This window comes from Callithrix jacchus, chromosome 14 (assembly GCF_049354715.1).
Source record: "Callithrix jacchus isolate 240 chromosome 14, calJac240_pri, whole genome shotgun sequence".
NCBI lineage: Eukaryota > Metazoa > Chordata > Mammalia > Primates > Cebidae > Callithrix > Callithrix jacchus.
Window position 1 is genome coordinate 65,532,503 of NC_133515.1, and position 288,358 is coordinate 65,820,860.

The 288,358-nt window shown below is 39.7% G+C and overlaps 1 protein-coding gene and 1 pseudogene across 1 annotated transcript; both read left to right on the forward strand.

Annotated features, from left to right (window-relative positions):
• Nucleotides 1-23,403: 23,403 nt before the first annotated feature.
• On the forward strand, nt 23,404-224,074 carry FSHR (follicle stimulating hormone receptor; the record flags this gene model as incomplete). The annotated part of the gene is given in 10 exon segments (NM_001243140.1): nt 23,404-23,555; nt 109,915-109,986; nt 165,366-165,440; nt 167,864-167,938; nt 198,301-198,372; nt 199,853-199,930; nt 205,040-205,108; nt 205,218-205,292; nt 217,943-218,128; nt 222,845-224,074. Coding segments are annotated over 10 exon segments (2,084 nt in total), but the record flags the coding sequence as incomplete, so codon positions are not given.
• A 45,143-nt stretch (nt 224,075-269,217) lies between these two features.
• Nucleotides 269,218-270,152, forward strand: LOC100415525 (C-terminal-binding protein 2 pseudogene; annotated as a pseudogene).
• The last annotated feature ends 18,206 nt before the right edge of the window (nt 270,153-288,358 follow it).

Below are 288,358 nucleotides of genomic sequence, written 5' to 3' on the forward strand. Positions count from 1 at the left end.
TATCCTGTGTCAAGAACTGGACTACATACTTTATATCCAACATCTTATTTAATCATCACAAAAGCAACTGGGTAGATGCTTCTAAGCTCTCCAATTCACACATGAGGAAATCGGCTTAGGAACATGAATCCCAGATGAAATCGATTGCCCAAAATCACCTGGTCAGGTAAGTGGCCCAGACAGAATTTGAACTCACATCTGATGACTCTTAACTCCTGAACTTCTTTTTTTTTTTTTTTTTTTTGAGATGGACTTTCGCTGTTGTTACCCAGACTGGAGTGCAATGGTGCGATCTTGGCTCACCGCAACCTCCGCCTCCTGGGTTCAAGCAATTCTCCTGCCTCAGCCTCCCGAGCAGCTGGGACTACAGGCGTGCACCACCATGCCCAGCTAATTCTTGTATTTTTAGTAGAGACGGGGTTTCACCTTGTTGACCAGGATGGTCTCGATCTCTTGACCTTGTGATCCACCCGCCTCGGCCTCCCAAAGTGCTGGGATTATAGGCGTGAGCCACCACGCCCAGCCTAGCTCCTGAACTTCTAACGATCAAGCTATAACATTTCTTCTCAAGTTGCTACTGTCTCTTGGTCTTAGTATTTATGTACAAATGCACTTAGCATATGTTGCATCCTGTTGCAAACACGAAAGGATCATGCCAGATTTTATTTTTTTAATATGGGAAGGCTTCAATTGGTGAAACCAGGAGCTAAAGTAACATTAATCTAGACTATGGATAATAAATAAAGCAATTTTGTTTTAAGAGGAGGAGTCTCTGTTGCCCAAGCTGGACTTGAAGTTCTAGGCTCAAGTGATCCTCCCACCTCAGCATTCCAAGTAGCTAGGCCTATACTTGCCTGCTACCACACCCAGCTTGATCAAGAAAATCATTTAGGCCAGATGTGGTAGGTCATTCCTGTAATCCCAACACTTTGGGAGGCAAAGGCAGGAGGCTCACTTGATCTCAGGAGTTCGAGACCAGCCTGGGCAACCATAGTGAGATCTCCTCTCTATATATATATATTTTTTTAATTAGCCAGGCATTGTGGCTCTTGGCTATCGTCCCAGCTACTCAGGATGCTGAAGTAGGTGGATCGCTTGAGCCTCGGAGGTCGAGGCTGCAGTGAGCCATGATCACACCACTGTACTTTAGCCTGGACAACAGAGCAAGACCTTGTCTCAAAAAAAGAAATTAAATATATATATATATATATTTACGCCACTAGTTAAATACTTTCTCTATGCTGTATGCTCGGTAGGCATTGTGTCTCTAACCTTCACCATGCTGCTGGATAGTTATTATCGTCTTTTGCAGATGAGAAAACTGGGGCTCAGAAAGACTTTACTACTGGCCAAAGTCCCGACTTTAGTTGATGGCAGTGTAGGAATACAAACCTAAGCTGTGGGTACTTCCTGAATCTTAAGAAATGCTAAAGGGATGCAGGTAGGTGGTCAATACCTTCTGTCATTAGAATTTGCAGCTGGGCTGATACTATGCAAGAACAATATTATATCTTTCCACGTATGGTCAGGAAGGTATTTAAAATGAAGATGGTAACAATTACATGTAAACCTGATGACGTATATAAACCACAGCCTTGGCCTGAACATGCCAGAGGCAAGACAGGATGAATCCTCTACGTTACTGGTGGTGCAAGGGGAGGGTGGGTGTTAAAGCTAGAGAGAACCAAACCAACAAAAAGATGGCCAGGAAGGAAAGTGAGTAATAATTCTAAAGACGTTGTTCAGTTAATGAAAATGAAGGCAGAAGCAAATTATTGGGTGGTTTGGGCAGTTTTACTTTTTAAAAAGTGAGCTTTTGAAAGCTTGATGCTATATACGGTGAATAATTCATGCCCTTTGGGATCACAGAAAGACATTGAGATGCTCTTGGAAAAAGAAGAGGAGGAAAAAATCTGTCCAGAGGGTTTTGCGGTTTGGGAAGAGAGGGGTATGTGTACTACATGCTAATGCAACCTAACCAGATGCCCACATCAGCAAATCTCACCACAGACCACATGAGAAGGAATCAGGCTGGCTTCCTATGGGATTTCAACCAGCTTTGCAGACGTTCTTTTTTTTAGTCATCACAGTGAACATTCTATGTGGTCTGCAAGGCTGAAACAGCCTATCCTTTTACTTCTCTCTCCATTATCCATATAGTATTCTGTCTCCTTTCCATCAAGATCAGCCTAGCTCTTTGATATTTACCCAACCTTGGCCCCCAGTCTCTCCTCAGATTCACTAGGCAGTAGCTCTGAGATGTCCTAATCAAATCTGAAAAACTTGTGATAACATCAACTGAAGGAGGAGGCTAGGGTGGAAGGAACCCCACTGGACAATCTGATCAGGGCTTCTGTTAGTTCTACGAAATATATCTTCAAGATATGTTTCAACAAACCCTGGGCATTAAAGGAGGAGAACAACAGGAGAAAATAACTTATAGCATGAATTCCTCCCACCAGCCTTCTCATTCCCAGGAAGGCTCTGGTTTCCCTTTTTGGAATCTAGGGAAACCCACAGGGAAGGACAGCCACAGGGGTTCCAAGAAACACAATGGGTGAGGCTAGGATGTCCCTTGAATAGCCATGGCAGACATAATCTGAAGAAAATCAAGAGCCAAAACCTGAAAACCTACACAAAGGGATAGATGCAAGGGTAACTGTGAGAGTACAGGGCAGGGAGCTGTGCTGAGGAGGTCAACACAGTTCTGGATGCATCCGTCTAAGAGACAACAAGACTGAAACAACTGCTTTCCTCCCCAGAGGCAACTAATGCTATAGTGCTGTTAGAGGGGGTGGGACCTCCGGGCAATGCGGTCTGCACAAACACACATCTTCAGTTGCTTCCAGAGACAATGGTAGTTCCTGCAGCTGCTGCAGTCCAATAACCTTTAAAAAATTGTTCCTGTTGAAAGCAATGACTCCCAGCAGATGCTCTGCCTGTATCTCTTACCTTCTCATCTGATTGTGCCAACTCTTGGGTTTCTCAGACCAAAGTTTAAAAAATAAGGATGATGATAATGACTCACTTTTATTAAGCACTTACTATATGCCAGAGATCTTTACACTGGGGAGCTATTACTTTATTTATTCCAGTGATATAAGTTATTCGTAATTTTAATTATAATGATTATTATTTTCAGTATATCAATTTTAGCAGATCAAGAAAATGAAACACAATTCAATTAAATAACACATTCAAATTTACACAACTTTTAAGAGTCAGAGCTCAGGTTTTGAACACAGGTCTGATTTTAAACTCTGTGCTCTTAACCCCTGTACCAGTATCTCCAAAATTTGAATGATACATAGATCACTTTAAAAGAGAAAAATATTCCTGTGAATTTCCAGTACTGACTAAAACTAGCTATAAACTCCTTCAAAAATCATTAAACCACACCCAAACATATACATTAAAAACATGTAATAACTAAACTATAAAATAGTTTATAGTATTCAATATAAAATTCAAATGAAAACCATTAATTCACTGTGATAAAGCATGTTGTCCTGCTGAAACTAAATCTTCAGTACTGGTTTTAATAGGAAAAAGATGAGCCTCAGGTCAGGTTCTGTACTGAATAATTTTCTGTTGGTATTTTAGCTTCAGTAATTCAGATAATGCCTGTTAGCATAAGTATGTTATTAATTATTTCAAAGCTTTGCTTGCTGGTTCACAACAAATAGTCCTCATACTTTTCCAAAACATTGCCAACAAACCATCTTCAAGTGCCAATTTTAATTAAGTGTCATTTGATAACTCTGTAATGCTGTCTTGTTTGCTTGAAAAGAAGGTTATGATTGTAGCATTGTTGAAATTTTCATTAAATAAATCCTGATTGCCAGAAGCAGGTCTCATTTCATGTGCCTGGCCATGCTTACAGGGAATGAGCAATGACAGTTTGGCTTGTTCAAAGATGGGATCTGTAGAGGGTGTCTGTGCAATTCTGGAGTGCCTGTGCAGGAGCATGTTGTGAATTTGATGGGCCTGCCTGCCCTTATGCCCTCTGATGGCTCAGCTCTGCCATCACATGTCTTCTTGTGATACTTTCATTAATGCATCACTCCCTGACACCATTTGACTTTCATTTAGTGAAAATAACATTTATAAAAACAAATGTAAATGTCCGCATGGGAAGTGTGTTCCATTCTTGGATTGAGTGATCTTTAAAATGCCTAAATAAGCCTGTCATGCATTGCGTTATAAGTGAAATGCAACATAAATTTGAAAACCTTCTTTTATGAAACATTTGGGATGTTGAAAGCTTTTGTCCATGAGCTCCAGTCTGAGACTCACAGACCATGTATGCTCATTTCCTAGCATCCAGTAAGTAGAGAGTGGCACAGCTCTTTCAAGGATTCTCCACTATTGAAAACCTTGATCCTGGAGTCAACTCTCAGATATATGCAGTGCCTCCATTCTCAGCACCTTTCCACTGGAACCTAAACCTAGGCCCACACTCCTATTTCTGTGTGCCTTACTCGCAGATACAGAACCATTTATTTCCCAGCACCCAGATTTCCCCAAGAAAGGTTTACCAGTAAGTAAAGGAATAGCTCTGTATCCTACATTGACTTGTGAGAAGACAAACCTCATCACCCTTTCTGAATAAGGAAACTGCAGCCCAAATATTTTTGTCCAAAATCATGAGAATTTACAGATCTCCCAGTTTATGCTTTCCTCATGGAAACACACTGCTTCATCTGAGTAAGATTTGTTGAAGCAGGGGATTCTCACATTATGAATATGATTCGAAAGGGAAGAGGGTACACAAGAACAGGGAAGAATCAAGAGCCATTTTTCTTCTCTATTAAGATGAAAGGCCACCACTTCCTATTTTCAAGTAACGGCAACAAGAATGTGCTGATGATGCAGAATTTGAGAGAAACTTCTCTAACCATTACCGTTTTCTCTATATGTCATTGATTGAGAAGCAATTATTAAGAGTAAAGGGTTTCTTAATCATAAGATTCTAAAATCCATTTAATTCAATATATACTTATATAATGGGGTTTCAATCAAGACAAATGTTTTGATTGTATTTTAATGACAAAACTGCTATTCGGGAATCAGAAACTTTTGACACCAACTTCCTCAGTTTTGGGGAAATCAACAGAATTACTCAGACATCATGTAAATGCCAACAATTGCTCTCAGAAAACTGTTATTCCCCCACAAATGTGAATGCAGATGGTGTAGGCTGAAGTTTGCATTTTTTGGTTGGGTAAATTTGATCCATCCACAGTAAGTGAGAATGCGCCCTTAAAGATTGTGATAACTGTTCTAAAATGTAGGTTTAATAATTAATGCTCCTTAAATGGCATTGTTTAAAGAAGAATACTGCCGACTTGGAAAAATACATTGACTATTGCCAGTGACTTTTCTAGAGTTCCCTTGAAACAAATGGAAGAGGAAATAAAACTTTCTCAGGATCATGGATTAGTGTCTGTGGGTCACTGAAGAGGCCACTGCTGTGACAATGCACATTATACTTGGGGTGGTTCTTCTATTACTTCATCAGCAATCCATAAATGAATCTGGCCTTAGCTGTACTTTTGAAGAGGAGACTGTGCTCACTTGCAGCCAGGAGAAATGAATTATAAGATAACATGATAATGTGGCATTGGGGGAAACCAAAGGTTTAGAGCTGAGTTGGTAGACAGGATAACAAGTTACTACCAAGATTAGTTTGAAGAACCTCTAAGCCTTCCTTGGGGAGCCCCTCTGAAAGAAAAAACCAGGAGAAAGATGGATTTTCAAAAAAATTTATTCAGAAAACATTTTGTACCCATTTTAGGAACAAAATAAGGGGGACCCTCCAGTTATGTTTACCATTTATGTGATAAATGTGCCAGACACAGTGCTTGGAATCAGAGATACAATGTAAACAAAACATCACCGCTTCTCTCAAAGCAGTGGCCGTGCGTAGGTGAATGTTGTTGCCTAGGTTAAGAGGTCTGCATTTTAACAGCAGGATTTCAAAGTATGAATAGCCATTTCCAGGTTCATAATTTGTCTGTATAAAAGGAAAGTTTTTGGTGCCTCAAATTGCTCCTTCTCTGTAACAAGCTACTGGTTAACCTAAAGCAACTGGGTTAACACACAAGGACATAGCAAAAGCCACTCCTCAGTCACAGGTTCTGTGGGAGGAAGAGATTGCTCCATGGAAACTGTAGCTTATTCCACTCTTTACAAACTAAATAGATAGATTTTTAGAGATGTTTTAGAAAGAAAAAAGACAAAATTAACATTTGTTAATTTAACATTTGTTAAAAATATCAGGAGAACGCAAATCATAAAATGAATTTCTGAGGAGTGAATAATTAGCTTCAACCGCTAGTAAAGAAGAGGAGGTTTATCCTCTGGTTTCAGTTTCTGTGGTCTTTCCCATTAACATGGTGAAGTTTCTTCCTCAGGGTCACCTGGGCAGAGGGCAGCCACTTATGAGTCCTATGGCAGAGAGAGCAATGGAGAATCACCCCATGCATGGCCTCATGAAAAATGATGATGGCTCATTCAGAGAATCAAAACACACTATTTCTGACTAAAGAGGTCAAGACAAAGTAAGCTTCAGACTTAGGAAAAGCCACCTCTTTTCCCACCTCTCCCCATCATCATTCAGTTTATTGCCAAGTTATTAAAATGTTTTAAATGACTGGCCACATAAAAAGTCAGAATTGTTCTACTGGGGGCAAAGGATTAGAGGAAAAGGAGGCTTCTGATGCCCTGATCAGCCTCTGTATTTGGAAGAAGTGGACCCTGTTATTAAGAAAAGTTAGCTGGTCACTGGAGCTAAGGATGTTTTGTTCCTTAAATGCAGAGGTTTGCTGTATTTACAATGCAATTTTCTCAAGAGTTTCCATGTCCAGAAAGCTAGTGAAAGAATAAAACAAATATAGCAGGAACTACTTCACCTATGGTCACCAATGATATCTACATGGTTAAAAGAGAATGGACAGTTCTCTGTCCTCCTCATTTCCTTACACTATTGACCATTTCCCTCTGTTAAAGTTCTCCCCTCCCTTTGTTCACACTCTTTTCTGATTCTCCAACAACTTCTCTGACCTCTCCTTCTCAGCATCTTTCACAAATTTCATGCTTCAGCCCATCATAGGATGACATTCCCTCTTTCTCTTCTGTCCCTCTGTTAGTAAGGTTTGCGTTTTGTTTTAATTTGGACTGTTGTAACAGGCTTCTTCTTTGCCCTCTGATTTTAATTTTGTTTATCTATTATTCATCCACTATATAGATGCCAGAGAAATTTTCCAGAGTAAACCTCATCAACCTCTTCCTTACTTTAAAGCACTCCAAAGTCCCCCATTGTCCATAGAACAGACTCCTCGGTGAGTCATAAAATAATTTTATGATCTGGCTCCTGTCTCACCTCTCCAAACTTGACTTTCACCACACCTCTCCTCATGATCTGGTCATGCACAATTATTTGCAGCTCCACAAGGTTGTATTAGCATATTAGTCCATTTTCATACTGCTGATAAAGACACACCCAAGATTGGGAAGTTTACAAAAGAGGTTTTATTGGACCGGAGAGGCCTCACATTCATGGTGGGAGGCAAGGAAGAGCAAGTACCATCTTATATGGGAGGTGGCAGGCAAAGAGAGAGCTTGTGCAGGGCAACTCCCATTTAAAACCATCAGATCTCTTGAGACCCATTCACTATCATGAGAACAGCATGGGAAAGATCCACCCAATAATTCGATCATCTCCCACCAGGTACCTCCCACAAGACATGGGAATTATGGGAGTTGCAAGATAAGATTTGGGTGGGGACACAAAGCCAAACCATATCATTCTTCCCCTGGCCTCTCCCAAATCTCATATCTTCACATTTCAAAGCCAATCATGCCTTCCCAGCAGTCCCCCAAAGTCACTAACTCAAAAGTCCACAGTCCAAAGTCTCATTCAAGAAAATGCAAGTTTCTTCTGCCTAGGAGCCTGTAAAAGCAAAAGCAAGCTAGTTACTTCCTAGATACTATGGGGGTACAGGCATTAGGTAAATACCGCCATCCCCAATGAGAGAAATTGGCCAAAATGAAGGGGCTATAGGCCCCATGCGAGTCTGAAATCCAGCAGGCCAGTCAAATCTTAAAGCTCTAAAACAATCTCCTTTGACTCCATGTCTCACATTTAGGTCACACGGATGCAAAAGGTAGGTTCTCATAGTCTTGGGACATTTCACCCCTGTGTCTTTGCAGGGTACAGCCTTCCTCCAGCTGCCTTCATGGGCTGGCATTGAATGCCTGCGGCTTTTCCAGGCACACGGTGCAAGCTGTCTATGGATCTACCATTCTCGGTCTGGAGGAAGGTGGCCCTCTTCTCACAGCTCCGTTAGGTGGTGCCCCAGTAGGAACTCTATGTGGAGGCTCCAATCCCACATTTCTTTGAAATCTAAGCGGAAGTTCCCAAACCTCAATTCTTGACTTCTGTGCACTCACAGGCTTAACATCACATGGAAGCTGTCAAGGCTTGAGGCTTGCACCCTCTGAAGTCACAGCCTGAGCTGTGTGCTGGCCCCTTTCAGACATTTCTGGAGTGGCTAAGATGCAGGGTACCAAGTCCCTAGGCTGCACACAGCACAGAGACCCTGGGCCTGGCCCTTGAAACTACTTTTTCCTCTTAAACCTCTGGGCCTGTGATGGGAGGGGCTGCCACAAAGGTCTCTGATATGCCCTGGAGACATTTTCCCCATTGTCTTGATGATTAATATTCAGTTCCTTCTTACTTATACAAATTTTTGCAGCCAGCTTGAATTTCTCCTCAGAAAATGGGATTTTCTTTTCTATCACATTGTCAGGCTACAAATTTTTCCAACATTTATGCTCTGTTTCCCTTTTAAAACTGAATGCCTTTAACAACACCCAAGTCACCTCTTGAATGCTTTGCTGCTTAGACATTTCTTCTGCCAGATACACTAAATAAACTCTCACAAGTTCATAGTTCCACAAGTCTCTAGGGCAGGGGCAAAATGCCACAGTCTCTTTGCTAAAACGTAACGAGTCACCTTTTCTCCAGTTCCCAAAAATTCCTCATCTCCATCTGATGCCACCTCAGCCTAGGCCTTATGGTTCATATCACTATCAGCATGTTTTCAAAGCCATTCAACAAGTCTCTAGGAAGTTCCAAACATTCCCACATTTTCCTGTCTTCTTCTGAGCCCTCCAAACTGTTGCAACCTCTGCCTGTTTCCCAGTTCCAAAGTTGCTTCCGCATTTTCAGATATCTCTTTAGCATGCCCCACTCTACTGGAACCAATTTACTATATTAGTTCATTTTCACACTGCTGATAAAGACACACCAGAGTCGAGGAAATTTACAAAAGAAAGAGGTTTAATTGGACTTACAGTTCCACATAGCTGAGGAGGCTTCACAATCATGGTGGAAGGCAAGGAGGAGCAAGTCACATCTTACATGGATGCCAGCAGGCAAAGAGAGCTTGTGCAGGGAAACTCCTATGTTTTTAAACCATCAGATCTCATGAGATCTATTCACTATCACAAGAACAGCATGGGAAAGACCTGCCTCCATAATTCAATCATCTCCTACCAGTCTCTTCCACAACACATGGGAATTATGGGAGCTACAAGATGAGACTTGGGTGATGTTACAGAGCCAAACCATATCACATACCATCTCTCTGGAATGCCCTTACCAGCTTTGCCAGGCCTGCCTCACCTAGTCCTAGAAGCCTTCCCTGATCAGGCTCATGGCACCACCAAATATGAGTAAGATATCATTCCTTTCTGATCTTCCTTAATGTCCACTACCTGTCTTCATTATAATATCCTCTTGTAAGGGTTTGTATAGCATTCAGACAGAAAATTTGATTAACTGTAAGTATTATGTGAATAAAGAATTTATTGTAGGAGTTAGCCCTACAATATTGTAGGAGTTAGCTCCTCCCTTATGCAAATATGGGAGGAGCTCAGGAAAAGAAAATCTAGAAGGGAGAGTTGGACAGTCAAAAAAACAGTCACCAGACAGGTGCTTTGATGCAAAGGTGTGGATCAACCAGCAGGAACTTGAAATGAAATTGAAAAAGCCATCAAATTGAGACCACAAAAGGAGAGCTGATGAAGGAGAGCTATGAAAATTGTTTCTCTTGGAAAGAGTTGCCTGTGCAGAGATACACTTTTGGTGTGTCCCCAAGCACTCAGTGGTGGACCTGGGGTCACTGTTTGAAGACAAGCTGGAGGGAAAGAGGAGGGCACTTTTGCGTCTATCTATCACCATAGTCGATGGTAAGAAGCTTCTGAGAGTAATGAATTCTAATTCATTTCTGCAAGCAGATTTCAAGCAAGTTCTTCTTTCAAAAAACCAGTCAGAGAAATTATTGTCCTGGGAAATAAAATTTCCATCTTTGGCTAAGTTCACCTAACAGAATCCAGCACACCTTCACAGTCTGTACTCTAGACTGTGAAATAAGAAGATAGGGAGTATGTTGTATCCATTTTAAATTATTCAGCATCAAGCACAGTGCCCAAGCCATAGGGAGGACTCAATAGAGATCTGGACAATGAATGAAGAGCACTAACATGGCAGATATGACCTTTGTGTTTTCAATCATTCTCAAAGCATATGGTGGAAATGGTGCTATGCACTCTTGGGTCCAAAATCTCTCATGTGTCAAGCAGGACTGGACTCCAGTGACTGAATGATTGTGAAACAATTGAACTGTGAAAATAAATTTAACTATATACATCAACATACTTGAAATTTCAAAAAGACAATTTAAATAAAATCAAGTTTGACTTTTTCTTTTAATGTTATCAACGTCTTCAGTTTTATTGTGTTTTATTTTGACTTTAAGGTGGTCAGTCATTTTTGGTTTTCTGTTTGTTGCTACTATTGTTTTTAGGATGCTGACAGTAATGTATAATGAAAGACCATATTATGTCAACAAATTTATCCTGAGGTTAATTGTTCTTATCAGAAAATCAAAATGTTTGGAAGTACATCAGTTTTCTGTTTTAAGTCTACTCCAAGAATGCCCAAGTTTATACTCGTCTGTCCATACCTCCAAGAAATAAAAGCAATTCTCCATCAACAGAAAAAGAAAAGTAAACTCAGAGTTATTAAAAGTCCTCAGTTGGGTGTGGTGACTAACACCGATAACCCTAGCACTTTGAGAGGCCAAGGTGGGAGACTTGTTTGAGGCCAAGAGTTTAATACCAGCCTGGGTAATACAGATAGACCTCAACTCTACTAAAAATTTAAAAACTAGCTGGGCATGGTGACACATGCCTGTAGTCCTAGCTCCTCAGGAGGCTGAAGCAGAAGGCTCACTTAAGCCTGGGAGGTGGAGGCTACAGTTAGCTGTCATCACACCACTGCACCTGCACTTCAGTCCCTCAGCCTGGGCAATAGAGTGAGATTCCATCTCAAAAAAAAAAAAAAATACTTCACATACAATTTTGTGATATTCTTCATTTTAATTCTACTTACCCTGAATTTCAAAATTGTAAATTATCTTTCTGATAAAAACCAAAGGAGTACTTATGGATAATGGAATATTTTGGGATAAAAGGGTCACTAAAGGTTTTGCTTGGTCGGTACAAAGACTTTAGAACACATTTCTCTCTGTGAATCTTCTCCCTATCCTCCTTGTCAGCCAATATGTGTAGTAAGATCATCAGAGTAACTTCTTTATTCAATACTGTGCTTCTGGTTTAATAAACTATTTTTAAAGCTTTGAAATGAAATTAGTATTTCTAGATTCTCAGTTGACTTTTATCATCAAAAATCTGTGTCTATAACTCAAAATAATTAACTCTTCCCTTCTGTTAGCTGCTCTGGGGTGGTTTTATCCCCACATTCTCAGAATGAAGGGGCTGGCATGATGCCAAAGGGAAACATGAAGCCGCAGAATAAAAATGGCTCATTTTTCATCTCTGTACATATCTCTTACTAAAAATATTTTGAGAAATTTGATAGTAAAATAAACATGACTATATTATAAAAGAGAATGTAAAATGTTCATACATTTTAATATAAAATAAGGGACATCATAGAAATGCTGACCTTATTGGGGCTCTCTTTGGAAAACTCCTCCCTCATTAAAGGTAGTTTGATAAGAATTGTTGATGACCCCTCTCATCTCAGAGTAAGCATTACTTTCATCATTAATAATGAAAAACACCTTGATTTTAGATAAATGGAATTTGTTTTCATTCCCAGAGAGACTCAGGACTGGAAGTTACTATCTAAATTGACACTGTCAAGTTATTCCAAGAAACATTTTTGTGTCTCTTTTTATTACCAGACATAATAGAAGACAACGTGTCATTTGATCAATGATGCTATCATAAACCAACACCCACGTGTCAGCCCAAAAAGAACAAATGACAAGGGGGTCACGGATTGAAAAGAGGAGTCTTGTGTTAGAAGGCCACTGTCACACTGGAAGATGTTCCGGGATCATGTTGGTTTAAAAGCACCCAGACTGAACTCTCTCCCTCCCTTCCTCCTCCATCTTCCCATTCTTCCCTCCCCATGCCTCACCTCCTTTCTTTTAGAGCCCAGCTTGTCAGTATGTGATTTTTTCCACATTCTTGCCAGATTTTCTGTTTGGGTAAACATCAGTATTTGTGTTGCAGTTCAATTTGTAAATTTTAAGCAGAAAAGATTTAAAAGGTCTTCAAGGATTAGAAATTATTTAAATCCTATAAGTTAGAACAGTGCAAATTCACTAACTCTGGCAGTAAGCAAGAGGTTTCAACATAACAGTGTCACCCTGACACAGTAGTAAATCAGGGCTGCCTTGGCTTACTTAGTAAGGGGTGGGTGAAGGTTGAGGACTAAGTTGCCCAAATTTGTGCCCTGACATCAGGCAGCAGATAATCACTCTTGCTGTTAATGGCATTCACTTCCACTTGGCTGCTCGATGCCCTAAAGATGTTCTTGTTTGAATAATGTGGGTCTCATTTCCATGTTAACTACATCCTTTGATCCCATACTGGTACAATGATTTTAAGTCCTGGATGCCTGGGATAGTCCTGACAGTAATTACTAACAGTCTCCTTTCACTCTCAAAATTGTTCTGGTTTACAAAGTAAGTTAAATCATTTCTTTAGAAATCTCACTCTAAAAACTACCATTAAAACTGAGCTATTTCCCATTATATCAGAGCCACAGAAATAAAAATATAGAATTAAGGCAGGTAATTTAGCCACAGTGAGGTGGGAATGAATCAGCAGGACCATCTGGCAGAAACAAAAGAAGGACCATGGTCTTTTTGGGTCACCAAGGCAACCGAGGGAGGGGCTCTTCTCCCCAGAAAGGGTGGCTATGCGGTCCCGCAGAAGTCACTGTCAGCCTGCCAGTCAACCAGCCTCAGCCTGCTGCTTCCTGGTCCAGTCCCTAGGTCCCTCTCCTTGCTGCTCTGGCTTTCTAGGACAAGGCTGCCCCCAAGGAGTGGGGTGCTAGCTTGAAAACTGTAACACCTGCTTTGGAAGCTTATGCTTATCACTTACTAGCTGTGTGACCTAAGGCACATTCACTTCACCTCTCTAAGCCTCACTCTTTCTATCCACAAAATGAGAATAATCAGCTGGATTGTAAGGTTGGAATGAGGATCAGAGATTATGTAAGGACAGTATTTAGCCTGATGTCTAGCACAAAATTAGCACAAAATAAGTAGAAGCTGTTTCATAGCCTAAATCTGAATTCTGAACAATTTAGGTATGTGACACTCCGTATCTTACAAATGGGCTCCTCTTGTTATACTCCTTGCTCTCATAGTAAATCTCTTGAGGACAGTCTCCATTTTATACCTCAGTGTTGCCTGCAGCCCTCCAATACATTTCTGATCAATTAATCGGTTGCCTCCCAAGCTGAGTGAACACTCCCGGCCAGAGCCCACCAGCTTTCCTTCCCCTTCCCCAGCAGGAGCTAAGGTTTAATACCACCAAGGTTGCCTGAGGTACCCACAGGGAAGGGGAGATTATGAAGAAAGGCGAAAGGCCCCGTGTGGAATCAAAATAAATTATTCTTTGAAAGCAGTGAAATTTCACTGCTTCTTTTTTTAACCATGTTCATAAATAATGGAAACACAGCATTATTTTTCTTCATTCCAAAGTATAAAAATAGAAAATAGGCCTTGGATTTTCAGCTTGCAGTGCTGTGTTGCTGACAACTGACACTCCCGCTTTCATAAACAATGACCCTACCCTGACATGCTATGTCTTGAATATGTGTATATGCTGCATATGTATACATATTTAAAATATTTTGTTTAACTAGGAGTTTGATTGAGAGGTTTAAGTGAGTGCAAGAACCAGATAAGCTAGAAAATTGCCAAATCTATTTATCTTCACTGCCAGCTCAGCTTAAAATCAGTGTTTCCTCAAGCACTACAGCATACATAGTCAGCTACTAAGTATAATGCTACACTTTAATTTGATTATATGCCTGTGAAGGAAAGAATGTTACATGATTCAGTCATGTTGTCATAGCTAAATGTTTGAGTTTTCCAAAGGAAGGGGCAGTATTCTGCAAGGTTCTTTGAGTCCTGTACCACGGACTATACCATAGTGAAGCCATGGACCTCTGTGACCCACACATACACCTCCAGATGGCCTCCCAGAGCCAGAAAGTCTACGGTAACAGAAAAGATGCAAAAGGAGAAAAACAGCTAGCTCCTGCAGTGCCTGATTAACCGACCTTGTGACATTCTACCACCATTCCTGCCTCAACTGATAGGTCAACCTTGTGACATTGGACCCTGTGACACCCCTCCAGCTTGCAAAAGAGCTGCCCTAAACTGTAACTTTCCATTACCTACCCACAACCTATAAAACAAGCTCCTATCCCACCACCCTCAGCTGACTCTCCTTTTGAACTCAGCCTGCTTGCACCCAAGTGAATAAACAGTCTTGTTGCTTAAACAAAGCCTGCTGAGGTGATCTCTAAATTCAGAGCATGCTTAACAATTCTAGGTGGATACACATCAACTCCTAGGACCCAACTTCTTTTGCAGGTATTGGGTATAGATTTATATTAATACTGGTCTTACTACAAGTAGTTCTGAGAACACTTATTTGCCCTGAGATTTTTATAAAACTTGCCCTGGTCAAATCAGGGACTACTGCTTCCCTTCTTCCCACTGACTCCCAATGTCAAAACATAAGACATATGACTTCCATATTAATGCACCCCAATTTGCAATCATGACCCCACTTCAATTTCTGCTTACTCTGAAATCTAGAAATGTGGGAATAAAAACAATGACCTACAGATCATTTGCTACAATTAAATGTGATGCAGATTTATTCCAACTTTTTTTTTTTTTTCGCTCTTGTTACCCAGGCTGGAGTGCAATGGCACGATCTCGGCTCACCGCAACCTCCGCCTCCTGGGTTCAAGCAATTATCCTGCCTCAGCCTCCCGAGTAGCTGGGACTACAGGCACGTGCCACCATCCCCCGCTAATTTTTTGTATTTTTAGTAGAGACGGGGTTTCACCATGTTGACCAGGATGGTCTCGATCTCTTGACCTCGTGATCCACCTGCCTCGGCCTCCAAAAGTGCTGGGATTACAGGCTTGAGCCACTGTACCCGGCCTCCATCTTATTTTTTAAAGAGACCAAGACTTCTGTCTCTCTGCAAGAAATTAAACTAATACGAGAATTTCAGAATCCACTTTGTTCAACCAAAAGCAGCACCAAATTCCCCAACAAGCTTACAGTTACATTTTCCCCCACCTCTGATTAGTTTTCAAGGTAACATCTTTGTTATGTAAATTGACCCATATACTTTACTTGTTATCCAAAGAGATCAAGGACAAGTCCAATAGGCGAATCTTCACTCTACCTGCAATAGGTCGGCCTTGACCTCCTCTAGTCCCAATGGCTCCAAAAGGGGAAGTGCAGGTGACTGGAGGTACGTGTTACCAATGGCAGAACTGTGGCGGCCAGCTCAGGCAGGATAAGTGGTGTGGAGGTCCACACATCCATAAGGCCAAAGTGGTCCACACACCCCTTCACCACGTAAAACTGGAAAATTACCATTGAAAAGGCCTACTTTTCAGTGATGAGCAGTCTGCTTCTCCCTGTCGTGACAACAGCTGGGAGGAGAACAATATAATGCATTCACAGCAGGCTCTCTTACAGTACTTCTGCATGCTTCTCTTACTTTATCTTCGTGAGAGCCCTTTAAGTGTTCACACCCCCATTTTGGAGAAGAAATGCGCTTCCAGACAACTGCAACGTCCTGAGATTCTACAATAAGGACAAAGCTACAACTGGAGCCGAGGTCTCCGTCTCCAGCATACTGCTCCTTCCTTCGCTGGTTGCTGGCCACCTCCCAACACTCTGAATAGTCTGTCAGGTGCCTCTCCTCAGCCTCTACTGCCAGTATCCAGTGAACTTATCCTCCCCCAGGTCTAGCACTCATCACTGGCATTCATCCTGAGCCCCTGAGTGCAGGGCCACCAGGTGCCATTGTGTAGGTCGTACACTGCTCAGCGAAGAGGGTTGATTAACATTGTGGCTTACATGACTGACCTGTCTCAGTAAGGAAAAAGTACGCCATGCCCCAACAGGCCAGGTGTGGCTGGTTGTACAGCTGGTATGCTAGGCTCATATATGATAGCCTGCTACACTTACATAATCCCATCTGATTCCATGTATATGCTCTATCCTTAATTTGTATTATATGGAATAATATAATTTATATTGTGTGGTATAATTTATATTATATGGTATAATATAAATTACGTGATAGAGCAATAAAATATCATGAAAGTTTAATGTGCAAAAGAACAAGTATACTAAGAACTACAATGTTCTAATATTAATAATAATGTGAATTTAAGGAGGCTAACTTGAAAGATTTAGTGTTCAAAGATCATCGTGTTGTACTAAAAATTCACAAGCTATATCTTTATGGTCGCGCCGTATTACAAGGAATTTTTATTCCTGCCATAAATCTCATAGTATACATTACTAAAGCCTATCATATTATAGTAAGCCTACATTAGATTCACAGAAATAATTGAAATTTCAGGATAATAATGTGTTAAATAGAAAAGGAATTTGTTTTTTAAACTATAAAAACCTACCAAATAAGAATTTCTGAATGGCAAATAAATGTCTTTGGTCACTTCATAATGTCATAATTTTAAAAAAACCAACCTACATTATTTTCCCTCTTGGGATAGCGACTTGCTTAGTTAGTAATTGAACAAATTTCTATAGGCTGAAAATGAGTCTTCGACATTATTGTTGTCAGTCTCTCTATTGGATCGCCTAACTTCTACTTGGAGAAACATAATAAAGAAAGTAAAGATTACCTAGCATGGACAATGATGTCCTCTAAGTGCTGGGGTGCCTGTGGTAAATTGTTGGCAGAAGTGGCTTTCATTATGCCTACCTTTGTTTGCACACCACTTTATAATGTGACATTGTGTTTCTCTCCTCAAGAGGTGTTGTCAACAGAATCCAGTTGACGTTTTGAATCTGTTCTGGGCTTTGTGACTTGGTGGGACCAATAGACCACAGCAAAAGTTACGTGTAGTGTGGCAGTTCTGAGCCTCTTGGAATGCCACCAGATGAATACCACCAAGGCAGTCTGCTGGGGAATGTGAAGCACAGCTAAGATATCCCAGGCAAAGTCATCTTGGACCAGCCAGCTCCCAAATGACTCAATAGCTGATCACAGCCAAGTCTAAAACAGCTCAATTAAAAACCCAGACCAAACTGCTAACCCCTAGAATCACAAATGAAATGAATAGTGGTTGTTTTCAGACATGATGATTTGGTGTTGTTTGTTAAGTATCAAAATGTAACTGTTTCAATACACGAGGAAGGAAACAACATCATCTTACATTTTTTAGATCAAGTTTCCTTTAGACAGAAAAGTCCCTGTGTAAATTTTTCTACCTCAACTCATTCTACACTCCTGCTTGTAGAATTTTATTCTGTATATAGTAACTTTCACCACTGTTAGGATGGCTTTCTTTCCAGCCAAATTGATAACACAAGTGCTTTCCCATTGACCCCAGAGACCTTAGCTTCTCATGACTGCCGTGAAAAGAAAAACTGACCAGGAAATTAATTTCACAGAGTTGTTTAGAAACCATTTCAATTATCTAACCTGTGGCAAATCTTCCCTGATTAAGAATTATATACAGTTTTATGAAACCATGAAAGCCCAAGGAATAAAATCTGCCTGAAAGATCTATTTAGTCCTCCAGCCCTGTGGTGTAAAAATGTGCTACTGCCTCAGTGTTGAGATTTGAGATCTTTGAGATGTAAGAAATTTTAAGTTATAAAATCATGAAGCTAAAATGGACCTTGACTTTTTAGTACAATTCCTAACAGATAGATTCCTAAGATGTCAATCATAATCATTACCATCATAATCATCACCACCTGTTGTTTGCATAGTTCTTAATCCCTATGGAAGTCTGAGCAACCTGAAGGTGGTACCAAATGCAAGGTGTCATCTGAGATAAGGAAGAACTAGAAAACAGTTTCAAAAAAAATTCTTCAAAATAACCTCAAAAAAATAATAAAGTAGAAAAACTGTGAGGACACGCAAAGAGTGCCAGTGATAAGTTTAAAAGAATGAAGGTGGTCAGGTGGGAGATTTACAGAGGTAGAAAAAAGATCTGTATTCCACATAATTTTTAAGGGTTGAACATTTAGTAATAAGGCATTTAATTCCAGTTTATCATCACTAATCTCCTGCTAAGATGTTAAAGCCTCATTTTTCTTTGCCTTCTGCACTTAATACTGCAGCGAAACAGCTATGCCCAGTTGCCACAACAGCTATGCCCAGTTCTCTAATTCTAGTATAAAGAGTCTTTCTCCTCATTCTGGAAAAAGAGTGCAACTCCAGATAGCTGCTTCTGAGAACAGGCCATATATATTCACACTCTAAAACACTTTGTCTGTATGAGCGCTTATAAAGCGCATACAACTTAGCTGGAGTTAAACAACCCAAAACAACACTGTAAGTTCTAGCCCCTGAGGTAAAGCAACTGACACTGGAGGTTATTCTAGAATGAAAATCCAAATAAAGTACAACACATTTAAAATTATGTCAGATAAGGAATGGAGATTGCCTTAACAAGTAAAAAAGATGATTCAATAAAAAAGATGACTCAGGAAGTACAAAATAGCTGGCGATGTGCTGGAACCAGCTCCTACCAGCTCACAGGAGCAGATTGCTAAATGTTTGGGAATTTTGCAGCCTGGCTGACATCACGTGGGTAGCTTGATATAAGCTGTGGAGGGAGAAGTTACACCATGGAAATTAACAAGTGCTACAAATGAGTTTTTTCTGGAGAGCTGGTTGTTGAACATTTACTAACATATCTGTGAAGTTAGCTGTCTCCAATTATTTGTGGGCTTTTTTTGGAATGAGATTATATTTGGTTATAAGGAATGCTTCTCAAGGCTTTGCAATACAGTATCTGTAAGGCAATGAAAGGCAAATGAAAATAAACTCCCAGGAACTCCAGTGACATGCTCCAAAGTGGCAAGGAATCTAAGCAAATATTGAATGTGTAAAACAATAAGCGTATATGATAATGGCAAAACTAAGATCCTGGACAGCAATAAATGCATGTTACCTAACCAGTGAGTAGCCTTAAAAAGATAAAGTTCATGTGTTTATTAGAAGGAGAGCTAGAATACTGAAAAAATTAAACTCCATCAAGTAAGAGGGCTAAGAATACAGTAAAAGCATGAATAAAAGTCACAGATAAAAAGTGAAAGAGTAACCATAAACATTTGTAAAGAAAGTTCTAAAACTTGCAAAACAGTAAATGGAACAAAATGGAACAGGGAAACAAAAAAGAAAGCAATTTAAAAACAGCACACACATCAGAAACACACACACACACACAAACATGCAAACTCAACAAATAAAGCAAAAAGCATAAAAGGAAAAAAAGCATGTAAAACTAGAACAAACAGCATGTTACGTGGTAGAAAATAAGCATTTATATAGATCAATATTATATAGTTCAATAAAATGTAAATGACTAAACTTACCTGTTAAAAGAATGAGACTGCAGAAATGGATTAAAACACAAAATTTAGTTAAGTGATTATGAAAGTCACACCTAGAACATAAAGACACAGAAAGGTTAAAAGTACAAAGGTGGAAAAAGCTGGTATATTTATATTTAATATTAGATAACAAAGACTTTAAGGTAAGACTGGATAAAGAAAATGTGGCACATATACACCATGGAATACTATGCAGCCATAAAAAGGATGAGTTCATGTCCTTTGCAGGGACATGGATGAAGCTGGAAACCATCATTCTCAGCAAACTAACACAAGAACAGAAAACCAAACACTGCATGTTTTCACTCATAAGTAGGAGCTGAATAATGAGAACACATGGACACAGGGGTGGGAACATCACACACCAGGGCCTGTCAGGGGGTGGGTGGCTAGGGTAGAGATAGCATTAGGAGAAATACCTAATGTAGATCTACGGGGTGATGGCTGCAGCAAACTACCATGGCACATGTATACTGTGTAACAATTGTACCCAATTTGCACATGTACACGAGGACTTAAAGTATAATTTAAAAAAAGAAAAACTGACAGAAGTATAGAGACTTGTATCATCCTGATCATGTGAAATTTCAGTAGAAATACCTCAATTAGTTTAAGTAAAACTTAAAATGTTAGTAAATATAAATATTTTAGGAAAATAATAAGCTGAATTTACAGGGCAAAAATAGAACCTGGATACAAGTAAACAGAGAATTTGTTGATTCTTCTCAAATTCACATTAAGTATTTGTAAAAATTAACTTGTGTACTAAGCCGTAAAGCACATCTCAACATGTTTAGAGGAAAAATAGAACAATATAGACCACATTCTCCAATCATTATGCAATTAAGCTGGAGGTCAGTAACAAAAAAGATAAATTTAAATATTTCTGAAGTTTGTAAATTTCAAAAACACACCTCTCAATTATCTATGTGCCAAAGAAGAAATTGTAATGGGAAATTGAGAAATACTTAAAAATAAGTTGTAATGAAAGATCTACCTATCAATATTTGTAGAAGAGGGCCAAGGCAGAAATTATAGAAAAATTTACAGCTTCAGTGTGTTATTAGAAAGGAAGAAAGGCTGAAAACTAATGATCTGACATATAAATAAAAGGTTTTAGAAAGGAACAAACAAACAGAGGAAAAATAAAAGCAAAAATCATGGGAAAAAAACATAAAGATAGAATTGGATCAGCAAAGGGTTAAGGCAAAAGTTAGTTATTTGAAAGAACAAGTATAATAAACAGAATTCTGGTAAGGTTGATTCATATAAAGATATTAGATGGAAATAATACTAGAAAATTGTTTAGAATAGATTTAAAAAGGGAATACTAAAAACCTTTGTGACAATAATTTTTAAAACTTAAGTAAAATGAAAAATTCCTAGAAAAAAGTAACAATAAATTTAAGAAGAAAATTTACGTAAAATAGTAAGTAGCAAAAGACTACTTAAAGAGTGATAGATTTTGTATAAAATCTAAAAACAAGCAAGAAATTAAATAACTTATTCTTTGGAGATACATACGTTTGGTGACAAGATTAATTTTACAAAACAAAAGAAATAATAAACACAACATTCAGATTAATGGTCACCTTGGGCATAGGAACATAAGAAGGTCATAAAGGAAAATCTACCAAGTAGATGCAACGGCACTGGCTATGTCCTTTATTCTCTAGCTCACAACTGTTTGTTGCATTATTATGCTTAATAAATTACATTTATATTATCTCTAAGTTGTGAATATGACGTAGCTTTTAAAATAAAAATTTCAATTTTAAAAAGATTTGTGCTTATTATATAAAGACTAATTACAGAGCTCTCCAAAAGCTAGATGGGGGCTTCTGGGGCAGAGGAATTGGGTAAAATGTTGAATTGGTAGTGAGTTTCTTCTCACTGGAGTTATTCAAGTACAGAGAAGAAAACCCTTTTAAATTAATATGAATACTTAAAGTAAACTTAAGTATTACTTGGTTGATTGAATTAACTTCCATCTACATCTGAAATACTATAATTCCTTGGCTCAGTTGTTAAGCAAACTAATTTAACTGTTCATGTTAGCCAATTTGTTAAAAATAGGAAGTCCAGATAGATACTGCCCTTGTCTGCCAATTCCAGAATTAGAATAAATCAGTTGCTCCCAGAAAAAGCTAGGGATCACCTTTACCCAGCAAATCACTTGCTTCTGTTTTTTTCTTAATAATTTAATCATTCGTTACATGTTTTTCCTTGGTAAGGCAGGGGAGAGGAAAGGAGGGGTGGGATAAGTATATATTTTTAGTATTTTCATGAAGCTCAATTTTATGCAACTAATTATCTAAAGATAGTATTGAAGCTAATTTTAGCAGGTAATAAGTTTAGGCAGGATCTTAGAGAATATTCTGCCTTTTAATCTTCATAGGTTCTAGAATTGAAAGTAGAAAGTCACTTTTCTAAAAGTGTTACCAAACGTTCCTCAGATCCTTCACTATCAAGGAGGGGAATGCCAACAAAAGTGCTGGGTTGTCACCTCAGGGAACATTTAAAACTAAGTTAAAAGCATAGATTAAATAAATTCATTTATGCCAACTGCCAAAAGGCAAGGGCAATCTTCAGAGTCTGGAAATGACAGAAGGCAGGCAAGATATGCATGAGGGGGTGGATATTCTGGCATTTACTAAATCCCCGCTGGAAACAACCGATTTCTTAGATCACTCAGTTCAGTCAATTATCCCTGCAGATAACCCTATCAGAAGTACCTCCTACCTATAGAAATCTGCCTAGGGTTTGCTAACCCACCTGCCTGTTTCTGAATAATGCTATTTTTGGTTATTAATTACAGCAAAAAAAAAAGAGGATCACTGAATACAACCCAGAAGGGCTAGTTTTCTCTCAGGTGGGGTGACAAAAGAAACTGATGCTGAAGACTGAAAATAGCCCCAGCCCTTCACTTATTATTAGCCCTCTTAGTGAGGTGTCATATGGTGGGTTATGTCTTCTTTGGAGAGAGTCAATCATGTCACTCTGTTGAGAAGAGAATGCTGAACAGCAAGGAGACTTTTGCAATGAAATAATGCAAACTATTCCAGATATGCATAACGGTTCTATTTGCTGTGTTCCTTAGGTCAGGGTATAAGAAACCCAATCTTGAAGGAAATTGCAGTAGCTTATCTTGCCCCAGATATTACTGCTGGTACATAGGGATTTGGCTATTCAGCTGAAAGTAACCAAATTAAAAAAAAAAAAAAAAAAAAAAAAAAATCCCTTATTGGGTCACATGACCCTACCAGTTCTCAAGTCAGATCTCTTTTCATAAGGGCACTGTGTGGAGCTTCTGAGGTCCGTGGTTTTCTCTGCAAATACAGGAAGAAAGCAGGTGGATGAATGCATAATGATGGCCCTGCTTCTGGCCTCTTTGCTGGCATTCCTGAGCTTGGGATCAGGATGTCATCATCGGATCTGTCACTGCTCTAACAGGGTTTTTCTCTGCCAAGAGAGCAAGGTGACAGAGATTCCTTCTGACCTCCCGAGGAATGCTGTTGAGCTGTGAGTATCAGAGGGAGTGGGAACAACTGCATGGCTGGCATTTGTGCGTTGAGTACTATTATTATTTTTACATTAGGCTAATATCTGTTAGGCTGAAACATTTCTGACCCTTGACCGAAGTCCTGAATAAAACAACAGACTCCCCAGCCCAACCCTCCTGTCTGTGGCTTTCCAAAAATCTTAAGGGAGTTTGTCAGGGTACAGCAGCATGAAAACCTGAATCCAAAGGCAAAGGGAAAAGTTTTTAGTCTTTTCATTGCATTTGCTCTTTGGTTTCATACTCTCTTTAGTGGAACCAGAAAAGGAAAATGATGGCAAAGTAGAAACTTAGGAGACCTAGAATTGTAGGTAGAAAGGTGGCTTTGATGTAAGCAGAATACACAAGGTATGTCGCCTGAGGACACTGAATCTAAAAAGCCAGAGTCTTTGCAGCTTTGAAGATACCAGCAAATAATTTCTGAACTAAGATCCTACTTTTGGGGGTAAAAAGGAGGTGGTGGAGAGGAGAAAGTGTGTGAAGAAAGAAAGATAGGAAAGAAGCAGAGAGATGGAGAAATACAGGATAATCTTTTATACAGCTAGAAAAAAATGCGATTAATAATTTAGAAACTTACTTAACTATTTTAACAGGAAGTAGACTTCTAGAGTTGGACAGGAATTTAGGCACGATCTCACTCTCTTTCTTTTGTAAATTAGAAATCTGTTGTCTGAAGAGTAAAGAGGACTTTCCGAACTCTCATGATGAGTTGAGATGGAGCCAAAACTGGAAATCAGGCCTTTTGACTCACAGTCTACTGTTTTGTTTTGTTTTGTTTTTTGTTTTGTTTTGTTTTGTTTTGTTTTCTCAATCCCCTGTGTCCTACTCCGTTAGAGCAACAGTGAGGCAAATTGTCCAGTTACTGCTTCCCCTGAGAACTGGCAAGTTGGGACTCAGGGACTTTAGATACCATTTTTGTTTTTATTCCAAGGATTTTAAACAGAAGGCTGTTTCAATCTTTGTCACTTAAACCTGTGGATGATTTGCACTTAATTGAAGAAGGTGGTCATTTCTTCAATTTACCAATTGCCATGTTTACACTAAAACATGTTAGTGTTGCGTTTCAGATTTTCACCCAGGGACAATGAGTTGCAGAATTACAGACCTGGTTGACTCTGCTTGCCACTTTTCCCCTTAACATCTCAAGTCTTCAGTTCTTATCCAGAGGCAGCTTCAGAGGCAGGGAAAATAGCTGGCCAGTTCTGTGTTTTGGCTACACTGTCTCAGATTAGACAGTTACTCCTGATTATGCTGAAGAATGTGCCCATGTACAAAAACAGTCTGGTTTATTAGGTAAATATAAGCACAGGAGAAGGCCAATGTACCTGAGCTCCTGAAAGTCATTTGCTCCTAAGTGACTGAACGATTACTTAACCCCTTCTGAGAGCCTCAAGTTCCTCATTTCTGAAGCCATTTTAATGCAACCTGCTTGGTTAAATTGTTGTGAACACTGAAAGATATAAATGTTCCCTGCACCATAATTTCCACCTCTCTGGGACATACTCCACTTCTTCCAATGTTTCTATGTGGGCCAATCAGTGCCATCCAGTTGATAAAGCAAACAGCCCCAAACAAGTTTTAATTTTAGGTTGATTCCACACTAGCCTGTCTGATTTCTGAAATATCTTTACCAGAAGAGAGATTTTCTTTTTTCATTCTGCCAAGAAAACATAGGGGGGAAAAAAGAGGAAGAGATGGAGGGAGAAAGGAAAAGAGAAAGAAAAGAAAGAGAAGAAAGAAAATTCACCCCCATACCTTAAACCTTCAGGAAGTATATTTGTATGAATTACTATGAGAGGAGCAGGATAATGAATTTTTGAAAAAAGGTAATACTAAGGTATAAATGACTAAAACATATCTCTGGCCAAGAGCATTTTGCAACTAAGGAAAGAGAGCATGAGGTATTGAGATAGTATGGAAAGAGATTGTGGGAAAGAGCACGATGGACAGAGCACCAGAAACAAATTTCACAATCTCGACAAAGGCTAGTTCTGGGTCAATTCCTTACTTCGATGGATGTAACAGAAGACAAAGTTGCATAAAACTAAGAAAGGGAAAGAAAGTGCTTGCCATTTGGCACCATTTTCCCCCACCTATGGAAGTAGTATAGTTAAGAGCTTTAGAAGCTCTCCCAGATACTCAGTCTTCTCAAGATTCTCTCCTCTCCACACTCATTGGTAGCGCTTGAGTTGGACCATCCTAGAGTTTGGCTTTGCAATCTTCTTGGAAAGGTGTACTAAGACAAGAAGAGAAATTTTTCTTGGTCTATTAAATTTTTAAAAAGGAAAATTTTTTGAGGTCAGTGTGTTAATCACTGAAGAGCAGATAAAATGTCAAGTGAATTAGAACTTGGACATACTGTTAGAATGAAAGAGCAATTGTCTTTATTTCTGCTTCCTTAAAAAGACCGAATCAAGGTTATCTAAGACACTGGCAGAAGAAAGATGAAATGGCCTGCTCCACTAAGTATCTCTGATTCACCTTATAGTCTTCCAGGTTTGGGTATCAACTTTAATGATGATTGCATAAATGTAGGTAGATGGATTATTGGACTTCGTTGACCACAACTGCTTAATCCATCAACATGTCACAGCTTCACTGTTACTCAGGCTCACCTGGTGGAAAACAAATCCTATATTTTACTATGTACATTTTTATCCTATCATTCCATGCACCTTGCAGCAGTTTCATTTCATTTGCTATATCTGCTAGATATCACGAACATTGCTAATTTCCTATGATCTGCACATGCTGACCTTAATGCTAAAAGAATAGAAGAACCATCAACAGCAAGGTAGATTTCATTTACTAGGGAGCTCCTACTATTTGCTTTATGCACTGTGTTTTGCATAAACTACTTCATTAAAACTTCACAAAAAACTGCAAGTTTGGTATTATTGCTATGTTTTTCAAATAAGACAAACCAAAGCACAAAAAAGGTGAGTAACTTGGGCAGTTATCCCTGCAGCTCCTGGATAGCAGAGCTGGGATCCAAACTTGAGTCTTTTATATCTCCTCTGCATGCCATATGACATGAACATCATTTACTCTGTACCTTTCTTATTCTAGGGAAAAACAAAGTAGTCCTTTACTTTTTATTTTTTTTTTGAGATGGAGTTTCACTCTTGTTACCCAGGCTGGAGTGCAATGGCGCAATCTCAGCTCACCACAGCCTCTGTCTCCTGGGTTCAAGCAATTCTCCTGCCTCAGCCTCCCGAGTAGCTGGGACTACAGGTGCGTGCCACCATGCCCAGCTAATTTTGTATTTTTAGTAGAGACAGGGTTTCACCATGTTGACCAGGCTGGTCTTGATCTCTTGACCTCGTGATCCACCCACCTCGGCCTCCCAAAGTGCTGGGATTATAGGCTTAAGCCACCGTGCCCGGCCTAGTCCTTTACTTTTTAAACCAGAAATCAGCTTTATGGACTATACAATCTCTTGCAACTATTCACCTCTATCACAGTAACAGAAAAGCAGCCATAAACAACATGTAAATTAATGAACATAGACTGGTTCCAAGAAAACTTTATGGACACAGAATTTGAATTTCATATAACTGTCATGTCACAAAGCATTATTTTTATTTTTTCAACCATGTAAAACTATGAGAAAGATTTTTAGCTCATTGGCCATAAAAAACATGGGGCAAGCCAAATTTGGCCCTAAACTATATATTGCCTGCTTCTGATTTAGACTACAGCTGAGAGATTGGGTAAATATTACCGGTTTGAGTGGGATTTAGGCAGCCTAAGGCCGCAAGGCACCATGGAGAAATCACTAACCTAGGTGATCAGGGACACTCATGGGCAGCCTTAAAATGGTTTTGATGAGTCAGAGATGGTAGAGCACAGTGTCTAAAATTTGAGATACCTGAGTTTAAACCCAGGATTTGCCATTAAATTTTCTGTTATCTGGGCCCTTGGCTGTGTAATGGAAATTACCATGTACGCCTACCTGGCAGAGTTGCTATGAGGATTACATGAGACAATACAGGTAAAGCCCTTGGTACAATGTCTCTCACGTTGTTGTTATTGTTGATGAGGATAATGTTGCTCTCAACTGTAGACTATTAGGCAAAATTTGCCTACCACAGAGGGCTTTCATGAGGATCAAGTCAGTCAAGAGGTATGAGACTGATTTGGAAAACTGATATAAAGATCTTTGTAACTCTGAGGTAGTTAGCAACCTCCCATTTGTTTAAGAATAATCTCCCCCCAGTGAATGTAGCACTTAATTTCCATGGACTTACTTTCTGGGTAAGAAAATGTGTCCCTTGATGCTGTCGATATTTGCCAAGAATTCAGGGAGCAGGTTCATTCTAACCATAGTCAAAGGAATTGGGATTTCTGACTTATTTGGAAACTCAGCTTTACCTAGAGGTCATCAGTGGATCTAGAAAAGCGTCTTTGATCTTACTTTATTCTTCCTGGAGTTAGAATTCCTAAGGAGAATGCAAACACCCATTCTACATCTGAAGTTTGAAGTCTAAGCCACAGTATGGATGCAATGATCTTTTTCTTCGCAGGGTCAGATGATTATAATACTGAAGAAGAAAAGGGTCCACTGATGGTCATTCTTGTCTTAGGGAGACCTGTCCTGAGATTATGTTATAGACTACCTGTGTTAAACCCTGTCCTCATAGCAAGTTTCCATATCTCGTTGCAATCTCACTTCACCAGCATTTACTTCTAATTATCTTTTCCCTCCTTTACTTTCTTTTTTGCCTTATATTCCTTGTTTTCTTGTCCTGGTTTAGATCTCCATATTCCATAACCATAGATTATTTAGTTACGAATTTTAAAGTGTGTCTAAGTGAGGCTTTGATATGTCCTTAGTTCTGAGGAATGTATCAGTTGTGTACAAAAAGGGTAGCCTTTGCTATACTGAGGCGTTCTGTGATGTCCAACAGTGACAAAGATTTTTTCATGTTTGTAAACATGTTTAACTGTACCATTTTCTAAGAGCATTCTGAGGGTTAACATTCTACAGAGCACTTTAGGAAAGGGTGGTCTATCCAACCCCAGCCACCAGGATAAATTCCTTCTAAAGTCTGAACCACGACCTAGATCTTTTGACTCTCCAATCAGTTCTAAATATCACAGCTAGAAAAGGACCCTTGGGTGGGTTTTTATTGCTTTGTGCCTGAGAAGTAAGTATTTTGAAATGTGCTGCGTTCTCACGAAGGAGATGGTTCTGAAGGTAACCCTGAGGTAACTAGGTATTACCTGTTCTGAGGTGAAGAAAGAAAAGATCAGACAATGGATTACAAAACTATGAAAACTACTCCTAACCTCCTCATTTTTGAATGTCGACAGTTTACTTCTCATCATATCGGTTTCAAACTTTTCTGATCACCTACTGAATCAGTTTACAAACACCTTTCATATTTCTACTACTGATAATAATATTCTTTTTTTTTTAATTGACATCATTTTTGCTTGGGCCTTGACAATCTACATTCTGGATTATATAATTACTTTCTAATTCATCTCTTTCCTATCAATCCATCTTTTCTCCAAACTAGCCTGCACCCTATCATTCTATTTTCTCCATAAAACACCACAGCCACCATGTTGTGATTTCCCAGTTCAAAATCATTCAACAGCTCATCTTTCTGACTTTATTCTCCATCAGGAGCCTACTCCACAAGCTGATATGGCCTTGTTCTCAAGCAGAGTTGGCGCATTTCCACCTCTCTGTGTCTTTACGTAATGCCTTTTGTTTGTACTATTCTCAAACAAGTTTATTCTTTGTCTCTTGAAATTCGACCTGCTTATTATCATCCTGCTCAAAGGTTGCCTCTTGCATGAAGTCTTCCCTTCCTACCCTGTCTTTATTTAAACTTGCTTTCATTAAAACACTGGTGCAGTTTATTTTACACTTAATCTTGCCTTGCATTTAATTTTTCAGATCTATCTCATTTCCTCAATTGCAGTGAAAATTTCCTTTGTACTTCTTAGTGTGTCTGGTTCAATACAATGTGTGCTCTTGACCTTCAATTACATGTAGAACAAATGATTCAATAAATGAGGAGGTATTACATCTGCTTATTTGCTCTGCTCCTCAGTATTGAATAAAAGATTCTTATAAAAGATGATTATTGCTTTCTCCTGCAGTGAACTAGTATAGGATTTGATAGCTTTATTATTTCCTTGTTTTTTTATGTTTTTTTTCAAGAAAATGCCTGTATGTCATTCCAGAATCCATTAATTTCTACAGAAAGAAAGATACATTGACTAGAAACAAGGTCTACTTGTTAACAGTTGAATATTCTATACTCCCGACACATCACTCAATTTTTTTGAATAACGTAATAATACTTGCCTCTCTATACCTAACAAAAATATTGAAAAGAGAAAAGTGATTTTGCCCAAACAAAATCACTTTAAACCAGACAGAAATGTTCAAAAAATATCATTCTTGCCAATTAAGGTCAGATTCTAGACCCTGAGTTTTAAGTTTTCTATATTCCTCGGATGTACTTTGATTGCTGTAGTTCTGTGTGATTATCAAAACCAAACACCCCACTGTGCAAATTGCCCTGGGTGCCCATGTTTGGAGTCTCCTATAGCCTTGTTTAGATACTTCTTTGAAAGAAACAAACATCACAGTGTTCACGCTAATATATACATAATCCTTTCTCTTGACATAAAATCCTGCACCTACTTTTGTGAAAAATTATATATCTATATCCAACATTTGGAATTTAATTGGGCTGGGGGAAAGGGAGGTTTATATCCCCTGCAGAAGAATCAGAAAAACAACTAAAGGAACAGCTATAGAATGCAGTACCTGGAAAGAGAAAAAGTGAAAATTACATTTCAGGGAAAGAATACTTTAAAGTAGAAGATGAACTTTATCCTGAGAATTGGCTAAGAGCTATAATTTACAGAGTCATTATTAGCAATTGAAGAGTAGGGGTTTGATAGCACAGAACTGTACTTGCTTGGTGATGATAAAGCCCCCTTGTTTACCTAAAGGTGCATGTTATCCTTTCTCACCTGAGTCTTCTACTAAAGAAGCCTATGCTTCAAAAGTAGGACATCTTGGCAGCAAATGGGAAATTCATTTAACTTTTGATTATCCTTCTCCAAAGCCACTAATTGGGTTATCTAGTCACTGCGGTTGATTGGACTATACTTTGTTTTAGGCTCTCAGATTTAGACTCTTCAATTTAGCTTTATTTAGACTAGATTCTAGCTTATATAGCCCATAAGTTCAGCTAGAAAAGAGAGTAATTATTTTTAATTGCCAAGGATCTGATTATAATGAGATATAAATGTTTGTTCTTAATCTGACCTCTCCCTGAAGTATCTCAGAGCATGTTTTGTATCTCTGACCTGAACATGCCATTACCTTGTTCTTTTGTATGAAATAGGCTAGTTGATCTGAAAATCTTCAAAGGATATGCAAAATAATATTTGAATAAAGCAGCCAAACCCATGCTATACACTTGAATTCAATTATATTTTTAGCCTTCAGAGTGACATGAGACCACTTTCTTTCATATCTCCTCTCAGACCTTTTTCAGCAAGAGCCAACATAGTCACCACAGAGTCCTATGTCAGAAACCATGAAGAATGCACAGCTGAGCCCATTTTTGTATCTTTCTAATGGCAAGCTTGATGAAAACCTCTAAGAAATAGGGACCTCAAACGTTTAACTGTTTCAATGAAACAGAAAGATCAACGAATCAAGGATACTGAGAGAAAACTCATTAGTAGACTGATGAAAGTTTGATGTAAAATGATGCTGAGATTTTTTCAATTCTCAAATGCTTTAATTTTACAAACATCTTCAGGCACCAAACTTCCTAAAACCAATAGACTTTGTCTAGGCCTGAGACAGATTCCAGCAGCTGTGTAATCCTTAAGTTCCTCTGATATCACTTGTGGGATTTAGGGAGTAAGCATGTTTCCCTCGACCTGAATAGTTGTGTTATTTTAGATGCAGCATAGAAACCCCCCCACACAAACCTCTCCTCTTATTTTCAATTTGGTGAGGGGTTTTTAACAAATCATTTGTGAGGGCTCCGATCTCCAACAATGATTTAATAACTAAACAGAGGCTGATTCATCACTGAAAGTTGCATCCCTCATGAATTTTCCTGGAATAAGGACACAAGAAAGAAAGGCTCCTTTTATGAAAGGGCCACATCCTTGAGCACTAGGATTTCTGAAGTGGCTTCAATTTCAAATATTCTATTCCTTTTAATAAAGTCTACAAAATTTTGGTTCTTAAGATAGGACTACATCCCTAAAAGATAGTGTTGCCTCTTGTGATTCCTTATCATCTCACAGCAGTAGCCTCTGAATTGGTCTCTGAGACTGCCATCTTCTTTCCTACCAGATCCCTGCTCTGAAACCTCATCCTGGTTTAATTCCTCTATGGGCACCAATGCGCAAATTCAGAACAAAAATCCAAAGTCACAAGTTTGGCATTCAGATCCACTGTATTTTGGCCTCAAATTAACTCTTCTGTCTCATCTCTTCTCTCCATCCTCTCAACCCTATGCTCTGTGTGCTATTTTCTACTCCCCAGCTTCGAAATATGTTTTATATTCCCCTACTCAAGTACCATTATTTTCTCCAGCCTGGCTATATTCTCCTACTCCAATGTTATTCACCTTTGAGACCAAAGAAAAGATGCTCATTTTTCATGAAGATTTTTTGAACAGCAAATATTTACTAATTATACGTGTGCAAGGTTCTGTATTAGGCACTGGAGAGAAAACAGCTGACAGGAAAGGCAAACTCCCTGTTCTCATGAAGCTGCTAAAAAAGAAGAACTCAAACAAGCATTAACAATGTATTTCCTCGCTTTTACCCACAACTATCACTATCTCTCTTGCAATTCAGAATAGTCATTGTCAAAATCATCATTAATTTGACAATTAATTGGTTGTTACTTTGGGCAATCTGAACCTGCCTGATGCCAGAAGAGAGGTGATGAGAAGATAGCCATTGGCCAGTCCCCTCTAGATTTGTCTTTTTGACCACCCTGGGATGATTTCAGGAGCTATACAGGGCCACTTCCAAAATACTCCGTTGCTTTAAACCTAGCAAATCCTTGCTTTATTTTACAAGGGCAAAGACCTGAACTAAAATATAATGAACAAGCAGCAAATTAATGATGGGGTTCAATGGAAAGATGTCCAAATATTTAAGTTTAACTAAAAGTTTTCAAATTGTCAAAATGCAATGAACTGAATCTTTTGAGTTTGGATAAAAGGTTAACACAGATGTAGAAAACAGCACCAAAGGGGAAACGTAGGCAAAGTTCCTTTGCCAACTTCACCATTTTTCCAAAACTGCTTGTATTTATAGATACTATTTTATGTCTGTCGGGTAAAAGTTTACCTGTCAATGGGCTGTGTATGCCAGCTTCCCCCAAAGCAGCTGGGATAATCCTGAATCTAGTAACAGACCAGAGCTAATCTTAACAAAGCCCATAGGCCTCCAAAAGTGGCACCCCTTAAAAATTCTCCTTTGGCATAAGGGGGACAGTAATACTGAATGATCTTGAATTCATAAGTAATTTCCTTGTACTCTAAATTCCAAATTATTTTGCTTGGTTATATTAGCTTTAGCATAGAAAAATAAATTAAATGCAAAAGAATGATCACTGTCCACCATCAGATCACAGCCTGAGCAGGTATCCACAGTCAGCACCAAACCCTTGCCACAGCCATGCTCCCATCAAAGCAAATTTCTTGTCAGGGCAGGAAAGGAAGAAACCTTCATTTAATTGCTGTTTGTTTTGTGGGCAAGCAGTATAGCATTTCTGTAAGTAAATACATTGGAGAGGACAGTAGAAAATGCAACAAGAAACATTGTTTTAAGTTAGAAAACAAACTGGAAAAGCAATGAGAGAAAATATGAGAATTATGATGAACAGCAAAGAGGTCATCTGGAATCCTGCATACAGTAGCAAAATTGCTTATCATTCCCCTGATTGTGAAAATCTACTGAACTCCTTTAATAAGAACACACAGTCTTAGAATGGCATCTCATTTCCCCAAACAAATACTAGAAACAAGGGGAAAGAAGCACAAGCAGTTATGCTATCTGATAGGAAAATTACAACTTAGCCCTGGAAGCAGATGGTTGGGGTAAGATTCTGGAGGAAGAACAGCAACAACAGCAGCAGAAGATGTAAGAACATCAATAAAAGAAACAGCTAGGCTGTTCATTGTGGGAATTGCTGCATCAAAATCTTTATGTCTTGACTCAGGGTGGTTGAATTTCCCGAAGAAGATTCCTCCAAACTCCTACTGGAGGATGGTGTCCTGACTACCAGCATTCTGGTGGCTGGGAAAAGAACTAGAGCCTCAGCCTCCAGCAGTCATAAGTGGTACCTGGCATCCTCAAGTCCAGAAACTCCCTGTTTTATGCTCTCTAAAGAGTAAATCTTTGGGGTTTTGCTCGGGTGGGTAGGGGCACTCCCTTGACTGTTCTGAGGGAAAGTCTGGATGTCTCTTAAATATACTTTATATATTTATAAAATCTCCTCTTTATTTTATCCATTTTACCCTATTTCCACCCCTGCACCACTGCTAGAGATACCCAGGGTCTCCAATCCTGAGTATTTTGGGGATGATGCAGTATAAATCACTTTGACTTAGGATTCTATTTTCTAGAGTCTACCATTTAACACTTCTCAACCTTTAACATGCCTGCAAAGCAGAGGAACACATTGTGAAATGCAGATTCGAATTCGGCTTTCAGGGATGCTGTCAGTACTAGTTCTAGAACAAAATTCCTCCATCTCTGCAATCCTCAAATCTTGCGGCTCTTGTCCTTCTGTCCTTGTTGCTTTATTCATTTAAAAACCAAATTCCCTTATTGTCTTCTCAGTGGAGTTTTGGGAGGAAGCAAATAGTTGTTTGTTTAATATGCCATTTCTACCTAGGAATTCCCATTCATTATTCACCCACTTAAACTGGCTCTGTCTCCATGGTTCCAATGAGCTGAAAATTCTTCTTGTCACAGGTACCAATAAACTTCTCTTTATTTTCCATATGTTTTATATTACATTTTACATCTTACAACTCTGAATGTAAGAGGAATGTGCACAATTTATATGACAGATTCAGTGGTCACTTCTCTGTTCACACGTTACATGCCTCTCAGGAACACTCCACGCAAGCCACCATTTGAGTACTTGACACACGTTCCTCTTTTGACTTCAGTTTCTGTGATAACCACACTAGTTTTCCTCCTATAACTCAAGCCAAACTTCAGTTGTCTCTGCTGAATTCTCTATTGCTTTTCACTCTCTAAATGTTGAAGTGCCCAGGCTTCATCCTGGACCTTCTTCTGTTGTGCATCTGTTCTCTCTGTATGGTGAGCTCATCCAGACAGCTTCAAATATAACCTATATTCAGAATATGTGTGCCATTTCTGACTGCCTTATGGAGCCTGAGACATGTAATATTCAACTGAAACCCTGACTTCTCCACTTCACTCTCTTACAAGCCTCTCAAAACCAGTAAATAGAAAATAGTACACTTAATTGCCTTCCCTCAAGCTCCACAGAATCTCTTCTCCCAGCCTTCATCATCTGTACAAATGTACATGTCATCAAACTCTCACTCCCAAATCCAATCCATCAACAGGTGCTGGGGATTCGACACTTAAAATACAGCTCCAAAGACTCCACTTATCCATATCGCCCCTACCATCACTCTAGCTTAATCCACCGTCATCCCTCACCTGGGTTACTGCAATATCCCCTACCTTTTCTATTCCCTGTTTCACTTGAATTAACAGTCTATCCCCTATGCAGCAGCTAGAGAAACATTTCAAAAACATATGGCACCCAATTAAACAGAACTTCATTTAGAATAACATTTATTAGACTCATGTTTTATGACTGCCTACTATGACAGGCACTGTTCGAGGTGCTGGAGAGTCAGCAGTGAGCAAAACAGACAAATTACCTTTCCTTGTGGAGCCAATGTGCTATGCCTTGACTACAAGGCACCCCATGATTTGACCTCTTCCTGTGACCCTGGACCCTTTCTACTCTTCAGATACACTAAGCTCTTTCCTACCTTAGATCTTTTCACTTACTTTTCTTTCTGCCCAGAATATTTTTCTCACTCCTCTTCACATCTTTCAGCTTGATGAGATGATACGAGATGTCTTTTCATCTTTTCAGTCTCTATCCAAATACCACCACCCTTAGAAGCGTCTTTTTGACCACTCTATGATAGTAACACATCCATTGCTCTAGCATGTGACACTTTTATTTCTTTCATGAACTTACTGTAACTTGAATGTTTTCATTTATTTATTTTCCTTCCCACCACTCCGTCACTAGAAAGTAGAACTAAAGTTGAATGATGGCAAAGATTTCAACATATTTGGTAGTCCCTGGCACAGAGTAAAGAGTCAATACATAAATGAGTTGAAAGAATAAATTAAAGGTCTTCTCAAGCGAATAATAATTACAAAGAAAAATTGAACATAACATACATCTGCTAAGTCCTACTGTGTCACTATGCCACATGCCACCTATAGCATCTTGCCCCAAAATTTTGCACTGTAGCTATTATTGTCCCATTTTGAAAATAAGGAAAATAAAATTAAGAGCTAGCCCAAAGTCACTCAGCTTCTCAGCATCAGAATTGAAATTGGTATCTCTTATATAACTGATTCTAAAATGTCCAGTCTTTGTACAAACCAGGAAAAAAAAGAGACAGAGGACTTCTTTTTATTCTGAACTCCTAAAGTAAAAGTCTAAACTCCATCTGAGCACTTACATATGCACAATGCTGGACTCATCTTTGATACAGAACTTATGTATTATTTTGGTTCCCATATATGGTAAACTGAGGGTTAGCACTGTATTCTTCTCCTGCACCCAGCCAGGGTTGGCAACATAGTTTGGATATGTGTCCCCTCTATATCTCATGTTGCAGTGTAATCCCCATTGTTGGAAGTGGGGCCTGGTGGGAAGTATTTGGATCATGGGGGCAGATCCTTCATGGCTTTGTACTGTTCTCTTGAGTAAGTTCTCGTGAACTCTGGCTGTTGTAAAGTGTGGTATCTCCCCCTACCTTGCTCTTGCTCTGCCATGTGAGATGCCTGTTTTCCCTCTTCAACTCTCACCATGAGTAAAAGCTCCCTGAGACCTCTGCAGAAGCCAAACAGATGCCACATCACACACTTCCTGTATGGCCTGCAGAACCTGAGTCAATGAAGCCTCTTTTCTTTATAAATTAACCAGTCTCAGGTATTTTTTAATAGCAATGCAAGAACAGCCTAACACAGACAGATACGAGCAACTACTCAACGAGGAGGAGAGATAAAGAGAGATTGAATCAGTGGGGTTGTGAATAAGTAGAAAGCCTAAAATGTAAATGTAATGACCATTTCCAGAAATAACTTACAAAGTAATCAGAAGCTGTCTAATGTCAAGGAGCTGCCTGGGCAATATGTATGCCTGCCTATAGAGCAGGCAATAGACAGGGCTAGCTCCAAGTTTCTGTTGCCTTTTACACATCGCTTATGAAGATGGTGCCCAGAAGTAATTGACTCTCAGCAGGTTGAATAGCTGATCTTCTGCAGATGTAGAGGCTTAGCAGAAGTGAATGCCATGTGAAAATGGAGGATAATGGAGGCTCAGGAAATCACTGTAAATACTCCCTAAATGCTCCTCACTGAATTAGATAAAACTTGATAATGGTATTTCAAAAACCCCATAGAGTTCAGGAAAAAAAATTAGTGATCTATTATGACCTCATAGCCTTTTCTAAGATTTATTTCTAGATATGGGGAATTGAACCTCTGTCTTCTCATTTTGGATCTTGTGTTAGGCCATTCTTGCAGTACTGTAAAGAAATACCTGAGACTGGGTAATTTATGATGAAAAGAGGTTTAGTTGGCTCACAGTTCAGCATGCTGTGCAGGAAGTATAGAACTGAAATCACTGTTTCTGGGGAGATGTCAGGGAGCTTTTACTCATGACAGACAACAAAGTGGGAACTTGTGCATCACATAGCAATAGCAGGAGCAAGAGAGAGAATGTTGGGGGCAGCGGATAGGGCAATGCCACATACTTTGAGATTTGTGTGAACTCAAGGCAATGCTCACTTAAAACCAAGGGGATGACCCAAGCCATTCATGAGGGATCCACCCACAAGACCCAGACACCTCCCACCAGGCCCCACCTCCAACCTTGGAGATTACATTTTAACAGGAGAGTTGGAGGAGGACAAATATCCAAACTACATCAGATGTGATTTAATATTCAGGCCAAAGCTGCCTGACAAATCCATAGTTCCCTCTGTAATACAATCTGAGAAGCACAAAACTGGCTCCGTTGCCCCCAAATATATCCTCTGCTACTTACCACAATACCACCATTAATAAATCAATCCTGGGAGCTTTAAAGGTCACCCCAATTTCCAGTACTCTGTATTTGAAACATAAAAGTTCTTGGAACTTAAAAATTGTAAGCTTTTAAAGGCTGGCCCTTTAGCATTTCTCCAAGTATATTCCTCACAACACGAATTTTATGGGGCATTCCATAAAAAGTAAAATTTTAAAAGGTCTTCCATGGTCAGCTTGGTTTGGAAAATGCTGCACGCTATACCCCCATTCCTAGCAATTCACATGCACACGCATATTAAAGGTGCTCAGAGGCACTCCAGTTTTGTATCACTCTAAGTATTCTACCTTCCACACCTCAGGAAACTGATGTCATAAAACGTTGCTAATTGAAAATACGCTTTGGCAAATGGGCCTCCATATACACCCAGAGGAACTTAAGGGTTGACAAAGCTACTATGGACAACCCAAAATAGATGGCAGACACCAAAATCCCTTTTTAAAGTTCCATGTGGGCCAAGTCTCCTGGGAAAACCTACATTGTTCTTCAAATTAGAAAATTTTTGCCAGATGAACTTGAGACAGTATATACTACCCCCTTTCCCTTGTTTTAGGAATGAAAAATGAAGCCCAGTGAAATGAAATAATTTGTCTAAGAACATGTGGGTAGTTAAATGCATTGCTTGTCCTTTATTGTCAAAGCCAACAATTTTAAGCTTGCTATTTCTAAGCTTCTAGGGCAGACTTGGTGATAAAACACTTTTCTACTCATACAAAGTGCAGATGACCTCCGACTACTGCCTTTATCTCATACCCCACACACCCAAGGAAACATCTTCCAGATATTATGAGTATTAGAATTCCACTGGTATTTTGTTTTACTTTTGCATTATTTAAAATAAAAAACAGCTTTGAGGTATAACTTACATACAATACAATCTTCTCATTTACGTTTACTTTTCAATGGCTTTTTTTAAAAAACTTTTTTATTATCTGAAAAGAAAAACCCATACATGTAAGCTATCATCCTCCCTCCTACCCATCTTCCATTCATCCTGAGCAAGCACTAATCTACTTTCTGCCTGTACAGATTTCTCTTTTCTTGACTTTCATATAAGTGAGATCATACAATATAGAGTCTTTTGTTAGCGTCTTCTTTCACTTAGCATAGTATTTTCAAGGTTCATGCAAATTAGAATGTTATCAGGACTATTATTTTAGGGATCAAAAGATATTCAATTGTTAGATATGCTACACTTAGTTTATCCATTCATCTGTTGATGGACATTTGGGTTGTTTTCACTTTTGGGCTTTATGAATAATGCTGTTTTAAACATTTGTGTACAAGTTTTAGAGTTGGCATATGTTTTCAGTTTTCTTAGTATATACCTAGGAGTACAATAGCTGATTCATGTTTAATCCTTTATGGGATCACCAAACTGTTTTTCCAAAGTGGCTGAGCCATTTTACATTCCCATGAATAGTGGACGAAGTTTACTATTTTTTCACGTTACTATTGTTGCTTAATATCTGACTTCTTGATTCCAGCAATCCTCTTGAGAATAAAATGCTATCTCATTGTGGATTTTTATTTGCCTTTCCCTGATGGCTAATGATGCCAAGCATCTTTTCATGTGCTTATTGGACAATTATATCTCCTCCCTAAATGTCTATTTGGATTCTTTGCTTATTTTTCAGCTGGGTTATTTGTCTTTTATTATTAACTTGTGAGAGTTCTTTGTACAATCTAGATATAAATCCCTTATCACATGTATAATTTACAAATGTTTTGTCCAGTTATGTGAACCTTTAAACTTTTTTGAAGGTGTCCTTTGAAGCATAAATGTTTTTAATTTTGATAACATTTAAAGTATTTTCTAAATTCTGTTGTTTGTGCTTTTGATGTCATATCCAATAACCCTTTGCCAAATCCAAGATTAAGAAGATATATATCTTTATGGCTTCCGGAAGTTTTATAATTTTCGCTCTTACATGTGGGTATTTGATCTGTTTTTAGTTAATTTTTGTATATGATGTTTGATAAGTGTCCAACTTCAATCCTGCATGTGAATATTTAATTGTCCCTTACTAAACAACTGGGGACTTCATTGAAAATCAGTTTGACCATAGATATAGGGTTTTGTTTTTTTCTGGACTGTCATTATTTCTGTTCCATTTACCTACATATCTATCCTTGTGTCACTATCACACTGTCTTGATTGCTGTTTCTTTTCAGTAAGTTTTGAAGTCAGGAAGTACAATCCTCCAACCTTGTTCTCCTTCAGGATGGTAGCTACTTAGAGGCTCTTGCAATTCCATATACATTTTAGAATCAGCCTGTCAATTTCTACAAAGAAATCAGCTGGGATACTAACAGAGATTGCACTGAACTTGTAGACTAGTTTCGGGAGTATTGCCATCTTAACAATGTTAAGTTTTCTGATCTATGAATATGTAATATTGTCCTGTCTATTTTAATTTTCTTTCAATCATTACAGTTTTCAAGAAAGAAGTTTTACACTTCTTTTGTTAAATCTATTCCTAAGTTCTTTTTATAATATTATCATGAATAAAATTTTTCTCTTAATTTTATTTTTAATTTGTTCATTACAAGGATAGAGAAATATAATTGATTTTAGTATATTCATTTTGTATATTGATTTGCTGAACTCATTTATCAGTTCTAATAGTTTTTTAGTGGATTCCATAGGACTTTCTATACACAGGAATATGTCATCCATTAATAGAAATAGTTTAACTTCTTTCTAGTTGGTATGCCTTTTATTACTTTTTCTTATCTAATTACTTTAGCTAGAACCTTCAGTAAGTGTTGAATGGAAGTAGTAGGAGTATACATCCTTGTCTTTGTCCTGATCTTAAGAAAAATCATCCAGTTTCTCACCATCAAATGTGATGTTAGTGGTGGTTTTTTCATAGATGACTTATTGAGTAACTATGAACTATTTGGGGCCACTTATATGTGTTTTCTTTCACCTTTGCCAGCACTCCAAGAAAACAAGATCAACCCCTGTCCTCCTCCTCCCCTCAGCCTACTCAATGTGAAGATGACAAGGATGAAGACCTTTATGATTGATTTCCTCTTAATAAATAGTAAACATATCCCACCCTCCCTAAGTTTCTCAATAATATTTTTTCTCTAGCTTACTTTATTGTAAGAATACAGTATGTAATATACATATAAAACATGTTAATATTTTATATTATGAAGAAGACTTTTGGTCAACAGTAGGCTATTAGTAGTTAAGCCTACTAATAGCCTACTGTTAGTAGATTCAAAGTTATACATAAATTTTTTGGTGCATGGGGGTTGATAATCCTAACCCCTACATTGTTCAAGGGTCAACTATAGTCTTATTATTCCCTTCCTTCACCTTGCATTAGATTTAACTTGCTCTTCTTTTCTCAAGGTCTTATGATGAAGGTTGGGTTATTAATTTGAGATTTTTTTTTTCAAATATAGGTATTTATAGCTACAAACTATTCTGTAAGCTTTACCTTAGCTAAATTCCATAAGTTTAGTATGTTGTGTCTTAATTTTCATTCATCTCATGTTTTGTTTTGTTTTTTTAATTTTACTTTAGATGCATACTATATCCAGCATTTCTCCCCATGTTATCCCTCCCCAACCTCCCCACCCTCCCCACCCCTGCTGTCCCTCCCCTACCCCCCTCAACTGCCTTCAGTGTGTGATGCTCCCCTCCCTGTGTCCATGTGTTCTCATTGTTCAACACCCACCTAATGAGTGAGAATGTGTGGTGTTTGATTTTCTGTTCTTGTGTCAGTTTGCTGAGACTGATGGTTTCCAGATTCATCCAAGTCCCTACAAATGATGTGAACTCATCATTTTTTATGGCTATGTAGTATTCCATGGTGTACATGTACCACATTTTCTTTGTCCAGTCTATCATTGATGGGCATTTGGGTTGGTTCCAGGTCTTTGCTATTGTACACAGGGCTGCAGTGAACATACATGTGCATGTGTCTTTATAGTAAAATGATTTATAGTTCTTTGGATATATACCCAGTAATGGGATTGCTGGGTCAAATGGTATTTCTATTTCTAGATCCTTGAGAAATCACCACACTGTCTTCCACAATGGTTGAACTAATGGTTACACTCCCACCAACTGTGTAAGAGTGCTCCTATTTCTCCACATCCTCTCCAGAATCTGTTGTCTCCAAATTTTTTAATGATCGCCATTCTAACTGGCATGAAATGGTATCTCAATGTGGTTTTGATTTGCATTTCTCTAATGACCAGTGATGATGAGCATTTTTTCATATGTTTGTTGGCCTCATATATGTCTTCTTTTGAAAAGTGCCTGTTCATATCCTTTGCCCACTTTTGAATGGGGTCGTCTGTTTTTTTCCTGTATATCTGTTTTAGTTCTTTGGAGATTCTGGATATTAGCCCTTTGTCAGATGGGTAGATTGCAAAAATTTTTTACCATTCTGTTGGTTGCCAGTTCACTCTAATGATGGTTTCTTTTGCTGTACAGAAAGCTCTGAATTTTAATTAGATCCCATTTGTCTATCTTGGCTTTTATTGCCATTGCTTTTCGTGTTTTAGTCATGAAGTTCTGCCTATGCCTATGTCCTGAATGGTTTTGCCTATATTTTCTTCTAGTGCTTTTATGGTGTTAGGTTTTATGTTTAAATCTTTAATCCATCTGGAGTTAATGTCAGTGTAAGGTGACAGGAAGGGGTCCAGTTTCTTCTTTCTACAAATTGCTAGCCAGTTTTCCAACACCATTTATTAAAGATAGAGTCCTTTCCCCATTGCTTGTTTTTGTCAGGTTTGTCAAAGATCAGATGGTTGTAGATGTGTGGTGTTGCTTCTGGGGGCCTCTGTTCTGTTCCATTGGTCTATGTCTCTGTTTCTGTACCAGTACCATGCTCTTTTGATTACTGTAGCCTTGTTGTATAGTTTGAAGTCTGGCAGTGTGATGCCTCCAGCTTTGTTCTTTGTGCTTAGGATTGTCTTGGCTATGTGGGCTCTCTTGTGATTCCACATGAAGTTTAAAGTGTTTTTTTTTTTTTTTTTGCAGTTCTGTGAAGAAGGTCATTGGTAGCTTGATGGGGATAGCATGAATCTATAGATTACTTTGGACAGTATGGCCATTTTTGCAATATTAATTCTTCCTAACCATGAGCATAGAATGTTTTTCCATCTGTTTCTGTCCTCTCTTATTTTGTTGAGCAGTGGTTTGTAGTTCTCTTTGAAGAGGTCCTTTACATCCTTTGTTAGTTGTATTCCTAGGTATTTTATTCTCTTTGTAGCAATTGTGAATGGCAGTTCCTTCTTGATTTGGTTCTCTTTAAGTCTGTTATTGGTGTATAGGAATGTTTGTGATTTCTACACATTGATTTTGTATCCTGAGACTTTGATGAAGTTGCTTTTCAGTTTGAGAAGATTTTGGGTTGAGACTATGGGGTCTTCTAGATATACAATCATATCATCTGCAAATAGAGACAGTCTGACTTCCTCCATTCCTAATTGAATACCCTTTACTTCTATTTCTTGCCTGATTGCTCTGGCTAGAACTTCCAATACTATATTGAATAGGAGTGGTGATAGAGGGCATACTTGTCTAGTGCCAGATTTCAAAGGGAATTCTTCCAGCTTCTGCCCATTAGTATGATATTGGCTGTAGGTTTGTGATATATAGCTTTTAACATTTTATGATACATTTCCCTCTCGACACTACATTAAAGGTGTCCCAGAGATTCTGGTCAGTTGTGTCTTCATTCTGATTGGTTTCGAAGAACATCTTTATTTCTGCCTTCATTTCATTGTTTATCTAGTCGACACTCAGAAGCAAGTTGTTCAGTTTCCAAGAGGTTGTGCAGGTTTGAGTGTGTTTCTTAATTCTGAGTTCTAGTCTGATTGCACTGTGGTCTGATAGACTGTTTATTATGATTTCCATTCTTTTACATTTGCTGAGGAGTTATTTGCTTCCAATGATGTGGTCAATTTTAGAGTAAGTTTAACGTGGTGCTGAGAAAAATGGATATTCTGTGGATTTGGGGTGGAGCATTCTGCATATGTCTATTAGGTCCACTTGATCCAGCTCTGCATTCAAGTCCTGGATGTCCTTGTTAATTCTCTCTCTTGTTGATCTAATATTGACAGTGGAGTGTTGAAGTCACCCACTATTATTGTGTGGGAGTCTAAATCTCATTTTAGGTCATTAAGAACTTGCTTTATGTATCTGGGTGCTTCTATGTTTGGTGCATATATATTAAGGACAGTTAGCTCTTCTTGTTGGATTAATCCTTTTACCATTATGTAGTGTCCTTGTCTCTTTTGATGTTTGTTGGTTTGAAGTCTATTTTATTAGAGATTAGGATTGCAACCCCTGCTTTTTTTGCTCCCCATTTGCTTGGTAAATCTTCTTCCATCACTTTATTTTGAGTCTATTTGTGTCTTTGTATGTGAGATGGGTTTCCTGGATACAGCACACCGATGGGTCTTAACTTTTTATCCAGTTTGCCAGTCTGTGTCCTTTGATTGGGGCATTTAGACCATTTACATTCAATGTTAATATTGTTATGTGTGAATTTGATCCTACCATTTTATTACTGGATGGTTTTCTTTCTCATTAGTTGACTCATTTTCTTCATTGCATTTTTTGTCTTTGCCAACTGGTTTGCTTTTGCAGTGGCTGGTGCTTGTTCCTTTCCATGCTTAGTGTTTCTTTCAGGAGCTCTTGTAGGGCAGGTCTGGTGGTGATGAAATCTCTCAGTAATTGCTTGTCCATAAAGAATTTTATTTCTCCTTCACTTACAAAGCTTAGTTTGGCTGGATATGAGATTCTGGGTTGAAAGTTCTTTCCTTTAAGAATGTTGAATATTGGCTCCCACTCTCTTCTGGCTTGTAGGGTTTCTGCCAAGAGATCTGCTGTGAGTCTGATGAGCTTCCCTTTGTGGGTGACCTGAGCTTTCTCTCTGGCTGCCCTTAGCATTTTTTCCTTCATTTCAGCCCTAGTGAATCTGATGATTATGTGCCTTAGGGTTGCTCTTCTTGCAGAATATCTTTATGGAGTTCTCTGTATTTCTTGAATTTGAATGTTGGACTGCCTTGCTAGGCTTGGGAAGTTCTCCTGGATAATATCCTGGAGCATGTTCTCCAGCTTGGATTCATTCTCCCCATCATATTCAGGTACACTGATCAAGTATAGATTAGATCTTTTCACATAGTCCCATATTTCTTGGAGACTTTGTTCATTTCTTTTCACTCTTTTTTTGTCTTGCCTTCTCTTTTTATTTCATTGAGTTGATCTTCAATCTCTGATATCCTTTCTTCTGCTTGATTGATTCAGCTATTAAAACTTGTGTTTGCTTCACGTAGTCCTCGTGCTGTGTTTTTCAACTCCATAAAGTCGATTTTGTTCTTCTCTAAGCTGGTTATTCTAGTTAGCATTTCATCTAATCTTTTTCAAGGTTTTGGTTTCTTTGCATTGAGTTAGAACATGTTCCTTTACCTCAGAAAAGTTTGTTGTTATCCACCTTCTGAAGCCTGTTTCTGTCAATTTATTGCACTCTTTCTCAGTCAAGTTGCAATCCTGTGTTGTTGAGGAGTTGTGATCCCTTAAAGGAGAAGAGGTGTTCTGATCTTTGATGGTCTCATCTTTTTTGCACTGGATTTTTCCCATCTCCATGGATTTACCTGGCTGTGGTCTCAGGAAGCTCCTTGATGAGGTTGCTTGTCTGCCTGCCAAGGTGCTACTGGGTTTCTAGGAACTCCTTCAGGTTACTAGAGAAGCTTCCTTTTATGTTTACCTGGGATATTAGGTCCACCTCTTCTGCTAACCTGGAGGTGTTGCTGGGTGGTCAAGAATGCTGTCCTGTTGCTATATAGGCTTCCTGTGTTTTTTGTTAAAATATGTAGCCCAGTTCCACCCCTCTAATGGTGAGCTGTGGCCTTCCTCTGCTGGGCTGGATCATTAAGGGTTCAGCTCAGACTGTGGTACTGGCTGCGCAACCTGCTAGAGTCAGAGCTTCAGCCCTCTGGGGTTTCTGGGGGAGGTTAGGGACTCGCCCAGCTGCACCTGGCCATCTCCCCCTTTCAGCTTCCTCTATCTCTGGTCATGGGGTAGGGGCCCACCCAGCTGTTCTGTCCGTCGTCCTCCCACTTACAGCTCCCTCTCTCTCTGGATGGGAGGAGGGGACAATAGCTCAGTCTGGAGGCTCTCCTGGTGGACTTTCAGGCTTATGCATCTGTTTAGGTCTGTGCGCCAATCTGGGACACTGTCCTAGATTATTAAACTCCATGCTTGTAATTCCTCGTGCTTGACTGGCAAAGATCCCCTGTTCTGTGTATTGCTGGGGCTTTGAGGAAAGTGCTGTATCTGGACCAGAGTGCCAGAGGGGAGCCTCCAACTCACCAGTCAGATGCTCTTTCTGGGTGAAGCAGCACCCTGCACCACCTTGGTCTGCCCTGCCTGGACTTTTCTCATGATTGGACTAGACCAGTTGAAGGGCACCTGGTACCTCAGTTGGAGCTAGGAGATCTCTGAATTTCTGTGTCTCTCTTGTTGGGTGTTGTGTGCCAGAGTTGTGTCTATTTGGCCATCTTGGAGAGTTTCTCATCTCATGTTTTCTGTTTTCCTTTTTTTTAATTTATCATCTATTTGTTATTGAGTACTCTGCTTGTTAATTTTGACATATTTGTGACTTCCCAAATATTTTCCTAATATTTATTTTTTATTCCATTTCATTGTAGTTGGAGCACATATTTTGTATTATTTCTATTCAATCGAAATTATTGCTTTTTTTTAAATGGCTTAGCAAATAGTCTATCTTGGAGAATGTTCCATGTGAACTTAAGAAGAATGTGTATCTTTTATTGTTGAATTAACTATTCTACATATGTTAGGTCTAGTTGATTTATAACATTGCTCAAGTTTTTTATATCCTTGTTGATATTCTGTCTAGTGGTTGCATCCATTATTGAAAATAAGTACTGACATCTTCAAGTATTATTTTTACATCTATTTCTCCCTTAATTTCTGTTGAGTTTTGCCTCAGTTATTTTGGTGCTCTGTTGTTAAGTACATATATGTTTATCATTCCTATAGCTTCTTAATGGAGTGACTTTTTAATATTATAAAATATTCCTCTTTATCTCCAGTAACATTTTTTCCTTTAAAGTCTCTTTTGTTGGATGATATTTTAGCAATTCTAGCTTTCCTGTGCTTGCTATTTGCATGGCATAACTACCTATTTATTTGTGTTGTAGAATCCAATATGTGCATCCCTTTGAAACCACAGTTGGATCATATTTAGTTTAAAAATTGCTGCCTTATAATTGAATTGTTTAATCTATTCATATTTTATATTATTATTGATATAGTTGGATTTATATTCACCATTTGGTTTTTATGTCTCATCTTGTTTCTCTATTCTTGCTTTAATATTTTCTTTTTCATTAAGTGAATATTTTCTATGTTGTCCTTTAATTTCTTTAATGACTTTTTACTATGTGTTTTAATTTGTTTTTTTAAATATGCTTGCTCTAAGATTTACCAAATACACATTATCTCATGAGGATAAGCTTCAGATTTTTCATAGATTAATTCCATTTTGTATATATGTGTGTGAAAGAGAGAGAGATTGTTATACCTATATAACTCTGTTTCCTATCAGAGAGGAAACGAGAAAAATGTGTATTTATAGAGTCCTTTTAGATTACTTCATTACCATTTTTGGTGTAGATTCAAATTACCATTAGGGGTTATTAGCTTTAGTCTCAGGAATTTTCTTTGGTATTTATTATGAAGCAGGTCTGCTGACAACAAATTTTCTGAGCTTGTATTTATCTTGGAAAATACTTTGCCTTCATTTTTGAAAGATAGCGAATGTGAATTTGGTATTCTTGGTTGACATTTTTTTTCCTTTGAACACTTTAAATATGTTATCACACAGCATCTGTCCTCCAACATTTTCAAAGAGAAGTGAGCTGATAATCTTACTGGATTTCCTTACAAGTAATATCATTTTTCTCCTACTCTTTTCAAGGTTTCTTTGATTTTCAGCATTCTTACTATGATGTGTTTGTCTATGGGTCTTTGGGTGTTATCTCCTACTGCAGCTTATCAAGCTTTCTAGATGTATAGGGCATTTTTTTTAATATTTTTGAGTTTTCAGCCATTATTTTTTCATTTTTTTCTTTCTTTCTCTTCTCTCCTTCTATAGTTCCCATTATACCTATATTGGTGGTGTGTTAATTTTGCCCTTCATTTCTCTGTCTTTTTCATTCTTCTTCATTCTTTTTTCTCTCTGTTCTTTGTCTTGCAAATATCTATTGATCTATTTTCAAGTTTGCTAAATATGTCTTCTGCAAGTTCAAATCTACTTTAGTCTTCTGGTGATTTTTAAAATTTTAGCTATTTTACTGTTTGACTCTAGAATTTTATTTGGTTTTTTAAATATTTTTAATTTCTTCATGGATAGTCATTATCTGATGCAATATTTTTATACCTTTATTTCCTTAATTATGTGTTCCTTTACTTATATATTTATTATGGCTAGTTTTAATTCTTTGTTGGCTAAATATAATATCTGATCACTATCATTGGCAGTTTCTGTTGCCTGCTTTCATTCCAGTTTATGGGTCATACTATCTCGTTTCTTTCATGTCTTGCAACTTTTTGCTGAAAACTTCACATTTAAATAATATATTGCAGCATTCTGTATATTGGTTTCCCCCTTACGTGGCCTTTATTTATTTATTTATGTACTTATTTATTTAGTGACCTTGTGGGTTACTTTAGTGAAAGCCTCTAATGTCACTCTTCAAGGACTTATAGCTTTGAATTGCTTAGTCACGGGTGATAATGGTGGTACAGATAGGGCTCTCTTCCACTGTTTCCCTGACCACACCCAGTTGTTAGATTTCACTAATTGCAATCAGACAGTGCCATTGTTCTCAACAATTCTCTGAGGCACAAATTTCTCTGCAAATTAATTTAATCTGATCATGGCTCCTTCAAAGAGATATTCTGAGGCTAGTGCTTAATATTTGTTCTATCTCCCAGATGGCTCCTTGCAGTTGTATGGTTTACCCAGTTCTATCTATCTGGCCTAAATTAGAGCTTCATTAACTCAATGAATTTCCCAATTGCCTGTCACCATAATCCCTATTGTTCTCAAGCATGCTCTCAGGCTTAAACTTCTCCACATTCTATTGCAAATAAAGTTCCTTCCTTTGAGGGGAAAAAAACTACCAGTAATCTGTTCTACAGCCTGCCTCTCCTCCAAGTCAAAATCTCTTAGCTGGGCTCAGAAATGGCAAGCTTCTCTCAGAGACCACCAGTCTAGGAGCTAAGCACTCAGTGGAAGAGGTTATTAGCTTGAGATCTTCTATCTTGACTCTCCTGACATGGATCTGCTGCCTCATAAACTGAGACAAGAGATGTCAGAGACCCATATTCGTAGCAAGTCATGATCATGGTAGAGTCTTACTTGCCTAAGTATGGCTTGAACAACCTTCCCCTCTCAACTGCAGTTGCACAGGACTTAGCCTCAGCAATGGGCAGCTGACGGAAGAATGAGACATGCTGTAATCTTCCTTATCTTGGGAAGAAAGTCCTATATTTAGGAGCTAGGGAAGAGGGAACTCTGTGTTCTTTACTGCAGCAGTCTAGAGTAAGGTCTCCACCCACTCTGACGTGGGAGGAGAAAGGAGCAAGTGGTCTTGGTGCAAGTACAACAATTTTTTTTTTACTGGGTTTTAATAAATGTTCTTGCATAAACATGTTTTCCTTTGCTCTTTTGCCTTAGGATAATTTCAAGAAACTGAACAGTTTTTGTTTGGTGTTTATAATTTTTATCAGTTCACTATGGAACAAGGACAGCAGAGCTCCTTAAATTGTCATGCTGGAAGTCAATCCCACAACTATATTCTTGACCAAGCAAAACAGAATAAGTGGGTGGCAGTTGAAAGAAACAAAGCAGTTAGGTACCCAGGATGATCAACTCTGAAGTTCTTGGTATGCCCTTGAACAAAAGAGAACAGTTGGGCAAACCAGAAGGAAATAAATGGTATTGCAATGAAGTTACTTATACCATTTTTTACTTTAATGTTTTCCATGTGCATTATTAGTGTTAAATAATTCAGTATGCATGTCCTAAATACTGGTCTGGTGAATGGTAGTGGCTCTATCACCTGCAAAATAAGGCCAGTAACTGCTCTTTTTGGCAGACATAACAGTTTCTTAAACAGTGTGATACAGTGAGCAAAACATCAAAATAGAATTACAACTAAAAAAAAAGGATGCTTTCCAGTATTGCTTTGGTTTGTTAGATTAAACGGGAAGAACAGATTTATTTTCTTCTGAGCAGGATAGAAACAAAAATGACCTTTTCCCTGAGTATTTACAGCCTGACCATTTGACTGAAGTAATTTCAGCAACAGGGAGCAGGCAGTTGTACCAAATGGAAAACAAGCCAAAAGTTAAATCCAAGTCCGGAGTTCATCATCTTCACAGCAATCACTGAGATTCTAAACAAAGCAGTACATCATCCAAGACCTGTAACTACAGGCAACACATCTTTATTGAACACTTACAGTGTATACTGCCATGTGCTTGGATTTAAGAGCCAAGGATGGAGTCCTGACACAAAAACCTTTTTAATGCAGCTAAAGAGAATGAATACACACACACACACACACACACACACACACACACACACACACAAACAGAAAAATAGAACAAAGATTTTCAGGTTTTCATGTGATAACATAAGGATAGGAAAGGCAGAGCAATATTTGAGTCCTGCAGAAGTCCTTTAAAAGAAGAGGTAACTACACTAGAATAAACATAGGATGGGACACTTCCTTAAAAAGGTGAGACATGTGCTGGGTATAAAAAAGGACTTAAATACATGATAGTAAGAGAGAATGCATAGTAGGTAGAAAGAACTTCTGGAGAACGAATCAAACAGCAGCAAATCAAAGACATAATTTTCACTCCTGAATAAAATAGTATTTCTCTGAATTACCTATTTTATTCCTAGAAATGTGCTAAGTACAGCGCTTGAGTGGGGAGAAGGTAGTTGAAGCATTTCCATGTCATATCTTTACATTCAAGATAATACAGCAAGAAATAATGCACTTCCTTTAAAAATGTATGGAGGTTTGGGTAGAAAGAACCAAAATGTGGTATAGAGAAACTTGCTGAGGTGAAATAAATGGCTTCTCAAATCTCCATAACTGAATATAGACTCTGCCTTAGTTTGCAATTGAGAAATACAAATGTCTTTTAGCAAATAATTGATTTTTTATTCATTTATTTATTTTTATTGCCTGTAGTAGGGACTGGCTCAGATCACACTATACCTAGAGGGTCTTTGGATTCAACATCATATATTTCTGACTTACTTAAACATGGTGTTAATTCAGTCTTTTATGCATAAAAGCAAATAAACTCCAATTAGATATAAGTAACTTTTCCCGAAATTAACTTGAATTTATCAACTTGTTTGTTGGTCTTCAATTTACCTTTCTTTTAAAGAAAGAAAATAACAAATGAATAAAGGACTGAGTATAAATAATAAATATTACAAATATGTTTTAAATATCCTATCTCCCCATTTATTGTGTTTTTCTAACTCTGCTTTAAGGTGAGCCCACCAGCTACTTATACATGGCTCATTTAATTTCATTTTTGCCTCACTCTGTTAAGCTGTCTTCCTTCTAATAATCATTATGGTATAAGTAACACTCCAGGAGAAATCATTTTTTTTAATAAATGTAAAAGCCCATTTACCTCCCCAGAATCGTAATTGGGGCTTTATTTTGCTGTAGTTTGAACTCTGTAATAGCCCCCTTCTTATTTTCACCTAAGTTGAGTAGCTTGTCTGCTACACCCTCCAGGGAAGACTGGTCAGCCTCGAGGAACATCCCCCTGGAGTAGGAAATAATTAGAACCATTTAGAAATCAGAAGTACATTTCTGAGTAACTGGGTAAACGTCATTTTCCTAAAGATTGTTTAAAGGATAAGTCCCTTAAGCCCCTGAGGGATAAAGTGTCTTATTCTCTCCACTAACAAAGATGTAAAGATTCAAAAGGCATTCAGATTTGTAAGAACATAGGTCTGAAAGTGTTATGCATGTCTTAAACCTCAAGAGATATTTTTGAATAAATGAAATTCATGACTTGCACTAAATTGAATTAATGAGTTGAACTAAATTGGACTGGATTGAACTAAATTAAATTGACTTCTCTAGGCTGACAGAATGACTATCATGAGAGCAGAAGGAAGACCAGAGTGTTCCATTCACCAGATAATCAAGGCCAGAACTTGGAATATCAGGGAGTTCAGACCCTCCTGGCCATTGAGGAAACTGAGATTAAGTGATTTACCCAAGGACAGATAGCAAAATGGAAGTAGAGCAGAGACTCCACACATGATAACAATATAGGCAAATATTAAGTACAGTATGTACTTGATATGTGTGAGCCCAATTATTACAATTATTACAAGAAAGCTCTGAGTGCTTTCTTGTACTATCTTATTTATTCCTCCTAGCAACACATCAGGGTAGACCCCTCTATTATCCTCTTTCTCATATAAAGCAACTGAGGTACAAAATAATTAACTAACTTGCCTAAGTGGTATATCCAGGATTTGAACCCAGGAAGTAAGATCTCAAGACATTGCTCATATCCGTTTAAAGACATCACAGTCCTTTGAGAAAGAGAGTTTATAGCATAGCACAAATAAGATTTAAAACAAAATAAAATAAAACATGTTAAGGAAATGAAGAAATAGAATAATTTTTTCCCTCTGGAAAACTTGAAATTAGAAATTGTCCTAATTTCCTGAACTTAAAATATTTTAAAATTACCAGGTTTTACAACTCTAAGTTTCCTGAATTTTGACCTCAGTAGGGTCTGCCAGACCATATTGTACAGAATCTTGGAGGTGTGTTATGATTCTAATTTCTGAGGATACTATATAAACTAAAGGCTTTTGAGATAACATCATCTCACATTTATATATATGTATCATTTATATTTGAAAACACAGCTCCACGATGTTAAAAAATGTTCAGTTAGTATCTTGGGATTTGTAGGCCCCAGTCAGTGATGGACCAGTCAGTGATGGACACCATGCTACATCCTCAGCTCCAGAATGGCCAGCAATCCTAACATGGTGTTATTTCCCTGCCTTGTACACAAAAAGGCTTATCTATCTCTGGATCTGCTGCTCACATTGGTGAGGACTAATTGAGTGCTTCCAATGAGACCTGCACATTGAGAAGCACTTATCAACCTATTAGAATCAGAAATACACAAGTGATTTTGGTTATTGACTATTCTAGTACTGAAGATCTGCATTCGATAGAGTTCTGAGGACATGGAAGTCATCCTGTGGATAGGTTACTTAGCAGCCCCTACTAACTAGAAACTAAATATAGATCAGGCTCTCTGGCCTGGCTGTGAGGTCAGGAAGGCAAGGGATGACTCGGAATCCTTAGGAGTTAATGGATGATGTGAGGTGTGAGGAAGAGTGGCAGACAGTGGCATTTATGGGGCTGTGTGAGAAGCAAGACAGTCAGGGGAAAGGGATAGTGAAAACAAAGTATAGTTTGAGACAAAAACTTTAGAGGAATTTGAAACAGATAACTGGGAAAAAAAAACAAAAAACAGATAAACCATCTGGATGATTCATATGCTTTAACAACCCTCAAAGATGGGAATGTGAAAGTAGGATAGTGAAAAAATAATAAAGTGATGTTAAATTTTCTTGTCTAAAATTCCTAAATTCTGTTTTCTACCTTCTGAAAAATTGAAACATTACATGTTATTCTCCGGTCTTCTGATATCACTTCTATTGTTTGTCATCCTTCAATGATTAAGAAGTTTCCTACTCACATGTCCAAGTTTTTCCAGGGCTTTGAGATGTCACTCATCTGTGTCTGAATTAGATACTCATTTAAAGCAGCTGTTTCTGCCCTCTCTCCTCCCACATACTGAACTTCATTTTTATAGGAAAAAAAAAGACTATTTGACATTTTCCTGGATGATTCTCCCTGATTAAGAAGGTAGAAGTCAAACAGAAGACAAGTACTTTGGTGTTGTTATCTGTGCATGTTACAGTAGAGCTGGCTCATCATCCCTTGCTTTTCTTCTTGACCTGAATAAAGATGGAAAGTCAGCTTTGTAGGTCTTCACATTTTTTTTCGAGATCCCAGCTCACTGTAGGGTTTAGGTTCCTGCTATTCGTTTGTCTTTACCCTTAATATTATGTTCCCTTATTTTGTTCATGAATAGCTTTCTTAATACAATATTTTTCAAGTTTTTTTCTCAGTATTTGGTCCATTTGTGTGTATGTGGTATCAATTATAAATGCTTATAATTTTACTTTATGACTTTAAGAAAATTTTCCCACTTATTCACTCATTTATTCAACAACTGTCTATTCAGCATGCACTGAGATAGTCACTGTGAAGCACAGAAAAACTAGACACAGATCTGAGTTCAAGAATAAACTGACCAGGTGTGGTGACTCATGCCTGTAATTCTAGCACTTGGGAGGCCAAGGCAGGCGGATCAGCAGTTTGAGACCAGCCTGGCCAACATAGTGAAAGCTCATCTCTACTAAAAATATAGAAATTAGCCAGGTATCATGGCATGCACCTGTAATCCCAGCTACTCAGCAGGCTGAGGCCTAAGAATTGCTTGAACCCAGGAGGCAGAGGTTGCAGTGAGCAGAGATTGTACCACTGCACTCCAGCCTAGGCAACAGAGTGAGATTCCATCTCTAAATAAATAAATAAAGCACAAATCAATGTGCCGCAAAAGATACAAAAGTTGGGGGGAATTCAGAGAAGACAGATAGCAGAGGCAGGATTGGCAAGATGAGAGCGTGTATCAGAGAAGGAAACTTCATTGTATGGATGTCAGTAGACCTTTACCTTGGATGATTTAGATAAGGGAAGACGAAAAGATGTATTTGTGAGTAAACAGAATGTGTGTGTGTGTGTGTGTGTGTGTGTGTGTGTGTGTGTGTGTGTGTCTGTGTGTTTATTGGGATGATGGTCACTGAGAAAGAAACAGAATATTTCAGGAGAAATGAAAGAACAGGTTCAATTTTTTTCCTCCTTCTCCATGATGTACTTTTCTTGTTACTTCTCATCTCTATTATTTTATATGCTTAGGTATTTCAGTTATTTTGCTACTGTAAGACTCTTTTCCTTTCTTTTCTTTTCTCTTTTTTTTTTTTTTTTTTTTTTTTTTTTTGAGATACAGTCTCACTCTGATGTCCAGGCTGTAGGGCAGTGGTATGATCTCGGCTTTCTGTAACCTCCACCTCCCAGGTTCAAGCAATTCTCCTGCCTCAGCCTCCCATGTAGCTGGGATTACAGGTGCACACCACCATGCCCAGGTAATTTTTGTATTTTTAGTAGAGATGGGTTTCACCATGTGGGCCAGGCTGATCTCGAACTCCTGACCTCAGTGATCCAACAGCCTCAGCCTCCCAAAGGGCTGGGATTTCAAGCATAAGCCACTGCACCCAACTCCTTCATCCAAGATTATTTTCTTTCCCACGTTTCCCTTTCCTTCTACTGAGTTTTCCCATATCCATCCTTGGTTGCCCACTCTTTCTCTACCAGATTACAGAAGTGAATACTCTTTCTATCTGATAAATTTAGGAAGCAGAGATATTGCATGAATGCTTCCTTGTGAGGGAGGCCTGCAAGCCATCTCTGTCACCTTCACATTCCATCTTGAGAGATAGGTCCTAAGACAAGGAGTGAACCCAAGATTAGAAGTGAGAAGACCTGGACAGTAACTGCAGTACCAAGAGTACATCATTATACAACCTAAGAAAAGTATCTAACTTTTCTGGGCCTCAGTTTACTCCTCTATATAGTGACAGAATTGAACACAGTGATCCCCAGTCCCTTACAATCCCACTAAACAGAAGGAAAACTTGAGCCCTGGAGATTACTATAACTGAGCTCAACCATTTGCTATTACAATCAACATCATGTCTAGTTTACTGTTCTTTTGCTATTATTTGAATATGCCCCTCAAAGTTTGTGTTGGAAACTTAATCCCCAGTGCAACAATTGTATCAAGTGGGGCCTTGATGCCTTAAGATATTTAGGTCATGAAGGCAGAGAACTCTCATAAATGGATAATATTGTTATATTACTGCATTATTGCAGGAATGGGGTTTGTTATAAACGTGAGTTCAATCCCTTCTGGCCTTCTCTCTCCCCTTCCCATCTCTTCCTTTTGTGTGTGAACATGCATGTGCTATCTTGCCTTTCCACCCCCCTCCATGGGATAAAAAAGACCCTTGCCAGACATGGGACCCCTAATCTTGGACTTTTCAGTCTCTAAAACTGTAACAAATAAACCTCTGTTCTTTATGAATTGCCCAGTCTCAGATATTCTGTTATACTCCCATGAAACAGACTAAGACACCTTCCCAGCTCAGCATTTCCAGAGATCCTTTACCGCTTTTTCATTTGTGATTCTAGGAATCCCACATGGGTAGTGGAAATTTGCTTCTCTTACGAACCTTTTTCTTCTGGCTTGTTATGATTAAGTGGCAGCAGGAATAAGCTAGAAATACCCAGTGTTTACTTATGGATAGTTTTCCCTCTAAACCCTAGCCTGGGAGGAGGAATAGCAGAGGTTAACTGAGCTCATCTGCCATCCACAGTTTCCTAGTCTTCAGGTCTGTTAGAAACTGACGTTTCCTCTGTACCCCAACAGCTAGTGGCCAGATCATGGAGTTAGGAACACTTTAAATTGAAGTACATGGCTGGTCTTGGCTTTCCTTATCTATGTCCGATATTTACAACCAACAACAGTCCTACAATCTGAGGCAGTGATAGATTTTAGATTCCTTGGGTAATTGAATATTATTTCCTAAGGAAAGAAGAAAGCAGAGATTGTTTATCATCAATTCATTCATTAATTCAACAAATACTTATTGATTGACTCCTGTGTGTGAAGCAGTACTCTACATGCTGTAGACACAGCAAAAAACACAGCTGACTATAGGAAGAGATGATCAGCTCTCATGGAGTTGATATTCTATAGCAGATGACTGATAATGAACATGAAAAATAGGTAATGAGATATATAATATGTTAGATCAAGCTTTCAACCAGCAGCTCACAGTTTCCATGAGGCCCAGAATAGTTTTGAATGCAGCCCAAAACAACCTTGTAAACTTTCTTAAAACATTATACGACTTTTTTGTGATTTTAAAAATCTCATTTGCTATTGTTAGTGTTACTGTATTTTATGTGTGGCCCAAGACAATTCCTCTTGTTCCAGTGTGGTCAAAAGATTGAAGCCAAAAGATTGAGCATCCTAGACGGTGATGTACACTACTAAAAAAGTAATAAAACAAAGAAAGGGAATAGGGAGGGTCAGACATAGCAGATACACTGTCCAGGAAGCCCATCAGAAAAAGAACCAATTGAGTAAAGCCTACATGTGATGAAGGATGGAACCATGTGGGTATCTGAGGGATGAACGTTCCAGTAGACAAACAAGCAAGACTCTGAGGCAGGAACACATTTGCTTGTACAAGAAACAACAAACAAGTCAGTGATGGGTGACGGGAATGGATGAGTGGACAGGGATTAGTGTCAGATAAGATCAGAAAGTAACAGAGAAGGTTGCACATAATGAGGGTCGGCGGACACTTGTAAGGACACCAGTTTCCCTTCAGGGTGAGGCAGGAAGCGATTGAAAGGATGTGATCTGATTAAAGCTTTAAGAAAATTACTGTTGACTAAAGGAGGTCAAAGGAGAAGCAGGAAGACCACTTAGGAGACTATTAAAATAATCCATCTGAGAGGAGATGATAGATCATATAAAGGTGATAACAGAGAAGGTGATGAGAAGGGGTCAGATTCTGGGCACAGTTTGAAGATAGTGACAACAAGATTACTGACAAATCAGATTGGGGACATGAGAGAAAATAGTGTTAAAATGGTTATAGGATTATAAACCTGAACAATTAAAAAAAAATGAAGCTACCATTTCTGAGGTTGAGGAAGAATGCAGGAGAAACAAAGCAGGGAGGATGAAGATTGAGACAGACTTCACCTAGGAACAAGTCTTCATACTTTCAAAAATAATTCTATAGCCTAAAGATTGTGATTTGGATATTTAATTACATTTTGGTTTTTTGATGCCACCCAGGCTAAACTTTTGCCCAAAGCTTGCCCTTAGACCATTACACTAAAAACTTACTCTTTAAGAAAACTCAAGAGCTCTTGAAGAGTTACATTATACCTTAGTAATAGATTAAAAAACTCTCCTAATAGCTAAGCAAGATCCCTACAGCTACAGGCTTAAGCCATATACTCTAGTATGTCTAGTGAAGATGCAGATAGAACCCTCTCTCCCCTGATGATAACTGCGCATTTTATTGTCAACATTCTGCCTAGTTCTTCCTTGCTTTGTCCTCTCCCAGTGCTTCTGCTGAATCCCTTATCTCCCTCCCCTGGGGAGTAACACTGAATGGAGGTCTCTGGTATCTGAATCTTGAAGGGCATGATTCCTTTTATTTGAAACTTGTTTTTATTTTTAATTGGCAAATAATTATTATATAAACATATGGGGAACAATGTGATGCTTCAATACACATGTACATTGCAGACTTATCAAATCAAGCTAATTAACATATTCATCACCTCAAATATTTGTCATTTTATTATTATTGTTTTTTAAATTTGAGATGGGGTCTCACTCTGTCACCCAGGGTGGAGTACAATGATGCAGTCACAGCTCCCTGCAACTGGAACCTCCTGGGCTCAAGCAATACCCCTACCTCAGCCTCTCTAGTAGCTGGGACTACAGGCGTGAGCCACCATGCCTGGCTAATTATTGCATTTCTCATAAAGACGGCATTCTGCCATGTTGCCCAGGCTGGTCTCAAGTAATCTGCCTGCCTCAGCCTTCCAAAGTACTAGGATTATAGGTGTGAACCACCGCGCCTGACTGAAAACATTTTAAATTCTCGCTTTCAGCTATTTTAAAACATGAAATCATGATTCCTTTTAAAAGAGTTTACAGACCTGATAGGGAAAATAGACTCTATATGACTCAGGTATATAAGTCTCTTAATTTTTTTATGCTATGGATGTGTCTCATCTCAAACCAAAATGTGCAGGAAAGCAAGGAAGGAGGAGAGGAAGGATAAAGGAAAGGAGGCAGGAAGGAAAGTAAGGGAAGAGGAAAACTACAGTATTTGGAGAAGGGGATGATAGTGGGCTAGGGAGACAGACTCTATATGTCTTCATAACCCCAAGACACCCTTCATTTAATAAATGTAGAAGTTGAAATTTAGAAGGGTGACATGACCTCTTCAAGGATACAGAGCCAGGATTTGGCAAGGCCAAGATTGGAGCCCAAGATCCTGGGTGTAAATCCTCAGCAGAAGTGAGTCAGCCCTCTTCACCAGGAGGGACTTTAAAGTGAGGCAGAGAATAATAGCTTCCATATAACAGAAAACAGAAAGCTATTGCATACCCTGGAGCAGGAGTTGGAAATCATGTTTCTGGAGTGTTCTCTTGAGGGTGAGTGTCCAAGACAAATTGGAAAAGGGAGAGACTTGTAAAATGGAGGAGACAGAATGCAGGCCATAAGGTTATTTAGTCGTGAGGAGTCCAAGACTCTTAGCCAAGATAAAACTAAAAATTAAGAAGAAATAGTGTATCCAAGATACATTTTCATGGAAGAAGTGATCAGACTTTTGGGTAATGAGAATTGAGAGCAAGAGACAAGGAAAAGAAGACCCCGACTGTATAACCATGGAAGCTGATTCACTGTTTCATAAGCTTGTTGTCACCCTGTAAATCCATTTGTAGAGAAGGCTAGAGCCACCTCCCCCACCCTCCTTTATGCATTAGGAAGATGACAGTTCTGTCAGCAAAATCGGTAAGGCTCCAGCTCATTCTGTGTAAGCCAAGAATATGCCCATGTAGGTCTGTCGGTCTGTTTTCAGCTCCTTCTTTCCATCATGAAGGTACAAAGGAAAATGCTCAGAACATGCTTTACACAAAGCATATTTTATCCTAAAGCTGAAAAAAGGAAAAGTTCACCTCTCTCACCATCAATGCCAGGATTTGAAAAGCACCAAAAAGTGGATAAAAGAAAATAGGCTACAGCAAGGGCTCTGATTCTTCAGTTAGGAGCAATTTGCAGGGATATGCATGTTGCCTGACTGAGCAGGTATCAGGAGGGTAAATACAAAAGGAGATTTGACTGAAGTGCTTTGGATGACAATTTTCTCAAAGAAATAAATAACTGGAAAAACATCCTGTTCAAGAGAAAAGGTGTTGGTTTATTTTTGTCCTGAAGACACAGATCACGAAAAGATGAGGCAGAGAAGAAATACTACCTTATGGATATTTTTCTTAAGAAAAAGAAATCGTTGCTATTAAAAATGAGACTCATGGACTTTGATGTGGTGGCAACCAGTCTCTTGTTGACAGGCTCCAGCACTGAAGTTAAGGTTGCTATGCACATAGCTCTTCCTTGAGCTGCTGTCTATATAAGCATCAAATATCCAGAATGACAACTTTGGGCAAAGGAAGTCATTAAGTCACACAGAAGTCTGCCATTGATACCCAGAAGCTCACTAGGCATGGACAGCCCCCAGAGAATATCTGGAACCTAGTAGACACCTAATAAACAATTAGCCCACTTTCTGTACTGCTTTCAACTATAGAAATGCTCAGGACTAGGGGCTTTTAGAGACATCAATACAGGCCAGATTTCTGTTCCTGAGAGTTTTTTTTTTTTTTCATTCATAATAGCTGCATTTACAGGGTACTTTTCAGTTTACAAAGCACTTTGGCATTATCTTATTTGGTCCCCACAAAGGAAGATAGAGGTTATTATTTTGTACTGATGAGAACACTGAAGGTCAGAGAGGTTAAATGACTTCCCCAAAGGTATACACTTTATAAATAATGAAATAGACTCTGATCCAAAGTGGTAAAACTTTGAAGGCCAAAGGTGGATTATGGAAATCACTCGGCAGTATCTGGCACATAGAAGCTGCTCAATAAATAGCAGCACATTATTCCCTAACACACAAGAACTTCACTGACCACATATTATCCAAAACAACTTGTCACATACTTCAGCAATTCTTTCAAAGGATGACCGTGTTAGATAGAATAATTTGTTTTATTATCACTTGCGGTCTGAAAGTCCCAAAAGGACTTCTAATTCCTGATCATTTATTAAGCTATGAAGAAAAACCCAAAATCACTAGTGTTCTCCTAGCATATCACAATGCATCTCACTCTTATATTCTTTGTTCAACCTGTGTGGGTATAATGTTGGTTTAGACCTAAAAATATGGAAGCAAAGTGGAAAAGAACAAAGATATACTCAGCATAGACTAAAGATCAGCAACTGTGTTAAGCCTTTTTAAAACAACTTTCAAAGAGCTGGCCTTGTAGCAACTCTTTTCATGGAAGAGAATGAGGTTCAGTGAGGTTTTATGATATGTCCAAAGCATAATTGGTATGAGAATGAGCCAGGATTTGAACCCAGAAAGTGTGTCTAGCTCCAGATCCGTCCTATTTCAGCTAGACCACAATATCTCTTGATTCTAGAGATTGCTAGAATGCTATGGAATGCAACTCGCACCAACAAATTCTAACTTTTTCAAGGACATAATATTATATCACTGTATCAATACAATTTGAAGTGCTACGTTCTTCCCTGACTTATTTTATTTAAGCCTCAGCCAACTATACAAGAACTATCCTGTCCAACAACAGAAACCAGAATTCATCAGTATTATCCACAAGGGAACATAACACATTTTCCTCAAGTTTTGATTTATAATGAATTTCACTACCATCCTGACATAGGAGATGAAATTCTGTACCTAAAATATAGGGCTGCAACAGTTTCCTTTCCTTTTTATTTATTTATTTATTTTAATGGAGTCTCACTCTGTCCCCCAGGTTGGAGTCCAGCAGCACAATGTCAGCTCACAGCAACCTTCGCCTCCCTAGTCCCAGAGATTCCTCTGCCTCAGCCTCCCAAGTACCCAAGGTTACAGGTGTACACCACCATGCCCAGCTAATTTTTTGTATTTTTAGTAGAGATGGGGTTTCACCACGTTGGCCAGGTGGGTCTTGGGCTCCTAATCTCAAGTGATCCACCTGCCTCGGCCTCCAAAAGTGCTGGGATTAGAGGGGTGAGCCACTGCACCCAGCCTCCTTCCTCTTTAAAGAACCATCATAGAGCCCACTATATACCTGCTGCTGCCACTTGCTGTAATCACATTCTCTCATTAATTTCTCACAGTAACGCTACAATGTAGACTATTCTTAGCCCCAGTTTGCAGATGGGCAAACTGAGGCTCAGCGAGGTTGTGCAACATGCTGGCTCTAAGTGTGAAATCAGAAACACACCCTGAGTCTGGATTCCTTTCCTCATTTTTGTACTTCTGTCCACTTGTTTTATGTTGAAAATTGCAATCCTAACAACTGTAAAGGGAGAGTGTCCAAAGGTGTGTCTGTTACCTGGGATTTCAGTGGCAATCTGTTCTAAACATTTACATAATATTTGCACAAAAATCCTGCAAGATAATTCCATGATAACAGATTTTGTCAAAGAAAGCAAAACAAACCAGTGATCTAAAATGTGTCATTGCAAAAAAGAAAAAAAAAAGAAATAATTTGCAGGTGCGAGACAAATTGAATTGATGGGCGTGATATGGAAATTAAGAAAATATTTTAGGTTTCCAGCACTTAAGTTTCTAGAGAACTAAGATGGAAGAAAAAAGATGGTCCTTCTTGTCTCAGCATTTGGCTAAAGTATGTATTATTTGCTTTTGGAATACTGCTTACCAATATATGTAACCTAAATTTGCTCACACTTACAAGCACAGTAGCAAAAAATCACTTTGAAATAACAGTGAATGATAAAGGCTCTAGCTTCTTGCCCAATAATGTCAAGTCTTCATTCTTAAAGGGTCCCTGCATTACACTGGACATTTCTAGGTTCCAGATCACATGTCCAGAAGTAGTCTTATTCTACTTACCGACGTCCACTGCCCATGTAACTGGTGGAGGTCCCCAAACACTGGTGGAACCTCCATCCTGTTGGTGTCTAGGCTCTTGACACCATCACAAGAAGGAATTCAATGACATGTTGGAAAATAGAGAAAGTAAAGAGATTTACTGCAAAGCAAAAAGTACATAGTTAAGAAAGGGGAGTGCGAGTGTACTCAAGAGAGAGAGTCCCATCCAAAGGGGTTTGGCTTCTATCTTTATGGGTTTCTTTAAAACTAAGGGGTGGAATATTCATGAAGATTTCTGGGAAAAGGTGAAAAGTTCTCAAAACTGTGGTACCATTCACATTTACACCAAATATGGATGTTCTTGAAACCGACATGGTGCTGATGGATGTGTGATTGAGTATGTTAATGAGCATATAATGAGGTCCTAGGTGAAACCTAGGTCAAGTCCAGGGCCACATTGGGTCCAGTCGGTCTCAGCCAATGTGGCCCACATCCTGGTTTTCAGGGTCTAATCAGCCTCTAGCTTATGCAGCTATTTCAACAGCTCTCTTTTTGTAGTCATGTGAAACTGCTGCCTGGAATTTTCTATTCTCCCCTGACCACCCTGTATTATTCCTGTCTCACATGAATCTACTTCACATGTAACCTCTCCAGTCCCACTGCTGCCAAGTGAGAGCCACAGGCGTGCCAAAGCCACTGTTTCTCAAGGTGCAATTAGTGCCGGGACCCCTTTGTGACTGAGCTCACTAAGTTGAGCTGAGGCAGGGAGAAAGCATCTTTTCTCCCATTTAACCCCGTTCAGCCAGCCACTCACAGAAGCCTCTTGACTTGGCTGTGTCTCTGAAACCTGCCCACTGCCCTCCCTTGCACTCCTTCATCCTTTCCTCCTTGGGAATAGCTCTCTCAACTTCAACCTGGAGACCCTCTCTGCAGAATGCTCAGGCACAAGTCCACCCCTTTGGAGTAGAGAGACACCCTTTTAGCTTTTTCTCTTTCCACCCAACCGTCCATCAAATTAACATTTCCCAAGAGATGTCTCAGGGCTATTGGCTACACCTACTCATCAGGTAGGCCCAGACACCTTTAAATCGTCTGAATCCCATATCCCAGTTTGTAGTTCAGGGCTCAGCAGTATTTTCTAAGTGATTAAACTGTGGTGCTCCTTTATAATTTCCTAAAATAATTCTATGCATCTTTTTTGTGTTGGGTTTTCTATCCCTTTGCTACAGTTGGTGAGCATCACTGTCATGCAAAATAGAGCTTATGGAGGTACATGCAAATGATAACATGATCTCAGTGAAACAAATGAAATAATTCCCTTTCAAGAATGGTCAAACAAATTAAACAGCAAAGACAAAGATAAGAGCACACAGAAAAGAAATTTGAAAAACAGAAAGTGAGGCAGGAGTGAGAAGGTTAAATGATTTTTCCTTGGTGCTGCTATACTTAATCTCGTTGGTGCACAATTATTGGGCTTTTGATATCATTGAACCTTTTGGACCCTCCTTCAGCTTTATGGCACAGTGCTTCCAAAAAGGACACTCCATATATCTGGAATAAAACCCCAGCCTTCAGAACTTTTATGGTACTCAGCATAGATACACAGGAGCACTGCTAATTTTTATGAGTCATATTGAATTCCAGAAAAGCAAAAGGTAAACATGAATATCCACTTAGAAACTAACTCTTCTTTGTATCTACGGTGTCATCAGTACACTATTATTATGCAGACAGTAAAGCCAGAGCAAGCTCTATCACAGTACATGTGTATGATATGTCCCATTCACTAGAGAAGTTCCCCCTAATGACACTGATGACACACCAGAGATGCAATGATGTGTGTTGTGGTCAGGGAAAGGATTACTTCGATTTGGAAAGTACAGCTGAGAAGTCTGAAAGGGTGAATATTAAACACAGAAGCTAGATATTCTGTAGTTGCCCTTGGTGATTTTTTTTAAAATCTAAAACAGAATTTCCTCCTGTCAACCTTTATTCTTGACCTGCTCTTAGGATGGCCAAACTCTAACCAGGCCTGTAACAATTCTAGCTAACACTGACTGGGTTCACAAAGTGCTGGGGCCACGTTTTACACAATGGTAGACAAAGAAAGGGAAGGACGCTTCCCTCTCCCAAGCTCTCTTTTTCCTCCTACAGTTAGCTGGGTTGAAAATGTTTCCACTCATATCAAAGTCTCAAACAGAAATAGAATGGGATAGGGCGTGAATGCTCCTTTATTTTCATTTTGCCTTCTAATTGAGCCAACAAAGCAGATGTTGACAAAAGACGCCAGAATCTTGAAATAAGAGAGTTACACTAAGAACTCTGGTTTGACCATTCTACAATGTATATGTGCATCCAATATCACATTGTAGCCCATTATTTTTCAATTAAAAATAAAATTTAAATTTAAAAAATTTAAAGAATAAAGTTAGCAAAATGTGGGTGCATAGAAAGCTATTGGTTACATACTTGAAGGTTAAGAAAAATTCTAGGCCAGGCGCAGTGGCTCACGCCTGTAATCCTAGCACTTTGGGAGGCCGAGGTGGGTGGATCACCTGAGGTCAGGAGTTCAAGACCAGCCTTGCCATCATGGTGAAACCCCATCTTTAAAAAAAAGAAAAAGTCTAGCTGACATTTTCAACTATCACTTATCAAGTACTTAGCCATGTGTTATGCACAGTGCTGAGAACTTTATGTGCATTTACATTAGCACATTTAATCCTCACAACACGTTTATTAGGAAGTCCTATTTTTACTCTCATTTTACGAGGAGAAAACTAAGTTTCAGAGAACAGGGAGCTTATAAGTAGCCTAACAAAGACTAAAACTCTCATCTGCCTAAGGCTGGAGCCCACCTCCTCCACCTTACCATACTGCTTCTAGGTAACATGAGTGTCAGAGCCTTCGAACTCCTAGGTCAGCCGTTATCTTATCGCAACCATATGGCAGCCAAGAAAACTTTGGAAACTCAAGTTTGATTACTTCAGTCCCTTGCTTAAAATCGCTCATGGTTCCCTATTTTCGTCCAGGACAAAGTCCAAATTTCCCAATATGACTAAAAAAAGCCTTCCTGATTTGACTCCTGCTCACATATCAGACTCGGTTCTTATGAACTCCTAACCCCTCTGCTCTACCCATCATGATTCTGCTACAGTTACTTTAAAAAAATGTCAAGATCTCACTTACTTGCAGGTTTTGGTATGAGGTACTCCCCTTACCAAAAATAGTGTCCTCCCTCTCTTCTTTGTCCTGATGACTTGTTTCATTCTGATACAAATGCAGGATTTGGATTCAGCATAGTGTCACCTCCTATCAAAAAACTTCAAGTCTCCCACTATTACTAGGTGTATAACCAAAGGATTATAAATCATTCTATTATAAAGACACATATATACGTATGTTCATTGTGGCACTGTTTACAATAGCAAAAACCTGGAACCAACCCAAATGCCCATCAATGATAAACTCTTTGATTTATAATTGGACAAGGAAAATATGGCACATATACACCATAGAATACTATGCAGCCACAAAAAACGATGAGTTTGTATCCTTTGTAGGGACATGGATGTATCTGGAAACCATCATTCTCAACAAACTGACACAAGAACAGAAAATCAAGCACTGCATGTTCTCACTCACAGGCGGGTGTTGAACAATGTGAACACGTGGATACAGGGAGGGGAGCATCACACATTGGGGTCTGTTGGAGGGGCTAGGGGAGGGATGGGGGTGGGGAGGCTGGGGAGGGATAACATGGTGGAAAATGCCAGGTGAAGGTGACAGGGGGATGGAGGCAGCAAACCACATTGCCATGTATGTACCTATGCAATAATCCTGCATGATCTGCACATGTACCCCAGAACCTAAAGTACAATTTAAAAAAAAAAAGAAAAGAAAAAGTAAGAAAGCTTCAAGTCCCACAAGGCTTCAGTTAGCTGCCCTTTATTCTGGGCACATATATCATGCACATATCACACCAAATTGCAGTTTCCTCTCCTGTCCCTGGATTGAGGTCCTAGAGAGTAATATTTATATCATATTCATCATTTTAGTTCCAGCACTTTGCACCATAACTGGACCTCCATCAGTCAGCAAAATGAATGAAGACACCATGGCACTACAGCTGATTCTCATAAATGATGCAACAGGGCCAGTAGGTCATGACAGCATGATTTCTTTAATCTTTTTGTGATACAGCAGAGCACGATTTAAAAAGACTGTCTCTAGCAGCACGTGGCACCTAGGATCAAATCCCAGCTCCATCACTAAAAGTTACCTAAAATCAGCCACATCCAGGAGAAACTTTTCCTTACAGTTTCCTCATCTTCTCAAAAGCAGCCCCATATTTGTTTTCACCCTAGCACTTATTCCAAATTACGAGTATTGCTCTATCAGATTACACAGTCTATAAAAATCAGGACCACGCTGGCCATTTTTCCATATTTCCACAGAGCTAGAATAGTGTCTGGTCCACAGAAGGTGTTCAATAAACATGTGTTGAATGACCTTGACCTAGGTGTGAGAAAATAGTAAGCATCTCAGGGACGTGTTTCACATGTAAAAAATGCTGTGTTCAGAGCTGGTGTTCAAACATTTCCAGAAGTATTAAGGAGATGTGTGCAGATGCAACATTCTCTCTCTGCTGCGGTGTCTCCAGGTGGCCTGGCTGGATCCTGTGAAGGGTCATACAAGTGACCAAGTCCTTCTTCTCTCTCCCTTTCATCCCGTATGCCAGGTTTTCTCCACACACCACTCTAAGGTTTAAGAGAGCCAGCTCGTTTCCATGCACAATCTTGTCCACTAGAACTGGGCTTTCATTGGATCATGTTCTGAGGCCAGGCATGGGGCCAAACAACTTTTTAACCAAATGGTTTAAACCAAATTCTAGCCCTCTGTTTTTCAGCATTGGGAACTGATCGCTTTTTCTGTATATTGTCTTACCTTTCAAAGGATCCTCATTTCCTCATGCCACATTGATTCGACCACAATCAAAGGTTGTATGATCACTGTAACAATATTCATCTCTGAGCCCAGTATGCTTTGAATGCTCCCCCAACAATTTCCGCTTTTATTTGAATTCTGGGTGCCTCAGTTTCTCTAAGGCAGAGTGAAAGATAAACCATCCTAACTTCTGGCTTCTTCAATAGTATAAAAGTACTGTGATTGTTGCTATTGTCTTTATTACACTCGCCAAGGCATTTTCACACATATTAACCCCTTTGAGTAACACGGTAATTCTACAAGGGTACTTACTCTCCTGTTTATTTTTCATAGTTGTGGCAACTGATATTCAGAAACAGTAGTTAACTTACTCAGGGTTATATGGCTGTTTAGTATTATAGCCAGTCTGAAGACGGAACTTCCAGTTATTGTGAAAACCTTCTCATTCATTCTTTTTTTCTCTGAAGCACTTCCACAATGGCCAAGACTGTGGTTTATAAACAAAAGAAATCCTAGCAAGTAGGTTCTGACATGTTATGTAAAAGCAATGCATTGGGAGAATACTGTTTTGGTCTAGAATGAATGTGTGAGTTCACAGAAGCTCCCTGGGATGTAGAGTTGATAAGTCCCTAATCACCATGTTTAGCATTTAGATCATGCTCAGCCCTGTGGTGTGAAAGCCAGCAAAGCCTCCCTAAGTGCAGGTGGTAGATCTGGCAATGTGGAGATGCTGGAATGCCAAAGTCATTTGTTTGCGCAGTGGTCTCTGTGTCATCCTGTGGCAACCAAGGAGTGGAGTAAGAAGATAGATTTTCTAGGAAGCAAGTCTTCAGTGAGAGAGGCTGGGAGGATAACCATCCTGCCAGGTGGAGAGGCAGCATGCTTTGCTGGTGTGACCTGGAAGCCAGAAAAATGAGCTCTTGACAAACTGCCACTTCTCTAAGCCTTAATTATTCCATGTTCTTCATGAGGGTGACAAGGCTCACTTGAGACAACTCTGAGGTCATTTGAGGATGACAGGAGGCAATGGGCATGAAAACATTTAAGGAACTTTGCTGATGATCAATAGAAGGGCAAGCGTTTACTGCCAACACATCTGGCACTTGTGGAGGTCTATGTACCTGGGTGCCAAGACTTCCTTCAAAGTGTCCTGAGGCCTTTTTGGGCACAGTTTAAGTTCAGAAACCACTGTCTACAAAAATGTCACTGTCAAAATAGAAAACCAGAAGCTATGTCTCTAATAGGATTATTCAATTTAATTAAAATTGTTTACAGGGAAAATGAAAAAATGAACAAAATCATGTTCTAATGGGTTAAAGTAAAAGGGAAAAATGCATTTGGGCAAAAGAAAAACAAAACACAACAAAAAAAGATTCGAATATTTTCATTTAAATCTCGTGTATTAACCTGCTGAGCTAACATTAGCTCTCTTCTTGTCTGTGCAAATCCACAGATTCCTAGAACATAAGGTGGGTATGTTGCTGGATTCACTATTTTCATTAATAATCATCCTTTTAAATTCCAGCACCAAGGCTATAAGAACTCATAGGAGCTTAGAATTTAGTTTTTTTAGGGCTCAGCCTCTCTCCCTGCGTGCCTACCAGACTTGCACAGAGCTGCACGCAGCCATCTGCCAGAGATTTCCAATCGTGTTTTGGCAGTGGGACAAGCAATGTGTTAATGTCTGGCAGAACTAGCTCTGGGGACCTGAAGCCTCACATGTCGAGAGGTACTGTCACCTGCTCAAGGTCCCTGGTAGTCAAGGCTGGTAGTGAAGAACACCCTTCCCACAGTGTCTCCATTGTCACCCTTTAGTCATAACCCCTAGAGCCCTGCCCTGGCTCCCATTCTGCCTGTTCCTCATACATGGTCTGTTAACTGGCCATTTTCTTTCCCTTCCACATACATGGAGGCTCTTGTTTTCCCTCCAATTGCTTCCTCCCAACTGAGCATTTGGGACTTGTCTCAGGAATAAAAGTTTTCAGGACTGGATCTCTAATGACCCATTTTGTACTGATGTACCTTTCAAATACGCAGCATGACCAGCTCATAAAAATATCTTAGTGCAATCTAAAAATTTAATAAAGCATTGTTCACAAAAGTTTACAGGGGCAAGAAAGTCTTACTATCCTTGTTATTTAGTTAACTATTGGGAAGTTTCTCTCTCCAAAATAAAAATTAAATGGCAGTCAGCATTTGGTTCTAGTGGTTGCAGGGATCCTCTCACCTAAAATTCTCTTTAACATACTCACAAAGTGATCTGCTACTTCTGCTTAAAGACTTCAAATACATGGGTTTCTCTACTTGTCAATGCATCTTTATACATTTAGCATTTTGTTTTGAAATTTCTAACATATTCAAAAATGTACAAAAAGTAACATAATAACCCCAATGTTCCTAAGACCCAGCTTCAATAATTATCAGTAAATGGTTCATCTTGTTTCATCTCTGTTTGCCAACTTTCCCCAAATCCTCCTCTACTGCATAATTTTAAAGCAAGTCCCAGACATGACTGTTTCATCATAAATACTTATATGTTCTATTGCGTGTGTGTTCTATTTGTGTATTCTATTAGAAAAAACAATGGCATTTCCCTTACTCAACTTTACTGTCTATTACAATACATATACATTACCCTGAAGCACTGTGGTCATACCTGGTTGCAGTTTTGTGAATGGAAATGTAATAGTTAGGATGCGATTGTTCTCTTTGCTGAGTTGTAGGACTCCAACTAAAGCAAGTTCACGTATATAACCAAAGCATTCATTTCACATTCCATGAGAAGTGACACCATGAGGTGAAAAGAATGTATAAGAGATTCTAGTTGCTGCTGTGTCACTTGGAAGCTGTGTTACCTTGAGTAAATTGTTTGATCTTTCCTCAGTTCCCTCTTATATAAGTTAGGGGCAATATCGTCAGCCCCACTTCCTTCACCAAGATTTTGTAAGAATCCCATGGGATGATTCACAAGGAATCACTTTGTAAAGACAATGTACTGTTGGAGAGTAAGAAATAATTACTGAGAGAGGATTAAAAAGACATTGTAGAAGCAGAGCTCAGTAGGAAAGCATAAAGAATATGGAGATTTTCCCTGCCAACTAAGCCATTATGGTTCCCAGAGTCTTCTGTAAAAACTCATAATGGACCCTTGCTGAAGAGCCATGGGGAACACCAGCTGCAGGGCTGTGTCAGGAGAGGCCCCATCATATATGATCTCAATCAATAAACCCACCATTCAGGCAATGACGGCTTCCTCCACCACTGTGCGTGCTGTTCAGACAAAAGCCACCAGTAAAAGTATATTTTTCACCTTCTTTTGAGACCTGAACAGAGGAACAAATCACTGCTCTTTCCTCTTAGAGAGAAGAAAAATTGTCTAATAATAATACTTTCCTCAGCCGACTGGAGAAATGAAGTGACCAGCTGAGCCGCAAGTAGATGATTATTCTTTTGGCAAAAAGGATGATCGGTCCGAATTCAAAGACCAAAAGCATTTTAAAGGCGAAAACACCTGGAGAGAAGAATGGCCAGTGGATTAAAACAAAAATTTCCCTCACCTGTTTCCCTTACAGGGCAGGCCAAAAAAGAACTCAGGAGGCAGAACAGCTACTGGGAAGGAATAAAGTAATGCCTGGTTATACAATGGCCCTTTGTCTGTCAGAGAAGCGCTCTGGGGCTGCTATTCTCTCCAACACATAGAACATGGCTCTCACGTGTCCTAATGGCTTGATAAGGACAAGATAATGACAACTGAACTAATCCAGACAAAGCCAAGCCCCCAGGGGGGTCTCTGCCTACAGTCAAGCCACATGGCCATAGGCCATACATAAAGCAGGGCTCCAGTTTTCCATTTAAAGAACTTATTCCATTCATAATCTTCCATTTAAAAACCCTTATTAACCACTGTGTGTTAATAAAGGTAGGCTAGCTGCTGTAACAAGCAGCTCCCTTAAATTACAGTGGCTTCATGTAAAAAAAATTAATTTTCCTTCCAACAAAGTCTACGTTTGTCTGGGTGATTCTTCCGCCCAATTCCATTGCCAGAATTCCGAACAGCCCCAGCTGGATACAAGGGGGCTGGAAATGTTGGCTGGACAGCCACACCCAGCAGCAACTCCATACTGTGGGAGAAATTGCAGCTTACTGAGTCTGACAAGAGTGGGAAATTGTGAAAAATTAACTAATAGGCATTTATAAGCACGTACTTTTGGCAAAATCTTTTACCAGCTGTGACAGGGAAACAAAGGAAATAGGATTCTTGATCCTCGAGAGGCTGAAAACATGATGAGGGTGACAAATATGCAGTCAACTAACAACTAACTAGATGTTGAAACTCCATCCCTTCCTTCCCTTGAACTGTACCAGCTGATTTACTTTTATGGAGTATTGACTGATGTAATATCCCCACCTAGAAATAAATGATTTACAATTCAAGTGTTCTTCACATAAAGTTTCACTAACTTTAATGTGCAGAGGCAGTATATTAAGTGGTTTAGAGAGTCAGCATTAGGGCCAGATGGACCATGTTTAAATCTTGAGACTGCCACTTCCCAGGATTTCTCTGCTCTGGGCCTCAGTTTTTGTACTTATAAAATGAGGCAGATTGTTCATATCTCATGGGATACTGAGAGGATTAAATAAGCCAACAGAGGTAAATACACTTAGGTCCATGCCTGGCATATAGAAAGCATCATGTTAATGCAGGCTGTTGTTACTGGGTAATGACATATTAAATATGAAGGGCATAAACAACTTAAAAACATGAGAAATCCTGTGTGACTCAGTTTACTAAATATCCATATGCAAACCCTGCTCCCGAATGCGCTCCTCTTGACCTCCTCCTGCAACTGTCCTGACCCTGCCTCTCAAAGGCTCTCACATGACCTGACACCTGCACAGCCCAAGCTCTCATTCTGGATGGCTCTCTTCTTATTCTTTATCTCTAGTCCCATTGAAACAGATTTGGCTTGATTTCTTAGAAGGGGAAAGACTAATCTTTTTCACAGGACACCTTACTCTTTTCCCAATTTAAAATTTTATTTTCATGTTCCTAATTTAGCAGAGTTGCTTCCCATCTCCCCAGTATAATGGCGTAAAGTAAAAAGCAATTTCTGAGATATTGGAGAAGGTTTTTAGAAGATGTGATATGGAACTATGCAGGATTGTGGTAGGTGCAGGAAACGTTCCATGGCACGTGGCTGTCTCTTTATTGGACCAACTCTAAGTGTGCCTTGTCTACATAGCTAAAACTGGACATGCCCTGTTTCACCACACTGTCTCCCCAGTCCCCTACCTTTTCTATGAACAGAACAACCACTGTGTCCTCCATGCCCTTGACCTCAGGGAGGCTCTCTCACCACTCAGCTTTGCCCACTGCAGTCTGTTTCTACACTGTAGTCAGAATTATCTGTATGAAAGAGCATAAATTTGGCCATGGCATCTCCTCTCGCCAACCCAGCTAAAACACTTAAAGGAGATTTCATCTCTCATGGTAGAAAGTTCACATTTTTGTATGAGCGTAAAAGGCAGCTCTTCACACCAGCTCCCCTCTCAGTTGTCTCTCTCCTCTGTCCCCAACCCACTCTGCTCCTGCAACACCAAGCTGCTCACTGGTCCCAGCCTCATCAAAGTTCTCAACTTTGCCCTTAGCCTGGAACACAATGCTCATCATTCTGGCCCAGAAAATTTCTGCTCCTCCTTATGCGCAGCCAAATATACTCACATTTATCTATGGGGATCTTCAAGATATTCCCTGCATACCTTTCCCCATCTCATGCCCAGAATCCTAGGCAGATATGCTTCCTCTGCCCTCTCCTCCCTTGGTGAAGACATCTCCTCTGACATTTTAAACCCATCAGGTGTGTTTAATGCCATCTACTTTTCTGGACTATTAGCACTGCAAAGGTACGAATTTGGTCCTAACTGTCCCTTTGTTCCCCTTATGACACATATTAAGTTATATATGTTTAGAGAATGAATATATAAAGGACTCTTTAAAGACTCACACCCAATTAGAGATCTAAACGTTTGACTCATTTTTAACTATCCCTTGAGCATATCCTCTCAACCCTATTCATTCTCATTCATTCCCATTGCCTCCAGGCCACGATTCACCCCTCCACTGCTGCTCAAAGTGTTCTCAAAAGCACACCCTGCAGGAATGCAGGTCTCTTTACTCTCCCATTACAAACACACCTTGTTCTGTTTTGCTTCTGTTTTTGAAAACTCCCATGCTCAGTTTCTCCATGAGAGACTCTTGGCAGGAGAATTATAGGCAGAACATAGCTGAAACTCAGTGGGCCGCCAACTTCTGCCTACTTTATAGCCACATCTAAAGGTGCCAGAACTCTAAGCTGGGCATAGTTGGCCAGAGTAGGGAAGAATAAGGAGTGAGAGCAGCAAAAGACATGTAAGAGACAGAGGACAAATACACCCAGGTATGGATATGTATTTGTATTAGGTCAGGGTTCTCCAGAGAAACTAAAGCAACAGAACATACATATAGGAAGAAATCTACTATGAGAAACTGGCTGACATGATTGTGGAGGTTGACAAGTCTCACAATCTACAATCTGCCAGCAGGAGACCCGGAAAACCAGTAGTATAGTACCAGTTTGAATCTGAAGACCTGAGAAGCAGGGTAATTGATATAAATCACAGTTAAAAGTTAAGAGAAGAACAATGTCCCGGCTCAAGCAGGCATGCAGGAAACAAAAGGGATGAATTTATCCTCCTCAACATTTTTGTTCTACTCAGGCCCTCAACAGATTGGATGATGCTCATTCACATTAGAGAAGGCAATCTACTGAGCCCACTGATTCCAATATTAATCTCATCCAGAAGCCTCCTCACAGACATACCTAGAAATAATGTTTGCACTAGGCGCCTCTAGGTTGACAGAAAACATTCATGATCATAATATTCATGTGTCCACGTAAAGAATGTGTACTTAAAATATTTTCAGTATTCATTTGAAATCCATGGGTTGGGAGGAGAAAGAGATCCATCATCAGAGTCAGGAATACTCTGTACTCATCTCTGCTGTTAAGAAATTATGTGAATTCATGAAAGTCACCTGGTCTCACTCAACCTCATTTTCCTCACCTATAAAATTGGGAATAGTAGTTCTTACTTTGTAGGATTATCAGAATGACTACAGCATAAGAAGATAAAGCCTACCAATAGTTCTTGCCACAGGGTAGAATCCCAATAAAAGGTGATGACTATTAATATTAATTTTGTGATTAATCATTGTCAATCAGTTTTCATTCTATAACCGAATTGTTTCTCTTTACCATCATAGATGGATTAATTATTTTCCAGTAAGTATTCATTAAACACCTGTAATTTTTAAGACACAAGATGAGTGAAATACAGAGCCTGCTTTCCCGGGGCTAATAATAACAGTGAAACAGCTGGGCCAGGCACAAGTGAAGGCAGTAAGATAAGGGCTATAAGATGGGTGTGTACAAGGCAGCATGGTGATCTTAGCAGAGCCTAAGCACTTGCCAGAGGAGAAAATATGAAAGATGAATTTTAAAGGAAGGGAGGACATCCCCATGAGAACTAGGGAAGGAGGCCATTTCAAGGAGAGGGAATAGCATGTACAAAAAGTAGAGCTAAGAATAACATAGTGCATTCAAGAAACAGCAAGCAGCTTGAGGTGACCAGAAGACAGGACTAGGGACTAACGCAGGAGCCGGATCATACAGGAATTGTTCATAAATGCTGAGGAGCTTGAACTTTATTCTACAGGTGATAAGGAGTCATGGAAAGATAATAATGAGATAGGATTTTCATTTAGAAAGTTGTCTTTAGATATTGTAGAAAACAGATTCAAATAATGCTTTCCAACTTTTTTTTCCCTACACAATGGTACAAGCAAATTAGTATAATAAAGGTATGGCTCATTATGGTCAGCAACAGGATGCGTGAGGCAAGAGGCTGCCCCATACCTCACAGAGCTGCAGATTGCTGAGGGACTGGCCATCTTGCACATATGTAGCCTCCTTGTAGCCCACAGTTGTGAAGTGGTACAGGGGTTAGGAAGCTCTGGATTAGAGGGAGCCACAACCGTCAGGCAAGCAATGCTTTGGAGAATTAAGCACATTGAATTTATTTGTGTGGACACGTCCTAATAAGCAAAATGCAGGGAACAGCCAGTGACATAGATTCAGTGTCAAGAACGTTGCTTCATGCTCATGAGTCTGCAGTTTGGTTGAATTTAATAAGCTGTCTCTTTATATTGTATAAAATTAAGAGCAGAATAGGGTAAAATATGTCTTTCTTCTCTCTTAATTGATTTCAACCTGTACCTCTGAAGAAAATCCCTGAATGGCGGGATCCATTCCCAGTAAAATATTGCAGTTTATTCTGGAATTTTAGCTTTTTCCCATCATTGCCTTTCCCCCATGCACCCATATCCCCTATCTGTGGACCAACTGCATGAGTTTTTGCACTCTCTCTCCTTCCTCCATCAAACCTGGCTCCCAGAGACATCACTGATATATTCACTCACTCCTAGGTATAAGTCTGCTCTTGTATATCTCATCCCTGGAGTGTTTCCACTTCCAATGTCATCTTGTTGCTGAGCATTAAGGCTTGCCTCCTTTTAAAGATATTTCAGGTCTGAGGTCTCAGGAAGGAGAGATGGGCAGGTAGAATATTCTCTTCATACTCCTGACATTGCACTCAAAAATCGTCTCTAATTGCTATTAAATATTGCCTCATTTGGCCTTCCTAATAAGCTGCTCAGAAGACAGAGCAGATAGCCATATGCCCATTTTACAGGAAGAAAACTGAGATCCAGAGGGATTAAGTGAATTACTTATGACTGCACAGTTTGCTTTTGGTAGTAAGGTCTAGCTGGCTGACTGGAAGGGAGGGGGAGAACCCTCACCTTGCCATGAAATCTTGTCCGAGTCAATGTTCTTCAACATGCAGTGACTTGGAACATACAGCCAGCCTCATGTGGTGGAGAGAGGGCAAAACACCCAGACGCACCTCTTCTCAGAACTTGGTTTGTCTGCTCATTGGCCTTGAGTGGGGCAGTTCCCAGCTGGCTGGCAGGTGAACATGGCTCACAAAGACAGCAGTGCTTTGTCCTGAAAAACTGAATGTATCAATGTCGAGACTGGGATGGGCCTCTGGGAAATGAGAGCCAACAGGGCACATGGATGAGAATCAGCTCACAGAGTCCGATCTTTCTGAGAAAGTAGAAACCTAGTTGTTTTTCTCATTTAAATCTTTTTTATTTATTGTTGCCCAGCCTCAAGACTTTTGAAGTTTAATTGCCAACCTTTGTTTTTTAAGCACAAAAGGGAAGGGTCTGACTTTCTAAGGCATTAAGTAATGAACCCTCACCTTGCCCTTGAACTGCAGAAACACGCAGCCAGGCTCAGGAGTGACTGGGAAGGCAGCAGGTGGTGGACTAAACTAAGGAGGGGAGTTTGCCAAGGCAACATGATTAAGATACAGCAAAGCAAGCAGCACTCCCCAAGCACACAAAGGCAAAGGGGAGAAATCTGTCCCTTGTTTTCAATACAGGCTCCCTTTTTCACTTTTCAAGGCTGTTCCTAATATGCAGATAACCTAGATTACATTGGTGAAAACACTCAAACTTTGTGCTTTGTGTGTGTTTGTTTGAAAAGTACAAAGTGTCATTGGTTTCAGTCCTCACTCCCTTCCTCCACCCGGTCCAGAATTGATGATATGAGCCCCTTCTCCCAAAGTTTTCATATTTATGGATTTCTCAACTCAAAGCAGTTGTTTCTGTTACCTGGCTATTCTTACCTCTAATTCACAAGTCTCCATTGCCAAGCCCTTCTAATTCTCCACATGCCCTCAAAAGGTTTTAGAAAGTTGGTCTCCTCTCTACCACAGGTGAGTTCTGTGCCCCTCATCCCTTTCCCACCCCATATCAAGAGGGGGCACCTTGGGGCTAAGCAGAACTGGTGGAAATACTGGGCTGGGGTGGAGTTGACTACTCCCCTCTCTCTCTACCCTGCTGTATTGAGGATGACAATCAGAGATAGAGAAGAATCAAAAAAACACCCAACTGAAGCAACATTGGTCCTCTTTACATTCTTGTCATCTTTCAACCTCTTTCCCATGCCATTCCACATGCCCTTTGGAACCTGATATCTTTCTGCAAACCATTTTTTCCTTATTCATTTCTCAAGTCAACCTAGTTCTGTCAAAACTACAGCTCCACTAGAATGCAAAGAAAAGACTGAACAAGAACATTTTCTTTTTCTTAAGCTTTTCTTCTTTTCTATCTAAAAGAAAACCCTTGATGGATATAAAGCAGAAAGGAAGCAGAATGGCTCTCAGGACAACTTTCCATGGCGAATTGTTTTGAACTCTGACCAAACAAAGGAAACTCTTCCCCCTTCATAAAGAGTTCTGGTTCAGGGGGCCTCTCTGTGGCACCACCTATTTCTACCCAACACATAGCAATCCTCTGCCTATGCTCAGGAAGTGGCAATGGCTGACCAGAAAGTCAAGGTGTCTTTTAATCTGATCAGCCTGCTGAGAGGCTGAAGAAAAGTAACTTTCCAGTTTCAAGGATCACCCTTTTTCTTCCAAGGGCCATTGAGCCTGGGGTCAGCATTTTGCAAAGATTAAATCTCTAATCTTCCTCCAGGTAAGAGTTTGCTAGATAATGACCTTTTCTATACGCTTCTCTGGCATGATTACTGATACTATCATCTCCCGGAAGCCTTTACACACTGAAATTGTAATGATAATAGTGAATTCTTTCAATATCTTTTTAGAGGACTTTAAAAAAATAGCCCACCTAGTCACAATAATCCATGGCATTTGAGCTTTGGGGAAAACCAGTGGGCATCAAGTTACACTAAAAGAAAACAAAATGAAGCACCTGTTGTCCTCTACTCACAATGCAATAAAATGATCTGTCTTTATTCCAAATTTCATCCTGGGCATAGACGGAGCCATGGCTGTGGTCTTTCTTTCTTATCCCTGATTATCATGAGAGGAAGACTCTGACCTTTATGTAGCTTATTCCAGTAACGCCAAGAGAATCAGACACATTCTTTAGAGACTTTGTCCCTCCCTTTCCTGCCATTTTTGTCCTCAAATTAAAAGATATGAATAGGACCTCACTGTACCTCTGAGCCAGCCACTAGAGGAAGGCCATCAGTTTTATAGGGATGCCATCTCAGAATGTGCCCTTTGACATCCTTAGATGTCAGTTATTGGCTGTCCCCTGCCCCCAGATCCATGCTGAGGATCACATCTACCCACAGAGGGTACTGCAGAGCAAAATCTGAGTACTTGGCTTTGAAGAAGACAAGCAGAGGAGGCCTCTATAGTTCTACCTGAAACAGGCCTTACCTTTGTTTCTAAATCTTGTCTTGTGACTGACTGTGTTGTGAGAGATTTGTCAATGCTACTTTTTGATGTAATCTTGAGTTTATTTATGATCCTTTAATTTCTACAAAAGAGAGGATCTTTTAAATTATAAGAGAAGCCACACCAACGTTTCTATATCAATCCCTTCCTAGACATGCTCAGGGGCTCCTATTTCCTTTCAAGTAACATCCAAACCTAGGAAATTTCTTCTCAATAGAGCAATTGCTCCCAAGGAGGCAAAAATTGTTTGGGGGAGGGGAGAGGAGGTAAGACAGTCCTTACGCCTTTTATTATAAAGAACAGGCATACATACAGTGCATAAACAGATATACAATATAACTGTGGTATTAAATTTTCATGAGCGAATAAAGGGGGTAGGATTAGAGAAAAAATGTATATAGAAAAAGTACCTTAGGGAAGCAATAATGGGAGAAAAAGTTGAGAAACACTGAGATAAACCAACAACTTTTACAATCTGATTTCAACATGCCTTTCCATCCTTTCTCTCACTCTACTTTTATGTCAAAAGATAACAAATGGTTTAGGTGGAAGAAATCCTGAAAATCATGGAGATTTTTATAGAAATATTTACATGTTGGAATTAAATAAATAAATATATTCTATTACTTCAGATGCAACTCAATAATAGATTATGTGCTATACTAGATTATACGTCATCCTAGATTTCAATGCCCATGAAGCTAATCCATTCAATAACTGACTTTCTATTTACTGGACTATGTTAACTCTATTGAAGACTCACTTTACTGAACTTTGGCACTCACTTTCAGAGGATATCTTTCTATTTATTGTCCGGTACTGGTCCACCCTAATGAGCATTTAACTGCACTTGTCTATTCGATGATCCACACCTCCTAACTTACCAACTCTCACATTGCTGTTAACACTATAGGTCCTGATTTTGACCTCCTAGCCACACTCCAACCCCATTGTGCTTTAGTTTTTTTCCAGGCTGTCACATGCCTCGTGGCCTCCCTCCCTTTTGTAGACTTAGACTCCCTTGATGAACTTCCACTTTATTGTCTCGTCAGCATTAATATTTTGTACTTCTTTGCTGCCCCACACCTTCCCAGTAAAGTCCCAAAGGACAATAACTACGGATCATTGCCACAGCTCAACTTCTTCCCCTCATGCCCAGGTCACTATTCACTGCTGGTAGAAATGCACACACCTGGACAAATAGCCAGTAATACAAAACTTTGTATATAGTCCTGGACTATAAATGTCCCTCCACACAGCCAATCATGCTTAGTTTCCCTTGATTAGCTTCTTTGTTGATTACCTTTGCTATGTTTGAATATTTGTCCCCTTCAAAACTCATGCTGGAATTTAATATCCAATGTGGCAGTATTGAGAAGTAGGGCCTTTAAAAGGAGATTAGGTCATGAGGGCTCTGATGGGAGCTTCAATGGGACTGATGGCTTTAGAAGAAGAGGAGGAGACACCTGAGCTAGCACACTCAGTCCTCTTGCCATATAATGCCCTGTGCCACATTAGGACTCTACAGAGTCCCCAATGGAAAGGCCATCAAAAGATGCAGCTCTTCGCCCTTCGATTTCTCAGATTCCATAACTGTAAGAAGTAAATTTCTTTTTTTTTTAATAGATTTCAGACTCCTTCAGATTCTTTATGAATTTTCACATTCCTGAAATTTATAAAGAAAAGTTTCAGATATTCTGATATAATCAACAGACAATGGACAAAGACACCCTTCATTCAGGAGCTAAATCCCTACTACTCTTCTCATACGTTCTTCTGAACCCTACCTGCACAACTGAAGTGAATGTTCTTGGCTTCTTTGTAATTTAGAAAATTTAGCCCTCTGACATAATCTCTTTCTCTCTTCATTTTCTGCTTTCTTATCATTAGAATTAACTACAATCTTACCCTTCTCTATTTAATTTTCTCTAGTCTCAGTGGACAAGAGTCCTTCAGTTCTGTTAAGATTAGCGTCTCTTCCAATCTGTCGTTCACTCCCAGTTCTAGAGGGACTCCACATTATCATACTTCCCTGCTCTCCTAACTTGCTCTTTCTTTTCCAGCCTATAAACATGTTTGAGTCACTCACAACTGGGCAGGGAAAAAAGTTTTTCTTTGAATTTCTCTTCCTCTAGCTACCCTCCAACATCTCTTCCTTGGTTCATCCAAAATTTTTAGAAAGTTATTTTACATGTGTTGTCTTTACTTCCTTAACATTTGCACATCTTTCACCAATACGATGCAATCAAATGTTTTCTTCAACAACGCACAGAATTTTTTTTAATAAAGTCACCCAAGACCTCTCAATGATTATACCCAATGTATACTTTTCAGCTTTTATCTTATTATATCTCTTTGATGTACTTGCCATTTTTATCACTAGTCTTTTAAAAATTCTATACTTCCTTTGATTTCTTAACACAACACCTTTCAGTTCTCCTTGAAACTCCCTGATCATTCTTTCTCAATCTCCTTCCCTGGTTTTCTTCCATGGTTCCTTTTTTTGGGTCAGCTTTCCTCAGTGCTTCTTTCACTATAAACACTCTCCCAATGTATCAGTTGGATTTGCTTTCAGGTGCAAGTGATAGAAACCTAGAATGGTAATGGTTTAGGCTAACAGAGCTACATTTTTCTTACATAACAAAAGGCCCAGCTGTAGACAACCCAGAGCTAACTATTCAAGGATCTTATCAGGGATCTGGGATCTATCCCTCTCTCCACTTTTACTTAGCATTTGTCTCCCATCTTCAGGATCACAGGATGGGAGCTGCATGCATGCATCTCATCCAGGTAGAAAGATTAGGTGAGGGTTTTGGGAGAAACACAAAGTCTTTCCGAAGTCTACTCCGAAGACTTTCCTTTTTTTCAGAATGAGAATTCTTCTCCAAGGACTTCCATAAGAAATATCTTACATGGCCACCTTAGCTGCAATGATGACTGAACAGTTGAGTATTTTATTTTGCAGCCTCTGAAATTGAAGAAATCAAAAGAGAATGTACCATGAATTTCTGAAGTTGACTAGCTAATACTCGTTGTCTGCCTCTAAGTATAATTCCACCTTCTTTTTTGATTCAATTAACTCTTATAAGCAGGAAAGCAAAATGCCAAAAGCATGGATGCTAGAGCAAGCATGTTGCTATAATTGAATTCTGGCACTACCACCTTCTATCTAGCTTTGTGACTTTAGGCAAGTCATTCTGATACTCTGTGCTTAGGCTTCCTCGTCTAAAAATTTGGGATGATCATAGTACCTACATAATAAGTTTGTTGTGAAAATTACATAAGTTAATATGTGTAAAAGAGCCTGCAATGGAGCAAGCACTATGAAAGTGAGCTATTACCATTATTATGATTACTGCTCACAAACATGCACTTACTTAGTTGTAAACCTCATAAAATAGATATAGGACCTGTATCATGAAAGCTACAAAATGCTGATGAAAAAAATCAGAGAAGACCCAATTAACAGAAAGCCATACTGTGTTGTGGTCACAATCAGAAAATTCACCATAGTTAAGATGTTACTTCTCCCCAAATTGATCTGTATGTTAACATAATTCCAAACAAAATCACTGCAGGATTTTTTGTAGATACAGATTAGCTGATTCTAAAATTTATATGAAAAGGAAAAGGGATTAAAACAGTCAAAATAATTTTAACAAAGAAGAACCAAATCAGAGAACTCACATTAATCAATTTAAAGACTTACTATAAAACTGCAATAATCAAGATAATGTAACATTGGCAAAAAGACTCATAGTTCCATCCCTTTAACAGAGTAGACCCACACAATTATAACTAATTAATTTTTGACAGGAATCTAATGTAATTCACCAGCAAAGGATAGTATTTTTAAACCAATAGCATTGGAGCATATGTTTCTAAAAATTGTTATTGGCTGTGCATGGTGGCTCATGCCTGCAATCCCAGAACTTTGGGAGGTCAAGTTGGGTGGATCACTTGAGGTCAGGAGTTCAAGACCACTTTGGGCAACATGGTCACACAAACACACATACACACACATACACACACACACACACACACACACACACACACACACACTAGCCAGGCATGGTGGCATGTACCTATAGTCCCAGCTACTAAGTAGGCTGAGGGGAAAGGTTCATGGAAGCTTGGAAGGTCAAGACTGCAGCGAGCTGTGATCATGTCATTGCACTCCAGCCTGAGTGACAGAACAAGATCGTGTCTCAAAAACAATTTTTAATGTCCTAATCCCCATGCCAAACACAAAATTAACCCAAATTGTATCATAAATCTAAATGTAAAATATAAAAGCTATAAAACATTTAGAAGAAAACATTAGAGAAAATCTCCAAGATTTTAGGCAAAGAGTTTTAAAACATGACATCAAAAACAATCCATTTAAAAATATGGTAAGTTGGACTTCATCAAAATGTAAAACGTTTGCTCTATGTAAGCTACTTTCAAGAGAATGAAAGACAAACTACAGATTGGGAGAAAATATTTGTAAACCCTCTGTCTAAAAAAGGACTTGTATCCAGTATACATAAAGAATTCTCAAAACTCCAGAAAGAAAACAAGAAAAAATACTTTTTTTTAATCATAGAAAAGACTCAAACAGACACTTCACCAAAAAACATATAAGAATGAAAAATAAGCACAAAAGAAGATGTTCAACATTAAAAAAATAATGTAGCCATTAACAATTCATTAAAACCACAATGTGATAAAACTTGATAGCTATCAGAACAGCTCAAAACAAAACTGACTACTGCATGCTGACAATGTAGAGCACCTGGAACTCTCACAAATACCTCCTGAGAGTCCAGGGCGGTACAGCTGCTCTGGAAAACAATTAAGCACATTTTATATAGTTAAAACATTTACCATGTGACCCAGTAATTTCACTCCTATATATTTATCATGAAAAATGAAAAGTTCTATCATAAAACCTCCTTATAAGTGTTTATAGCATCGCTATTCATAATCACCCAAAAACAAGAAAAACCCAAATGTACTTCAACAGGTGAATGGGTAAACAAGCTGTGGTATATTCATACAATGGAATAGTATTCATCAACAAAAAGGAACAAACTATGTATTGACCTATACAACTAAAACAGATGAATCGCAAATGAACGGAAAGAAGCTACTCTCAGATGTTATATACTGTATGATACCATTTATATAATATTTTAGAAAAGTCAAAGGTATAGTAACAGAGAACAACTTGGCCATTACCAGGAGTTGAAAGTGGAGGGATGATGTTTCCTCAAAAAGTCAATCCACGGGAGTTTTGTGGTGATGGGGCTGTTCTGTATCCTGATTATGGTGGTTACATGAATCTATGCACATGTTCAAACTCATGGAATCGTATGCACACACTCAATTGTACTGTGTGTGAGCTTAATTTTTAAAAAAAAAACTTGCTTTGTTGCACTGCAGTGAGAACTAAAAGCAAGATCACATGATAAACAACCTTGGACAATGACTGTACATGGTAGGTCCTAAATAAATGGTAGGTCATTTCCCCTGGTCTTTTTGCCTCTTAGCCAGAAGTAAGTCCTTTTCAAGTGGTCAGTGAACCCACTAGCTAGAATCTACATGCTTTGCACACACAGTTCAGAATTAGAAAAGCCTGGTGCAGACTATGTACATCTGCATCCTCAGCAGCAGTGACTCAGCTCTTCACCATAATTTTTCAGACTTAACATTAGTGCAAAGGCCCCTTTTAACAGAAATATTTATTTCTTAGATTAATAGCTGCTGTCAAATTATGAACTGTCAAAAATCAAGACACATATCTCATACTTAGAGTAACATGAAATATACCAGTGTTTTCTAGAAATTGGAGATACACTTTCTTTGTTAAATGCAAGGCTTTGATCCTATTGTATCACTGTTGCATTGGAGCCTGGATGAGCTGTTGTTTTGTCACACACAGTTACTCTAGAGATGAGAATTTATAGATTTCAGTATTTTTTAATGAAGAGTCTCTAAGATTTGGTTGGCCATTGCTATTTATTTTTACCAATTAAGTACTATAAAAGATAAACTGCTTTTCCTCTATTTCAACATGTATGCTAAAGGACTTGCTCTGTGCTAATAGTATCTAAAGAAGCAGAATGTGTCCTTGATATTATTTTATGTTCTTCTGACACAAAGCAGTTATTTATCTTGATTTCTGGTAAAAATCTCTGGTTCATATTTGATTTGAAAGAAACAATGCTAAAAAAAAAAAAAAAAAAAAAGATACTTTCATTCTCTCCCTACAGAGGAAATTAAATTTTTCAGGGAATCTTTCCCTCTGTGAAAATACATGTTGTTCTTCAGGAATAGGTATAGATATCATCAGATTATCACCACAAAGATTAAATAATTAAATAAATCATTCCTCAAGCTCATATAAAAAGTATCATATTTATTCTTAGAAGTGAATTTGAATGCATGATTGCATTCTGAGCACTAAGTCTTGTTCACTTTTCTCTGAATCTATTATAGTTTGATGCATTGGTTTTTATTTCTAATGGTTCATTTGAGCGTTCAACATTTGCATTTCACACAGTCAGTAAAAGATAATTATTCAATGCATATGTTTTCTGATTAAATGTGCAAAACTTTGAAATAGAATACAGAAATTAGTTTAAGTGCATTATGAAAGACCTAAATTTATCTTTGGTTCATGGAGCAGTGATCAGCTTTCCTTGTGGCTTCATTCTCGGTGACTGTCTGTCAGCCGGAGTTCATGGATTCTAGAAGGAAGTTTACCCCTAGTTAATCCTTCTATATCTAAGCAGAAGTAGCCCCAAATCGACTTTTATGTGACAGTCACCTCACATTATTGCATCCTGAGCTAAATATTGTCAATAAAATTCACAGTTAAATCAGACGGATATTAACTGAGGGCACCTAAAGAACTGCTTTAGAGGCACAACGCATTTGTCATTCTGCCTGAAACTACAGGGAATCATTAAAGTCGAATTCTGTTTACTCACATTGACAGAGTAAAAGTAAGGGCAGCCCTGGATTGCCCCGACCAAGGTGCAGAATCTAGAGTAACAAGAATCCAATTCTTAATTAATTTTACACCAGACTGCCTTTCTGAAACATTTCTGGTGAAATTTCTCCTTTCCCCTTCTTGGGGCGTCTTTGTGTTTCCTCACTCACAGCACAACCTCAGATGACTGCTGTCTTTCTTTTGAATGAGCTTACCTGGTCCTACTTTTTAAAGAAACATCTAGGCTCCAGAAGTGTTTGGTTAACACTCATTCTGCTTGCCCTCATTAAAATTGTACCAGCCCTGGGTCCCATTCTCTCATCCCTCTGCACCATATACACATGCAGACTTGTGAGCATGGGCTTAGGGACCAGCCTTGGGTTTCGGAACTACATCTGCCACTTTCTAACTGTGTCCTTGATCAAGTTACTAAACCGTGCTTAGTCAATGCCCTCTTCTGTAAGTGGACACAAGTATGGATAGTTACCTACTTCACAAGATGATTTTGAGGATTGTATTAGATAATGCAAGTGAAATATTTAGCACAGTGCCCAATACAGCAAGTACTAAATGCCAGCATTCTCATCATCCCCACACACTCTATACTATAGTTATTAGACTACACATGTATCTCTCTCAATATAATTAAAATTGGTAAAGAAGGAAATGTGTCTGTCTTATCATTGTTTTCTTCTGAGAAACATAATGTGTATCATTTAGTAGATGTTCAATAAATAATTTGTAAATGGATAACAGTATATGTTAGTCCCCCATATCTTTCTCCTTCCCTTTCTCCCTCCCTCCGTCTCCATCCATCCATCTACCGCCTATCTATGCATATGCATATGCATGTAGATAATTCTAAAGGACTGTTTCTTTTTGTCTCTATTACTTTATGCATGACTGATCCTCTTTTCATTCAAAGTAATTGCCTCCTGACTATACACGTTTTTATTTTTTCAAACTATTTCTGATTGTTTATTTCCCTGTCTAGAACATAAGCTCATTAGGGCAGATACTTTATCTTTTTTTACCATTATGTCCTCAGAACCCAGAGCAGTGTCAGACATATGAACAGGAAACAGTAAATATTTGTCAAAAGAACAAGTGAATGCTCTCTGACTCTTTCAATATCTGCTTCTGGTTCTTTGCTGTGAACTCCTCTCTCTGGCTTTCTTGTCTCACTTCCATTCAGTGCTCTTCTTTACTGTTATATTACACTACTCTTATTTACATACTATATACACCTGAGATAAAATAAGAGTCCTTTCCATCCTGATATGGCCCCAGTTACCCAAAAGTCTAACCTCCATTGAACAAAGAAGAGGCTCTCCAATGGAATATGTATATATCCTATTTATTTGTGTTGTTATTCCAATGCCTTGACCCATGACTGAAAGAAGAGAGATTTCGGATAGGAGTAGCTTTGCAAAAAAAAAAATTCCCATCATGCCCACAGGGACCCTAAACTACTGATCAAAGCAACTTACTGCTGGCTCTTTATGCCATCCTACAAAAGCAGGTTCTCAATCTTGACTACACATGAAAACCATCTGGAGATTGTTTAAAATAAGGATGTCTGGGCCAGGCGCAGTGCCTCACCTGTAATCCCAGCACTTTGGGAGGCCAAGGCAGGCAGATCACCTGAGATCAGGAATTTGAGACCAACCTGTACAACTATGGCCAACATGGTGAAACCCTGTCTCTACAAAAATACAAAATTTAGCAGGGCATGGTGATAGGTGCCTGTAGTCCCAGCTACTTGAGAGGCTGAGGTGGGAGAATTGCTTGAACCGAGAACGTAGAGGTTGCAGTGAGCTGAGACTGTGCCACTGCATTCCAGCCTGGGTGACAGAGCAAGACTCCTCTCAAAAAAAAAAAAAAGGAGAGATCGATCCAAGATGGCCGACCACTAACAGCTCGGGATTGTAGCTCCCAGTGAAAGCCCAGAGAACTAGACGACGCCACACTTTTAGACAAATTTTCGTCACTCACGGATCAGCCGATTCCCAGTGGAGGAGCCCCACGGGTCGCCAGCGCGACTCTTGTGGCCGCCGCAGCGGTTTTGCCGGTGTCTCAGCGCAGCAGCTCTTCATGCAGAGCAAACGGGACTGCTTCCCCTACTGACCGGAGTTTGGAGCTCTGGGAAGTCAGAGCCGCTTGTTGCGGACTCAAGAGGGAAGCCAGACCAGAGATTCCCGGGCAGAAGAGCACCATCAGTCTTATTGCTGCTATTTAGGCTGCCACAGTGGGTTGCTCGGATCCCAGCACTGGGAATCAATAAGTCGGACGTCGACTCAGAAACCTAATTAGAAAGGCGGTTCATCTACAATGAAGGGAAAAATCAGCCTAAGAAGGCTGAGTATACTCAAAATCAGAACCCATCAGCAACCGAACAAGCCCTGATGGAAAAGGACTCATCAATAACGGAACAAACCCTGATGGAAAAGGACTCATCAGCAACGGAACAAGCCCTGATGGAAAAGGACTCATCAGCAACCGAACAAGCCCTGATGGAAAAGGACTGTGTTCCATTAGCTGAAGTAGGCTTTAAAAGGTGGATGATAAGAAACTTCTGGGAGTTAAAGGAACTCGTTCTATCCCAATGTAAAGAAACTAAGAACTTGGAAAAAAGGTTAGATGAAATGTTGAAAAGAATAGACAATATAGAGAGGAATATAAATGAACTTATGGAGTTGAAAAATACAACACGAGAACTTAGTGAAAAATGTACAAGCTTAAACAGCCGAATGGATCAAGCAGAAGAAAGGGTATCAGCGGTCGAAGATCAACTTAATGAAACAAAACAACAAGACAAGAATAGAGAAAAAAGGATAAAAAGGAATGAGCAAAGTGTCCAAGCAATATGGGACTATGTGAAAAGACCTAATATACGCTTGATTGGTGTACCTGAATATGACGGAGAGAATGAATTCAAGCTGGAAAATACTCTCCAGGACATTATCCAGGAAAATTTTCCTAATTTAGCAAAGCAGGACACTATTCAACCCCAAGCAATACAGAGAACACCACAAAGATATTCCTCAAGAAGACCAACCCCAAGGCACATAATCGTTAGATTCACCAAGATCGAAACGAAGGAGAAAATATTAAGGGCAGCCAGAGAGAAAGATCAAGTTACCCATAAAGGTAAGCCTATTAGGCTTACAGCAGATCTCTCAATGGAAACCCTATAAGCTAGAAGAGAGTGGGGGCCAAGATTCAATATACTTAATCAACAGAACTTTCAGCCCAGAATTTCATATCCTGCCAATTTAAGCTTTACATTTGAAGGAAAAATAAAATTTTTTAGGAACAAGCAAGTACTCAGAGATTTTATTACCACCAGGCCTGCTTTACAAGAACTTCTAAAAGAAGCACTATACACAGAAAGGAACAACCAGTATGACCCTTTCTAAAAATACACCAAAAAGTAAAGAGCATTAACATAAAGAAGAATTTTTATCAACAAAAGGACAAAATAGCCAGTTAATATCAAACAGCAGCAACCCTAAATTTAAATCGACCAAATCTCCCAATCAAAAGATACAGACAAAATCTAACGGTATATGCAAAGATATACATAGACTCAAAATAAAGGGTTGGAAAAAAAAACGTACCAACCAAATGGAGAGCAAAAATAAATAAATAAAAAGCAGGAGCTGCAATTTTCACATTTGACAAAATAGATTTCAAAGCTACAAGGATAAAAGGATTAATGTAATAATAAGAGATCTTAACACCCAGATACATAAGACCCATAATGAGATTTAGATTCAACGAGACAGAAAATTGATAACGATATCCGGGACTGGAACTAAGATCCAGAACAAATAAACTCAATAGAGCTCTCCATTTTAAACACACAAAATATACATTATCCACAAAATCTAACGATATATCTAAAGATATACAAAGACTCAAAACAAGGGGATGGAAAAAAACTCACCAACCAAATGGAGAGCAAAAATAAATAAATAAGAAGCAGGAGTTGCAATTCTCACACTTAATAAAATAGATTTCAAAGCTACAAGGATGCAAGGGTAAAAGGATTAATGTAATAATAAGAGATCTTAACACCCAGATACATAAGACACATAATGAGATTTAGATTCAATGAGACAACAAATTGATAACGGTATCCAGGACTTGAACTCAGAGCCAGAACAAATAAACACAATAGAGGTCTCCATTTTAAACACATAAAATATGCATTAACCACTTTAAACACTCAAAATATTGATCGGCCATTACTGAAACCCATTTTAGGAATGAAGTAATATTCCTTTTTCCCTCTTTTTTTTTCCCCTTCTTCTTCTAAAAAAAAAAAAAAAAAATTAAAAAGCAATAAAATGGGGATGCCTGATAGCACTCACCTCAAGGAGAGAGGCTCAGGCATTTATAGTAAGAAAAATCTTCCCCAGGTAATTATAAAATAAAGCCAGAGTTGAGAATCATTGAGTTCAAAAGCCCATTCAGACTGTAGCTTTCCAGGTACCAGAAATCTCAAACTGAAAGTTCTAAGTTACAAGACAGAAGGACAGATCAGCAGGGACTCTGACTGATAACTTATGCCATGTATAAGGTGTCACCCATCACTCAACTATAGCCAATTATGATTATGTAAGAATGCAGCTCAGTGTTGCTAGATCTTCTGTATCTTCAAGAGAAGCCATAAATCCGCAATTTCAGATGAACTCTTACAATGTAAAGTGCTGGCACCTATTCAAATGTCTCTAAAATGTGGTATGGGCTGGAAAAAAAAAACGTATCTTGGGTTGGATTACATTCATGGGCCAATAATTCATAGTTTTTACTTTATACCAACTGTTCTCCCATATCCTAAGAAAACCTTTCTATATTTTTCACCAAGTCTGTATTAAATTATTTGAAAGCTAGATTCCTTTTTCATAATACATATATGCTCTAGGTGATGTTTCAAACAAAACTGATTTATATGTTTAGGATAATTTTTAAGGGCCTAAAAATTTCTATGGTTTAAAGAACGAGATGCTAAAATGTCTTCAGCTTTGAGCAATTGCCAGTATAAACATAACCCCCATTTTCTAATATTTATTAATGCCTGAAATATGCAAAGCACTGACTATGCCCTCGGGAATCAAGACAAATTCCTGTTCTATGGAACCATCCCATATACACAGGGAAGGAGAATCTAAACCCATGGGATTTTGGTACAAATAAAACACAAACCAATAAACAGTGAGAGCAGGGCTAGAGTTGAGTTTATATGGAGGAGGAGTAGAACTTTAAGTTGAAAAGAAAGTGGAGACAGATTGTGGTGTGTTTAAAGTAAATGACAAATGAGTTAAGATCTTTAGAGGCAGTCATGAGCAAATGAAGGGACTTTGACTGTTTTTCATTTTTGTGGGCTTTTGTCTTGTTGCTGAGTGGGAGAGTGTTGTGGCAAAAATGCTTAGGAGGAACACACTAATCGTGAGGCAGATTGGACACTAGAAACCAGAGGAGGAAGACCTGTTGGAAGGCACAGCCAAGGCTGCAGACATGAGGGCATGAAGGTGAGTCCTGGGTGGTAACAGACAAATGGGAAGGAAGGTGCAGGCTCAGGAGATGTTGACCCTGACAAGAGTAAAAGGGCTGGCTACTATTCAGTAATCCCCTAGGATGGGCCTCATTCTGTGTTGAGCACTTGACACAAAATTCTCTTTATTACTTTAAACAGAATAAGGATGAAATGGGAGAGCACTTGAAGAGGATTCCACTATATAACCACATTGTAAAATTTATCTTGGAGTCCTTAGAGAGCATTTGGTCCAACGTCCACACTTTACAAATGGGACTTGACTTTTCCAAGTCACGTATGTACCTTGTGGCAGAGCAAGAATGGAGCTCAGACTTCTAATTTTCAACCCTACTGATGTTTTCTCTTCACCATGTGGCTTCTTCATCCAGGAGCCATTTAAAAATAAATGGCTTATAAATCAGGTATCAGATTCAGGAAAGAAGATGAAGGTGATCAGATGATTAAATGTGGTGAAGAGAGCAATTCCATAACCAGCCAATGCAAACAAGAGAGGGGGTAGTCAGGAAGAAGAGTCTCCACAACCTCTATGTAAAGGGTGTATGAAGGAGGAGATGAGTCAGGAGTGATATACAGCAAGCAGCAGTGCCTAAATCCCTTTCATCAGCCTAGCACAGATGTTGAGATAAGGGGACATAAATGGAAATAAAAGGAAAGCAGATTCAAAACAGCTATTAGAAAGCATTTGTTCACTGGAAGGCAGTAAAAGTGAAGAATCGCCCCTCTGGAAAGGTTTCTCAGGGAAAATCACGGAGGGAGACTCAGGAGACAATGAGGTGTGCTTAGAACTGGGCTTGGAGTGGTGCTGGCCTCATGTGTTTCTGTCCCGTAAATGTAAACTTTCTCTCCAAGACAAAACATCCTGTAATAAGTTAAGTGGCCTGTGGACGTATCTCCATGCGATAGATTAACTGAATAGTTCAGCTGAATAAATGATCTGATGGAAACTGAGTATCTAGACGATTGGATTTTCCCTCCTTTGGCCAGCCATTCTGGTATTATGTGGAAAATCCCTGCGCCTGGGGCCCTGACTTGCAAATATTTCTTGGCTAACTGAAATCCTGCCTAGAGGTAAAGTTCAATTTCCCTCTCTCTTCTAAATTGCTCAACAGCCCATGTAATAGCTAAATAAGAGAGAGGAAAATAGAAGTGAGAATGTTTTTCATGTCTTTCTATCCCCTCTGCCACTTAAGTCCATGATACTTTTTCTGCCACAGATAAAGGATTACAAAGAATGGCTTGGAGAAGGTTTTTTCCAACTCAAAAATCATAATCTACTCTGTTGACTCGCTTTTTCACACCTCAGAAGAACCTATGGACAAGCCCCATAGCTGTTCCAATTTCATGAGTGCAATAAAAGCCAGTGCCAGCTAGTACTAAAGCCCTCCTCTTTCATCCTGTTTTGAGCTTCTGTATTCTACTACATGGGCCTGCTTCAGGTTTGGAAACCCACCAATAGTGAGGAAGAAGTTTTTTCTTTCTTCCCTATCCTACCTCCTCCTTTAGTTGCTGTTGTTTCTGGCCCCACCTAGGTTGGACCAAAGAGAGAGGAAGATTAGAGGGGAAAAGGAGTTGGATTTAACACTAATGGCACAATGGCCATCTGGCTTTGGAGCTTTCTAGGTGTAGCAGATACCCAAAAGCGAATTCTTATTTTTATAGGAGCTCCTGTGAGTTTTTCTGGACTCCTCATCCTGGAGACCTCCCTCCACCTGCAATTCCTGAGAAGAGTAATACCTCTTCTCTCTGGTTGCCAGCAGTCCACTCCACACAGCCACTAATTTGGTGTCAATTCACTATACAGACAAATCCATTTTTCTTAGGATGAGCAGTCCAGATCCCTTCTATTGATTCCAGGTCAGGCTCAAGGGAAAATTCACATCTTCTCCCAATTCTCCGTGGACCTGAAACTCTCTCTCTCTCAAAGCAACTGGCCACTTCTCATCTTTAGAGGTCAGACCTGAGTCATGTTCCACTACTGCACCCCCAAATTGCAGGAAATACAAGTCACCCTCTTTAATTAGTTCTCCTAATACTTCCCACATGTGGCTAAAGGTGAATGACAACCACCACTTCTATACTATGAAAGAGGGATGTAGAGAACAATGACACTTCTCTTTCTAGAATCCTCACTGGGAGACGGCCACTTGTCTTAGACCATTTTGTGCTGCTATAAAGGACTACCAGAGGCTGGGGAATAGATAAAGAAAGAAGGGTTTATTTGGTTCATGATTCTGATAATTGGAAATCTCAGAGCATCTGCATCTGCTGAGGGCCTCAGACTGTTTACACTCATGGCAAAAGGTGAAGGTGAGCTGGCATGTGCAGAGATCCCATGGCAAGAGAGGAAGCAAGATACTAGGGGCAGGTGTGGCCTCTTTATAACCACCAGCTTGGGGGAAAGACCAAGAACTCAGTCGCCCTCCCCAAAGGAAGGCATTAATCTATTCATGAGGGATCCACCCTCATGATCCAAACACCTCCCACCATCCAAATACCTTCAACCTTGGGGATCAAATTTCAAAATGAGGTTTGGAGGGGACAAATATCTGAACCATAGCAGCATCCCTGGTGAACCTTCTGAATTTACTTGCATACCCAGAAGGTGGATGATAGCTAATCCTGATGTTTAATTTAAGGTCAAATTATATATGGAAGGCCCTCTTCCCACCTAACAGCTGCTCTTCCCTGCCCCACCTGGCTTCAAAACCCATGTATAACAACATGAGAAATCCAACCAAGTAGATGCCCAAATTATTTTGTAAGTGGGGTAATCATCTGCTGGGTTATGATAAATAGCCAATTCTAGTTATTTAGATTCTATTTTTATCTGGATTATTTCCTAATTTAGTTCAATCTACCTCTTTGGATCATGTTCCTAAATATATTCCCAGAAAGTTAGTAAGAGTAAGAGTGTGACCTAAGGAGTGTGAAGCATAAAACTCCTCAGCATTTTGAGGCCAAGAAGATAATCAATTGTGTTTCTGTATATCCTTTGCCAAGTTGTTCTCACTTTAACTTTTAAACTTGTGTGAAATTCAAAGAACACAGAGCCCAGTGTCATTTACACTTGGACCATCATAAAAAGGCAGCTTTCTCAAAAAGAATATTGGCTGTTTTCCAGACCGCAAGAAAGATTTTTATGGAATCTTTTAAACCATTCTCCTTTAAGCCAGAAAGGGAAATTAAATTTGACCAAGGGTGAATGGACTGCCCAAACTATGAAATATCTTTAACAGAGACAGAGTTTAAGGGAATCCTAAAGCGTCCCAATTTCAGGGAAGAAAATGTAAATTCCACCCACCCCATTTATAATGGGAGAGACATTAAGTAACCTGCAGTACAGTGACAAAAAAAATTTTTTAGTGTCATCTTGGCGAATCATTTAATCTTTACAAAATTCACTCACGCATTTTATGCCCCTAACAGAGTGGGGTAAAGGTATTATCTGACAAGAATGATGTAATGACACTTTTAAACAGCTGTTTAAAAACAAATGAATTAATAAATGATGCTTGGGATGTGCCCTGGTGAGAATTTCAATCTTGAAAAATTAATTATGAAATATTTCAAGCATGAAATATAGAGAATATTATAATAAACACCCATAAAACAGCACTTAGCTTTGCCAAGTTGTAACACTTGTACATAATGCTTAGGTTTCTTTTTTTTTTGAAGATAAGATATTTTAGATACAATTATGTACCTCTTCTCTTCTTGTCACAGAAGTGACTATACTGATTTTGGTGTTGGTCATCTCCAGAATGTTTTAAAATACAGGCTTTATTATTATTCATGTATAATGGTGAGGCCAACAGATCAAGAGACAACTACTGTTGAAAAGATCATTTGTTATACTCACAGATCCCAAGAGAAACGAATCATACCCCGGGGCAGGGAGAGGAACACAAAGAAGCACAGGGTCAATCAGAAGGCAGAGAAAGTAAGGGGGAAATGTGGGTAAAACTCTCATTGTGCTTTCCATAGGAACAGGCCAGAGACCAGAAAAGCAGGTTTGCATGACTTTAGCAAACCCTGGACCTAGGTAATTAGGTAGGGGAATAAGGCCCTAAGTGGTAAGAACCCTGTAAAGGAGGTGGCTGGGGGTATAGACTTTGGTTTAGTTGGTTTGCATATGAAAGGTGTGTTCTTGAACCAGTTGTTTGCTGTCTCTGGGAATTAGCCACGACCACTGGGAGGGGCAGGTTCTCCAGGGTCAGCAAAGCCCAAAGATGTCAAACCATCAAAAATACAAAATAAAAAGACATGATTAATATAAAACAACATAACATGTTATTCTGCATGCTGTTAACCTTTATCAAAATTGTATCATTCTGTTCATGATGTAGATATACCTCATCAACTTTTTGGTTTTTGCGCTGAACATTATACTTTGGGAATTTTTCCAGCTGGTTCCATGCATCTCAGTTTACGCCTTTTTTCTTTTATAAATTTGACACTGTGTCAGTATACCACAATATATTAATGTGTATTCATGTTCTTATTTGAGGGTACTTAAGGTGTTTCCAATTTTTTGCTATCGGTAATTAAGCTGCTATGATTAATGTTTTATTTGTCCCTGGATGTACATGTGGCAGAGAGCAAGACATGCAATAACTGGGTCCAAGGGCATTTTGTATCTTCTGCTTTAATGCATATTGACAAACCACTCTTGAAAGCAGTTGTAGCAAATTACTCTTCCATCGAGATTGTAGAAAATATCCCACTGTTCCACAACCTCACCAGCATGGATACTGTGAGATTTTCCTTCCAATGTTTGCCAATATAATGGTGCATAATAGTATCCAGTATTGTTTACACTTGCATTTTCTTGGTTACTAGTGAAGTTGAACATCTTTTTTTATGTATGTTTATTGATCTCTTGCATTTTCTCTTCTATAAATTGCCTGTTCATATCTTTTGCCGATTTTTCTACTGGGTTGTATTTCTCTTTTAGTAAATTTCTTTATATACTTTACTTGCATGTGTTGCAAATATCTTTCTCTAGTCTGAAGCTTATACATAAACTACAGTTCAGTTTATGTGTCTTTGTTTTAGAGAAATTTTATGTTTAATATAGTTAAATTTATTAACTTTTCAATTTTAGTGCACGGTTTTTGTGTCCTTTTTAAAGAAAGTCTTCTGAACAAATGTTTTATTTAAAAGTTTTAAAGTCTTGACTTTTCCCATTTATATCTTTAGTAAACTTGGAATTGAGATTGAATTTGGTAATAAGTAAAGGTCTTAGTTTACTCTACAAGGAAAATCAATAGTCTTAGCATCCCTTATTGATTAGTCCATATCTTCCACCATTGATTTTTAGATAATACACTGTCATTTATCATATTCTTTTGTTTGTGGTATTTCTGTGCTCTTTATTCTCTTCCACTGCTCTATTTTTTTTTAAACTCTGTCAAATCACAATATTTTAATCACTCTAACTTTAGAAAAATTGTTTTTCCTGGTATGCCAATCCCCTCAGTCTTGTTCTACTTCTTTAAAATTGCTTTAGCTATTCTTTACAACTTGCTCTTTCATGTGACTATTAATAAGCTAGTCAATTTCCACATAACCATACAAAAAGAAGCAAAAAACAACTGTGCTTTAGATGGCCTTGCATTAATTTATATATTAATATGGATTAAAATGGATCATCTTCACAATAGTGAAACTTCCCATTTATAAATGTGCTTATTTCCATTTGTTTGGGGTTTATAATCTTTTTTCAATTAAGTATTTGATTAATTCTCCTAAATCCTGGAGCATGTTTTTTCTTAGACTAATTTCTTAATATTACTATATTTGGTTTAATGTACTTAATGTTACCATATTTGTTTTGTGGTCACTGTAACTGAAATAGTTTAAAGTAATATGAGTGAATAATTTTTGTTCACTAATCATATAACCAGCTATCTGACTAGATTTTCTTATTAGTTGTACCAGTGATGTCTTAGATTGGTTACAAAGTAGAGATTCTGTGTGTGTGGTGTGTGTGGGTGTGTGTGTGTAGACAGTGATGTTTTCTGTGGGTAATGGTAGTTTTTCATCAGTATTTCTGACATATCTTTTTCTTTTTCTATTCTTATTGTGTTGGCCAGAGTATCTAGCACAATATGAAATAGAGGAGGTAACAGCACCATTGTCTCATTCCAATTTTAAGTGGAAAGTGTCTAAAATTTCTCCATTGAGTATATTTATTTTAGTGTTTAATAGAATTACCCCTTATCAGAAAAGAATTTTCTTTTGTCTCAAAACATTTATAATTGATTTCCATTTTACCAAACATATTTTCTATGTCTATTAAGAAAATCATATGGTGCTTTTTATTTATATGAAAATTTTCTCTGATAGAGCTTTCTAATATTTGGCAACTCTTGAATGCTATGACACATTTATACTGATAATAATGTATTATTTATTTAGATTCTACTAAATGCACACTGTCCATACATTATTTTCATTCTTTTATTGTCCCTGTCTAGTTTTGTTACCAAAGTTACACTAACCACATAAAAAAAGTTGGAGAGCATTCCTTCTTTTACTAGCTGATATGGTTTGGCTAGTGTTGGAGGGATGCAGTGGGAGGTAATTGAATCATGGGGGCAGGCCTTTCCCATGCTGTTCTCATGATAGCGAAAAAGTCTCATGAGATCTGATGGTTTTAAAAAGAGGAGTTCCCCTGCACAAGCTCCTTCTTTGCCTGCTACCATCCTTGTAAGACATGATTTGTTCCCCCTTGCTTTCCACCATGACTGTGAGGACTTCTCAGCCATGTGGAACTGTAAGTCCATTAAATCTCTTTCTTTTGTAAATTGCCCAGTCTCAGATATGTCTTTATCAGCAGCATGAAAATGGACTAATTCAGTAAATTGTTAAGAGTAAAGTTAGGCATTGCTGAAAAGACACCTGAAAATATAAAACTGACTTTGGAACTGGGTAACAGAGAGAGGGCAAATCATGAAATGAAGGCAGAAATAAAGATGTTTTTTGAAACCACTGAGAACAAAGACACAACCTACCAGAATCTCTGTGACACATTTAAAGTAGTGTCTAGAGGGAAATTGATAGCATTAAGTGTCCACAAGAAAAAGCAGAAAAAATCTAAAATCGACGCCTTAACATCACAATTAAAATAACTAGAGAAGCAAGAGCAAACAAATCAAAAAGCTAGCAGAAGACAAGAAACATCTAAGATCCAAGCAGAACTTAAGGAGATAGAGATATAAAAAATCCTTCAAAATATCAATGAATTCAGAAGCTGGTTTTTTGAAAAGATCAAGAAAATAGATAAACTGCTAGCCAGAATAATAAGGAGGCAAAGAGCAAAGAATCAAGTAGACAGAATAAAAAATGATAAAGGGGATATCATCACCAATCCCACAGAAATACAAACTACAATCAGAGAATACTATAAACACCTCTATACAAAAAAACTAGAAAATCTAGAAGAAATGGATAAATTCCTGGACACATACACCCTCCCAAGATTGAACCAGGAAGAAGTCAAATCCCTGAATAGACCAATAACAAGTTCTGAATTTGAGGCAGCAATTAATATCCTATCAACCAAACAAAGTCCAAGACCAAACAGATTCAAAGCCAAATTCTACCAGAGGTAGAAAAAGGAGCTGGTACCATTTTTTCTGAAGCTATTCAAAACAATAGAAAAAGAGGGAATCCTCCCTAACTCATTTCATGAGAACAGCATCATCCTGATATCAAAACCTGGCAGAGACACAACTAAAAAAGAAAATGTCAGGCCAATATCTATGATGAACATTGATGTGAGAATCCTCAATAAAACACTAGCAAGCTGAATCCAGCAGCATATCATAAAGCTTATCCACCACAATCAAGTCATTTTTATCCCTGGGATGCAATGCTGGTTCAACATACACAAATAAATAAATGTAATCCATCACATAAACAGAACCAAAGACAAAAAACACATGGTTATATTAATAGATGCAGAAAGGCCTTCAACAAAATTCAACGGCTCTTTACACTAAAAACTCTCAATACACTAGGTATTGATGGATGGTATCTCAAAATAATAAGAACTATTTATAACAAACCCACAGCCAATATCATACTCAATAGGCAAAACTGGAAGCATTCCTTTGAAAACTGGCACAAGACAAGGATGCCTTCTCTCACCAGTCCTATTCAACATAGTATTGGAAGTTCTGGCCAGGGCAATCAGTCAAGAGAAAGAAATACAGGGAATTGAAACAAGAAAAGAGGAAGTCAAATTGTCCCTGTTTGCAGATGACATGACTATATATTTATAAAACCACATAATCTCAGCCCCAAATCTCCTCAAGCTCATAAGCAACTTCAGCAAAGTCTCAGGATACAAAAAGCAAAATGCAAAAATCATAAGCATTCCTATACACCAATAACAGACAAACAGAGAGCCAAATCATGAGTGAACTCACATTAACAATTGCTAATAAGAGAATAAAATACCTAGTAATACAGCTAACAAGGGATATGAAGGACCTCTTCAAGGAGAACTACATACCACTGCTCAACGAAATAAGAGAGGACACAAACAAATGGAAAAACACTCCATGCTTATGGAAAGGAAGAATCAATATCATGAAAATGGCCATACTGCCCAAAGTAATTTATAGATTCAATGCTATCCCCATCAAGCTACTATTGACTTCCTTCGCAGAATTAAAAAAAAAAAAATTTAAATTTCATATGGAACCAAAAAAGAGCCCACATAGCCAAGATACTCCTAAGAAAAAAGAACAAACCTGGAGGTATCATACTACCTGACTTCAAAGTACATACTACAAGGCTACAGCAAAAAAACAACAGCTACTGGTACCAAAACAGATAGATAGACCAGTGGAACAGAACAGAGGCCTCAGTAATAACACCACACATCTACAGCCATCTGATCTTTGACAAACCTGACAAAAACAAACAAAGGGAAAAGGATTTTCTGTTTAATAAATGGTGTTGGGAAAACTGGCTAGCCATATACAGAAAGCTAAAACTGGACCCGTTCCTTACACCTTAACAAAAATTAACTCAAGATGGATGAAAGAGTTAAATGTAAAGCCTAGAACCATAAAAACCCTAGAAGAAAACCTAGGCAATACCATTCAGGACATAGGCATGGGCAAAGACTTCATGACTGAAACACCAAAAGCAATGGCAACAAAACCCAATGGAATCTAATTAAACTAAAGAGCTTCTGCACAGCAAAAGGAACTATCATCAGAGTGAACACAGAGTGAACACAAACCACCATGGCATGTGGATACCTATGTAACAAACCTGGTTTATATACCACATTTGCTTTATCCATTCATCTCTTGTTGGACAACTAGGTTGATTCCATATCTTGGCTACTGAAGTACCCCAGAACTTAAAGTATAATTTAAAAAAAAAAGAAAAAAAGTAATGTAATAAAATTGTTCTTAGTGTTCTCTAATTTAAATCATCATATCTTTAGTTAAGTGCCCATCTAGAGAATGGGAGAAAACTTTTGCAATCTATCCATCTGACAAAGAGCTAATATTCAGAATCTACAAAAAACTAAAACAGATTTACAAGAAAAAAACAAACCCATTCAAAAGTGGGGAAAGGATATGAACAGACACTTCTCAAAAGAAGATATTTATGCAGCCAACAAACATATGAAAAAGCTCATCATCACTGGTCATTAGAGAAATGTAAATCAAAACCACATTGAGATATCACCACACACCAGTTAGAATGGCAATCATTAAAAAGTCAGGAGACAACAGATGCTGGAGAGGATGTACAGAAATAGGAACAGTTTTACACTGCTGGTAGGAGTGTAAATTACTTCAATCATTGTGGAAGACAGTGGGGCAATTCCTCAAGGATCTAGAACTAGAAATACCACTTGACCCAGCAATCCCATTACTGAGTATATACCCAAAGGATTATAAATCATTCTACTATAAAGACACATGCACAGGTATGTTTACTGTGGCACTGTTCACAACAGCAAAGACTAGGAGCCAACCCACAGGCCCATCAATGAGAGACTGGATAAAGAAAATGTGGCATATATACACATGGAATACTATGCAGCCATAAAAAGGGATGAGTTCATGTCCTTTTCCAGGGACATGGATGAAGCTGGAAACCATCATTCTTAGCAAAGTAACACAAGAACAGAAAACCAAAGACTGCATGTTCTCACTCATGAGTGGGAGTTGAACAATGAGAACACATGGGCACAGGGAGGGGGACATCACACATCAGGGCCTGTTGGGGCATGGGGGCTAGGGAGGGATACCATTAGGAGAAATACTTAATATAGATGACAGGTTGATGGGGTGCAGCAAACCACCATGGCATGTGGATACCTATGTAACAAACCTGGTTTATATACCACATTTGCTTTATCCATTCATCTCTTGTTGGACAACTAGGTTGATTCCATATCTTGGCTACTGAAGTACCCCAGAACTTAAAGTATAATTTAAAAAAAAAAGAAAAAAAGTAATGTAATAAAATTGTTCTTAGTGTTCTCTAATTTAAATCATCATATCTTTAGTTAAGTGCCACTTTTCATGGTTCTAATTGTTTGGGAGGTTTTATTCTCTCTCAGTTTTTATTCTTTGCTGATTATGAACAAATATTCTTCCTAGTCCTAATCTTTCACAAGAATTAGCTTTTGGTATTGTTGATCCTCTTTATTGTTATTTTTAATTCATTTCTATTCTTATGTTTATTTTTTCTCTCTACTCTTTCAGGTTTCCTCTCTCAAGGTAAACGTAAATTTTGCAATGTGTTCTTTGTAATTAACAAATAATAATTATACATATTTATGGAGAACATAGTGATGTTTCAATGCATATGGTGTAAAGTGATCAGAACAGAGTGATTAGCATACCCATCATCTCAAACATTTACCATTGATTTTTCTTGGGAATGTCAATATCCTTTTTGCTATTTTAAATAGAACACTAGAGTTTATATATATATATATACAACACTAGAGTTTCTATCTAGGTGTAATTTTTTATTCTTTTTTTTTTTTTGAGACGGAGTTTCGCTCTTGTTTACCCAGGCTGGAGTGCAATGGCGCGATCCCAGCTCACTGCAACCTCTGCCTCCTGGGTTCAGGCAATTCTCCTGCCTCAGCCTCCCGAGTAGCTGGGATTACAGGCACGCGCCACCATGCCCAGCTAATGTTTTGTATTTTTAGTAGAGACGGGGTTTCACCATGTTGACCAGGATGGTCTCGATCTCTTGACCTTGTGATCCACCCGCCTCTGCCTCCCAAGGTGCTGGGATTACAGGCGTGAGCCACCGCACCCGGCCCTATATTCTTTAATAAATCTCTCCCTATCCTTCTCTTCCCCATACCTTTCCCAGCCTCTAGTATCCTCTGTTCTACTTTTTACTTCTTTGAGATTAACATTTTCTAGCTCTCTCATATTAGTGAAAATATATGGTGTTCAACTTTCTGTTCCTGGCTTGTGTTATTTAACATAATGTCCTCCAATTTCACCCATGTTGCTGCAAATGACAGGATTTTATTCTTTGGCTAAGGATTTTATTCTACAGCTAAATAGTATTCCATTGGGTATATATACCACGTTTGCTTTATCCATTCATCTCTTGTTGGACAACTAGGTTGATTCCATATCTTGGCTACTGAAGTAGTGCTGAAGTAAACATGGAAGTGTAGATGTCTCTTTGATATAGTAATTCCAAATAGTGGGATTTCTGGATCATATGGTAGCTCTATTTGCAGGGTTTTTTTTTTTTTTTTTTTTTTTTGATGAACCTTCATACTGTTCTTTATAGAGTCTGTACTAGTTTACTTTCCCAACAACAGTATTTAATTGTTCCCTTTTCTTCTCATCCTCACCAACATTTGTTATTTTGTTGTCTTTTTGAGAACAGCCATCCTAACTGTGGTGAGACAACACCTCATTGTGGCTTTAATTTGCATTTTTCTGATGATTAGGGAGCATGTTTTCATATATTTGTTGGTCATTTACATGTTTTATTTTGGGAAATGTCTGTTCAGATCATTTGCTTATTTTCTTAATCAACTTTTGTGTTTTTTTGGCTGTTGAGATGTTTAAGTTAGTTTTCTGTCAGGTGAGTAGTTGGCAAATATAGGTTATCTTTTCATTCTACTGATTATTTTTTTTTTTTTTTTGCTGTGAAGAAGCTTTTTGGTTTATATAATTGCATTTGTTTATTTTTGCTTTTGTTGCCTGTACTTTTGAAGTCTTATTCATAAAACCTTTTCCCAGACCAATATTCTGAAGCACTTCTACATTTTCTTCTGGTAGTTTTATCATTTGAGGTCTTACATTTAAGTCTTTGATTAATTTTGAGGTCATTTTTATATAGAATCAGTGGTGGGAATATAGTTTTATTCTTCTGCATAGTGATAAACAGTTTTCCCAGCAGCATTTATTGAAAAGACTGTCCTTTCCCTAATGAGTGTTCTTGACGCCTTTGTCAAAAATTAGTTGGACATCAATACACAGATTGATTTCTGGGTTCTCTATTCTGTTCTTCTGGTCTATGTGTCTATTTTTATGCCAATACCTTGTTGTTTTGGTTACTATAGGTTTGTAGTATATTTTGAAGTCTGATAATGTGATGCATATAGTTTTGTTCTTTTTGCTTAGAATGCTTTGGTTTTTCAGTGTTTTTGGTGGTTCCATACAAATTTTAAGATTTTTTTTCTATTTAAAAATAGATAGAAAATTGATAGGGATTGCATTGAACCTGTAGATTGATTTAGGTAGTATTGTCATGCTACCAATATTAATTTTTCTGAATTATGAGTATGAGATGTCTTTACATTTATATCTTCTTTAATTTCTTTTATCAGTGTTTTGTAGTTTCCCTTGAGGAGGTCTTCTATGTCCTTGGTTAAATTTCTTCCTGGGTATTTTTTGTAGCTATTGTGAGATTGCCTTGTTGATTTCTCTTTCAGCCAGTTTGCTGTTTAGGTATTGATATGCTACTGAATTTGTATATTAGTTTTGTATCCCACAACTTTACCTAATTCATTTATCAGTTCTAAAGGTTTGTTGGTACAGTCTATGTTTTTCTGCATATAAGATCATGCAATCTGCAAGCAGGGGCAATTTGCTTTCCTGTTTTCCCATTTGTATGACCTTTGTTTCTTTCTCTTGCCTAATTGCTCTGCCTAGAACTTCCAGTACAACTATGAATAAAAGTGGTAAGAGTGAGCATCTTTGTCTTGTTCCAGTTCTGAAAGGAAAATGTGAAAGCATCAGTAAGATGTAAATTGTGGTGCAATGTATTCTAAACTTTATCTATTATACTCTCATTTACTTTGTTTCAAAAATGAAAATTTATCAAGTACAATACCGTTACCTATGTTTCTGATTTAAAGGAAATGTGTGTATACCTTTTGAATTTGTTAATTATGACATGTCATAATGAAATGTCAGAAGGTTGCTGGTTAAAATAAGCCTTCTATAATAGGCAGAGTTTACAATGTTAAGTGGTAAATCCAGTTTTCTTCAGTAAACATTCAAATAAGTTAGTTCTCTATAACAATCATTTTCAGTGTTATAAAATATTATAAGTCGAGTCCATTAAACCATTTTAGTAAGCCTTTTGCTACTAGTAGAAAGCTTCTTACCCATCTCAGTAATAAACTCAAAGAAAAACTTAACCTTATAATTTCAAAATAGCAAGTTAGTGTAAACTTAAACTTTAATATGAAATTATAATGTCTACCTGAGTGTTTACCTTCTCAAACATCTCTATCAACAGTCTCTGCTCTTTCCATTTCTTATGAAACATCTTTCAAGTATCACTTTAAGTTCTAGCCAGAAATGGAATAAAAAAAATATTGGGTTCATAATTTTCTGTTTCCACAGTTCTATTTTTCTTTTAGTAGTTTATTGTACTTGAAGCTTAGCTCATTAATTTCTTCTCTAATTCTTTTCTTTCCTTCTTTCGTACAATAATTTACATCTATAAATTTCTGCTATAGGTAGCAATTTAATGATATTTCACGAGTTTGATATGTTTGATATGTATTTTCATTATAGTTCAATCTAAATAATTCTAATTGTAATTTCTCCTTTGACCCATGTATGATTTTAAAGGGTGTTCATTTGTTTGTTTGTTTGGTTGGTTGGTTTGCTTTGCTTTTGGTTTTGGTTTTGGTTTTTCCATATGGGTATATGTGTATTGGGGGAGGAGAGCTAATTATATTTATTATTGATTTCTAAGTAATTTAATTGCATCACCATCAAAGAAAGTAATTTTTAAATACTAATTTTCTTTATAACCTAGTTCTTGGTCAGTATGTTTTTAGTGTTCTTTATTGACTTGGTAGGGTTTCCAGCCATTATGACAACTCACTTATATTTGTTCCCTGCAAATTTCATGTTGGGATTTGATATCCAGTGTTGGACCAGTGACCTAGTGGGAGGTGTCTGTGTCATAGGGGCAGATCACTTACGAGCGGCTTGCTGCCATCCTTGCAGTAATGAGTTAATTCTCACTCTGTTAGTTTTCACAAGAGCTGATTATTGAAAAGAGCCTGGCATCTACCTTTCCCTCCTCATCCTTCATCAATTGCCACTTGATGCTTATTCTCCGTCCCCTATTGCCATGAGTGGAAGCTTTCTGAGGCCCTCACCAGAAGCACACATTGATGCCATGCTTCTTGTGAAGCCTGCAGAACCATGAGTGAAATAAACCTCTTTTCTTTATACATTAGTTTCAGGTTTTTCTTTGTAGCAACACAAATGAACTAAGAAACTCACCTATTCAATAGGAAACACTAATTTCTTCATCCACTATTCCTTTCTGTGTTTTGCGTCTTCCTCCTGGATTAAATTTTCTTATCCTTTAAAGAAATCCTTTCTCTAAAAGTTTATTCATAGCTAATTAAAGTTGTTCAGATGTCATTTCATTTTACCCTCACATTTGAATGATAATTTTCTACATTATAGAATTTTAAATTGGCAGTTATTTTCTCTAATAGTTTTGAAGATATTTTTGTAAGCTTTTCTAATTATTTTTTTATTTGAAGACAGTCTATCTTTTTCCCTCCACTTGCATTTAAAATATCTTCAATGGCTCCACAGTTTTAATTCATAGGTATCTGGCAGTGGATTTTTGTTTTCCTCCCTGGGATTTGTTGAGATCTCTGAATCTGAGGATTTATATCTTTCATAAGTTATGAAACATTTCTAGATGCTATTTCACTGTAATTTAAATGACTTGTTCTCCATTTTCTATACCTTTCTAGAATGTGTATGAGATGACAAGAAATGATGTCTTCACATTCTGTTCTCCACATCTCATCTCATATGCCAGTTTGGCACTAAAATATAAATCCCTTTGCCTCTAAGTTCAGAAACTCCCCCAGGGTACCCTGGTTTAACTTTACCCTCTTAGAATTCTGGCTGCATTCACCACTGCTCAGGAGTCCGTCTGGTATTCAGCTGCTTTACTTTGGGCCCCTGGGGATTTCTCATATCCTTTTGAGCTCTGCTAGGCATTTAAAGTAATATTTGTAATGTTTTATAGAAGACTTCTGGGTAATTTTTTGTGAAAATATTTTCAAATTATCTAGTTTATAACATTTTTAGGAAATAGAGGTCAATGAAGATTTTAAGTGTCAAAATATTTAATTACGTTAATAAATTTGAACTGCTTAATGCAGACATAGTCCTTGAAAATTTTAGAAAGCATGCACACTACTGGGCTGAATCAAAAAATGCTTTCTAGTTGATGTTATTAAATACAAGAGTCCGTTATTCAAGACCTCACTCTCCATGTATCTCATTAATATTTTACTTAATGTTACAATTTCTTTGATACTTTCAGAGTGTTGAGTAGTTTAAAGCCATTTTATTATCTTTAATTATTTGTTTATTTTCATCATTCTTCTGTCTAGTGTTAAATAGGAACAAAAGGAACTTGTATGTATTAACAAAGGTTAAGTGAGTATAATTAAGCTAGAGTATTGAGCTAACTTTGATTCATTTTAGATGGATATTCTAGAAGTAGATACTCTTCTGTGATCTTAAATTAAATCACCTTTTATTTAAATGGCTTAACAAAGACAATGCTTTTAGTATGAACTAATATTTTTGAGGCTTAGGTTCAAAATTCATTCACCTTTAACAATCTTTCTGTTATATATTTGTGTACTTTGGGATCTTTCTCATCTTATTCCTTGTATAACATTTATTGCTATTATATCAACTATAGCCCTAAACTGTTTTCTAGCAGTTCCAAAGTTTCTAGTATTGCCTTCCCAGCAAGAATATAAACTCCCACAGGACAGCAACAGCACACTGGGCTCTCTCTCATGATTCTTCACCACAGGGTTGGCACATCTTGTAGCCAAGCACAAGCAAGCGGGGGGACAAAAGACCTGATTGCCTGAGTAGCAGCTCTATCTGAAACGGAAATTTCACTAACACCAATAAATAATAAATGGTTAAAGCAAAAAAATGTTTATGAAACGATCCAAGTCCATGGTGTTTGATTACAATTCCTGCTCACAGACTGCCTTACAAAAGGAAGTGTTAAAGATGAAAGAAAACCAAATCCCTATTAATCAGTTACGAATCAAGAAAAAGCCAGAGGGAAGAAGGCTAGGGAAAGAATAATATTCTTATTATGAAGATTTCCAAAGGATCACTTGTAACTACAATCTCAAACTTAGAATTTTCAGAATGCTCAATAGCCATTAATACAGTCATTCAACAAATATTTATTGACTACCTGTCATGTCAGGCACTGTTCTAGGCATTTGCTACACAGTCACAACAAATCAGGCCAACATTTCTGCCCTCGTGGAACTTGAATTCTAGTTACAATAAATAAATACACAAAGATAAGTAGAAGATATAACATGTCAGAATAGCTATGACAAAAAAAAATTTAAGTGGCAGGAAAGAGGGGTTGGGGCCAAGTTTGGGAGATTATTATTTTAATAGGTGGTTAGGGAAAGCGTCACAGAAATGGTAACATTTGAGCAAATAACAAGCCATGAGGATATCTGGAAGAGAAAAGTTTCAATCAAAGAGAACTGCAAATGTGGAAACATTAAGCCAGAAGGAACCTGGCATGTCCAAGGAATTGCTAGAGGATACTGTGACAAGACCAGATGAACAAAGGGTTGTTGTCAAAATTGAGAACACAGGGACTATGGAAATAAAAAGCAGTAAGCTCTTTTAGAGTACTGAAGACCTTTGTAAACAACTCCGATTTTTCCCCTAGTGAGATGAGGAGCCATTGGAAGGAATTCTGAGGCAGGCATGAGACGAAGATTTCAAGCAGAAGAAAATGGCAAAAGCTGGAGGCGGCTGAGGTTAAGAGAAGACTTTTTTTATAGATGAGAAACGTTACAGCATGTTTTTATATTAGTAAGCAGAATTCAGGAAAGAAGCAGGGAAAAGGTGAATGAAATGTGTTAAGAAAATGGAAAATTTTCATAGCAGTTACTGGGACTAGCCGAGAGGGAAACAGACCTGCATATTGGGGAAGCTATTCTTAGACAGGACCCTGGACAGTTCACTCATTGCACCAGGAAAGAAGGCAATGTGTGTAAAGCACAAGTGCAGGCAGGTTGATTAGTCGGTGAGCCCTAGGAGATCATAAAGACATTTTCTTCTATTGGTTTTATTTTCATCTTGGAATAGGAGGCAAGGTCATCTGAGAATTACAATAAAGGAAGAGGTAATGGGGGTTGGAGTAGAGAAAGAGAACAGGCCTCACACAGGACTACCGAAGGCAACATAAGGTGTGGGGACCAGCAAGGTTATATTCCAACTCTGTCATGTATCAGCCATGTGACCCTGGGTAAACTTTTTATTCTCCCTAAACTCTAGTTTCCTTATACAAAATGGAGAGACTAATAGTGCCAATATCGCCACTTCGTAGAGAGGATTAAGAGAATGTAAAAGCAATTTCAACATTACTTTATGGCAAGCACTTACTATGTGTTAGCTGTTAGCTAATACTATCTTAATACATTAGCAACTCAATTATTTATTAGTGGATAGGTTGTGATATTTTATTTCTACTCTCTTTGCAGGAGGTTTGTCCTCACCAAGCTTCGAGCCATCCCAAAAGGTGCATTTTCAGGATTTGGGGACCTGGAGAGAATGTATGTACCTGACACTGCTGTGAGTGAATGCCTCAAGGGGGCTAGAGAAAGTAACGTCAGATCACATCTAGTAGGATGAACTGTACTTAGTAGCCAGACTGACATGACCAGCCAAGGTTTCTGCATCTCCTCACACTTTTTGTCTCACCATGGTTTCTAAATGATAGTGTGAAATCTTTCAGTGAGGTCATTGAAATGAGCAAAAGAGCAATCCAAGCAATATTTCTCATTTCTCAAATAAGGGGTTGTTCCCAGAGTACCTGTGAGTGGAATTTTCATAAATTAAAGCCTCTTTTGTTCTGCAGACATCCAACCTCTTTCAAAAATACTTTCTACTATTTATAATTGACTTTTTAATTGACAGCAGGATTTAACATCTGTGCTGTAGAGACTCTCTAGCCTTCTTGTTCCCAAGATATGCATGCAGGCAAGTAGTAATTGATATATAAACATTTAAAAGTACTAGGATGAAGTACTAGGATGAAGATTTCCTTTGAAAAGAGAAGACTCCTTTGTTACTGCAAACATTCAGTTCACACTGGGCTGGTTTTATTTAGAGTTTTCTAAGATATGGTTTTCTCAAAGTGAGGTACAGTAGTAAAAGACTATTGGATATCCTCCCACACTTAAAGTAATCCACTCTCCCTTTGAAAGCTCTGGGTACCACCTCCTGGGCATTTAGGGCCAGGGTGATATGTTCTTCTCTGCAGTGAGACAGCGACAATTCAGGACTTTAATGCCAGTAAGTATAGAATAAACAGAGTATATACAAAAGGGAATGAAATCAAGGCAAGAAAGTAAGCCTTCAGTTCACATGTTTCTCTGTTGAAGTCATTAAATTTATTCCTTTAAGAATAGTACTTGCTGAAGTCAGAAGAAGTGAGAAAGGAATCCATTAACAAAAGAATCACAAAGTATAGATGTCATTACGTCCCAGCAATTAAGCCACCTGCTTAAAGGAGGGTGGTCAGAATTCTGGTTTCAGTGTTAGTTTTAATATAAAATTACTGCATAACCTTGATTAAAGCATTTTATCTTTTAGGGCCTTGGTTTCCTCATCTGTGTATTAAGAGGGGAGTTTTAAAAAGGGGCTTACGTGATTTCTGATTTCTATCCCCAAGCTGGAGGAGAGTCCAATTTAAGACCTGTAATGTTCCAGGGTTTACCTCATTGAAGACATTCAACTATCACAGGGATGAGAAGATGAGGACACTCAGCTGAACAGAGTTCACCAAGGAAACCAGGGAAAGAATACAGTTCAAGAGCTTTGTGCTCAAGATGTATTCCTGGTTGAATTCACCATTCCCTCACCTGTAGCTAACACAGACTAAATGATTATTGGATATCCCTGTGTCCCTAAACATCAAAATAATTACACAGAATTCTAAAGACAGACATTTCAGATGTCACAAATAAGCTACTTTAATCAAATTTAATCCAGCAAGCGTGAATGATCCCTCACCGGGTATTCAGCATCAGACAAGACCTTCTGTAGCAATACGAATGGTGGAACTGAGCTGACAAAGAAACAATCCAAGAGACACAGCAGCTGGCTCAGTAACTCAACTTGCCCAGACAGAGCTTGTCCATTTTTACCTCATGTCTTTATTTATCAGCCCGTACTGACACAGTGAGATGCCAAAAATAAAATAGGTCTTTTTTATTTCACCCTTTTTATACCCTTAGGCTTTAAAGCATTTTCTAGCAGAGGGCCCAGCATTGGATTGAACCTGAGGAGACTTTGGTATCCCTCAGTCTCCAGGCTCATGTCTGTCCATTGTCTTGCCTTCTACTCTTGGTCACCAAAAAGTTCTCATCTCCTTTCCAGACCTACCTCCTTCACTTGTGTTCTTCCAGCTGTTTACCAGTTTCCTGAACTTAGTAACTATTGCCCTTTTCTTCACTATCTCCCTCTCCACAAATCACAAAGTCCCTTACATTCATTCTGCACATGTGACCAACTTGCACCTATCCATATTGGAAAGAAAAAAAGGAAAAGTTTTCTGTATAAATTCCACCTTCCTATCATGCTATCTTTTTCTCTCTTCCCCCATCAAGACCACTGTGTTGAAAGAGCTGCCTTCATTCCTTTCTTTTCAATCACTTCTTAGCCTACCCACTTGCTATTTGGCCAAAAATTCTTCAACACTATTAAACTATTCTGTCAAAGATCTCAAAAATACCATAGCTACAAGATCCAATGACTTCTACTTTATCCTCTTCTATTTACCTTATATGTAGCTTATTTCATTAACCATTAATGTCCTTCTTCTCAACACCGTTTCCCCACTTAACTTCTGGAACACCACACTCTCCTGCATCCCTATTAACCTCCCAGATTGCTCCATATCCAGTTCTCTTCATCTTTCTTGTTCTTTAACTGCCCTTCAAATTTTAGAAATTCTAGAGCTCTACTTTTGGCAATTTTCTTTTCTTCTAACTCCACCCCTGAACAACCAGTTGTCAGATAATGTCTTAATACCTGGGTTCCTAAACTTTCATCTGCAAACTCCACCTCTCATTTGAGACCATAATTCTTGTTTTAAATTAGAAAAATGCCTACACATCTACACCTGAGTGAACTGAAAATACCTGAAATTCAACATATTTGGAACTGGCATATCTTTATCCTTAAATTTCTCATCTTCCCATATTGCCCAGTGAATAATGTCACCATCTGCACAGGATCCCAAGCAAGAAAAATCCAGTCTTCCTTGACACAGGTGCATTCTGTATGTCTTATGCCAAGGTGCTCTTCCAGTCCTACTGACTGCTTCTCAAATGTACTCTGGTATCCAGCCCTCTTCCCATTCCTGCTATTGGACCCAAAATCTCTTCAGCACTTATATAGCCTACTGTATGAAGCTGCCATGCCTGTCCCAGCTACAATTTTCCTGCCATTCTGCTGCCAGATTTTCACTGTTCAAATTCTCTTGCAGAAGAACCTCTATGGATCCTCCTTGCCACAGACTTAAGTCATAAGTTCCTGGCACAGAAATCAAAACCCTTTATCTCACACCATATGCACTGTGTACCTTACACTCTTACCAGGTGGGACAATTTTCTATTCCCCAAGCACTATTATTACCAGACATCATATTGCATATTTAGAAGATAACAGCTTGTTATTTGGACAATGTCTGGCATATAAAGGGATTAAAAATAATTGAAGCAGAATGAAACAATAAATAAACAAATGAACAAAATACACTTTCACACTGTTCTTATGTAGATGCCGTCCCTCTGTCTAAAATTTCACTATATAAAATCCTGCGGGCCGGGTGCAGTGGCTCAAGCCTGTAATCCCAGCACCTTGGGAGGCCGAGGCAGGTGGATCACAAGGTCAAGAGATCGAGACCATCCTGGTCAACATGGTAAAACCCCGTCTCTACTAAAATTACAAAAAATTAGCTGGGCATGGTGGCACGTGCCTGTAATCCCAGCTACTCTGGAGGCTGAGGCAGGAGAATTGCCTGAACCCAGGGGGCAGAGGTTGCGGTGAGCTGAGATTGCGCCATTGCACTCCAACCTGGGTAACAAGAGGGAAACTCCGTCTCAAAAAAAAAAAAAAAAAATCCTGCTTGTCAGTCAGGGACCAGATGAAATGCTTACTTTTCTGCAGAGCTTTTCCAGAACTTTCCAAGTCTTTCCAAACCAGAATTTTATATATTCATAATATTAACAGCACATTTATCAGATTGTATTCAGAATTTATAGTTTATCAGATCCCTTGATTATTCTTTAAGGCCAAGATCAGAATGCAGCAACTTTGTACTACAGTATAAGACCAAGTCTGTCTAGTCTGTGCGCTCATGTCTTTCTCCAGCTACCACAATCTTTCCTTGGTGTCTTAGTCCATTAGTGCTGCTGTAACAAAATACCACAGACTAGATAATTTACAAGGAACAGAAATTTATTTTTTCAGTTATGGAGACTTGAAAATCCAAGATCAAGGCTCCAGCCTCTGGTGACAGCTTTCTTGCTGAGTTCTCACATAGTGGAAAGTAAAAGGGCAAAAGGGGACAAAGATGCAAACATGTCCCTACATAGTAGAGGAGAGGAGAGAGAACCCATTCCCAAAAGCTTTTCTTAATAGCAACAGAGGAAGGAACAGGAAGCAGTCTTTGCTGTTCTGCAGCCTCCACTGGTGATTTCCAGGCAAGCAGGGTCTGGTGTGGACCTCCAGCAAACTCCAGCAGACCTGCAGCAGAGGGACCTGACTGTTAGAAGGAAAACTAACAAACAGAAAGAAATAGCATCAACATCAACAAAAAGGAAGTCTACTCAGAGACCCCTTCCGAAGGTCACAGACCTCAAAAACCAAAGGGAGATAAATCCATGAAGATGGGAAGAAAGAAGAGCAAAAAGGCTGAAAACTCCAAAAACCAGAATGCTTCTTCTCCTTTAAGGGATCACAGCTCCTCGCCAGCAAGGGAACAAAACTGAACAGAGAATGAGTTTGAAGAATTGACAGAAGCAGGCTTCAGAAGATGGGTAATAACAAACTTCTATGAGCTAAAGCTCAAACTTCTATGAGCATGTTCTGATCCAATGCAAGGAAGCTAAGAAGCTTGATAAAAGGTTAGATAAGGCCGGACGTGGTGGCTCAAGCCTGTAATCACAGCACTTTGGGAGACCAAGGCCAGTGGATCATGAGGTCAAGAGATCAAGACCATCCTGGTCAACATGGTGAAACCCCGTCTCTACTAAAAGTACAAAAAATTAGTTGGGCATGGTGGTGCATGCCTGTAATCCTAGCTACTCAGGAGGCTGAGGCAGGAGAATTGCCTGAACCCAGGAGGCAGAGGTTGTGGTGAGCTGAGATCGCACCATTGCACTCCAGCCTGGTTAACAAGAGTGAAACTCCATCTAAAAAAAAAAAAAGGTTAGATGAAAACCTAACTAGAATAACCACTTTAGAGAAGAATATAAACAATCTGATGGAGCTGAAAAAGATAGCACAAGAACTTCATGAAGCATATACAAGTTTCAATAGCCAAATTGATCAAGCAGAAGAAAGAATATCAGAGATTAAAGATTGACTCAATGAAATAAAGCTCAAAGATGAGATTAGAGAAAAAAAAAGAGTGAAAGGAAATGAACAAAGCCTCCAAGAAATAAGGATTATGTGAAAAGACCAAATCTACGTTTGATCGGTGTACATAAAAGTAAAAGGGAGAATGAAACCAAGTTAGGAAACACTTTTCTGGATATTATTTAGGAGAATCTCACCAACCTAGCAAGGCAGGCGAACACTCAAATTCAGGGAATACAGAGAACACCACAAACTCCTTGAGAAGAGCAACTCCAAGGCACGTAATTGTCAGATTCACCAATGTTGAAATGAAAGAAAAAATGCTAAGGGCAGCCAGAGAGAAAGGTCAGGTTATCCACAACAGGAACCTCATCAGACTAACAGTGGATCTCTTGGAAGAAATCCTACAAGCCAGAAGAGGGTGGGGGCCAATATTCAACATTCTTAAAGAAAAGAATTTTTAATGCTGAATTTCATATCCAGCCAAACTAAGCTTTATAAGCAAAGGAGAAATAAAATCCTTTACAGACAAGCATATGCTGAGAGATTTTGTCATCACCAGGCCTGCCCTACAAGAGCTCCTGAAGGAAACACTAAATATGGAAAGGAGCGACCAGTACCAGTCACTGCAAAAACATACCAAATTGTAAATACTATCGATGCTAGGAAGAAACTGCATCAATTAACCGGCAAAACAACCAGCTAGTACCATAATGGCAGTATCACATTTACACATAACAATATTAACCTTAGATATAAATGGGCTAAATGCCCAATTAAAAGACACAGACTGGCAAATTGGATAAAGAGTCAAGATCCATTGGTGTGCTTCATTCAGGAGACGCATCTAATGTGCAGAGGCACACAAGGTTCAAAATAAAGGGATGGAGGAATATTTACCAAGCAAATGGAAAGCAAAAAAAATCAGGAATTGTAATCCTAGTCTCTGATAAAACAGACTTTAAACCATAAAATTCAAGAGACAAAGAAAAGCATGAAGATTTTTTTAGTGAATGTGTGTGCAATGTGGGGCAAATGTGAAAGATGATATAATCAGAGATAAATTCAGAAAATATTACTCTATGTGGAAAATGGATGAGGGAGAGAGAAGAGCATGCTGGTAAATGGAGACAGGACAAGTTGAAGGCCATTGCTTAGACAAGTGCTCTGGTTTAAATGTTTTTTCCCCTCCAAATTTCCTGTTAAAACTCAATCTCCAGTTCAACACTGGGAAATGTGGCCTTTTGAGAGTGGCTGGATCAATGCAACAAGAACAACTAACTATCGTAAATATATATATATATATTCGCCCCCAGTGCAGGAGCACCCAGATTCATAAAGCAAGTTCTTAGAGACCTACAAAGAGACTTAGACTCCCACACAATAATAGTGGGGGACTTTAATGCCCCACTGTCAATATTAGATAAATCAATGAAACAGAAAATTAACAAGGACATCCAGAATTTGAACTCAGCTCTGGACCAAGCAGACCTACTAGACATCTACAGAACTCTTCACCCCAAATCAACAGAATATACATTCTTCTCAGCACCACATCATACCAATTCCAAAATTGACCACATAATTGGAAGTAAAACACTCCTCAGCAAATGCCGAAGAACAGAAATCATAATAGTCTCTCAGACCACAGTGCAATCAAATTAGAACTCAGGATTAAGAAACTCAATCAAAACCACACAAGTACATGGAAACTGAACAACCTGTGCCTGAATAACGACTGGATAAATAACAAAATGAAGGCAGAAATAAAGATGTTCTTTGAAACCAATGAGAACGAAGACAAAATATACCAGAATCTCTGGGACACATTTAAAGCAGTATATAGAGGAAAATGTATAGCACTAAATGCCCAAAAGAGAAAGCAGGAAAGATATAAAACAGATACCCTAATGTCAAAATTAAAAGAACTAGAGAAGCAAGAAAACTTCTAAAGCCAGCAGAAACAACTATTCCTCTATTCATGATGATGAGACCCTTGTGTTACGGGCCCTAAACCACTTTCAAAAGGCCACATTTCCCAATGTTGAATTGGAGATTGAGTTTTAACAGGAAATCTGGAGGGGAAAAAACATTTAAACCAGAGCACTTGTGTAACTACAACAGCCTTCAACTTGTGTTGTCCCCATTTACCAGCACATTCTTCCTCCTCATTCATTTTCAACATACAATAATATTTTCTAAATTTATATATAATTATGTCATCTGCATTACCCCTACCATGCACACACATAAACTAAAAAACTCTTCATGTCTTACCTCTTTTTTCTATTGTTTTTTGTTCCACAGTTTTCCTTTTTCTTTTATATTTAATTAACACAAAATTGTATATATTTATAAGCATAACATAATCATATAATAATTGTGTACAGTGTATTATTTTGATACATATATATTGGGTAATAAATCAGGGTAATTAACATATCTTACATTAATATCATTTCTTTGTTTTGGAAACATTCAAAATCTCCTCTTCTACATATTTCAAAATACACAGTAAATTGTTTATTATAGTTGCCCTGTAGGCTAGAGAACACTAGAATTTATTCCCCCTATTTTGCTCTACTTTTATATCTATTAACCAGTCTTTGGGTATCCCCTCTCCCACATAGACTTCCCTGCCTCCAATAACCACTCTTCTACTCTCTGCTTCTTTGAGGTCAAATTTTTTAGCTTCCACATATGAGTGAGAACATGCAATATTTCCCTTTCTGTGCCTGACTTATTTCACTAACATAATATCCTACAAGATTATCTATGTTGCTGCGAATAACAGAATTTTACTCCCTTTCATCACTAAATAGTATTCCATTGTGTGTCATATATATTTATAATATATAATATAAATATAATGTAATATATTAATATTAATATATTAATGTCATATGTTAATAATAAAAGCAATATTATTTATAATATATATATAATACACATGGCATTTTCCTTATCCATTTCTTTGTGAACATGTAAGTTGATTCCACACCTTGGCTGTTGTGAATAGTGCTTCAATAAACCTGAGAATGCAAATAGGCCTTTGACATATTTACAGCACTGATGTAGATTTCCTTTGAAAACAGAAGACTCCTTTGTTACTGCAAACATTCAGTTCACATTGGGCTGGTTTAATTTAGGGTTTTTCCAAGACATGGTTTTCTCAAAGTGGATTGTGGTAGTAAAAGAGAGCAAATCCTCCCACACTTAAAGTAATCCTCTCTCCCTTTGAAAGCTTTTCCACAATCTAGATGATATTAGTTGAAGGTTTGTCATATATGGCACTTATTGTGTTGAGGTACTTTCCTTCTACACCTAATTTATTAAGAGTTTTAAATCATGAAGTAATGTTGAATTTTACCAAATGCCTTTTCTATATTTATTGACATGGTCATATGACTTTTGTCCGTCATTCTATTGCTGTACTGTATTGTGTTTATTAATTTGTATATGTTAAAACAATCTTGCATTTCCCAGATAAACCTAACTTAATCACAGTATATTATCTTTTTGATGTCTTGTTGGTTTTGAATTGCTAGTGTTTTGCTGTGGATTTTTGCATCTATCTTCATCGAGGTTATTGGCCTATGGTTTTTCTTTCTTTTGCTATGTGCTTATCTGAGGGCAATGTTAGCCTATGAGAATGAGTTAGAGTTCCCTCTGATTCAATTTTTAGAATAGTTTGAGAAGAATTTGTATTAATTCTTTTTTAAAGGTTCTATAGAATTCAGTAGTGACACCATCTGGTCCTGGGCTTTTCTTTGTTGGGAGATTTTCAATTATCTGTTCAAACTTGTCACTTATTATTGGTCGGTTCAGGTTTTGTATTTTTTTCTTGGTTTAACCTTGGTGGGTTGTATTTGTCTAGAAATTTATCCAGGTTTTCAAATTTATTGGTGTATACTTGTTCATAGCAATCTTCAATGATCCTCTGTATTTTTGTGCTAACCACTGTAATGTTACTACTACTGCTACTGTACTGTGTATGTTTTTCATTTCTGATTTTCTTTACTTGGGTATTCTCCCTTTTTTTCTTAGTCTAGCTAATGGTTTGTTCATTTGGTTTATCATTTCAGAAAAGTGACTTTTTGTTTCATTGACCTTCTATATTATTTTAGTGTTTATTTCTGCTCTGATATTTATTATTTTTCTAATAATTTTTTCTTTGGTTTGTTGCTTTTTTAGTTCCTTAAACTGCATTGTTAATTGGTTTATTTGAAATCTTTCTTGTTTTTTGATATATGGGTTTACTGCCATAAACTTGCCTCTTAATACTGCTTTTACTATGTCCCATAGGTTTTGGTATGTTATGTTTTCATTTTCATTTGTTTTATGAAAGTTTTAAATTTTATTCTTAATTTCCTCTTTACGCGTTGATCATTCAGAAATGTGCAGTTTAATTTCCATGCAGTGTATGCTTTCTAATGTTTTTCTTGTTATTGATTTCTAAGTTTATTCCACTGTGGTATTCTAAGATACTTGATATTATTTTGATTTTTTTAATTTTTTGAGACTTGTTTATTGTCCTGATAGAAACAATATGGCCAATTCTGAAAAGTATTTCATTTGCTAATGATGAGAATGTGTATTCTGCAGCTGGTGGATTAAATGTTCTATAAGTTTCTGGTCTGTGTTGCAGTTTAAATCCAATGTTTCTTTGTTGATTTTTACTCTAAGCAATCTGTCCAATGCTGAGAGTAGGGTATTGAAGTCTTCAACTACTAATGAATTCTGATCTCTCCCTCCCTCTAGGTCTAACAATATTTGCTTTTTATATCTGCATGCTTTGGTGTTTGGGGTGTGTGTGTGTGTGTGTGTGTGTGCCAATTGTAATAATTTCTTGCTGAATTGATATTTTTATTATACAATGTTAATCTTTTCTCTTTTTACATCTTTTAACTTAACTCTGTTTTTCTGATGTAAGTATAGCTATTCCTGGTCTGTTTTTGGTTTACAAGGAATATCTCTCTTTAATCCTTTCACTTTCAGTCTATGTGTCTTTACAAATAAGTTTCTTGTAGACAGCATATATTTGGGTCTTTAAAAAAACATCTATTTCACCAGTCTATATATTTTAAATGGGGAATTTAATCTATTTACATTCAAGATTACTATTAATAGGTCAAGACTTACTCCTACCATTAATTGTTTTCTGCTTGTTTTATATACATCCTTTGCTTCTTACTTCCTCTTTTATTTGTATTATTGCAATTAGGTGGTTTTCTGTAGTGATGGGCTTGATTCCTTTCTCATTGCCCTTTGTGTATCAGTTCTAACGGTGAGTGTTAGAGTTCTGCATGTTGTCATGATGTTTGTTTCAGTCTTTTTACTTCCTGATGGAAAACTCCTTTGCGCATTTCTTGTTTGGCAGGTCTAGTTGTGATCAATTCCCTTAGTGTTTTCTCGTCTATGAAAGATTTTTTTCCCCTTCATTTCTGAAGGGTCACTTTGCTGGGTATAATATTCTTATCTTGCAGCTTTTTCTTTTAGTACTTTGAATATATCATCCTGTTCTCCCTGGCCCATAAAGTTTGTGCTAAGAAATCTACTCTTCATCCAATGTGGATTTTTTAGTGTGTGACTTGAGGATTTTCCCTTCTTGTTTTCACAAGTTTCTCTTTTTATTTAATTTTTGACTATTTGACCGTAACATGCCTTGGAAAGGACTTTGGGGTTGACTCTCTTTGGGATTTGTTTTTCCCCAAGTCTTGGGAGTGGATGTTCAACTCTCTAACAAGACTTGGGAAACTTTCAGCTATTATTTCATTAAATATGCTTTCTATACCTTTTCTTTTTTTTTCTTCTGGAATTCCCATAATATGAATATTTATGTGGTTAACAATGCCTTATAAATTCTATAGATTTTATTATTTTTTTATTATTTATTTTTGCCTATGTTCTTTCAAAAGACCTGTCTTCAAGTTCAGATATTTTTTCTTCTTCTTGGTTAATCTGTTGTTAAAGCTCTCAGTTGGTTCCTTTTATATGTTATTAATTGACTTCAGCTGTAGGATTTCTGTTTGACTCTCTCGGCCAAATTTCTCATTCAAGTTATGAGTTGTTTTCTTGATTTGATTAAATTGTCTATCTATATTCTCTTGTATCTTACTGAATTTCCTTAATTATTATTTTCAATTCTTTTTCTGGCATGTTATATATTTCTTTGTAATTAAGGTCTGTGACTGGAGAATTACTGTGTTCCTTTAGGTGTCATGTTTTCTTGCTTTACCATCTTTGATGCATTCCTACATTGATTTATATGCATCTGGTCAAAGAGTAACCTCTTCAAATTTTATAAAATATGTTTTATAAGGAAAGACATTCATTTGGATGGGTCTTGGGGTGTTGTTTTGGTGAGGTGCTTTGACTTTGGTTCTAGGTGGATACAATAGTGGAGTCTCTGTGTCATTTATTTTGCAATAATCCATGCTAATGATGTTTGCAACAGTCTCAGCAGCCTAATCTGAGAGAGTCTGTGGTTGTTGTGCTGTGGCTTTGCCAGAGGTAGGCTTGCCAGGCTGTTCCTCAGGTCACGGGTACATGTGTGCACACAATGGGTTAACAACTCAGGATCTGGCTCACTGGGGTTGGGGTCAATGTGGCTTTTATTCTGACTAAAGGCATGGGTGTATGGTTTCTCCACTGGCTTAAGGACATGCCTAAATGGGGCTGTCTCTCAGGCACAGATATATGTGCATAGCTACTTGGCTGGCCTGGGAGTATGTCTGCTTGGGGTGGCCCACAGGGGTGTTTTGCAGGCCTTGGACATGATTGCGTGGCCTATTGGCTGACGTGGGGCTGTGTATCTTCTTTGAGTAGATTGTGGGGCTGTTTCTTGATCCAGGATGTGGGTGCAAGGCTAATTGGCCAGCCTGGAGGCATGTCTGCCAGTAGCAAAGCAATCTGTGGGCTATTTCTTATACCAAGACATGGGCACACAGCTGGATAGGTTGGCCTGGGAGCATACCTGCTGGATCCCACCCACAGAGCTACATTTATCACTTTTTTCATCCTCCTGGACATGCAAGAAAGAGAGGTAACTTCATTAGTACTATGTTATGGATAAGAAAACAGGCTTAAATAGATCAAATTCTCTGTCCAAGGTAACACAGTGGGTAAACAATAGAAAAAGATATAGCAGAGAAGAATTTACCTCACTTACATTGAACTAGACTAGTTTGCAGAGATGCTGACTTCACAATTCTTTATTTTGTTCTCTCTTTTGATCTGTCTCTATGTTGTACAAGTGGTTCCACCTCTCTAATCCTCATCTCCCTAATCTGTAAAATGCTAATACTAAGGTCTATTTCATAGAGTTTTCAAGGACCTTAATCCTCAATCTCAGTATCTGACACAACAGGGGCATTTGATTAATTTATTTTCTTCCCCTATTCCTCTTGTTAGAATGATTAGGAAAACAATGCCCCAACCCTTGCTGATGATTCTTCCTTATTCATTAGCCCAGCTTAACCCAGCCTCCTCTACTTCTATCAGAAGTCAATAGGGAAAGGACCATTTTTTTTAAACAACCAGGAACAGAAGTTTCTCCATTAGAAATGAAATAGCCACTGTTCACATCTTAGCTTTTATCTGCATCACTATCTCAAACCTCCCTATTCTTCACTGCTTTGAGACTTGCTGGGGAAAAAAAGAAATCATTAAACTCTGCGATGTGAAGTGGCTTTGCAAAGTGCACTGTAAACTGTTTACATTGTCTTTAATTACTTCGGAGCCATATGTCAGCTTGGTATAAAGTGTGAAGATTACACTGAATAGGGTGGGGGGAGTAGGTGACAATGCAATGATTTATGGTAACCAGAAAAATTATGTATGGAAATGAGTTCAATTTAAAAACACATCTATGTGTTATTATAACACTGGAGGTGGGGGGAAAAGCTAGTTTATAACAAAATATCTTTCGAAATAGGAACATGATGAATATGTAAATGAGACCAATCAACATCAGCTGAGATATGGTATATGCAGATGAGGTGGCATTGAGCCAAAATGTGAAATAGCTCCCAAACCATAAATATGAACCACATAAAATTCATTTGAAATATTCATGATAACATAAGGACAAAAAATATAATCAAGTGATTTATTTGCATATAAAAATGAGAACACTAGTCTGACACTCCAGCCTCCACCCCCATATCACTGGGGAAAGAAAAGTTAACTTAACAAAGGGACTGTTAGAAAAAGAGATTTATTGAATGAGAATTGTTGCAAGCACATTAAAAAAGTTGAGGAGCCTCCCAATTCTCCATTCTTCAGGATCACTCAGCACAGATAATAGGAAAGGAAGTAAATCAAGTAACTGTAACTGCAACAGTGCTAGAAAATATGGGTTCCACTCAGCTTTGTCCCTCTGAGAATCTCCTTGTTAGATGACTTAAGTTCCCTCCTAACCCAACCTTCTGTGATTCTGGGAGTTAATGGGCAAAGCAGCCTTGAGTCCTACTTACTCAAAGCAAAAAGGAGAGGCTGATGATTCTACTGGCTCCTGGTTAAAAAAAAAAAAAAAAAATGGAAGTCCAGTGTTAGACTGGTTAGATCTTTGAATGGGAAGAGATTTGAGTACCTGGGAATAACAAGGAAATGATGTTGAGTGATTCCTTTCTTCGGTTGCACTTTAGAATCCCCTGGAGAACTTTAAAAATAACGTACACACCCAAATATCATTTCCAGAGATTTTTATTCCATTTATCCAGGGCAGGGTCTAAACATTAATCATTGTTTAAATCTCCCTTGATGATTCTAATGTACATCTAGAGTTGAAAAGCATTGAGGTAGATGATAGTTTAGTCAGAATCCGATTTGTACAAAGAAGATTCATGAGCATGTAAAGTGTATCTACATGTTGTAGCTAGAGAAGAATAAAACAAATAGGAGATTGGCAGGACATAAGATCAAAGAGTTAGCTGGGAGTGAGGTCATATAGTACCTGATAGACCATGGGGACACATTTGGGTGTCAGTGTGATTGACATTAAATGGGATGTTTTGAGCAACAAAGTGACATGATCTGATTTGTATTTGTAAAAAATAAATGGTCCACACACATTAACAAATTTGACTTGCTAATATTTTGTTAAAAATGTTTAATCTATATTTGTGGCAGTATTAGTCTATATATTTTCTTGTCATTTCTTGTTTGATTTTGTTCTGCCTGTATTATAAAATGAGTTGGGAAAATTCTCTCATCATCTATATCCTGAAGGAATTTATTTTATAGAATTCAGTAGGGAAAGAATAGGTTTTTTCCCCACAAATGATGCTGAATCAACTTTGTATCCATATAGGATAAACAATAAACCCCACCATTACCTCATGTTATACACAAAATATAACATTAAATGGATAATTGACTTAAATGTAAAAACTAAAATTTTAAAACTGTTAGGAGAAAATATTTTACAATCTCAGGATAAGCAAAGATTCCTTAAGTAGAACACACTAAACATGAAAGTGTTATTTTGGACTTCATTAAAAGGAAAAACTTTTGCTTTTCAAAAGTCACAATTTAAAAAAAAGGAACAAAAGACACCATCAAGAAAATGACAACCAAACCACATAATGAGAGAAAATATTTGTAATATATATATCTGAAAAGGGATTTGTATCAAGAACATTATCTTTACACATATAAAGAAGTAAAAAATAAGTGAACACACAATCTAATTTAAAATGGGCAAAATATCTGAACAGATAACTTCACAAAAGAGAATACACAAATTGGCAATAAGCACATGAAAAAATGTTCATCATTAGTCATTAGCAAAATGCAATTTTAAACCATAATGAAATATTATTCCATACCCACTAAAATGGCCAAAAGTAAAAGCTAATAATACTAGATTATTGGTGAGGCTGTGGAGCAACTGGAACCCTTAGACATCTTTGGTGAGAATTTAAAGTGGTACAACCTCTTTGGTAAACAGTTTATAAGTTTCTTATATTGACTCAAGATAAATAGATACATATATTTCCACACACAGACTGCAAGAATGTTCTTAACAGATGTATTCATAATAGCCCCAAACAGAAAGTCACTCAAATATCCATCAGCAGGTCAATGGGTAAACAAATGGTATGATACTCACACAACTTAATACTAAACAGTAATAAAAAAGAATACACTGCTAATATGTAAAGCAACATGGATAAATCTCTCAAAAGCATTGTAGTAAGCAAAGAAACCAGACACAGAAGGTATACCATATGATTCTATTTATATGAAACTCAAAAAAGAAGATAATCTAATCTATGGTAACAGAAAGATTAGTAGTTGCCTGGTTCCCAGGGTAGTGATGAAGATTGTCTGGGAAGGCAGACAAGGAAACATTTTTAAGGTGGTGAGGATATTTTGTATCTTGATTGTGGTAGTAGTTACAGATGGAAGAGTTAAAATGAATGCATTTTATTATTTGTCAAATTATACTTCAACAAAGTTGATTTTTAAATCAACAATTATTCTATACCTATTCTGGGTCAGGTGTTTTAAATACTACATCTCAGTTAATCCACACTTTATACACAGGGATACTGACATTCACAAAAGGTATGAACCAAGCAACATCAGAGGATCCTTTCGTGGTGAAGCTAGGATTTAAACCCAAGGTAGTCTGGTCCTTTCTGCTACACAAGGCTTCTTTTAGTTGGAATCTACCATTTTCCTAATTGTTCCTACTAATGTGAAAGAGGGATTGATGGGGAAATTGAAGCTATTAACTTCCTTTGGTGACATTTATTATGAGAGGAGAGGATGTCTGTGCCTAAACCCTTGGAACTGCCACAAACCAGAACCTAGAGTCATTTTCTACTGAGATAGTCGTAGAGTGAAGGAAACCCCTTCTTGGAGCTATTTTACTTTTAAGTTCCAGCTTGCTAACTCATTTCTGAGTAAAGCTCCTGCTGAGAGTAGCTGTAGTCCAAGGGCTTGCAAACTGAGCTGGCTGTTAAGTTGCAAATTAACTTAGTTTTCAGTTGGGAAATGTAGGAGTTGGGCCAATTAAGTTGTTATTATTGACCCAGGTCCAACATGAGTTAATGTCTAGAAGGTGAAAGTCCTTATGTCATTTCCTGTTCTCCATAAATATTCTGAAAATAACTATTTTTGTTGTATTTATTGCTTCAACCAAGAACACAAGAAGCTCTTTTCTTCTCACTTTTTGGATTGCTGGGGTTTTAATGTTTCCATTAAGTCTCCTTACTTTTAATTTGCTAGGTGTGTCCTTAAAATAAACTCTACAATATCTAGGAACTGCCCAGATCAGAAAGGGAATAAGTTACTAGCTTTTTATTTATATGTTTGCACTTTTTTACTTCTTTCTTTTATTTGGGTTTTGTTTTTATTCCTTTTTATCTATTAGAGTAGGGGCTATATGAGTCTGATAAAGAAAGCAGAGTTTTTGAGATCCATAATTTTATAGATGCCCCCAACCCTATACTCATAACTCTTCACACCTCAGTCACTTATGCTTTATCCATGAGAATAGAGTGGGATTTCCTTGGCTGGAAGAGATTACAAGGAAGAAAATATAGGAAGAATGCAGGCAAGAGGACCACTGTGAGCTAATAAGCTCATGGTAATAAAGATGTATGTCATAGATGCTCCCTGGCTTGAGAGAGCACTGATATGCCCTCATTTACATCAGTCCTCTCTAATATTCTCCACCCTCTTGGCCATTTGATACTCCAAGCATTCATGGTCCTGGTGACTTCTGCTTGGTACCTTTCATTCAGCACCTAAGAATTCCAGGTGCCATGATAGAACAGAGGTTACTCAAGGCATTTCTGACTTGCCATCGAACACAATCTTCTTCCATTTTCTAATCAACAGCCATGTGAGGTTATCTTATCTTTTACAACTTCTGCTTCAGCCACACTTTTGCTTTGGACTCTCCTTGACAAAGCAAGCTGTGTTTGAGACCTTCCAGTGAATTATATTTGTTGGTGCTCAGAGGTATACCAGAAAATGAACTGGCCTTGTTTCCCCCTTGCCAGTAACTCAATGTCTGTCCAGTGAAGATACAATTAAGGCAGCATAATACTCAAGTTAAAAATATCCTTGTGGCTCCGCTCTGGGGACTTTGCTAGCTTTTTTTTTTTTTTTTAAATAGATGGCTTTAAAATAAAAAGAAGCAATCTAAAGGTAAGCTCCAATCAATGCACAAACGACTTATTTTTATTTCCTCATTTAGCCCATGCCCATCACAACCACATCCATCTAGGCTGTTTATGACTTAATAAGATGCTTTAAACAGTAAAAGATTCAAATGGAATATGGACCCACTTGCCTGTCCACCTTCCAACAAATAAATTACCTGAATTTTATACTTCATAAATCTCCCCTTCAGTGCTCAGATTTACCCTGGCCAGCCTACACAGCAATCAAATGGCCAAAGATGTGTTTTTATAGTTCAGACCATTCCAGAAGTTAAACAGGCAGAAAGGAAAAGTATAGGAGCTTGGAATAAATGCCAGAGGAGCCTAAATGAGTCAAGCAGAAGTTAGCCATCCCAGTGGGTCTCAGGTTCTGAGAGAGTCTGGGCAGAGAGATAGCAATTGTTGATGCCAAATGTTTTATAAACATATAATTTGCACTTGGATGTGAGCATGCTTTGAATAGTTTAAAGTGCATACAAATTCAGGGTATGAATAATAAGAGCATGTTTGCTATTTCCCATTCATAGTATCTCAGCCTGACTACACGTACATTGACTACTAATCCTTCCCCTTCCCTCTTCTCATATTCCTCCAAAGCACCTAGCACAGGGTTAGGCACACTGGAATTATAATGGCAGGTGAAGTTTATTGATTTGTACTCTCTACCTCTTGGTTCCTTTCCCAACTTTTCAGAGCCCCACTTTTTTAAACCACTTTTTATTTTTTGTTTTACTATTTTTTTTTATCATCCCAAACTTTCTCTTTCCAGTCTTGCTGAGGTATAACTAACATGTAAAAATTGTATATAATTCAGCTGTACAGGCCGGCCATGGTGGCTCTTACCTGTAATCCCAGCACTTTGGGAGGCTGAGGTGGGTGGATCATTTGAGGTCAGAAGTTCAAGACCAGCCTAACCAACATGGTGAGCCTCTGTTTCAACCAAAAATACAGAAAAACAAATAACTGGGAATGGTGGTGGGCACCTGTAAACCCAGCTACTCGTGAGGCTGAAGCAGGAGAATCACTTGAGCCTGGGAGGCAGAGGGTGAGTAACCAAGATCATGCCACTGCACTTCAGCCTGGGCAACAAAGCAAGACTCCATCTCAAAAAAAAAAAAAATAGTAATAATAAGCTACAGAATGAGAAGTTTTGATATATGTACAGATTTGTAAAATGGTAGTCAATCAAGCTAATAAAATGTTTATCACCTTATCATTCTTAAGACAGCTCTCAAGTTTTTAAATCTTGTTTGTAATTCTTCTTTCCCAGTAAGCACAGCAGCATCTGAATAACTTATTGACAGCAAAAGTCTAAGGAGTTTGGGAACTGCCTCCTCCAACACAATTTGGCTTTTTTAAAAATCATGAAGTGGTTAATGTGCAGTCCAAAGGACTGAATTGCTAATGGTGGGATTTTAGTCAGTATGGAACATATGCTTAGAGACATTTGCTTTAATACATTAAAAACCATATCCTGGCTGACTTACTTGTTTGGACTGCAGAGTCTGTATGTACATACACTTAGATCTGAGAGCAGGATGATCATCCATTAGCATACTGACATTAGTGCCTTAAAGATCCCATCTGCTGAGGATGGGCTCTTCACTTTCTGACCAGATAGAAACCCAGGCTGTTTTCTTTTTATTTTTCTTTACTGAATGTTAAAAATTGAGGTGCCAGTCATCACATACTTGTTTAAAATATACTCCTTTGATACCTTCCCTTAAATTTCCTTTTCTGCTTCTCTTCACATGTACATATAACCTCTTAGTCCAATCAAGGCAGTTGAGATATAACTTTTCATTTAGTAAAGAACACATTTGATTTGGGAGAAAAAGGGTGGTGGTTTACTGCAGCACCAAGTCCCAAAACAAAACAAAACAATTCTACATAGAGAGTAAGCTCCATGCTAACTTTAAAGATGTGAGGCCAAATCTGAGATCGCTGGTTGAGGCTTTTTAAAAGGGGATTTATAGACTTGAGTTAAATGGTCAAGACAAGTGCAGGCTGATGAATGACACTAGCTAATCCATCAAGTGATTTATCAAGGTTCACAGAGTAAAAGATTGTGACTTCCATCAGTCCCTGCATATCTGTGAGGATGAGGCTCATAGAGCTAATGAGCTTCCTCGGGCTGAGTACACCTTCTTCTGACTCACAAATACGCTGTTGTGTTTGTTCAGCTCTACTTGTGAGCAACTGTAAGAGACACCAAGAACTAAGAGAAGCATAATCCATCCACCAATCAATGATTCAACAAATTCTTCTTGAGCTACAAAATGTGTGCTAATTAGATGAGGACAGGATTTGATGAAATTTATGTGCTAGTCACTGCTAAATGCTGTGAGCAATAAAGATGAAGATACATGGTCCCTGCACTCAAGGAGTTCTCATGTTGCTTAACAACAATAATCACAGCTGCCATTTGTTGCGTGATTATTTTGCCAGAAACTGAGCTAAGTCACTTTATATGCATTGTCTTATCTGATCATAAGAATCTTATTATCATCCTAATTTTACAGTGAGCAGGTTGAAGCCAAAGTGGTTATGTGACTTGCCCAACAACACATAGTTGATAAGCGATGAAGCCAGGATTTGAACCCAGGCATTCTTCCTTCAAAGTTCATGCATTTATGAATGCAACAAATATAGCCCAGATAATATATGATATAGGACAATAATAACCTTACTCCCTAATGGAAAGAAGTTAGGACATATGTAAACACAAATTCAGAGTTATCATCTATTTTGTTTGTAGTAGTAGCATTAATATCTTCATGTGGCTATCCTGTTTTATAATTTCAAAATGCCTCATATACCTATTAGCTCATTAATCTCCCACACCAACCTTTAAGTAGCAGCTGGGACAAGTATTTGTGCCCATCTTGCAGGTGAGGAAATGAAGCTTAGAGAAATGTGGTAACCGGCCTGAAACTAACATCTAGGAAATCATGTAGGTGAGTTTCCTCTGATACCACATCCTGTGCACTTTCTCCATATAATGCTTTGTTTTGTGCCATGTTGCCTCTCATCTATTAAAATAAATTAGATCTTGAGCATCTTATATTCACATCAGTACAGAATAGTGTGTCCACGTCTGAAGAAAACAGTAACCCTTAAATTTCTGCCAAGTAGGTAACCTTCATATGCAGGTGGTTTTGCTCAGCATTTCTTACTTCCCACTCAGCTTTGAGCATGTGGCGCTGGGGGAAAAAATAATGTTTTAGAAGTGGATGGATGTCTAATTCAAGCAGTAAAAATCCAAGTGCAAAGCTGACCTTTTCCACGCCATAGGGAAAATGCTCCAATAAAGTATATCCATTAATAAGAATGGACCCAAGCTGTCCCAACAAAATAATTTTTAAAGAAAACTTCCTAAATCAACTAGACTTATTGACTTTCTTTGTTCTTGTTTTTGCCTCTCTCTGCCTTCACTTGAAATTAACATTCTAGTGACATGTAGATTCAACCAGAACCTCTTAGCCAAGATGTAAGATTTCATCTCTGCAAGAGAGGATTTTTCTTTTAGTTAAATTCAATGAGCATTTCATGAGTTCCTGTTCAATGTCTCCTACATAAAGCATCTCAAATTTTAATGTGCATACAAATCACTGTGGGATCTAACTACAGTGGAGTCTGATTGAGTAGATCTGGGTGGTACCTAAGATTCTGCTGCCTAAACCAGCTCCCAGGCGAAACCAATGCTGCTGGTCTATGAAATACAATTCCAGTGTTGGGACCTGTGTGGTAGAGGATACAAGAGAAATGGCACATACCCTCTACTTCATTTCCTGTTGATAAAATACACAGGAAACAATTAGAGAAAAGCACACAACAAACACGTAATTAATTCACTGCTATTAGCCAAATGATAGATTATGGGGAAAAAATCGTTTTTGTATTCTCTTTGTCATTGTCAGATCATATTTCATTGTTAAAATGGTCCTCAGTTTTTAGTACGATTCGTCACTTATAAAAGTACTGTTGCAGTTTCTGAAAGCCCCTCTCTTGGTGCCCTGGAAACACAGTTGGACACTGAAAAATGCAATTCACATGCAACTGTTTCAAGAGCCCATTGTATGGTTCATCTGGGCTAATTGAGCCTGAGCACTCCCTCTTGTGACAGAAAATCTGTATCTCAGGCAAGAAGCAGGAGTTTAAATATAGCCATTTATGTCATGGCAGTCTAAGGTGGGCAAAGGTCAGAGAAAAAGTGCAGGTCAATGTAGCACATAAGGTTTCTTCCAGATCAAACACAGCTGCAATTGTGAGTGAAGTGGGTTGGGGGAGGTGAGATGAAGGCAGGCAGTAAGAGTGCTGGGGAAAAAAAAAAACAGAAAGACTTTCTTTGCTCCTTTTCCCTCCACCACTCCAGCCAAGGCCCAGTAGCATTTCTGCACACCTGATGGAGCCCACAGGAAGCCTAGAGCAGAATGAAATCGACACTGGTCTGCATGAGTTCCAAAGGAGGAATGCCGCAGAGCTAATCACTGGACTGAGATTGCCATTTAATGCCCTTCCTCCACAAGCCATTCATCAAGTTTATAGCGGCAACAAGAGTTCATTACCATGTTCCCGTTTTGCACATTCTTGAACAAGGTTATGCCTCCAATTTTAAGTGTGGTGTATAAAAGGAATGGGGGAAGGTGGGAGGGCGAGAAGGTTCCTGGAGGAAACAGTAATAAACAAAATAGGTGCTCCTCACCACCTGAAAATGTGAGTTTCCCCAGCTGTTTAGGACTTTATATAATCAGAAAAAAACCAGCACATCACTTATATACTTATATTCATTCTTATTATTAGCTCCTAAACTGTTTTTATCAATCTAGCTATCCATTCATTGCTGCCAGTCTTCCATATGAGGAGTTAAAAGAACAGATAGGATTTGGTTCCAACCCCTAAGAAATTTATAATGTAGTTATAGAAATTGGAATTCATGTAAAACAGAGGATAAACCAGAATATCAGCAACCCCTAAATGTTGCTGTCCAGATCCTGAGTACTAAAGCAGGTGAAAGAGGTGGGAGTTAGATCTATTTGAGGCAGAGAAGCAGGAGAAGGTTTTATGGAGACAGTAGGATTTTCATTATCAAAGAAGAGAGGGGAAAGTGTTCTGAGTGGCAGATATGAATGGTCAGATTCAAAGTCATACTGGGAATCTGAGATCTTCCTAAAGAGGTTGCAGGCTCTCACAGTCCTTGTCATTTGATCACACTATGCACAGTGGCTCCCACTGAACTCTGAAAATTCAAAGAGGAACAGAAGAAAAGAAGCTGCTTCATGCACTGGGATAACTGTATCTGAATTCATCAGAACATGTGTGTTTTTTTTTTCTTTTTATGCCCCACCCATGATTCTCTAGGCAAGATGCTAGGAATGTGTCCATCAATGTCCTGATAGTATAGTAGTCTCTAGAATAGACCGATTCAAGTTACATCTAAAACTCCTTGGTGTCATTGACTTAGAAGAGCCGAAGTCAGGCCTCCAAAGAATGGACATACCTTAGCCTGGGCTTATGAGAACCAGAGAAATCAGAGATTCATATATGCCATTTATCTCAGCCTAATTACATAGTCAAATCAGGATACATATAAAATTCACTTTAGGGCTATTAATTATTCAGTTTCTCTTTTGTTATGGATTGCATTCACTGAGTAAATAATAAATGTGCACACCACTTACCCACCCCCTACCCTGCCCATCCAATCAGAAGCACACATAGGAGAAGTGGCAAACCATTCTGGGATAGGTTAGTGCAACCACAGCTCTTAGCTCTAAGAAGTGCTTCTCCTTGCTGAGGATAGAGTAAAATTTCTCAGTCCTTCCTTAAACTCGGACAGGAATGAAGCCACAAAAAGACATAGTCTGCTCCAGCTGAAAAAGCAACAGTGTTTTCCTGATCTCCTCTAGAGAAAGTCGAGTGAATAATGGCTATTATCCAGCTTGGTTTTCTCAGTTGTAGAAATCAGATGATCTTGGTATGCTTCTTCCAATGCTATAGGATCTGCTATATTCTTCCTTTTTTCATAAACTGTTGTTAATGTTAGGCATAAAAAAATAGACTGTCTGGTCAGTACATACGCTATAACTAGCCTCTGCCTCTTAGCAATCCTCTATTTATATGAAAATGGAAAAGTCTGACTGAACCAAATATGCCACATCTTCAGGCCTTCCTCATTAACCTCTGTCTCTTTGTCACTAACCTGCTCCTGTCCCTGGATTCTAGGAATGACAAACCTCATCAATACATGTGGCTCTTTAGAGCTTACTATGTGCCATTTAAAGTCACAAAAAAAGGAAATTACTGCTCCAGTGTTCACTAATGAGTGATTAAAAGCAAAACTATGTCTTTTGAAAGAACTCAAAAGATACAGTAATATATAAAGCCATGTGGAGGTTCTGTGATCATCCTATATAGAGGAGAAAATGTTAATGGCAACAAATTATTCACATTTTTATTAAGGGCATTGAATTTTGACTCCCACCTTTGTCAAATTATTTTCCCTACCCATTGCTCTGATAATTCTGTTTTCAGGATGTCGTGTTTTCTGCACTTGTTCTATCATTCCTTCTTTAGCATACAAAATCTTCTCCTTCCCCCATTGATACTAGCCTGGTTTGCTTCTCATTTTAAATAATCCTTAATGACAGGGGTGGCTGACCAGCTTTGAGTCACAGGGAGGTAAGTTTCCAAAAATTGGAAGGTAAGTTTTCATATTAAGGACTCCATAGCATGCAATGTGATATGGAAGAATGTAAACTTTTCTTGTCTATGCCCCTAGAAATATTTCTAAAATGAATGACTATATATCTAGTGGGCAGGTGGTTAAGGTCCATTTTTTTTTTTTTTTTTTGCAGGGTCTTGTTCAGCCTGTCACACAGGCTGGAGTGCAGCAGGGCAATCACAGCTCACTGTAGCCTCAACCTCCCTGGTCTCAGGTGATCTTCCCACCTCAGCCTCCCAAGTAGCTGGGACTACAGGCACACATCAACTAGTTTTTGTATTTCTTATAGAGACATGGTCTCACCACGTTGCTAGGCTGGTCTCGAACTCCTAGGCTCAAGCAATCCGCCTGTCTTAGCCTCCCAACATGATAGAATAAAAGGCATATGCCATCACGCCCAGCCTGGTTAGCTTAAGGTCCTTTAAGCTACTATCATTGCACCATTTCTCCAGTGTGTTTTCTTTTCCTTCACTTCTTTAAATGTCTGAGACAGGTTCCCTAAGGCTGAGAGAGTCTATCTTCTTCCCTTCAGGTAAGGATGTTAAGGGGATAATCTCAAGGAAATAATGCATTGCCTGGTATAGACCTCCTCAGATTTCCTTTCAGTTCTAGAATTGAAAGACCTATCTTGGGCCTTCCTTGGAACAATCTAGAAATAGTAAAATCCTCTAGGACCATCAATCAAAGAAGATGAAGATTAAAATACTTCTTCATGAGAGCTTGGAAATCTTATAACAGATACGCACATGGAAAGAAGACAGGGTCTCAGTTCTACCCATCCTAATTACAATTTCCATTTTCTAGTATAATTCATGATTTCTGCATGGCAGAGGAGCTCTCTGACATGTCACTCTCAGAAGCTCAGCTAAGCAAAAAGGCTTGCTGTCTCTTTTCAGAAACAGCAAAGGCGTGCTCATTGTAGCATGTAAACATTTTATACTGAGTGAGTTCCATTTCTATCCATACTCATCACAAATGAGCACCACCAAAATACTCAAATACATATTCACGGTGTGCCTCCCAAATTCACTGTATGAAAAAAAATCAGAGCTAGGCACGAGACCCAGATCCATTTCATTTAATTAGAGTTTCAAAGAAGCCTAAAGAAAAAGGTCTATGTCTCCCTAAGTGTTCCGTTTCTGCATGAGTATAGGTGTCTTGCATTGTCAGGTAGTTTGAAGAGAAAATAATTCCAAATGCAAAGCCTTTAAACTCTGAATGTTTGACTCAGGTAATATGATCACAGACTGACAATGAAAGAAACCGTGTAGCCCATTCTTATTCCAAATCTCATACCAGTGTCCACTTTTCCTTTACAGTAAATCAATCAATGCTTCTGTATCAATTAATGCTGGAGCCCTGATTTAAGGCTATGTCAGGAAATCCTGCACTGCTATCAGCCCATCCCCTTGAATTTGCTCACCCCTTATTTTGATTCTCTTCCATTTAATTTTCTATCCCTTTTTATCATCTTTCTCAGTCCAATCATTAAACTTTGTTTGCTACTATTCATCTTCAAGGACCCTCCCTGCAGCCAGGTCAGACACCCCATGGCCCCACGCCCATGCTATTCTTTGTCTTACCTTCTTATCTCCACTCATGCCATTCCCTTGCCTGCACTGTACCATACCTCTCTCCATATAGACAACCATTTCACATTTATTCCTTCCTACCTTCAACACCATACTTATGGAGCACATGTGTACTAGACACCACAGACAACATCCACCAAAGCAGACAGAGATCCTTGCCTTCATATGGTTTAGATTCTTCGAATAGGAGACAGACAAATTAACAATAACTCTTTTTTTAAAATTGAGTAACTTATATAGAAAGTAAGATGATAAGTTCCAGAGATGGTCAGGGAGAAAAATTAGAGCAGGGTTAGGATAGGGAGGTACTCTTCTAAGAAATCTCACTCCCCTGGTCTGAGGTACACTGTCTACAAGATAGAAGTCCATGCTGGTCTCACCATCTCACAATATGTCCATGGCCACCTCTGAAACACTTCACTAGGCCTTTTTTTAAATAAATAAATAAATAAATAAATAAATAAATAAATAAATAAACCTACTTGCAATTGAATAGGAAAAGCAAAAGAGACATCAAATTTGTTTTTCAAGAAGCTCACCAAATTCCAGTATATACGTGGTTAACCAGAACACCTCTATATACTCACTGTATGCATTCCTTTGATAACCTATAGATGCTCCAAGCTATGGATCCAGGAATGCTGCCCCTTATAGAAGTTGGATTTTATTCTATAATGTAGAAACTTACAAAGAACAAAAATTTTACATAATTCTACTGTAAGATATCCATGGTTAATATTTTGATAAACAGGATTCCACAACCTTTTCTCTATTTACATATATATTTAAAAAATGAGATTATACTACACATGCTCTTTTGTAACCTACTTTTTTCACGTAAATGTATGTTGACAAAATGTTTTAGGGGAAACCGATGGCCATTAAAATATAAGAGACAAGAAAGAATTCATAGTTCAAGAAAACCAGAACTCACTCATGACTGTGATAAGTGGAAAGAATTCAGATTCCAATGTGGAAAACAGTAGAATCCTACAAGGATCCTGGTACCTTTAGTCTGAACTGAAGGCCTTGCCGAATAAAAACAAATCAGCAAGAAGACCCTTTCATAAGAAAAGTAAATTTTTGTTAAACATTTTGGAAAGATAATAAAGTAGAGCCCTGCTGACCTTTTTGTGCTGCTCTGTGCCCTCCTCCACAAAGGCTGAGTCTAGACAGTGCTGCAGATGGAGACTTCTCTGAAAGGGATTCTGGGATAGGTTACCATGATAGTCAATGGATGTTGAATATCATTAGAGAGATATCAATGTAAGAGACATCACATCTTCAGAATACAAGCTTGGCAACACAAGAAAAAGAAAGGCCTTGGGCTCCTTTAAAACCTGACCAGAAAACAGAGATGTAAAAGCGCCCCTAGAGGCACCTGCAGCCTGGTTTTCCAGAGAAAAATAATCTATTGAGTGCAGCAACATGTATGATTGTACTTGCTGCAACAAAATAACCTGCAAAAAAAAAAAAAAAAAGACATCATTCTGCGTCTATGGATGTGAAAACTATACTTCAGATTTAGTTAGGACATATACAGGGCCTCACAGAAATAGAGAAGGTTTCTTTTTTGTTTTTTTATGTTTTTTTGTCTTTTTTGAGATGTAGTCTCGCTCTGTCGCCCAGGCTGGATGCGGTGGCATGATCTTGGCTCACTACAACCTCTGCCTCCCAGGTTCAAGCGATTCTCCTGCCTCAGCCTCCCGAGTAGCTGGGACTACAGGCACGTGCCACCATGCCTGGCTAATTTTTTGCATTTTTAGTGAAGACAGGGTTTCATCATGTTAGCCATGATGGTCTCAATCTCCTGACCCTTTTTGTAGTCTCAGAAGACATACTCATCCAGCACATATGCACATATGTTCACAAATACACATACAATAATAGAATCTTTCCTGTTAGGGCTTGAAATGTTACTACAATTTCTTTAGCCCTCCTTTTCTCCTTCTGTTCATAACATGTTATAGTTACTTTACAATTCTTAAAAATATATTTATGAAGTCTCAAAATTAATCAGTGTCACTTTGCTTTATCTGAACAACATGAGAGCCTTAGAATGCTTTATTTCTAGTCTCCTTCTTGTAATTTTCTATGTCATCTTTGTTCAGTATTTTAGTTGTATCTGGTTTTTATATTCCCCAAAACTACTAGTATTTTTAACTGCATAAGTATTTAATATTACTATAACTTACCAGAGACTTTGCTTCTTAAACTCTATTTGTTTCTTCTGTGTATAATTTTCTTCTTGTTGAAGAAAATTGTTTAATTGTCCTTTTAGTTAAAATTTATGGCCGGGCACAGTGGCTCAAACCTATAATCCCAGCACTTTGGGAGGCCAAGGCGGGCGGATCACGAGGTCAAGAGATCAAGACCACCCTGGTCAACATGGTAAAACTCCATCTCTACTAAAAATACAACAATTAGCTGGGCATGGTGGCACACGCTTGTAGTCCCAGCTACTTGGGAAGCTGAGGAAGGAGAATTGCTTGAACCCAGGAGGCAGAAGTTGCGGTGAGCCAAGATCACACCATTGCACTCCAGCCTGGGTAACAAGAGTGAAACTTCACTCAAAAAAAAAAAAAAAAAATTATGAGTGGTCGCTTTCATCAGTTACTGCACATCTAAAAATGTTTTCTTTACCCCCCTGAACTATTAATAAACTCATAAATCTGGGCTAACTATGTCTATTCAGCACATAAAGCGATTATCTTTTGATATCTTTTGTTGCTTATGTGAAGTCAGCTGTCAGTCTAATTTTTAGTAATCTGTCTTTCCTCTCTGGTGGGTTTCAGATATTTTTCTTTGTAGTCTCAATAGTGATTGTGGATTTTTTCAATGCTTGTTGTTTAGTGGTTTCCTTAAACTGAGGCAGTCTTTGCTCCATTCTAGAAATGCTTTTATTGTTATTTTTACCCTCTTTCTCTGTTGTCATTCTCTCTTTCTGGATATCCTCTTAGGACTATATTGTAATTTCTTATACTCCCCTCTACATTTTTTCACTTGTCTTTCCAATTTAACATCTTTTTGTTTGTGAGCAATATTACAAGTGATTGCCTCAGCTATTTTCCAATTCATTAATTTCATTGTTTATACTTATTCTATTATTCATTTATTAAGTGTTTAATTACCTTAACTTTACATTCTTCTATTAGTATTTTCCATTAGTTCTTTTTTCAAATCAGTTCTTTTTCATACTTCCTTGTTTTTCTTCTAATTTCTTTTATCTTTCTATATCTCTTTGAGCACTTAAAAGTACTCCTTTAAAAATCTACAGTTTCTTAAAAATTCTCAATTAATGAAGCATAAATATTCTCTCTAGTATGGTAATTCCTTTTATGGTTCGTAACATTTACCCTCATCCCATGAAATGGGTGAGAAGCAGGAGGGATGAAGCCTGTTCAATGGGAATCAGATGCTCTAGGTATGAAAATATCCTAACATTTGCTGCTATCAAGCATTTTAATTTTCTCCAGTTCTAACATTTAAATTAGTTTCTTGAGGTCACTGTACCCAGTGGATGCTGTGAATTCTCACCCAACATAATCATGTGTCACTGGCCTGATATTATAAATACTTGCAGGTGACTATTTCCCAAGGGCCTCAGGATACTCCTTGGATGTTTCCCCTGGTTTAAAGTCCCCAGTTTCTCTAGTGGGAAGCTTTTCCTTATTTCACACTTAAGCAAGTAGTTCATCTCTAGTTTTTCTCAGACAAAGAAGACTGGAACTTGGGCTCATCTTCCCAAGTGGGTTTTGAAGCTGCAAGACCCAGTCATTATGCTAATTAAAAATTTTCCTTCATTTTTGGCTTCAGTGTATGCTCAGCATTCTGACCATATTGAAGGTGGAGTTTCTAAATTTTCTAAAAGTTTGTTAAATGTTTGACATATTTTATTCAGCATTTATGTGGAGCTGGATCTGGAGAGGCTTTCATCTCAGATTTCCATGTCAGCCAGAACTCCCAACATCATGTTTCAGTCTATGTGATAGTTTATCACCATCTCCTTTAAATATAAGAAAATGCCAGAGAGGCAACCAATAAATTAGTAAAAGCCATAGTGTAGATTACATTCTACCTTAACAAACTGGGGCTACCTGATGGTACTGAGCATCTAGACAAAGAAGAAATGCTGGAAAGAGGGAAGACATGATAGATACAAAATGCTGAGTACACACAACAAAGGCCATTTCTCCAAAGCTGCAGCACTGACTCTGCACTATGTATTGATATATATAGATGTATAGTATAAATATAGAGAGATAGGTAAGACATAACGATATATAACAAATTTTTATATTTATATATAAAATATATATAAATAATGATATAGGTTTCTATATATAACAATATATCTATATATAATATACATTATATATAGTGTGTGTATATACACACACGTGCACACACACAGGGAAAAGTTCCTATATATCCTGAACCAAAGACCAGAGGAGAAAATAAAAGCTCCTATATAAACATTCAAATATCAAAGCACGTACCCAGCAACAGAAAGTGAACAGGCTAAATCTTATCATTCACATGTAAGAATTGTTGGAAATCTAAATTACAGGACAGAGAAATATCTTCAAACTATGGGAAGAGAAAAAGTTGGGATTGAGACAACAAATCTACAAATTAGAACTGAGTAAGTTTGATCACGAACTGAGCAAGTCACACCACCATAGCAGCTCTACAGCCAGGTGAGGGAATTAGGCTTCCGGTTGTTGCATACTTTGCCTTTGTCAGAATATAGTTGACTTTTCAAGACTTCCCTACCTACTCTTTACCTATCTATTCAGCACATGTTGCTAAGTTGATCCTCACATCATCCTAGAAAAGTGATATAGGTATTATCATATTTACGTAAATCATAAAATGACCTGGCCCCATTTAATGTACTGTCCCATAAGCCAACAGCTAGTTTGCAGAACAGGTAGGACTAGAATGTGATTCTCCTGACTCCTGACTCTATTCTCTGTCTAACATAGCAGTAAACTGTCTTTTCCAGTATACAGATAGCTACCATTGGAGAGAAGTTGATCCAAAGACGGAACAAAGGCATGTCTGGCATATGGTTGCTGCCTTTCTAAGCTTGACCTTCGGACTTCCTCAGCATCCTTCTTCAGCATCATCCTTCCTCAACATCAATCTTTTTCCAGCATTTTCCTTTACTATTTCCAAGTATATTACATTCCAGCTTCAGGACTATCCTTCCTCAGAATCAATCTTTTTCTAGCTTTCTTCTCTCTTTATCTCCAAGTATGTTACATTTATGAGGATTTTGTGTTTGGTGGGGGAAAAGCAAGAGCCACATTTTATTTTATTATTATTTGTTTTTAATTTTTAAATTTCTTTTACTTTAAGTTCTGGGATACATGTGCAGAATGTTCAGAACACTGTTACATAGATATATGTGTGCCATGGTCGTTTACTGAACCTATCAACCTGTTACCTAGGTTTTAAGTCACACATGCGTTAGCTATGTGTTCTGATGCTCTCCCTCCCCTCACCCCCTGCAATTACAGCCCCTCATGTGTGTTGTTCTCCTCCTTGTGTCCATGTCTTCTTATCGTTCAGCTCCCACTTATGAGTGAGAACAGATGGTGCTTTGTTTCCTGTGCCTGTGTTAGTTTGCTGAGGATTATGGCTTCCAGCTTCATCCATGTCCCTGCAAAGGACATGAGCTCATTCTTTTTGTGGCTTCATAGTATTCCATGGTATATATGTACCACATTTTATTTATCCAGTCTATTATTGATGGGCTTTTGGGTTGGTTCCATGTCTTTGCTATTGTAAATAGTGCTGAAATAAATATATGTGTGCATGTATCTTTATAGAATGATTTACATTCCTTTCAGTATATACCCAATAATGGGATTGCTGCATCAAATGATATTTCTGGTCCTAGATGCTTGAGGAATCACTGTACTTTCTTCCAAAATGGTTGAACTAATTTACACTCCCACCAACAGTGTAAAAGGGTTTCTATTTCTCCACAGCCTCACCAGCATCTATTGTTTCCTGACTTTTTAGTAATTGCCATTCTGACTAGCATGAGATGATATCTCATGGTGGTTTTGATTTGCATTTCTCTGATGATCAGTAATTTTTTTAATAAGCTTGTTGGCTGCAAATATGTCTTCTTTTGAGAAGTGACTGTTAATATCCTTTGCCCACTTTTAGATGGGTTTACTTTTTTCTTGTAAATATGTTTAAGTTCCTTGTAAATTCTGGATGTTAGACCTTTATTAGATGGATAGATGGCAAATATTTTCTCCCCTCTGTAGGTTGCCTGTTCACTCTGATGATAGTTTCTTCTGCTGTGCAGAGGCTCTTTAGTCTAATTAGATCCCATTTGTCAATTTTAGCTTTTGTCACAATTTATTTTGGTGTTTTTGCCATGAAGCCTTTGCCTATGCCTATGTCCTGAATGGTATTGCCTAGGTTTTCTTCTATGATTTGTATGATTCGGGGTTTTACATTTAAGTCTTTAATCAATTTTGAGTTAATTTTTGTATAAGGTGTAAGGAAGGGGTCCAGTTTCAGTTTTCTGCATATGGCTAGCCAGTTTTCCCAGCACCATTTATTAAATAGAAAATCCTTTCTCCATTGCTTGTTTTTGTCAGGTTTGTCAAAGATCAGATGGTTGTAGATGTGTGGTCCTATTTCTGAGGTCTCTTTTCTGTTTCATTGGTCTACACATCTGTTTTGGTACCAGTACCATGCTGTTTTGGTTACTATAGGCTTGTAGTATAGTTTGAAGTCATGTAGCATGATACCTCCAGCTTTGTGATTTTTGCTTAGTATCATCTTGGCTAACAGGCTCTTTTTGGGTTCCATATGCATTTTAAGGCAATCTAATTCTGTGAAGAATGTCAGTAGTAGTTTGATGAGAATAGCATTGACTCTATAAATTACTGTGGACAGTATGGCCATTTTCACAATATTCCTTCTTCTTATCCATGAGGATGGAATGATTTTCCATTTGTTTGTGTCCTCACTTAATTCCTTAAGTACTGGTTTGTAGTTCTCCTTGAAGAGGTCCTTTACATCCCTTGTTAACTGTATTCCTAGGTATTTTATTCTCTTTGTAGCAATTGTGAATGGGAGTTCACTCATGATTTGGCTCTCTGCTTGTCTATTGTTGGTGTATAGGAATGCTTATGTTTTTTGCACATTGATTTTTAATCCTGAAACTTTGCTGAAGTTGCTTATCATCTTAAAGAGTTTTTAGGCTGAGTGCTCCCAAGAGTGCTTGAAATTGTTGTCTTCTTCATGGTTTAAGGACTACAGTCCCTTATTAAAAACAATAGGGTTTTCTAGATATAGAATCACATCTTCTGCAAACAGAGAAAATTTGACCTCTGCTTTTCCAATTTGAGTAAGATTTCTTTATTTCTCTTGCCTGACTACCCTGACCAGATCTTCCAATACTATGTTGAATAGGAGTGGTGAGAAAGGGCATCCTTGTCTTGTACCAGTTTTCAAAGGAAATGCTTCCAGCTTTTGCCCATTCCGTATGATATTGGCTGTGGGTTTGTTATAAATAGCTCTTCTAATTTTGATGTATGTTCCATCAATACCTAGTTTATTGAAAGTTTGTAATATGAAAGGATGTTGAATTTTATCAAAGGCTTTTTCTGCATCTATTGAGATAATTATGTGGCTTTTATCATTGGTTCTGCTTATGTGATGGATTACATTTACTGATTTGCATATGTTGAACCAGACTTGCATCCCAGGGATGAATCCAACTTGATTGTAGTGGATAAGTTTTTTGATATGCTACTGGATTTGGCTTGCCAGTATTTTATTGAGGATTTTTTGCATCCATGAAGAACCATATTTTAAACTCCTAGAATCATGATTGAATATGAAATTCCAATGTTCAACGGGCTTTTTAGAAGCTGAGATTTTAAAGCAAAATAATATAAAACTGATAGCCAGCATCAAAAATCCTTAGGAAGAGAGCCTATCCAGGTTTCTTTGAGTAAAGCTTTGGAAGACATTCAAAGCTTCAAAGTGGCCCAATGTTAAATGGAGAGTGGAAAGTAAATAAACAAAATAAATGAACATAGAAAAGGATGACTGGAGATGATGAAACAGAGATCAAAGGTAACAAGTCTACTTCTTTTTTGGTGGTAATAAATTTCAGACCCCAAAAGAGGAAGAAAATAATTTCTTTGAGAACAAAATCAGCCACTGTGTCTCTCATCACAATTTGGATACATGTTTCTAGTGGGAGTGTCCTTGTAGTATAATCATGGCTAAAGATGTTGGTTAATGTCCATAATAGAGAATCTAAAATATATGGTACATATATCTACCTTTCTTTTTGTTAGAATCTAGCAGTATAGTATCTATATCTACCTATCCATGTATCAATCATGGGTTTGAGAGAAAAGAAAGAGAGGAGTAAGAGAAGTGTTGCTCAACTTTTCTAATGAAATCTACATGCTTGAACTTGCTAATGGTGTTCACCTCAAGTGAAAGTTATCAAGTTCTACATCTTATGATCTAAGAAATACCTATCTAAAGCACTACTTGCTCAAAGATTTCTCTTCCTACTGGCTTGCCGGAGTGCCTGAAATTTTCATCTTCCTCATGGTTTAATGACTATAGTCCTTTATTAAAATGCAAAGCTGTTGCCTGGAAATAGTAACATATACACCGCCAGCACCCATGAGTGGTTTTGAGCAACTGGGACCAGTCACTTTTTTGAAGCCTTAGATTCCTGAAAGGGTCAAAATAAATCATCTCTTAGGTCCCTCCTCTCAGTAAGCATTATTCTGTAGTTCTGTAATTCCATAATAAGATGATCTCATAGGCTGATGTTTTGATAAAGGATTAGGAAGTCAAGGTGGAACATGAGCCTTAAATGCGACTTATGGAAGTTGGGGTGGAACGGAGGGGTGGTTAGAGCCAAGATAGGCAGAGCCACAAACGTCTCTGGATCTAAAACACTTCCCTGGTGGGAGGCAGAGAAGAGGATACCACTGAGGAGTTACACTCCATGGCTTTGCCCCTTGGATGGGCATGACGTTAATATACATATAAAATGCTAATTGTCCTTGGTCTTTTCTGTCACTGGCAAAGGCCCTTTGAAAATGAAAGGCAATGTGAAATCAAATAAAGCACGTAAGAAAACCATGCCCATGGGAGCAAGTTGCATAGAAGGACCTCTTTAGGACATTGTTAACATTTCTGACCCCCTCCCTCTCCTATAATTATCACTATATTATAGTGATTTGCCTTTCAGCAGCAATAAAGAACATAGTTTAACAGAGTCATCCCAATTTCTAAAAGAGCAATGCTTCATATAAAGTATCAAGCCTATAAAGACCAGCCTCAGTGCTTAAAGACATTAAAACATGTCGAATTTAACACTAGATGTAAGTAGAGGAAGGAGCCCCATCTGCAGCATTGTGTGAAGGGCACTGGGAGGGCTTGTTGCCCCAGAAGAGAATGTTAAAATACAGTACCTTCACTGGCTTATCCCTAATGCCTAAATTCCACCTTCTAACACCATATTCTGTGTTAAATGTCACCCTCCATCTAACCCTTCCACATATTTCTCCAGGGGTAAGAAATGCTAGGTCTAGGCCAGGCTCAGTGGCTCACGCCTGTAATCCCAGCACTTTGGGAGGCCAAGGCAGGCAGATCAACTGAGGTCAGGAGTTCAAGACCAGACGTACTAACACAGAGAAACCCCGTCTCTACTAAAAATACAAAATTAGCCGGGCATGGTGACACATGCCTGTAATCCCAGCTACTCAGGAGGCTGAGGCAGGAGAATTGCTTGAATCCGGGTGACAGAGGTTGCAGTGAGCCAAGATCATGCCATTGCACTCCAGCCTGGGCTACAAGAGCGAAATTCCATCTCAAAAATAAAATAAAAAAAAAAAGAAATGCTAGGTCTAGACTAATAGATCTGGAAGTTCATTTATCAAGTCAATTATGAGTTTCATCTCAAAAAAGAAAAGCCTAATGGAAAGTTGAAAGAGGAATATAGATTGGGGCATGGAATTGCAGTATCATCGAAGAAAACTAACTGCAGTAACACCAGTGATAATAATCATTCTAATCATTCCAAGAAGGTGTTTATGTGCTAAATGCTTTACAGTTTACCAAATGCTTTCACAGACATAATTTAATCTTTATTTTGATCACATGAAATAGATAAGAGACAGTTATTTACTTACTTTACACATGAGATTTGGAGAACCAAAGGGTCTTGTCCCAGGCCACACCACTAATAAGCAAATGGAAAACTAAAACTAGATGCTGGCTATTGACACCTGCATACACTGCTTTGCTCTAAAGGTATCCACAGGGCCACAGGAAGCCATAATGGAGGAGATTTGGGGACGCTGACCACAGGCTTTGCTGATCAGACTTTTCTTAACTCTTTGGGATCTTGGAAGGGGGTCAGGCAATACTCAGAAAATCCAAGGCCTCATCTCACCAGCTTTCATGAGCTCCAGCTCTCATCCTCCCATGTGTTAGAACTGGTTTCTTCCTACTCAGTCTTCAGGTTAAGAATAACTAGGGAAGGGGAGAGGCCTGAGGGAGTGGCAGGCAGAAAGTCCATCACTGTAAGTTCTCCTACAGATATTAGACACTTGAGCCCTCCAGACTCTGGGTCCTGTTTCCTCAACACAAATGCTCCCTGATCGCTGGCTTTGTGTTTATTTTCTGTGGGGGTGTACTGTGCCTGAGAGGCGACAGCAATTCAGCCACTAGAACAATTACCTCACTTCATCTTTTCCTCCAGTGGCTGAGGACCTAAAGCTCATTTATATCCAGCCTGCTATGAAATCATAGTAGGTGACAGATGTGATATAAGGGGCTCCAGAAAGGACTTAAAGCTTTAAAAATGCCTCTAGTCCCTGCTCCTTTATGCCCCATATTCATAAGAATTCCCTTATTAAAGCTTTGCTCCCCATTAAAATCTAATCCCCTCCCCTCCAATCAGACTTTAGTCAGTCCTCAGACACTGACGCTTGGGGGCAAATATTTTTTTCTTTCAGCAGATACTAGTATAGGGAAACAGTGGGGAGGAGGGCTCTCAAAGGGACCCAGGGATGCTGGGTGAAAGGTCAGCCATGCTTCCCATGATGCTTTATGCCAGGCTGCAGCTTGCACACAGCCCCCAGTGCAGGCAGCTCGGTTGTGGCCCCATACATTTTCCTCTCGAATACCCTCGTTCCTTATCTGAGCTGAAAACAGCCTTCCTGCCTTGGCCTCTTCATCAACTCCCCTTTCAGCTACTATTTATTCTCACTTTCAAATTGGTCATTTTCTCTCTTTAGTTTTGTACAGTGTTTGGGTACTAGAAAAAAGGAAAACCAGCCATAACCGAACATCCTTTAGCATCCTTTCCCAGGTTCTTGTTGGCAGGTTATAAACTGTTGCTACTCTAAGACATATCTTTAGGATATACAAGGAACAAGCAATGAAAAAAATCACACTCAACTCTGGGAGAGATTTCCAGTAGTTTTCACATTTCCTCACTGTCCCTACACATCTCTAGCTCTTTTTAATGACTATTGGGCTTACCCAGTCAGTGACCTTGTCTAATCATATTGATTGTCAGCAATTGCGGTCTAATTGGAAAGCAAGTTGCTATGGTAATTCCTGTGTCTTATGTCTTGCATTTAAAGACACAATGATCCTAAAAAGAGGAAAATTGCTTGTGGTTGGTGACAGAGGAAAACATAATTAGATATGCAAATTGTAAAACTAATGTATTCAAATGAATTCTGAAATCTAAATAAGGATTTGATGTAATAAACTGGTCCCAGAATTTCCACCAAAGGCACATTTGGTCAGAAGGTATTCTTTTTCCCCAAATACTTATGTTTTTAGGAAAATAAATAAATAAAGACAATGTATCACGGACAAGTGGGAAGGGAGTGGCTCTTCACAGCTGAAAATTGGGGATAGGATCCGTAACACTGGGATGCTGCATTGCATGCTTGAAGGAACACCAGCACGGGAGTTAGCACACCCAGATTCTGCTCTTCCTTCTATCTTTAACTTGCGGTGTAGCTGTGATAAATCACCTAACTTTTATGTGCCTTATTATTATTCACTAGCAAACAAAATATCCGCTTTTGCTTTCTTCATTCATTTTACCCATCAATGATCACACACGGAGCACGTACTATGTTTCAAGCTATTAGCAGGAAACACTGAAAGTCAGTCTCTCTGGTCACTATGTACTCCTAAGAGAATACAATTTCTATTCAATTAGATGCTCCTTGAAGGCAGAAACTATGTTCTTCTGAATATGTATGAAGAAGAGGCCTGCAAAGGAATTTGAGATTTAGCACCAGAAATAAAGTTTGGCTCATTCCTATTCCCGCCAAATAAATAAAAATTGAGAGACTGCAAAGTGTGATTTGAGGGGCCTGGTATTATGGAGAATGTGACAGTTGCCACAGCTCCAGCACTCAGGGGCCTACAAACATAAGTGCAGCTGGTGTGACAGCCTGACTATGATAAAATACTTTGATAAAGGCAAAAGCAATGTGCTAGGCAAGCTCAGAGAAGGGAAAATGTCTTAATTCTGGAGGACAAGGGAAGGCTTCCTTGGAGAAAACTTTAAAGGTTGGGCCTTAAAATTGGAATGGGGTTTTCTTCCCACTCCACTGCTCAGGTGGAAGCGTTAAGGATTTTACTTTACTCAATATAAGGCAAAGGACTTCAAGCCCGAGGTTATCATTTGTTCATTCAACACACATTTATGGAGTACCTGCTGAGTGCACGATGCAAGCTAGGAATATAACAAAGTCTTGACCCTAGGGGATTTATAGTCACTAGACTAGACTCTAATAGAAGATAACAACAATAATAAATACCATTCCTTTAGCGATTACTAAGCTTCAGATACTTAACATGTAACTATTTCATAAACAATTCTCACAAAGTTTTATACAGTAAATACCATTATCCCCATTTCAAACATGAGAAAACCAAGGCTCAGAGAGGCTAAATAACCTTCAGCGGCTTCACATAGCTAGTAAGTGCTTATATGGTTATACAATGCTACCTCTGCTGGCTGGCTCATAACCTAGGTAACCCCTTCCCTGGAAGTAATAGCTTTGACCCATTGGTTCTACAGCTCTAGCAAGATCCATGGAACTTGAGCCCATTAATGAAAATACACTCCTACCATCATAGATCAAGAGTATGTCAGCTCCATTATTAATTAGTCATGTAATTAGAGCTTCTTATATCTTTGTTACTTTATGTGTTGAAAAAGGGGAATGGGGGCATGTGTAGAAAAATAAATCTAGGAGATAGCCGATAAAATCTCTTCCTTTGCCGATTACCCTGAAATTCTAATTTCAGGATCATTGAAAAAACAAAACAAAATTTCTAAAAGGCGTCTTTCTAACAGGATCCTCATTACCTGAAATTATGTTAGTAAAGGACAAATATGTACTTCACAATTAAGTTATGCACATCAATAGGGGTACAGAGGACCCTTTCCAAAGCTGCTAACATGAGGAATGAGATCTGGATTCTCCCAACCCTCCCCACACAACCAGCACCCCTCCATCCTCAATAGGAGCTATTCCATTGTTTTCGTTGCTCTCTCTAAGCTTTTATTTAAACAAGGGGTTCCAAGGCACAGCAAAGGCCTGAACATATACTGAGCCAAGTTGTTGATCCCCAACATCTTGGGTGGCTTAACTGGCTGAATCACTTACATAAAAGATACACGTTAAAAAATAATCCACTCTTCTTATTCCTCCCTAGAATGATGGCATTTTTTCTCTAGGCATTGGTAGTCTCATAAAAAAGGAAGCCTTTAAAAACCATTCCTTTTTCCTGACCTTACAGGTCCCTTCACTGTAAAAATATGGACAGTCTCAGGATCAATAGGAGGCACAGGAGGTTCAGGAATAGGGCTTCTGCCTATAATTTAGGGGTAGAATGGGGGATAACTACCATTCAGAAATGGATATAAAACCAGTTAAATATGAAGCAGAGAATACAGACCCCTAAATTTCTGAATGGTTGCCAAGGGCAGGCTGGATAAGAGCTTTGCATGCAGGGCACTTATGGGGTGCTACACTCAAGGATTCCAAAGAGGAAAATAAGACCATCAACGTGACTCAAAATACAAAAGCAGCCAAATGTGAGCTCCTTGTTGCTCCTTCACTGCGGCTCATAAAGGAAGCTCTTTCATGCCAAGATAAGAGTTAATGAGGTGGAAAATGGAAGGCCATAAAAAATAGAGTAATTATGAATTACAGAGTGAAAACAGAGGCTGGAAGCAGGAAGAAAGCCATTGGGGGGAGGGGGGTTACGTTACAGGTATGGTATCAAAAAAACACAGTCAAACCTAGAGAGAACTATTAAGGAAGGTTTGGGGGTGCTCTGAGGTGGCAGCAGTGGACAGGACAGCCTCCAATAACTCACACACACACACAAACACACACACTTACACACACACTTGCTATTTCTTTAGCAAAGAGACTCAAGACATATGTCAAGGAGGTAATCAACACCAGCTTACTGGCTTATAGGGGGTATCAATGGATCCCTCTTTAAGCTTACAATAAAACGTATGCTGTCTTCAAGAGAATAATGGCTTAGGTCAGGTTTCCTTTCTCACCCTTGTCCAGCGCTTCAAGCGGTAAATGGCCCTTGCTGGCTACCCCGCTGCTGCTCCCTCATAGGTCCACCACAGAGCTACTCCCAAAGATGCAGTGCCTTAAGGAAGAGGCTTCATGGAGCCGCACCGCCCCCCAGCTTGTTACAAATGAAAGCTGGCTGTCATGGAGGACTGCCAATGAGATGAGGCTGGCTGCCTTTTAATAACAGAATCACAGAAATAATTAAAATCACAGAATTCTAGGACTAACAGGAACCCTGGAGATCATCTGGATCATCAGTGTTGTTTTATAGATGAGGAACAAAGGCCCAGAGAAGGTAACTGATTTGACTCAAGGAGAGTGGTTAATTAGTGGCAGTCAGGACTAGAACCTAGGCCTCCTGACTCCACTGAAATAATAAAAATAATAGTAAGCAGCATGACCTTTGTGTAACACTATGTGCTTTTTTTCCTAGTGCATGACATGCATTATTCATGTGATCTTCAACAGCCCAGCCAACTATAAAGGATTGAGTTTAAAATGTACTGAGGGACAGAGGACCTTCACGACATCTTACAGAAGAAAATGGATCTCAGAAAGCTCCAGTGATTTGCCAAAGTGATGAAGGGCTTCCTTCTGACCACTCAAGAGACCTATCCTCATGCAGCTCTGCATTTCTGGAGCTTAGAGAGCTGGAGGTTCAAATTTCTTAATCTTAACACCCTCCCAGGCTCTGTGCACTAATGGATTTAGTAGTCCCCATCTTAAACAGTTCTTTCTGGCATGCCAGAGTTTTGTTGTGGTTGTTGTTTTTTCACAAAACAATTGAAAAAGGGAATAAAACAGCCAATACCCCATAATTCAACAACAGCTGCCTGATGTGCTCACAGGAGGGCAAGCAACTCAATCACAGGTGGCAAACACCGTGTCACTGAGGAAAAGCAGTCTCCGGCTACATTAGGTCAAATATAGAATTAGTTTTGAGGAATACTTTTTGGTTATTTCTTTTCTTCAAATTAATGCAATACTAATTAATCCATCAATAAAAATTTATTTAACACCGAATGTATGTACCCACTTTTCACCAGATGGTAGATGTAAAACTCTTACCTTGTCCTGATGTAAGCAGCGTTTGCTGAACAAGTACTAGCAACCACAGAGGGTGCTAGACTCTTACCTTAGGTATTGGAGTAGGATATATGATGACAAACTCCAAAATGTCGGGGACTTTCAGAACAAGTTTCTTTCTTTCTCATCGAGAAGTCCAGGTCAGGTTGGTATTCCTCAGCACTGTATTTAGGACCCCAGGGCAAAAGCAGCTTTACTGTCTTCAACTGTGGCTTTCAAGGTTGTTCTGGGCACCTCCAAGCAAAAGCTAAAAAGGAAGCAGTGTATGGAGGAGCACAATGGTGGGCGCAGGACCAGGCCTGAAATAGCACACATCACTTTTACTCAACCTTCCACAGGAAGGGCTTTCTTCTCACAATGCTACAGCTAACAGTAAGACTGGCCAAGAAATGTAGTCCAGCTGTGCTCCCAGGAGTAAGAGGAGGGAAATTGATTTTGGAGGACAATTAGCAATCTATTCCACACCACATATTATCTCCATAATTCTCACAGAAAATCCTAACAGGTGGATTAATATGTCATGCATATTCATTATCACCATTAAAATAGATGGCATGCATATTAATTCACTTGTCCAAGGTCACATGATTGGGCAATGATAAAGCTAGAATTTGAATCCAGGCCTGTCTGGCTTCCAGGTTCATTCTGCTATTCACACGTGTGTGTAAACCAAGGCAAATAGGAGTCAGCAGGGCCCTGATGAGACAAAGCCATTAGTGAGATTACCCATGCAGAGCATTTAGCCCTGTGCCTGCTCCACAGCAAACATCCAATAAATGTTAATTATTATCATTATCATTATTCCTGCAGCCAGCCTTGAGTTATAGGACTCAAACTTACAAGTGTCCCAACCTATGGACGATTCACTGTACCTGTCCCTTGTGTGTCAAAGGCTACTCCAACCTCACACCTCACTTTCCTTTGCCTTTGCCAAAGCTGTCAGGTCACATCAAACCCAAATGACCTGATCAACATGCCTTGTCTTTCTACTCTACACAGGATATCCACTCCCTTGTTATCTACCAAACTCCTTGTCTTTCATCACTAGGAACTCAGTAAATTCCTGTTTAAAAAAGAAATTGACTACCTTTTCTAGCTTCCAACTCTAATCTTGTTCTATTGCCAGAAAATCTCTTTGTCCTTCCTTCATATATATATATAGATATATATATATATATTTTTTTTTTTGAGATGGAGTCTTGCTCTGTCACCCAGGCTGGAGTGCAGTGGCGTGTTCTCTGCTCACTGCAACCTCTGCCTCCCGACCTCAAGTGATTCTCATGCCTCAGCCTCTCAAGTAGCTGGGACCACAGGCATGTGCCAGGTGTGGACCTGGTTAATTTTTGTAATTTTACTAGAGACAGGGTTTCCCCATGTTGGCAGGTTGGTCTCAAACTCTTGACCTCAAGTTATTCGCCCACCTTGGCCTCCCAAAGTGCTGGAATTATAGGCATGAGCCATGGCTCCTTGCCCTCCCTTCACTTTTTATCATGCTCTTTCAATTCCATTTGCTTTCCCAAATAATGATCCTGTGCATGGCTCCCAAGCACAAGAACTAGCTGCACTCCTGTTTCCAGGTAGGGATGGACTCATACAGCTTCCAATTCACAGTCTTCTCTACTTGTCCCTCCATTCTTAGTCATGCATATTATGTACATAACCTTAAATCTCTCCCAAATATTAATAATTGATACACTTAATTTGTTTGAAAAACGATGACCCATGACCAACATCATACCACTCCTGAGTACTTCTGAGTCGTTAACATGACTGTTAAAAACTGCTGCTAATGGAAATTGCAAGTGTTGACAATGATGGTGGGAAACAACAAAGGGTTGCAAGAAATACAGAAGTGAGTAATTGAGAGAATTTAAGATCTGTTTGGACACTAAAAGGTGGAAAGAAGTCAAAGGTGACCCCATAATTCAAAACTTAGGTTAGTCCAGTGGGCCGGTAGGGATGTCAGACAGAGCCGCTGGCTTGGGGTCATGACTCAGGAGGAGAAGACAGTTGGAGAGGAAAAGAATCAAGTTGCTGTAGACTGATCGTCTGTGATGGGTTCACAAAACATGTGTGTCTTAGGCTGTTGCAGACAAGGGATGCTGGTCTCAGAGGGAAGCTCATTCTGATGATGTATAATTCCTCAGCAGAGAGGTCCTAACTGAGAGGCTGTGGGGACTAAGGTGGCATCAACAGGAAAAGCTTGAGGGACACTAAGACAGGCTTAAGAGATGCTGACATTTAGAGAGAATGTGATGGGGGAAATGTGGAGTCTAGGGATATTTCCAATAAAATGTACTGAAGCCCTACTGTTTACTCGGCTGTGTTGGGCACCTGGCGTCCTTCCCACACTGCCCTCCACTTCTGTTCTGTTGATTCTGCACTCACAACTTTTCATACATGTGACCAAACTGCAGATGTATATAAGATAAAGGCAGGACTATTTACCATCTTATATGCTTTATACTTGCACGGAAAATGTACTAAAAGGCGTTTATTATATGAGTTGCTGCTTGGAACTTTGACTTATGTGTGCTATTGGGGGAATCACTTAACTTCTGTGTGCCAGCCTTTCTGTAGAATGGGCTAAGGATGGCACTTAGCTCACAAGTTTGATGTGAGGATTAAGCAACTTCATAACTATGAAGCACAGAAAAATTGCCTGACACGTAAGTGCTTAATAAATGTTAGCTAGTATGACTGTGATTTTTAGTCCCTTTTCTCATCTGCTTAGGGAAGAAAGGGAGATGTATTATATCAAATTTTAGATTACTTAAAGTTTAAATTAAGATAAAACTAAAAATGAACACAATAGTTTGTTGTTGATGTATTTGAAAGCAAGAGCATTTAATTCAAATTTCTGAATTAGGCTGAGCCACTGAAGGTACTTTTATCTCCGTCTCATTTTGGGGTAACTTTAGGATGACTCCAGCAAAGACTCATCTTGCCCATGGGAAGGAAGTGGATCTGGGGAGACGAGACAGTCTCAGGCATGTCGGGAAAGGGCACCACTGGCTGTCATCTAAGGAGGCAAAACCAGCCCTTTGGCAACATCCTCACCACATCTTGACCCTCTCCTAAAGGGAAAAGCATGCTTTTTAGGCTATGATTTCAGTGTGGAGACAATCCATGTTGAGGCATATACCTGCTCTACCTAATCTCCTTTGAGTGGCCAGTGGACCAGATGGGCAATCTCACTCTAAGACTTAGAACAGGGCGGGGGTTGGGATAATAACATAGCCTGGTTTAAGAATTTAAATGATTCTATAGGTGAGGTTAAGGGAACAACCTGAATTTCTCTATATAAAGCTTAAAGCAGCATTCCTAGCACCTTTGCTGGAGAGTTTTACCACAGCACAGTGGTGGACTGGCACAAGATCTTCCAGCTTCAGATGAATTCAGTCCAAAACTCCATAAAGAGAGGAAGGCAGGTGATCAGCAGACATGTTGACATTACAGTTTACCATGTGACAAGCACTGTACTTTCACACATCCCTTCCTATTTTATCCCCTTGACAAGCCTTTGAAGTAGTTGTTATTCCCATCTTATAAACAAGGAACTGAAGCTCAGAAGGCTCTCACAGTGGCCCACAGGTATTCAGCTAGGAGGAAATGCAGGCAGGACTCAAACTCAGATCTTGACTTTATTGTAAAGTCTCTGGATCTAATGTTCAGATAATTCTTGTTTATACACACACACATATTTTATTGCACCTTAGGTTCTGGGGTACATGTGAAGAACATGAAGGATTGTTGCATAGGTACATACACGGCAATGTGGTTTGCTGCTTCCATCCCCGTCACCTATATCTGGTATTTCTTCCCACATTATCCCTCCCCAACTCCCTACTCCCCACTGTCCCTCTCCTCTTTCCCCCCAGCAGACCCCAGTGTGTGATGCTCCCCTCCCTGTGTCCATGTAGTCTCCTCGTTCAACACCCACCTATGAGGAAGAACATGTGGTGTTTGATTTTCTGTTCTTGTGTCAGTTTGCTGAAAATGATGGTTTCCAGGTACATCCATGTCCCTACAAAGGACACAAATGCATCATTTTTTATGGCTGCATAGTATTCCATGGTGTATATGTGCCCCATTTTCCCTGTCCAGTCTATCATCAATTGGCATTTGGGTTAGTTCCAGGTTTTTGCTATAGTAAACAGTGCCGCAGTGAGCATATGTGTGCATGTGTCTTTATAATGAAACAATGTATAATCCTTTAGATATATACCCAGCAATGGGATTGCTGGGTCAAATGGAATTTCTATTTCTAGGTCCTTGAGGAATCGCCACACTGTCCTCCACAATGTATGAACTAATTTACACTCCCACCAGCAGTGTAAAAATGTTCCTATTTCTCCACATCCTCTCCAGCATCTGTTGTCTCCGGATTTTTTAATGATTGCCATTCTAACTGGCAGGAGATGGTATCTCATTGTGGTTCTGATTTGCATTTCTCTAATGACCAGTGAGGATGAGCATTTCTTCATATGTTTCTTGGACTTCATATGCTTCTTTTGAAAAGTGACTGTTCACATCCTTTGCCCACTTTTGAATGGGTTTGTTTTTTCTTGTAGATCTGTTTTAGTTCTTTGTAGATTTTGGATATAAGCCCTTTGTCAGATGGGTAGATTGCAGAAATTTTTTCCCATTCTCTTGGTTGCCAGTTCACTCTAATGATTGTTTCTTTTGCTGTACAGAAGCTCTGGAGTTTAATTAGATCCCATTTGTCTATTTTGGCTTTTGTTGCCAATGCTCTTGGTGTTTTAGTCATGAAGTCCTTGACTCTGTCCTGAATGGTTTTTGCCTAGGTTTTCTTCTAGGGTTTTTATGGTGTTAAGTCTTATGTTTAAATTTTTAGTCTACCTGGAGTTAATTTTAGTGTAATGTGTCAGGAAGGGGTCTTGTTTCTGCTTTCTGCACATGGCTAGCTGGTTTTCCCAACACCATTTATTAAACAGGGAATCTTTCCCCCATTGCTTGTTTTTGTCATGTTTGTCAAAGATCAGATGGTTGTAGATGTGTGGCATTGCCTCTGAGGCCTCTGTTATGTTCCACTGGTTTTGGTACCTGTTTTGGTACTGGTACTGTGCTGTTTGATTACTGTAACCTTGTAGTATAGTTTCAAGTCAGGTAGCGTGATGTCTCCAGCTTTGTTCTTTTTGCTTAGAATTGACTTGGCTATGCAGGCTCTCTTTTGTTTCCATATGAAGTTCAAGGTGGTTTTTTCCGGTTCTGTGAAGAGGGTCATAGGTACCTTGTTGGGGATAGCATTGAATCTGTAAATTACTCTGGGCAGTATGGACATTTTCACGATATTGATTCTTCCTAACCATGAGCATGGAATGTTTCTCCATCTGTGTGTCCTCTTTTATTTCCTTGAGCAGTGGTTTGTAGTTCTCCTTGAAGAGTTCCTTTACATCCTTTGTTAGTTGTACTCCTAGGTATTTTATACTCTTTGTAGCAATTGTGAATGGGAGTTTGTTCTTGACTTGGCTCTCTTTAAATCTGTTATTGGTGTGTAGGAATGCTTGTGATTTCTGCACATTGATTTTGTATCCTGAGACTTTGCTGAAGTTGCTTATCAGTTTCAGAAGATTTTGGGCTGAGACAATGGGGTCTTCTAGATATACAATCAAGTCATCTGCAAATAGAGACAATTTGACTTCCTCCTTTTCTAACTGAATACCATTTATTTTTTACTTTATTTATTTATTTATTTTTTGACCTAATTTCTCTGGCTAACACTTCCAGTACTGTATTGAATAGGAGTTGTGAGAGAGGGCCTCCTTGTCTAGTGCCGGATTTCAAAGAGAATGCTTCCACTTTTTGCCCATTCCGTATGATATTGGCTGTAGGTTTATTGTAAATAACTTTTATTGTTTTGGGATATGTTCCTTTGATACCCAGTTTATTGAGAGATTTTAGCATAAAGGGCTGTTGAATTTTGTTGACGGTCTTCTCTGCATGTATTGAAATAATCATGTGGTTTTGGTCTTTGGTTCTGTTTATGTGGTGAATTATGTTTATAGACCTGTGAATGTTGAACCAGCCTTGCATCCCTGGGATGAAGCCTACTTGATTGTGATGGATATGCTTTTTGATGTGCTGTTGCAATTGGTTTGCCAGTGTTTTATTGAAGATTTTTGCATCTATGTTCATCATGGATATTGGCCTGAAGTTTTCTTTTCTTGTTGAGTCTCAGCCGGGTTTTGGTATCAGGATGATGTTCATTTCATAAAAAGATTTGGGAAGGGTTCCTGCTTTTTGGATTGTTTGGAATAGTTTCAGAAGGAGTGGCACCAACTCCTCTTTGTATGTCTGGTAGAATTCAGCTGTGAACCCATCTGGACCTGGGCTTTTTTTGGTTGGTAGGTTATTAATTGCTGCCTCAACTTGAGCCCTTGTTATTGGTCTTTTCAGGGTTTTGACTTCTTCCTGGGTTAGGCTTGGAAGGATGCAAGTGTCCAGGAATTTATTCATTTCTTCAAGGTTTACTGGTTTATGTGCATAGAGTTGTTTGTAGCAATCTCTGATTGTGGTTTGTTTTTCTGTGAAATCTGTGGTGATTTCCCCTTTACCATTTTTTATTGCATCTATTTGATTATTCTCTTTTCTTTTTTATTCGTCTATTTTGTTGATCTTTTCAAAAAACCAGTTCCTGGATTTACTGATTTTTTGAAGGGTTTTTTTGTGTCTCTATCTCCTTCAGTTCTGCTCTGATCTTAGTTATTTCTTGTCTTCTCCTAGGTTTTGAGTTGTTTTTTTTTTTTGGTCTTGCTTCTCTAGCGCTTTCAATTTTGATGATAGTGTGTTGATTTTAGATCCTTCCTTACTTCTCATGTGGACATTTATTGCTATTTATTTTCCCCTAGACACTGCTTTAAATGTGTCCCAGAGATTTTGGTATGTTGTGTCTTCGTTCTTGTTGGTTTTGAAGAACATCTTTATTTCTGCTTCATTTCATTGTTTATCCAGTCAACATTCAAGAGCCAGTTGTTCAGTTTCCATGAAGTTGTGCGATTCTGAGTTAGTTTCTCAATTCCGAGTTCTAACTTAATTGCACTGTGGTCTGGGAGACTGTTTGTTATAATTTCCATTCTTTTGCATTTGCTGAGGAGTGATTTACTTCCAATTATGTGGTCAATTTTAGAGTAGGTATGATGTGGTGCTGAGAGTAATGTATATTACATGGCTTTGGGATGGAGAGTTCTATAAATGCCTCTTAAGTTTGCTTGTTCCAGGTCTGAGTTCAAGTCCTGGATATCCTTGTTAATTTTCTGTCTTATTGATCTGTCTAATATTGACAATGGGGTGTTAAAGTCTCCCACTATTATTGTGTGGGAGTGTAAATCTCTTTGTAGGTCATTAAGAACTTGCTTTATGTATCTGGGTGCTCCTGTATTGGGTGTCTATACATTTAGGGTCATTAGCTCTTCTTGTTGTATTGATCCTTTTACCATTATGTAATGCCCTTCTTTGTCTCTTTTGATCTTTTTTGGTTTAAAGTCTATTTTATCAGAGACTAGGATTGCAACTCCTCCTTTTTTTTGCTCTCCATTTTCTTGGTAAATCTTCCTCCATCCCTTTGTTTTGAGCCTTTGTGTATCCTTGCACATGACATGGGTTTCCTGGATACAGCACACTGATGGGTTTTGAATTTTTATCCAATTTGCCAGTCTGTGTCTTTCAGTTGGAACATTTAGCCAATTTACATTTAAGGTTAATATTGTTATGTGTGAATTTGAGCCTGCCTTTTGATGCTAGATGGTTGTCTTGCTCATTAGTTGATGCAGTTTCTTCATTGTGACTATGCTCTTTACCATTTGGTACATTTTTGGAGTGGCTGGTACTGGTTGTTCCTTTCTATGTTTAGTGCTTCTTTCAGGAGCTCTTGTAAGGCAGGCCTAGTGGTGATGAAATCTCTCAGCAATTGTTTGTTCATAGAGGATTTTATTTCTCCTTCACTTATGAAGCTTAGTTTGGCTAGATATGTAATTCTGGGTTAAAAGTTCTTTTCTTTAAGGATGTTGAATATTGGCCCCCACTCTCTTTTGGCTTGTAGGGTTTCTGCCAACAGATCTGCTGTGAGTCTGATGGGCTTCCCTTTGTGGGTAACCTGACCTTTCTCTCTGGCTGCCCTTAGCATTTTTTCCTTCATTTCAACCCTGGTGAATCTGAAGATTGTGTGCCTTGGGGTTGCTCTTCTTGAGGAATATCTTTGTGGTATTCTCTGTATTTCCTGGACTTGAATATTGGCCTACCTTGCTATGTTGGGGAAGTTCTCCTAGATATCCTGAAGAGTATTTTCCAGCTTGGATTCATTATCTCCATCACATTCAGGTACACCTATCAAACATAGATTAGGTCTTTTCACATAATCCCATATTTTGTGGAGGCTTTGTTCATTTGTTTTCACTCTTTTTTCTCTAATCTTGCCATCTCATTTTATTTCATTGGTCTTCAATCTGATATCCTTTCTTCTGCTTGGTTGATTTGGCTATTGAAACTTGTGTATGTTTCGTGAAGTTCTCATGCTGTGTTTTTCAGCTCCACCAATTCATTTATATTCTTTTCTAAGCTGTTTATGCTCATTAGCATTTTGTCAAACCTTTTTTCAAGGTTCTTAGTTTCTTTGCATTGGGTTAGAACATGTTCTTTTAGCTCAGAGGAGTTTGTTATTACCTACTTTCTGAAGCCTGTTTTATGTCAGTTCATCAGACTCATTCTCCATCCAGGCTTGTTCCCTTGCTGGTGAGGAACTGTGATCCCTTGGAGGAGGAGAGGCATTCTGGTTGTGGATATTTTCACCCCTTTTGTGCTGGTTTATTCCCATTTTTGTGGATTTATCTAGCTGTGGTGTTTGTAGTTGGTAACTTTTGGATGGGGTCTCTGAGTGGACGTCATTTTTGTTGATGATGAAGTTATTTCTTTCTGTTTTTTAGTTTTCCTTCTAACAGTCAGGCTCCTTTGCTTTTGGACTGCTGGAGGTCCACTCTATACCCTGCTTACCTGGGGATCACCTGCAACAGCTACAGAATAGTAAGGGTTGCTCCCAGTTTCTTCTTCTATTTACTTTGTCCCAGTAGGATACCTGCCAGATGTCAGCCTGAGCTCTCCTTTATGAGATGTCTCTTTGGATGTATGGGGATCAGGGAGCTGCTTGAGGAAACAGTCTGTCCTTTATAGGAGCTCAAGCGCTGGGCTGTGAGCTCTGTTGTTCCATTCAGAGCTGCTGGGCAGATACATTTAAATCTGCTGCAGTGGAACCCATAACTGCCTTTTTTTTCCCAGGTGCTCTGTCCTGGGAAGGTGGGGCTTTATTTATAAGTTCCTGACATGCTGCTGCCTTTTTTCAGAGATGCCCTTCCCAGCGAGGAGGTAGCCTAGTCACAGTCTGCCAGCAGAGGCATTGCTAAGCTGCCATGGGCTCTGCCCAGCTACTGTGTGAGCTTCCTTGCAGTTTTATTTATAGAGGTATAGTTAGAACTGCCTTGGTAATGGAAGTCTGCCTCTGTAATGGCAGACTGTCTCTGTAATGGCAGACTGTCTCTGTAATGGCGGACTGCCTCAGTAATGGCAGATTTCCTCAGTAGTGCTGGACTGCCTTGGTAATGGCAGACCACCTTACTCCCATAGAGCTGGACTATCCCAGGTCCAGCTGTGCTTGCTGTGAAACTCTCAATCCAGAGCATTTCAGATGGCTGGACTTTGTGGGGGTGGGACCATCCAGGCTCCAGTTGAAAATGAGCCCAGATTTGTGTGAATTTTTGTGTGGGGACTCACTGCACCTGCTAAAACAGCCATGTTGGAGACTCATGGCACTTTTCTGCCTGGGAATCTCCTGGTCTGTGGGCAGTAAAAATTCGTTTAGAAATGTGGTGATCACTTGCCCTCTGCATTCTTGCTGGGAACTGCACTCCAGAGCTGTTCCTATTTGGCCATCTTGGATCATCCCTGTTCAGCTAATTCTAAAGGAAGGTGGAAGTGTATGGTTTGAGAGCTTTATGAACTTTTTGGAACATATTTTCATAGGAATTTTTACCTGCCTTCTTATATGTGATACATATGTATTAGAAATGTTATAGTTACAATTACATTATATGCATATTGCATTTCAATATCACAAGATATGACACATATATGTGTTACATATACAGTATGCATTACTATATACACATATTCTGTCTTGTTATACTGAAAAGCAATATACCAAAAGTTTTACTTTTTCTAATAACTCAAATGTACCCCATCAAATACAGATAGCATCCATTTAGGAAAGCCTGGAATACTAGTCTCGCTGAGTTAGAGATGACTGATGAAACACAGGATCCAGTTTATTCATCTTTAGATTCCTGGTGCCTGAAACACAGAAGCTGCTTAATCAAAATTTGTCAAACATGCGTTGAATTAGTTCTCCCCTTTCTTGCACTAAAGCAAAGGTGGAAAATCTTTTATAGTCTCTCAAAAATCATTCATTCATTCAGCAAACACTTGACTGGGAGCAAGAATATTAAGACACAAGGCAATGTCACTGTCCTCCAGCAGTTCCTAGCCTAGTGAGGGAGAAAAAGCAGAATGCAAAGTCAATGCAATATGTGAGGGCCAGTCCTCTCTCCTGTTTAATTTTTCTATGGCTGTTTTGTCAATTCAAGGACCTCATCTGATAGCCAGAAAAGGCCTAGGGAGAGAGCTGTGACCCAGAGAGGCACAGATAAAGGTACCCAGATACTATTAGGTCAGCAGACTAAATGTTTGTGCATGTCACTTGCACATTATACCCTGCATTAGTAAAATTCCCTGGAACAAAGTCCTAAGTCATAAATAAGCTAGGCTGGGCTAGACAAACTAGATGAGGACAAACTTCATCTCCTTCAGTTTAGCAGATGACATTCATAGACCTGAAGATTTCTTTTCCTTAGTCTATCCTTTGATCGATTTATTCATCCAGTAATCATTTATTGAGCACTAACTACATATCAACATACCACCGGATGCTGGAGATACAAAAAAAGATGAATTATACAAGTACCAAAAACAGCAATAACGAAAACTGGTGGTGATTGCTTTAACTGAGAAATGAAAAAGGTCTTGTGAGAACACAGACAATAGGAAAGCTTCAATGCTGGTAGAGTAAAGGAAGGCTCTCCAGAGGGAATGCAGATTTTGTAAACCAAGTACTTCATTCCCCTGGAGCTCCTCTATCACACTTTTCATATCCACCCATGAATATTTACACTGCAGCAAAAAGCCTGGTAGCATATTATTACTACTTCCCTAAAGAACCTTGCAATACAAAGTATGACCAGCGCCTGGGCTATTAGAAATGCAGGACCTCAGGCCCCACTGGAGACCTTCCCAATGAGATTCTGCATTCTAAAAAGATCTCAGTTGTGTTAAGATTTGAGAAGTGCTCTCCTAGAAGATGAGTAAAGGAAAGACTCGTCTCTGAAAATTATCTTCTACAGTGTTTCTGTGCTTGAAGATGAAGGCTCCTTGCACTGTTCAGGAGAAGACTTTACAAATCATTTCATCTATCCCCTTATTTTACAACAAAGGCTCCTGGTCCAGAGGGGTGCTCAGTATGGTGCAGGAGGCAGGGTGGGTAGAAGAAAGTCTGTGAGTCCTTCTGTCAGCCATAGTTGGTCCCTCATACAGGCGGGGCCATTTAACTAATGTGGTGACAAAAATTCCAACCTCACAGGCTTGTCAAAAGGATTGCAGAGTATGCAGGTAAAGTGGCTGATAAACAGTAAACACTCAATAAATTTTAATAGTAATAACTAGAGACAGAATTGGGTTAGATCAGAACAAGATGTCTAAATTTCTCAGTGAAGTACTTTTCCATGGCTGTACCCTGTTCACCTGCCCCCAGTCCTCATCTAGCCAAAGGCATCCCTCTACCCAACCCTAACACCCAGTACTATCTCTGAAGTTGAGACCATTAAAATATGGACTACTTTCTGAAATCACTAATTTAGAAGTGTTTCTTTACTTTGTATGTTCTAATAATTTCTATGTCTTTTTGAAACATAATCCAGATAAGGGAATTCTCAACACATGAATTTGGGCAAGAACATATATCTCTCTGAGTGGTGACCAAATGTACTGCTAACTGCTAGTGAACCTGGAGATAGCTTTTGGAGGAGATGGTTTAATTTGCATTTGAGCCTTTCCTGTTATGTAGCCTTTTCCTGCATGCCTTAGTCTCTATTCTTTCACTCTACTGTATCAAATAAATGCTTTCTTCTTCCATTCCTTTCCCCCTCCTTCTCAATTTTGTACCTCCGAGAACTCCCTGTACATATATGTAATTACATATAAATAGGTTTTATTATATATATTAAAAATAATTACTAAAAATTATATGATATAATTTAATATATATTATATAGACTATAATATAGATGATTCTATATTATATATAGAATATATTGAATATAATATATATTAAAAATATATAATTAGATATATACATAATTAGAAGCACACATACACCACCCTTATCTATGTTCAATTGTGCAAATGGTGAGGACTTTAATTTACCAAATGAATCATGAAGGATGTTATGGAATAAGAGGAGCTCGTCTCACAAAATATCTCCTCATTCATGGGGGCTTATGAGAAACGGCCCTGCCACCACTGGGTTAACAAGCCACAGATGTCATGGGCCCCCTCACAGACACTGCTGCTGCTCACAGTCACACTTCCCTCCCCCATGGGCCTTCTCTTTTCCCTCCCCTCCAGGCCTTTCTCTTGATCAAGAGCCTTTCTAGAGTTCTTCCGCTAAATCCTAGGCCAGCAGACAGCACTTCTACCTCAGCCAATTTGAATGCATGCTGCCTGTGAGATTTCCTGAGACACTCTCAGCTGCCGCATTAAAACTGCATAAGAGTCTTCCTCAGGAGGCCTAATAATAGCACATTTCATCTGTGAGACACTTTATAAATATTAACTGATTACGCTGCCCTGTCTCCTCACAACCTCTGGGCTTCTGCATAGTGGACATCATTCTTCTCTGCCCTCAGATTACTCTGGGAGAAAAAAAGCTGAGACCTGAAGAATCTTTTTCTGAATATTCTAGGCTAAGACATCATTAATGCCAATGGCCTTGCAACAACCTCCACCTAAGTTATGGCTTGGAGTGGGAAGGAATTTAAATCTATGTTTATTTTGTTATTTTTCTTAATTTTTAAGTTCCAGGGTACATGCGCAGGATGTGCAGTTTTGCTACATAGGTAAACATGTGCCATGGTCATTTCCTGCATCTATCAACCCATCACTTAGGTATTGAGCCCAGCATGCATTAGCTATTTTTCCTAATGCTCTCCCTCCCTCAATCCTTCCTCATGACAGGCCCCAGTGTGTGTTCTTCCCCTCCCTGTGTCCCTGTGTTCTCATTGTTCAACTCCCACTTATAAGTGAGAACATGTAGTTTTCTGTTCCTGCGTTAGACATTTATGTGGCCAACAAACGTATGTTTATTTTAAAAGAGACTGGATAGAGGTTCTCATTTCTGAAAGCCAGATTAGCAGAGAGAAAACAACTCAATGCTCTAGGGCAGTGTTGCTGAACTACAGCCAATGGGTCAAATCCAGTCTGACATCTGTTTTTATCAATAAAGTTTTATTGGAACACAGTCAGGCTAATTCATTCATGTGTTACCTATGGTTTCATTTGGGGTACAACGTCAGTTGAGCAGTTGTGACAGAGAACAAATAACCACAGCAAAAGCCAAAAAAATATTTGCTATCTAGCCTTGTAAAAGACGTTTACTGACCCCTGGTCTGGGGAACTTAAATTTTGTTCTCATCCTGTATGTTCCCTAAATTTCTTTAGGCAAATCTCTTCCTTCCTGGACCTCACTTTCTACATCTGTAGACTGGATAATCTCCAGGGTGAACCACTGCCTTAGACTTATTCTCCCATTGTTCTTTAAGTGTTAGCATCTAGTATGTTAGTTTTGTCTTATTACTACAGCTGACTTCTTTGAGGGCAGAAAGAAGTTTTGTGTGTCTCATGAATCCTCCGAGGCACAAGGCTCTATGCTGAGCCCTAAAAATATTCATGGAGTGTAACTTAACTGGCTTGAATTATATATTTTTTTCTCCACAGAGAAATCTCTCAGAACGACATCTTGGAGGTGATAGAGGCAGATGTGTTCTCCAACCTTCCCAAGTTACATGAAATGTAAGCAAGAAGCCTGGGGAATTTGCTAATGGCCATTCTTGAAAATATCCTTAGAGTTCTCCTATATTCCTAGGAAGCCCTGGCTCTGCCATGGCCTCAGATCCCTCGATTGCCATTATAAGATGTCTAAGTCAGCCTAAAAGGCACTGTAATGTGTCTCTATCTAGTGATGCAGGTCACGGCTCAGAGCCTAGTTCATCCTGTGCCGGCCTGTAGCCAAGAACATTGCCAGTGACTGTGTGCAAGTACCTCTATGTCATCCTTTCATTCAAAGTTATTCCAGTCAAAGCCCGAAATAAGTGCCACACTATGTACTTGAAGTTGGTTAGACCTTGTCTGACTACTAGCCTATGCCGTATATTTACCACAGAACCTTGGCCAAGATAGATAACTATCTGAGATTTGGTTTCCTCATCTATAAAACTGAAATAATAAAATTACATATGTCATAGGATTGCTGTGACGAATAAAGGAAATGATAAATGTCAATTAGATCTAGCATATTGACTGGCCTAGAGTGAGTATGTTATAATGATCCTTAGTTCCTCTACTACTCCAGCAAATTTACTTTCTCTTCTTAATGTTCCAGTTTAATGTAATAGCATTGCCCACACAGATCCACATCTGTTTTATACCAGTTTATAATTACTATAGATTATTTCATAGAATCATAGAATATCAAAGCCAGAGGAGACTTTAGGGACTGGTCAACAATTTTTCAATGTATATTCTGTGTATCACTAAAAACTCAGGAAATATTAAGTATTTTTACAAAAGGAAAACATCTTAGGGTCAAATAAGACTAGGAACCATTAGGTAAATAAAATTAGATAGGTTTGCTAATTTTAAGAAAACTTTTCGGAGCCTATAATATGCTAGTACACATTTAGAATCTCCAAGGACATTGTATAAATGTTCGTTAACTAATGTTCCTGGCAAGTTTTCTTTTAGAGATTGTTGATTACCATCTGACAAAATTTCCACGGAACACATTTAGGAAGGCCAATGAACAGCCTCCTGATTTTACAGATGAAGAAGGAAAGGCACAGAGAAGTTGTAAGGCTTATCTAAAGTCGCCCGCCTAAATCCACACACGAATAACAACTTGAACATTAATCTTTTGACTCTTTTGTGTATTTTTAACAAGGATGGATTTTGTTTTTAGCATTTGCCAAATTTCAGTAGGGACAAATACATACACACTGTGTGTATGTGTGTGTGAATTTCTTTAGGAATGATACTCAGTCTGTTCATTTGGCAATTCCCCTCTCCCTTTTCCTTTCCTCTACCCTCTCTGCCTCCCACCTTCATTTTTCCTCATTGCCTCTGCACTCTGCAACTGATGTTCTCCCTCCCTCTTCTCATTATCTTCATGCTTCTACCTTTCTTCTCTTTCTGCTTGGCCTAGTTGGGAAGAACCCAGAGAGATTATCAGAGAAATGAACCAAAGGGCAGCCAGGCCTCTGGGCAAGGTCAAGCAGGCATCATTTGATACAGTTCAATGGACAGTTAAGGTAATGGTTTGGGTCTTTCATCTCTTTCTTGCATGAAGAGGTGCTCACCTCCATGTAGCACTGACTGCACTTAAAATGATTAATTGCCTGGTACTTAGATCTAGGTAGCTACAGGTTATAGCAACATAAAAGCTAATGAAACAGGAAGGAAGTAATTAACAGAGAGCATCTCTGCAAATACACATTGATCCAGCAAGACAAGGAAAGGGCAGGCTCTCTGTGTTGGAATCCAAACGTGAACATGCTCACTTTCAGACTGTTGATCAAGAAACAGCACAGGCCAATACAGGGCAGAAGTCACCCCTTTCCATGAGTGAGCAGCCTCAGTCTACTGCATAAAGGGAATCAATGGCCATTCCCAGCTACTGTATGCTTGGCTTTCACCGTTAAAAGCAAAGAGATATTGATTTTCTCCTGACTTTCATTTTTCTTTGCCATTTCACTCTCTTTCCCTCCAATATATTTTTGTCCCTTACTCTTTTTCCTTATCCTTTTCACCTACTTTTGCTCTTTTTCTTTTGCCTCCCAACCAGACAAAAGCTCATTTCCCTATATCAGTCTCATTCCTACCCTCTTAGCCTCCTCCAACCCTGAAAGACTCTTACTGCTAAAAGGTGCAGCTCTACTCAGGGTGAAGACAGCTCACCCAGCCAATGCTCTGTTTGTCTCCGGTGGACAGGGCCCAGGTAATGAGAATTAAACATTTAGTTTGCATAGGTTAGTGTAATAAAAGGCACTGAATGCTTCCTCAATATTTGTTGAAATGATGGAGGGATGGATAGATAGATGACTAGATGAGTGGATATATGGATGGGATGAATAATTTACCATGTACTCTGCAAAATGTGAAAAAATACTATAGCATTCCTTACCACTGAGATCACTAGCATGTTTTTTCTTCTTTTACAGTAGAATTGAAAAAGCCAACAACCTGCTCTACATCAATGCTGAGGCCTTCCAGAACCTTCCCAACCTTCGATATCTGTAAGAACTCATGTACTTTGATACCCCCATTATGATTACATTGTTCAACCCTATTTTACAAAAAGGCCCAATTGTCTCTGGGGAGCAACTGCTTTTTATCAAGGATGGTCATAGGGGCAGAAGTGGAGGTGGAGAGATACTTGGTGATGGATTTTAGTTTAGTCTAATGAGCAAATTCTACTAATGTTATTGCATTTTGTTTTCATTTACAAAAACAGACATATGAAATGCCATTTGCATTAATGGGACTGTCATGTGGACCTCTTCCAGAACTCAGTCATAATTTAGTGTTAATGAGATGCAGCCAAAATTTCTGCTAGCATTTAGCTCGTGACCTTGACTTCAAAGCCATTGTCTCTCTTGTTCTGCATATACACATTTTTCCTTTGATAAATTACAGCATTTTATTTTGTATGTTTTGGTTAATAACAGACATGGTATTTTATCAGCAGAGATTCCTAGTGTTTCGGCTCTGTCCTTTGGGCCTGCCCCTATCAGCAAAAGCACTGCACCCTCCACCCAAATGGCTTTCAGATTAGCTGAGGGCTTGACAGAGCCATGAGTGTTATAATGGGACCCCACAAAATAACACATAAGAATTTGGACTCTGGAGTTAAACTTTCTGGGTTCAATTACTAGCTAGTGATCATAGGTATGGACTTAACCTTGCATATTGTTTCCTCATCAAGAGAATGGAAATAATAATAATGCATGTGTACCTGTTATCTGTTAGCATCATAATCATACAAAACCAACCACTACCCAAAGATGGAGGCTTAAAGCAACAACTATTTATGATTTTTTCATCTGTCTGTGAGTTCATCAGTGGAATAGTCCTGCTGATCTGAATTATGTCTACCTGACCTCAGCTAAGCTCATTCATGCATCTACTGTTAATTGGCAGGTCAACTAGAAGTTGACCCCACTGGATGGCCTCAGTTGGGATGACTCAGCTTTCCTCCAAGAGGCACTCATTTCTAACAGGGTAGTAGAGTAGGCTTGTTTTCATGGCAATCCCAGGGTTTTAAGAGAGACAGCTGAAGATTGCATGAATCTTAAGGCCAAAATTCAGAGCTAGCACACCATCTCTTTTGATGCATTCTGTTAGCCAAAACAATTCACTGAATCATCCAAATTCAAAAGATGAAGATGTTACTTCTTGATGGGAAAAGCTGCAAAGTCACAACACAAAGGATAGAGAGGACACAGAATTGAAGCCACTCTTGCCATCAAAGTATTTAAAAATTTTTGCACTGTGCCTCTCATAGTAGATGCCCAGTAAATATTAGCTATTAATGATGATATGATTCTGTGTCTAAATTTTCATTCATAAGAACTGGAGTTAACAGGTATAATAAGAAAACACTGGGCCATCCTGTGCCTTAGATCTCTGAATGAGAACTTAGGGAATAAAAGACTTAATAGAAGACAGTCCATATGACCTGGAACTTCTGCTCTCTGATACATAACCCAAAAAGGGTCTGAAAAAGAGAAACAAGGTAATCTGCTTCTAAGCTACTGTCAGAGGTAGGCTGGCTTCATGGGCACATAGAACTTTGTGCTCAGAAGGGCCCCCACACTCAGAGGACTGCATACTGGGTTTCATTCTCTGCTATTACCATCTTGTAATGCTTAAACAAGAGGCTCTGCATTTTCATTTATACTGCATCCCACAAATTATGTAGCCAGTCCTGCTTAGAGGTTAGGGTTATGAGCTCCTCTAGTTTCAGGCTTGGGAGTCTTGATCTCTAAGTTGATCATGTTCCTTAGGGACAGAAGCTTTGCTATGCTCTCTGCAGAGGCTAACCTGCCTAGGCACATAGCAGTGGAGGAAACATGTGACAACAGAGAAAGCATGAACCTCATAATCAGAAAATCTAAGGCTTCATCCTGATTCCAGCGTTCAATAGTTGAGAAATCTTGGGCCAATCACTGGACTACTGATATGCACGTGACTTATATGAGCCTCAAACAAGATTTAGATATGAAAATATTTTGCCAACTACAAAGTGCTCAAAAACATTAATAAATGTATTTGTAGACAAATTATTTCTGGTCAACTACTCAAAGTCTACCATCCCATCCACAGAAAAATTCTAGTAAGTGTTGAATAGAGAATTATGCTGCCGATTAAGACCTTCAGCTTTTTCCTCCAAGTGCTTGGCATGGGTTCAAAAAGAGGAAGTTAGAGCATGCCTTTGAATTTAAATGAACAGAATGAAAAAGAACCTACATATGAAAAACTATGACTTCAGAAGGACTGGAATCCAAGTAGAACATTGATATTTATTAGCTAGCTAGTTAATTACTGTCTCTAAACCTTGGTTTCCTTATCCATAAATTGAGTGGTTGTAAAAACCAAATAAGATTATGCCTTTAATAAAAAACACTTTGCAAATTGTTCTGTATAAAAACTGCAGAGAATTATACAAATATAAAATTATTAGTACCTGTTACCAAGTAAGTTTACTTCATTCTTTCTTTTCTTTCCTTCTTTCTCTCAACTCCATCTCTCCCTTCCAGATCCTTCTCTTTCTTTGCTTTGGAAAATGCCAGGGTGGAATATGGGGACCCTAGAGCCTTCAGTGTCAGAACAAATGCTCTCTAGGACATGGAGAGGCATCCCCAGAAGCATCTTTATTCATAAACTATTAAAAACAGCTAATGCAAAGCCCCCCTGCCAAAGACAGACCCAAGAAGAAAACCAGCCCATCACATAGAGATATTCCCTACCCTAAGGTAATAATAGCCTATCTGAGAATGGTGAATTGGGAACAGGTAAATGAGAAATGAGGGATCATTGCAAAATTTGAAACCAAAGGATTCAAAATTTGACCTCAATATTGGCCAACACCTTGCAGTCAGCACCATTTGTTCTTATTAATGAGGACCCTTGGTCCTTCCCTTAGGAGATGAGGGCAGGAGAGATACTTGAACTTGTAAGGATGTGGGCATGCAAAGCACAGTTCCAGACCGAGGAAGGAAGAGAGGGAGATCCTTGGCAGAACAGAGAAAACACAGCTATGCCTTTGCCTCTGAAAAAGGTTGAAATCTGTGCCATCTGCCACTAAGTCCATCCTCCTCTTTGCATCTTTTAATCTCACTTTGGGGTATTGAGTAGTCCTCAGTCCTGTATCAAGTTCACACAAAGCTGGAGGTGACTGATTCCAGCCACATCTTTTTCTGAGAGAAGGTTATTATTCCCAGGGCATTTTAAACCTGCTCTCTAACTAAACCTGAGGAAAGAAAAGCACAAGTAAGGATTTGGAAGGGATTATGTCATTGTCGAGGAATTCTCCTTGATTGCTCTGAAAAATAACATATCATTGTCTTAGTCAGTTTGAGCTGCTCTAACAGACTACTGTAGCTTGGGTAGCTTAAATAATAAACATTTGTTTCTCATGGTCCTGGAGGCTGGAAGTCCAAGATCAAGGGGCCAGCTAGTCAGTTCTTGGTCAGGGCCCTCCTACTGGTTTGCATACAGCCATCTTCCCATTATATCCTTACATGGCCTGATCTTGGTACAAATACACAGAGAGAAAGAATATCTCTTCCTCTTTTTGTGAGGGCATTCACCCTACCATGAGGATCTTGCCCTCATGTCCTTATCTAACCGGAATTACCTTCCAAAGGCTCCACCTCTAAATATCATCCCCACTGGGAGTTAGAGTTTCAACATAGACCTTTGGGGAGGACACAAATGTTCAGATTATAGCAGTTATATAATTCTACACTGTACAAAATGTTTGCACATCCACTGCTATGGAGATCTCCCATTAGGGAGTTGAGATTAACAGTGTTCTATCTTAAGCCTTTGACTTATTGCCAAGAGTGGACTTTTCCCAATTGTGTGCTCCTTCTCAATGCATGGCAACTCTGTCCTCTAAAGGCACTTCTACCTGCCATATGTGTGTGTGTGTGTGCACGTGTGCTCGCGTGTGCATGTGTGTGTGTGTGTGTCAGGTTTATATATGTAGCATATATATATTTATAGATAGAGAGAGAGAGAGAGAGAGAGTAGGTAGAAGTGCCTTTGGAGGCAGAGTTGCCATATATATGTATGGCCAAGACACTCTAGCCCTTTGAAATATTTTCCAAACTGCTAAGAGGGATTACCTAAATTCATAGGTAGTCCTCTAAATTGGAAAGATTTTGTCAAAGAAATGAAACTAGTCAAGTTTCCATTTACAGTAGTTAGCTTGGGCTACCTTAACAAAATACCATAGGCTGAATTGATTAAACAACAGAAATTTATTTCTGACAGTTCTGGAGGCTGTTAAGTCCAAGAGGTACTGGCCAATTAGGTTTCTGGCTTGCAGACAGCTGCCTTCTCCCTGTATACTGTTAGAGAGAGTGAGAAGGGGAGAGAGAGAGAGAGAGAGAGAGAGAGAGAGAGAGAGAGAGAGACACTTGAGTGATCAAGAGTGAGTTTGTGGTTTCTTTTCTCATATAGGGACAATAATCCTAACAGGTTAGAGCCCTACTCTTATGACCTCATTAATTACCTGCTATAAGTTCTATTTCCAAATACAGTTACAGTGGGGATGAGAGTTTTAACAATTAAGTTTTGTGAAGACACAGTTCAGTCTATAGCACATCTTCCGTGCTTATTTTCATCTGAGCAGCAGTCCTAACAGCTTTGTAATCCAGCAGTGAGGTTGACGTAGATGGTAATGATTTCAGATGTTCTTTGGGATGATGAACTACTTATTTCAAGACAAAGAAAAAATGCAAAATGGATGAAGGAATCCAGTGGGTACCAGCAGGATTGAGTTGTTCGTTTTGTTTCACTTTGTTTTTTTCTTAAGCCATGATAAATGTTAATCATCACAGCCACTGAAGCAGGAGATTGCAAGGGGTAGGGGTGAGTCGCTATTTGACTTGAATGTCCTAATTGCTGCACATGCGTCCTTAAAAACGTTGTTCTGAAGTCCTCCCTGTTGATGCCATTTCATGCTGCTCATTTGATGGCACAGAATTCAAGACAACTAGAAATCAGTGCTCTTCATCAATGCCTTCATGCTTCGCTGAGGAACTTGAAGTGGTTAGGAAAAAACCCTCATGAATAAAGAAATGTTCCTTAAGTTGAAGAATATGCATCAAAGAATTCATCTGGGTGGATGTTTTAAAGTCAATATTGTATTTACAGGCAATATTTCTTTCTTTACTGCTCTGTCTTCCTGGAGCTGACCTTTTGTGTATGAAAGATTATCTATTGATCTGTAAATAAGGTTTACACAATATTTTCTTGCCTTTGCATCCTGTCACAGTCATTCTCAGGCAGCTGGATGTTTCTCTTGCTTTGCTGCTCAATAAACCATAGTGCCATTTTAGCAAACCTTTCACACAGTGCTGTAGGCCCCACTCCCATGCCCCACTAATAGCCATCTTCCACCCAGATGTGGGCCTGTTAGACCTCCTTACCATGCCTGTTAATGGCTGCCATGCCATCTGCTTTCTCCAGTTGGGAACAATTCCAGGAGATTCCTCACTGGGACTCCCCTCAGCAATCCAGGCTGTTTCATTCCCAACACTCTGCTAGGTCCCTCTCTCTCTTTTCTGTGTTCCTCTCTTTAATTTGATATGGTAGGATTATTAAAAATAGCTTTACTGGTTATAAAAGCTGAACTGTTTCTTGGAGTAGCATGGCAAACGGACAGAGGGCAGGGAGTCAGAGGTAACTGAGAGCAGTGAGGAAGCACCCAGACTCTAGTCCCACCTGTCTGGGCACACGTCTCAGCTCCTTCCCTCTTTAGCTGCATAAGCTTGCATATTTGCCTTCACTTTCTTTTCTGAAAAGTAGTAATCTTAACATTCCTTGCATCACTGAGTTGTATTCATTGGATTGAAACAAATGAAGTGTTTAGAGAAAAGATCGACATTTTGAAAATTCACAACAAATATTATTCATTCTTATTAAATTCCTGACCCTGTGATTTACTAGTTAGGGTGCCCATGCAAGAGACTTCATCTCCTTGCATCTCAGCTCTCTCCTCTTCTTAAAAAAATAATTAAAGGAAAAAATAAAATTATGGTACTCCCTACCTTTTAAGACCAGTGTAGGATTAAATGAGATACTGATTGTAAAGCTTCTGGTATATCATCCAGGCATAACAAATGTTTCTGATTTGATGATGATGATCATGAATGATAGTGGTGATGGTAGTGATGATGTTTCCTTTCCCTTCCATTATTTCTTAGGTTTTGAAGGCCTCTTTAACTGCTTCTTTTGGACAAAATCCACCACTCAGCATTCTATCATGGAAATACACCATTCATGTTTCTCAAAAGACAAAAGGAGCCTTCTTACAGAACCCCTGACATATCCAAAAAGGTCCTTCAAACAAGCAAACCTACATTATCCTGCAGAGCTCTAATAGTTCTTAACCCTGACTTTTATGCCTATTTTATTTTCGACACAAGTGGTCCATGACCTCCCTTGCCATCCCCCTTCAAAATAATTCCAGTTTTTCACACAAACAGCTGGTTGAATAATGCTTCCCCATTTTATGTTTATTTATAACTTAACACTTATCATCCTTTGTTGCATTTGAACCTCAAAAATCCACAGAGTAAGCAGGACATGTAGCCATTTTACAGGAGATGTAAGCTGACTTGTTATAGTCCTCGGTTATAGGGCTCTTCTGACAGGAGGATGCAATGTCTTTACAGAATGAATCATTCTTATACTTTTGGGGCTTACCTATATTCACTTTTCTATGATGGTGGAAAAAGAGCCATATTTGGGTTCATTTTTAGCAGTTATGATAGCATGTGCATGGTGGAAAGGCCTGGTGGCTCCCCATTTTGCCTTCATCCTTTTTGAAGTGAATTGGCCAATCAGTAAGAACTCATTCACTCAACCAATGATTCAACAGCCACTTACTGAGGTCATAATACACCACAGGCTTTGTTGTAGCTATTAGTCTCTCCAACTAAAATGTAAGCTCAATAAGGGCAGAGGCTTTATTTGTCCTGTCAAACAGTGTTGGGTAATGTCAGGTGGTGATGATGCTATGGAGAAAAATAAAGCAGGGAAAGTAGAGAGAGTCATGTTTTAGAAAGGGTGGTTGAGACATGTTCTCACTCATAGGCACGTGTTGAACAATGAGAACACATGGACACAGGGAGGGAGCATCACACACTGGGGTCTATTGCAGGGGGGATAGGGGGTAGGGAGGTTGGGGAGGGATAACATGAGGAGAAATGCCCGATATAGGTGACAGGGGGATGGAGGCAGCAAACCACATTGCCATATATGTACCTATGCAACAGTCTTGCATGATCTACACATGTATCCCAGAATCTGAAGTACAATTTTTAAAATTAATTAATTAAATTTTAAAATAAAAAAGAAAGGGTGGTTGAGAAAGGATGAAAGGGATGGCTTGTATGAGATATAGGAGCTATCAATGCACAGCTCTCACTTCAAGGAGCTCAGTCCTCTGGGGAGAAAGGACTATCAAACGTTAACAGCTGGAAATAGCCATGCCTCTGTAGAGCTGTGTGGCGCTGATTATGAATGAGACGACTGACCCTGTGCCTTAGTCCAGACTAGTCAGGGAAAGATTCTTGTGGGCATTTTGGGGGTAACATAGCTGGAACTTGAGTGATAAATATGATTTGGAAAGATGTAAAGGAATAAATTTCCTGTGAAAGAAAGAAATGAGTACTTTAAATGCACAGAATGCAAGAACCATGGAGAAGATAATGGATGGAAAGAAACTGAGTCCCAGCTAAAAAGAAGGTGTGTAGTGGGAAGGATTATGACTAGATTTAGATGGAATAAGTTGGATAGGATTCAGAGAAAAATTAAGGCAGAGAAATGTAGGCCCAACACCATAGGAAGAAACAAGTTATAACATATTCTTGAGCAGCAAAGTGACATAATGAGAATGATTTGGACTGTAAATTGCCTGGGTAGCAGGATACAACTATACTGCAGGGAGATCTGTTAAGGGGCATGTCTTAGTCAGGGTTCTCTAGAGGGACAGAACTAATAGGTTAGATATATATGTGCAGGGGAATTTATTAACTATCATTAACTCACATGATCACAAGGACCCACAACAGGCCATCTGCAAGCTGAGGAGCAAGGAAGCCAGTCTGAGTCCCAGAGCTGAAGAACTTGGAGTCTAATGTTTGAGCACAGGAAGCATCCAGCATGGGAGAAAGATGTAGGCTGGGAGGCTAAGCCAGTCTAACCTTTTCACATTTTTCTGCCTGCTTTATATTCTAGCCACACTGGAGGTGATTAGATGGTGCCCACCCAGATTAAGGGTGGGTCTGCCTTTCCCAACCACTGACTCAAATGTTAATCTTCTCTGGCAATGTCCTTAGAGACACACCCAGGATCAATACTTTGCATCCTTTCATCCATTCAAGTTGACATTCAATATTACCCATCGCAGGGCAGTTGCCATAGTCAGGGATACAGTAATGGTGGCACCCAGAGGGCTAGAAAGGCATGGTTCGATGGGACACATTTCCAAGACAGAATCACTGGAATATGTTTCACCTTTGGGTTGGACATGGATCCAGGTGGTCGAGTGTTTTTGTTGTTGTTGTTTTGCCCACTCACTTTTAGTAACCCCTAAAAGCCTCTCTTCCCCCAATACCCTCCCCTTAGCACCTCCCACACAGAGTCATCCTGCAGATATCACTCATCAAGAATTCAGTCATCGTATACAGGACTGTGATTATAGTGAAGAAATTGTTAGCCATCTCCCCGGCTGTCAGTGTTGCAAGTATCTAAGGATGTTGCCATGACTACGAGGATATTTGGGCACAATCAAGATTTACAATTGCTTCTTTTCTCAGTAATCTGTCTGGCAGAGCCAACTTTGCCTAACATTGTCAATTCTAGGAAAATGTGACCAGCTCTTCCTTCCAGAACACTAATGTTCAAGGTGAGATTTTACTGTAAGACTGTCATCTTCAGGGAGACAAGGACCATCTCTTGACTGTAAAGATGGTGATGTGTTCATGCTGCTAACCTTTCCTCCCTCTTCTCCTCTAACCTGTTCAGTATGCTCTCTCCTGCAAGAAGCCCAATTCCTTTCCATCAGCAAAGACATCACTTGATCCATCAGTTCATATCAACATATTCAGGTTCTGATATTCTCCATTCAAGGAGAATTTGTGTTTTTGAAAGAGGAAACTGAAAAAGGTAATGTTAACCCAAGAGTTGGTAATGATGGACTCCCTGACAGGGGACTTCCAAGAGGGAGAGAAAAGTTCCACAGGACCCACTCAAATAGCACAGAGATGACCATATATTCTGCCCATTTTCAGATTTGCTGCAATTTAATTTTCATAGGATATACCTTCTTACAAGGAAGATGTATCCTTACCTCATTCAGTTTGAAATAAGACCTGTCTCTCTCATCACCAGAAGTCAGATATAAGGATAAGTCTAAAGAGGATTAGGCGAGAAGCTAGTCTCAAATTAACGTAGTAAAGCTCAGCTCTGATTTATTTCTTACTGCTGGTATCATCCTCATCGGATACCCCCATCAGCCAGCGATGTACTAATCCCTTCAGACCTCGATTTCTTCATCTGCAAACTGAAAATAGCAAAATATGCTTCAAGAGGCGAGTCAAATGAGGAAAAGGAAAGATCTTCTAAGATCTACTCTAGCCCTCAAGAGCTCGGTTTCTGAACTGTGACCTTCATGAATCTGAGGTTCCCGGTGTCACTGCCTGTCCTGAGTTCAGCATATTTAGGCCCAATACGAGGAGCCCTGTATGGAAAGAGGAAGTGATTCTGCAAGATAAGAACATTTCGCATCGTGCAGCCACTTCACTTCCCAGATGAGGCCCAAATCCTTCCCCAGGATTCAAACAGACCCTTTAAACTGAGATCCTGCAGAAGCAGTGAGAAACTTAAATCAGCTGTAAATTGTTCATAAATTAAGGACTGCTAAAGTACAGCTCCTAGAGCTAAAAGACAGTCACGGATGTATCCCTGTCACCTTCAGACCCTGACAAATTTGTTCTCACAACCACCTCAGCAGAGCTTGAGAGGCACTGGATGTGAAAATGATGTTTAAGAGGCAGAAAGCACCCAGCAGCCATTAGAGCTGGCTTGGGAAGGAAAAATCCTCAGCAGAGCCTGCCTGGGGCACAGGCAGAATGACAGCTTTGACAGTGCAAACTGAAGAGACTTTGGGCAAAACTCCACCCCATGGAAAATAAACTGCTGCCTCTTATTCCATGACTAAAGACTCATGTTGGGAGGTTTAAAAGGTATCTTTGTCCTTACAGACCCTTTTGAATTTGCAATTATCCCTTGGATAGGCCACACATTAACAGCTACCATCTCCATGGGATGGGCCAGAGGAGGCAGGGCAGGGCAGTGCGCAGCCAGGGTCCTCAGGATATGGAGAGAAGGGAGAGTGTCACTCAAGTGAACTCAACCAGATTCTGCACTACTCCAGGGGGTGGGGTGGGGGTGGGGGACCAGGTTTTCAACATCACTATATCCCTAGTGCAGGGAGGGAGGATCACTCATTTTTTTCTTTCATAGAAACCTGGTTGTGATACAGGTGCTTGCACCCGGTTCTCACTCCACTCTGAAATACTTGCTGGGAGAGACTCACTGTTTCCTTGCTTCTATGTACTTGTTCATCTCATCTACTTTATCTTTCATAACACGTGTTCTTAGGCTGTAAGATCCTGGTACAGGAATGTTCTAGCTGAATTGTCCCAGCTGCCCCCAAACTCTTGATTTGTCCTTCTGGGAGGAACATTGTCTTCCCAAAGGGCAAGTCTGCAGGAGGAATGCATCCAGGGACTCACCACTCAGCCAGATCAGGACCAGGAAACCGTGAACTAGCTGGAGAGTTCCCCGCTAGATTCCACTGACATCCAATCCAGAGCAAGGGCTGTGTCCCATTTATCTCTTGGCCACCACAGAGTACAGGGTCTGCACACAGTGGCCCTTCATAAGAATATGGGCAGGTGTGGTTGGAGCCTTACTGTTTGGGTAGAGAGAGGGGAGCAGCTGCTGCTTTTAGAGAAATATCTTGGGGCGTCACAGAATATGAACACTGAAGTGACAAATGCTCCACAGAAGAATATTTTCATCTTCAACAGACATCACAAAAATGTTCTGCTGTGGTTTAATCACGAGCTCACCCACAGCAAACAATCCACAAATAACATCTAGTTCAAGAGGCAATGAACTTTTCCCTCACTCATTTGGAATTCAAAGAGAGCAGTGCTAAGAAGAGAGAGCCTGGCATGCTTGAAGGACTTGTAGGGGAAGTCCTTCATCATGGTCTCTCTGGAAAAGAACCAAATCATGGGACCCACATGGACACGGTTGCATTCAGTAAGCCATCAGGGAAAAGCCCCTTTCTTTACAGAAGAGCCAAAGACCCAGGTTCCAGCCCTGGCCCTGCCTGTAAGAACCTGTAAGCGAGTAACAGGGCCTCCCTGGGTGATATGGTCTGGCTCTGTGTCCCCAGCCAAATCTCATCTTGATTTGTAATCCAAATTGTAAGCCCCATGCATTGGGGAGGGACTTCATGGGAGGTAGCTGAATCATGGGGGCTGTTACCGCCATGCTGTTCTTGTGATAGTGAGCACGTACTCACGAGATCTGATGATATTATAATGGCCTTTTCCCTTTGCTCCGCACTTCTCCTTGCTGCTGCCATGTGAAGAAGGCACATTTGCTTTCCCTTTCACCATGACTGTAAGTTTCCTGAGCCCTCCCCAACCCTGAGGAACTGTGCATCGATTAAATCTCTCCTTTTTATAAATTACCCAGGTACTCTGGCTCCCCTGCCTCTTGTTGACGTTGCTTCCATCATCCTGTACTGGCTGTATAAGAACTTCTAAAACGTAAAGATGCCTCTAGATGAGAGTCACAGCAAACAGAGTTACCAAGCAGCAACCTTTTGAGACCCTCTTGGATGCTGTTGTTAGAATAACTTTAATCAAACTACCAAACGGACTAATACACTGGGCCTCAAGGAAAATGGAGAAAAAACATAACTCCCTCATTTCTTAACAAAAGGTTATTGTAAAGAGAGAAGAGGAAGGAAGGGGCAAGATGAAACTGGGTGTGGGAACATTTTGAAAGCTAAAAGCAAACAACAAATGCAAGTGTCGCTGGTTGCATAAGGCATGGCCGGATGACACAGGCATGAGTAACAGAAATCTTCATGCAGAAAGCACCTTCACTTTGTATTCATTAACTAGTCTTACAAAAGGCCTGTAAAATATTTATTGGTGGCTTCATTTTACAGATAAGAAGCTTGAGGTTCAGAAATGTTGACTGTATTGGCCCAAACTTACAAAATGGGATTAAGAAATTACACTGGGGAAGAAGGCCCAGGGACACTGAACTTACTGAGTGTCTACCAGATGACAGACTCTGAACTAGGCATTCCATTCACACACGTTACATTCCCATCTTCTAGAACAGTGAGGTATACATTTTTCCCAATCTACAGAGGAGGTCTTTGAAACTCAGAGATTACGTAGTTGATAGAATTAAGAACGGAACCCAGGAATGTCAGACTCCAACCCAGTTCATCCTGCCTCCCAACGCAGCACAGCTAGAGGGACGTAGGATGTGGATGAAGCCAACGCCAATATGCCTAGTGCTCAGCACACAACATTGACACTTTATTAATATGTTTGCCACTAGGAATTTGCGATCATCTTCTTGGGCTAAGTTGAAGTGTACATAAGAAAGAGCTTTCTAAATAATTAATATTAGAAATGAGTTGTGGGAAGGGTGTACAAACTGTTTAAAATATTAACTCTTTTGCAACTCCCTCATGTAATTTACAAGTTTTGCTTGCCACAAATTGGTAGTTTGATTAAAGTTATTCTAACAACAGCATCCAAGAGGGTCTCAAAAGGTTGCTGCTTGGTAACTCTGTTTGCTGTGACTCTCATCTAGAGGCATCTTTACGTTTTAGAAGTTCTTATACAGCCAGTACAGGATGATGGAAGCAACGTCAACAAGAGGCAGGGGAGCCAGAGTACCTGGGTTCAGGTTCCATCTGTCCTACTTTCCATCAGACAAGCTATAATAATTTCAACTCTCTAAGCCTCAGTTTTCATATCTATAAAATAAAGATTATAATAGTACCTTCTTCCTAGCATTATGGGCAGGATTAAATTACTTTAATACAGGTTAAGACATTTACAATGGTGTCTAGCTTGTGGCAATAAAATAGGTGAGTGTTAACCACTACTACTTCTGATTCAGATCTAGAAATTTTGAGCAGATCATTTACTCTCTGTGAGCCTTGCCTCTCAGATTATCAGTAAAACGGTAATCATAATTATGCTCGCCTTAGAAGCCTACTGTGAAGTCAAATGAAATCCTATAAAATGCCTTTGTCAGGTATGTGCTACACAAATAATAAGGCAAGTTTATTTTTGAGTCTTTTTTTCTTAGGTCACTGTGTAACCAGTTCCTAGGAGCGCAGTTTCTTTTCAGTTAGCAGTGTTCTGGTCTATTGCCACTTTAGCCAGCTGCTCACTCAGCCCAAATTCAGACCCTGGTCACTGTGTTCCCCAAGCTGGAGCGGGCAGTTATGATACTTTCTACATGGTCTTTTTAAAGTCCCTCTTTCAACCTAAGTGAAGCAGCAAGCAGTGCTGGTACAGGGATAGGAAGGGGAAAATCCACAGCTTTCTCCAGAAACCCTGCTCACAAAGTCTCTCCCCAAATTCAACTCTCCACACTGTTTTCATGCCCAGTGTGCATGAGAGGTTAAGGATTGTGTAACTGGTTTCCGGAAACCTGGAATTTGACATTTTTTCTACCTTTGTTTCTCAGGGAAAACTCCAATTATGACATCGGCTACACTGAGCTCTGCCTTAGCCACAGAGATATCCTATAGCTTGCTCCCAGTTAAAAGTACAAACAACATCAACAGTGACAGCCCATCACAAACTTCATTTATTTATTTTTCTACATGCAAGTCAGACCTATTTTGTCAAAGATTTCTCCTCGGTTTAGTTCCCTTTTGACTTACTTTACATGATTCTTTTTACCCTCATCTGGTCACATGTAGAAGTTGATTGTTGGACTAGGGGTAGGAATCTGACCTTGTGACTGGCATCATTTACAAGCCTAGTGTACTTATACAGAGTCCCTTGCTTTACCTCTCCCAGTTGTAACCTAAGAGGTCCATCCTAAAATATGCAAACTTGCTGGTAGAAAGTAAACCAAAGTTCACTGGACATAGTCTGCCCTTTCACCAATACGGTTCTGATATTGTATATTGTGAACTTTCTGATGTACATCATGGTAGAAGAATGGAGTGTGCTGACTGATGGAATATTCTACCTAAGAGAATGTCCTAATAGTAATAGCATCTTTAAAGAATGAGTCTACAGTAAAAGAAGTTGGCATAAATGCTTTAGCTTTTAGCAGAGCTTCCAAGGTTGAACTAGGAAACACCAAACTTGGGATATACTATACAATGAAGTGGGAGTCCAAAGTCAGCATGTCTGGGGAAAGCCAGCATAGTATTTCCTTCTCCTAAAAATTAATAGTGAGTAAATATTTCCTTCTCCTCATATTTATAGCACATATCTATTTACCATGGTAAAGGCTCTGAGAATCCTGCAGCAAGGAAGCTGCTTAACTTTATTAACCCAGCATTCCCCAAACTTATTTGACTATTGTAGCATTTCATTCATAAACAAAGTGTTTGTATCTTCTGGAAATATTGTTTCTAGAGAAATACTCGGTTTCTATGCTGAAAGGCATCTTAGTGGTCACAGAGTCCAAGGTCCTCCTTGGGAATAAAGCCTTCCATACAGTTACTTGGACATAGTAACTCTATGGTTGCAGAGGTGGGAACCACATGCTTAGCAAAACAATCCATTTCTTGTTGGACAACTGCCATAATGCATTAGAATCTGTCTTTAAGTTAAGACAATAACCACCCATGCTTTAGATTAAGAAAAATCTAAATTCAACCTCTAGCTCTGCCTCTTCTTACATGGCTTTGAGAAAGCTACTGGACTTCTCTCACCTAAGCATCCTCAACTCTAATATGAGGCTGGTAGTGCTACCTATCTCTTAAGGTAGTGAAGAGGAATACATAAAATAATCGATGGTAAGTGCTTGGTGCGGTACCTGGTGCATAGGAAGTGTTCAATAAATGTTGACCATTATTATTATAAATCCTATATCTACTTTCCAGAACAGAGCAGCACATATCTATTACCATTTCCACCTGGCAGCTCTTCAGGATTACAAGCTTCTCTTCCCAAACCAAGTATCCTATACATTGGACAGTACGATCTGGATTCCTCACCCCATCAGTGAGCAAACACACACACACACACACACAAATAAACAAATAAAGCATAAGTCCCCAAATAATTTTATTGATAAAGTAGATATACAGATGACTGCAGTCCTGTGTGCATTACACACATATGCAAAAATACTATTTTAAAGAATGAAATTGAGATGAATAACACGCTTCCACATTTTCCTATTATATACCAGTTTGCATAGCACAAAAACCTGTTTTGCTCTCACTAATAACAGTATTTTAGACAAAGAAATTTCATGGGATGTGCTTATTTTTTTGATCCTTAGTTTAACTAAGAGGTCATTGTAATATTAGGTTTTAATGGCTGTCAAAGATGAGAACAAACCTTCACTAAAATAGGTAGATCCAGTGGAAGAACCGCTCCATACATATACTCGCTGAGTCATCATACTTAGTGTTTATATCCTTCTATGCAAATACGTTTATAAAACTCAGCTAGTATATTTTTTCCCTAACATCAATCAGATGTTCTGGCTGACGTTAGGGGAAAAAATAGACCAGTTGAATTTTACTAGTACCTGGAAACTACCTGGAAAATGTTGAATGTTTTATATTTTTAACGAAAGCATTCAAAACTCCATGAAAAACGTAAACTGGTTGGAAAATTGCATTTCCTTATGTTTAAAATACGTACCGTGAGTCTTCATACATGAGGAAATACATCACTTTCTGCAATAAATTAGCAATTTCCATACATTTTTCCCAGTGCTTTTTCCATAGAACAGATTTTTTTCCAAAGCACAGATTTTTTTCCAAAACTGTTGCTTTCCTCCCCATTATTAATATATTACCTTTCCCTTAAAAAGACAAATCAAATGTGTCTAATGAGAAAATATCTGCTTAGTACCATTATTTCTGACAGCCACTTGTCTTAGAAAAACTCAACAAATTTGGATCACTTGTCTTTTTGTAGAAAAATGTGCAAGTCATCTTTAGTTTATCAACTCTGGGTAGTAATTGACTTCAACAAACCTCTAAGTGATAGTATGATCCTGATCAGAAAAGCCAGGAGCCAGAGGCTAAACAGAGTCAGACACATAGAAAGGTTGATCCAGGCAGGTTTATCAGAAGGAAGCAGAATGCAATTAGAGAAAGAGGCAGGAGGAATCTGGGAAACTCCACTGTGGCTTCCACCAGCCATACCATCAGGCTACTCAGGTGTCCTCTAGGTCGCACAGGGACTCAGACAAGGAAACAGTATTTTGGCACCCAAGAGAACTAGGGAGATGTAAGACATGACCCAGGTCCTAGTGGATCGAGGAAATCAGAATCTCAGATACAGCAACTGGAATATAAGGCTGGAACATGACCACAGCAGTAATAGTGCCTGGATGTGGGGCTAATTTTTCCTAAAAGGTAAATCTTATTTCCCTGTGTAAAAGGTAAGAGATCTGAGAGCCCTGGAGACTTCAACTAACCCCTAAGGCTACACATCTTAAAAAATGATAAAGCTAGGACTTGAAACCAGACCATCTGGCACCAGACTATTACCTTAGAAGCTATGCCCTGCTCAAAAACAGAGGCTGATTGCTAATCTAGGAAGCTAGGTCCAAAGAGAATCTGCAGCCTGGCTGATAGGACTGACCTCTAGGAAATGCTACCCTGGAACTCCTTCAATTTCCCCTGATTACTAGGGAGTCTGGTTTCCATGGAGATGGAGACAAAGAGTCCTAGTTAAATATGAGAGTTAAATAGTTCTAGTTTTGAAATTGAGAAAAGGCGAGAAACCAGGCTCTCCTACTCTCTAACATAATTTCTTACACAAAATCATTTTACAGAGAGAAACTGAGACTCTGAAAAGGTAAGTGAACTGTTTGGTATTATCCAGTAGTTAGAGGGACAACACTGGAAGCCAGGGTCTCTAAACCTTAAGTTGAAGACCTTTTCAATACACCTTCTTACATGCTCTGCCATATAACTCCAAGATTCTGTGATACTATACCTAACGAATGTTTATTTGATGATTCAGAAAGCATATGTTAGCATCTTTCACCATGTTGTATATAGATACGCAAATTCCCAGTTAAAAAGGATCTGTAATTAGTAGAAATATCAATATTAGCAAACCTCATAAAGGAGTCTTTTCATATACCATGATCCTCATTATTTGCAGATTCTGTATTTGCTATTTAATCCACTTGTTAAAATGTTTTTGCAACCCAAAATCAATACCTGAAACACTTTTGCATTATTCTTGGACATGTGCTTGTGCAGGAAGACAAAAATTTGAGTGTCTTGCCATAGGTTCCCAACTGAGGTTGAATAAGCCTGCATGCGAACACCTTGTTTCAGCTGTCATGCTGAAAAGCGAGTGCCCTTTGCATGGTCTATCTAGTGCCTTATCTCCCCTTGTTTGTGCTTTTTCTTGGTGATGTCACTATTTAAAAGGCCTCCATGTGCAGTGCTGAAGTGCCATCTAGGTTCCTAACTTCAAGAAGGCCGTGACATGCCAAATATATATGTGTTAGATAAGTTTCCTTCAGACATGAGTTATAGTACCCCAGAACATGAGTTCCGTGTTCATGAATCATTAATAAGTATTAAATAAGGTATCTTTAAACAGAAACACATATAAAACAAGGTTATATATTGATCAAACCATGACAAATATGTTTCAACCAAAGGCTCAAAGGAATCTAATCCTGAATTTCCCCTGGGGCCAGTGATTCACTAATTCCATGTCTGAGGTGACTTTTAAAACATACTGCTATGAATAAGAAGAATCAACTGTATATAATTAAGATCAGCCCATTCTTCCTATTCCTATCCATCATTGCCCTGACTTCTCTCAGAATGGTCAGGAGGAAGGAGTCAACTTCAGTGTTACGCAAGAGACTTTAAAAATGTAATTAAAAATGTAAAAGAATAAAAGAATCAAAAGGCTTAAAAGCAAACGAATCCTATATTATAGGAAACCAATTAGTAGGTAGAGAAGAGTTCAACTCCAAACCCTCAGCCTTGGTTACTAGGAAATGTGCTTTGGCAAAAATGATAAACTGGACACACAACTGGCAGCATCCTCTCCTTTAATCAAATTTGCCTAAAGCATCTCAAAGATCTACTCAAGCCATAGCATGAACTCTGTGGCTGCCTTAAGTCCTAGACTAAGAGAGAGCTGATTCACACTGTCTCAGAATTGATCATTCCATGCCATGGTAGATTTGGTATGGAATAGAGGTTAAAAAATATATATATGTACTTGGTTGTCATGTGTAATAAGAAGGGATGTCTTGTCCTTTCTCCTGCTTTACTGTTCTTACTCCAGTGGGTTAGGAGTTTACCTCCACAGCTGGTTCTCAACCACCATCAATTTGGTCTCATTACTACTGTGAAGTCCTGAGGTGACGGGCTGGCAAAAACATGGGCCACCTCTGCTCAGGGAACCTTCGCGTCTTCTTGCTTCCCCTTGCAGCCCCAAAAAGTGGCTTCTAATGTTTGCCCTTCAAGCCCATGCTTTCTTTACCACACTTCTTTATCTAGCTTTAAGTTTCTGAAATTCTACCTCCTCCCTGATTTTAGTTTTATTTTTCTCTGCTTCCCATCCTTTCGTCCACCTCATGTGGTCCAAATATGCACACTTGCTACTCTTAGTTTAGGCCAGAAGGCTCTATACTTTCTAAGATACCTCACATTTTTCCTCCAGCCCATATTGTTCCTCTAGCCCCTTCTCTGAACTCCTAAGGCATTCACAATCAGTAGCATACAGTTTGCCACTAGACCATTCTAAGTGTTTCATCTGTGCTAGTCTTAATTCACTCACAAACTGCCTGAAACCAGCACACTGTCTCTGGCTTCCTCCTTGTATAAAACAGAGGTTTTATTGGAAGGATGGCACATAGTCCAGTGCAACACAAGCAAACACAGACCCTGTTAACTTAAGAAAAAATAAGAGCCCATAAACACTACTGAAGATTAATAAAAGCACTAATGATGTTTAGGACAAGGAGACTCAGTGCCACAGGGTCACCTGTTTGTGAAAAGCAAGCACATTATCCTGTGCGGAATAGGTGAGAACGGTTCCCAGCAATTATAGGACCCCAGCAAGTTCATCCTGATGGAAGAGAGGCTCACTTTCATTATTACAACCTAAAGATTAAGGACAATCAGCCATTAAAGAGTGCTAACACCAGCTTAGAATGTAAAACTGGCTGCAGACAGGGAAAACTCCGAGTCAGTTACCTTTCTCTAAAAGACCCATTTGCAGAACTTAAATTCACTGACATTTTACCCTCAGGCCTTTAACTGTTTTTTGAAGATAAACCATGGTTGAGTGAATCAAAATAATTTTGCAGCAAACAGTCATTTGACAAAAGCAAACCCATTGAGACATACAGTTCCTAGCTGATTACCCACTTCCAGCCTCCATCAGACATGAATTTATTGATCAGAGGGGAAAAATGAATTGAAAACTAAGTGTTCATCCGAACTCCATTTCCTGTATTATCTTGGGGTTTTAGAGAGTCTCAGCTACAGAATTATCACCAATAATCCATCTCACTAGATGGTCACTAGATCTTTTTAAGTACCTTAAACTCAGCACTACTGGAATAATTTTAGCCATTTTTTGCAATAAATTTAGCCATTTTTTGCACTCTGTTTTCTTTCTATAAAGACCAAAAATCTCAATGTGCATCTACAGATATCTATAGATATTCCATAAGTACAGGGGCTATGGAAGCTCATGCTGTTGATGTTAAATGATGCATTTGTAACTTTCTTTTTTTTTTTTTTATTGCATTTTAGGTTTTGGGGTACATGTGCAGAGCATGCAATACAGTTGCATAGCTACACACATGGCAGTGTGTTTTGTTTGCTTTCTCCCCTTCACCCACATTTGGCATTTCTCCCCAGGCTATCCCTACCCACCTCCCCCTCCCACTGGCCCTCCCCTTTTCCACCCACTAGACCCCAGTGTTTAGTACTCCCCTCTCTGTGTCCATGTGTTCTCATTTTTCATCACCCGCCTATGAGTGAGAATATGCGGTGTTTCATTTTCTGTTCTTGTGTCAGTTTGCTGAGAATGATGTTCTCCAGCTTCATCCAAGTCCCTACAAACAACACGAACTCATCATTTCTGATTGCTGCATAATATTCCATGGTGTATATGTGCCACATTTTTCCAATCCAGTCTATTATCAATGGGCATTTGGGTTGATTCCAGGTCTTTGCTATTGTAAACAGTGCTGCAATGAACATTCCTGTGCATGTGTCCTTATACTAGAATGATTTATAGTCCTTTAGATATATACCCAGTAATGGGATTGCTGGGTCAAATGGAATTTCTATTTCTAAGGCCTTGAGGAATCGCCACACTGTCTTCTACAATGGTTGAACTAATTTACACTCCCACCAACAGTCTAAAAGTGTTCCTTTTTCTCCACATCCTCTCCAGCATCTGTTGTCTCCAGATTTTTTAATGATCGCCATTCTAACTGGCGTGAGATGGTATCTCAATGTGGTTTTGATTTGCATCTCTCTAATGACCAGTGACGATGAGCATTTTTTCATATGATTGTTGGCCTCATATATGTCTTCTTTCATAAAGTGTCTGTTCATATACTTTGCCCAATTTTGAATGGGATTGTTTTTTTTCCTGTAAATCTGTTTGAGTTCTTTGTAAATTCTGGATATCAGCCCTTTGTCAGATGGGTAAACTGCAAAAATTTTTTCCCATTCTGTTGGTTGCTGATTCACTCTAGAGACTGTTTCTTTTGCCGTGCAGAAGCTGTGGAGTTTGATTAGGTCCCATTTGTCTATTTTGGCTTTTGTTGCCAATGCTTTTGGTGTTTTGTTCATGAAGTCCTTGCCTACTCCTATGTCCTGGATGGTTTTGCCTAGATTTCCTTCTAGGGTTTTTATGGTGCCAGGTCTTATGGTTAAGTCTTTAATCCATCTGGAGTTAATTTTGGTGTAAGGGGTCAGGAAGGGGTCCAGTTTCTGCTTTCTGCACATGGCTAGCCAGTTTTCCCAGCACCATTTGTTGAACAGGGAATCCTTTCCCCATTGCTTGTTTTTGTCGGGTTTATCAAAGATTATATGGTTGTAGATATGTTGTGTTGCCTCTGATGCCTCTGTTCTGTTCCATTGGTCTATATCTCTGTTTTGGTACCAGTACCATGCTGTTTTGATTACTGTAGCCTTGTAGTATAGTTTGAAATCCGGTAGTGTGATGCCCCCCGCTGTGTTCTTTTTGCTTAGAATTGACTTGGCTATGCGGGCTCTCTTTTGGTTCCATATGAAGTTCATGGTGGTTTTTTCCAGTTCTGTGAAGAAAGTCAATGGTAGCTTGACGGGTATAGCATTGATTCTGTAAATTACTTTGGGCAGTATAGCCATTTTTACGATATTAATTCTTCCTAATCATGAACATGGAATGTTTCTCCATCCGTTTGTGTCCTCTCTGATTTCATTGAGCAGTGGTTTGTAGTTTTCCTTGAAGAGGTCCCTTATGTTCCTTGTGAGTTGTATTCCAAGGTATTTTATTCTTTTTGTAGCAATTGTGAATGGCAGTTTGTTCTTGATTTGGCTCTCTTTCAGTCTGATATTGGTGTATAGGAATGCTTGTGATTTTTGCACATTGATTTTATATCCTGAGACTTTGCTGAAGTTGCTTATCAGTTTCAGGAGTTTTTGGGCTGAGGCGATGGGGTCTTCTAGGTATACTATCATGTCGTCTGCAAATAGAGACAATTTGGCTTCCACCTTTCCTATTTGAATGCCCTTTATTTCTTTTTCTTGCCTGATTGCTCTGGCTAGAACTTCCAGTACTATCTTGAATAAGAGTGGTGACAGAGGGCATCCTTGTCTAGTGCCGGATTTCAAAGGGAATGCTTCCAGTTTTTGCCCATTAATTATGATACTGGCTGTTGGTTTGTCATAAATAGCTTTTATTACTTTGAGATATTTTCCATCGATACCAAGTTTATTGAAGGTTTTTAGCATAAAGGGCTGTTGAATTTTGTCAAATGCCTTCTCTGCATCAATTGAGATAATCATGTGGTTTTTGTTTTTGGTTCTGTTTATGTGGTGAATTACATTTATAGACTTGCGTATGTTGAACCAGCCTTGCATCCCCGGGATGAATCCTACTTGATCATGATGAATAAGTTTTTTGATTTGCTGTTGCAATTGGCTTGCCAATATTTTATTGAAGATTTTTGCATCTATGTTCATCATGGATATTGGCCTGAAGTTTTCTTTTCTTGTTGGGTCTCTGCCGGGTTTTGGTATCAGGATGATATTGGTCTCATAGAATGATTAGGGAAGGATTCCTTCTTTTTGGATTATTTGGAATAGTTTCAGAAGAAATGGTACCAGCTCCTCTTTGTGTGTCTGGTAGAATTCGGCTGTAAACCCATCTGGACCTGGGCTTTCTTTATGTGGTAGGCTCTTAATTGCTACCCTTCTGCCCTTGTTATTGGTCTATTCATAGTTTCAGCTTCCTCCTGGTTTAGGCTTGGGAGGACACAGGAGTCCAGGAATTTATCCATTTCTTCCAGGTTTACTAGTTTATGCGCATAGAGTTGTTTGTAATATTCTCTGATGGTGGTTTGAATTTCTGTGGAATCTGTGGTGATTTCTCCTTTATCATTTTTTATTGCATCTATTTGGTTGTTCTCTCTTTTATTTTTAATCAATCTGGATAGTGGTCTGTCTATTTTGTTGATCTTTTCAAAAAACCAGCTATTAGATTTATTGATTTTTTGGAGGGTTTTTCGTGTCTCAATCTCCTTCAGTTCAGCTCTGATCTTAGTTAGTTCTTGTCTTCTGCTAGGTTTTGAGTTTTTTTGATCTTGCTCCTCTAGCTCTTTCACTTTTGATGATAGGGTGTCAATTTTGGATCTCTCCACTCTTCTCATATGGGCACTTATTGCTATATACTTTCCTCTAGAGACTGCTTTAAATGTGTCCCAGAGATTCTGGCATGTTGTGTCTTCGTTCTCATTGGTTTCGAAGAACTTCTTTATTTCTGCCTTCATTTCGTTGTTTATCCAGTCAACATTCAAGAGCCAGTTGTTCAGTTTCCATGAAGCTGTGCGGTTCTGGGTTGGTTTCTGAATTCTGAGTTCTAACTTGATTGCACTATGGTCTGAGAGGCTGTTTGTTATGATTTCAGTTGTTTTGCATTTGCTGAGCAGTGCTTTACTTCCAATTATGTGGTCAATTTTAGAGTAGGTGTGATGTGGTGTTGAGAAGAATGTATATTCTGTGGATTTGGGGTGGAGAGTTCTGTAAATGTCTATCAGGTTTGCTTGCTCCAGGTCTGAGTTCAAACCCTGGATATCCTTATTGATTTTCCGTCTGGTTGATCTGTCTAATATTGACAGTGGAGTGTTAAAGTCTCCCACTATTATTGTGTGGGAGTCTAAGTCTCTTTGTAAGTCATTAAGAACTTGCCTTATGTATCTGGGTGCTCCTGCATTGGGTCCATATATGTTTAGGATCGTTAGCTCTTCTTGTTGTATCGATCCTTTTACCATTATGTAATGGCCTTCTTTGTCTCTTTTGATCTTTGTTGCTTTAAAGTCTATTTTATCAGAGACAAGAATTGCAACTCCTGCTTTTTTTTTTTTTTGCTCTCCATTTGCTTGGTATATCTTCCTCCATCCCTTTATTTTGAGCCTTTGTGTATCCTTGCATATGAGATGGGTTTCCTGGATACAGCACACTGATAGGTTTTGGATTTTTATCAAATTTGCCAGTCTGTGTCTTTTGATTTGTGCATTTAGTCCATTTACATTTAGGGTTAATATTGTTATGTGTGAATTTGATACTGCCATTTTGATGCTAGCTGGCTGTTTTGCCCATTAGTTGTTGTAGATTCTTCATTATGTTGATGCTCTTTAGCATTTAGTGTGATTTTGGAATGGTTGGTACTGGTTATTCCTTTCTATGTGTAGTGCCTCTTTCAGGAGCTCTTGTAAAGCAGGCTTGGTGGTGACAAAAATCTCTGAGTACTTGCTTGTTCGCAATGAATTTTATTTTTCCTTCACTTCTGAAGCTCAGTTTGGCTGGATATGAAATTCTGGGTTGAAAATTCTTTTCTTTAAGGATGTTGAATATTGGCCCCCACTCTCTTCTGGCTTGTAGAGTTTCTGCCGAGAGATCTGCTGTGAGTCTGATGGGCTTCCCTTTGTGGGTGACCCGACCTTTCTCTCTGGCTGCCCTTAGTATTTTCTCCTTTATTTCAACCTTGTTGAATCTGACGATTATGTGCCTTGGGGTTGCTTTTCTTGTGGAATATCTTTGTGGTGTTCTCTGTATTTCCTGTAATTGAGCGTTGGCCTGTCTTGCTAGGTGGGGGAATTTTTCCTGGATAATGTCCTGAAGAGTATTTTCCAGCTTGGATTCATTCTCTTCGTCACATTCTGGTACACCTATCAAACGTAGGTTAGGTCTCTTCACATAGTCCCACATTTTTTGGAGACTTTGTTCATTCCTTTTTGTGCTTTTTTCTCTGATCTTGGTTTCTCATTTTATTTCATTGAGTTGATCTTCGACTTCTGATATTCTTTCTTCTGCTTGGTCAATCCGGCTATTGAAACTTGTGCATGCTTCATTAAGTTCTTGTATTGTGTTTTTCAGCTCCTTTAATTCATTCATATTCCTCTCTAAGTTATCCATTCTTGTTATCATTTCCTTGAATCTTTTTTGTATCTTTTTTCAAGGTTCTTAGTTTCTTTGCATTGATTTAAAACATGTTCTTTTAGCTCACAAAAGTTTCTCATTATCCACCTTCTAAAGTCTAATTCCGTCATTTCGTCACAGTCATTCACCGTCCAGCTTTTGTTCCCTTGCTGGTGAGGAGTTCTGGTCCTTTCTAGGAGGTGAGGTGTTCTGGTTTTGGGTGTTTTTCTCCTTTTTGCGCTGGTTTCTTCCCATCTTTGTGGATTTATCCACCTGTCATCTGTGTAGTTGCTGACTTTTCTATTGGGTCTCTGAATGGACACCCAGATTGTTGATGATGAAGTATTTCTGTTACTTGGTTTTCCTTCTACCAGTCTAGCCCCTTCGCTGTACGACTGCTGAGGTCCACTCCAGGCCCTGCTTGTCTGGGGTGCACCTATAGCAGCTGCAGAACAGTGAGGGGTGCTACCAGTTTCTTTTTCTGCTATCTTTGTCCTAGAATGATGCCTGCCAAATGTCAGTCTTTTGGATATAGAGGGGTCAGGGAGCTGCTTGAGGAGACAGTCTGTACTTTATAGGAGCTCAATTGCTGAGCTGTGAGCTCTATTGTTCATTCAGGGCTGTTAGGCTGCTATGTTTAATTCTGCTGCAACAGAACTCATTAAAAAACCCTTTTTTTCCCAGCTGCTCTTTCTGAAGGGGTTGGGGCTTTATTTTTGAGTGTCCACTGTGCTGTCCTGCCCAGCTAGGAAGCAGTCTAGTCACTATTTGCCTGCCAAGCCTCCACCCTGCTGTTGTGAGGTTCGCCCTGTTGCTGCAGGCTCTACCCTTCTGCTGCGGTCTCCACCCTGCTGCCACGGGCTATGCCCTGTGGCGGAGTCTCTCTGTTGTACCGGGTTGCCTCGGCAACGGCAGGCTGCGTCAGCAATGGGCGTGTACATCAGTAGGGGCTGATTGCCTCAGTAATGGCGGACGCCCCTCCCCCACGGAGCTGCGCTTTAAGGGAACCTCCTCACCAGGAGCGTTTGGAATGCCCGTTTTGTTTGTCACACTGCGCTACCCCAAATGCTGTGTCCCTGGGATTTCCTGGGCTGGCTCACTGTCCAAGTCCCGTTCAGTCTCAAGTTCAGCCCTCTCAGGTCTCAGTTTGCCAGTTGAACAGGGCACCCATAATAGTGCGCTTTTGTATGGAGCGCTGTGGAGTGCCTCTGTGCTCCGGCGCGGGCCGCAGCCACACCGGCTGCCGGCTACACCAGCCAAAACTTCTGCCTGGTGTCCCGTGTCTCTTTTATACCTGGGAATTTCCCCGTTCTGTGGGCAACTAAGATCCGTCTGGAAATGCGCCCCCGACTCACCCTCTCCGCACATCCAGCGAGAGCTTCAATCCTGGGTTGTTTTCACAGCGCCATCTTGAGTCCTCTCGCATTTGTAACTTTCTTATTGTGCAATCATGAATTCTTCATTCCTTCAATTATATAAAACTTACTCATTTACTAAGAGAGATGGGGAAACTGCTACCCATATAATGTCAAATGAATAAGGTGTAATAAACATGGCAGTGAATAATTCCTTGTGAACTCATCTCTTGATAGCACATAGCATATTACCTGGAATAAAGAGCTTGGTAAACACTGAGCCCATTATATGTGTCAACTACTGTACTGAGTTTTCAGGAAAAACATGAATCCTGCCTCATATGAGTCATATTCTGGTTGAAGAGGCAGATGTTGGATAAATAACACAAAACAATATATGGCTCAGAGTTTTGAGGAGTGCTAAAAAGGACGCAGTTATACTGAGAATAAATCAGGGGCCCTAATTGAGATTGGCATATAGGGAGCTCCTTTCTGAAAAAGTGACATGTGTAAATAAACTCTGAAGGGTGAGATGAAGTTGGCCAGGTAAGAGTGGATGGTTAGCCTTCTAGAGAAAGTACATGCAAATATCTGGAGAAACAAAATAAATTAATATATCTGAGGAACTGAGAGAAAGCCACTGGGGATAAAGTGCACTGGCGAAATAGCACAAGATAAAGGTTCAAAAGGAGGCAGTAAGGCGTGTCAATTTTACTGTTATGGGAATGAACCAAAGCCTTAACAGCAAAGGAGTAAAGCAATCTGATTTACATTTTTGAAAAGAATTCCCAGAGTGCTGCATGGAGAATGAATTTGGAAAGAAAGGAGGATAATATTACAGAAATTCCTAGGGTTTTTTTTAGAATGGTTTCAGTGGAGATGGGCAAAACTGCATAGAGTCAAGACATATTTTGGAAATGGAATCTAAGAAGACTTTGAAATGGACTATATATTAGAACTTAAAAAAGAAGAAGCCAAGCCAGCTTTAACTGTCAAATTACAATTGATGGATGGCAATTCTATCTATGGAGAATAATGGAGGAAAAGCAGTTTGGTGGAGATGATAATGGGGGGAACAAGTTTAGCTGGCTACGTCAGTGAGACATTCAGAAAGCTACGCAAAATAAGCTTTAATTAGCAATAGGCTAGCGAGGTCAGAGAGCAAGTATGAATCGAGGAGTAATAATATTGATACTACTTAAAATCACAGGAAACAAGATCTATGTAGTGAGAGTATAGAGAAGTGATGCAAAAGACCCAGAGTACAAATAGGGGAAAAGGAATCAACAAAGAATGCTAAGAAGCAGTAACAGAGGAGAAGGAGCAGTAACAAAAGAGTGCAAAATGACAGAAACCAACAGAAAAGAAAGTTTGGAAAAAAAAAAACTAAATAATCCAGAAAAGTCTAAGAAGGTGACTGTTTACAGTTTAAAGTGTTTGTAGTAGTTAGTGAGTTTGGTAGTTAGTGAGTTTGTAGACTTTGGCATGATGATCACAGTATCAGTTAAGAGTTATGGGATGGGGGCCGAGCGCGGTGGCTCACGCCTGTAATCCCAGCACTTTGGGAGGCCAAGGCGGGCAGATCACGAGGTCAAGAGATCGACACCATCCTGGTCAACATTGTGAAACCCCGACTCTACTAAAAATGCAAAAATTTAGCTGGGCATGGTGGTGTGTGCCTGTAATCCCAGCTACTCAGGAGGCTAAGGCAGGAGAATTGCCTGAACCCATGAGGCAGAGGTTGCGGTGAGCCGAGATTGCGCCATTGCACTCCAGCCTGAAGAAGAGCAAAACTCCATCTCAATAAATAAATAAATAAATAAATAAATAAATAAATAAAAAGAGTTATGGGATGAAAACAGATTGGAACAGGTTGAAGATCAATGGGATATGAGAAAACAAAGACAGCATGTGCAGACAACTCCTTCTAGAAGCTTTGCTGTGAATGAATCAAGAGAAATATGGAGTTAGGCTAAGTGAAAGAAGCCAGACCCAAAAATAACATTCTAGATCATTCCACTGATAGAGACAGAACAAGATGATAGAATAGAAAGCTCCACCAATTGTCCCCCATGCAAAGACCCCAAATTAACAACTATCTACACAGAAAAAAAAACACTTTTATGAGAACCAAAAATTAGGTGAGCAGTCACTGTACCTGGTTTTAACTTCATATTGCTGAAAGAGGCACTGAAGAGATAGAAAAAACAGTCCTTAATCACTGACCACCACTCCAGCATGCCCTAGCAGTGGCTGTGTGGTGTGAAGAGCATCTCTGAGCTCTAGTGGGGAAGATCATAGATGGTTCCATTGACATAATATTTTGGAAAAGGCAAAATTATAGAAACAGATAGCTGATCAGTGCTTGCTAGGGATATGAAGTAGATGAAGAGATGAAGTACAAAGGGAAAACATGAGTGAATTTAGACAGTGATGACACTGTTCATTATCTGTACTGTGCTCATGGTTATATATGTATTTCTTTTACCTCAAAGACCTCTACACTCAAAAGAGTTTATTTTTCTGTATATAATTTTTAAGTGAATTAACAACACAATTAATTCTTCAAAAAGAACATCTTTTCCTGGATAAAAAGCAAAGGGAGATCAACTCAAGGGCTGTTGAAGTAATTAAAAGAATTGCCCAAGAGACCTTTGATGTGGATATCAGGGAACCAAGAGGAGGGAAAAAAAAACTCTGAGAACCATCACCTAGAACCTAGAGACTACAGTCACTTCCTCTCTAAATACAGAAGCAGAGAACAAGGCACCAAATCTTCTTGAGTCATAACCTCAAAAGGACATATGGTCCTTTGCAATGATGAATATATCAATGAGGCTTCCTTAGATTGCATGTAACTCTCACCACCTCCAACTTACGTAAGCCACATATAGAAAAGGGAAATGGGAGTAGCGAGATAGTAGGATTTTAAGTAACTCACAGGAGTCAGGAAAATGACAAAGAACAATGTGTCCAATAATTTCTATGTGCCTCGAAAAACCCTCACCATTATTATTGCAGCCAGTTCCACCCAAATTTCATCCAGCTTCATTCAAGTGCAACTGAACAACACCCAGCCTAGCCTTGTACACCTCTTCCTTCCTGCTCTGGGGCTTCTTGGGCACCACTGTGAGAGATGCCCATCAGGAACTCACTGGGTATTCACAATGTGCAAGCCATAAGTGGGGAATTAACACCATGGAATCAGCTTTTACCAATAGGAAACAGGAGTCAATGGACACAATCTTCCCTCCCTACTATCCCCCACTCCAATTAACATTTTTTAAATATCCTAAATCAAGTCCTTGGAATTAGGAACTAGTCACCAGTAGTGCTCGTATTGCTTAGCTTCCCTCCTTCCCTGTTTCACTCCCTGTCCTGATTGCTCTGAAATTTTACTATGAAATATATACTCACAGCTATCCATCTCAAGCTCTGCTTCCTGGGAAAGTCAGGCCAATATAACCAGAACTTGGGAAGGATCCAGGGTAGGTCTGCGATTTTCAGCTGTAGAAATTTATAATCATCTCTTAAGGGTGATGACAGCAGAAGCTCTAACCAACCTCCAACCACATCCCAGGAGAGAGTCTGATTGGCCCAGTTCAGGTCACATCCATACTCTAGGGTCATAGGGCATGAAATCTCACACTCTAATCCCAAGAGAATCACTTGGAACGAAGAAGGCACAGTTTTCCAACACATATGATGAGGTTGGAAACACAGGATAATTTAAGAAAATTTTGTTACTAGTTAGAAGTTGCTTTAGGGTCAGATTAACTTATCAATCTTCATTTTTTTTTAAATGTATACTGTGGCATCCTAATCCCTTTGTGACTGAACTGTTAAGTTTCTTTTCTCTAAGGAATCACCAGCTTTTAAGACTGTAGAATGAACCTTAAAATAGAAAACATGAGCATAATTCAGGTATACATGGGCTTTTCTGGTAGGTTTTTCTCATGGTTCAAAATTGATATTTTGATCCTGGAAAATTCATGCTCTAACAACTGTTTAAACAGCCAGCCTCATTTTCACTCATTCTCATTTTGTTTCTCTCTAGGTTAATATCCAACACAGGTATTAAGCACCTTCCAGATGTTCACAAGATTCATTCTCTCCAAAAGGTTATACTGTAAGTTCTTCCTTGTGCAACTACCAGCTCTTTACTCAGTATCTGTCTTGGCCAACAGCCATGTGGGCCTTTAATATGCATTGTGTAGTCTACATCCTCCAAATGCATTGCTCTGGGTTAGCAAAAATAAGGAGGCCAGAGTGAGGTCCCTGATTTTACCTGCAGGCCAATTAATACTAGTTTGGAGGAAACTGACAGACCCCTCAATAAGAGCATTGTTCACAAAACCAGCATATAGCAAAATCAAAAAGTTGCTTATTTTTTCACTATTTAGTGCTTTAATTATTGCCCAACACACACATACACAACACCCTCTGTATTCCAACATCTTTTCCTCTTCTTTCCAGAATTTCTATGCTACCCTGGGCATAAAGAAACTATCTAACACACACATTCATATTAAAGAGTTAATGACAGGCTATGTTTGCCTTTTCCCAAGGTATTTGTATTTTGAAAAAAGAAAGACAAAAGGTAGCATGTAATGGCAACTATTTCCGACAGTGAAATTGTAAGAATATGGACAGACACAAAAGGAAGAGATGGGGAAGGGGTGTAGGAGCTAAGGAGGGAGGAAGGAGCTAAGCAGGGTTGGAAAAGAGAAAGAGAAAAACACTGAATATCTTTCAGAATTTCTCATATTTTTCCAAGCTGTTTACTACATTACTTCTATAGCCCTTACTTCTACATTTACTTCTACATGTTAGATCAGACCTGTGGGAAGGTTGATGGGGGAATGAGTACTACAAACAGAAAATGAGGCTCTTCCCATCCTTTCATTCAGGAAAAGAAAAATCAATAATAAAATTGTTCTGAGACCCAAGGAAAACAGAGGGAAGGAAACTATCTATAAGAAGTTTGAGATGGGGAGAAGGCCCAATTAAGACAAACATAAAAGTTAGGAGGTGAAAGGTTTGTTACATTAGGGTAAAATTATTTAAGAAAACCTTCAGAAGAAAAAAGTGGGTCACACACAGTGGCCAACAGCTGCAATCCAGCACTTTGAGAAGCTGAGGCAGGCGGATCGCTTAAGCACAAGTGTTTGAGACCAGCCTGAGTGACAGGGTAAAACCCTGACTTTACAAAAAATACAAAACTTAGCTGGTCATGGTGGTGCACACCTGTAGTCCCAGCTATTCCAGAGGCTGAGGTGGGAGGATCACTTGAGCCTGGGAGGTCGAGGCTACAGTGAGTTGTGATGGCACCACAGCACTCCAGCCTAAGTGACAGAGCAAGAGACCAGGTCTCAAAAAAAAAAAGGGTTGGGGAGGGGGACACTGAATATCTACAATTCCATTTGTAAGAATTAATATACTGAATATAAATTAGAGACAATTTTTCCCCAAACTTTGAGCTAAACAACAACTAACTACATTAATACATTACCTAAGCTAAAGACCACATTATGCCAGTTAAACTAAATATGGGAAGATTACATGAGTAGGGCTGATGTAAATATCTGTTTGTCTGTACTTTCTTCTAGAGACATTCAAGATAACATAAACATCCACGCAGTTGAAAGAAATTCTTTCGCGGGGCTGAGTTTTGAAAGTGTGACTCTGTAAGTAAGGGGAAAATATCCAACAGAGTAACATTTGCTTTTTCATTTGGTGGTCTCTTATAATTGGGTGCTCCTTTTTAATTCGGGTAACTTTGGCATTTCTCCACTTCACTCTCTGGTTCTTTTTCCCTCTTGTCTTTACATTTCAGAATCACAATGTGGAGTCATGTCAATAATTTATGATTCTGTGGTATGATACAACTATTTAAAATTGCTGTTTGAATGATGGTCTCCTGTGATACAACATCTGTTCCAAAGGACAGAATAACTCATGCATCAATAAAGCTAGTTATTGCCTGGCAAGGCTTTTGTTGCCCAAAGAAAACGATCAGGAAGGAAGCCCAATCAGGAAGATAGGGTGATTCCCTCATAACCATTCCAAGCAGCTCCTGTTCGGGCCCATGCTGAGCATAAGATGACTTCTCATTTTCTTAAAACAATTAAGTTTTTTAATGAGCTTGAGTTACTCTCTCTGACTTTTGGGAAAGTTTTTAAATGCACTCTGTCTTGTTAATGAAAGACCTTCTAATCTTTCATGCCAGTAGGCCCTATAGCAGTTTATCCACTCACCAGGATGGCCAAGAAATAGGAGAGTATGAGCCACCTAAGTATGCCCGGGATCCATGAAACTTAGATGCACAGAATGACATTTGGGGGACCCAGTAACTGCAATTACATCTGTAAGATATGAAAAGCATTTTATCTATTTTACAAACTGTTGTGTTTTTTTAAAAAGTATACCAATATGAGTTTTTAAAATATGCCTATATGTACAAAACGTAAGTTCCAGTCCATAAAGAATTATAGCCCTCTTCAATTATATGATTCAGAGACCCAGCAGTTAAAAGAAAAAGAAATAGTAGACAGATTATGACACTTTGATCAGGAAAGCTAAGCACTGTATTTGATGTAGAGAATAACAGGAAAAGTTTGAAAACAGATTAGCTTAGAAACAGAATGTATGAAAGGAACAATAAAATTACATCAAAGGCATGCATTCAAAATACATAGGTATCAGGACAAAAGCTACAGGTGAGTAATGCTGAATCATTTCACTTAAGCTCATGAAATTTGAAGTGAAGGGATGTGTGTTTGTTGAGATGAGGTGATGGAGTACAGAAAAGAAGAGAAAGAGAAAGCAAAAGGAATAAACTAAAATCAAGCAGAATGAATGATAGACAAAGGAAAAGGAAAAGCAATTATTCTGAGAGTAAAGAATGAATGATTTAATCTGACTAGCCTGTGATGCCAGAGTTAAAGGAAGGGTTAAATGAGGGAGAGCAAGCTGAGAAAAGGCGGGTTTTACAATGGGTTGTAAAGATGAGGGGCAGTTAGCTAGGGAGTTGGCAAAGGAAACAGAATAATCAAGGCTGTGAAGGCCACCTGCCTTTTATAAAAATAAAACTAATAACACAAAGAGCTGTGGGAAACAGTGAGTACACGAGTCTTATTGTCCTGTTGCAAAACACAACAGTAAAAGGATTTCTGGGCTTTTAGTGGGAGATTAGTGATAAATGTAATCAGTTATATCAGGATGCTTATGTTTATTTGGATCTTGCCTGAAATATGTGTTTATTTTAAATACAGAGACATAAAATGAATGTTATAATATGGCAAACTCATTCATTTTTATAGAAAATATATAATTAAGTGGGAGTGTGCTCATATCATTCTCATAGTTTTGCATAGTGTGCTCATATCATTCTCACAGTATCATGGACTGTTTTTTGTTTTGTTTTGTTTTGTTTTGTCCAGACCATAAGACAGAAGGCAAAGCACTCTAAGTGCCCTGGTCTCAACTCTCCCCAACTAGAGCCAAAGAACCTGAGGAAATAAGAAATTCTGACATACCTTTGCAAACCCAAAGCTACAAAAGGAGCATACAGATTCTGTCTGCTCTTTACTAACTCCTGTTCACGGACATTGATTTCTCAGAATTTATGAACACACTTTTCAGAAAAGGAGTTTTCTTTTAAGAGTGAATGTTTCTCAGACGTGTCTCTAAAGGATAAGTTCCCACTTGTGGAAACAATATATATTGTTCTTATTGTGGTTGTCCCTTAATCTATAGACAATAAAATCAGATCCTTCACACTCAACACAGTTTAAGTCTCCAATCGTTTCTAGTCGGGCAGCTTTGATGCAGGGTTGCTCTCTTCCCCTGGGGACATTTGAGCACACTCAGGAAGAAAAGCATGGCAGTGGCACTGATGACTGAAAAAGTATTCTATCGATAGCAATTTTCAAAATTCTGGGAATACCACACAGATATAAAAAAAGAACAAGATCGCACCCTTTGCAGCAACATGGATAAAGCTGGAGGCCAGTATTCTAAGCAAACTAACGCAGGAACAGAAAACCAGATACCACATGCTCTCTCATAATTGGGAGATAAACAACGAGAACACATGGATTTTAGGACGGGAACAACAGACACGGGGGCCTACATGAGGGAAGAGGGAGGGGATCAGAAAAAATACCTATTGGGTACTATGCTTATTACCCAGGTGATGAAATTATCCATACATCAAACCCTCGTGATATGCAGACTACCTATATAAAAAACCTGTACATGCTCCCCTGAAACTAAAAGTTAAAAAAAATTCTGAGGCCCTGTTCTAAAAGTAAATATAAACGTATTTTTAAAGTAGCCAGCAATGAAGGATTATCAGACACTTGCCTAGTGAATCTAAGAAATGAATAATAAAAACCCATTGCGCAGAATCTTCTGATCCCTGCCCCACTGCCACTCTGCCCTGGTAAGCAGAGAGCCTGAATAGGAAAAGCACCTAGCTATGGCCAGCCAGGAGAATATCCTAACTCAGAAGAAATAAAACATGACATGAGTAACAGCTCCAGCACACTCTGGCCTCAGGAAAGGCCTGCTTCATGCGTGTTTCCTCTGTTCCTCAGTCAGTTCATCTCCCCTGCCTGCCCCTCAATGAGTTTTAAAGGGCCGAGTGTCCAGCACCTCCACTCTTTAGGAGGAGAGCAGGGTGTGCTTCTGTAGCCTCCTGAGCCTCTGCTGAGTGAGCCACTGGTCTCGTCCCCAAAGACACAAAAGGGTTAAGGTAGGCCTGTGATTCAGTTATTCCTTAGTTGATGTTCTGCCCAAGTTATTGTAGTCATCCTCAACGTCATCATTGTCGTCGTCATCATCATCATCATCTGGTTTTAAAATAGGTAGTTTCTCTCTTAAGAGACCAGAGTTGTGCATGACAAATGTGGGTTTCCCTGTGGTACTAGTCTGAGATTGCCACAGGCTAGCATAAAACCAAGGAGAGCAGTTCTGAACATAATTTGTTTTTTGTGTGATGATCCACTGTTGATATCAAGAAACGCCATCCTCCTCCCCACATGAAGGTATCTGTTGAGATCATCCATAAAGCCAAAGGGATATTTGAATACAATAATTATTTAAAATTAGTTTATGTTTTATTTGATTATAGCAACATCGATTGACAGGAGAGTTATATGCAGGAAATATCAATTATCTAGTCTCTAAGAAAACAGGTGGAGGCTGTATGGATTTGTACACCCCTCGTGTTAAATTAAAGGCCAGCCAACTACATATAACCCAGAGGTGACACCCAGCTCATGAGCTAAGACAGGAAACATTAACACTGGATCTAAATTAAGCAAAATGTTATCCCCCAGAAAAAATTATTTATAACATTAGGCCTACATTACAAAAGAAGTACTCAATTATTACACTTTAAATTTGGTCAATAAAAAAATTGTGGAAATTGTTTTATAAGTACCTAAGGTGCTTATATAATATTTTTAATTTCTGCCTTTTGGCCCATAAAACCTAAACTTTACTATAAGGTCCTTTACAGAAAAAGCTTGCTGAATTCTGTATTTGATCCAAATCCCCCAGGGATCTACATCCCACAGGTTGGGGGCAACTGCCCCAGCAATTCCTACCACATTGCAACTGTCAAGAGTCCGGATGTGCCTGGGAGATGCTTTCTCAAACAGCATGGGGTTGCATAGCCACTCCATTGCCATCAGAACCCACCAGTTGGTTGTGAATGTCTTAAAAGATTTACCCTGCTCCTTTCTGGATTTTTTAGCTAATTAGTTTTCAAGAGGAGGAAAAAGACATACAGTCGTTCTCCTGTGATTTAAAGTGTTTTCTGGCTACCCACGGCAGCCCAAGAAATAGAGTCTTGGACACACAAGAGCTTCTCTGGGTCAGCTTTCTGACAGTGTTATTTGCAAACCCACTAAGCTGGGAAAAGGGAAAAGAACCTGACAGCAAAACAAGAGCAGGTGGTCAGAGGCTCTTCGGGCTAAGCCCTCCTGACCTTGGTATCTGTTTTTGTTCTCAGATCCACTCAGGAGCAGAGCAATGCAGAGCTGTAGCCCAAGGTGTCCTTGGGCTCCCCTGTCCAGGGAACCCTGCTCACTGACCTTCTTAGTACAATCAGGATAGCTGTTCTATACCCATCTCCACCTCCCTGAGAACCTCCTCCCCCGCCCATTCGCATCACCTCGCCCTGCCACAGCCCACATTCTCTGTAATTGATTTCTCTTCCTTTCTGGCTTAACCCAGAGCCACCTCCACAAACCTCCAATAACCAGGTTCCTACGGGTCACAGGAGATGTTCAGGTTGTCTGACAACTTAATTAGATCACTTTTGATGACAGCCAGGCCTGCTGCTGTGGGTGATCATGGGTGAAAGGCTTAAGCCCTTAGAGAAAGGTGACATAGAATGTTCTTTTTCTGTCTTATAAACACTTGTTCAATAATTGTAGGATTCCTGTCCTTCAGGATGAGGAAGATCTGTCCGCTCCCCGCATTGTATCTCTACACACAGATGACATGTGTAAAGACCTTACAGTGAAATAATCCAGCCTGCTCTGCCTAAGTGTGCCTTTTCAAACCTGACTTTCATTTATTCCTTTGAATAGGCCATACATGCACATAATGCAAACTTCAAATAAATCAGTCTTCTTCCCACCCATGTCCCCAAGCTTTAAAGGTGGCATTTTCTTTATTCCACTAACCTGTGCTGTCTGCCCTTGCTCAGTGCTTCCAATTATGAAACCCTTGTATTGTTTGCATCTGACATTATTGGTTTTTTAATAGGCCTTTTATTTCAGATGGCTGAATAAGAATGGGATTCAAGAAATACAAAACTGTGCATTCAATGGAACCCAACTAGATGAGCTGTAAGTAGCCCCGACTATTCTTCCAGCCCATTTAAAGGGAAATGGCTCTTACAGCAGCAATATTTATGTGGCTTTATGTTTTCCTTCTCTTTCTTCAACCCATCCCCAGGAATCTAAGCAATAACAATAATTTAAAAGAATTGCCTAATGATGTTTTCCACGGAGCCTCTGGACCAGTCGTTCTGTGAGTAGCTTTCCCCATTTCTGTGTGTAAGAGCTCAGTTTGTTTAAGTTAGAAGTCAACTCTCTGCAGCAGAGGGAGAACTTCCAAGGCAGGGCTGGCCATCAAGTTCCATTTTTATTCATGTCCTCTGCAAAGATTTATAGAGACAATTTAAAGTTTATCCACAGTCTAACTCTCCATAAAAAAGCAACACTAATAATAACATGTAATGAGCATGTACAGAGTGTCAGATGGTGTTCTAAGAAGTTAAGATGCATTTTCTCATTTAATTCTTATAATCACCCTTTGTGGTAGGAGCTATTATTCCCATTTTACAGAAGGAAAAACTGGCTTCCCTGGAGAGGTTAATTCACTCACTCAAGGTTATACAAGAGTTACAGCAGGGATTTAAACTGATCTGACTGGTGGTACAGACTCACAACCACTTGACTACATGTCTCTTCCCTGGAAAGGAAAGTATAAATCTCTATCATCATGAACACCAGGAGGTTCCTTCAACCCAATGAGACCTACATACTCAATATTTTTGGATCCTCTTTTCAAATCTTTTGGGATACATTCCATGCCTCATAGCCCTCATTAGGACATCTCCTCTTGTCATTTCCTTACTTCCATCTTTCCCTCCAAAAGTGACTTCCCCTCTTCTCTTCTTACCTACACTGCCCCTTCCATCAAGGATCATTCTGAAGTTCTACCTCCTCAAGTCTCTTTGACAACCTCAGCCATCAGTGACTTCTTCCTGTGACTCTCGTGGCCTTTATGGCTTCTTTGTTCGGGGGAAAATCTGCATTGCAATTACCAAAAGCCTTTTTTAAACTGTGTTCCTGGGCTTTAAGCAAGACCTACTACACTTACTGAAGAAAGTACGTCAAGACAAACAAAGGAACCCAAAAGGAGGGAATGAGGCACAAGAAGGAAGGGGGAGCAAAGAAACAGATAAGCATGTTAACAGAGCTACAGTTTTACTAGGTGATCCTTACGTAGCCTGCCTAAAGTCAAGTCAGGCATTTGGAAGCAACCCACTGAACCTCTTATTTGGCAGTTAGCATAGGCTACCATGTGTGGTTATCTACCTACCTACCAACCAACCATCTATCTGCATCACTCTTGTTTTCACCAAATAGCTAATGTTCTCCTTCAGGCTAGAACCTGTGTACCTCTAGAATTAGCTCTGATATGGGAGTGAGAATTCCATAAGTATTTTTTTATTCATGATAAAGGGTGTGTTGTGATCTCTACATGAGATTCTGCTGCTTTGATGAAAGAAATATACACTTCAGGGTAGATTTGTCATCCTGACCACGTTCAAAGACTATTCAAGAATGCCTGGCTAGAGATAGGCCACCTGTGCAAATGGAGCAAAGGTGTGATTAAAGCAGAGATACAGAGCACACTGCCTTGGTTTAGACCAGTTCTTTTACCTCTCTAAGCCTCGGTTTCCTTGCCTAAAAAATGGCTAAAAAAAACAATACCTATTTCCTAATATTATTTGAAGCATAAAACACACACACAAAAAAATATTTTTCACTCATCAAATTTTTAAGCATCAGTCCTGTGCCATGCGTTATACAAAGTGCAGGGAACAAAGTAAAGTTCTTCCTCATAGAACGCTTATATTCTCAGTGGTGGTGGGGACAGAGGGGAGTCAGGCAATACGTTAATATACAACTTAAAATATCAAGTCATGATATGCCTAAAAGACGAGGAAGGACCCGGGGCTAACAAATGGAGACTGCTGGCCATGTGGGCCATGTACTCAAGTATACGAAGTACTCAGAACCTGTACTCCCTAGTTCGTGTTCCCTGTTCTTACAGTACTTGGGAGACAAATGAATTCTGACAAAGTACTTTTGATGTCTTTGACTCCCCACAATAGCAGCGTGTCAGTTTCCCTTAGCAAAAAGCCCTAAGAGTTTTGAATGTTCCTAAGTAGGCACATCTATCTTCTGTTCATGGCAGAATATCAGTGATGGGTGTGTTTCCATATGTGACCTGTACCAGGTACAATATTGAATCTATAGCATCTTAACCTACTGTCTGCTCCCTAGAACAATGAAGTTGGATGAGATCCCCCAACTCATTTATTATCCAGCTGAAGAAATCAGAACCAGAGAATGGAAGTGACCTGTTAAAAATCATACTGCTACTAGAAGGGGCAGAGCCTGGACCAGAAACTAGGTCTTCTACCTCACATTCCATGTGTTCCCATCATACCATGTTGCCATAAGTAGGTTTAATTGAACATCTAAAAGTTATTCATTGAGGCCCCCTGCAACTGGCTGTGAGCTAAAATACAGGAAAATAACTATTAATACCCACCTCCCAGTCTAAGAACGCCAGTCAGTGATACATAAACACGGCACAGAAGGACATCTCCCGAGGCCGCATAAGCAGGTTCCAGGTTAAGACACTGCACAATGTATCTCCTAAGAATTTTTAACAGAAAACACAAAACTTGAATCCCCCATCCAGTCCCACTGTGAATGCAGGCAAGAGGGCCTCTGTGAAAGCGTCAGAAACAATTCTGCAAGGTCCTCAAGTTATAGGCCCATTGTTTTATCCTTCTTACCACAGGAACACATCTGTCTAGAATTAAGTAAATAAAATTTACAGAAAATTCATAAAATTATGAAGCACTCCCAATGACTTAAAAAGGTAGAGAGGGATAATACATTCCCACATATTTTCATCTCAGTGCAGGATCCTGGCTGGAAGCCCCACCTACAATTACTCATTTCCTCTCCTCCCCCTGGGGCCAAAAGAACTGATCATCTTTCACCTTAACATCAAGCCACCCTTTCTCTGGGGCCTTCAGGTTAGTCCACAGATGTTCTTCAAGCCTCTCCTTCTGCTGACTTGAGAGGCAAGAAGACAACTGGCCTATTCCACGTCCCACTTCTGCAACCAGACACACTAAACCATCTAAACCCTGGCCTGAAAGGTGCTTGTGCTGGTGTGCAGTAGACCAGCCCACCTCAGGCGATGAGTTAAGAGATGAGAGTAGGCGTATGCATAGGCCATTCAGACCACAGTAGGTAGAGATCATGCTGATCATGACTGGGCCTTGGGTCAGATTGCTGTTGCCCCTCCCACATACACGCAAAAAGCCTATGACATAGCTGCGTGCAGAAGGTTTACTAGAGGGTGCTCTCAGAATGTACAGGGAATGCTTGATGCAAGCAGAATCAGGGTAACGCATTTGCAGCCAAAGGCTCAGCTGATCTCATGTGGAGATCTGGAGTTAAGATGGTCCTTCAAAGTTGTACTGAATTAAGGTAAGGGGCAAGTCCTCCATATCAAGAATCATTGGGTGCAGGCTGTCCCTGGGGAGGAGCCAAATGCCTGTGGAGGAGTAAGTCAGCTGTGGGCAATTCCACAGTAGACTCAGCTATGACCCACCTCAGCTGTGAGTGGTTCTCAGCTGCCCCAGAGCAGCATCTTCAGAGTTGGGTGGGTTTCGGGGGGTTGTTTTGTTTGTTTTTTTAATCACCAAGGCTGGAGTGCAGCAGTGCAATCATAGCTCACAGCAGCCTGAAACTCCTGAGCTCTAGTGATCCTCCTGGGTCAGCCTTCTGAGTAGCTGCGACTACAAGCAAGCACCACCACACCTAGCCATTTTTGTTGTTGTTGTAGAGACAGGGTCTCACTAGGTTGCCAAGGCTGGTCTCAAACTCCTGGCCTCAAGTGATTCTCCTGCCTCGGCTTCCCAAAGCACTGGGATTACTGGCATGAGTCATGACACTCAGCCCCTACGTTTAGAATTTTTGATTCAGCAGGTCAGGGTTGAGGCCTAAGAACTTGTATCTCTAATATCTTCCTGGCGAAACTGCTGTTTCTGGTCCAGAGAGCATTCTGAGAATCACTGCTCTGGGACCCATGTTGGGAATTGGGAAGTCTTGCTTAGTCTCCTAAATATCTCCTCCACAAGCCAACTGTGGTGAATCTTCCTCCCTTACTGGCTCAGTCCTTTTTCCCCAATGGATATATGCAAGGAATTCTAAGAAAATTAAGGGCCAAACATTCAAACTGATGATAGTACCTTTCCTGAAGGCAAAATTTCTAGTTGAGTGAAGAATAGGGAGCCTCTGAACACCTGAGGGTGTAGGGTTGCACTGTTCCATTGCAAAGAAAGATAGATGCCGAGAAAGCCAGGGGCATGCAGACAAACTTCATCAAGTTTCAGAGGAGGAGCTCAGCATCCTCATTTCCCCCTTATGAGTCTTGACCTTGAATATCAGCAGCCATCTGAGTTTCTACCTGATATTCTGAACTCACTCAAGGTTGTTGTTTGTTGTTGTTTTTTTTAAGCAATCAAGCAATTGCTGTTTCTTTGGGAAACAGTTTCCTGTGGGGAAAATTTAATGCATTGCCTTTGCAGGCTGGAGCCAGTACAATCATATTCTGATGGTTTATCAAATTGATTTGGCTATAGCTCAGATTCATTTGATAGTTCAGATTCAAACACTGAGTTATTTGTATAAGAATGATTCTCTTCCATTACCAGTGTACCCACAGTCCTATAGATAGTAAATTGCCTTTTTATCCAGCCTGGGATCATGAAAAAGAGGTCTTCTAGCCATCTGTCAGTGTAGTATACACCAGAAATGTGTTCTCACTTATGGAAATGATTGACCTGTAATAACATCTTTGCTGGGAAAAATAGAAATTGTTCAAATCAAATTTGTGGCACTGGCTATAACACACTTTATTAAATGGGGCACGGAGTGCATTTTAACTCCTGCCTCTCCTGCCTCCGCCTCTTATTACCTACCTACCCATGCAGTCTTTCTTGCTATTCCGTATCTCAAAACAAAGAATTCTAACAATATTGAAACAATTTAAAATTACTTAATCTCTTCTGTGCAAGTTATAATCCCATGGGGTCTTCACTGGTACTTTTCAGGTTTTAATCCGCAAAATCACTCACTGTCTGAATATAGCATGTGTTGAAATTTTAAACAAAATGATATTCTTTAAAGAAAGACCAAAATCATTAGAACACCCCAGCTTGAAAGATAAAAATCACCAGCCCACAACTACCCCTTCCCCCTTGCCCAGCCCACCAGTTCCAGGCACAAGGGCAGGAACAGAGTAAACATTCTCAGGTACTCATTAAGAGCATCAGGTCTTACACGACATACATTTAGTGGATGCTGATTGAACACCTACTGTGTGTCTGGCAAGATGTAAGAAATAGATGTAAAAGATGTAAAAACAACAGTATCTACTGTTCTGCATCTGGACAAGGGATGAGTGTCACTTCCCAGTACAATAACCACTGCAAAAATTTCCACAAATGGCTATAGTAATATAGAGCAAATGCCTAATAAATTCTTGTCATCATGTGACACAATGGCTTCTAACACATGAAGTGATAGTGTGGGAGGAGAGAGCCTCTATCATCCTAGGCCTGAATTTCGTCAATATCCACCTGGTCCCCTTCTTACCCTCAATCCTTTCTTTCCAATTAGTTTACCAAGTATTTATTGAACACCCACTATATGCTGGTATCAAGGTTATCAAGACTAATCTTACAAAAATCCAGTTTTGAATAAACCATCCTTCTGCTCATGTGAATCCTAAACTCTTCCACCTGACTTTCAAGGCTCAGAGATCTAATCCCATCCCATGGTTCCCTTTACTCCTCAAAGTATGATTGCCCAGAACAACTATTCTAAATTTCCCTCACTGTGCCATGATATGTGTTCTGGGCCTCTCTCCAAGCCTCTCTTTAGCAAATAGTCATTGTATTGGTCAAGATTCTTCAAAGACAGAAACGAGAGAGAGAGAGAGAGAGAGAGAGAGAGAGAGAGAGAGAGAGAGAGAGAGAAGAGAGGAGAGGGGAGGGGATTTCTTATGGACATTGGGTCACATGACTATGGAGGTTGAGGAGTCCAGGAGAGGCTCTCTGCAAAGTGCAGAACCAGGGAAGCCATAGCCTGGCTTGGTCTAAGTTTGAAAGCTTCAGAAACAGGGAGGCCACTGGTATAACTCTCAGTCCAAGAAAGAGGCCCAAGAACTGAGAAACTGATGGTATAACTCTCAGTCTGAGATCAAAGTCCTGATAATCCAAGGGAGTGAGGGAGGGAAACTGGTACAAATCTCTGAGTCCAAAATCCTGAGAACCTAGAGTTCTGATGTCTAAGGGTAGGAGAAGGAGGGGGTCCCAGCTTCTGGGTGAGGGCACATCTTCCTTACTCAGTCCATGGATTCACACGCCAATTTCTTCTAGAAATACCCTCAGGCACCCAGAAGTAGTGCTTTACCAGCTATCTGAATATCCTTTATGCCCTCAAGTTGACTAAAATTAACTATCAGAGTCACAATAACATACTCCCATAAAGATGTGCATAACTGATGTCTTTTTTTGTTATTCTCCCCATGTATATGTGCATCATGAAAATGAAGAGTGTTTTCATAAAGGAATTAAAATCAATCATAAGATTTTTCGGCCATGGGGAAGAACTGTAGCCAGCAAATAGGCCCATGTGTGCATGAGCGTATGTGCATGTTTTAGGAGAACAGAGAGCAAAAAAGGGAATCTACTGTAGCTAAAGTCTCAAGTCATACTGAACAAGATGTACTTGTCTTGTCTTTGTCCCTGCTGATATAAATTACTGTGGAATTTTCTTAATCCATAGTGATACTAGAGATATGTTGTATTTTCTGTCAGTCCAAAATTTGGAAGTCTTGACAGGTTCTCTGTTTGATCACTTCAGACAGTAAGCTTTAAGTAAATACCTCCACAAAGACTTTTATTTCCTTGTCATCCAGGAACCACTTTTGCTAAAAATTTTGCTTTATTGAACTTTAAGTAACTTTGCCTCTTTCCTACCAGCTCCCTCCTTCAACATCCACCAATGAAAGATCTCAATCCCAGGACACTGACAAGATGCCTCTTCTCACAGCAGCAAACCCACCTTGTGCAAATGGCAGCAGCACATGTGCCTTGCAGCTGTGTTAAGAAGGAATCCAAAATAACAAGCTAGCTCCAGAACACTGAGCAAATGGAAAGGCAATAAAGTTTACCAAGGAGGCTTCCCAATCTATCACCTAAACATTGGATTGCATTCAAGTCAATCCACCCAGTGTATCGTTCTGCTCACTGCACAAGGCACGTCTGTCTCCCTGTTGACATTGCACAAGGTTGCTCCCTTTCTTGGTAACTTCAATATTCTCAGTCCCATATAATTACCCACTGCAGAAGAACCATTTTCTTGAGCTCACTTTAAGTCTAGATTTCTGGATTTCTGAGTCTGCCTTTCATTCATCTCCCCTTAGTAATAGCTCTTTTGTCAAATTTTCTCCAGCCTCTCATTTTTATTACAATGCTGAAGCATCTCAGCTTATCAGACAACTACTTACTGAATAGATATCATGAGCCCAAATCTGTGCCAGAAAGGACACAGAACACAAAAGTGTCTTAATAATGTCTGCTCTCAGGGCACTTGAAATCTGACTGAGGAGACAAACGTACATGAAAAGACAACCTTAGGAAACAATAGAAGACATAACACAAGGTGCAAGACTCTGCAATTTCTGGAAGTCAGAGGACATCACAGTCAGCTGGAGTGATCTATTTCCTTCCCTAATCCTTCTCCAACGTCACTCTCCAGTATATCTTCAAACAAAGCAATATGTTTCTGGATACTTACTACATGAAAGGCACTTCTGAGAATGCTAGAGATTTCTACCTTTAAGAAGAGATCAAACACAAATAGCTGGTACATAAAGCAAAAGATAGTAAGTGGTAAAAGAGGCAAAAAGTATATAGGCTATAATGCTATTGCACTCTTACTGGCTTTCAAGGAAAAAATACATCTTCAACTGTTAAACATCATGAAAACCTCAACAGAGTCTGTTTTGGTTCTCTATTGCCTCATTAAAATTTAATGACTTAAAACAACCATTCCATTTTGCTCACGATTTTGTGCATCAGACATTTGGATGGCTGTCCCTGATCCATGCATTGTCAGCATGGGTGGCTGGCTGTGGGTCCACTTCCAAGTTGTCCCCATCACTTATGTGCCTGGCACACACATCTGTGCTTATTGGGGGGGTGGGGGGGTGCCTTCTCTAGCTCTGTCCATATGGCATCTCATTCCCCAGGACCTCTCAGCATGGTTTAGGCTTTTACTAATGTGGCAGCTTTAGGGTATTCAGAGATCTTTCATGGCAGCCAAAGACTCTGTAAGGCCAATGTAGAAGATATCAGTGCTCTTAAAGGCTAAGTCTATAATGAATAGCAACACTTCTGTCACACTCTTTTATCCAAAGACATCACAGTTCAGCCCAGATTCAAGAGGAGAATAAATAAACTCTGTGGTGGATTAAAGATGACTTCCCTTGATAGGAAGAGTGTCAAAGAATTTGCAGTCATCTTTAATCCACCACAGAGTTTATGAGATAATACAATGATATTCCATGAAATATAAAAACTTGTTTCTCTTTAGAACCTTCAATTAATCCAATTTTCTATCATAAACTCCAGGAGGAGGCATAATTAAGAAAATCATCTGTTTTGTATTCCTCATTTGGAAAAATATGAAAAATGTTCATGAAAGGAAATGATAGCCTTGGTCTAAATTGTTCCTAAAAGACTTTTAAAATCTTTTAATCTCATTTCTTGGATGGAGTCTTGAATTGTTAGAGACAAAACAGGGAGTTGGGTCTCAGCCTTTGCTCTTTCCATATTTGAGAAAAAAAAAAGAGGAAGCCAAATGCCAGATGAGATAAGACCTTGGTCACAGAAAACAGGGCAAATGTCACTAACAGAACTGGCTAGAAGAAGGATTACTGAAAGAGAGAAACCAGGCAGATCTCCTGTAGCAACGAAAAAAGTTGGCAATCTCTAAAACAATGTTAAGTATAAATGGAAAGAAGGCAGGGACAGCAGCAGAGAGCAAAGACTTCACAGAGACAGGGTTCCTGGGCCAGGCTCTTATCTCCAGGGACCCCAGATCTGAAGAATCATAATACAAGGGAGGGAGCTAGATAAAATGCCCTGGAACACCAGGACATTTACCCTTTGGTGACAGCAATGAGTGTTATGAGAAGTAATTTGATTCCAGATATATATGGTATATGAAATCAAAGAGGTTTTCTGAGAGTTTTGATATGGGGTATGAGAGAAAGAGAGGAGTCAAGGATGGCATAAAAGTTTTTACACGAACAACTAGAAAGGTGGAGCAGGTTTTCAGAAAAGATCAAGAAGGGCATTTTTATTATCCAAAGCCTGACCTGCCCATTAGACATATAAGTGGAGATTATAAGGAGGCAATTGAATATGAGTCTGGATTTCAAGAGAAAGAAGCAACCTAGAAATACAAATTTTAGAGCCATCAGCATATAAATGCTGTTTATGTCATAAGACTGGATAAGCTCACCTACAGAATAAGTGAAGATGGAGGAAAAAAAAAGTATGGGTGCTGAGTTCATGGGTGCTCAAGTTGGAGGTCAGGGAGGAACCAGCAAATAAGAAGGACCTTCCAATGAGTATTACTGGATACAAAGGTTACCAGGAAGGTATAAAATTTCTAAATTTGTATGAGCCTTAAAAAGTCATCAAAAATATATAAGGCAAAAATTGACAAAACTAGAAGTATACAAATCCAAAATCATAGTTGAAGATTTTAATACAATTTTCTCAGTAGTGACAGAACAAAGAAGCAAAACAAATCAGTAAGTATACGGGATATTTGATCTAACTGACAGCTAACAGAGGGGACTATGTTTAAAACACACACACACACACACACACACACACACAGACACATACATATATATGTGTGTGTATATATATACACGTGTATATATCTATATACACGTGTATATACACACACAGACACACATACTCACATATATGTGTGTGTATATATATACATGTGTGTATATATACACGTGTATATATGTATCTATATACACATGTATACACACACACACACACACACACACACACACACACACATATATAATAAAGGTAACTTAGTCCTGAAAATGTAAGTCTACCTGAATAACAAACAGGGGATTAGCAGCCCAGAGAAATGGCAATGGTAACCACTTCTAACCCTAGGACTTGAAGAACAAATGAGGAAATCATCTTACTAATATCCAGGAACTGGGGCAACTGGTAGAAGCTAGATCCTCCGAGAATCTGTTCAGTGAGAGCTGGAGTTACAGAGAAGACTCAGTTGTTGCCTGAGTCAGAGGAGGGATGAGATATGCCCTTTTTTACCTACCCTCCAATCTCCCACCATTGCCATTTGCTAAATCCAAGTGAAAGCTGATTGATAGGGTGGTACCTGGGAAATGGAACTGCAGGGATTATCCCTCCTGCAACACAGAGCAGAGCGCACAGAAGGGCATGGCATGGATGTGAGAGAAATCAGGCAAATGACTGACACTCTCTCCAATGACTTGTCCTTCATCCTTAGAGCAATGAGGAGTCATTGAAGGGTTTTAAGCAGGAAGTCACAACCTGATAGGCACTTTTTACATCTGTGGTATAAAGATTGCAATCGATGGTCATCAGGACAGTTATGAGACCAATTCCGTTTGTCTAGGCAGAGATTATGGTGACTTAGACCAAAGTAGCAGTAGAGGAGGGAAGTCGACCAATTCAAAACACATTTAAAAGTTAGGCTTGAGAGAACAAGAGACATGTCCTATGAGGGAGTCAAGGATGGCACCCAGGTTTCCATTACAAACAACAGGGGAAATTGGAAGAGTCATTTGCTGAGATGGAAAAAAAGGAGGAAACATTTACAAGAAATATGGTAAGTTCAGTTTTAATGCCTCCAAGTCATCAAAATGGTGGGGTTCAAAGAACTGATTATATGGACTTGGAGTTCAGGAGCAGAATCTGAATGGAAATACACATTTTGGAAGCCATCAGCACATGCTTGGTGCCTGAAACTAAGGTAATGAGTGAGATCACCTGAAAAGGTTGGGTATAGTCAGAAGAGGTCTGGGTTTAGAGAAATACCAATATTTAAAGAACAGATAAAAGAGAAGTAAAACAAAACATATCAAAAAGAAGTAAAAGGAGATGTCAGAGGAAAATGTATCAAAGAGAATATGATGCCAATAAAGAGAGTATCTCAGAAAGGAGGAGGATTCTACCTGTGAAATGTAATTGCAAAATCAGGGAGATCAGAACTAAGACATGAACTTAGTGAATACTATTTCTTCAGAGGTTTGGGAGAAACTCACTTGGATTGTGAGATGAGGAAATAGTGACATCAAGTATGAACAAATAGTACAAGTTTGCTTGGGAAATGGAAGTGACAAATAGGGCAATAGTTAGGGAGGGGTTTCACTGGACAATAGGAAGCCATTATAAATTTTTGAGCAAGATAATTACACAATGAAAAGAAGGCTTTGAAAATGTAATTTTTACCAGATTGTGAGAGCATATGGGGTAGCAAATATATATATTCACACCCCCAAGACTCAGTACTCTGAGTGCCTACTGCTTTGATTTACAAGGAATGTCAACATTAAAAGATTCTTCTTCCTCAAGTATATCCGAGGGTCCCCAGGGGTGCTGAAATGAACTCATCCTGGTCATCGCTTGCCACCACCCCCATCAGAAGCACCCACTCATGGCCAAGCTGTTGGCCCCAACAGGTTCAAGCTGGTGCCATTTAAATCTCCTCATTCTCACCAGCTGGTCTTGGTTTTGAGGGTTGCAGCTACCAGCGGTGCTGCCAGAAAAGCACCCACATCACTGGTGTTGCTGCCAGAAGGGAAGGAACTTGCAGCCCATCGGGGCAGGGACCTGGTTAGTGGCCATTTGTGCTGAGGTCTAATGGACAGGCAGACTTTCCTAGAAAACAAGAACAACTGTCTCTTTCTCACACTCTGTGCAATGTTTACTAAGAATAGTTGCCAGATGTTAAGTGTTGTCTGTTGGTTAGGAAGTTCTTTATGTAATTTAACTCATCTAATTTTCACAACAATCGTCTGAGGCAGATATGATTTTTATCTTCCCATTTTACAGCTGAGAAAACTGAACCATGAAGAAGCGACATACTTGACCAAGGTTACAAATCTAATAGAGAGAGGGGCAAGGTACATATGCAGGCAGGTCTGCTATAGATGCCAAGTTCATAACCACCACTCTGTACTGCCACTCGGACTTTGTGCTAAGATCACCCCTACTGCCTGCCAGACTCTTCTTCCCCTTGGGGGTTTCCTTCTTGCCCCTTTTTCTGAAATTTGGCCACGGATTCTACTCCAGCTCATCAGAAATATTTTTATAGCTGGTTTTATGGTACAGGCAAATGGTTTCAATCTCTTACTCCCATGCAAATTAGCAGGTACAAATAGACTGTAGAAGGGAAGGTGGCTAATTCTACTCACCAGCAACACTTATGCCCCAAATTAGTCAGTATGTAAGTATATCCAGGAATCACAGTGGCCTGTTATCTAACTCCTCCCACCAGGAACAGAAGGCCCAGGACTCCTACGGAACCAAATGTCCTATTAGCCAAATATTGATCTGACCAAGGTGTGACGGAGGAACTAGAGTCTCTCTCCTCCATCCACATAAGAATATCACTAGAATGTCTGCTATTTTGCCTGCTAACCAAGAACAAAAAGTTTTAAGTCCATAGTAATCCTGTTTTATTTACCTTTTCTCTTAATAGAGATATTTCAAGAACAAGGATCCATTCCCTGCCCAGCTATGGCTTAGAAAATCTTAAGAAGCTGAGGGCCAGGTCGACTTACAACTTAAAAAGACTTCCTAGTCTGGAAGAGCTTGTCGCCCTCATGGAAGCCAGCCTCACCTATCCCAGCCATTGCTGTGCCTTTGCAAACTGGAGACGACAAATGTGAGTCCATCCTTCAGGCCCTGTTTGGGCATTTCCCCAGTGTAGAGCTTACTCCACAATTTCTACCTATCTGTGACATGAAGATAATCTACCAGCAGAGAGATTTCCCTGTCTCAAGTTCTTTGGCACATTCTGGGTCAAAAATTCAGTTCTGTGGAGAGTGAGAATGGTTGAATTCTTTCATTTTCTTGAAAATTGGCTCACAGGAGACGGCTACCCATGGGACAGAACGTATAGCAATACTAAATGCAAAAACGTTAAAAATCCTAAACATAGTGCCTGACTCAGAGTTGGTGCATAATATCTATTCCTTCTTTGTACCATTATGGATTTAATCCTTCAAGTCCCAAGCTCTGCACCTGATAAATGCCCCAGCCTACTTTCATCCATGTCATCTTTGGCAGGGAGATACATAAATCCCATACCAGAGACTGATGTACATATCTGCAGCACATCTCAATCACACTATGCCTCTCAAATCCACCTTGGGATCTTACGACCTCATGGGGAGGACAAAGTTTAAGACATCTCATTACTTTGGCTCTCAAAGAAAGCCAGGTTCAAGAAAGCCCAGACTTAAAGAGGACAATCTAAACAGAGACAAGTCCTAGTGGCTAACTGGTTAAAAAAAAAAGTGAGGTAATCATAGACAGGATCTGGAGACAGTGAAGAGAAAGTCGCCTTGGAGAGTGCACACACATTTCAGACATTGAAACAATCCGTTGGAGGTAAGAACTTACTGAGCATCAGAGTTCTCAAAGCTCTCACTCTCCTGAGCTCACCTACACAAGCCACACCATGTAGTTGCACTCATCAAATGATGTCTTTTCAGTACTCTTATACAATAGCCTAGAACTAATACAGCTTTCCTATGATATTGTTTCACTGTTTAACAATCTCCATTATTCAACGTTTAACATACATTGGCCGGTCTGGGTGGACTTATCTCTTGCTCAAAAGCAAAACAAAAAAGGCAACAAAACACTACATACTCTAAAATATTTTCAAAGTAGCTGGCCATCTCTACTCAGCTCCTTTTGGAGGATTTATAGAAAAATAGCTGGTTTTCAGAATTCTCATGCATCACTGGGATATTATCCAGAATGGGCACTCTTCATAGATTAGCTCAAGAGCCAAGAAATTTCTTCCCGATAACCAGAATTCTTATGGTCCTGGGCTGAAGCAGAGGCTTGCCTCTTTTATATTGAAGACAAGAATTATTCCATCTAGAGTGAGAAAGATACCAATTTTCCACCAAGTCCCTGGAACTGAATACCCTGAAGGAGAAATAAAGAACATTAAGAGTGGCCAGGCAAGGTGGCTCACACCTATAATCCTAACACTTTGGGAGGCCAAGGCAGAGTAATTCCTTGAGCCCAGGAATCTGAGATCAGCCTGGGCAATGTGTTGGGACCTCTTTTCTATGAAAAATGAACAAAACTAGCAAGGTGGGGTGGTGCATGCCTGTAGTCCTAGCTACTTGGGAGGCTGAAATGGGAGGATTGCTCAAGTACAGGAGGTCAAGACTGCAGTGAGCCATAATTGTGCCACTGTACTTCAGCCTGGGCAGCAGAGTAAGACCTTGTCTTTAAAAAAAAAAAAAAAAAAAAAAGAGAGAGAGAGAAGGAAGGAATTGTTAAGATCACTGCGCGAGCAGCTTGCTGTGTGCCATCTGGCCCAGTTACAACACACCCCAACTTGTTATCTCATAGTGTTGCTCACATTCCTCTAGGCATGGCCTCAAGGCTCTCCCCACCAGAATCTCCACGTCTGCCTTATATTGTCCCAGGACATGAGGACTCCTCTGATCCCTCTAGGCTGCTGCTGTGACTTACCATCCAGGCCTGTCAGGGTACTGCAAGGGAGAGGAACATGGTTCTTTCACAACACGCCAAAATGGAGTAACAAAAATTGCAAAGGGTGGTTTTTATTTTCTATTTTTAGCAATGAATATTTGACTTTCTCAAATCCACACACACAAACAACACAAAATAATTACACTATTCAGAAGGTAATTTCAGATGTATTTTTTCAATAGTGTCATTTCATTGTATATCATAGTGGGTGTGGTTTGGTAGTGGGATATGAGTTTTAACTTGTATGATGAAATTATTCTTCTGATCCTCCTTTGGAAATAATGCCCAGAGTGTCAACATGAGGCCCCTGTGACTAAATCATTGGCCAGTGGTCCTCCTGGACTCTTCCCAAAAGTTCCTATCAACTGCACTCTTCATCTGTCATTGAACCAGATATTTCCCTGTCACAATTCTGTATTCAGTTTGCTTTACTTTGCTCTTATTTTTATTGTTAACTACAATAAAAATTGTGTTTCTTCACAATTCAATGTCATGAAGGCCATTTCTTCACAAAAAAAGAGTTAAATTGATGTGCTGTGGCATATGATTCTAAGTACCCACATAGAGCCTAGACCTTGACAAGAATTCCCTAAGTAACCACCGTCATGAAGAGGAACTTGTAGAAGCATCCCCATTTTTGCAATACAAAAAGGTTCATACTGTTGACATTTGCTGAGTACTCACTGACAAGCACCGCAACACTCTGTGTCTTTATCACATTTAACTTCCACGAGTTAATATTATTATTCCTTTCTCACAGAGACAGAATCTGAGGCTCAGAGATACTAAATAACTTGACCTACACTGAGCAAACAGGTCCAAATCTGGTCTGCTGCCTCCAAAGCTCAGGCTGCGGGACACTACTACACCTCCCCCAAGCATCTGTTCACTGACTGACCAGAGTCCAAGAGTGCCACTTTTCAAACTGACCCTAAACTGAATTCCCAACTTCTTCTGATAGTTGGGATTTTCCAAGGTACTGTAGAGGCAAGACTTGATGTCCCTCCGTTTCCACTTTTGTTTCTGTTCTTGTCTCAGCGACATAAGTTATGTACCTTTCTCCTTACTTCACGTCAGTGGGTCACCTCTGTTTCAGAAAAGGGAAGCACAGTATCTAAAATATGTGGACAGCAGTATCAACAGTAAGAATCTTCACAGATGCTGACCATAAGCTCCAGGAATTGAAGGCTATTTCTGGAGAGTTAAGTCAGATCTAAGGCCAATGAACCAAACTGCAGTCAGCAAGTACCAGGTTACTTACTTTCTCTTCCTAGAATCAGGCAGCAGCTAACTCACTGACAGGGTTTAAGAGTCCAGATTTAGCCTAAGGACCATAGGATAACCCTCTTACCCCCTCTATGCCCATTATGGAGCCTGCCTCACCTTTGTTGGAAGACTGCTGACTAAACCAAAACATTTTCTGGGCTGTTTCCATTCACTTGCAATTCTGTATATGTTACTCATTTAGTCTTTAAAAACAAAATCTCTTGGGCCAAGGGAAAATAACTTCCTGGCAATTCAATTCACTCTTCCAGGGGTGAGAGAGGAGAACATTCTTCCTAACAGCCCCTTCTCATCCAGGTGGATAGGGAAAGGTTCAGTCCACGTATAGTAGGTTGGAATACCTGGCAGGACTCATCCTTTAGCATCAAATGGGGTCTTTACCTCCTCTACTCTCCCGGCCACCTCTTTCCTTCTTAGGAGGGTTTTAGTACTCACTTCCCCACTTATATCTGTGATTATGTCAAGGTTTAAGGAAAACAGTCACTTAATATTGCTGTGAACTTGCCCCTTGGGGAAGGAGGGAAAGGTAGGCATGTGTATGTGTGATTTTTTTCCATCCAAAAAGGTTCCAGTTTAAAATATTCCCATTCCATAAGCCTTTACTTACAAACAGCAGTATTACCTTCCACGTCTCTACATGCAGAGTATTGAGAGACATTACTCTGGAGTGGAATATTTATGGGTATACTCATGGGTTGAGTATTTATCACCTGGATTTCATTCGAATCCCTCTGTACGTACCTCTATCCTATTGACAAGGCCCCTTGTACATTTGGGTTTAAAGGGAAAACCAAGACAGTAAAGTGAACCCAAGGAGAGGTAGTCTCCCCAGAGGATGAGTTACATTCTTAGAATAAATTATGTCCTTTTGCAACTTGTACTTGCTCTTTGGGGAACTCACTAGAAAACTAATAGGAGAGAGCCAGGCTTACGTTGCAGACAAACACATGCCTGGGGCCTATTGTGGCCCCCAGAAAGTGAGATAATAAAAAACAGGAAAGACCCTGATAACATTTCAGGCAAATTAGCTGGCCTCCGGATAGCCTGAGTACCAAAAAGCCAGGGAGTAGGGGCTGGCTGGGAACTAACTACAGATTCTGATCCCCTAATTTATGTAGATAAGAGAAGCCAATAAGTTCTCATTTGAGTAAGAGAACAGTATGGATCTTCCAGTGATTTTAGTGTAGAGGAATAGGAGTTTGTTCTACCCAGGCATATTAAGAGATAGCTGGATGGAGATGGAAGAAGGAAAAGGGCAGAGTTGATACCAGGTCTATAAATTATTTTCACTTAACAGCAAGGCTTAGTCTCAGGCGCCTTCCTCCCCACATTCAGGTTGTGGCAAGATGGTTTCCCCAGTGGGTCATCCAACTCTAGTAATATATATACAAGTTGTTATATTCACTTACAGTAAGCAGCATTAACCCTTGAGCTTAGCCTGAAGGGCAGATATGATGTAAGAAGAAAAAAAAAATCTCAGGAAGAAACCCATCATTTCTACCCTGCACAAAGACAATGATGTATTTGCTACTCTGGATCTGAGATGTTGATTCTATTTCTTTTTGTATTTTTCTAGCTCTGAGCTTCATCCAATTTGCAACAAATCTATTTTAAGGCAAGAAGTTGATGATATGACTCAGGCTAAGGGTCAGAGAGTCTCCCTGGCAGAATACGATGAGTCCAGTTACAGCAGAGAATTTGACATGATGTACAATGAGTTTGATTATGGCTTATGCAATGAAGTGGTTGAGGTGACCTGCTCCCCTGAGCCAGATGCATTCAACCCATGTGAAGATATTATGGGGTACAACATCCTCAGAATCCTGATATGGTTTATCAGCATCCTGGCCATCACTGGGAACATCATAGTGCTGGTGATCCTAACTACCAGCCAATATAAACTCACAGTCCCCCGGTTCCTCATGTGCAACCTGGCCTTTGCTGATCTCTGCATCGGAATCTACCTGCTGCTCATTGCCTCAGTTGATATCCACACCAAGAGCCAATATCACAACTATGCCATTGACTGGCAAACTGGAGGAGGTTGTGATGCTGCTGGCTTTTTCACTGTCTTTGCCAGTGAGCTGTCAGTCTACACTCTGACAGCCATCACCTTGGAAAGATGGTATACCATCACCCATGCCATGCAGCTGGACTGCAAGGTACAGCTCCGTCATGCTGCCAGTGTCATGGTGGTGGGCTGGATCTTTGCTTTTGCAGCTGCCCTCTTTCCCATCTTTGGCATCAGCAGCTACATGAAGGTGAGCATCTGCCTGCCCATGGATATCGACAGTCCTTTGTCACAATTGTATGTCATGTCCCTTCTTGTGCTCAATGTCCTGGCCTTTGTGGTCATCTGTGGCTGCTATACCCACATCTACCTCACAGTGCGGAACCCCAACATCGTGTCCTCCTCTAGTGACACCAGGATCGCCAAGCGCATGGCCATGCTGATCTTCACCGACTTTGTCTGCATGGCACCCATTTCTTTCTTTGCCATTTCTGCCTCCCTCAAGGTGCCCCTCATCACTGTGTCCAAGGCGAAGATCCTCCTGGTCCTGTTTTACCCCGTCAACTCCTGTGCCAACCCCTTCCTCTATGCCATCTTTACCAAAAACTTCCGCAGAGATTTCTTCATTCTGCTGAGCAAGTTTGGCTGCTATGAAATGCAAGCCCAAATTTATAAGACAGAAACCTCATCCACTGCCCACAACTCCCATCCAAGGAATGGCCACTGCTCTTCAGCTCCCAGAGTCACCAATGGTTCCAGTCACATACTTGTCCCTCTAAGTCATTTGACCCAAAAGCAAAACACAATGTGAAAATGTATCTGAGTTATGAATAATACTTCAGTCTTGCCTTTGAAGAGTATAACACAGATAGTTGACAGTGCTTTTACATATTTCATCTAATTTAATCTTCCTGGCATACCTTTAGAGTAAATTGGTAAGGAACTATTAATTCCATGTGATACATTGGGAAGCTGAAATATTAGTAACAACAATAATCATTAAAAAATACAACACTACATCATATGTTTTATCCTTATGTATGTTGGTTTTGAACATTATGTTCAAAGTGCTTTTGTTCATTTTATCTCAACTGATCTCTTAAATAAACAGGACAGGGAATATCCTTAGAGTTTTACAAATGAGGAAACCAAGACTCAAAGAGTTAAATGACTTGTTCACAATTGTTTGGTTTGTAAGAGGCAGAGCCAGGATTAGGTATTCCGACTCCCAGAGAATTTCCAAGAGAAGCACCATGGTATTCGTTTATTTATTCATTCATTCAACAAATATTTATTGAACACCCATGTGAAGCCTTTGTAAGGTGTCAACGTGGATAGGTTTGAAATACCTTTCCCAGAATTCCCTTCCCCATGTATTTCCAGTTAGGGTGGGCCACAGCAAAGACCTAGGAAAAGAGGAAGGCAGAGGGAAATGGCAGCCATTCTGTAGCTTGGCACACTTTGTTGTTGATGCTGATTCAGCTTACTGCTGTGGAGCAGCAGCTGGGTCTGCAATTGCTCCACCTTTCCCTGCATCCTCCTTCAGGTTCGCAGACTGGTCCTGGGCCACTGTATTTGCTAAGCTCCATGATAAAGGAACCAACTTCTGCAGGACACTTTTATCACCAAGGTCAGAGGCAACAAGAATGTAAGCAGGGCTCAGTGTGTGCTTGTGGAGTTCTACCTGTGCTGCTGCTTCCAGCATGCTGTGATCTTGCCTTTATGATCACCCCAGTCTGAGGACATCAAGCTCCAGCATCAGCTGTGGAGAAATCCTTACAAAGACAGCTTAACCAGTCCCCACAAATGTGTAAGCCTGTAACAAATATTTACCACCTATGCATATTTACATGCATGCAAATATATAACTGGTTCTGCTTCTCTACTTGAACCCTAACACCTATTATATGACATGCATATGGACTGTAATGCTAAGAACACAGCAGTTTGGAATCAGACAGCACTGAGCTATTATTAGGACTCCACAATAAGCCAGGACCTGACCTCACTAACCTCAGCTGCAATTTCTGTAAACTAGAGCTTGTTATATATCTAACTTTTGAGCTTACTGTCAGAAATGGATAAGAAAATAGTTGTGAAGTGCCTAGTTCTATAACTGGCTTGGTAAAGGTTTACTTCTCTCGCCCCAGACCTGTGCCTGAACTAGTGCCCTCTCCTGATCTTCAGTCTAGAACTCATTCCATTACAGCATATTGTTCTTGATAAATAACCATACTACCCACATCTATTTTATAAATGACCCCATGTGGATAATTTGGGTCATAAATATCTACTATAAATTCCACCAAGCTCTGTGCCTTGGCTAGCACACAAAGCTTAGAGTCTCCTCTGAGTCTCCTCTTTCAATGTCAGAAGCCAGTCCTTCTTCCTCTTACCCTTTGGCAAACATTTTAAAAGTTTATCCCAAAAGCATTAATGAGGAAGTCCTTATAGAGCCAGAAGAAAAAGCAATCATCTCTTCCCATGTGACCTGGCACCATTTCCGTATATTGTGAGCATCAAGTGCAAAATAAAATAATTGTCCTTGTAAATAGTCTAGAGCTTCACTGTCTAGCACAGTGGCTGCTAGCCACATGTGACTATTGAGCACCTGGACTGTGGCTAGCCTGAACTTAGAAACTTAGATATGCTTTAAGTGTAAAATACACACTGGATTCCAAATACTTAGTTTTTAAAAAAGAGGACGATAGCTCAATAATAATTTCATTGTTTACATACTAGGACCATGTTGTTTGGGAGGTATCAGGACAAATACATTTAAAAATTAGTTTCACTTATTTATTTTAAAGTTTTTTAATGTGGCTATACAAAAATTTTAAATTACATATGTGGCTTGCATTTAAGGTTTACAGTACACTTCAATTGGAGAGCACTGATCTAGAACTATACAAAAATAAAGGGCTTTCAGCTAGCATTTTTCTTCCCAGCCCCCATGTACTCATTTGCTGCACTGTTGGGCTGTCCCCGCTCCATCTGCAGTCATTCATCTTCCTTATTTTCGACCACAGGCTATGTATTTCTGAATCTGGACTCAAAAGCAAGTTGCAGCTAAATTAAAAATACGATAGAGTATTAATTATTCTACAACATAGCTGCTGATGACACATCACTTTAAGAAATCGTGGCTCTGAGAGGCAAGAATGTGTTCAGAGATAAATATACAGCAAGAGACACTCAGAAGACATTTTTCCCTCACTATAATACATCCTGGTAAGAGAATAAATGGAGAAAGGAATAATAAGGAATAAAGGAATAATAATAATAATAAGAGGAAAAGCCCCCAGCACTTCTATCACCAAGATACTGCAACTCTTACCACAGGCGGCACTGGGCCTATTTAGGTCAGTATCACATGTCATTAGAAAAATCAGAGGAAAAACATCATGGAAACTGATGGCCACAAGCTTTAGGTTCATAAAGTATTTTATTTTATTAGGAAAGTTGGTAAAGTCACAAGCAGGGAATAAACTTTCAGCTATTGCATACTAAGGGACACTGAAGAAAGAAGACAAATATATAGGATGTGTTGTTTGTTCAAAATGTAACTGAATCCATTATAGAGACTAAATAAAAGTCCACACAAAATAAAGCTCAACTATTAGGTTGTATTTGCTGGCCCTCATCAAAATGCTTTCAGTGGCAAAAAGCAGAACTCTTAAAAAAAAAAAAGGCCAGTTACACATAAAATGCTCCAGGCTTGGATTGGTAGCTCAATGATCTCAAAGACCCAGGACCTTTCCATCTTTTTGCTCTGCCATCTTTGGAATCTTCAGCCATGTTTTCCCTCATGATAGTATGTTGCTGTAGCAGTTCCAGATGCACCAGGCAGACATGACCAAATCCAGAAATAAAGAGATGTCTTTCTTCTGTGCATCTCTCTTTTCAAAGGGATTAAATTTCTCCTTATAGGCTGTAATAAAGCCTTCCTTTGTACTCACTACCTAAGATTGCTGTCCTGATCAAGAGAAGTCACAAATGGAGCCTCTGCCACATTCAGCCTCAGGTGGAAGGCAAGGTCTGCCAGCAGGAAGGTAAAAGCAGGTAGTAGAAGAGGGGGAGTGAATGGGTAGGCAACCTCATCCTCCAACCCAAGTCAACCCAAATCCTCTCTCATGGGGTGAAGCCACTGGAATTCAAGATCAGGATACATATGGCACCTTTACACCTCACATCTCCTGTCTTCATCCCTCTGTCCTCCTCCCTCCACCATAACCTGCAGTACAGCTTCTTCTCTCCATGTAGTCTGTTCCATCCCTCCCTGAAACAAACCCTGGAAACTACTTAGATCTAAAGGAAACCACTAGAGTCCTACATTGACCATGAAATCCTGTTTGAGAATAGGAGTGGAAAAGGAAAAGGAGAAAGAAAAGAGACAAAAGAAAAAGGAAGTAACAAATAAAAGAAATGCACTAGGATAGGAAAGAGGAGACATGAGAGAAAAAGAGAATGGCAAGACAAATATCAAGGAGGGGGCAATGTGAAAGAAAGCCAGGTCCTAACTGCGTCTCTTTGTGCCAATACTTGTTCATCTTTGTCTTAAGAAAACCTATTAAACTTGTTGCAAAGAGTTCAACTCCAAACACTGAATGAGCTCAGTCTTAGATCCCAGCAGAAAAGCCCAATGGACATACCATGATGGTCTAGGTTTCCCATGCCTCCACATACCATGGTCTGGGGTCCCCAGATCTAGTTCAAAAAATGAGTAATGGAAAATATTTCTGGAGATATTTAAAACTTCCTTGTGGGAACTCACTTAGGGTGGTGGCAAAAAAATATTAAGGGAAAAATATTAGAGAAAGTTAAAGAATATAGTCTCAAACCCTTTTCGAAGGCCTAAGGGTTTTTTCATAGTTTCAGTAGAAGTTTCAGCTGAATGCAGCCTGAATCCCCTTTATATTTAGTTAACAGTAAAGCAAACAGCTAGAGTATGTGGGGGAGTTTACCTAAATAACTTATTTACTCATGCAGTCTTAAAACTAACCTTTGAGCCAAATGGACCTCTGGGAGGTGGGGCAGTCAACCAGGGAGATTACCCTCTAATGGTATTTGCTTTGGGCATGGGAACCTGTCCTTTAATCTTTCACTCTAGTGGTATTGACTCAAGCCTTTGTCAGTTAAACTTTTGTGAATATATGTGAGTCCCACTGACCGGTGGGGGCCAGCAGTTACAACTGTTTACAGCACTGTAAGTGGCCACAGACCCTCAGCCAAACTGGCAAAGCATAAGATCTGTTTGTCAGTGTACTTTATTCATCTGTCATGTAGCTGGGGTCTGTGGAACAGACCCCCACAGGTGATGATCCCAACACCTCCCCATGTCAGACATAAACTGTAAAGACAGCTTGATCCTTTTCATGACCCATCATATTCTATTCTTCCCAACAGCATTAGTCACAGCCCCTGATCATTTTGATTTGGAATAGATAAGCTTAAAAAATATACTAAATCCCAAAGTCTGTAGGAGCAATCTATTTGTTGTGCTCTTGCTTCCTTTCCTTTTGCTTTTTTGTATCACAGGAGTCCTTGAATCCTGAGACATTCCTTAAACAGACACAAAAGAAGAATGTAAACAATTATCTTATTTGTGGTTATATTTTCCACATAGTAAGATGAAAAGGACATTGTCAGCTCTGCACTTAAAGAACTGTCAGACAATTTTCCCTCATGTACCATTAGCAAAGGTCGTTTAAACTGCCAGGCATTAATGAGTTGCTCAAAGATGTAGTTTGGCCAGGGAAGATTTAAAAGTTATTGTTTCACAGGCAGCAAAACCTGTAACACAAGATTCTCATCTCAAAAGAATGAAGCTACCAAACAGCTTTGTGTTTCCATTATAGAAATAAGGCAGCCAGCAGAGTGTGAAGGTGAAGGCCACCCAGGGCACCTAGTGAGAGCAGGCCACCCAAATAACTACCTGCCTCCTGCAACTGAACAAGTTAGAAGGCACTGTGGCCCAGGAGTTGGAAGAATTATTCTTATCTGTCCTTGCAAGTTGGGTTGGAGAATGAGCCTAGGAAGTGTGAAAACTATGCCCAGCACCATCCACTACCCAGGACAGTCTGGTTTAACTCCCTATTGCACAGTCATGGAATTTCAGGACCACAAGAAACTTATTTATCCAAGGCCCTCATTAAAAGATGTGAAATCAGGAGAATAAAGAGGAGAAATGACTTGTCCAAGGAAATATAATTAATAGTAATCAAGTATGCATTGGAATCTAGCTGTGACTTCAAACCAGAGCTGTTCTTTACAATTCCCTCCTTAAGTCATGGGACTTGGGAATACCTACAGCATGCTCATGACCCTGCCCCCCAATACACACACACACAAACACGGAGCCTGCACTTAAACAGAGCCAGCCCTCTTGAACTGAGGAGTCAGCCTAAAAACTTCCCATTCTAGGTAATTAATATTGGGCTGGTTTTCTAAGACTTTGAAAGAACTATGAGAATTTGCATTCTTCCACATCTGTTTGTATTGATTTCTAATCTCTGAATGTACCATTGGGAGGGAACAAGTTGGGTGCACTGACTTCTGATGACTACCGTAGAAGGCACAGAACTCCTGGCCTTTAACTCCACTCTTGCATGCTCCTCTAATATCCTTGAGGTGATCGGTGTAAATGCTCTCTATCCAGAAGAGATTTAGGTCATTTCCTTGCCACAGAAAGCATAGGGAAGGGAAGTAAAAAGGAAATAAGGAGCAAAGAGGAAAGAAAGGAATGAGGTGGAAAAGAAGAGAGGGAATGAATGAAGAAAGGAAGGGAGGGAAAGAAGAAAGAAAATGTGAAAAATATCATGAAGAATAGACTGCCTCCATCTATGAAGTAATGGCAAACCTTCACATACCACATCCCTACAGAGACCCCTGAAAGATTCTCACCTTCATCTACTCCCGGTGCAGTATGCTCTGCAACCAGCCTAGGCTTCCTAGTGCCACAAGCCAAGGCTTCTTTAGGAAATGGCCCAGGAAATCCTCCATCCACCTCGCGATGTTGGAGCATTGACTACAGATCAATCAAGCTAGTATACCAAGCCCTCCTTCCTAGGAAGTCTGCAATGTGTAAGGCAGTTTTCTGTGTGTTTCAGTGAATAGCTTTAGATCAACATTCAAGAAACTTATTTGTGAGAGGGAGCCTAACCAAAGACATAAGGGTCAGTATTTGGATGCAAATATTTGGTGTGGGATAAATTATATCACTGGAAGCCACCTAGAGAAATCAAAAACGAACTCTGAGCAAGCCCACACAATTCTGTTTTCCATGTGTGCATTCCCTCATTCAACAAATATTTACTGAGTGCCTACTTGAAAGCAAGCACTATTGCAGTCACTGGAAATACAGTAGTAAATAAACAAAAATTGCTGTCCTACATATTCTAGTAGAGGTGACCAATGACACACAAACTAAGTAAAATGCATGGACGTTAGGCAGTGACAAGTGCTGGTGACAAAAAAATAAATCAGGGAAGAGGGACATGATGTGTGACACTGGGGGCCTCCCTGAGATGGTGACTTGAGTAGACCTGCAGGGAAAGCAAAGTGAGACATGCGGATATTGAGGGAAGAGTGTTCCAGGCAAAGGGCACAGCAAGTATAAAAGCCAAGGGAGACAGCAAACCTGGTTTGCTCCAGAAAAACAAGGTCCATGTGGCTGGAGCAGAGAAGATGGGGTGAGGGAGAGTAGCAAGAAATGAAGACAAAAAAATACAGGAAGCTAGATCATTTCAATCTCTCTATTTCTAAAGGGCTGGAAGCAGCATGATTAAGAATAAAAAAGATACCTGAAAGGTTGTAATAAGTATTAATTGAGCTTGTGTGTGTAGATGGCCTAGCCCAGTATTTAACACTAGATCTGGAATTTCAGTCACTTTTCATTTCCTCTAACAGCTTGCTGCACCCCATCCTCCCCCTTTTCCACTCTCCTGGTTTCCCAGCCCTCACTCCAATTCTCTCCCACCATCAGCTCTCCGCCCTCCCCACAGCAAAGCTGCTCTCCTGTGGGGCTGTCACTTTCAAAAGAATATGATAAATGGTTCACACCATAGTGATAATAATCTCCTATATTTCGATAGGCTTTTTTTTTTACACATTCCAGAAGACATCGGCTCATTAGATCCTCCAAACATTCCTGTGAGGTGGAAAGGAGGATACGGTTCCCTTGTTATAAAAGAAGAAATTACTGTTCAAAGTTAAGTGACCTATCTAGGTTATACAGCTAAACAATGGCAGAATACATGTAGAATTCAAATCCCTCGGTTCCAGTCTGGACTGTCGCTTTAATGACTGTCACAACTGAATGCATCCACTTCCTACGGTTACATAAAAGTAGAGGTATTAGAAGCACCAGCCTTAACATGAATAAGGGCAGCAGCCTAGATCAGACACTACTGGCAGCAACACTAGGCCAGCAGCTGACCAGGTACTGCATTCTCACACAGCTGATGCTCACTGTCCATGCTGAAGCCTTGATGATATGAATTTAATCAGATGAACAAGGAAAATAGAGTCACAAAGCAAAGCTCAGTGCTCCACTGAGCAGAACTTTTTCTAATTCCCTGTGATGCCTTTTTTCCTCCTGATCCCAGGCACAGGCCACCCCTGACTGGCATGCAGCTGAGCTCAGCAGAAGCCAGGGAGAGAGAAAAATAGAAGTCCATGAAACGTACTCTGGCTCAGGAGAGCCCTAACTCGTTGGCCAAACTTGACTGTGAGCCAGTGTAGTTAAGAAGGAATTTGACAGCTCTAAGGTGTTTCCTCCAGAGAAGAATAATCTTTAATTTAAGTGTATCTTTGTTCATCCATAGAAGACACCATTTTCTGGGAACGAATAAGACCATTGCATGGCCGTGGCTATTTTCTCTGCTGCATTCAGGCATTTCACATTTGAGTGCCGGTTTGTAACAAAGCAAGATGCAGGCAGAAGTGTGGCCCCCTTCCTAGACACCATGCTTTAGAGGACCCTGCTCTCTCTTGCCCTCCTCTGTCCATGCTCCACCCACAGGCAAGGAATCTGGGAGCCATGAGGCCACAGGAAATGAGCACACAAACTTGCACTGAACATGCTCTGATACTTGAGGCCCCAAAAATCTCCTACCTGCATACTCAAGATCTCCCTTGACCCTCTGCACCCAAGGGCGGATTATACCTGCAGTGTGTATGCCACAGGCCTGAGGATGGCTGTTTGCAGGGTGTAAACAGAACTCAGAGGTGCAGGCTGGGGTGACATAATGCATGCTCAGCACAACCAGGGCACACAGAGAAAAGAAGCTCTGCAGGGCAGGACTTCCACTTCCGCCCTTGCCCGAGTCCTGCAGACCTGAGTGGTGGTCTTCATGAAGGAGTAGAGGTGAGTCAGTGTTCTTCATCCCCCACAGCTGAGAAAACCAAAGCACAGCTTGCAGGTCAGTGTTGTCACCTTCACTTGGGACACACGCACTTCGACCCTGGCTCTGCCCTTCAGATCCAATATTTATTAGCACCCTTGGCACCTAACTCAGTTGCCATCTCCTTCCCCACTGCTGCACCTTCCCGAAGACTTCAGCCTCCTCATGGATCACCCAGCCTGGATCTCAGTCTTATGATGCTTTGACTTACCTATTCCCAGTGCTTTACACTTTCATAGACTTGGGTAACTTGTAGCCACAATCCTGATCTTGAAATTTCCAGAAATAGCCCCCTCACCTCTGAAGTCTTCACCTTCAGAAGCTGAATCCCTGCTCCCTTGCTATTCTACCAAATTCCTCAGCTTTCCTCCTGGAGCATGCCTTCCCTTTTAGGCTGCCATGCCTCTGCACATGATATGCACCCTGCCTAGAATGTCTTCCCTGGATATGCCTTCTTTATCTATAAGAACTCAGCTCAAATATCACTTTTCATTCAATGTCCATTGATTAAACACCTACTAGGAAGCAGGCACTGTGCTAGGCAGCAGGATTATAAAAATTAGCAAAATGCCTTCCTTCCCCCACACAGACTAGCTCAGGAAATAGACAAGGAAACATAATTCCACCTGCATGACCATTTGAACAAGTTACTGTGAGAGCACAAAGGGTTTTACCAAATTCAGTTTTACCAGGCAGGGCACTGTGCCCAGTGAGAGAGCAGGATGCCCTACCTGGAGTTTTACACATTTATTTACCTTCTTCAAAACAACATATTCACTGGAGGCAAAATGGGAATATCCCATCTGATTTCTTCTACTGACTGACAGCCACTCAGACAGAGGTTCATCTTAGGAAAAAGGAGCTAATATTAGTTGAGCTCTTATCATGCGTCTGTCAAAAAAGTTTCCTCAACCCGCCTAGGGTTGGCAGAGAAAGATGAATAGGAGAAAACATACAAATTTATTTGATCAAAGTTGTACATGTCACAGGAACCTTCAGAAATTAAGACCCAAGTATCAAAGACAATTGTCCATTTGTATGCTCAGATTCAGTGAATGGACAGCTGTGTCAAATTTGGACAAAAAGGGTATGGTCTAATGGCAGCAGGCAGAGGGAGGAAACCCAGCAAGATCTGTCTGTTCACATTCTTCTTGGCCTCTGTGGGGTAGCTCTCTCTCCTGGGTATAGGGCAGGACTCATTCTGGAATGAGGGTCTCGTGATCTCTTATCAGACAAGATAAGTCAGAGAATTTCTTTATGGCTAGCTCCTTCACAGAAAGTCAGGGGAAGGTTAGAGTAATATGTCCAGGTTTTATGGCTCTCTTTAGGGAAGAGGAGTGAAGAGGAATTCTAGTTTCTTTGGTCTCCCTTGGGGGAGAAGGGCGAGCAGGAGAAAGAAAGGTGGGAGAAGTCCAGAAAGACTTTTTTCTGAGGCTCTTTCAGTTTCCTCCAGTTCAAATTACTTATCACGCCAAGATACTATACTGTGGGGTATCACATTCTGAGCCCTAACACTTCCAATATCATGCTATGAATTTACATCACAATTTCAGGTAATTATTCCAACAATGGAGCAAGGTGAGTGTTTGTGTTATCCAATTTCACAGATGCAGAAACTGAAGTTGAAAATATTGACTAGCATTATATGGCTGGCAAGTGATCAAACAGGATTTTTTCATTATTTCATTCACTCAATAGTTACTGAGTTTATAGTGTATTATGTCAGACTTCCCGGATACAGACAGGTACACAATAAACAAGGTGGCCACTGGCCAAATGGAGCTTGCATTCCGGTGGGGAAGACAGATAATAAACAAGAAAGAAGCAATATAACAGATTGGGACAGTGCTATTAATATAAGTAAATGAAGGAGGGTTGTCGTCAGGAGAATCTTGGGAAGGAGAGGATGCTACCTGAGACAGGACAGTCAAGGATCTGTTGAGTTGCACTAGACTTTCCACAATCCCTTCTACCCTCTAGTGTGCCTCTGCAGTACATATGGCAACCAATTCTAATTTCACATATTCAACCACTTACTCCAAGTCTGGCAAACATTTGCAAAGCTTACCATTGCCTACGAATCTCAGATATTTCCCCAAGATGCTCCAGAATCCTTATAATGTTTCTCAGCCTCAACAGAATAAAAAGGAGGTCTGTGCTTCTATCACTTAATGACTAGAGAGAAAGGACATTTAAATTAACGAATTAATGTACATTTTGCCAACCGTGGATGAATTAGTAAGGTCACTGATCTACGAGTTAAATGTCTGTTCAGCAGCGTCCTCCATTGTGCCATTGTGATTCAGAGGTTAAAGCTCACTACTCCCACCCCCAGTTCTCCTCTTTCCCTTACCTGTTTCCTCACATTAATTCAGAATCTCCTCCATGACCAGGAATGGTGGCTCACACCTGTAATCTCAGCACTTTGGGAGGCCAAAGGGGGTGGATCACCTGAGGTCAGGAGTTCGAGACCAGCCTGGCCAACATGGTGAAAACCCATCTCTACTAAAAATACAAAAATTAGCCAGGTGTGATGGCAGACGCCTGTAATTTCAGCTACTCAGGAGGCTGAGGCAGGAGAATTGCTGGAACCGGGGAGGCGGAGGTTGCAGTGAGCCAAAATTGTGCCATTGCACTGTGGCCCAAGCAACAACAGGAAGACTCCACCTCAAAATAAATAAATAAATAAAACAGAGCAACAAAAAAAGGAATCTCCTTATCAGTACCTTACAACACCTGAAATCCCTATCCTATCAATCAGATGCATGATGGTGGAAAGAGCATGAAACATGTCCAAAGACCTAGTTTAAACTAGTTTGAAGTTTGAACTCTACCCTTCACTATTTCTGCAACTGAAGAAATTACAATTGTCTAGAATTCTCAGTAATTTCTTCAAGATCACATGAATAGTGAAAGGGAAACACCCAGTTTCTGAAAGAATGTGTGAGTTGGAGTATAAGAAAGAATGTCAGAAACTGCCCAAATATTACAAATATCGGTCCAGCTGAAATACAAAGGTTGTTAGGAATGGTCTTTAACTAATGTGATTTCATTAGCTCCTCACACCACATTGCTTTACCTTAAGGAATGTGGGCACACAGCACTTGTGTGATGGAGGTAGAAAAGTCAGGGCACTGGGGAGCCAGAGTAAACCTATGTGGAATTAGAGCTTACTGGGCAGCCAGATGGGCAGTGTTAAAGCTCTGGGGACATGGGTGCTTAAGGAGAAGAAAAAGCCAAAAGGAAATGAAGGAGCATTAAAGAGCAGCCCAGCCATGTCACATGACTTGCACTCCTCCAGTGCCAGAGCCCAGCGTGAGCCCCTGTCTAGCAGTGGGTTACAGAGGAGCCGGCAGCAAGGCATGGTTAGCCACAGAAACTAGCTTAGCAAATGCAGCTGTAACCCCAGAGGGCACAACTGTGACCCCTATCTGCCAACACTGGTCAAATGCGAGGACAGAGAAGTTTTTCCAGAATACGATGACTAAAAGAGTTGTCCACCCCAGACCTGCGAAGAGAAGTAAAGCCAGAGGGAAACAGGGGCTCTAAGAGATAAATATAAGTCCTTGTGATGCTTCGGATAACAGAAGAGATATCGTAACTTTAGATGTAGAAAATACTTAGTTAAGAATATATGCTAAAAATAAAACAGCAACAATAACTGAATGAAAACACAATAAAGATAAAAGTATATCTTTTAGCTTCTAAAAGCTAAAACTAGAACTTTTAGGGAAAACTGTCTTTATAAGTTGATAGCAGGCCAAGACTTTCTAGTCAGGACTCAAAAAGTGCTGACATTTAAAAATCTGATACATTGGGCTTGATAAAGACTAAATATTTCTGTTCATCAAAAGACACATTAAGAAAATGAAACGGCAAAGCCCGAGAGAAAACATTCAAGACACAGATCTAACCCAGCAGTCAGTTCCAGAATACATAAAGAACTCCTGCAAATAAACAACAAAAAGATAAACGACCCAACAGAGAGCGGAGGACAAACGTATTTAACGTAGGACTCAGCAGCTCCACTTCTAGTTACTTACACAAGAGGAATTTTGAATATACATAACAGAAAGTTAGGTATACAGCAGCCTCATTCATAAAAACCAAAAACTGGAAAAGCACCCAAATGTCTATCTAAAGGTGGATAAATAAATTGTGATACATTTATACCATGGAGCACTACTCAGCCATAAAAATGAATAAATTACTGATATATACCACAGAATGATAAGTTAATCTGAAAAGCACTATGTTAAGTGAATGACGCCAGAGCCGAAGAGTAAATAGTGTATTTTTCCGTATATATAAAGTTCAAGAACAGAAAAAGCTGATGTGTAATGATATCAGTCTAAACGAAGTCATCTAAGGGATAGAGCGTCGACTGAAAAGGAGAACCTTCTACAATAATGGAAATAGTCTATGTTTTGTGTGGCAGTTACACAGACATAAACAATTATCAAACCAATCAAATGAACACTTAATGTCTATCCATTCTGTTGTATGCAAATTATACCTCAATTTATTTTAAATCCACAAAAGAAATCTAATTATGTCTCTTTAGTAACAGTTAGAAAATATAGTAGAAAAGGGGGAAAAAATCTTCACAATAACACTATAAGGTACACATGAGTAAATATAATAATAAGGACAAGACTTGCACAAGAAAATATAGAACTTATCCAGAGAAGCCCCAAGTAAATGAGGAGATAAATTATGTTCACCAATGTGAATTTTCAATATTACAAATATATCAATTCACTTCCACATGAATGTTTAAATTTAATGCAATTCAATGAAATTCCAAATTTTAGTTCATGGGTAGGGATTTATAGGATTTTAGAGATCAATTTGGCTATAGTAAAAATGCACACAAGACTTATTCACTTCCAGGAATATGCCCCAAAGAAGATTTAGTCTTATGCACAAGAACACCCGCATAAGAATGACCATTGCATCATCTTTAAGAAATGCCAATAAATACTTAAGTCACTTTGAATCATTTCTGATTGTTGAACTGTTTCCTTAGAGATGAAAAACTGGTCTGTTTGAGGCTGACTCTTTGGATTCAATGATAAATCCTTTGTGGGCTAATTTCACGGTTAATTTTTAAAAATCAATCTTTGTGCACTCACAATAATGTGTATTCTGTGTTGGTTCATTATTTATTCACCTTTCCTCCTGGAGTCATTGCATCCTTTTGGATTTAATTGCTTCGTCCAAAACGCACTTAACTTTCTAGATGCCATACATCCTCCAGGAGTTCCTTCAAAACAAATTCCTTGATAGCAATTATTATGTGACATTGCACGTCCCAAAATATCTGTATTTCAAATCTCACATTTCAGTAATAATTTTTCCCATTATGAAATTTTTTTTGCTGTCTTCTTTTCTTCTTCAGCACTTTGAAGATATTAATTCATTGCTTTCCCACACCTGACGTAGCTCCTGGAAACTAAGATTGTCATCTAATTTTCATGCTCCTTTTGGGTAACATGGTTTTTGTCTTTGAAGCCTTTTTAAATTTTCTGTTTTTCTTTAATATTCTTTAATGTTACTGTAGAACATCCCTACGTGAGGAGGTCACCTTTTCTATTCAGGAGCACATACCACGGTGCCCACCCTGAGAAATGGCTAAAAGTAGTCAACTATTCTCTCGTGAACTCCCTATGTCCTTTCCATTTGAGGCCTTTTTTTCTTTCTATATGAACCTCTTGGAAGGATATTTACACTTCAGCTTCAGTCCTCCATATCTGTTGACTTGAGTCTTTATATCTCTTTATCCTTCTCCAATGTCTTCTGAGAAAGTTCCTTGTTTCAATATTTCGGTCTACTGATACGTTCTTTCGCTGTATGCATTCTGATATGTGGCCCATCTACTGAGTAATTTCAGCAATTGTATTTAGACATTCAGTATCTCCAATTTGTTCTTCATATTTGCTTCTCTTCAAAGGAGACTCTTTGAAGAGTCTCCTTTATGTTCCTAAGAATAATTACTATACTTGTTTTTTAAGTTGTTGTCCATTCTGTTTCCTCTGGTTTAGCTTATTTTGTTATATTACGTTGACAGAACTCCTACTACTCACATCTTATTTTTTTCTCGTAAGCTCATCTTCCATTTCTTTTGCAAATAATGACTGCTTTTGCCAATAATGTCTACTTGGAAGAGGGGTAAAAACTTAGGCCTTACCCTTTCTCTGTGTGAGTTGGAGGAGGGTGGTCTTCCAGGTAGAAAGTCTCAAAGGTCGCAATATGAATTTAACCATTCCCCAATCCCCACCACCACTCCACCAAGCATTCTCTGACCTCTCATCACCAGCTGTGTTCTTAAGAACTGAAAGCCTGTGTAATTTACTAGTCCACTAGGTAGAAGAAGAAGGCAAGAATGCTCGGGGGGAATCCAGGGGAAGTGACTACTGGCTTCACATTTTGGCTCCAGAGCTGCCCTGATGTTACCCTGCCACTTCTGCCTGATTCTGTTGCTCTCTTGCCCACAGATCTAGGCAACCAGTCACCCAGAGTAATGTGAGGGGAAAAAAAGGAAACACTAGAAAGCTGTTTCTAATGTTTCATCCAATCCCTTGGATGTCCCTGGCTTTCCTCCTCTCCAGGCTGCCATTTCTCCTAGCCCGACAGCCAAATACATTCATCTTCCTAGGAGTCCTCACATTTTCATGTTAGCTAATGAAAATGGTTGAGATCTGCCAATGTTTTCTCCACTGCTGTTCTCCATTGTTGGGTTCAGAAAAAAATACCAACAATATGCAAAGACTCGAGCCATATGGGACTCTGAAAATCCTAAGGCTACTTAGTAAAAACTCTGTCATTAATACCCTCCATCTTGCAGTTTATTTTAAAAAGTTATCTTGGCTAAGTACAGAGCTAAGTATGTTCTAGCTGAACTCAGGCTACACAGCTTTCTCGACCATTCTCAATCCAAAGAGAGAGTTTCAGAATCAATTTAACTTGATCAAAGTTCACAAGAGGTATTAGAGAGAGAATATTTGACTACTTTTAGCCATTTCTCAGGGCAGGCACAGTGGTACGTGCCTATAATCCCAGCACTTTGGGAGGCCAAGGTGAGAGGATTGCTTGAGGCCAGGAATTCAAGACCAGCCTGGGGAACATAGGAAGACCCTGTCTCTTAAAAAAAAATGTTTAATTAGCTGGGTGTGGTGGTGCATGCCTGTATTCCTAGCTACTTGGGAGGCAGAGGCAGGAGAAGCATCATGAGCTCAGGAGTTTAAGGTCACAGTGAGCTATGATCATGCCACTGTAGACTATTTCTAGCCTGGGCAACAAAGTGAGATCCTATCTCAAAACAAACAAAAACCAAAAATTTCTCAAAGGCAGAAACTCATGAGGGGACTGAATAGACAGTCATAAAACCATATCCTCTGTAGGGTACAGTTCCTGCCCTCATCTAATTCTTTTTTTTTTATCCCAGTATATGCTTTCTTTTTTTTTTTTTTTTAAATTGCATCTTAGGTTTTGGGGTACATGTGCAGAGCATGCAATACAGTTGCATAGGTACACACATGGCAGTGTGTTTTGTTTGCTTTCTCCCCTTCACCCACATTTGGCATTCCTCCCCAGGCTATCCCTCCCCACCTCCTCCTCCCACTGGCCCTCCCCTTTTCCCCCCAATAGACCCCAGTGTTTAGTACTCCCCTCTCTGTCTCCATGTGTTCTCATTTTTCATCACCCGCCTATGAGTGAGGATATGCGGTGTTTCATTTTCTGTTCTTGTGTCAGTTTGCTGAGGATGATGTTCTCCAGATTCATCCATGTCAGTATATGCTTTCAAACTCCCAAGTCTTTATCTGTTTCTTTCCTTCCAGGAATGATCAAAATCTTTACCTATTTTGATTTTGTTCTATTCCAATAAGATCGAGACAATGGTTAGGATAAAGTCTTTCATGGGTTCTCCTGTCAGAAAGGATACAATCCAGTTCCTTCAATAAAGTCAGGGTGATCACTAATTACTCTGAAATTGAGCAAGACACTTTCTGTGGCTCCATTATGGAATTTCTGGATCAGAGAGAACAGAATCAAAATCCTTTTCTCTGCCAAAGGCAGTTTAGCACTTGAATAGCATCCTGTGGAAAACTGAGAAAAACAGTTGTAACTTGAGCCTCCAAGAAATTTACCCCACTAAACATATTATTTTCTCCTAGTGAAATAATAATTTATAAGCCACGTAATTTCTGCATACATGGCTAAGATGTCCCTCATATAAGACCCTTTGATTAAGTATGAAATAAAAGCCACAGCCATTATTAATTACGCTGACTCAGATTGAAAATAAGACCTTAACATTAAATAAAGATATATTACAAACCCTCTTTAAGTCCCTCAACTGTAAAATTAGGGCACAAGACCATCATCATGGTTTTTTATGAGACTTCAGTGACAGCTAAGGAGACTCAGCTAATCAATGATAATGGAATTCCCAGCAACGATGAACATTCTCTACTTCTGCACCTTTCTGTGGCTCTAGATCTAACTAAGTAGACACACATGCACACACACACACACACACACACACACACACACACCCCACAATGCTTTTATAGAACATTTCTCCTTTCAGCTTTTTTCTCTATTCCTTTCTCTATTCTCCGTCTGTAGCAGACTCTCAGTCTCTCAGTTCTGATTCTCCCAATGAGAGAAATATCATTTACTAAGACTTTATCCACCTGACCAAGAAAGAAAATTAAAATTAGAAAAACGTTGACAATGACCATCCAAGATTGCTTAGTGACTTCTTTCTTCTCTTCTTGAAGACACCTAAACCTCCACCTCTTTTTCCCCATCACTGAAATAACAGGAAAAGATCTTGGGGAAAATTGGCACAGCCCCTGACGAGGTAGATATCATCATCTCTCACTTTACAGGTGAAGTAACTGAAGCCCTTAGAAATAAAATGACTTGCCAAATATGCCACAAGCAAGCAGAAAGAGGCGAACTAGAATGCAGATTTGGGGCTTCTTAAAACCGTATTCTCCGTATTTCCCCCACTGTAGCTTTCTAACAGATACTCAAGTGTTCTCAGTTCATCATAGTCTGTACAGTCAGAACAGTAACATTCCCTAATTTTTATTACTTCAAATATCATCAACCATTTTATTTCACAACATCAAAAAACCTTCTCTACTTCAATGTAATAGTTTTCAACCACCCGTAGTCGACTTCATGTCCCCTTTGTTAGTGGGCAGCTTGCCAGGCTAATACAAGATCGCCATCTAGTGGTAAAATCAAGTAACTGCAGGCTACACAGTAAATCTTAGGTACTTCTCCGCAACCCCCAGATCTAGGCTTATGTTATTTTCAGCAAACTTCCAAAAATAATTTATGAATAAAATAATTAATTTTTCATTACACAAAACATGACATAATTTTAAGATTATTTGGAGATCTGGGCATCTACTAAGTCAATATAAATATACTTAGACTCATTGCTCTTAGCTCCCTGGAGCTTGACATCCAATGAGGCTCCGGGTGAAAACTAGAACAAACCACCAGCAGATAAGTGTAGATAATCACAGCTTCTGGTAAGTGCTGGACTCACTTTCATTAAAGTTGTTCCAGAGGCAATATAAGCAAGTAGTCCCCAGCAAAAATATCTGCTTCTAAAAAGAATGTCAATGTTATTTCACTCTCAAACAACAGGTATTTCTTGAACATTTATTAGAAGCTACAAATATAACAACATGAAGTATCTTAGATGAGCATTGAACAGTCCTTTAGCAATCTAGATTTTGCCCACTACTCATTATTTTATGAAAACTGCTGCCATCATAGTAAACAAATATATGTATTTTAAACGCAAAATTCTATAATCATTTTTAACGCAAACACCAAGAGCTTCTCTGCTGCTCTTAACACCATTGACGAGGTACTGTCTCCCATTTTGAATTCTTTGACCTGTACCCTCTGGTAACGCTTCTAGTTTTTAGTTTCTCCATGCCTCCCAACGACGTATGCATCCCCCAAGGATCTAACTTGGAGCTCCCTTTCTCTCTTTTTGTCTTTATTTTGACAATCTATCACATTACGGTTTTGAGTGTCATGTTTGTATATCCATTCCTGCCTTCTACTCTAAGCTCTATTTCACATTTTTCTCTGTCTTGTGGATTATCTCCCATTGGAACTTCAAACTCAACGTACCCAAATCAGAGATCACAACTTTGCTCCCAACTTCACTTCTCTTTCCTCATCATTTCAATCCATCAGGCTCCACACTTTGCTGCTACTTTAACTCCTTCCTTTCCCAGTGCCCTCTATCTAACCGCTTCCCAGGACAGCCAGCGCTGCATCTGCCGTGATGGCGCATCATCCCACTTCTCCATCTCTCTCTAGGGTCACTACTTGCATTCATGTGCTTATTCCCTCCTACTCTGACCACATCTTTCAGCACATATTTGTTCTAAATATGTTTTTGAAGAAACTACCAGACAGCAGACACTAACTAGGCACTGGGAATACACCAGGAACCAAATAAGACAGCAGTCTTACAATGATGGGGCTTACGTGTTATTGTAGGGAAAGAAAAACCAGAGCAGGAGTCAAGAAAGGCATAAAGAAAAACTTCAACATTCTCTATCACCGTCTCACACAGTATTCTGCACTAAAGTGAACTGTAATGAAACCCAGGAAATTTGAGAGATGTTTTACATAGCTAATGCTAAAAAGAGGAAAAGCAAATACTACATTGTTTCCCTAAACCTCAACTCTTGCTTAACTTTATAATTTTTTTTTTTTCTTTTGAGACAGTCTCGCTCCATTGCCAGTCACCAGACTGGAGTGCAGTGGTGCCATCTTGGATCACTGCAACCTCCAACTCCTGGGTTCAAGCAATTCTCCTGCCTCAGCCTCCCAAGTAGCTGGGAATACAGCCACCCACCACCATGCACAGCTAATTTTTGTATTTTTAGTAGAGCTGGGTTTCACCATGTTGGCCAGTATGGTCTCGATCTCTTGACCTCGTGATCCGTCCACCTCAGCCTCCCAAAGTGCTAGGATTACAGGCATGAGCCACTGCACCCAGCCTATGAAGTCATTTTTATAAGGAAACAACTCCTAAACTTTTGAGGGTAGATGGAGTAATTAGGAAAAAAGGGGGTATGTGTGCCTTGCCGTAGCTAAAACTGTGAAACAACCAGCTTTTGTTATTAGGAGGAGAATTAGCAGCGTGTGCCTGTTTTGATCATTTCATTGGAAACCTAAAAATCTAAATTATGCTTATTATACTTGAAAGGATTAGCTCATCAAATTGATGCTTATTGAGCTTAAAAAGCAATCAGCAAGACTTGTGTTTGTTCATACTCCAACATTAATTGCTGATTTTAAGGACTTATATATTTGTGTGATTGATTTATCCATTCCTTCCTTCATTCATTGAACAAATGTTTATAGCATGTCTACCCATGTGTCAGGTATGGGGTTGATTTCTGGGGTAGAGAAATACGATGTTCTAATTATCCTTAAGAAATTTGCATTCTAGCATGACAAGAAATTGTGAAACAGTGAGAAAATGAAAGCTGTAAATACAAATCAGACAAGGTTCTACACAGAAGGTTCTGTGGAAGACAGTACTTTGGAGTCCCACAAATCTTCACCAAAAAGAGACACCCAGGTCGGGCCTTGAAAGAGGAATGTTTTTCAGGCAAGAGGAAGAAGAATATTGCAGACAGAAGGAAGAGGATGTACGTACTCAGAGCATGGAACAGTAGAACGTTGTCCACTAGGGCAACTGCTAATAGGCGACATGATAAGAGCTCCTACCTCAGACAACAGAGGAGGAATGGACCAGCTACCAAACTTGAGCAGAAATATCAATACAGTATCAGACTTGCACAAAATTAGCAGATATTGGCCAGTTTCCAATGTAAGCTTTTTTGACATGTACTCAAATGACCAACAACCGTGCGATATGAACAGACATATGCATGAATCTATTCCAAAAGCATAAGTCACTGGTAAACTTTCAGACCAGTGAGTCTGTCTTAAACATTTCGCAGTTCCTCCACAACCTTAAATTAACATACCATGAATGTGCTCGGTCTGAGGCAGCCATGCATTTATTAAAAGAAATTTTTGTTCTCCCTGCCAGTTTGTGTTATCTAGTGTTTGGCTGTTTGTGTTACCACAGCAACATTTGGACAGATAAATTTGGCATAGACCATGTGGTACTGCTAAAATACTGCTTGTGAAGTACTTTTGGTACTATTTCCACCAGGAGAGTCAAAGATAATGTAAGGGTATAGAGTCCAGCCCTACAGGGGTCTGTGAGCCGCTCCCAGCTGGTGCAGAGATGAGAAATTGTAGAAATAAAAGGCACAAGACACAGAGATGGAGAAAAGAGAGTTTGGGCCCCGGGGTCCACTGTTACCCAAATCGTGGAGACCAGCAGTGGGTCCAAATGCCGGGACGCTCTCACTTTTATTGAGTTGCAAATCTGGGGGCAGTGTAGGTAGGGCATGTTCATGGTGGTTGGGTAGGGGGCAGGGTAGATAGGGCGTGGCAGTGATAGGGTCAAGTACATCATGTGTCATTCAGGTAGGGGCTCAGGAATTTTTGGCGCCCAAAGGAGGTAAGGAGCATAGTGCAGCAGTACTTTTTCCATACTTATCAAGAAAGAACTAAAACATTAAGAATTATATTCCTATTACTGAGTATCTTTTCTAAGAAAAATGGAACCAGATGCAGAAGCAGAACATGAGAGTAGACATGGAACGTGACCACTGAAGCACAGCATCACACAGAGACAGCTAAGCCCCCAGATATCTATGGGCCCACCCGACAGCTGTCAGGCCTTACCACAAGAGCTTGGAGAAGCGGAGTTTTCTCCAAACTTTCCCAGGAAGGAGATGTCTCGGCCATTTTGGACATCTCCTTCCCTAGCTGGCTAAACAGCAGGCGCTTTCCTAGCGCTGGCGCTGCCCCACAGCCAAGGCTCCCTCCAGCAGCCCTTATGCAGGCGTGACAGAGGGCTTAAAGTGACTTGCCCTAGAGTCATTCATTTTACAGTGCTGCCCCAGGTTCACACTTCCGACCTGAGAGGCATTAGTAAAAGAAGTAAGATCACCTATGAATAACTAGTAACTACTATGCTTATATTTCTAGTTACTTTTCTTCTTCATTATTTGTACGGAAATAGGCTGAGGCCTTTTGCGCCTGCCTCGTGCTTCTGGGATCTCCCCCCTACATGAGGGAGCCACTGTCTGAGCAGGAATCAAAACAGAAAGGGGGATAAAATAAGACACTGGGTTAGACGAGGGCTTCATGAACCATGTCCTGTAGCAAGTGATCAATAGGTCTTTCTGGAACAGTCTCTGAGGCAAATGGTGGGTTAAGTGATGCTAATAATGCTAATGTGAACTTGACCCTCCCAAAGGAGAAAAGGGTTGTCAGGTTTTCCAACCTAATTGACCATGAATCACTTTTTCACCTAGAGGCTCAGTGACCTTCCATGAAACACACATTGAAAAAAGGCTGGGTTAGATAATTTTACAGCTTCAAAAAACTGTATCAACAGAAGAAGCTTAAATGCATATTACTAAGCAAAAGACGCCTATCTTAAAAGGCTACATACTACATGATTCCAACAATATGACATTCTGGAAGAGGCAAACCTACGGAGACAGTAAAAAGATCAACAGTTGCCAGGGATTACAAACAAAGGCGAGATGAAGAGCAGAGCACAGAGGATTCTAGGGATGGTACCGCAGCATGATACTCTGCATAATACCATAACGGTGGACACATTACTATACACTTGTCCAGCACCATGGAACGCACAACGTCAAGAGTGAACCCTAATGTAAACGATGGGCTTGGGTGATAATGATGTGTCAGTGTAGGTCCACCGACAGTGACACATATGCACTCTGGTGGGGGAAGCTATGGATGTGGTGGGGGGCTGTGGGTGGGTGAGGCGAGGGAATATGGTACTGCCCTATGCTTTCTGCTTAATTTTGCTGTGAATCTAAAACTGCTCTAAAAATTAGTTTTTGAAAAAAAATTAAATTACATTCTCCATAGAATAACTACAAAATTAAAGGAACATCTTCTCACTGAGCTCTGATCCCCACAGTCCCTTCTCTATATAGTAAAAACCATGTTTGTTGGGTTTTTCTTTTTTTCCCTCAGTTATAGCCTTACCTGCTTTTTTTTTTTTTTTTTGAGACAGAGTCTCACTCCATCACCAGGCGCCAGGCTGGAGTGCAGTGGCGCAACCTCAGCTCACTGCAACCTCTGCCTCCCCGGTTCAAGCAATTCTCCTGCCTCAGCCTCCCGAGTAGCTGGGACTACAGGTATGTGCTACCACACCCAGCTAAATTTTCTGTATTTTTAGTAGAGACTGGGTTTCACCATGTTGGCCAGGATGGTCTTGATTTCTTGACCTCGTGATCCGCCTGCCTCAGCCTTCCAAAGTGCTGGGATTACAGGCATGAGCCACCACACCCAGCCTTACCTGCATTTTTAAACGCAACTTTCAGGTAATTGGGGAACTATATTATTATCAAAATCTTGGCTTTCAGAGCACATCATATAGGTCTTGTGAATTCATTTCTACCGAGAATGAGTTTATTTGGCCCATGTACCTCCAGACACATGGTCAGGAAATGTCCGCTTTTTTGGTGGGGGTGGTATTTTTCTCCTCAAGTTGTGGGCACAGCTATTGAATAAGCCCTATATTAGGTACTGTGGTAAAAACACAAGAAGTAGAAATCTTGATTCCTAAATACAAAAAGTTTGCAAACTTATTGGGAAAAATTAAAAATTGCAAGAGGCAGGGATGAGACAATTAGAAAAATATATCTAATGTTGATTGGCCAGGCGTAATGGTAGGCTCAGGTATTTATCAATAAGCTGTGGCCCTTCTCCTCATACAACTTAAGTCTAGGTAGGAAGAAAAATGTTACATCAGCAAAAACACAAAACAAGGATACGTGATCAGTGGCACAAAAGAGAACATGTGTTATGGAGCCTAATGAAGCTTAATTTTGGATCTGGAGTAGGCTTTTCTCAGGACGTGACATTAGTCCATTGAAAAGCCAGGGGGCGGCATTCTAGGCAGAGGGAGAGCATGTGCAAGGTCTGAGATGAGAAAGAGCTTTCAGTCCCTGAACAGATGCACTGCAACGGAGAGCAGGCACGAGGGGAAAATGGAGAGGTGGAGGGGTGAGCAGCATGCAGGGCCTTGAGGGCAAAGGAAGAAATTTGCCTTTTATTCCAGTGAAAATGGAAAGCTTTTGGAGCTTTTTAATGCAGAGAAGTGCCATCATCTCATCATTTTAACAGCAGAGGACCCTGGGAATCACTCATCAAATTTGCTGATTCAGTCACTGATCCATTCTCTAATGAAATCGAAGTCCAGGGAAGGAGGAAACCACTTGGGTTCATGTTTAAACATCACACGAGTCACTGAAATCTGACTCTAGCTATTCGGGGAGGGGGTGAATCATTCATTAGGGAACAGAGCTTATCCTAGGGCTACAAGAACCTTCTTAAGCTATCTGTGGAGGTGGTATCTCTGTGTGTATGTGGTGGAGAAGAGGTAGGTTTTCTCATTCAAAGAGCTTGATTTGAGCCAGGAGGAGAGAGATACTGCAAAAAGGAAGGACAAGCTAAAAGCCCTCACTTGCTCCTTAGCATCAGTGCATCAATCTTATGCCCAAGCCACTGCTATTAAAACACAGTTTTCTTCGAGAGATGTAACACCATCAGCTGCTATTCGAGTTGGCAACATGCTTTAGCCAGGAATTGGATAGTTAATAGTCAGCTGAAAACAAAATAGGTTAGCAGAGCCCAAGTGAGTGGAACTCAGAGCAAAGAAGTAGCTGGTGATGTGGTACAAGACTCCCTCTTCCACGTTCTTTTCCTCACCAATGCTGAACTAGGAATCAGGAGACTCGATCCTAGACCTTGCTCTGCTGGAATCTAGCTGTGTGGACTTGGAGAAATTATCTACTTCTCTGAGCCCTTCTGAAGCACTTGCAAATTGTGAGAGTTGAGCTATATACTCATGAAGGCCCTTTTCCATTCTAACTTGATTTGACTCTATCATTCTGTCTACTGAAAGAAAGCCCATCTTTGAGACCTCTTCACAGCAAAAGCCAGGGGAGGGTGTGCACGGGAAAGGACAGGAGGAGGGTTCTGCATTTGAACCGCTGCCAAGCTCACAGCAGCGTTGCAACATGCCTGTGTTGCTCCCTAGAGACAAGGACTGGGCTTAAAGAAAAGCCCAGGGGCTGAGATAATACAAAGAAGCAGAAGCATTTTCCTGCATGCTCCACACAGCCCATTTCATTTTTAATATTGCAAGCAAATTCATGACATACAATTCTGCCTCACACTACCAAGGTGGAGAGAGCCTCTTATCCTGGGAGGCAGAGATGCTTTTAGAGCATGAATTCAGAATGCCTGGTTCCCAGGAGTCACTGATGATAATCAAATACCATAAGATAAGCCTGCTTTTGAAAATATCCAAAGTTTGATTTGTACAGATTAAAAAGCTCCTATTTTATTAAATGTTCTTTGAATTTTTTATCGTATTTTAATATACAATGTTCTCATACACAAAAATAGTATATAATGAGGTGGGTAGTCAAAATAAGATTTTCCCTGTATTGATAATTGTTGAAACTGGGTGGCTGGGTACATGTGAACTCGCTATACTACTGTCTTTACTTTCATGTCTGTTTGAAATTTTGCAGAGTGAAGTTTTTAAGATAGAATGAACTTGGTCACTTTAAAATGTACCCAAATGGGATTTTTCAAATATATTTCTAAGCTCCATTGAAAAACTAGATCTCTGCACAGATCAGGGCTTAGCAAATTATGGCCCATAGGTCCAATCCGGCCTACTACCTGTTTTTGTAACTGAAGTTTCACTGAAACACAGATAGGTTTATGTTTTTATGTACCATCTGTAGGTGCTTTTGTACCACGGTAGCGAAGTTGAATAGTTACAGACCATTCAATAGAGACCATATGGTCCAGTCGCCAAAAATGTACTCGTAAGCCTTTACAGAAAAAACTTGCTGACCCCCTAATCTATAGATTGCAGTGCAAACCACCTTTGGCGTATGTGAATTGTGGAGACAACACATACCCAACTCTCATCCTACTACCTCAGACTAGACCACGATACCGAACGTCCAACAGACGAAACAGCTAGTCTGGGCTGCCCAGTACTTTCTGTCATAATGGAAACTTTCCATATCTGCACCTATCCAGTAGCCACTTAGCCACATGTGCTTACAATATTACACATTTTGAACATTGCTAGGGAGACTGAGAAACTGAATTTTTAATTTTATTCCATTTTAATTAATTTAAATGTAAATATTCACATATAGCTAGTGACTACCATATTGGACAGCACAGAACTAGAATTGTGATGCCTCAGCCAGCGAGTGGTGCACCGGCAAATGTTTAATAACAAGGTGGGTGCGTGCATACGCACATACCCCTCGATGTGTAGTGTTCGCCAAGTTTGCTGATTTCCATGGTGTAAATACTCCCACTATGGCAGATTTCAAACACTGATGTGATGTCACCAAATGCTGCGTTGAGAGCTACACAGGACTGGTGCTCATGGGCCAGTGCCAGCTGGCTGCGGCATACCAATGTCTAGCCTTCTGTTTTGGGATACAGGCTCCTTAGCAGCCATGTGTGATAAAGCATACAAGGTGACAAAGAAGCTTAGATAAGCCAGCAGTGAGCAGAGACACCAGATTCATTTGTGGCTCTGAATAAAGGCAGAAAAAGAGAACAAATACAAAGAGAAAAACTGCCTAAAAACAGAGTTCTACTAAAGAAGAAAGTGGACTCCAAAGGGCCAGCACAGGAAAGAAAGCTTGATTTCTACAGAATAACCTCCTTCCAAATAAGCCTCATCTTTTTGAGGAATATCCAGGCCAAGCAGGGTATCTTTCCATACATCTCAGATTTCCGGTGTCCGAGAAGACAAAGAACAATGTTGCATACTTCTAAGATCTGGAATGCTTGAAGATTCACATGAAATTTATCATTAGCAATAGAAGTCACCCCAGCAGCCATCCTACTTCAAACCTACAGTCATGAAAAGGACCAAATTGTAAAGGAAGATACCAGAGGTAAAGACTTACAAGCAAGCACACCTGCTAAAGGGAATTAATTCATCACTAACTCAAAATACAAGCAGAGATCTTATAGGCTAGCAAATTCTGGGCTCCTATTTTTCTTATTCCAAGGTCATATTGCCTAGACACTTTTATTCTTGGAGTGCACTTTCACAAAAGGAGCCAGCCACTCAGCTTAGTCACTATTTTAAGATGGGGAAAGAGTGAGAAGAGAATTTGAGCTATGTAGCACAGGACACAGTGGAAGCAGAGAAGAGAAAAGAATAAGCCTGCTGGAAGTAAAAACGATGAGGAGGAAAACTAAGGAGCAGAGGAACCAGAAGTAAGCCCTAACAAAACTAAATACCGGAAAATACTATGGAGGACATTAAAGATTCAAGGCACCAGAAGAGAGGAAGGAGAGAGGGAGGGAGGGAAAGGAGGAGGGAAATCAGTGTAGCATTCAATAAATGTTTACTAAGCTGCAATCAAGAAGCTAGCTGCTATGCCGCAGAGACAAGGCAAATAGTGTGCCCAGCCCCAGAGCCCAGTGTGCATATGAGAGAAAGAACATGTGCACATGCACGACGGTGTGATGGCTGTGACAGGGAAGGGGAAGTTTTGTTGGTTTTTTAATTTCTAATTTTGATTTTTGTGGGTACATAGTAGGAATATATATTTATGAGGTACATGGGATGTTTTGACACAGGTATGAAATGTGTAATAATTACATCATACAAGGAAAGAAGAAAGGACACAGATGGAAAAACATTCCATGCTCATGGTTAGGAAGAATCAATATTGTGAAAATGGCCATACAGCTCAAAGTAATTTATAAATTCAATGCTATCCCCATTAGCTACCTGTGATCCTCTTCATGGAACTGCAAAAAAACACCTTAAACTTCATAAGGAACCAAAAGAGAGCCTGCATAGCCAAGACAATCCTAAGCAAAAAGAACAAAGCTGGAGACATCACACTACCTGACTTCAAACTATACTATAAGGCTACAGTAATCAAACAGCATGGTACTGATACCAAAACAGAGATATAGACCAATGGAACAGAACAGAGGCCTCAGAGGCAACACACCTACAACCATCTGATCTTTGACAAACCTCACAAAACCAAGCAATAGGGAAAGGATTCCTTGTTTAATAAATGGTGTTGGGAAAACTGGCTAGCCATGTGCAGAAAGCAGAAACTGGACCCCTTCCTGATACATTACACTAAAATTAACTCCAGATGGATTAAAGACTCAAACATAAGACCTAACACCATAAAACACCCCTAGAAGAAAACCTAGGCAAAACCATTCAGGACATAGGTATAGGCAAGGACTTCATGACTAAAACACCAAAAGCATTGGCAACAAAAGCCAAAATAGACAAATGGGACCTAACTAAACTCCAGAGCTTCTGTACAGCAAAAGAAACAATCATTAGAGTGAACTGGCAACCAACAGAATGGGGAAAAATTTTTGCAATCTACCCATCTGACAAAGGACTAATATCCAGAATCTACAAAGAACTAAAACAGATTTACAAGAAAAACACAAACAAACCCATTCAAAAGTGGGCAAAAGACATGAACACTTTTCAAAAGGAGACATTTATGAGGCCAAAAAACATATGAGAACATGCTCATCATCACTGATCATTAGAGAAATGCAAATCAAAACCACATTGAGATACCACCTCACGCCAGTTAGAATGGCGATCATTAAAAAATCTGGAGACAACAGATGCTGGAGAGGATGTGGAGAAATAGAAACACTTTTATACCGTTGGTAGGAGTGTAAATTAGCTCAACCATTGTAGAAGACAGTGTGGCGATTCCTCAAGGACCTAGAAATAGAAATTCCATCTGACCCAGAAATCCCATTCCTGCGTGTATATCCAAAGGATTATAAATCATTCTATTATAAAGACACATGCATGTGTATGTTCATTGCAGAACTCTTTACAATAGCAAAGACATGGAACCAATCCAAATGACCATCAATTACAGTCTGGACAAGGAAAATGTGGCACATTTGGGAATACTATGAAGCCATAAAACACAATGAGTTCGTGTCCTGTAGGGCATGGATAAATGTGGAAACCATCATTCTCAACAAACTGACACAAGAACCAAAAATCAAACACTGCATGTTCTCACTCATAGGCAGGTGTTGAACAATGAAAACACATAGACACAGGGAGGAGAGCATCACACACTGGGGTCTGTTGTGGGGGAAGGGGGGAGGGACAGCGGTGGGTAGGGAGGTTGGGAGGGATAACATGGGGAGAAATGCCAGATATAGGTGATGGGGGGATGGAGGCAGCAAACCACACCGCATGTACCTATGCAACAACCCTGCATGTTCTGCACATGTACCCGAGAACCTAAAGTGCAATAAAATATATATATATTTTTATTTTTTACCCAGCCATTTAAAATATATATATTTTTAATATATATTAAATATACATAAATACATATATTTAGAACTATATATATTAAATATACATATTTAAATATATGTTAAATATACATAAATATATATATTTAGAAATATATGTATTGTATATATTTAGAAATATATGTTTTTAAATATATATATATTTTTAAATGGCTGGGTAAAAAATGAAAATCTTCGCTCACACCTGTAATCCCAGCACTGTGGGAGGCCGAGGCAGGCAGATCACAAGGTCAAGAGATTGAAACCATGTTGAAACCCTGTCTCTACTAAAAAATACAAAACTTAGCTGGGCATGGTGGCGCAAGTGCCTGTAGTCCCAGCTACTCGGGAGGCTGAGGCAGGAGAATCACTTGAACCCAGGAGGAGGAGGTTGCAGTGAGCCAAGATCATGCCACTGCACTCCAGCCTAGCGCCTGGCGACACAGCGAGACTGTCTCAAAAAAATAAATAAATAATAAAATAAAATAAATAATAAATAATTAAATAAAAATCATATTTATAAAAAAAGAATCAAAGAAACATTTTCATATAAAAAAATCACATAACAGAAAATGGTACATCCATCCCCTCAAGCATTTATCCTTTGTGTTACAAACAATTATACTCTTAGTTATTTGTAAATATAAAATTAAATTATTACTGATTATTGTTGCCTTCTTGTGCTAGCAAATATTAAGTCTTAATCCTTCTAAATATTTTTTTTGGTGGGAGGAAGGGGACATTTTGGAAGTAGGGTCTCTAATCAGCCCTAGGGAGGATCAGGGAAGTTTTCCTAGAAGAAATGTCATCATCCAGAGCAAAACCTGAAGAATGAATGAAGAGGAATTAACAAGGATAAGATATGAGAAGATCTTTCTGGATAGCCAGAATGGCATATTTCAAGACTTACGGCCAAAGAATGCCCAGTCCAGTGGTGTGGGGTCCATACATCCCTGTTTGCCTGGAATGGTCCTGGTTTGTTCTTACAGCCCAGGTGTAATTATCAATACCTGTCAACAGACAGTCTCAAAAAGTGTCCCTTGTGTGGTCTCTGGCAGGACTTGGAAGGGAACCTACAGGGAGAAAGATAGTGACCACCTCCGCAGTCCACCTGTTTTCTGCAGCAAAAGGAATCCCTGGAGAGGCCCCAGGGCCTGGTGGAATGCCCTTCATGCTGGAAGGATAGATGGGCCAGTGTTGTGGCGAGCCGAATTAAGGATAGTTCCTTCCAGTATGAGAAACAAACAGGAAAGACTGACGGAGAGGCAAGTATTTTGAAAAACCAGAACCAAGTACAACAGCTAAACCCCCGATTCTCCTAGAAAGTGGTTTAAAAGTCCCTCCAGGCAAAACCAGACAGAAACTTTAGTGCTATCGACCAGTTAGCACATGACTTTGATGTTTCATCTAAATTATTTGGAACAAAGGTACAGGGGAATTTAATTGGAGAAAATGGACAAAGAGAGTCATATCCAGAATCCCTCCCCAAAAACACATCACAAGTGAAGAAGCCAGAGGGGAGCTGAAACTCCTAAAATGTTCTGTTGCCATCACAACAGAAGAGACTATAACCTCTTTATTACCAGAGCATGCAATTATCTGAGTGCTCTTTGAAATCTGATCCCCTTTGTGAGTTGGAGTTGATGGAACAATAATGAAAGAAAGACAACTCTTTTATCACCAGAAAATAAGTGCTGGTTTTCAAATAACATTTATGCATCTCAACGCATGAGTGATATTTTTCAGCGACCACAATAGGGCTTAGAAGTTACATCAGATTGTTCAATGTGACCAATAGCTGGTCTTGTCCCTGGTTTCATGTGGGTAGAGCTGACCTAAAGAGACTGAGATAGGACCCTTGAGCTACCCAGCACTGTGCTGGGTCATTGGGTCCTAACTCTGTCCCTTAACAGGAAGCCAGAGACTCTTACCTTTAGCACCTGTGCTTTCTTTCCTGCTGAACATTCTGTGGCATCTCCTCTCCCACCCCAGGTTCGCAGTGCCCATGTGTTCTATGATCTTGGTTCTGTGGCGTTCCCAACTTACTGCCACAATCACTGGGAAAGTGACCAGTGTAAACCAGCATCCACGGCTGGTCCCACCAGCTGCCATTATTCAACTAAATTCTCCTAATTTTGACCTGTTGTGCCTATGTGAGCTCTCATACTTCCCTTAGGACCCAGGAGAGATTTGGACAGCTGGGTATTCTTACAGAATTAGCCAAAAATATTTAAGGAGAGAGAACTGTTCACTCCAGTTCTCTATGGAAACCAGTTTTCTCGGAATCAAGAATCAAGTTGGACTCTATGTTAAACAGAAGATTCAAAAACAGTGCCCGAAGTACAATTGGCTGTGGCATAATGGAAGATGACGGGGAGACCTTCATTGCCTATTGTTTATGCCTGAAATCATGGACTCTTAGAACATTAAAGCTTAAAAATGTAGTGTGGAAACCACCTAGTTCAGCCCATTCATTTTACAGGTAAACTGAGTCTAAGGATATTGAGTCACCCAAATGATGTGTCTGATTATAACAAAAGGATGTTTGTTACAAGGGCAATGGCCATATAACAGACAGAGATGGGTCCCACCTTCTGATGCTTCTGATGACTGTCAAGGTCTGTTCTCTTTTGATGCACAGTTACTTATCAAAGGTCTAACATGTGGTCCCCAATATTAAGGCAAGAAGGGAGGCACAGATGCTGGTACTCAAATAGAGAAGGGACTTAATGAATATTGGGTCACTCATCCAAAAATCTATTAGAAATTTTTCTATTTGGGTCAAGGTTACATTTTCTACAGGGATGGAAGATTGGTGATGGGAGGTAAAACTGGCCCTGGTCACCTCTTGGTGAGTTCAAGAAAAAGACAAAATTGTTTTTTGTTTCCATAGCGGGTATTGTATAGCCAGTAAAATTATACTTCGATGAAATTCAAGCAACAGCAAACTTTTGTAATTTGCTGCTGTGCTGCAACATCAACTAGCATCACTATGAGAAATGAGAGGAAACAGTGGTTCACGCCTGCAGTCCCAGCACTTTGGGAAGCTGAGACAGGAGATCACTTCAGCCCAGGAGTTTGAGATCAGACTTGGCAACATAAGGAGACCCCATATTGATTTTAAAAAAAAAAGTTTAAAAAATAGCTGGGCGTGGTGGCACACAGCTCCTGGGGAGGCTCAGGTGGGAGGATCACTTGGGCCCAAGAGTCTGAGGCTATAGTGAGCCATGATCATGCCATTGCACTCCAGCCTGTATGACGGAGCAAGATCCTATCTCATAAAAATTTAAAAAGAGAAAAAGAAGACAGGGTTCTGTTTTCTCGATTTTGCTGATACTTTACACTTATAACCCTTTGAACCAGGCCCATTTTCCTGGTTAAAAATGTCCACTTATACAAAAGTGCCTTGTGAGCATGAGTTATCGTGGCTAATACCAAGTATGTCGGCATAAAAACCTCAAAACCATGACCAACCTAGCAGACACATCAGAGAGAAGTCACAGTTAAAGAGATACAGCCTAGGAAACTAAAATGCATTTTCAAAATAATTTTGCTTGTGTTTATCAAACACTGAATGGGGACATGGTTTATAAGTTTCCCTTTCCCTCCCCATCCACTTTCCTCACCTGGACAGTTCACAGAGGGCCCCTCTACTCCAAACCTTTCAAAAAACATTTTCCCACCTCTGTCACAAGAATCTTACTTTCCTCATCACTTTATGGTGGTCTCAAGGATACATTTAACCCAGTCTTAATCTTTTTAGCCCTAACATCTTGGTACCATCATGGGCAATCATCCTATGATTCCTAGTATCTATGTATCATTCTATGGAGACCGAACCAGAGAAGGCCTGAGGTCTGTGTCTAGAGAGGACTTAGCTCTCTCTCTCTCTCTCTCACTGAGAAGTTGTTCATTCCCAGACACTCTCCAGTCTCCCACACAAATAGATTTGCAGCAAGCACAACCCACCTTTCCTTGGGACTCATCTGAACTCTGCAGTAATAGTTTAACCTCAAGTCAAGATCCCTTCTACTTAGAATATGTCTCCCTGGGGAGGCAGTGCAATACCATGAAGAGGTCAGTTGTCAGCCTCACAAAGACCAGGGTTTTAATGCAATCTGTTATTATCTATAAAATCAGATTACATAGTATATATAAAATACGCAGCAAGGATATCTGTTATTTTTATTTTTTATCATCTTGGTCACTCTAGGGGCTGGCAGCTATACTGGCTTTGCTCCCATCAATATCATTTATCAGTTGCATTCTACATCTCATCTCCATAAATGGCCCCTTGTCTCTCCTCCCAAGTGGCTCATGTACATGTTTCCTATCTCCCCTTGCTCCAGGGCCCAGTGTCTCCCACTTCAATGATAAATATGTGCGCATGGTCGTGATGATCTGCCACTATACCTGCACTGACGCTAACCCTTTTACATGTCCATATAAAAGTAGTTGCCCTCATCCCTTTTGCCCAAGGCTCACAGCATCTGCTCCCTAAGTCATTGAAATTGCCTTGGTTTTGAATGGAGGTTTGTCAAAATTCTCATAAAGTGCTCATATGCAATTCTATTATCAAGAGTCTTATCTAGAAATGACAATGGTAATGAAAAATACTGACTAGAGTATCAAAGCTCAATTTTTAGCAGTCAAGATTATATTGTTTCATTAAATTGAGACTGCAAAGCAAAAAAAAATTAATCAGACTTATAATGAAAAATTACAGATAACATATTCCTGCTCAAAGTAATCAAAAATGTAGACACTCAGAGGAAAAACAGGGTGGTGTAGAGGAATCTGAGGGAGCTGCCTCATGGGGCATTTAAATTGTCATCTCTTCCCACAAAAATCAGCTTCCTCCTCAGCACTCCTCAGAGTCAACTTTTGAATCAGTGTCAGACCAGCAAATGACATCTCTGGCCTCCAGGAGAAATTCAGGGAACTCAGCAACAAACAGAATTCCATAAAAGAAACTCCAGAGGACAACATCTGGGCTTGCAAAGCACAGTCAGTTATTTCGGCTCAGAACCCGCCAGGGGTTGCTGTCATCTGTTGTAGCAAGATGCATCCAAGGTTCTCTCCAAGCCTGCACGGGCCTGCTTTCCCCACCTGGGCTCCCGCTGCTCTCCACTAGCACCCTCTCTGAGGGTGCTAAGCCAATTCCTTCCCCACAGCATGCTCCCGCCCACCACCTCCACCTCCCCTTTGTCCCACAACCACCTTTTCCAACCCTCACTGATGCCTCATGTCTCCAAATTCTCAATGCACTGATGTCTTTATTTGTTCCAGGTCAGTTACTACTCTCACCTTAATTAGACTGTTTGTTCATTGAAAGCAGGAGAGGGAAAGTTTAGATTTCTGTATACCCCATAGTCCCTACCACAGGCTGGATTCATAGCAAGTGTTCAGTAAATGTCATTGAGCAGTTAACTTTCTTCTGGGTAAAGAGTTGAATGTAAATGAACATATTTCTTGGCAAAAGTGAAGATTAAAAAAAGGGAAAAGAACATTTGATGAATACTGACAAGGAACTACATTGTGCTTTTCATGTTATCTCAAAAATTCTTCACAATAATTCTATGACATTGCTTTTTAATCTGTAAAATGGGAAAGCACAAAGTTCTGAGGAGGCTAAGCAACTCTACCAAGGGTATTCAATTTGTTATGAACAGAGCATAATTTAAACTCAGGTCCGTCTGATTCCAGAGCACATGCTCACTCCTAGAATTTTTATGATTGTCATCACTGTCATCATGGCCATGTCCATCTGCAATGGCATTGAGCCATTTAGCTGTAGAGAGACTTTTCATGGCTGTATCTTTGCAGGCCACAGGCCTCAGGTAAACAACTGGAGACACAAATCTTCCACAGCAAGGCACAAGCCTTCTCATTTTTCTTGACCTCTTCTCCAGAAGGGTCCATACAACAGGCAGAGAGCACCAGTTCTTTGGGCCCCTTCCCACGTCTATGCTTCTCCTACGTTTGGTCAACTCACCGATTGGGACAATGGTGAAGAAAGACCTGGGTCATTTAAATACACAATAACTAAAGGTAGTGTGAGTAAAAGGAGACTCCTTTCTCTATCCCATCCTAGCCACGTGTTCCTGGGTAAATCTCTTCATTTTCCTGAGATTTAATTGGCTCATCAGTAACTTAAGACCCTCTGAGGCTCCACAAGATGGTGTGACTCTAAGTGTTACATAAATGTTGAAAATTAAGACCCTAGATTTTCACATTAAAAAGCAAATTCAATTTTACCTCTTTAGGAAAAGGTATTCAGCTAAATAATCAAAATTCATTTTAAAGGACAATTTTTTAAGGGTAAAGTTGTAACTCCTGCACAAATATAAAACATAAAAGGAACTTGTGTCAAATATTTTATATAACCTATTAATTGATGAGAGAACAGTAAACTGTTACACTCAGTGCCAATAATTCAAAGAACATATAGGCAATCAGGAATGCCAAAATAAATTTTAAAATAGATGTGGTCAATATCCACATAGTAATAATGCATTGCATTTCATGGCACAAGAATCATTGGCATTATGCTTAGGTTCTACTATAGAATTTAAAAGAGATTTAAAAACAGAGCATAAACAATGAGAGGAAAAGACCACAATCGCATCAGATAATCCAGATGAGTATACTAGAGAATACCTAGAATCCGACAGAATACCTAGTAATCTCTCTTTTATTTTTTTTATTTTTTGGTGGGGGGATTATTGTAAAGTCTCTACAATTAACACACATCCTATCTTTCTCAGATTGTATTCCGTGGGAGAAGCAGGAAAACAGTGACAAAGTCAACAATGAAAGAAAAAGAAAATGAACTGAACAGTCAGAGCCTTACAAGCCACACCTGGCCTCTCTGGTTTTACGGGGCATACTCTATTTAGTGGGCATGCCCTGGTGAAAATCCATGCCAGGTCAGTAGCCTTGGGTTCCTGAGCCTTCCTCCCATGTCTTAACGCAATCCTTTCTGAAGGAGGTACTCAGAAATGGCCTGTGATTAGGTCCCAGTAACATAATTTTTTTTTAAATCATAGTGCAGAAACATCATAGAGAAACATCAGTGTCCTCTGGGAGAATGTTAGAATGCAGATTCTAGGCCATGACTCTAATGTCCTGAATTAGAGTCTGCATTTTTAACATGTTGTCCATGTGATTTGTATGAAAATAAGTGTTTGAGAAGACACGGTTTAATTAACATATAGCTCTGCCACTAGTCAAGGAACTGTGCCACCTTGATAGGTCAATTCACTTTCTGGGCCTCAGTTTCCTCACTGTAAATTAAACAGGCTGGGTATCTGGCCTTGGAGAACCCCTCCTGGTCTCTGAACCCATTTTCTAAAGATCTCTCTCTGACGTCAAGCTCCAAGGCCAATGTCATGCCACCAACCGCTGGAGCTTGAGTCATGCAGAGATTTAGCTAAGCCATGCTTACATTTTCCTCTTGTGTCCTTTTCTGGGGAAAAACAAATTGACACAGCGACTCTAATGACATTATCCCTCTTTCTGGAGTACCAGCAAAGTGCCAGGATTCCCTGAGAACCGAATGAGTAAGAAATTGCACCATCTGCTTTCACGTCAGGAATTTCCACAGTTTTGCTCCCTGATTGAGTGTATTGCCTTTTAAAACCCAAAATAATCAATTCTGACAAGATAAAAGTCAGATATGCTTTTCAAATTACAAAAACACACACAACACTCACAAATTTCCTGACAGCCTGATATAAAGAGAAGGTGAATTACCCACTTGTTATTTTTAACTTGTTTTCTTCAAGCCAGCCTGTGTGTTCTGCAGGAAACCTCTGACCTCAGTGCTACAGAGAGGAGCACAGAACTTTACAAAGCCCTCTCCTCACCATGGCAACCTACAGCCCCCTCTGTAGTGAGCCAGAACTGCGCTAGGTCCATGTTTAGGGAAAGGGGTGGGTGTGGGGAGGATCCTTTAAGTAGCCTTCCACATTTGGATGCAAATAATGCTACCTACAGGCAGATGAGGTATTTTCTGCTATTGTCCTTTATTACACGAACATGAGTACTAACCCAGAGTTTGTTCCCAGATGAACTCCAATGCTTACTTGAAATCTATGTAGAGCACAAAGATTCTGAACCAATGGGCTCCACAGCAATATTTAAGCCCTCACTGTACTACAAACATCACCGCACTCATCAAGAGAAACTAGCTTGCAGCCATTTCCCACTTTTGTTCATTCAGCCCCCAACTCTGCCCCTGCGTTCCAGAACCCTCCTGCTACCACACTGATCTCTTCTCTCTCCCCAGATTATTTAACTACTTACTAGGAATTTGTGGAACACCTACTCTCTGACAAGTCCTATACTTAGAGCTTGGGCTTTGGTGGTAAACAAGACAGCAAAGCCTTAGATCTCTCATGAAGCTCAGAGTTTGTTGGGATGCACAAATGTTACACGAATAGAGACCCAAGTCACTTCAGTACATAATTTCAGACTAAAACAGTGGGGCCTGATCCAGTCCTGACATTGGAGCACCTTCCATGGTGGATTAATTTCCTGAACAAAGTACTTTTCCCCATATCCTACAATTTCTTAGAGTGACTCTCCCCTATATAGTCAGAATTCTATATTCTAAAAAATGAACAGAATTTTTATAAAAATACAAAGACAAAGAAACAGTCCATTCACAGATTTTGAGTTCCAAAATACACTTTTAAATCTGCTCTAAGAGCAAACTGACTTTGAAACCAAAGCTTTCATTGGCAAGAGCTGGGTTTCTTGAGAAATAAGAGCTTTCTGAGTTCTCAAAGCCTATGCTTGAGGATCAATCAGAAAACACTGAAGGACTCAGAGTATCGGATTACTCCATGATAATACTTTAAAAGGAAAATAATTGAAGAGTGAATTTACATATTTACATGGTCCCAGGAGTTAGCTGTAAGCGGGAAAGTCAGCACATTTCGTGGATGTCTTATGACCAGGAAAAGCAGCATATTATCAGGGGTTGGGTGGTGGACTGCCCTGCTACAGAGGATATGAGAACGTACTTAATTCTCTCTTGAAAATGATCACCCCTCCATGATCAGACAAGATGGCATACCTTGATAGAAGCCAATAGGACAGACACCATAAGTAGATATAAGCCTCAAAGCAGTCACAGAAATAAATACTGTGTGGCTAGAGACCAAGGACTTGATACCCTCCCAAATGTCTTGACAATTTGCAAGCACCCCCACAAATTAGACACATCCCCATGGAGACCTAAAGGTGGGAAAAAACATCCCAGATGACTAAATTTAATTCTGGAATTACAGAGAAAATCCTGGAAGTGATTGGGCTTAATGGATTAACAAGATTGCAGGGGTTCTTCCACACCATTAGACAAAATGAGGCTTAAAAGTTAAGATAGTTGAGATATAGAATATACAGTAGTCCATATCTGTTACACACCTGAGTTATGTGCACACTTGGGTTAAACAGAGGACACCTACTACATTTCTCTGAAGTGGGACATTAAACAGGGACATACTGAAAAAGAAGGTATTTGCAGGGGAATCGCATTGTGAGAGGGAACAGCACAAATGAGGTTGAGACCCTTAATGCAGGATTTGCTTAGCCTAAGAATTAATGGTCAGTGTATCTGGAACAGAGTGAGGTGTGAGACAGCATGAGACAGGGTCCACATCAAAGCAGAGGTTTCTTTTTTTTTGGGGTGGGGGGGACAGAATCTTGCCCTGTCTCCCAGGCTGGAGTGCAGTGGTACACTCTCAGCTCACTGCAAACTCCTCCTCCTGGGTTCAAGGGATTCTCCTGCCTCAGCTTCCCAAGTAGCTGGGATTACAGGCACATGTCACCATGCCCAGCTAATGTTTTTCCCTTTTTTTTTTTTTTTTTTTTTTTTTTTTTAGTAGAGACAGGGTTTTGCCATGTAGGCCATGCTGATCTTGAACTCCTGATCTCAAAGATCTGCCCACTTTGGATTACATACGTGAGCCACCACACCCAGCCTGAGGTTTCTTGCTAAAGAGTTTAGACTTGATCCTCAGAACAAGCAATGGGGAGGCACTGTAGAGTTGTAAACAAGATAGTTATATTATCAGCCGTATGCTCACACAAGGTAATTCACTGATTTAAAAAGTTTATCCTCTGCCGCCATCAGCCCCACCACCCACATCCTCACACACATTCATCTGCCCCAAAGGCTCTCTGAGTCCACTATCCCATGTTCCAGGACTTCTTTCTCTCAGCTGGTGGCCTTTCTACAGAGCATTTCCTGCCCTTGGTCTTTATGTCTCAATGAGTTTACCTTAGAAGTTAGGATGAGAGTACCAGGTGCTATTATTACATATAATAATATTTTGGTCAGGAACCAGAGAATGACCTCATCTTGCCCAGTTAATTACTGCAGCCCCTCCCAGCAAAGTTCTAGGAAGGTATTCACAGAAAACAAATGCAGAATGAAAATCAGAGTACCATTTTGTTCCCAGCTGCACAAGAATGCTTTACGCCTATGCACAGCTCTGATTAAAGGCTGAGTTGGATCAATGCTCAAGGTCAAAGAAAGGATCCCTTAGTTACTCTCTCACTTATCTACATATTGCAGCAAAGATACTCATGACTATCAACTTCGAATGAGAGAAACAGCTGAGACCATTAAAAAATGTACAAAAGACTGGGTTCAGATTGTTTTAGACCTGATTAACCCCACTCTACCCCTCCCTTTGAAGCTAACCAGTTTCAGGCTCTGGCCAATCACCTGAGCAGAAGGGAGATGGTTTTGAAACCTGACAGAAAGAGAGAGGTAAAAGTGTTCAGCCCCGCCTTTGTACCCAAACTTCACGTTACAGCTTAATCCATTGGATTGATGGGCTAGTCCAGTATCAGTCACAAAATGTGGCAGCCTCCCTTGAGGCAAGAGCCAAAAAATTCTTGGAGAAGTCTTGTTCAAAAAACCGTTGTGTGAATCAGATGAGAAGACAGGCTCATAGACAGCTCACTGCTGGTTAAAAACATGTCCTTGGTGCATTGCCTCACCTGTGAAAACCTGCATTTTGAAAAAGGACTGCAAGAGGAGGCTCAAAGAAAATCATTGCTATCCTTGCAAAGTCAAACAGGAAGAAAAGCCCATGGAGGACACATTTTTCATCAGAGACGTTTTCAAGAACCTCTCAAAAATCACAAACCAGGGGTTACTTTCATCTTTCTCTTCATCTCTTCATTGGTCTTATCGGGCTAGATCTTAGATAATTTTATAAGAAAAGCTGACTCAAGAAAAAAAAATCATAGAATATTTTCGCTGTCATGCTACCAATCAAGCATGACCAAAGTTCAAACTTTATTCCCAGATTTTCTCCAAAATACTATCTCAAACACTAATTTACAGTCTGTTTTCTACCATCTGAGAGTAAAAAGTTAAAGAGGTTTTTTTTTTCTAGAGGAAAACAAGAGAGACTTGATTGTTACATCTTATATATCTGATTTTTAAAAATTAAGACTATGGATGTGATCACTTAAATGCCAGCTGAAGTGGAGAAACAAATCAGAGTGATAAATTAATCTAGTCACAGCAGTGGTGGACTTTCTTCTTTTGAGTCAGCCATGCTGAGGGACATTTCTAGTCACTGCCAGATGCCATCATCCCAGGGTCCTCCTATAGGAACCTTGAAATGATCATTTGAACATAATGGCAAAGAATCAACAATTCCTTTTTTTCTTTGAGACAGAGTGGCTGGAGTGTAGTGGCTGGATCTTGATCTCAGAGGAGGTTGCAATATTTCCTTCTTATTGTCTTGGGAAAAAAAATACAAAATTATGCAAAAGTAGCAAGAACAAAGAGAAACAAAAAGCAAGTCCACCTTCAGCAAAACCGGAAGGTAGTTAAAACCTCAGATCCCTTCCTTGAATGTGTGCCCCTCCAAAATTCACGTTGAACAACAGTATTAAGAGGTAGGGCTTTAGGAGGTGATTGGGCCATGAGGACTCCTCCCTTGTGAATAGAATTAGGAAGGTTTTTTGCTGGAGGAAACTAGCCAGGCCCGGGTTGCTCTTCCACCTTCTGCCACGTGAGAACACACCAACAAGGCATCATCTTACAAGACAAAGACCGGGCCTTTACCAAACATCAGATCTACCTGTGCCTTAATCTTAGACTCCCCAGCCTCCACAGTGTGAGAAACAAATCTCTATTATTTATAAGTTACCCAGTTTCAGGCTTTTCATTATAGCAACACGACAAAGACAAAAATTGATACTAAGTGTGGGATGTTGTTATAATAAATAACTAAAAATGTGGATGTGGCTTTGGAAATGGGTAATGGGCGGAGGCTGGAAGAGTTTGGAGGAAGCAAACTGTAATGCTCTGTTCACATTGATACAGGCACGAAAAAGCCTGTATCAATGTGAACAGAGCATTACAGGAGATTCTGATGATGGCTCACAAGAAGAGAGTTGTAGCAAGAGCCTCGTTTCTCTCAGAGATTATCTAAATGGTTGTGAACAGAATGTTGGTAGAAATAAAGACACTAAAGACCATTCTAATGAGTTCTTAGAGGGAAACAGGTATTCATATATGATATAGGAAACTGGAGGAAAGGCCATCCTTGTTATAAAGTGGCAAAGCACTTGACTGAATTGTGTCCTTGTCCTAGTGTTTTACGGAAGATGAAACTTAAGAGTGAAGAACTAGGATACTGGGCAGAAGAAATCCCTGAACAAAGTATTGAAGGGGCTGCATGGCTATTCTTCACTGCTAACAGTAAAATGTACAAAGAGAAAAATTAAAGGCACAATTTTTAACCAAAAGGGATGTGGAAATTAATGGGAAGATTCTCAGCCTGTAAAAATGAGAAAGCATGTTCTGGAGAGAACACCAAAGATATAGCCAAGCAAACATTTTGATAAGGAGATTCGTATAAATAGAAGAAAGTTGGGTGCTATTCATCAAGATAATGGAAGAATGACCTGAAAGGTATCTTCGAGTCTGCCACTCTCACCATAGGTCAGAGTACCAGGGCTTTGAAGGCAGAATGGTTTCAAGGGACGAGCGCAGGGCAGCCATAGGACTTGGGACTTGCTGCCCAGGGCCACCTCAAGTTTTTGCTCCACATGTGCTAATGCAGCAATCCTTAGCCATCCTGGGTGTGGTTTGGGCTACCACTCTAGAGGGCACAAGCAATAAGCCTTGGTGGTGTCTACGTGGTACTGATTCTGCAGGTGCACAGAACGCACAAGCTGAGGAGGCATGGCTGCCTCCACCTAGATTCCAAAAGGTGCCTTGGAGAGACCTGGGGCCCAGGCAGAGAACTTCCACAGAGGTGGGCCACCACAGAGCGTCTCCAATTAAGGCAATGCCCATTAGAGCTACTGGGTCAGGGCCACTGCAGAGAGCCTCCACTAAAGGGATGCCCTGTGAAGCCATGGGGGTGTGGCTTCCCCCAAGACTGAACAACTGTAGAGCCACCAATGTGCAACTCTAGCCCAGGAGAGCCACAGCCTCTAGGCCTCAACGCATGAGAGCTGTAGCATGGGCTGTACCCAGCAACGCCATGAAGCAGGGTTCCCTGAAGCCTTTAGTACCCAACCCCCATTCAAGTGTCTAAAAAGTAGGACCTGGAGTCAGAGATTATTCTCAAGCCCCAAAATTTAATGTTTGCCTTGTCAGGTTTCAGACTTACTTGGGATTTGTTACCCCTTTTTTCCTTCCTATTTTTCCCCATTAGAATGAGGTCTATCCTATGCTTGTTCCACCATTGTATCTTGGAAGCAGATAGCTCGTTTGATTTCATAGACTCACAGCTGGAGGAGAATTTGCCTCAGAATGAATCATACCTTGAGTCTCAGCCATATCTGATTTAGATGATATTTAGATGAGACTCTGAACTTCAGACTTTTGAGTTCAATCTGCAATGAGTTAAGACTTTAGGGGCCACTGAGATAGAAAGAATGCATTTCGTATATGTGAAGGACTTGAATTTTGGGGGATTGGGAGTGAAACTGTATGGTTTGATTGTCTGTGTGCCTCTAAAATTCATGTTCAAAATCTCCAATGTAGCAGTATTAAGAGATAAAGCCTTTAGGAGGTGATTAGGTCATGAGGGCTCCTCTTTTGTGAATGAAATTAAGGCCTTTAAAGGGGATTTATATAGCATTTGACTCTTTTGTCCTTTTGTTTCTTTGGCTATGTGAGGAAAAAGCATTAGTCCTCTCCAGAGGGCATAGCAACAAGAAGCTACCATGGAAGCAGAGACCAGGCTCTCACCAGACACTGAATCTACCAGCTCCTTGATCTTAGACTTCCCAGACTTCAGACTATGAGACACAAATTTCTGTCATTTATAAATTACCCAGTCTCAGGTATTCTGTTATAGCAGCGCAGACAGACACCCAAACACACACCACTTCTCCCTACAAAAATTCAGGAGCTGCAAACAACAACCGTAATTTAGAAGGGGCCATGCAGGAAGGAGCTGAATAACAGATTCTAGAGAGAAAGTCTAAACTGCAGCTTCCAAATCATGTGAGATAACATATACTCCTTGAAAGAGGCCAAGCACGGTGGCTCAACCTGTAATCTCAGCACTTTGGGAGGCTGAGGTGGGAGGATCATGAGGTCAGGGGATCGAGACCATCCTGGCTAACATGGTGAAACCCCATCTCTACTAAAAAAAAAAAAAAAAAATACCAAACAATTAGCCAGGCCTGGTGGCACGTGCCTGTAATCCCAGCTACTCAGGAGGCTGAGGCAGGAGAATCGCTTGAACCCAGGAGGTGGAGGTTACAGTGAGCTGAGATTGCGCCACTGCACTCCCCAAACCAATCATAAAACATACCACTTCTAGTTAAGCTACTGTCTAGGCTAAACAACAACAACAAAAATTAGACTCACAAAGTCAAGAGGGAAAATAGCCTGGCCTCACATTTCTTCACAGCCGTGATCAGTGGTAGAAGAGAGTGGTGTAACACCTATGAAATCTTCTGAAAAGAAGGTGAGATTCAAGGATTTTTATATTTATTGAAACTGTGATATAGTTTTAAATAAAATGGAAAAATTGGATTATTTGCAAAAACCTTCTTATTTGCATCAGGAATCTACTAGAAGCCTAACTTCATCCAACCAAAAGATTACTAGAAAATTTATGACAAAAAGACAAGACAACGTCCCCTTTTCTTAAATGGATTACTAAGCTTAAAACAAATACCAAGTGAAGACAGAACAAAAATGCAAATGTTATATGCCCTGACAATGTAGAATTATTATAACTAACAAAAGTCAACAGAGGGAGAGAAAAAGAGGAGAGGCATGCTGAAGATAAAGAATAAACTTTAAAAAAATCAAATCGAAGACCTAATTATATGGAACGATACAAAGGCAAATAGGAAGAAAGATAATATAATTGTAGTACCAGGAGGCAGAGCAGCAAACAGAGGAAGAGATGTGCCCTCATTCTATCCATTGGCCATATCCAATAGGTACTATGTAAAGAGATAGAGGACTGAGATATTAGATGTATGATACTAATAAATGTGAAAGAGTTAAACTCACCTCTTTAAAAATATATATTCAGATTATATCATAACATAAGATTGAATTCTTTGCTGAATATAAAGTCTCAGAAAAGTTGAAGATAATAGAATGGACAAAAATATATTAGGCAAATGCATACAAAAAGGAGAAAATCACAATCTGAATATTATACAAAGTTGAGTTCAGGCTAAAAAATATTTAACAAGTCAGAGAAGGGTATTTTATAATACCAAAGGGTATAGATTTCAATGAGGATACAACAATGTGAATATATATGAGCTCTAGAGTAATAAAAAGCAAAATCTTTAGGACATTCAAAGTGAAGTAGAGAAAATCACATCAGTCATCAGTCTATAGAGTTAGTGGATAGATTTATATTGGGTTCATAATGCATGCAGACTCCTGCGAGTTCCCCTAAGTTCTTAGAGGATTGCTTTGTCTTTTGATCTGAGATTTGCACAGTTCCATAAAGAATGGCCCCTGTGGATAAGCACAAGGTCAAAAAACAGCAATTGGACAGAATCTGTCAAGGTATCTGCCCCCAGATACCCCACCCCTTGCAGCACTGCTGGACCACTGCAAATGCACCATGGAGATGCCCATCCTGAAGGACCTGGTCACCATGGCCTTCTGTGATGCACAGTCCATGCAAGAGATCCACCAGAAGGTTTTCGATGAAGCCTTGGGTGCTATGACCTACCACAAAATCATCGTCACCATGGAGGACCCGGAGAAGTTCAAGGTTCTGAGAGTGATTATGCGGCTAGGCAGTGACCAGGACAATGTGGACATCAAGGCTACCTGAGAGCTCAGGATTGCTGTGTGCAACACCCCTTCCAAAGCCGAGAAAGAAACACCTGACTCCACCAACTGCTACATCAGCAATCTGTACCAGAGAAACTGTGGCTGTACCAGGTACTACGGGAAGGCATGCCAGTACAGAGTGTGGAGCAGATCTGCGAGGTGGATCAGAAGCAGCCTGCATCCCTGGGAAGATACTGGGCCTCATCTGCTTCAGTAGCACGAACCAGACCGCTGTAGTTCAATCCAAGACCTTTGGATTCAGTGTCATGTTTTATAACCCCTACTTGCAGGGTGGGATAGAGCAGAGGGTCTATGCCTTGCAGGATTTGGTGCATCAGCATGACTGCCTCTCCTTACACTGCAATTTCAACGAACATAACCACAACCTCACCAATGGCTTTACTATAAAGCAAATGAGAAAGGAGAATTACTTGTGAACACACTCCGTGGTGGCCTGGTGGATGAGAAAGCTTTAGAACAGGCCCTCACAGAGAGCAGGTTAGGAGGGGCAGCCCGCAACATGCACGAATCAGAGCCCTTTAGCTTTGCTCAGGGTCCACTGAAAGATACCCCAAATTTCATCCTTATTCCCCACACTGCCTGACACAGAAAATGAGATGAACTAAAAGAATTTGACAGTCTTCTTAACTGATTCTGGACATATGCATCATTGATGTTGCAGTGTTAAAACTACAAGAGCTAGAAAACAAAAAATGTCATCTGCTTATGGAAGCGCTAAAAGACCAGGATGTGATTTATTAACAACCAACTTCTGTTATTGTGTGTTATATTTTTCATCTGTGGATCAAATCACACAAAACAAACAGAGCTTTTTCCTTTGTCAGTCCCTTGGTCCTAGCAGGTCCTGAACACCCTGTTCTAGAATGTTGCATCAAGAGTTCAAATATCAAAATTAAAAATACAGAAAGCTGAAAATGTCATCTGCTTATGGAAGTGCTGAAAGACCAGGATGTGATTTATTAACAACCAACTTCTGTTATTGTGTGTTATGTTTTTCATCTGTGCATCAAATCACACCAAATAAACAGAGCTTTTGCCTTTGTCAATCCCCTAGGCATAGCAGGTCCTGAACATCCTGTTCTAGAATGTTGCATCAAGAGTTCAAACATCAAAATAAAAAATATTAAGAGGAAATCCTTAGCCTGTGACTCTGGTCCCTTTGGTCTACAGGAGCTGGTTACCTCTTTTTTCTAATAGGAAGATTGCATTACTACAAAATGGGGAGAAAACCATTTGCCTGTGGTAGATACTTGACACATAGGATCAAAGACAGTAGAAGCTCCTGAACAGAGAAGCATCTTCTGACATCTGAACTACATACTGAGCAGACAAGTTGGTTTAAGTTCAGTAAAACCCTCTAATAATGAAAAGAAAGTTAAGTTTCACAAGTTGTTTGTACTCAAATATATTTTTTCAGTTTCAGATCCTCTGCTCTTTATTAAGTGGAAAGTCTTGAACTAAAACGGTTCAAGAAAATAATGTTGCATTTCCTTATGTCTCAGGAAACTCGTCAGATTGTCTATGAGCAAACCCACTTTTTTAGACATTATAAAGTCTTTTCTTCATGTGATATTTCATACAAGAACACTTCAGATGAATTAGATGTGACTGATTTTAACAAATCCTTTTATATTTGTATCAACTAGTTACATGCTCTATTCATAGTCTTTTGTGAATCATTGCCTTTTTGTTTAAAAGGATGGATATATTGTGAGCCTCTGTATAGGTACATTCTTGTTTTGTGAAAAAAGAGATTTTAAAATGTCCCCAACAGAAAAATAATGACTATCAGAAGTATATTTTGTTTTAGTGTGAGTTGCCATGATTCACACTCAAGTATTTGTTTATTATAAAGGTGGACATTTAGCATTAATTGCCATTTTTAATAAAAAGCAGTAAAAGAAATTATTGTGGCATAGAGCTGACAAAGAGCCCATAAGCAGAATAGATAAGGATTGACTATTTTATATTGGGTTGTTAAATAAACAACCCAATACAAAAACAGGTAAGAAACATATAGTGACTTAACAAAAAGAATGTTCAAATGGCTAATTGACATTTGAAAAGTTTCCTAACCTTATGAGCTCCTTAGGGAAATGTAAGTTAAAAATACAATGAGATGTCACTTTATTCCCACCAATGTAGCTAAAATTAGAAAGATCAACAATACCAAGTATTGGTGAAAATGGGGAGGAAGAGGAATATTCATATCCTGCTGTTAGAAGAATAAACCTGTACAACCACTTTGAAAACGGTGTCTTTTTAACAATGCAATGCCTAAATCTGTACATATAGAAATGGGCAACACTCACACACACAAACACACACACACACACACCCCAAAATAACATCTGAGAATGTTCATAGTAGCATTATCCATAAACACCCAAATATCCATTAACAGAGGATGGATAAACTTTGGTGTATTCATATAATAGAATACCATGAAACAGTCACTATTAGTGAATTGCTGCTACATACAACAATATACATGAATCTCATGATTACAGCTCTTTCAGAGAAGTTAATCACAAAAGTATACGTACTTTATGCATATCAGTGGCAATATATGATTTCATTTATATGGTATATGAAAACTAGTAAAACTAAGTTAGGATTTTCAAAGTCAGAATGGTGGTTGCTTTGAAGAATTTGTAGGTGGGAGTGATTTGAGAGCTAAAGAAAATGTTTCTGGGGTGCTGTGACAAAGGGATTCACTTTTTCATAACTTAATCGAGCTACACACTTTTGATTTGTGCATTTCTTAGCATGCATGCCCTACTTCAATTAAAAATTTCATTTAAAAAAGAAAAGAGAACATCAACAGCCAAAAGTATTTTTAAGTTTATTTCTATTGGATTGAGCCACTGGAATTGTGGAGTTTGTTACAACAGCTAAAACTACTCTAACTACTACAGAACTTTTGAGGTTATCAACAGTCATTTTACAGATAAGGCAACTGTGGCCTACAAAATTAAGGAACTTAACCAACATCACAGAGCTAGTTAGTGACAATTTGCGGTCTATTAGCCTCTAAATCCAGCAGGTCATTTTTTCTTTTTCACTATGTTTCACTGCCTCAACTTAATGTGCACACCACTTAACACTCTCATCCCACTTGGCTCCCAATAAACAAACCATAATAATAGAAAGTGATATCTACCCACTCAGCAGACAATTTCATATGATAGATCTACTGAAAGTGCTTCTCAAATTACCCAAAAGTGTTCCTGTAAATCTTAGTAATTGAATTTTACATATAACACTTTGAAAAAGAAATAATACTTTTCCCAAATCGAAAACCTCATTAGCTAATTCCAAGTGTTTTGCTACCCCAAAATCAGGCATCCATTTTGCAGTTTTTTTAACCTATTAGTGATGTGATGGATTAGACATTCTGATTAAGCCAAATGATCCCCTCTAATGTTCCTAAAGAGTGGTATGAATGGAAAATGTCTTTAAAATAACCATGTCAACAAAAATCAAAAGCATGAACAAAGAAAATCATGTGTGTTAGCCACTCTAAAGAGCAAACCACAGAAGCTTGGGAATCTTTCAAGAGAACTTAGTAGCATTTCTGGGCATTTGTCTTCCAGTGAAAATCTCAGCCAGTCCTAAGCAGCTGTCCCAAGTTTTTAGCTTAAGTGAAAAAACACCCACTGAAGGCTGAGAGTGGCAGAAGAGAACCTAATCCCACACTTCATCTTCCCCAGCTAGGACTCCTGTTCTGAGATATGGGAGTCAGGTTCAGAGTCCTCCAAGTAAGAGCTGTGTTGATCCTACCACAAAGAAAACTCAGCAGAATAATTTTGTGAAGCAATGGTGAAGCCGGCCTTCCCTGTTTCTCTATCTTTTTTTTTTTTCTTTCCTGAGACAGGGTCTCATTTTATCACCCAGGTTTGAGTACAATGTCAAGATTACAGCTCACTGCAGCCTCATCTTCCTGGACTCAAGTGATCCTCCCACCCGGCCTCAGAGTAGCTGGGACCACAGGCATGCGCCACTATGCCTAGCTAATTTTTGTGTTTTTTTGTAGAGATAGAATGTTGGCATGTTGCCCAGGCTGGTCTTGAATTCCTGGGCTCAAGTGATCTTTCCACCTTGGCCTCCCAGTGCTGGGATTACAGATGTGAGCCACTGCACTCAGTTCCCAGTCTCCATTTTTGACTAAACTCTATCTTCTAGTATGTTGCTGTATAGATTGAATTGTGTCCCCTCAAAATTCGCATGTTGAAATCCTAACCCCTTGATGTAACTGTACTTGGAGATAGTGCCTTGAGGGAGGAAATTAAGGTTGAATGAGGTCATATGGGTGGGGACCTAAATATGATAGGACTCGGGTCCTTTATCAAAAGGGGAAGAAACATCAGAAATCTCTCTCCCCCTCCACATGCACAGAGGAAAGGCCATGTGAGGACATACCAAGAAGACAGCTATCTGCACTAGAGAGAGAGCCAATATGAGAAACTGACTCAGCTAGCACCTTGATCATGGACTTCCCAGCCTCTAGAACTGTGAGAAAAATAATGTCTGTTGTTTAAGCCACCCAAGCTTAAACATTTTGTTACGGCAGCCCAAGCATACTAATACACTTGCTAATTTGGGCAACTCTGTTGCTGCCAGATCATTTCCGGGCAAAATCCCCTCTTGGTGACATTTGCATCTTCAGAGGGAGCACTTAAAGACCCCAAACTCTTCAATATCAAAAAAGATCAATCCCAACTGGTAAAATTCTAGGCATCATGACAGACCTTGCAGAAAGTTATGTGTAGGAAACAGACTGGCAAGTTTAGATGGAAACAGATCAAAGAACTTTAAATAACTAGCTAAGAAGTGTGGAATTTATTTCAGAGACAATGATGAGTCACTGAATGTGAGAAGAAGCTATCATGAACAAAGCTGTACTTTGGAGAGAGAACTCTGCCAGCAGTGCAGAAAATTTTTATTATTACTATTATTTCAATGATTTTTATAATAGCTAGAATTGATTGAGCACTTACTCTTTGTCAAGTACTCTGTATGCATTATCTCTATTTAATTAAGTGAGGGAAAATTGTAAGAAAGACTAAAATGGACCAAAAAGATTACTGGGTGTCATAAATGGAAAACAAGGCATAATCTGGGTTATGATTATTTTTAGCTATTCTACAACACTGTAAAATGCAGAAAACTGACAACGATGCAAATAACTTTCATCCATTGAAATGCAAATGAATCTCCTCAGCAGAATGCAATCGATTGTTGCCTTTTAATAGACTCGGTTTGCACTTATTTGTAAATTTCATTTCAGCATTCTTTATTGCCTATATTATGTGTGGTTCTTTGAACTATCCTGTAAGCAAGTTATGTCATCTCACTCATTTCTTGATGAGTTATATAAAATCTGACATATTTTATATACATGTCATCTCACTCATTTATTGATGAGTTATATAAAATCTGACATGCTTATTATATATAAATTGGTATTATCTCCAATTTACAGATAAAGAAGCTGAGACTTTGAGAAGGAGAGTAACCTGCCAAGTTCACATTGTGGCCTTCCAGTCAGAATGGAAGATTAATTGACTTTTCTGATGACCAGATTGGCTTCCATAGCCCTATTTCTGGAGGTTGTCTTTGAAGTCCTCCCCATCATCCCTCTGCAGGGAAGTCTCCCTACTGTATTATGTTATCCCACCATCCACAATGCTCCCACCACTGCCTGACCCATCTGGCCAAGTAATAACTGTAAACCAATAATGGAAAAGTAATCACAAGAATTGCTGCTCTGTAAATTGGATTTGGAGAAATACAACCTCCATTTTTTTAATATATTCTGTCAGTCACCACCTTTTGTGTGTAAGTAGGTAGAGGAGGTGGAGGCAGGAGGGATGGACAGCTTGGTTGACCATTTACAAACACTGCCCACCATCATAAGCAGAGGCTCTACCTCTCTGCGTCTAATAATAACAGTGGAAATATTAAAGATACTGTTCATAATGACTCCTAATCATTCACATTCACATATTCCTAGTACTACAGATTTATAGTCTAAATGAAATCATAACATGATTCCTAAATGAAATAGTAACATGATAATAATTCTTTAAATATGTGTACTACTGTATGTTGTAAGCTCCTTCAGATGTACTCTTATGAGATAGCCTTGGGAAATAGGCCAAATTTATATTATTACTCTCTCCATTTTACAAGTTCCATACAAGTGAAGGGACTTACCCAAAGTTGGCCAGTCAGACATTATAAAAGCTGACTTTTTCCTCCTTAATCCAGATCAGGTTTTTCATGACTATCCTAAACTGCACCACCCCATCCCATCTTTCTTTCCCCTTACACACACATACAACACATTTGCATATATGCACACACAGTATTAACCTTGGCCCACGTCCACAGGTCAGTGCTCACAGCCTCTTAGACATTCCTTCTACTTCCCACACTCCCACCCTTTCCCTAAACCCACAGCTATAGGCTAAATCCTCCTCCTCCGGGTCTCTTAAGACAGAGTTTCACTTTTGTCACCCAGGCTGGAATGCAGTGGCCAGATCTCAGCTCACTGCAACCTCTCCCTCCTGGGTTCAAGCAATTTCTCCTGCCTCAGCCTCCCAAGTAGCTGGGATTACAGGCATGTGCCACCACGTCCAACTAATTTTTGTATTAGTAGAGATGGGGTTTCACTATGTTGGCCAGGCTGGTCTCAAACTCCTGACCTCAGGTGATCTGCCCACCTTGGCCTCCCAAAGCACTGGGATTACAAGCATGAGCCACCACACCCGGCCCTCTTCTGGGTCTTCATTTACATGTTTCTTCTTCCACCATCCGGGACTGGGCCAGCTGTGTCTCCCACTTGCTTCCATAGTGTTCTATGCTTCTCTCATGAGAGTTTTTGTCACACTACAATGTAATTGCCTCTTTACTTGTCTATGTCACCTAATACATTGTGAGCTCCACAAAGGCAGAAACATGGCACATTGAAGATGATCAATAAACGCCTGTTGCATGTTTAAAAGAACTCTGATGTTGTCTTAAGAACAGATCCAACCTCAGGCGAGACCCAGGTCTTCCCTCAAGTCTCGTATGGAAACCAGTCGCTGGGCTCAAGCCTGGCTTTGAGTGAAGCTGAGCAGTCAAGTCTTTTGAATTTCCAACAAGCTGCGTTTCCTAAGAGAAACAAATGTCCCCCTCAGGGCCAGCATTTCCCCAGGCCCAAATATCTTCCAAAAAAGCAAACTAAGCTCTTCAGAAAACTGTTTACCAGCTTGTAGCCACCAAGGGATTCACGTACTTATGTCTTCAGGGATGGCAAAAGGAAAACATTTTGCCCTCAGCTGTGTCACTAGGGAATGGGAAGAGTCAGGTCTCCTGCCCTGGCTGGGAGGGAAGGTAAATTCTCTTTCCTGAATTCTCTTTCCTGCCTCTGAGATCTGGCTTCTCCTCCCTGACTACCCAAACCTCCCCAGTCTTTAATAAAATTACCTAATATTTATTCAGCTTTTACTGGGTGTCAGGCACTGTTTTCAGCACTTGAGATCTACCAATTCATTTAATCCTCAAAACAATCTATGAGGTAGGTGTTACTATTATCCCTATTTAATAAATGAAGAAACTGATGCACAGAAAGATGCAGAAAGCTACCAAGTTCACTAATAAGTGATAGAGTTGAGATTCAAAGCTAAACAGTCTTTTATCTGACTTGAGGACTACTTCGGGCCCCACTAGTTCAGAACTACGTCCTCCAAGAAGCTTGCTTGACCACGTCAACCCAGGCATCAACTCTGTCCCCACTCTGAAGTTCTCTAGCAATTACCTTCAGCACAAGCTAATTGGTAATTAACTCCCCTTCTGGTGTTCTTGTGTGAAAATCAAGGCTAAAAGATGCTGTCCCCTCATCTTCTTTCAGCCCCAGATGGGAACTTCACTCTGCATAATATTTCGCCTTCACAAAAGGAATGGAGGAGTTGGTCAAGTGAGGATGTGCTTCAGCTATGCAATGGGACAGCTTGTTGCCAGCTAGGAAAACATTTGTCGCTCAGCAGACTTGAAAAGCGGTGTATATTCCTAAAGAAAACCTCCAATAGAGCATTTAGAAAGTTATCCTAGCTCTAGAAGGAGAAGAACCTCTTATGTTTCTCATTGCCTAAAAGAACAAAAACTACTAAGAGATATACGTTGCCCTCCATGACATAAGATGAGAGCCCCGTAGTACTATCGGGATACAGCAGATCAGGGAGTTAAGCTCTGGGCTACAGAGCCTGTTTCTTCATCTTCATTTCATAAATGCTTCATAACTAATGATGCTGAGATGACAATCTTTATCCTATTAGGCCGATTCTTTTGCAGAAATCAATAGTATGTCAGGGGAAATCCTTCTGGCAGAGATTATTTAATCATCTTCATTATCATCATCATCATGATGAGAGATAACATTTATTGAATTCTCATTATGGGCAAGTCACTGTAGATGAATTACCACTTCTCATTCTCCTTCTAGCCTTGGAAAACATTTATTAAATATCAGGGGGCACAAGGCACTGATCACTCACATTAAACCAAGCCAGTGCCTGTCCTCAGATGGCATTATTTCAGGCAGCCTGGAAGAGGACCCACAAAGAGGAGTAACGAAACCTGTCCTGCACATTATTGAAAAACAAGGTTTCTACATAAATGGTGATATGATTTGTAATGCCCTAAGAAGTGGGTTCAAATCCTTCCTCAGCTACTATTTGCCTACAGGCAAGTGACCTAGTATCTCTGAGCCTGGGTTTCCCCAAAGGAAAAATGGAATAAAGAATACCTCACCAGAGCTGTGCTGACCAAACGATGCAATGGCTGAGAGTACCTAACAGAGTCAGCTCTCAGGACAGGCCCACTCTCTTCTCCCAGATGTGGACACCCCAAACTTCCCCTTTGATATGTCAACATCGTTGACCAACTTTTATAGACTTTCACAAACTCTTTTCTAACTTACTACACAGAACAAAATGTACATCTTTTAGCCTTTTCTGGATATTCCAGGGTCATAACTGAGATGCCAGACTGCTTCTACACTGAGTGGCTCCTGACTGTAGATTCTACTATGTTCTTCCTCTTTTGGGGAACTTTTCAGAGTGTCAGCTTCAAGCAGCACTCTGGCCTTCCACCCTTATTCCCCCACCCCATACCCCACCCCCTGCCCCCCCAACCCTTACCTGGACTTTGCCACATCAGCAACCTCAATTTTCACAAAACTAATTCAAAATAGATTCTGGCCAGAAGACACCCCCACTATTATTTCCTGCAGAGTGATATTCACAGACAGGCCTGTGGCAGGCCCTCTCCTTTGTCCTCAGGGGTGTTTGGAGCTGACTTCCAAATCTGTGAGTTTCTTAGATGTTGAATTACCTCCCCACACCCCCCCAAAAAAATTCAGGAGATAGGTTGCTGCTAAATACATGTGTAACTTACAACTTATATTTTTCCTTTAGCCTGCATGAGTTACTTAGTTCTTAAGCCTTAGGTGGGAGAGTAAAAAGTAGGAAGCGATAGAGATAGCTTTCTGATAATTCCCCTTTGTCCTTACATTTCCAAATACTTGGTGTGGGAGTTTGCACTGAGCATAGTTCTGAAATCAGTAAGTTTCCCCTTAAAATGGCAGACAAGTCCTGGCTGAACACCAAAGCAAATGGAGGTCTTTTTAATAATACTCAAAGCGTTTCCTCTTCCTATTTGCCTGTCCAAATAAACCAAAGCTTGCAGGTCCAGTTATAATCCTGTCTTTTTATGACATGAAGCCTTTCCTGACCAACCCAGTGCACCCTGACCTGTCCTTCTCTGCTCTTGGCTCAGTTATTCATCCAGCCTCTTGAGACCACATTGGCAAGGTTGCCTCCCACTTGGATTTAACTCTTCATATGCAACCTTTCTGCATTACCCCCATCCTCCCTCTGACCACATATGGAGCTTGTATTATCTGTAAATTTTACTGAAAAATCATTTTTGGTAATGATTTTGTGGAAATGTCTGTCCCCTACTCTCAACATCTAGTGGTTAAAACTTTGGGCTTTCTGGGTCATGGCTACACCCTGGGAAAAGCAGCACCCACCTCCATAACACACACACACACACACACACACACACACACACACACACACAACCGTAAGCTAAAGGGGAAGTCGCTGGCAGCTTAAAAACTCTTGCCTCCAACTGGCCTGTTGTCTCAAGGGTAGAATTACTCAGCCGGTTTGGGTGCACAACTAACTGGCTCAAAATAAAACTCCAGGCTTCCAGAGTGTGAGGAGCTAATAAATCCTTAGTGCATAAGACTTTCTAAATTGAGCTTATTTTATGAGGCAATTTGAGAGCACTTCTGGCTTTTTGTACTAGAACAGCAAACTGCAACTGTAAATATTAACAAGATGGGGTTGAGGGGTTGGGAGGTGTGGGGTAAGGAAACTGGGCATCAGAAATGGTTCCAAAATAGGATTGTCCTGTTAAGCAAGATTCCTTATCACTGACCCCTGCTCACTAATCCAAGCTACCTTTAGGAAAATGCAGTCTCCAGAAAGACAAAACAATGTGTACTTGTTGGAAGGGGAAAGCGCTCCACTGTGTGAAAATCACATGAGCATGATTATGAATTCCATATTTGTCAAATTAAGGGTCTTTTCCAAACACAGATTCTCCCACACTACCTCTGTCATTTGTAGAATGTTTTATATCCTCGAGTGGCGTGTGTGTGCGTGTGTGTATGTGTGTGTGTGTGCAAGGGTGTGTGTGCAAGTGTGTGTGCATGTGTGTGTTTGGTTGTGGTTGTTTTGTGTTTGCTAAGTGCCAAGTATATTTCTTTCTGGGTTGCCACAGAGTAATTTGATAAAATTAACAGTTATAGAGATAAATATGTGCCTTATGGTTTACATGGATTATCTCATAATCACGTTGCCATTACTCCCAAATTACAGATAGAAAAACTAAGGTCCAGGAAAAAATCACCTGCTGAAGGTTATACAACTTGCAATATATGTATTGTATTATATCATATCATATTGTATCACATTTTTTTGACACAGGTTCTCACTCTGTCGCCCAGGCTGGAGTGCAGTGGTGCGATCTCGACTCACTACAACCTCTGCCTCCCGGGTACAAGCGATGCTCGTGCCTCAGCCTCCCAAGTAGCTAGTATTGCAGGCTCCCGCCACCACACCCAGGCTAATTGTGTATTTTTAGTAGAGAGGGGGTTCACCATGTTACAACTTGCAATTTAAACATAGAGATTCAAATGTATGTCCCCTCACTCCAGCGACTGTGTTCCCAGCCCCTGTGTAGTGTTGCTTCAAAGGCAAGGAGTCAACAGACGAAAGCTCCGAGGTTCTAAAGGAGATTATGAGCCTTGTTGGAGCTCTGCACTGAGGCCCTCACCCTACCTGGTAAGTGGACTTCTCCACTAGGCAGAATGCATAGACGATGGGAGGCATTTCTTGGCAATGGGTACATTCCCTGGGACTTCTAGCATCAGGTGGCAAGCAACCTATGCTCTTGCCTGGGCTCTGCCTCTGAAAGCTGCATAAGCCTGGGCAGCTCAGTCCACCTTTATATTCAACTTCAAAGGACACAGAGCTGTAATTCAGCAAGGAGCTGAGAAAAGGCTGAATCAAGGCCAGGGAGGAAGATAAGCTTTGGAGGTTCCACAGTGTGAGCCAAGGCATTAGCATCACATAAAGCTGCCTCCTGCTCTTTCTAGGTGGGCAGCTTGTCCTTGCTAAGTCCCAATGAGTTTAGACTTAGGCTGATGTGATCCAAAGATTATACCCTTTCCCTAGGATACTGCAGTTAGCTCATATGGGGTCAAAGTTTCATCCAAAGGACTCTGTCACCAGGGGGGATATGAGGTCCCTTTTCTCCATCCACTTAACCCCTCATCCCACTCTGATATCCTCTGCCCTTTCCAGCTGCATCATCCCCAAACCCCACTGCTTTGTGGGTATGGCAGGTATGTGGTGTGGTAGGTATGCTTATAGCACTGTTAGGACTCCCATGTCTCCACTCAGAGAGACAGTGTACTTGAAGAACAATAGCCAACATCAGATGGATCATGCACAGGATATTAGAACAATGCATCTGCCTCACTTTGATGGAGGCACCAAAACGACAGACAGCAGTATATCAAAGGAAGTGGAAGGCAGACCTCCCAGGCAGACATGCACAGGGTAAGAATTTACAAGGAGAAAGAAGATGAATCTGTTCCATGAGGCCTCAACCTGATTAAGGATACAAAACTGAGTCATAGAAGGATCTTATATTAATTGACAGAGAGTTCTAAAATGCCTCTTCCCCCATTTCTCTCATTGGCCTGAGCCACTGTAGAAATCCCATCATTCCTTTGTCATAGCCACATGTTAAAGTTAAAAATTTCTTTGAAGGGAGTGGTTTTAGGATGTGATTCACCACTCCACTCTCATTTCAGGGATAGGGATGAGCTGCCTCTAACAACTCAACAAAGAGGGCCTCCAAGGCAACCACTCAGGATGCACTGTCATGTGGCTTCTCCAACAGAGAACACTGGGGACTGGTCCTGGCTCATGTCTGAGAAAGATCACAAAGGACTATAGACTGAGGTCTGACTCTGGCACAGGAAATGTAGAAGTTGATTTAAAAAAAAAAAAAAGCAGCTGCTTGGTGATAGCTGAGAGAAGCTGCTGCAAAGGAACAAGCCCATGAGTGACATGTGAGCCGCTCAGGGGAAACAAAAAGACATGAGGTCTCCGTGGGCCCTGAGAAGGATGCCAGTAAGAGGCTGGCAGTATATCCAGTGTCCAGAAGCTGAGGCAGCAGTCCCAGGGAACACCTAAAATAAGAGGACAGGGAGAGGGGCCCAGTAGGAAAACTCCAAAGAACCTAAAAAGCACTCAACAGAGAGACAATCCAGGCCCCAGAAGCACATATCCACCCAGCCAGTAAAAACTGTCCTCTTCTCTCCCTCCCTCTCACACCAACTCATAGGGGAATCAAAACAGAAGCAAAAAAAAGTAGTAAGAGAGTAGAAAGGAACATAGGGCAAGATCCCCCATTCCTACTCAAAAACTCCCAAAGTGAGGAGGTGCAATCTTGAGAGTGGAACAGGGAAATATTTCAGTTGGTCTAGATCAGAATTTTGATGTATATATCTTTAGACTGGCTGTTCCCATTCCTGAACTGAGTCTGTGTGAATAGGGGCTGCTGAACCATCTACTTCCTAAAGATAAGCATGGAGGCCAAGAGCCTGCCAGCATTTGCCTCCAGGGGCAGATCTTCCCAATGAGTTAGTCTAGATATAGAGAATGTGGTGTTCTTCTCTTTCCCTCAAGTCCTGCTTCTTCCCTCTACTGGTTATAAGCAAAATGGCTATCACCAACAGTCTAGTTCAGTCTCTCAGGCAATTAGAGCAAAATGATCTAATGGGTTCTCTCTCCACTCCAGACAAGGTCTTCTGTCCTTCACATCTTCATCCATCACCACAAACCCTCTGGCCTGGCAGCAGCTTCCCGAGGACTCCAGAACCTTCATGGAGTCAAAGAGACCACTCAGACGGTCAAGAAGGGCACAAAGCACTTGAATCTACCCAATATGCTTTCAGTCCCTTCATTGGGCCCCATGGAGTACAATTTGGGGCTGCTGAAAAGTCTCCTACTCCTAAAATGTCTCTCCCCTATTTCCTTCATTGGCCTGACCCACCATAGAAATCCCATCATTCCTTTGTCATATCCACGTTAAAATATTCTGAGAAAGGCGAGATACTTTATGTTCATCTTTCAAACCTTATTTTAAATTACTATATTTCTTAAAATTTTAATCTGTGGTCCTTTTTGATAAACTTATATTTCATGTATTCCTTTAGTATTATTTAACATTATGATATAGTTTGTCTGTGTCCCCACCCAAATCTTATCTCCAACTGTAGTTCCCATAATCCCCAAGTGTCATGGGAGGGGCCTGGTGGGAGGTAATTGAATCATGTGAAGAAAGATGTGCTTGCTTCCCCTTCCGCCATGATTCTAAGTTTCCTGACACCTCCCCAGCCATGCAGAAGTGTGAGTCCATTAAATCTCTTTCCTTTATAAATTATCCAGTCTGGAGCATGTATTTAATAGCAGCATGAGAATGGACTACACATTATCACCACAATTTAAGTATCATGACTAAAACAAATCAAATATAATATTGAATATGCTTTAAAAAATACACATCTCTTCAGAAATTCTGATCCTTCCATATGTGGGGGCTCACACTTCCACTGCCACATCCTCTTGGTGGAATACCAGCTTAGAACTGGAAGAGAGCATAGTTTAGAGAGAGAGAAAAAAAGCAAGACTGCCCCATACTGGTCGGTCAGAGGGAGCAGACAAAAGGGCACAGGCTTGCTGATGATGGTACCAAAATAATAGGGTGTCATCTTAGGTCGAGGAGGCACAGCAGGCACATCGGAATCTCAGGGTTTAAATTTTCTGACTTCTGATACAGAACCATAACATTTTCCAGAAGGATAGAGAGAGGTATGTTTGGGTTTATGACTATAAAACTCTGTCTCATAAATAGCATCCCATTTCTTACATACAATAATTCATTGTTCATCTATAAAGATGTTTTAGAAAACCAGCTGGGAATCAAAGCACGCAGGAGCCAACTTTTAAACCAGACAGTTTTGCACCTTTTAACAAGCCACATGACTCTGGGCACATCCCTTATCTTCTCTGAAACTATTTTCCTCCGTGGTAAAAATGGGATAAAAATAGATATCCTGAACATCTGCTGTGAAGCCCGAATCATCACTAGAAAATGTTGAACACAGTGCATTGCACACAGTAGGTGTTTGGTGTCATTTTCAGCAATTTTATGACAGAAGCTTTCCCTACAGACTCTGAATACCAGGAGAAGCAAAAAGATGAGGGCTTCAGGACCCCAAAACACAAACTACAATGTGAGAAAGATTTTTCCCAACGGGTATTGATACCATCTGACTGGAATGTCAGACACACTCATAGCATCAGCTGGCAAGCAGTGGCACCTGAGCAGATGCTGCTTCACTTTTGCCAGGCGCGGTGGCTCAAGTCTGTAATCCCAGCACTTTGGGAGGCTGAGGCAGGTGGATCACGAGGTCAAGAGATCAAGACCATCCTGGTCAACATGGTGAAACCCTGCTCTACTAAAAATACAAAAAATTAGCTGGGTATGGTGGCACGTGCCTGTAGTCCCAACTACTCGGGAGGCTGAGGCAAGAGAATTGCTTGAACCCAGGAGGTGGAAGTTGCGGTGAGCAGAGATCGCGCCATTGCACTCCAGCCTGGATAACAAGAGTGAAACTCTGTCTCAAAAAAAAAAAGAACCTGGGATAATCCCACCCCCAGCTCACTGCAGGTCAACCAAGGGAAGGGATATGGAGGAATTCCAAAGGTGCTTGGTAGCTGAAGAGGAAAGAGGTGTAGAAATAGATAATGGGAAAGCCCCAAAAGATTCTGTCAGTTTCCCAGTCCTGCCCCAGCCTCTCTCTCTTCCATGGACTCTCCCCACCCCTTCCCCCATGCCAAACACACAGACACACAGAGAATTAATTTGAGTCACACAAAGCCAGTCTTGTCATACTCCAGGCTAGGAAATGACAGGCTGCATTATCTGTGCCCAGCTTTTCTTCTGTTGGCACTAACAGGAAGGCTTCCTACTATCTCTGCCATCTCTCCTTATCTACAGCCCCAGGCAGCAGCCTCGGCAGCCCCAGCAGTGACCCCAGCCTGACTCAGGATGGGCTCCTCCCCTCTTCAGACAGTTTTGTCTAGAAGGAGGTCTCGCACCCAAGCTGCACAGGACTGCAGGAGTAAGGTCTTCTCCTTACTGGGGGCAGTTAGCACTGGGAGGATGCAGGGAAAAGAAATGGTAACTCATACCTGGTGTCCCTGGCTTGATAAAAGGAGCCTGATCCCCAACTCTAAAGGAGGTTCTAGCCTGCTGGGGGCATCCCTACCCATCTTATAAGAGCAGTGTGGTCCTGAGGCTGTTCTTAGACTGTGAGTAAAACACAGCCTCTCTCCTCACTCCCTCTTTCCCAGCCACTACAGAGAGCCCCTCCCAGCTCCCTTCAGTGAGAAGAATCTGCAAAGATCCTACCCCTGCTCTATGCCTGTCCTTTCCTGCACCATGACAGACATTATCTTATTTAAAAACAAGGTAGGCATTTTTGTACTATAATAAAGCATTTCAACATCGATGTAATTATACACATTTTACATTTGGGAATAACGAAGAGTAAGGATGTTAACTAACATACCCAAAATCACAAGTTTAGCAAGAAGTGAGGATTTGAACCGCATTTGCCTACCTGCAAAAACAACACTCTTTATTACAACAAACATAACAAACTGCCCTCTGGATGTAGACAAGAATGTGGGGTGGGCCAAATCCAGGGCAATCAGGTGATACCCCCCATCTACCCCCACATAAGGGCTCTTTGAATTAACAACAGCTCCAAGCTTCTGTGCCACCGGTCAGGTCTCACAGGGTCTGGGGAAGTCAACCTGTTGGCCCCAGGACACAAATAAATAAATGACCAAAATGCATGTCCCCTTGCCATAGTATAAAGCCACTGGTAGAAAATATCACCCAACCTGAGACTACATTTCACAGCCTACCTTGCACCCAGGGCAGCCACGTAGCTACTCTTGCCAATGAAACGTGAGAAGAAATAGTGTCCTCGCCGACCATGAGCTGAGGTTTTTGAGAAGTAAATTCACCATCTTCACCATTTCTTTCCCTTTCTGAAGGCCAAAAGTACAAACTCCAAAATGTGCTAGTGGTTCTCAACGTTGGCTACCCATAAGATACCCCTGAGCCTTTTTAAATCCCATTACAAGAGCCACACCCAAACCAATGAAACCAGAATCTCTGGAGTGGGATCCTGGTATCAGCTGTTAAAGCTCCACAGGTGATTCACATGATCAGCCAAGGCAGGAACCACTGCCCTGGGGGGATGGTGAGTTGCAAGGTGGAAGAAACCTGGGTCTCTAAACAGTGCAGGGAGAAAACTCACTCGCTGACAATGAAGACATGCATTTGGCTGTAACAGGGAGAAATAAATTTCTACTATTTTAAGCTACTGATACTTTGGAAATTTATTTCTTATAGCAGCCAGTATTATTGCAACTAATGTAGTCCATTGGGAATCCAGATCTAATGGAATATTTTCATTTTTGTTCCAAAGCAGACTAAAGTTGCTTTTTGCTGCCACTATTTCCTTTCCATGAGTAGGGCCCAATCCTTGATGTCTGGGGACTAAAAGACACTTTTCTGTGTCCATAGATCCATGGAATTGAGCCAAACTGTGCTGAAACGGCAAACAAGCCACCATATTTCACATACAGAACAAATATCACTTCAAACATCTTGTCGTTTGTCATGTTGGTTTATCCTCTATCCTAGTCCATTCAGGTTTCAATAACAATATCATAAACTCACAAGAAAACAGAAATTTACTTCTTATAGTTCAAGAGGCTGAAAAGGCAAGATTAAGGTGCTAGTAGATTTAGTGTCTGGTGAGAGTTCGCTTTCTAATTCATAGATGGCCATCTTCTCACTGTGACCTCACATAGTGAAAGGGGCAAGTAAGCTCCCTTGGGCCTCTTTAATAAAGGCACCGAATCCTATTCTTGATGGTTGGGTCCTCATGAACTAATCGTTGCCTTGAAGGCCCTATCTTTTAATACTGTTGCTTTGGGGATTCGATTTCAACATATGAATTTTGCAGGAACACAAAAATTCAGACCATTGCATGCTCATAAGATGTCTCAGAGGAGGACCTCCTCCTAAGTTACATGAAAATATCATTTAAAGATATGGGAGAAATAATTACCCACAAAGGAAAACTAACTTTTCCAAAACTTATGTGGTCAATGAGTGGCAGAGCCCAAATCTAGAGAGAATTTTACATATTCTAATTTTTCTAATTTTCCAAAGCAGAGTTATTTTCAGCCTACTCTGAAATTCTTACACATTTGTTGGAGTCCCCAAGACAAAAGACAGGAACTAAGTTGCCACAGGAGAAGATCCAAATATAAGAAAAGCAGACCGAGCCAGGTGAAAAACACTGGCTAAGCTTGGGGTGTGCCTCAAAACCCTGTACGGTGGCATCAGATCCTAGATATAAGGGGTCAGGATTGACCCCTTTTGGGGTCCCCTTATAGGGCTTATGAAGAGACCCTATATCCAGATACAGGGCAGATCCACAAGTTCTAATGTAAGGGACACACTACATTAGACAAATTAATGTAACGTAAGGGACACAGCCTAGTCAGCAAGACTTAAATCCCTTACTGCAGCATCCTCTTCCCTTTAGGAGCACTATTTTCCAGTCTACTGCTAAAATTTCAGTGTACTCTGAGCACTGAGTCCCTGCCACCCCATGGAAATGAATTTCAGAAGTTTCTCACCCCTTTCCCCTCTCCACTCAGTAAGAGAGACCTGGGAAAGCATAAGAAGACTTGTTTAAAAAAAAATCCTACTAATTTCAATCCCAGAAGGTTATCAAAGGCTGGGCTTGCATCCCACTTTGCCAGACTCCAATATAGTGCTGAGTGGGGATATGTGGCAAATAAAAGAGGCCCAAGTTTGCATAAGAAAAAACCTAGAAGTCATAGTCATGTCCCTGACGATATCACTGTGGCTCACACTCAACTGGGCTTAAGCAGCAATGATACCACAGTAGAGCTTATTTCCTTTAGCAATGCAGTCTGTTCACACTACTTACTGACTGACCATGTCCTGCCCTCTAAACAGGTCACTGCAACCCAGAAA